At 35.3% G+C, this 221,114-nt stretch overlaps 5 protein-coding genes and 1 long non-coding RNA gene across 8 annotated transcripts; 2 read left to right on the top strand and 4 right to left on the bottom strand.

The window, feature by feature from the left end:
* Nucleotides 1-11,754: 11,754 nt before the first annotated feature.
* Nucleotides 11,755-59,311, bottom strand: rempA (intraflagellar transport protein rempA). Of its 3 annotated transcripts, none has more exons than XM_074184696.1 (14): nucleotides 59,019-59,311; nucleotides 57,864-58,091; nucleotides 49,786-50,059; nucleotides 47,852-48,118; nucleotides 42,745-43,341; nucleotides 38,073-38,765; nucleotides 37,767-38,021; nucleotides 37,491-37,717; nucleotides 32,624-32,838; nucleotides 23,789-24,374; nucleotides 20,452-20,646; nucleotides 16,531-16,749; nucleotides 16,279-16,477; nucleotides 11,755-12,214 (listed from the first exon to the last, which is right to left on the bottom strand). In XM_074184696.1, exons 1-14 carry the CDS (start codon nucleotides 59,163-59,165, stop codon nucleotides 11,889-11,891), a joined length of 4,428 nt encoding a protein of 1,475 aa, XP_074040797.1. In that variant the 5' UTR covers nucleotides 59,166-59,311; the 3' UTR covers nucleotides 11,755-11,888. The 3 variants fall into 3 exon arrangements, with proteins under 3 accessions (XP_074040797.1, XP_074040795.1, XP_074040796.1); XM_074184694.1 differs by having other exon boundaries at nucleotides 32,552-32,838; nucleotides 59,019-59,310; XM_074184695.1 differs by having other exon boundaries at nucleotides 32,552-32,838; nucleotides 42,754-43,341; nucleotides 59,019-59,310.
* Nucleotides 59,312-60,701: 1,390 nt separating this feature from the next.
* Nucleotides 60,702-97,396, top strand: LOC111515486 (hexosaminidase D). The gene is made up of 9 exons (XM_074184698.1): nucleotides 60,702-60,840; nucleotides 60,895-60,949; nucleotides 76,799-76,964; nucleotides 79,642-79,862; nucleotides 82,069-82,252; nucleotides 89,677-90,055; nucleotides 93,245-93,421; nucleotides 93,473-93,559; nucleotides 96,989-97,396. The coding sequence occupies exons 1-9, from the start codon at nucleotides 60,803-60,805 to the stop codon at nucleotides 97,179-97,181; spliced, it is 1,500 nt and encodes a 499-aa protein (XP_074040799.1). The 5' UTR covers nucleotides 60,702-60,802; the 3' UTR covers nucleotides 97,182-97,396.
* Nucleotides 97,397-99,973: 2,577 nt separating this feature from the next.
* LOC111514982 (trehalase) lies at nucleotides 99,974-113,667 on the bottom strand. Its single transcript, XM_074184697.1, has 4 exons — nucleotides 113,511-113,667; nucleotides 112,548-113,455; nucleotides 105,877-106,163; nucleotides 99,974-100,543 (listed from the first exon to the last, which is right to left on the bottom strand). Exons 1-4 carry the CDS (start codon nucleotides 113,512-113,514, stop codon nucleotides 100,042-100,044), a joined length of 1,701 nt encoding a protein of 566 aa, XP_074040798.1. The 5' UTR covers nucleotides 113,515-113,667; the 3' UTR covers nucleotides 99,974-100,041.
* A 5,028-nt stretch (nucleotides 113,668-118,695) lies between these two features.
* On the bottom strand, nucleotides 118,696-172,405 carry St4 (Sulfotransferase 4). Its single transcript, XM_074184699.1, has 7 exons — nucleotides 172,097-172,405; nucleotides 156,438-156,572; nucleotides 149,414-149,513; nucleotides 146,857-147,055; nucleotides 138,875-139,001; nucleotides 132,331-132,425; nucleotides 118,696-119,052 (listed from the first exon to the last, which is right to left on the bottom strand). Exons 1-7 carry the CDS (start codon nucleotides 172,236-172,238, stop codon nucleotides 118,750-118,752), a joined length of 1,101 nt encoding a protein of 366 aa, XP_074040800.1. The 5' UTR covers nucleotides 172,239-172,405; the 3' UTR covers nucleotides 118,696-118,749.
* A 13,038-nt stretch (nucleotides 172,406-185,443) lies between these two features.
* LOC111514871 (trehalase) lies at nucleotides 185,444-216,791 on the bottom strand. The gene is made up of 3 exons (XM_023171111.2): nucleotides 216,642-216,791; nucleotides 209,084-210,029; nucleotides 185,444-186,328 (listed from the first exon to the last, which is right to left on the bottom strand). The coding sequence occupies exons 2-3, from the start codon at nucleotides 209,984-209,986 to the stop codon at nucleotides 185,552-185,554; spliced, it is 1,680 nt and encodes a 559-aa protein (XP_023026879.2). The 5' UTR covers nucleotides 209,987-210,029; nucleotides 216,642-216,791; the 3' UTR covers nucleotides 185,444-185,551.
* LOC141486553 (uncharacterized) lies at nucleotides 191,322-192,621 on the top strand. The gene is made up of 3 exons (XR_012467918.1): nucleotides 191,322-191,476; nucleotides 191,606-191,686; nucleotides 192,171-192,621. It is a non-coding gene; the product is annotated as an uncharacterized lncRNA (long non-coding RNA).
* Nucleotides 216,792-221,114: the final 4,323 nt, after the last annotated feature.

Here is a 221,114-nt window from a genome sequence, read left to right as displayed (position 1 = left end):
GTAAGATGTGTTATCTACTATTATCGACCGGCGAGAACTTCAAAATTTGTTCAAAAATGACAGCGGTGACTGTCAGTTAATGTTAGAATATAAGTGAATTCAGTGGCGGTACAAGACCTGAATTTAATGTGGGCAAGGTACATTTTGCGGAGACTTCTGATGATGCAAGAAGAAGGGTTTATAAAATAAAAAAAACACTTGAAATTAAACAATTTTTCATTCATCAAGAAACACATACCAAAGTTTTTAGTTATATTGTTTTTTGAGACACCAAACAACATAATTGAAAATAAAAAAACGACTCAAAAGTAATAAAAACACATAATTTCTAGGTCGCCGTATAAAAACTCCAGTAAAAATGACTGACATTGCGGGTACATACTCACCTGTACTTTAATTGAAGAAACAAACATTTTCTTTTAGTTTTTGATGAACCAGATGCCCATTTTCTCTCTTCATCCCTATTTTTCTTAGTGCCTAAGCCTGATATGATTGATAAATTATGAAGAATGCACCAACATTATATGTGACATGAAAAAAATACTAATACCATTTGTAGGTACTCATTTCTTTCCTCAAGTATAACTTACTCTATAAGAAGTAGACTAATTTGTTTGAATTAAAATTTGATGAATGTAATAGGTACATAATATTACTTTGTATACCTAGTACTTACTTTAGTATTTCACTAACGTAAAATATGTTCAATACAATAATAATACGCATAATAAAAAATAGAAGGTGGATTATATCGCAATAGAGGATATGAAACAAATAATAGATATAATTTTGTATAAAGATTTTTTATAAAGAAAACTGAAAACATAAGCGTAAGTATAATAAATACTTCTTACCTTATTCTTGATAATTAAAATAAACACAGATGTTATTATTTTTCTTGACGACACATTACGAATTTTCACTGATTGAACACGTGTTATCGTTTCAAAACTATGTAACACTATTATTTATTCTCACATCAAATACTTTGATTTGCTTTCTATTACGGGGAAGTCCCGAGGTCTCTTACCCGGGATTCCCTCAATAGCGGCTTATTAAGCCAGACTAAAAAACGAATGATCAGAAACGACAAAGTGTGTATCTACCACACGAAGATTTGATCCATAAAATACAATTAACAATAAATACATGGAGGAAAATGTGGCAAGCTATGGAGAATAACAAGCTCAAAACAATCAATCCAAGCTTAAACTTCCAAAATTACCTATCACTCTCTCGAAAACATCAGACAATTCTAACCCGTCTCAGGATTGACCACACAAGGTATACCCACCAGCATCTACTGAAGAAAGAAAACTCCAAAAGATGTATTTCCTGTGAAACATATCATCAAGGTGTGTCCTGACTACAGAGAGGAGAGATTGTCAACACGAATACCTGAAGAACTCAGTGATGCCTTGAATCCAGATAAATTTGAGATTTTACTAAACTTTCTGATATCCATAAATATTGTACATACATCTAATATGATTGTAATGTGATTCAAATTGTACTACACCGCTAATAACTTTTGTAGTTGATGCGGTTATATTGAATAAAAAAAAAAGAAAAGACAAAGATGAGAATGTTTCAATGAATTAATTTCATAATATAATATAGGTATATCAGAAAAAGAAATATATAGACGAATTTTGAGTTCATATGCTTTCGTGCGCCGAAGAGTGGAATATCTTCATGTTGGGAATTTTTCAATGTATCATTTATAGATAAAAAAATCATGGCGGTGTGCTATATTTAATTTGGGACGCCACTAATGTAGTAGTTCGACAAGTATAATGCTAGTACCTTGTCAAGAGTAGGGAGTTCGTTTCTGAAGAATTATTGATGCACTTTTCTTCTGATTGCATTTTTGTGAAAGTCGTCCACCAAATCTACATTTTTTTACGATTTTGGTTAAGGTATATTCTCTGATAATTTTGTAGATGCTGCACCACACACTCCTGTTTTATAAAATCTATAAAAGCCAATTTGAATAGTGACAATGAGAGTTTTTTTTTGCCGAAACCGGACACTAGTACCAAGTTACTTGAACACTTTCCGTGGAAGTATCTATAGAAGAGAGATAAATGTCCAACTTTTCTTCGATGTTCCAGACTATCAACGTAGCAAGTGATGTTCTCGTCTTCAATCAGGCGGATGTCTCTCTTCTGGATGGAACCCAGCAGCTTCAGGGTGTTTGGGGGCGGAGCTCCATACATGAGAACAATGCTCCAAAGAAGGTCTGATTTGAGCTTTATAAATCATCAAAAGTTGCTGAGGTGTGTACAGTTTTCGGGTTCAGAACACTGTTTCAAACTTTTGAGAAGCAGACTTTCCAATTCCAGCGACATGACTGTGCCAAGACATATTGGTGTCCATTTTAACTCCCAACAAACTTATCGAAGCAGAAAGCGGAATTGTCTGACCTGACATTATTATATCCAGTTCGGAGACATTTACCGTCTTGGAGAAAACCGATGCCTGGGTTTTCGTGGCATTGAATTGAACCTGGTTACTTCCACCCAAATTCGAAATTACTTCCGGATCCTCATTAAGATATTCAACCTCCTGCTGCTGGTGAAGATGTGCTTCTGCAGTCGACGTCCTAGAATCCAAATATAATGACGAGATAAGTGAGCTGTCATCAGCAAAGCAATATATCGGATTCTTGTTTTTTTTCAATAAGTCGTTGATATATAGGGTGTAACTGAATAAGTGTAAGAAATTTAAGGAAGTGATTCCTCATCGAAAAAAAGATAGGATCTTTCATATAAAGAAACTTCATAGGAGCATCCGTTGTTGGGAATATGTACAGCCCCTTAAAGGGTGTACATAAAATTTGTATAATAATTTTTTCACAAGCACTAAAGAAGTTACAATATTGAAATTAATCTGACGTTTTGTACTACCAAAAAGACACTTAGCCAGTAATTTATTTGGTTTACCCCATGGTTGTAAGGGGTGGAAAACGCAACCCCTAAAATTCATTTCCAATGTAACTTTTTGTCTTATTATTTGTTTACCATTTAAAAATTTATTTCCGATAGCCTGTTTTATTCTAAACAAAAAATGTCTCTTGGGTTTTTTGCCCAAAATAAACCAGTTCCCAGCAAAAAATTATTTTACGAACAACTACAGATATACATCGTCATAAATGCGAACTGGATTTATTGTTATTTTGTTTATTAAGTCCTCTACATCGCGAACAGGAGTACGATAAACCAAATGCTGTAAATGGCCCCAAATAGAGAAATCGAGAAAATTGAGATTGGGATCGAGCGGGCCAGTTCTGTGGTCCTTCTCCACCTATCCACTGATTTGCATATGTTTCAGTTAAATGCTGACGTGGTACTTGACTAAAATGGGCGGGAGCCCCATCATGCATAAAAAAAATATCCCTTCTGACGCCCAAAGGAACTTCCTCCAGCAGTACTGGATGCACTTCTCTTAAAAATTGAACGTATGCCTCACCATTTAATCGAGGAGGTAGGCCCAATTAAATCATCTCCAATAACTTCGAGCCACACGTTAAGAAAAAACTATTCTTGATGGTTAGTTTCGACAATAGCGTGAGGGTTTTCATCAGAAAATATGTGGTAATTATGAAAATTAATAATCTTGTCCCGAGAAAAACTACATTCGTCTGTGAATTCTATCGTCTTCAGAAAGTCACAATTTCTTCTCATCATTTCCAGCATCCAATTGCAAAATTCAAGATGGTTCGGAAAGCCTCGAGGTAACAGTGCCTGTACTCGTTGCAGATGGTAAGGGTATAAGAGTTGTTCCTTTAAAATTCGAAATACCGTCATATGATCAACATTTACGTATAGTCAGTGGGCATACTTGATTTCAATTTCGAAAATTCACAAACTGACAGCGTCATACCAATTTAATTGTCACTATCGCTAATAGCGACCTACTAGATAGATTAGTTTCGTATTTTCGCATTTATGACGATGTATCTCTGTAGTTGTTCCTAAAATAATTTTTTGATGCGAACTGGTTTATTTTGGGCAAAAAACCCAAGAAACATTTTTTGTTTGGAATGAAAAGAGCTATCGGAAATAAATTTTAAAATGGTAAACAAATAGTAAGACAAAAAGTTACATTGGAAATAAATTTTAGAGGTTGCGTTTTCCACCCCTTATAACCATGGGGTAAACCAAATAAATTACTGGCTAAGTGTCTTTTTGATAGTACAAAACGTCAGGTTAATTTCAATATTGTAACTTTTTTAGTGCTTGTGAAAAAAATTGTTATACAAATTTTATGTATCCCTTCAAGGGGCTGTATCTGAACAAGGGATGATCCAATGAAATTTCTTTATATGAAAGATCATATCTTTTTTTCGATGAAGAATCACCTTCTTGAACGTTTTACACTTATTCAGTTACACCCTGTATAATAAAAGGAGGGTTAGAGACAATATGGATCCCTGGGGAACACCAGCGTTGATGGTGAAAGTATTTGAGAGATATCCATCGACAGCCACTTGCAGGAACGTTCTTCCAAGAAGCTGAAGAGCCATACACAATAATGCTATTCTGTATACTCCATCTTTTGAATTATACCAAATGACTAATGGATCCCAAAACCTATATTATATTGAAAGCTTTGTTATGTTCATGGATTTTACAGGTATATGAAACACAGGTACCGGGTATCAGGTATATCAAATCATTTATGATAGAATAAGCAACATAGGTATAAATTACTCAGATTTAAATGTAATCAGTTAGTTTTGAAAATGGTGTAATAGCCGAAACCGGTCAACAATAAAGAAATATAGTGAAAAATAGATAAAAGTGTGTTTTTGTAGTGTATTCTCAGTGAACATGAATTTCCACAAAATGAACAAGTCGTCAATCGAAGAAACTAATAATATGAATTTGAATCCTTTTAATACTCTCCGAGAGAAAGCTGAATTCGTATATGAATTGTCTGAGAAGTTCCTGAAAAGTAATATTAGATTATTTATATAATTACATCAGCAACAGCCGGCACTGCTAAACAGAAGAGGTCAAATCCTGCTCCACGACAACGCCCGTCCGTACATTCACGTTTCGCAAATCACCATCTTGAAATAAAGTGGGTTGAGTGACAACATCGCCTCACCCACCATACTCCGCAGACCTCATCCCAACCGACTGCCTTTTTTTCAAACACTTCGATAAGTTTCTTACCGATAGAACCTTCATCAAGCAGGACTAGACAAAAACGACCTTCTTCGACTTCATGGAATCCCGAACACATAATTTTTATGCTGATGGAGTTAATAGACTTGTGTTACGTCGACAAAAGAGCACTGATTTAAATGGTACTTCTTTCGGTTGAATTGAATAAGTATTCACTGAGATATTTCAGTTTAAAGTAGACTCACAAAAACGGACAAAACTTTTGAAACAACCTAATATCATTTATTCGCATAAAAAAATTCATACAATTACAGTTTTTTCACAACAATAGCTAGATAACAACAATAGCTAACTATCCTAAGTGAATGTTCAACAGATATGTAACGTTGAAAAAACTATTAAGAAAAGAGGTGCATATAAATTAATCATGAACATCCATAAATATAGGTAGATCAATAATGCACAAATATACATACGAGAGTGGTTTGAAAAATTTTCGGCCTAACAAAGATACAAGACATTTTTCAGTATTTTTTAAATGTTTGCATCATAGTCTCCTTTTGAATCTACGCACTTCTCCCAACGATACTCCCATCTCTATACCGTCCAAATAGTACACGGCAGATTTGGTTCAGTTCAAACCATAACTCGTGGATTTTCGCCTTGGCAACCCCTGACGTGTGAGACGCTACATTGTCTTGGTGAAAAGGGGTTTTCTTTTTCTACAAATGTCGCCGTTAGTAGATGAGCAAGGCGGATTTTGGGGCGGAAGTGGCTTATCAGTGTTAGCGGTGGATTGTGCTTATGAGATCAATAATAATAGATGTACAGGGTGTTATCTCAAAACACATCAATCAAATGGTATACAAGGTCTACGCAGCGTTAAAGAAAAAAACATGGCTGCCATCGTGGTATACATGTTGTGTACCATTTGATTGATGTGCTTTGAAACAACACCCTGTACACCTAATATTGTTGCTCTCATAAGCACACTCGAATCGATATCTCTCAAACAGCGATAACGCCACCGCTAACACTGATAAGCCACTTCCGCTCCGAAATCCATCTTGCTCATCTACTGCCATTTTTCGACAAGTTCTGCCTTCAGCTAGTATTGATGCTTAGTATGCTTCTATATTGGTTTTCCCTTTTTGAAGATAATCAGTCGCCATCACTTTCTCAGTCGCCATCACTTTCTCAGTCGATTCCCTCTTTGCAGTCCCACGAGACTCTATATTTATTTAGAGAATATAATGGTGTATCCAAGTTTCATCTACAGTAATTATTCGGCGGCAAATTCATTGCGCTAAAGTGTTCATTCGAACACGTTTTACTAATTTTGTTAAAAAGCCTAATCTAAGTATTACAATACATAGGTAATGAAATTTGGAATAATCATGAAATACAAATCAATTCAGAAAACTAACATTATAAAAAAAAGGAAAGAAGAAAAAAATCACCTCAGAGGTGCTGCTTCGTTCCCTCCTGGACATATGCCTCATCACTCACAAGTGATTTTGGCGAAATCTGGAACACGTTTGAATCGTTTATTCATGCCACGTGCCACTATATGGATGTCTGCAATATTCTGTGTAATGCCCGTTGTAAGTAGTCCCACTGTGATTTGAAAGTGCATATAGATTATAACGACATCGAGCCACATTGTCTGCTGCATAATTGCTCATATCTAATTCATCTGAAGGAAAGTCAATGGAAACATTCAATTTGCCACTGAATATTTTCGTTGGAGATAATCTTTTCAAATGAATTACTAAAATACGGGAAAACTTATAGATTGATAAGGACTTTCTACATTTTCTTCTTTGCTTGCACTTCGAACACATTGGTTTTTCATCTCCATCCAGAGTTTCCTCTCTTGTGAAGGAATCCAAGGAATGTGACAAACTCAACTGGCCAGTTCTATGTGGTATGGGAAGAGACAAATCCCAGAAAGGATCGAAGGTTACTGATGAGTGTCCACAGTGCGTGCACTTCATAGTTGATTTTAATTGACCAACGAAATAGTCTACAATCTTAGAGTTGTTCAAATTCAAATATCTCAGCCAGGACTCTTGTGCTTTTCTGCTGTTGCTCATTTTTTCGTCAATCTCCGTTAAAATCTTTCAGGTTTCTCAGTAATTCTGTTGAGGTCCTCATGTAAACCTTCTAAAATATATCGAAGGAATTCGTGGGCGTCTTGATAGGCAGAACCCATGAATCGAGGGGCAAATTTTTTAATCTGACTTTTGAAGTAGACTGTGTTAATTACTCTATAAGATGTATCTTCTGACCACAATTCCTTGATAACTTCTGCGAACGCTATGATTAAAATACCTTTCATACTAGAATTACTAGTATTGATATCTTCCATGTATGTATCCTTTTTCAAGTATTCCAGCAACCATCCCGTGTTTGAGAAACATTGGATTACACTGTTCATGAAACAGGTGTTTCCAAGATTTTTTAAGCCATTAAACCCAATAGTTTTGACTGAAGGATGTATCACCGATTTATTGTTGTAACTGTTGATATTATGTTTGCCACTACTATCTTTTTCTGAGTAAACATGGATATGATGATTCACCCCTTCATTGGATTGGTAGGATAAGGAATTCGGAGCAGACCTGCTCAAAACTGAATTGGATATTAGTTCTTTAGGGGACTGTGAGGGCTCAGCCAGAGGACTCAACCCAGCCTCATTTAGAGTTCCCACTTTCTTTTCTGTCAAAGCTGGACCGATTTGCTGCGAGTCTTCCACCACACTGCACAAGTGCAGTTCTTGGACTGTCTGTACATATTCGTTGCATTGCGTGAAAACATGAGAATTGGATAGCGCCGTCGGTGAAAGAGATTTGTGACAGATAATGCTCGATTAGGGATGAGGATGGGAGAGAATTGACTGTACTATCATAGGTAGATGCCGATATATTTTATTCATGGGAAACATTGATAATTCACTCAGGGTTTTTGATTGAGGAATTGTACCTAAACATGAAGCTGTATTTCCTCTTTGAATCAGAATGCTAATTTTTTTAAACAAGAAAGAGGTAGCTCTTGGGTCATTCGTCATCCTAATGCCAATTTCATGAATGAACTTCAATGCTTGGTACCAAATGTTTCGATTCCTATAGCATAAAAAATGAAATTATCTCGCAAATAATTGTATTTTCGTATTTTTGATAATTCAGCTGATGAAGCTGCTGCACCGCTGGATACAGAAGTCGAAGGAACGTGACAAGGAGCCAAAGTATAGACGCAGGTGAAATCCCAGACAACCGGTTTTCCTCTCTCCGCCAAGGAATGAGAGTCATGCCATCTGGTCGTTTCCCATCATCACTGCAAGTACCTGGGGGTTCTAAAATGGATGGTATATTTGCCGAACCTAAGGCACGTTTGATGACATCATTTACAGCTTGATGACGGGAAAAGCACCCGGCGCTATATCTACAACTCAATTCATGATATCCTCGGGTGTCTACTTCTATTCCACATTTGGATTTGTGTTGAACAGAAATATTGGAACCTTATCGAAGGCCTACAGCAACTCTGAAAGATTCATTGTCCAATATTGTACCAAGAGATGAAACTGGTAAGACATCCAACCAAGCGCCTGCATGTTTTGACGATACTGCTTTTATATGTGCCTTGTCTGTAGGAGATTTACCCAAGTCTAACAAATTATTCAATGCTTTTTTTACAAGAGGAGTATCCCAGGTTTTTTGAACATTTTTTTTTTGGTTCTTGGTACTTCTAGATTAGTTCGTGGGATCCATAGTTGTTCGGCCTCCCTCAAATTATTATCCGATGGAAAGGAGGGTGGTAAAATTGAATCTATCATATTGATCGCACTATAACTTGAAGACAGGAAGGTAGGTAGTGAAAGATCAGTGATTGTACGAATGCCTAAACCTCCATAAGATACAGGAAGAGTAGCCTGATGCCATGCATTGCTCTCCAATTGATCATTCAATAAAAGTCGAAGAGTGTAACGAATTTCTTCATCAAACTTGATCAGATAAATTTGGTGATGCCAGGTTGGAAAACATCTCATGAGATGGAGGAGCTTTGGAATAGTCAAACAGTTTCTGAGAAAATGGAAAGGAAGCTACATGTCTTGGAAGAGCATGAACACGAGAAGACATATTTCTGAAATTATGTAATTTTTCCTCAAAAAAGTGATGAATGATTCTTCTGTGAGAGGGGAATCAAGAAGAATCAAATTAGTTCTGTCAATTATTTTGATTCCAGGAGCAATGTCGTTGAATTTTCTTGAAATTTTCAAATCAGGTTCACTTAGAAAATGAAGTTCACATTTATGGAAGTTCAGTTCAAGCCCAATTTCTTTTGACTTTTTAATAACAGACGAAAGGGCGTTGAGAACTTCCTTATAGTCTCCTCCCAGAGAACCGTCATCTAAATACCAAGCATTGAACTCTGTTTTCAAATTTTTGATGATATTGTCTATAGACAGGCAAAAGAGAGCAGGTGCTAATAGATCCCCTTGCTGTACTCCACGCTCTGATGATATTGTGTTTTCATCAAATGTCAGTATAGAAGACTGGTAGTAGCATAGAAATACAAAAGGATATAACTCCGGAACACTATTTTGAAACGATTTCAAGATGAAGTCTCGATTCAGCATATTGAAAGCATTCTTATAATCCAACTTAAGAAAAACTTTTCCTTCCTTGGACTCGTGTTCTTTAATATATCTTCGGGCAGCATGGGATACGGCTTTACAACCACTTGGAGATCCAAAACCATATTGAAATGGACGAAAAATATTTCCTAGTTTTTTCTTCAGCTTGAATGAAGCCAGTTTTGCAACTAAACGGCGAAACACATTGCCGACGGCAATCGGTCAAATTGCCGAGATGGCCTTAAAGAATCCAAACCTCCAGAAGAACTAGTACGAAAAGACATAATTGCTTGACAAACTGCATTCTCATTCACTACTGAAAGACTAGTTGAAAAAGAGTTAGTTTGGTAACAAATTCGAGTTTTTGACTGAGGATGCTTGGACTGGAGTTCACGAAAGGTTTCCGTGCCAAAAGTTGCCAGTTTGTCATCAGAACATAAAATTTTCACAGCTTCTGAAAGATCTCCATCTGATACTTTATTGATCACCATCTTGATTAGGATAGACTCCGAATTTTTTTATTTCTTGATAAATTTTGTTTCAGCAGGTTCCAATGTTGTTTTTCTTTATAATACTTGCTAGAGATATTTTGCGTTTGCCATCATCATATGGAATTTTGAAGTTTTTGTAACCAAATGAAAGAAGTTTCTCCCAGGATTCGGTGGAATTGTGTTTGATACATTCATCGATGGTATTCGAGAGGCCGGAAGCAGAAAGAAATCTGGCAACTTTCGGTATCCCCTTAGAAATGATAGAATTACGTTTCAAAGCAGCCATTTTCTTGTGAAGAAGTATGCGAGCATTTTCGTTCTTTGAGACATCGATGGTTTCGGTGACAGGAATATTGGTATTATTTCTTGAATTTTGATGAATTTTTCTATTATGTATCTTCAAACCAAAATAATTCTTAAAATATTTGCCAGGAATCACAAAAAGATGTTGACAGTGACATTGTCATTGGTTGTATTTTTCATGTTTGTACATATGTTTGCAATTGAATTATGGATGAATAATAGGTTTTTGGTCTAACGTGAGCGAGCAAATGCGGCACCCAACGTACGGACAAGCTTTCTCATGCCTAAATGTTGATTTAATATGTGACAAACACGTTCTTTTGACAAGTTCATTACCTCTGCTAGCTCTCTCACTTTAATTCGGCAGTAATCTAGTACCATTTGGTGAACTTTGGCGATGTTTACGTCGTCAGCTGCCCAAAATTTCACTGTGGTAAATGATGGTGCAGAGTCCCCAAACACAGAATCCAACATCCAATTCATCTTTTATTTGCGTTGGCGTATTGCCTTTCGAAAACAAATATTCAATGACAGCTCGATACTCAATTTTGTCAATTTTCATAAAAACGCTCACGTCAACTCACTCAAACGACTGTTACATAACAACTGAGCGCCCAAAATGATTGAATCTTTGGCAAGTAACTGTCAACAGATAAACAACAAAATTCACTAGCTTTTATTTACTAGTGCTGCTATCTTCATGTTGAAGTCGGAAACTTTTCAGACCAACCTCGTATTATATTTACGTTATCAAAACACACATATCTGTTTAAAGAAAATATCTGTTTTTTTCGTTAATCAGCTGTCGCCCCCGTACGAACGACAACTCTCAGAAGTTGAGAAACTTGTGCGAGCTAAGGACTAACGAGGTCTTACCTTTTAACGTGTGATTCCTAACACGGTTGCAGAATCATCCCAGCTTCAACCAGATAAATTCTCTCGAGAAAAATATCTGGTCGAGGCAGGAATCGAACCCACGGTCTTCCGATCGTGAGTCGGGCGCACTACCACCGCGGCCAATTCCACAAATTCCGCATACACATATATCAAGTTATTCATTATCATTATTCTTTCCTGAAAGTTGAGATGGTCGGGTCCTATCCCCGAAACAGCGATTGGGAAGTTCATCATCCAGATACGATGTCTATCGAACTGAGCCAGATGATGAAACAAAAACAAAGTCCTGTCAGCTGTTTTCATATACTGTTTCGGTTTCTTGTGCTTTCCGTTAGTGAAAGTAATTTATTTCACCTACTCATCAGTTTTTAATGTCTATTAAAATCGCACCAAAGACATCTCACAAAATCAGACTTATCAGAATTAATCTTCAAAAACTTCTTCAATAAATTCAGCTGCGTTATCCTCGTTTCTATCTGGTGACTTGGGAGTAATGGGAACTATGTGTTCAACAGGTATACCAAGTCCCTTTGCTAATTCCTCGATAATATCTTTATTTAAATAGTAAGTAATGGGCATATTATTCGTTTTGTTCAGATCTTGCCGCAATTCGAAGCACATTTGTTTTGCTTCTGAAAAATTACCATTTTTCACATAATGATGTATCATGAGAGCATAGATATCTCCTCGACGTACGGAAGGCTCCAATTCTTCACCAGACAGAAGCAGCTGCTGACAATGTGATACACCTGTAAATGTAACATTCAACATTATTCTATAACAGTTCGAGAATTCCTTAAAAAAAAGTTATTAGCATCAGTCTAATACCATATCAGAGAAATCATGATTATGAAACTGTATTAAATCAACATATATATTTTTTAACTACCTAATACAATAATCATACTAAATCAAATTAGAATATATTTATACTTTTTCGGTTACACAGATGAAAGTTTGTTTTTACTATATGGAATCGGCCAGTACTTGATGAAAATCTATAACGCATGCCAGAAACACTTTATTGTGAGATTTTCACTAAACAGTTGTACAAAAACTCCACGCAGGCAGTATGAACATGCCTGAGGAAGCTATTGTACAGCGAAACACATGTTGCGTTCTTGAAAAACTTTAGTGAAATTCTCACAATGATCTTTTTTTGTTTCTGTGAAAATTTGTTCTACTCCGTCGTTTCGGACGGAGTGAACCGTCACAGTATGACCCTCCCAGTACCGACAAGGAGCTAATACTAGACGTTGCACAGGTGCCTGATGGTATTACTTCAATTTTCTGCGCGGCTTAGCTGGCTTAGTTGTTATTTTTCCGTCGGGTATCTACCACACGTACCCCGGAATATACGTTTATGGAGAAGTTTCCGGACTTCGTCTGCAGGTGGCGCAGTGGTACATCCTACTGAATAACTGCAGATACTGCCCGGTACTGACGAGGGGCAAGTACCCCGAAACCGGTCAATCGGTGGTTATCCCGACCAAATGAAATGAATTTCAGCTTGCAGGAATTCACTTGCGATGAATCTTCCAAATGGAAGACATTGCACAGGTGCCTGATGGTTTTACTTAAACTTTCTACGCGGCTTAGCTGATTTAGTTGTCTTTTCCGTCGGGTATCTGCCACACGTACCTACAAAATCCTAGGTTCACATGAGAGGCAAGGATGAAATGTTATATGTTCATCATTCTTACCCCTACCCCGGAGTATGTGTGTATGTGTTTGTAGAGTAGTTTCCGGACTTTGCCTACAGGTGACGCAGTATACATCCTACTGAATCAACTGCAGATAGAACTTATGACTAGTTGGAATTGATTTAGTTTGTCCGGGATATCCAAAACGGTTCACTCTGCCTGAATTGTCCCTCCTGGTAGTAACGAGAAGCAAGCACTCCGAAACCGGTGCATCGGTGGTCGTCCCGACCAAATGAAATTATTTTACTTCGGCTTTCTGCGCGGTTTAGCTGGACTGGTTTTTATTTTACCGTCGGGTATCTGCCACACGTACCTACAAAATCGTAGGTTCACGTGACAGGCAAGAGTGAGGTGTTTTCAACTGTATTTGGGCATATCTTATACACCTCTCCGGAATATGTTTATTATGACCAAAGTATTTTTAAATTCGGAACAAAATATTGAATATAGTGATATACAGGGTGTCCCTGGACTTCCTCTTTTCCTCTCGGGAATGTATAGATGGGGTCAAAATATCACCAGTACTTCATATAACTTTTTTTCCTAAAATCCTTCGTTACCAAGTAACGGGCCCTCGAAGTTACAAAATGAAAAATGTTTTTCTTTGATAACTTTTCAAGTGAATATTCAAAATCATCCAAATTTTGGTAATTGACTAAACAAATGAATTCCTTCGATGAGCTTTCATGCAGGAGTCAGTTGTTTTGCTACAAAGTCAGGAACGGACTACCCCCGATGGTCCACACCCCAAAACTTTGAAATGACAGATATTTTTCAATATTTTTCAACAAATTAAGGTTACTTGGACAATTTTATGAATAAAAGTACTCGTGTGGAAAGTCGATCGGAGCAACGAGTCTTGATAAAAATGTAGTTTCACTCGACGACATCAAACCCGCTCGTCCACCATTATTTGAAATGAATAATTATCAAAGCAGAAATAATAATGATAACGTTAATTCAACAACATTTATCCTGAGATGTCTACCATTATTCGAAAATATTAGTTTTTAAGGAAAATGGAAATGATAGGTAAAATGTTCATAACGAATTTTTATAATGCAAACACGTTTAACTAACGAAACTCAAGAGCCTCAAGAGCAAACAGAAATGAAAAATCCGCTACAGAAACTGCTCGATATGACCACCTTCTCTCTCTATACATTTTCTTAGTCTGCGAAGACAGCCTCTCTGTACTTGAAATAGCATTCCACGGTCGTTTCGTATGGCTTCACAATGTAATGTTATTCTATTCAACAATGCATCTCTTGTGTGAATAGGTGTACCGTAAACAAGGCTTTTTAGATGCCCCCATAGAAAGAAATCACGTTGAATTTCCGTTGGTGTTTGGTTTGCAATATCCCATGGGGATTTTCTTCGGCCCATATATGGAGATTATGAGAGTTGATAACTCCATCTCTACTGAAACCTGCTTCATCAGTGAATAAAACTCGATTAATAAAAGTCATATCCTCTCTTTGCCTATCCATGAACCAATTGGCATATTCCAGTCGTGCTGGAAAATCTTGAGGTGTCATGGCATGTACCTTCTGGATGTGAAATGGGTGGAGCAGTTGTTCCCTAATTATTCTATGAATAGTGGACTTGGATATATGGAACTGTTCTGATAGATTTCTGATGCTCATTGAAGGATCATCAGCGACGGCTTCCAAAATATTTTCCTCCAATACAACGGTACGTACAGTCCTAGGAGCGCCCTCACCACCTCGTTTTGGCAAAACTGTACCTACAATAATATCGAAATAAAACAACGTGCTCAAATTAATTATCAATTATTACATACCTGTCTCCCTCAAGCTGCGATCGACACGTCGAATGTTTCTCTTGACGGTACCGTTCGATTGGGAAAATGCTCGGAATACAGACGACGAGCTTCTGCAGCATTACAAAATGCTCGTCCATAAAATACATGCATATCTGCATATTCATTGAATGTAAACTGTTCGGCCATATCAAAAAAATTCAAAATATCCTATAGAATATTGACAATACAATGATAGTCATATGACAACGCACCACTCAACAAAACAAAATCGCATTCCAGTTTCTCATTTTTTATTCTTTCTTTCTAAAAGGTTTTTTTGTCAACATCTGTGAAAGAAATGGAACATAATTATTCCCTGGATATTTTTCACCTGATCATGTGCAGCCGTTTTTGTAGTTCATTCGTTTGCTTTATATAGTAAATATTTTTTCCGATGTGCGTTTTTTCAGCTAAATTTAGATTCGTGTTAAAGAATTTCTCCCATAAAATTATAATTATCAGTGAAACTCCTCAACAGTTTAGCTGTGAAGAAGAATTTGAAACATTCGAATGTTGAGTTTCATGAGATTCAGATAACTGATCAACACGAAACGTGATTATTCCACACATATTATGTACATACAAAATATGGAATGAATTCGATATTTCATAGTAGAGTAGCTTGTTAGTTTAAAAACACCACGAATCTACAGAACTTGATATTTCTTTTAAAAAAATATCTGCTATCACAATTGTGACTTAAACTTCCATATAGGTACTGTACTTTTTGTTTACGACTTCATTTTAGCATACTTTGTATTATTCCTGTTATAAATGTTGTTGAATTAACGTTATCATTATTATTTCTGCTTTGATAATTATTCATTTCAAATAATGGTGGACGAGCGGGTTTGATGTCGTCGAGTAGAACTACATTTTTATCAAGACTCGTTGCTCCGATCGACTTTCACACGAGTACTTTTATTCATAAAATTGTCTAAGTAACCTTATTTTGTTGAAAAATATCTGTGATTTCAAAGTTTTGGGGTGTGGACCATCGGGGGTAGTCCGTTCCTGACTTTGTAGCAAAACAACTGACTCCTGCATGAAAGCTCATCGACGGAATTCATTTGTTTAGTCAATTACCAAAATTTGGATGATTTTGATAATTCACTTGAAAAGTTATCAAAGAAAAACATTTTTCATTTTGTAACTTCGAGGGCCCGTAACTTGGTTACGAAGACTTTTAGGAAAAAAAGTTATATGAAGTACTGGTGATATTTTGACCCCATCTATACATTCCCGGGAGGAAAAGAGGAAGTCCAGGGACACCCTGTATATTAACCTGTCTTTGCATCTCCTCTTTCAAACAACCGTCTAATATCAACGAACTTTTTAACCATCGCCAGTCTCTGTTGGACAATCTCTGATGCTTTTTGGATTTGTTTTGAATCTTTTGGAGAAGTTATTCTTTGCAAACATCTTGATGCTTCAGTTAGAGCTCCGAATGCTTTTTCATAATTTTGAAATTCATCAATTTCCACCTGAAAATAATCAAACATAGGTAATGTTGTCCACTCTCCATCTTCACGAGTACCTGAGCACAAGCAACATAAAAGTTGGCCAACAAGTCGAGTGCTTTTCCTTTGGAATAGAATGTTATTATGTTGCGGAGAATTTCTGGTTGATTTTGCCAATCGAGAGACTGTAAATAATTGGCAGCCATTATGTATATTTCTCGCTGCCTGGAAACACCGGCAAAAAATATAACTTTTTCGGTGTCTCCAGATTTCAACAAAGCTTTCATTGCACGAATCTGAAAACAAAATATTCTCAAATGAGAATATTACATGAAATAGGGGAACATTCATATTATGTATTGTCTTTATTATCCCAAGAAACATTAAATGTTTGGAATAGGAATCAAATAAATTACCTGTCGATATAAATTTAGCAAAATAATGGAATATGGAACAAGAAAAACATAATTAATTTATTATAAGCAGTGACCATTAAGTTTGTTGATAGGTATAAAAAAACTAAAATATAATTTTTAATATAAATCATTGAATGAGAAAACAGGACTAAAATAATCATTATGAGCGAACAGTCAAATGTAAAATTATTCATATTTAATATAAAAATATTAAGATGATTCTGGCTATATGAAAACTATATAGTCCTGTATTTTTAACTTAATTCATTTGATACTTTTTTATATTTAATACCTTAAATTGATTTATTTTTCATTAGTATATTCCAAAATTCAATATCTAATATCAATATGCGGAATGGCAACAAATTCCTTATTGAAACCAATTAAGAAATTTCAAAACAAAATTATAAGGTGACATTCAAGTTGAACTACAAGGAGCCTAGAGTCAACTTGTATAAACCAAAAAAACTATTAGATTTGTCATCCTTACATAAATTCAAATTATGTGCCTTCATTCATTCGGTCAAAAATAAGCTCAAACATTCAAATTTGACTTTCAAAATCAATGGTGATAAATACAACCATTTGACAAGATATTCAGGCAATCTAAAAATAATGAAAATGAAAACAAATATTGGGCAAAATTCAATATATTATGAAGATATCAAGTTTTACAATGAGTCATTAAATGCTTTGAGAAAATTTTATGAACAAAAATTTAGGATTAATATGAAAAAATATATAAATACAGTGTGACCCATTTTCAATAGAAACACCCCCCTAAAATTTGAAGTTGTAAACCGATTTTAATAATTTTTTTTGAATGTCAAGTACTGAAAGGTCTACATTGAGACAAAATTTGAAATGTTTATTTAATTTTCAGGGCATACTACGATATTTTTTCTTCGTAGAAAATCGGGATTTTTTATTAGCGATTTTTTTATTGAAAAAATCACTACGCCACTGGATTCAGAGTGCCTCTAAATAGGTGTGACCAAAATTTCATGAAAAATAACTAACAACTATTAAAGAATTCAAAAATTCGCACAGCTAACAGTCACAAAAAACACCTTATATCAACAGATGTAGCCATGAGAATATTTTTTTTTTATGATTTCAAAAATAAAGTGCCGCCAGATGAAAAAAAAAACAAATAGCGTAAATATTTTTAATGAAAATAACGGAATTACATTCAAGTTTTACATTCAAATTAACTAAAACTAAGACCTAATATTTCAATTTAAATCTTAGTTGCCATGGAAATGATATTACAGTTTGACACTTGTGAAAGATTTGAGTGTACTATTGTCAACAATATTCACCTTACAGTTCTTCGAATTATTTTGTGTCATGGCTGCAAGATTGAGTGTAAGAGAGAAAATTGAAATTGTACGCCTTTCGGGAGATGACGTTATAAGTGCTAGAGAGGTTTATAGAGTATTTAATGAGAGACATCCAGATCGTTCTCGTATTAGCTGCGGTACGGTAAATAAAATAAAATATTCAATAAAACTGTTAGTATCATATCAGTTAAAAAGTAATCCTGTACAAAGACGAAACAGGAATGACAGAAATGGTCAAATCATTTTAGATTATTTCGGAAATAATCCTAATGCCAGTATGAGGAATGTCACTTTAGATTTGAATATTCCACGAGAAACTATTCGGAGATGTTTCAAGTCGAAGGATATTAAACCTTTCAAGCCAAAATTTTTACACACACTTCAAGAAGGCGACGAAGCAAGACGCCTGGAATATTGTTTATGGGCCCAAGGGGAATATTTAAACAATAGAAATTTACTAAAAAATATTTTATATACCGACGAAACCACTTTCACTACAAATGGAGCAGTATTGTCGCTATTGGGCAGCGGATAATCCTAACTGGGTAATAAACTGTAAAAGCCAGTATTCCCAAAAAATCAACGTCTGGTGTGGGATATTGAACGAACGAATCATTGGTCCTTTCTTTTTTGAGGAAAACATTAATGCGCAGAGGTTTCTAGAATTTTTAAACACAGAGTTTTGGGATGCTATTCACGAGCTGCCAATCAATGAACGATCAAATTTAATTTTCCAGTTAGATGGGTGTTCAGATCATTATGCCGGAGCTGTGAGGCAATGGCTTAACGAACATTTTCCAAACCGATGGATAGGCCGTGGTAGTCCGTTTATAGAGTGGCCACCCAGATCTCCAGACCTCACAGTTTTGGACTTTTTTCTCTTGGGACTTCTCACACAAAAGGTTTACAATAACCTCTCAAGAGATAGAAATGAACTGTGTGCAAGAATTCGACAGGTATGTGCAGATATTAGCCCTCAAGAATGAGGAATGTAATCAGAAACATTCGTAAGCGCTACGACACATGTATCGAAATACGTGGTGGATTAGTAGAGGCTACTAGAATATGAGTTAGAATTAATTGTTGCACTGAATCGAAACATTTCAATAATTAGTTATTAGTTACGTTTATTAAAATTTTTTGCTTCATTGTTAGTTGAATTGTGTGAATGTAATTCCATTATTTTCATTGAAAATATTTACACTATTTGTTTATTTTTTCATCTGGCGGCACTTTATTGTTTAAATCATAAAAAAATGATATATTGTTTAGCTGTGTGAGTTTTCGAATTTTTGAGTTGTCATAACTTTGTTAATAATGAATATATTTTCATGAAATTTTGGTCAAACCTGTTTAGAGGCACTCTGAATCCAGTGGCGTAGTGATTTTTTCAATTAAAAAATCGCTAATAAAAAATCCCGATTTTCGACTAAGAAAAAATATCGTAGTATGCCCTGAAACTTTATTAAACATTTCAAATTTTGTTCCAAGGTAGACCTTTTAGTACTTGACATTGAAAAAAAAAATTTAAATCGATTTACAACTTCAAATTTTAGGGGGGTGTTTCCATTAAAAATGGTTCACACTGTATATACATACATGTATGTATATATTTATATGTATTTATACATGTACGTATTATATATGTATATACATACAGTTCTGATTTATTGTACTCTTTTTTTACTTTGTTATGTTATAGTTAGTTTTTAAACATTGTATGTTTCATGGGAAAATAAATCGTTATTATTATCATCAATTGATTTTTGAATTTGAGAGCAGTTTTAGATTTTGTTATTTCTTCAGGAATTGCACTAACTGATAATACTTTTGTTTGTCTAGTCTTATGACTATGAATATTATTGATTTTTGTGAAATTTATATTTGAAATTTTTAATTCATTTGCTATCAAATGAATAAAACAACAAATTTTTTGTTTGTATAGTGTGCTCAAATCTGATATATTTTTTGGTTGATACAAATTCACTGTTGGTTCTGGGTACAATAATTTCAACCAATAAAAAAATTCAGTCCACTTTCCAGTGGAATTGAACGTCGCCCAGAAAACTTACGGTGAGAGGGGTGAAAGAGAAATTATTATATCAATTCCGATATTTCAAGTGTTCACCAAACAATTATTTCACCATATTCAAGTCAAATATTTTTAATATGGATATTAAGAAATTTTTGACTTTTTGAGATTTTCAATACCGAAACAACCTGAACCAATAACACAAACCTTATCACCCGCTTGAGTGAATTTTTTAGTAGCGAGATGATAATTTCCTTGCAACATCAAACTTTCGGCGAGGGTTTCCAATACAACCATGCGAACATCATCTGCAACGGAATCTTTAGCAGGTGTAAGTTTTTCTGATAGGTCTTCCGATAACTGAACATTATATTTCAAACACAAGTCAATTGCTTCAGTATACTGAAAATAAAAATGAATTTCTCAAGTTGCCCTTGAATGATTCACTAGCCAACAAATAAGAAAAAAAATTGCGACTAATATTATAATGGCTATAAATGAGAGTTTAAAGCATCCTGACTGCGACTTCAACATCAAAAATTTTCCATCACGTAAAGATTTTGAGTTACAGTTATTTTTATTTAAAAACAAATTTCACACATTATGTTTAAAAAATATGTTCAAAATATGTTTTTTCCATTAACCAGTTATCGCATCAAAACAAGAAAAAATAATATATTTTGAGGATAACAGACTTTTGAAAACTTCTGCAGAATGGGATGTCGCATGTCTCTCAAAATCCATTTCTTGCACTCCCATTTGAATTTTTCCCAGAAAATTTGGGTTCTGTCAGCGACGAACAAGGAGAAAGGTTCCACCAAGACATACTGACAATGGAGCAAGGCAGATGTGGGATGCAGCAATGATGGGGGTTTATTGCTGGTTCCTTATGAGGGAAGACGATGAAACATATAAACGAAAGTCAACATTTGCAAAAAGGTTATGCACAAAAGACTTCATTTGTGTCTTCACAATAATAATAAAATATCGAGATTTTCTCTTCAAACTCCGCAGACTCTATCCAGACAGATCACTCTGTCAAGATGGTTGTTCTGATTATTGGAGGGAAAACGATGAAACATATAAACGAAAGTCAACATTTGCAAAAAGGTTATGCACAAAAGACTTCATTTGTGTCTTCACAATAATAATAAAATATCGAGATTTTCTCTTCAAACTCCGCAGACTCTATCCAGATCACTCTGTCAAGATGGTTGTTCTGATTATTGGAGTCCTTGGTGGGATGATGTCTTCTCTACTTTCGAATCATACCGGCTTGCCGCACTAAGGCAGAAATCTTTGCCGGACAGATGCAGAAGGCTGTCATTCTTGGTTCACTGCGCTTGTTCAGGGCACATGATTCTCGTACCCAATGATCACTTACCCCACGGTGTGGGGAGTGGTCATTGGTTGATAATGCTGGCGCGCCCTCCCGAATGTATCGGGGCTTCGGGGGATAGGGCCTGACCAGCGCACACTACGGTGAAAAAAAATTATAATAATAATAAAGGTCTTTTATTAATTTTCAGTATGAATATAACTGAAAATTAATAAGAGACCTTTATTATTATTATTATTATTTACAACACACATGAAGACACAAATGAAGTCTTTTATGTATAACCTTTTTGCAAATGTTGACTTTCGTTTATATGTTTCATCGTTTTCCCTCATAAGGAACTAGCAATAATCCCCCATTATTGCTGCATCCCATCTGCCTTGCTCCATTGTCAGTATGTCTTGGTGGAACCTTTCTCCTTGTTTGTCACTGACATAACCCGAATTTTCTGGGAAAAAATTCAAATGGGAGTGCAAGAAACGTGTTTAAGATAATTAAACGCATCACCTTCTTTGTCTAATGCTTTTATAAAATTTTTCATTTACCCCAGTTTAATGTATAATGGAGGTAATAAAACGTGTTTGGGTTCAACAAGAGGTATATTCTTCACGTTAGCCTGACCCGGAATATATTTATCTCTTGGAGGCCATTCTTATACTTAATAATGGCTCTGTGTTGCCCTACTGTTACAAAGGCAAAGAAAACAGCAAACCTTCGTAAATCCGCCCTGAAGACCTAGTAATAGTCCTATAACTTTTAGGTTACCACATATTTGCCACTTATACGTATTATAACTTATTGCATTTAGAATAAGTGACAAACTTTCGTGTGTTTCCTTCATGGCAACTGCATGTGCAAGAGGAATAGAAGGTCTTTTGTTACCATTATGGAGCAGAACGGCTTTGAACTTGTTTTAGACTAATCTATAAATAAATGCCATTCATCCAGGTTATGTGCAAATCCTAATTTTTCCATCACACCATTTGGATTTACACAAACACACATTTTATCCTGCATAGTAAAAAACGAGGATAGCTCATGGTTACAGTTCCTAAATATTGCAACCTTCGTTTTAGGGACTAGTAAATTCCATTGTTGTAATATAGACCCTAATAGTTCAGTATTCTCTTTGGACAAGTGGAGGTCCCGAACTAGGTCATTTAATTCAGGTTATTCGATTAAATGGGGTGTTCTTCGTTCACTCTCAAAAAATTAGGAACGTATTTTTCTGGCACATCATGGGAACCTGCTTGATTATAATACATTTCCAAATCTTCCTACCAATTTGCCGGGGGTGTTGGAGCTGGTAAACCTTCTCCATGAAGAACCGGCCTTATTGCAGAAGGAATATCCGGATATACAATTTTGTGTTTGCTCTTTCTTGAAAAACCAGACAGGTTTGTCATGCAAAAGTAACAGTCGTTGTAATGATTTTTTGTTTCTCGCCAAATCATTGGAACTGCAAAAGGCATAGAAGACCGTTTGCCATTTAACCAGTTACTTAAATTTGCTGCACAGATTTGGCAACATATGTGAGGAGCCCAATCCCGATCTTGATCACCAACAACACATACAAAATGATTATGGTAAGCTACTTTAGTCATTTGATCAATTGGCAGTTTCTGCGATTTAGGAATAAACTGATCACATATATAGGAAAAACTATCTGCGGGGTTAACGCAGCCACGTTTCTGTACTTTGGACATTTTTGTACTGTTGCTTACGTAGAGTTCAAATATGTGATACTGCGTTTACAGGAGTCAACTTATTTTATCCACAAAGATAACACTAATATAATATTCTTAATATTCGCGTGTTTGCTCACCTCGCTTCTCTAATACTAACTACCACCACCACTACTCGCGTTAAACCAATATTGATGATCCGATTGTCAACCTGCTACTTTTATAATATTTCTGGTGTTTTCTGGAAACTTCGAGTATCGGAAGTTCAAGAAGCGGCGTTACAATTCTCATATACAGCGGAAGCAGATTCGAATACTGGGCAGAGCCGCTGTGATGCCAGATTTTAAATAATTTCCTCAATTTAGGGAAAAGCAAATTTGGAATCTCGTGTTCATTAAATTAAAAAAAAATCTTAACTCAGAAATCTTACGTGTTAGGAAATTTTTACTATCATTTTCGCATTTAGGGACCAAAAATCAACAAAGAACTGCCTTTAGCTGTAAACTAGTCAGTAAATTACCTTCTTTGCAACTGCCAACAAATCCACCGCTTTATCGAATTGTTCATTGGAAACAAAATATTCAGCGCATTTTTGCACGAGAGCTGGATCAGAATTTGCATCTAGCTGAGTAGCAATTTCTTGCAAAATTTCATACTGTTGTGTTTTAAATGCCAAATCTAACGCTTTATGTAACATTCCTCCTCTATAATATAACACCACAGATTTTTCAAGTTCTCCGTGTTCCTCAAAAAATTTTGCACATTCAATTTTCTCATTATTCGACACAACTGTACTCAAATTCCATAATTCTTCAGACATGTTATTTTCTTCACATAATCGTACAGCATTACAATAAGCGGTTGCTTTCGTGAAAAAATTCACAGCTTCCTCGTAGTTTCCCACAGTTTCATAATATCTAGCCATATGATAAAATGCCGCTTTGTCACTGTTACTTCGCGCTAAATCAGCTGCAACAGTTTCTTTTCCCATAAAGCATAAGACGCGTACTTGGGAATAAATATCTCCTGCACTAGCATAAATTTTCAGCGCTGATGACATATCTCCTTGGGATTCTACGTATTGCCCCCACCACTTCAACATTTCACTGGAATACACATTTCTTCATATTAGTAGTCTATCCATTCCCAATTGGAACGGCAATAAAAAAGAAAGCACTACGAGGGGTGTTCATAATCACTGCCCCGTATATGGGAAATGTATATACTACCAGTGCGCTTATGTTCAAAGCGTTCCTGGTATAGTCTAAACATTTATTGCCTGTGGCCCCTAGTCGCCCAGATAGTTATTAAACGTGCTATCAAATGTAGTTGAGGAATAAAGGCTCGGCTAGCTGGACTGGCTGAATACTAATTATTTGGCCGTTTCACAAATTAATTTGCAGGCAGTGGTTCCACCAGTTGATTACCGAAAAACCAATTAAGATAAACATCATTTAACGAACAAAGTCCATATCCGACCTAAAAACTTTAGGTATATAAACAGCTAACCCTTGTCTTTAGATTCAGTATCAATTTGCTTCTCCTGAAGATGCTAACCTTGTTAGCGAAACGCGCGTCGAGTGCAAAAATATCAGTTTGGTGTCAGGGTAATTGATCTCTAGAAAAAGTTTTCAACTTTTACACCAAAGGTTCCAATCTCATCGTTTAAACCGATTTTTGTGAAAATTTGTGATATTGATGACTTATTTATTTTGTGTAAAATCATCTTCAATTAAATGATATATAAATATAGAAATAGAATACTTTGTCTAATTTCCACTTGATGTATTGATATTAATATGACCAAGGTTTCGGTTTTTTACACCATTCTCAAGTATTCTAACACTACTGACCAACTACATAAACTTCAAACTGTGATTAATTGCGTTGTCTTTTGAATTTATAAAGATGATAACGCAATTAAAGACAGTTTGAAGTTCATGTAGTTGACATTGATGAATATATATATATACATTAATGTATATATCTTATTACATAATCTCGGATATATACAGGCTGATTCACGGTGGATGGCACATTAGACGTTTCTGGTGAACCAGACAACGGATCACTTTGAAAATTTAATGGAGGGCATATTCGGACATTCTCTAGCCAACTAAAATATTTTCGACAATGCGGTGTTGCCGCTTCTATTAGAAAGCAGTAGCAACTTTGATTTTTCAAATGGAACACTCTGTATATAATATTATTTTTGGAATCTCCAACAATTGCCCGACAACTTTTCTTGATATTTCCCTATACCTATCTGTTACCGTTTTCGAAATAAAAATTAATTTCAATTTTTTTCTTCGAAAATCATGACTTCTAAAAATGCCGATATCTTTTAGTTAAGAAGTACTATGATATCGAAATTTGGTTTGTAGTTAGGTGATACTTGGACACTTCCCACACGTCAGCCTAATCTCCGTTACTTCAATACAGGGTGGTAAAAAAATACAGTTTTTTCGTTTGCTTGAAAAAGTTGCTGAAATTTGATTATTTTAAATGGAACACCCTGTATATTATTGAAAATTCGGAAAGCTGCTGAAATTTGCTTTCTTTTTATGTATATCATACCTATACCTAACTAGTCAAGTTTCGGACTTATGAACATTTATTTGTGAAAATGTCCCTTCAGAATGGTATTTCCATTCGGTATTTGGTAAGAAGGCCATGATTACTATTTGACAGTAGCGTTGTGACATTCTCCTAATAATATCGACATTTTCGTCACTTCAGAAGTTGCAAATACCTTCAAAACGATGGAACAAAACTATTCAAACGAAGTTCTTATGAATTTGTTTATTATTTTTGGACAGTGTGACAAAATTATCAGCAGAACATGTAGAAAGTTCAATGAAATGTATCCGAATCTACCGCCAATGAACCTCAAGAAATTTATACGAATTCAGAACAATTTCAATGCATTTGGATCAACTTTGAAAGCACCAAGAAACTTGCCTCGACCCGTAACTTTCGAAGACAACCAGATTAATGTCTTAGCATATTTTCACGCATTTCCCGAGTCATCGATAAGAAGTGCTGAAGAAGATTTGGGTATAAAATATTCATCGGTTCAAAGAATCTTTCGAAGACATAAAATGCATGATTATAAATTCACCAAAATTCAAGCAATGAAGCCTAAAGATCCTCAATAGAGAGTAGAATTTTGTGAAATGTTGTTGACACGCATTCAAGAAGATCCACTTTTTTTAAATAAAATTATTTGGACTGATGAATCGAAATTTTCGAGAGAAGGGATTTTCAATAGAAAAAATCGTCATTATTGGTCCAGTGAAAATCCTCACGTCACAAAAGAAGCCGGATTTCAAGAAAAATTTAGACAGTTTCGTGAATAATCTGCCACTCGAAGATTATCGAAACTGTTGGTACCAACTAGACGGAGCTCCTGCACATTGCACAAGAGAAGTGAGCGCAGAACTGGATAGACTATTTGACGATCGGTGGATGAGGCGCTTGGGACCATGGAATTAGCCAGCGAGATCACCCGATCTTAATCCATTAGATTTTTATTTGTGGGGAATGTTTAAAGAAAAAGTTTACAAAATACCCGTGCGTTCGAGAGATGAATTGTTAGAAAGGATTGCCCAAACATTTGAAGATTTGGATCCCAATGAAATCAGATCTGCCACCACGAAAGCAGTCAACACCCGCATTGTAAAGTGCTTGGACGTGAACGGCCAGCGATTCGAACATATTTTGAAATATTCCACATGATTGTTTTACTTTTTTATAATTATTCATATCAATATTTCCAATTTCAAGTTTCTTGGTGCTTTTTTAAAGTTTATCCAAACATACTGAAATTGTTCTGAATTCGTATAAATTTCTTGAGGTTCATTGGCGGTAGATTCGGATATATTTCATTGAACTTTCTACATGTTCTGCTGATAATTTTGTCACACTGTCCAAAAATAATAAACAAATTCATAAGAACTTCGTTTGAATAGTTTTGTTCCATCGTTTTGAAGGTATTTGCAACTTCTGAAGTGACGAAAATGTCGATATTATTAGGAGAATGTCACAACGCTACTGTCAAATAGTAATCATGGCCTGCTTACCAAATACCGAATGGAAATACCATTCTGAAGGGACATTTTCACAAATAAATGTTCATAAGTCCGAAACTTGACTAGTTAGGTCTAGGTATGATATACATAGAAAGAAAGCAAATTTCAGCAGCTTTCCGAATTTTCAATAATATACAGGGTGTTCCATTTAAAACAATCAAATTTCAGCAACTTATTCAAGCAAACGAAAAAACTGTATTTTTTCACCACCCTGTATTGAAGTAACGGAGATTAGGCTGACGTGTGGGAAGTGTCCAAGTATCACCTAACTCCAAACCAAATTTCGATATCATAGTACTTCTTAACTAAAAGATATCGGCATTTTTAGAAGTCATGATTTTCGAAGAAAAAAATTGAAATTAATTTTTATTTCGAAAACGGTAACAGATAGGTATAGGGAAATATCAAGAAAAGTTGTCGGGCAATTGTTGGAGATTCCAAAAATAATATTATATACAGAGTGTTCCATTCGAAAAATCAAAGTTGCTACTGCTTTCTAATAGAAGCGGCAACACCGCATTGTCGAAAATATTTTAGTTGGCTAGAGAATGTCTGAATATGCCCTCCATTAAATTTTCAAAGTGATCCGTTGTCTGGTTCACCAGAAACGTCTAATGTGCCATCCACCGTGAATCAGCCTGTATACTCCGATATTTCTCTTTGGTCAGTAGCGTTAGAATACTTGAGAATGGTGTAAAAACCGAAACCTTGGTCGTATTAATAGCAATACATTAAGTGAGTGGAAATTAGACAAAGTATTTTATTTCTATATCTATATCATTTAATTTTGTGAAAATCTTAGTGTTTTTGGGTACTTTCATCAATATGGCTTTCTGGAGACCTTACAGAAACGTTGATGTTGCTATAAAAGATGTGATTCGGCGAACAATTTATGGTATATACCAAAAAAATGATGTACCAACCTTGGAAATGATTTGGTATAAATTACTCGACTATCCCGATTACAATTATAAATCTTTAGAAACTCTACGAGGTGGCTTATTGTCTCGTGGTTTCAAATATAAAAAATTGAACAATCGGATGGTCATAAAGGAATTGACACGCATTATTTAACTCCGAATGAAAAGCTACCGAGAATCCAGCAGACATATAATCTACCAACATCATGGGTGTCAAACCATCTTGGTTTGACACCCATGATGTTGTCAAATATGACTGGGTAGACGAAACCAAGTATTGTGCTTTGAACACACCTTCTTCAAAGGGAAAACGTGTTATAATTTTGCATGCCGGGAATGAAAGTGGTTTCGTACCTAACGCTTTGCTTCTGTTGGTCAAAAATATAAAAGATTCGTCTGCTGATTACCACGAAGATATGACTGCGACTCTATTCGAAACCTGGTTCAATGAGCAGCTTCTCCCAAATATTTCTCCAAATTCGGTTATTGTTATGGATAATGCTTCGTATCATTCTCGGTTATTGACTACAATACCAAACAATAACACAAAAAAGCAGATATTGTTGATTTCTTGCGAAATCATGACATGGAAATACCCGAAAAGATTCCAATGAAAAAGGTATTACTGGCGACCATAAAACAACGTAAATTCAAAAAAAGAGTATATTATTGATTCGATGTGTGAAACACGTGGTCATATTATCTTACGTTTGCCTCCATACTATTGTGTGTTCAATCCAATTGAAATGGTTTGGGCCACAATGAAAGAAAGCTTGCGGAAATGTAATCAGTCACCGACTTTGAATCCTGACAATATAAGCCGAGTGGTGAATGAAGTAGGTAATAGTGATGTGTGGAAGAATTGTGTGGCCCACGTTATAAAAGAAGAGAACAAATATTATTTGCAAAGTTCCATATATCCGATCGTCATTCAACCCGATGATGATTCCACCTCATCCGAATATAGCGAAGAAGAAATATATGATTGACGAGAATTCGGTGTGATTATTTGTGTTTTCAATGTATTTTAGAGTTTTCGACTCGGAAATGAACTACCATGAATTTCGAAGTTTTTCATAATTACCCATGGTGGAAAAATTCAGTTGAGATAACTTTTTCATGAGGCGATCAATTGCTATGATTGTAAGAATAAGTAACTGAAAAACTACCACTGAAAAATAATATGCCGACGCCTATGTCGAGGCGGGAATTCCTTCTCTGTGCCGTTCCAATTGGTATTGGAAATACTATACCAGTATAACAAACCAATCTTCAAAACTTTCTATTTTTTTTTGTCCACTGCCCATAAATGTTATAAGATTCTGCCGAAACAGCCCGACAAATTAACCAAGCATTTATCAATGATAGTAAAGGATTTGAGGACCCTGCTGAAGACTGATCCACCACAAACGGTGCGTGGAATGGCGGAACAATAGGGCGTCAGCTACCATGTAGTTTTTGCTGGTTTAAAACATATTGGAAAGATCAAAAAGCTCGAAAAGTTGATTCCTCACGATTTGAACGATCAAAAGAAATTGTCACGTTTTGAGGTTTGTTCTTCTTTGCTTCTATGTAACCAAAGCGATCTTTTTTTGGATCGGATAGTCACGTGTGATGAAAAGGGAACTGAAAGAGCCGACCTTCAATTTTGGAACGGGCACACTTGCAGACCGGTTTCGGGCTCCTTAGCCACTCGTCAGTGCAAGATAGTGGCCATCATCGATCTAATATATCCAACGCCGTTCGTGGTATTAGCAAGTGGAGTAGTTGTTTTCTGATAGGCGTCAGTCCATTCAACCTACTGTGTAGGTATATTCGAGACTGGATTGAACATTTGAAGTTTATTTCTTTAGATTTGTTTACTGCCTGTTTTCAAGCATAGCCCACTGACTAATAAGAAAGTTATGACGTGTCTAATAGATTCGTTTTCACCCGGGATGTAATTATAATTGAAGACTCCAGGGGAAAAACGACCTTAGTCCCATCAGACGGAATTTGAGAAAAATCAAATTCAATGTTTCCCAACTAAAAACAATATGTCAGACTCATGAAAAAAATATGCAAAAATCAGCATTTGATCAGAAAATATGTTTATTAACACTCGTACCAAGCAAAATAAGTTTTTGATGCCTTCTTGATGGGTATCTGGCCATGGTACAATTTGGTCAACATCACCGCGCTATTTCTCTTTCTTGATGTGGTTTTTATAGACTTTTTCGCTAATAACGGAGATTGTTGGTACATGCCTCTGAATGTTGCCTTGTGGAAAATCTTACTGGGGTTTTCATTTCCGACTTTCAGCATTCTGACCGGCCGGGTAGGGAAGGGGCATTTAGCAGCGTATTGTGAAACAAGAAAAGCAGCCCAATTCAGAAATTCTAAATTATTTTGTCCACAGTTGATTACTTGGAAAGGGTTCGGTTTTACGCGACAGCTTTTGAATTCTTCCCTCCAGTCATCTGGCGTCTCTGTATATGTTTTTTGATTGATGAGACTCATGTTCCGATCGCAATCCAGGTAGGAATGCCCACGAATCGGAACTATAACTTTCACTGTTTCAAATCGTTTTTCTTGCACAACCATATAGTGTAAAAATCGTATAACAGTGAAGTTCTTGTTTTGCCCAGAACATGAGTCACAAAAAATTGCCAGCTTTCTATCCTCCATTGGCAAAATGTGGCAAAAGAAGTGGTACATCATTGAACACACATCGTCAGCTCCTTTTCGAGCAATAGATTCGTCGTAAGTGTAGAATACGGCTTGCGAACTCGATAAAACATGGATGTTGAAGCTAATAAAATCCAGTTGACGTTTGTAGTATACGTCGTTCATTGTTATGTTAGGTGTTGGTAGGTTTTTTTGGTAGTCCATTGTGATCGCTTCCATGTTTCTGGATTTCATACAGCGTTTACGATAGGGTCTCTTCAGCTGATAGAAGCGCTCACTTCTCCTCAGATGAAGTTCCTTTTCTCGTAGCTTAACGTCTAGCTCTTTCTGTGCCTTCTCTTTGACGGGACCATCCAGATTTGATTTCGATTTCTCAGTTAGAGAAAAAATGTCAGCCTTCAAAGTATCGCAGGTGCTGCATGTATCCTTGCAGGGATAACCAAATGAAATGTTGAAATTATTTTCAAATATGCAGCGGAACGATTCATACTGCATTTCATGATCAGAGTTTTGCTCAATATATATATATTCTGTGTAGCTTAGTGTATCAGGTAAATATACTTTCCTCGAATCCTTCAATGAATAATGAGATTTACGGCCCTTCAGACTTTTGATGAAGTCAATGGCCTTTCCCTTGGTCTCATCGCTCAGTTTATGTGGGCGTATTTCATGTTTTCCGCGTTTGTCAGTTGGCGGTTTTCCAACACGAACAAGGGAATCTCTCACATACCTGACTCGTCGATCTGTAATTATGTGCAAGAATATGAAAGCCTTCAAACAAACTGTTAGCTCGCGGATTTTTTCATCCTCACTAATCCTAACTCGATAGCTGAATGAAGCTGTATTAATTCGTGCCTCATCTTCATTCTTTCGTGGACGTCGACGCATGACTGGGAGAACAGTAATAAGACCAGCAAGGTAAGCATTTTGAGCATTGGTGTCCCTCAAATCGTTAAAATCGCGAATTATTCTTCGGCGTTCTGGCTCACAAATCAAAGTGAAACAGTGAAATCGTGTACACCGGCAGTCAGGCTCAAGTTAGTGGGTGGTAGCTCGCAAGGTTTTCATTATATCTCTAACCCTAGCTGTTTTTTTCTTTTTTTTTCGTTCCGCTGCTCAAAGGTCCTCTCTCTTCTTCACTGGACGCAGAAAAGTCACTGTCCATTGCACTTTAATACTGCAGAATCACACACGTTTGAAAAACAGTAAAGTTTCAAGAGAAATTGTTACGGTACGACGTATGGACTAGAACAAAACACAAGAGGATTGATAAAAACATGTTGGGTGATGCACGCCGATCACTGTAGTTTACACAAACGACAATGGTAAAAAAGGACTGAAGCCGTTCTTCCCATGGCGCGCTAGGACTCACGTCGTTTTTCCCTAGCAGGGCGGATGTTCTTAAGCTTATTTCTATGGACTCCAGTCCCTCTTGCCATTTTTCGATTCAGTCATATTATAGTACTTCCCTAATGCTACTAGATGGCGCCTCAAACTCATTTTGTTGACAAAGTCGACTGAAGTCGTTTTTCCCCTGTGCCTTCACTTATGTACGCTGGAGGAGAACATATCGGTGGTATTTTTTTAATGTAAGAAAATTATTACTTGTCTTTAGTTTTAGACATATAAGCCTGTAACTGTTGTGGATGATCACTGAACATCCTAGGAATATCATACAAATGTGTGTTTGCTCTTTCATATCTAGCAGCAGCCTCTTCAAATTCACCAGACAGTTCCAAAGATTTAGCCCATGCATGTTCGGTGTTTCTCAAGTTGATTCTGTCTTTAGATTCTGCTACTGCATGAGCTGCATCCATTTTATTCCTGCTTCGAAGCAACTTATTTTGCAAATCATGTCGACCACACTGTATGTATAGCTGCTCAGCTTCATCCTGAAAAAAAAAAGGTAAATAAATTGACATCAACAAATATTGTTCGCATATTTCTATGGGAAATGATTTCAGCATTATGCTGATGATTATACATAATGATATGTGAATATTCAAGGATGTAAATCTACATGAAAAATAACGATAGGCTGCTTTATAAACTATGGTCAGAAAATAGGGGTTATGGTACAAAGAAAAACCGGTTATGGTACAAGGGAAAACGGTTACGGTACAAGAAAAAATGGGTTACGGTACACGGGAAAACTGGTTACGGTGCACGGGAAAACGGGTTACGGTGCACAAGAAATCGGGTTACGGTGCACGGGAAAACACGTGACGGTACATGGAAAAACGGGTTACGGTGCACGGGAAAACGGGTTACGGTGCACAGGATAAAGGGGTTACGGTGCACGGAAAAACGGATTACGCTACACGAGGAAACGAGTCACGCTGAAACAAAAAACCGGAAAGAGGGGAAAGGAAATAGCGCAATCAGGTGTTCTATACATAGATAGCCGGCAGTTGATGGCGAAGCTTGGCTTTGGAAAGACCACCTTTGGGAGCCATGTTTTTCATAGTTAAGAGCCGTCATAACCAATTCTTTTTTAGCAGTGTTTTTGTTTAGTGCAGAAGAATTTGAAAATTGTATTCATGACCCGGTCAGTATCACTGATGAAATTGTAACAGACAAAAACAGCACTACTTGGTTCAAGATATGAAGCAAGTTGCTTGCTTTCAGTGAGCTGCAGAGGAAGGCAGAAGGTGAATCTTTATGGGCGGCCGATGCCGAAGCTTGGCTGTGCAACTCACCGCCTTTGGGAGCCTCGTTTATCATCGATATTAGAGGTCATATATTATCGTTGTTATTGATTATTGTCACTAGTTATGTCATACCTATATGATCAGAAAAATTAGTAATATTCATCATTGAATAAATAAAAATAAAGAAATGAAAAAAGAAAATAAAAAGTGGAGAGATTCCAAGTCACGTTAGTTCACGACGTTTCGACTGTTACTATCTACAATCTTCTTCGGGTGATAACTGGACTTATTCCTCCGAGATCTGACTATTTAAAGGTCATTCGAGTGCTTTCACCTATCCCCTATCTTCGCTTCATTGGTTTTAGCGGGGGATGACCGTTTAGCGGGAAATGACCGTTTGGCGGGAGATGACCGTTTGGCGGGAGATGACCGTTTGACGGGAGATGACCGTTTGGCGGGAGTTGGTCGTTTTTCGCTTGACTAGGGATTTCCCAACCCAACCCAAAAGTGGTTCTCAGACAATGGTCTTTCGTTAAATGAAAAAAAACTGTGCTTTTACGTTTTAACCAAGTTACGTCACGATGTTTCGATTGTTAGTATCCACAATCTTCTTCGGGTGATAATTGGACTTATTCCTCCGAGATCTGACTATTTAAAGGTCATTCGAGTGCTTTCACCTATCCCCTATCTTCGCTTCATTGGTTTTAGCGGGAGATGACCGTTTGGCGGGAGATGACCGTTTGGCGGGAGATGACCGTTTGGCGGGAAATGACCGTTTGGCGGGAGTTGGTCGTTTTTCGCTTGACTAGAGATTTCCCAACCCAACCCAAAAGTGGTTCTCAGACAATGGTCTTTCGTTAAATGAAAAAAAAATGTGCTTTTACGTTTTAACCAAGTTTCGTCACGATGTTTCGATTGTTAGTATCCACAATCTTCTTCGGGTGATGACTGGACTTATTCCTCCGAGATCTGACTATTTAAAGGTCATTCGAGTGCTTTCACCTATCCCCTATCTTCGCTTCATTGGTTTTAGCGGGAGATGACCGTTTGGCGGGAGATGACCGTTTGGCGGGAGATGACCGTTTGGCGGGAGATGACCGTTTGGCGGGAGTTGGTCGTTTTTCGCTTGACTAGAGATTTCCCAACCCAACCCAAAAGTGGTTCTCAGACAATGGTCTTTCGTTAAATGAAAAAAATAAATGTGCTTTTACGTTTTAACCAAGTTTCGTCACGATGTTTCGATTGTTAGTATCCACAATCTTCTTCGGGTGATGACTGGACTTATTCCTCCGAGATCTGACTATTTAAAGGTCATTCGAGTGCTCTCACCTATCCCCTATCTTCGCTTCATTGGTTTTAGCGGGAGATGACCGTTTGGCGGGAGATGACCGTTTGGCGGGAGATGACCGTTTGGCGGGAGTTGGTCGTTTTTCGCTTGACTAGGGATTTCCCAACCCAACCCACAAGTGGTTCTCAGACAATGGTCTTTCGTTAAATGAAAAAAAAACTGTGCTTTTACGTTTTAACCAAGTTACGTCACGATGTTTCGATTGTTAGTATCCACAATCTTCTTCGGGTGATAACTGGACTTATTCCTCCGAGATCTGACTATTTAAAGGTCATTCGAGTGCTTTCACCTATCTCCTATCTTCGCTTCATTGGTTTTAGCGGGAGATGACCGTTTGGCGGGAGATGACCGTTTGGCGGGAGATGACCGTTTGGCGGGAGATGACCGTTTGGCGGGAGATGACCGTTTGGCGGGAAATGACCGTTTGGCGGGAGTTGGTCGTTTTTCGCTTGACTAGAGATTTCCCAACCCAACCCAAAAGTGGTTCTCAGACAATGGTCTTTCGTTAAATGAAAAAAAAATGTGCTTTTACGTTTTAACCAAGTTTCGTCACGATGTTTCGATTGTTAGTATCCACAATCTTCTTCGGGTGATGACTGGACTTATTCCTCCGAGATCTGACTATTTAAAGGTCATTCGAGTGCTTTCACCTATCCCCTATCTTCGCTTCATTGGTTTTAGCGGGAGATGACCGTTTGGCGGGAGATGACCGTTTGGCGGGAGATGACCGTTTGGCGGGAGATGACCGTTTGGCGGGAGTTGGTCGTTTTTCGCTTGACTAGAGATTTCCCAACCCAACCCAAAAGTGGTTCTCAGACAATGGTCTTTCGTTAAATGAAAAAAAAAATGTGCTTTTACGTTTTAACCAAGTTTCGTCACGATGTTTCGATTGTTAGTATCCACAATCTTCTTCGGGTGATGACTGGACTTATTCCTCCGAGATCGGACTATTTAAAGGTCATTCGAGTGCTCTCACCTATCCCCTATCTTCGCTTCATTGGTTTTAGCGGGAGATGACCGTTTAGCGGGAAATGACCGTTTGGCGGGAGATGACCGTTTGGCGGGAGATGACCGTTTGGCGGGAGATGATCGTTTGGCGGGAGTTGGTCATTTTTCGCTTGACTAGAGGTTTCCCAACCCAACCCAAAAGTGGTTCTCAGTGTTAAATGAAAAAAAAATGTGCTTTTACGTTTTAATCATTCAAGAACCACTCCAGATCACAATTAATGGATTAATTCAACAACAAGAGGAGATAAAATTTTTGGGTTTGAAGATAACAGAAAATCTCAAATGGAACAAGCATATTGATACGATTTGTAAAAAAGATATCCTCAATATCTTATTGTATTCAACAACTACGCTGGAATGTAAATAGATCATTCTTATTAATGTACTACCATGCATACTTTCATTGTAACATTGTATGGTAATAAATGGTATTGAAGCTTGGAGAGCATCTGGTGATTGTTCCAGAATACTCAAAATTCAAAGAAACCATAAGGTATATAGCAGGAGTTACTAGAGGGACAAGTTGCAAACTCATCTTCGAAAATCTCGGAATATTGACTGTTACAAGTACATACATTTATGAGACATTAAAATATGTAAAATCGCACCTAACCAGGTTTCCTACTCTTAATGATAATAAGAATTATAATACTAGAAATTCCCTACTCTGTTGGAAGTGCCAACACACAGATTAGTTGTATCTGAATCATGTCCCAGGCTTATGGTCATTAAATTGTACAATAAACTTTCAAGTACAATAAAAAATCTGGCTCTGAAACAGTATAACTATCAAATCAAAGAGTTGCTCCTGGATAAATCCTATTATTCTCTCAAAGAATATATAGATAACTTATGACCCTGTACATGTGTAACATTTTAGGAAGATTTTAATAATGATGCTGTTACATAAATAACAGATTATTTTTGGTTTTGACTTTTATATAGTATCTACAAGTCCAACATTTTAGGCCGATTTTAATAACGATGCTGTTGCATAAATAGCAGATTCTTCTTCTTCTTCTATTTAATTTTGGTCCCAGCTTCCAGATGGCGCTATAATGACCAGTGCTCCTCCTATCAGAATTGATAGGAGCTTCGTCGGGGGGGGCGTAGCTGTCTTGCTCGCAGCAATGCTGCCACCCCTTTTTTGTCTATATTTTTTATTATATTAAAAACACTTAAAATTTTTTGGAGACTTCCAAACTTTTTCCACAAAACTACACATTTATTTGTTAAAATCCTGTCTCCACGTGGACATCCGGTCCACCCCGGCCTCCAACCGGCGTGAATGGGGACAGGAGTTATGTACATCCACTATAACACTCCCACGTGGACATCCGGTCCCCCCGGCCTCCAACCGGCGTGAATGGGAGTGCTGTTTCTCTATTACACTTATGAACTTTCACAAAATACTTTTAATTTATTGATGGCACGTTCTATTACGGCAGACATTCACAACACTGAGTTTCGTTCCCAACAATGGATTCCGCATAGATGATCCAACTGAATAAATATTATTATTATTGATTAAACTTACCAGCATACCAAGATGAACAGCAAGAACTGCAACTTTTGCTTCATGAGGTATGCTGTCATCCATCAAAGCAACTTTTAGTGCTCTAGCAGCTGCAGCATTACCCATATGACCCAGGCATACACCAGCTACATCCAATCTTCTAGTTTTCACACACATTCTCGCTAAGCTAGCCCAAACACCACGGCTTTGTACTAACTTAATGGATTTGAATGCAGCATCCATATTACCTTGAAATGAATGTAAAAGTAATCAACAATTTCTAATATTTCAACCTACCTAGAGTTAAGTTATAACTGAAGTCAAGAATTGCTTCCCGGGTAGCTTTGTCACAAGTCTCTAGACCAATGAAATCATTCATAACCTCTTTGACTATACTCATCTTCTGGAGAGTAATGATGAAAGGACTTGAACACGCTAAAATTCTGGTTTCAGAGTCAATTCCTATGATGTCATGTATTCTAATCGAGTTTTCAGATGATATAAACATAGTTATCAAAATCTGGTCCTCATCTTTAGGTTTCCTTTTCTCTTCTGTAAATGAAAATTGTAACAAAAAAAGGTACCAGAAAGTAGAAGATTCACCTGCAGTAGACTTTGATCTGGCAAGAAATCCTGTTTTTGCCCTTGGCATCTTGAGCTTTTTGGCAACACATACTAGCAACCTGGAATCATCATTATCCCAATAGAAGTCGATAGGAACCCTATTTCGACAAATGTCATCAAACTCCAGCTGCTTGTCATTGACACTATCAGTTATGTCGATATTTCTACCCTGTTCCAGTTCACTATATTCATAATCACCAATATTTTCAGGAAAATTGTATTTTCGAAAGTCATACACATTAATATCATCTTTCTCGATATCCCAAACATAAAGCTTGCCATCTGGTACCAAATTAGCAGCAGCTAAAGTTAAGGCCACTTTATTTCCCTTGGAGTTGGTTTTTGCTTGTATAATTTCTCCGAAATCACTTATCATATCATACACGTTCCTCACAGGGGTTATGAGTTTGGGTTGGTGTGAAATTAGGTCATAAATTTTCAAATATCCCTCCATTGTGAATGTAGTTAAGTAGTGAGATGTAACATCCATACCAATTGGCTCCCCTTCCCTCGCACCAGAAGTGAGTGAAGTCAACAATGAACCCATAGATGAATGGAGAGAAACAACTTTTGAATTGATTGTTATTAGAAGGACGTCATACAAAGCAATGCCATCATTGTCATAATTGAAAGTTGTTAATGGTTTGACAGAAAAATCCTGTTCACATCCAGCTAAAATATGTGTAATAATAATAATAAGTTTATTTACCAAAAAATGTTACTACATAATCAACACTAGAATTAATTGTTATTGAGATGTAAATAAACATGGAATTCCCACTAAAACTGAAGTTGCGTGTGGAATTTGCACAATTAAATTTACAATTTTTTTTTGCCGTTTATTATGTACAATGGTTTGGATTGGTCTCACTTTGTTAATTCCTATATTGATTCTTAACAATTTTGATACTTGTTTTAGATATGACTACAATAAAGTTAACAATACACAAAAACAGTAAACAAACAATTTGCAAATTGTTTGAAGGTGGTTGACAATGATTCGTGGTGTATTTCATCAGTTCGGACTTCCATTGACTTTATACAGCGTAACTCACCGTCGATGGTAGGTTATACGTTTCTGGAAAACACAAAGCATGATTTGAAAATTTCACCTCTCACATTTCCTTACCTGTTCTATCGATCTAAAATATTTTCAGCATTGCGGCGTTGCCACTTCCATCAAAAAGTCCTAGCAACTTTATTTTTTTTAATGGAACACCCCGTATATTAATACATTTTTGGAATCGCTCTAGTATTCTAATACTTTTTTGTTAATAATGGCCTATACCTATCTCTATCTGTTTTCGAGATAAAAAATAAATTGTGCTAAATATGGTCCAAAACATAGCCTTAATTGAAATTAAGTACATCAGTACTCTCAATTCATCAAAAGTTGATATTTTGATGATAGTTTGGACAAACTCGAAATATTCAAATAACACCAAGAAATCGACTCCAGGACGTGCTAAAATTACTATTATTTCCATTGTGCATAAAAGTAGTCGAAAGTTCATTTTTTCAAATGAAACCCCCTGTATATTACTCGATAAACTGAAAGATGTTGAAAAATGCTTCAAGATGATATACATGTCCCTATCCCTAAATCGTCAAGTTTTCTTAATAAAGTCGCTTTTGTGGAAAAATAGTTATTCACGTTTTACCTACAAGTGTTGAAAGTGGCATTTCATTTTGTGAGTGGGGATTATTGCGAAACGAGCATCAGCAAGTGGAGCAAACTCACGAGCAAAATAAAATTACTTTTAACAAATGTATCATACAAATTTTTTTGTATAACGTTACTGCTGATAATAAAAAAAATTATAGAGTCCATAGGATTTGAACACACGATCTTTGGATTACAAGGCATATGTTACAACTACATACGCCAACTCACGTTATTTTAAGGAGGATTATTGGTTAGTCATGAAGGACTTTCTACAGTTGGACTGAATACTACTTCGTCATCGTCAGTAACTTCACAGGCATTTGCTATTACCAATAGCACGAACTGCATGTGTGAACTTTTCTAAATGATTTTTTGGTAGGTGTTCTGATCGAAGTGTTTCTATCAAAGAGATTTTCAATAACAGTTGTACAAAAAATAATTTTTAAAGAATTTGATTTCTAGGTAGCCGTCGAAATATCAAGCTTATGACAGTTTGGTGACTTTTATAAATAATTGATAAATGGTTATTGACAGTGTTTCAAAAAATCGCCAAAAATGTTTTGAAAGCATGATTTGAAAATTGAAAATGAATGCAAAAATTGATTATTCAAACGAAGTTTTTATGAAATTATTTATCAACACGGACAGTATGATCAAATCATTGCCAGAACTTGTAGAAAATTCAACCAAATGTATCCTGAATTAACACCAATGAACGAGAGGAAGTTTGTAAGATTACAAAATAATTTCCTTAACTATGGCTCCATGTTAAAAGCGCCTTCAACATTACCAAAACCTGTTACTTCAAATGAGGACAATACTGTTAACGTTTTGGCATATTTTTATGTATATCCAGAAGCTTCCATTCGCAGTGCAGAAAAAGATTTAGGTGTATCACATGCTTCAGTACAACGAATTTTGAAAAATCACGGAATGCATCCGTATAAATTTACCAAAGTTCAAGCTCTAAAAGCAGAAGACTTCGAATGTAGAATGCATTTCTGTGAATCCCTTTTGATTCATACACAGGAAGATCGGGATTTTTTGTCAAAAATAATTTGAAGCGACGAATCAACATTTTTGGGCTGATCATAATCCTCATGTTACAAAAGAAATGGGTTTTCAAGAAAAATTTGACCTGAATGTTCTCTGTTTTCTGAAGAACAATAAAATTAGCTTTTTTATTTATGAAGACACACTAAATGCAGAGAGATATCTCCAAATATTAAGGACGACTGTAACAGATTTTCTTGAAAATTTGCCTTTAAAGGAATATAGGAATTCATGGTTTCAAGTGGACAGAGCGCCAGCTCATTCCACCCAGGAAGTTTCCAGGAAACTTGACGAACTCTTCGACGAGCGTTGGTTTAGGCGTTTAGGGCCGTGGTATTGACCACCGAGATCACCCGATCTCACGCCACTTGACTTTATTTATGGGGTGTTTTAAAAGAGAGGGTATACAGTACTCCAGTGCATACCAAAGAAGAATTGCGACGGCGAATAGTGCGGAGTATTGAAGACCTGGATTCCCAGGAAATTGAAAAAGCAACCACAAGTCGCGTACAAAAAAACATTTTAAAGTGTTTAGAATGTAATAGACAACATTTTCAGTATTTATTGTAAAAATGTGATATTTTGTTTACAATTTTTTTATTTTGAATCATCCTATTCTGTTATTGTCTGTACTTTCACATGTTTTAGCCCACAAAATTTTACTTTTTACCTAGAAATGACTGATTTTTGGTACAGTTGTTTCCTGGAAACTTTGAGCCATAGTTAAGGAAATTATTTTGTAACCTTACAAACTTCCTCTCGTTCATTGGTGTTAATTCAGGATACATTTGGTTGAATTTTTCACACGTTCTGACAATGATTTGATCACTTTGTTCATGTGTATAATAAATAATTTCATAAGAACTTCGTTTGAATAATCGATATTTGCATTCATTTTGGAAGATGATTCGAAACACCGTCGATAACTCTTTGTAAATTACTTATAAAAGTAACCGAACTGTTATAAGCTTGATAATTCCACTGCTACCTAAACCCAAATTCTAAAAAAAAATAATGTTTCTAGAAGAAGCGACTTTATTGAGAAAACTTGACGATTAATGTATAGGGACATGATATATCATCTTGAAGCATTTTTCATAATCTTTCAATTTATCGAGTAATATACAGGGAGTTTCATTTGAAAAAATGAACTTTCGACTACTTTTATGTACAATGGAAAAAATAGTAATTTTAGCACGCCCTGTGTGATATGGAGTCGATTTCTTGGTGTTATTTGAATATTTAGAGTTTGTCCAAACTATCATCAAAATATCAACTTTTCTCTCGAAAACAGATAGCGATAGGAATAGGACATTATTAACAAAAAAGTATTAAAATACCAGAAAGATTCCAAAAATGTATTAATATACGGGGTGTTCCATTTAAAAAAATAAAGTTGCTAGGACTTTTTGATGGAAGTGGCAACGCCTCAATGCTGAAAATATTTTAGATCGATAGAACAGGTAAGGAAATGTGAGAGGTGAAATTTTCAGAAAAATCATGCCTTGCGTTTTCTAAAAACGTCTAACCTACCATCAACCGTGAGTCACGCTGTATAAATACTACGCTCAACAATTTTATAATTTTTTCATCTGATTGCTGAGGAGAGTGGAGTGAGGACTGCTACCTAGGAACTTCCGAATTATTTTTTAATTCGGCAGTTACTCATAACGAATACGGCAGTGAGTTTTTAATAAAAGATCAATATTTTTTATAAAACTGTGACACTCTGTTACTCGGAAACGAAGCATGTTAGGACACACGTTCATATGAACTTTTTTCGTGAACTATGTCAACTAATCACCACGTGAGATTAATGACATCATTCAAGATACAGACTGTAAATTTACTGAATATACAATATTTTTCAATAACCCTTTATAATTGTATTTTTATTGTGAATTAGTTTTGTGCTAAATTGACAGTTATTACCTTTCTTACCTTTTGCTTTTCCCGAATTTAGTTCTAATATATTGTTATCCTTCTCCCATGTTACCGCATACATGAAGATTTTTTTTCCATTAGTGAAAGCTAAGAGATTTTCCGAAATCGCCATATCAGTAACCTGGGAGTCTAATTGCAATAAGCAGTCGCTCTTTGCACTTTCTAATAAAATCTGAGAAGCAGTTTTTTGTGTACCCCAAATTTTCTCAGAAAATTTACTACATATTCTTTGTTCTTTCATTATGTACACGGATGTAACACAATTCACACTCAAAAGTGGCAATCTTGAAATGAAAGAACCCCACTTCAGCTGCTTTATTGTTCCATTTATAGCATTCACGTTAGTCAACTCCCAACTATCTTCTGGGTTTTCTATTTCAACCTGGTTCTGCTTTCTTGTCCAGAAATATATTCTACCAATGTTCGTTCCAGCGCATAGCGTTTGATTCACTTTGCAATATGTAATACAGGTAAAAATTTCACTCACTGTATTGAACTTGTCGTCGGTGTCATAGATTTTCATTACTGTCGACAGCACATAATTGTCATTCGTTTCTATGTCCCAAAGTCGAACTGTCAGATCACCTGCAAATGTTTGGACCAGATATATTACTTATCTTTATATCTTGATGAAAATATCAACAAAATAATGGAAGATATCGTCAAATTTATTTGGTGGAACACGTAAAGATTTCGATTGAATTAGTTATGTCCTTCAGGACAAATATAATATGTAATTATTTAATGTCGGTGAACAGGAGTATGAACTAACGTGAAATCTCAATGAAATTGATTTACCAACTGCCAAAAAAAAATTATTATTTGAAGTGAAATGAATTTAAATGGCATTGTTAATGTTTAATGTCAGCAACTTCAATGTTCTTAAAAAGTTTTGAACAAAAATATCCTACACGTTTCACTTCCTATTATCAATTTATATGTTTGATTCATTGTTCTATACTCATTTTTACTGCCCTGAAGAAGCTTCCCAGTAGAAGTGAAAGCTTGGCAAAGTAAATCAAAGTTTTTATTTTTGACTGAGAGACCCAGTTAATCCATTTTCCTGTACATTTCCCCAGTTGCTAAGATTATACCCTTCAGATAACAATGGGGTTCTTCGAAGAGATTGAAATAAACTATGGTTTCCAGATTAGCAGAGCAATGAAGGAATGGAGTAATACGAACAAGAAACTAGCATCTAATTGCAACAGAAAAATTTGTCTCCTTCAATGCAGGAAAAACAATGAATATCCTTTTCAATTCTACAAATTGAATACATACAGAATAGTCAAACCCACCATTACGCCGACGACACACAAATATACGCCATTTTCAACTTGACTTCCATAACTAACTCAGAAATAGTAATAAATTAAGATCATATCTACGGTACACAATCTGAAGCTCAATGGGAAAAAATCTTCTTTCATGATTTTGGGTCGTATATCATGCATAAATTCAGCCACTGGACAGATAAAAATCGAAATTGAAAATGACTACCTCCCTCAGGTCAAGGAGTGCTGGAATTTAGGTTTGTATCTAGACAATGAGCTGAGATTTTCGGGACATGTCAGCAACTTATGTAAGGTATCAGACAATTGTACCCGAATCGTGACCTTCTTTCCACAAAGACGAAGCTGACATTATGCGAAAGTCTCATTTTTTCAAAGCTCTCATGTTGTGACAGTGTTTATGGACCTTCTTAACGCCTATGCGATTCCTTCCGTCTGCAGAGAATACAAAATGCTTGTATAAGGTACTTATACGGATGTTGCAAATTGGACCACATTAGCCACAATGTGAAAAAACTACACCTCCTCACAGTTACCTACAAAACATTTCTGACACGAAAACCAGCTTACCTTTGTGAGAGATTGGAGTTGTTCTCAAGCATACCCAACTCTCAGACGCGACATAAAAATATCTTAGTAATCCTAAAGCATCGCAGTTCCATTTATACTCGCAGTTTTTCTAACAATGCCGCCAGGCTCTATAACGAATTACCGAATGCATATAAATCATTCAGTCTACAGAATTTCAAGAAAAGATTGAAAATCAAATTTAAAGTAAATTCGGACTGACAATCTTGATAACCATACACATCTGTTCGACTGCCTTTATAGATTTCTGTATTTCGATTATACTTGTAGAAAAGACACTCCCTTTCTCATGGTAGGGTTGAAAAACAGCTCAGACTGAACCCCCGCCAATTCATCATTTATTGAAATAGTATCTTACTGTCAATGCTATGTATTCTATTGTATATTATGATGAATTAAGTCGATTTATTATTATTATTATTAAATGAAAGGAATTTTTATGACATTCATAATTTCAATGACAACTCAAGAAAAAATTTAATCTCGAAAACGTAATGATTAAAAAAAATAGAGAAACTTTTTAATAAACAAACAAAATTTGTAACAGAATCAATTTTTTATGGACACTCTCTCTAGGTAAGTTCTTTATAAATCTGACTAATTTACTTTTGAATTGGTTGATATTACGGATCTGTTGAATATTCGAAGGTATAGTATTTCCAATACCAATTGGAACAGCACATAGAAGAAATTCCCGCATCGACATAGGCGTCGGCATATTATTTTTCAATGGTAGTTTTTCAGTTACTTATTCTTACAATCATAGCAATTGATCACACCATGAAAAAGTTATCTCAACTGAATTTTTCCACCATGGGTAATTATGAAAAACTTCGAAATTTAAGGTAGTTGATTTCCGAGTCGAAAACTCTAAAATATAAAAATATAAAATTTTTGTCAAACATATATATACAAAATAATAGAGGCCAACAAAATTGCTAGAAAAATCAAAATTCTTCTTCGCTATATTCGGATGAGGTGGAATCATCATCGGGTTGAATAACGATCGGATTTATGGAACTTTGCACACAATATTTGTTCTCTTCTTTTATAACGTGGGCCACACAGTTCTTCCACACATCACTATTACCTACTTCATTCACCACTCGCCTTATATTGTCAAGCACTACAGCATTCAAAGTCGGTGACTGATTACATTTCCGCAAGCTTTCTTTCATTGTGGCCTAAAGCATTTCAAATGGATTGAACACACAATAGTATGGAGGCAAACGTAAGAGAATATGACCACGTGTTTCACAAATCGAATCAACAATAGGTATACTCTTTTTTGAAATTACGTTGTTTTAGGGTCGCCAGTAATACCTTTTTCGTTGGAATCTTTTCGGGTATTTCCATGTCATGATTTCGCATGAAATCAACAATATCTGCTTTTTTGTGTTATTGTTTGATATTGTAGTCAATAACCGAGAATGATACGAAGCATTATCCATAACAATAACCGAGTTTGGAGGAATATTTGGGAGAAGCTGCTCACTGAACCAGGTTTCGAATAAAGCCGCAATCATATCTTCATAGTAATCAGCAGACGAATCTTTTATATTTTTGGCCAATAGAAGCAAAGCGTTTGGTACGAAACCACTTTCATTCCCAGCATGCAAAATTATAACACGTTTTCCCCTTGAAGGTGTGTTCAAAGCACAATACTTGGTTTCGTCTACACTGCCATATTTGACAACATCATGGGTGTCAAACCAAGTTTCGTCCAGGTAGATTATGTGTCTGCTGGATTCTCGGTAGCTTTTCATTCGCCTCAAATATTCTTGTCGGAGTTGAACAATGCGTGTCGACTCCATTATAACCATCCGATTGTTCAATTTTTTATATTCGAAACCACAAGACGAAAAGACACCTCGTAGAGTTTCTAAAGATTTATAATTGTAATCGGGATAGTCGAGTAATTTATACCAAATCATTTCCAAGGTTGGTACTTCATTTTTTGGTATATACCATAAATTGTTCGCCGAATCACATCTTTTGTAGCACCATCAACGTTTGCGAATTTTTTATTCCTTTGTTTTCGTTTCATTGCATGGTCAATGATATCCCCTATTTTAATGACTCGAAGAACAGTCGAACGAGATAATTTCGTTAACTTTCATTAACTGATATTTTTGCACTCGACGCGCGTTTCGCTAACAAGGTTAGCATCTTCAGGAGAAGCAAATTGATACTGAATCTAAAGACAAGGGTTAGCTGTTTATATACCTGAAGTTTTTTGGTCCGATGTGGACTTTGTTAGTTAAATGATGATTATCCTAATTGATTTTTCGGTAATTAACTAGTGGAACCACTACCTGCAAATTAATTTGTCTGCTTTTTAATCTATTGTTGACAAATTGATTTGCAGGTAGTGGTTCCACTAGTGGTTAGATTCCTCAACTACATTTGATAGCACGTTTACTAACTATCTGGGCGTCTAGGGGCCACAGGCAAGAAATGTTTATGACTGTACTCTTATTTTTATTGCCGTTCCAATTGGGAATGGATATAAGCTGTTGTATAGTTTTGACATTTCCGGCCCAGCGATTTATGCACCCAAGGACACCAACACTGTGATATATTACCTTTTTTTGTTCAACTGTCAAAAGAATAAATCGAAGTTTTTTTAGAAGGAAGTTGATGTGACAGTCCCATTTCAGATGTATATCTATAAATATTCCAGGATATTTTATTTGTCGACATTATTCGTGTATTTTTTTCTAGGGTTAATCAAATTTGGGCATTGTTGTTTCGTAATTAGAAAAAGGTAAGAAAACGAAAGAGTACTCTTTAAAGTTTGTCCAAGCTTTCGGAAATTCAATAAATTGTTTTCATCATCAGGGATGCTACAAAATTGTGCGTGTAAGTAATATTAGGATATAAATGGATGGTTAGACTTACAACTTTATTGAGGATGTTTCATACGATGGTTATGTAAAATATTGGGCACATATTGTTGAATGAGCATTGATACAATACATTTACAAAAATGTATGTCTAATGTTTAATATTTGATAAAATACGTTACAGTTTGAAATGAAGAGGATAATGTCGTTTCATAAATCGTTTGTATTGGTTAGGATTGACAGACAGTTGACACGACTTATGTCATTGCTAATAGTGATAAAAGTATTCACTAGTATGATACGATGAAAATATTGAAGTATCCATTTAACAATGAATATAAAAATAAATATCTTTGAAGTTCGAACTACCTGTTAAGATTGCTAGACTGGTGTTTCCAGCCCAAACAATTCCTTGGCTTCCCACCATTCTGGTCTGGACTCTGCCACTCAGTTTCACTTTGCTCACTTCTGATAAGTCACCTTGATAACTCACTGAAAATAACCCAACAGTGAAACCTTCCATCATGACAATTACAGCATCTTTTAGAGGATGATAAAAGAGACATGACAGTGGGACTCCTTCTGTGTCCAATACTTTAGTACATGAACCACCATTATTCACATAGTATATTGAACCTAAAACAAAACGTCGTATTATGTAAAATGACTTTTTTACTTTTATTCCGTACAAAACTTCCATACAGGATTATGCTGGTATAAGGAAGTTATTGAATAGCATTTAAATAGCATGAGGTGGTGAGTGAAAGCTCATTTGATAGGGGGTTTTATTCTCTATTCAACCGGGCGGAGAATTACACCACAAACAGGAAGGAAACTAAACTAACACTTACGTTTTCTGTTATTACAGTAAATAAATAAAAATAGAGTCTATTTTAAGTTTCAGTCCTGACGCTTTGCAAATTGTCGCGAGTGATTGTTGGACAACACACTTCCGTAATCCCTCATAGGAAGATATCGAAAGGAGTTAGATCTGGTGATCTTGGAGGCCATCCCACAGATCCTAGGCGCCCGATCCATCGTCCTGCATAGACAGTATTCAAGTAAGTCCTCACAGCAACTGCTGTGACGACTTACTTGCATCAGTGGATCTATCACTGTTTCCAGCAACAGCAACAGAGGGCACCAGTCAGGTTTTCCCTAATGAATAACAGACCTGTAATGTGGTTACCCAGTATTCCTGCTCATACATTCACTTTTTGAGGAAACTAAGTATGAGTTTCCTCAGTACCTTACATTTTGTTTGTGCACGAGACCGTTTAAAAAAGAAGTAGCCTCATCACTGAAATATATATATGTTTCAAATAGCAAAATACTGTTAGAGATAATTTCACAAATTTCTAGACGGCGGTTTGGATCATCTTCCGTCAGTTCATGCACCCTTTTTATTTTGTAGGGATGATTTTTTTTATAAATCTCATCTGCAAAACCTCACAATTCAAAGCAACAGTTCAACTCGATTTTTCGTAATTAGTGAATCAAAGTTTAACTGTTTGAAAAGTGCAGTAAAGAATAAATTATTGACTTTTCATTGATATTGTTTTTTAATTATGCTTATGTATCAAGCTATTTCGCAAAATGTAGAAATAAAATGATATATTAATCTGTTTTTAAAAACTGTATCAACTTTGCATCATTTTTGGCATAATTTTTTCTGGTGTTTTAAATTTTTGCGAAATAAGTTGTATTTAGAATTGCAATTGGTAATAAAAATGCGTTGGAAAGATAAGTTAGGCATGAAGACTAATTTTGTTGAGGTTTGGCTAAATTTGAGAAATCGGCAAATGTCAAATTTTCGAAAAACTGTAAAAAAACAAAATTTGTACTAGAGAGCTAAAAATTGGTATATGGGTAAAAAATGAAAAAACAATCATCTTTTCTCTTTACCAATTTTCGAAATTTCGAGAAATAACTGCTTTTCTGAACATTTTTTGGAAAAAATGTCAAATTTGACAGGGAAGAAAAATCACTTGATCGTTCATATGCATATCATTTGGCATCATTTTTAAAGCACAACCTAATGGAGATATCAAAAGTTGCTTGAAGAGATGAACAAAAAAAATCCCATTTGATGCGCACTTTATGTGTGACACTGTACATATTTGTGATGCATATCCTCATGTTGAAACCATTCTGGAATCATTGAAAAATGCGTTTCTTTTTTTTTTTCTATCATATAATAATTTTTGTTACTTATATGTTATTTATTTATATATTTTTAAAATAATGTATCTATATTAGGATGTCCTAAAGAAATCAATGAATATTATTATTATTATAAATACCTGCTTGTGTTGCAACAAAGAAATTCATGTTATCTGCTCCATCTTGAACTCTAAATTTTCGTGCAGTAGTTTTGGGCCTCCAATTACTGAACATGTCTAATGCACGTTCATCTCCATTAACTGCCGCCCTGGCAAGACCTTCGACATCGAAATCAAAATGATTTTTTATTGTGAGTCTAAATGTGAGGTGAGTTACAGATTCCTTCAAATCTAAGTGGAATGTTAGATTAGTTTCACCTTTGTTATCTACTTTCCATCCAATAACAGAACCGCTCTAAAAACCAGTATTAGGAATCAATTTCAATAGCAGCATGCCAAAAAATTTTTTTGCAGTTACAGTACCAAGTGAATTTGTTTTGGGTGGTGGTGGTGGTAAAAACACTAATTACACGTTCAAGGAGGCTGACAGACAACGAGCACAAACAACAGGAGTTGAACACCTTTGAGACAACTCTACGAATGAATGACTACTCGAGAGAAAATTATAAAAGCCGCATCCAAGAAACATATGGAAACAGCAGAAAGTCCGATATACACCGGTCATAACAACAATACTACCATATATTGAAGAAACCACAGACAAAATCAGCAGAATTAGAATTCTCCACCAGCACAACATAGCAACATCATTGATGGTTCCAAAACGTACCACAAGGTCTATGTTCCATAATCCAAAGGATCAGATGCCACTGGAGTCCAAAGGAGTTTACGAATTACAATGTCAAGACTGTGACAAGGATTATATCGGCCAGATCAACAGGCGAATCAACATACCCAAAGATGAACACAAATTATTATCAGTGAAAAGAAAAGTTACCATGTCTTCTCTCTTCCAACACGCATTGGCGACTGGACACAACATCAATTTCGAGAACACAAAAACGCAAGTAAGCAATGGAAACTTCTACTCTCGAACAATCAGAGGCTATCTATCGAATTTGAAAAACGACCCAATAGTATGAACAAGAGGGATGAAACGCAAACTTTACTAGCAACATGGAGATCCGTCTTAACACTTCACAAAATCAAACAGAGCAAAACTAAGCACATCATAAGTCAGGTATAATGACAAAGGCGGGTGAGACAGCACAGGTAGTGGCAGCAACCCAGGGAAATGATAGCTTCCACCTCTATAAATTAAGAAACAGAGTTCCAGTGGACCAGTCTAGTTCTAAATTCTAAAAGATGGCAAATGAAAATAATCCTTGGGAAGGATCAAAAACACAGATCACAAAGCAAAACCTGAATTAGGAAAGGTTAATGCAGTCAAGCTACTGGAAAATAATTATGTGGAATTCAAAAGATAAAGATAAGTACTATTCTTATCATTCCCAATTTGATTTCAACTTAAGAGCCACCGGAAGACAGCCGTTTCAGACTGTTGGGCTTTATCAGTACTGGGTAGGCGGTCCTTGATTGAAGACAAAATGTGAAAAACCAAGAACAGTACTTGATAAAAATAACTGCATAAAATCAAGCGAACTTAAGTGGAACAACCTATTGGTGTGACACCCAACCCAAGTTAGCTTGCCAAGTGTTTATGTTGGCGTATGTGGTTTGACCAATCAACTGACAACTGCATTGGCAGGAATTTGGGAAGCTTTCCTGGAATGTCATCGGAAAACGAATCCACATGTTTCTAGAAATGATATAAAATCAAGGAAGGTTAATGCTGTCAAGCTGCTGGAAAATAACTCCATGAAATTCAGAAGATGAATATGAATACTATTCTAATCATTCCCTTTTTGATTTCAATTCCAGAGCCACCGGAAGACAGCTGTTTCAGCCTGTTGGGCATTGTCAGTACCGAGCAGGCAGTCCTCGATTTAAGACAAAATGTGAAAAACTAAGAACAGTACTTGATAAAAATAACTTATGTCTCGCTTGCTTTCACGCAGATATTTTTATTAAGTACTGCTATTGGTTTTTCACATTTTGTCTTGAATCGATTACCGCCTCCCCGGTACTGCGATGTCCAACAGGCTGCAACAGCTGTCTTCTAGTATTCATCCTCATAGTACTCATCTTTATGTTTTGAATTTCATGGAATTATTTTCCTGTAGCTTGACTGCATTAACCTTTTTTAATTTTATATCATTTCTAGAAACATGTGGATTCGTTTCCCGATGACATTCCAGGAAAGCTTCCCAAATTTCTGCCAATGCAGTTGTCAGTTGGTTGGCCAAACCTCCAACGCCGACATAAAAACTTGACAAGCTAACTTGGGTGTCACACCAATAGGTGGTTCCACTTATGTCTCACTTGCATCTACGCAGTTATTTTTATTATGTACTATTCTTGGTTTTTCACATTTTGTACGACCCCTCCCGATATAGAAAGCCCCGACACTCTGTCGAATGAGGCCCCTATGTCCTCCGTTAACAGATGAATATCTTCATATCCATCTCACCCCAGCCAGGTAGGGGTATACAGCGAAGGGCGGTATGGATGTCTGATGACTTTCATGCCACCATCAAACACCAGTCATGACCCGTTTGTCTTTCTGACAAACACCAGTTAAAAGGGGAAGGGAGCCAGGCTTCAACCTAAATGAACTCAAGATGGATTACGTCACATTTTGTCTTCAAATGCGGCAGAAAACGGCGATGCTCTCTGGCTTACAGAGACAGGCTTTTCTGGCTATCAGTGGTGCCATCAGTACCACACCGTTAGCGGCCATGCAGATCCTTCTAGATCTATCTCCTCTCCACATTTTTCTGGAGAGAGAGGCTAGATGGTCTGCATACAGACTTGTGCATATTGCCAATTGTACAAATCAATTTAATGCAGAGTGCAACAGACTTTTGGTTGACACTGGAATTCACAGCATCCTGGAAATGACCTCCGACTTTGTGCCTCCAACTGTCAACTACGAACTGCCTTATAAAGTACTGTTCCCGAGTAGAGAGGATTGGATCCTCCGGGAGAAGGAAATATTAAGAGCAGATAGTTGTTGGTTCACAGATGGATCAAAAACACCTTCCGGTTCTGGTGCAGGTGTTTTTAGTCGCAGACCCAGGACAGGGATATATACCTGCCTAGGAACCTATGAATAGAATAGAATAGAATTTAATCATCTGTAAAAGCAGAACATAATATGTTACAAAATAATTTGGTACACAAATGTTACTACTTCATTAGACTAGTCAACTAAAATCAGAATATATACCTATTTATAAGACTATTCTACATACATAACCTACTTTCAACGCTAAAATTTGTTAAAAAAGGTTAAAAAGGTCATATTCAGTCATTTAAAAATTCCTTCACAGAATAGAAAGCTCTTCTCAGCAAGAACTTACTTAAAAGAGATTTAAAAGTTTTAAAAACATTGAAATTTTTTTCACTGCCATATTTGTTCTTGGCTTTGTAAATGTGAGAGCATTGACCAATGGCAAGTCTCGAAAACGGCTGCTGCAAATTCCCTGCACTTCGTGTATTATAGTTATGGTGAGCAATATTTGTAGGTAGTACTTCAAATTGTTTTTTTATCTTTAAAATAGTTTGAAATATGTACAATGATGGAACAGTTGGAATAGAAAATTCAGTAAATATTTCTTTGCATGATATTCTTTGATGTACCCCTTTTATGCATCTAATAATTTTCTTTTGCTGTAGAAATACTTTTTCTATTTGAGTTGAGCCTCCCCAAAATATCAACCCATAGGATATATTTGATTGTATCAAACCATAGTAAACCAATAACAGCACGTCCATTGACACTGTATACTTCAATTGCCTTAGTACAAAGCAGTTTTTACTCAGTTTATTACATAAGCTGTTAATATGATTTTCCAGGGAACAGAACGTATTATTGATGTTTTTTGGAATGAATGAGATAAAATTTGATTTTTCTCTGTTCACACACAAGCCCGTACTGGTACACCATGTGTGAAATTGGTTTGCAACGGTGTTGGAAGTTTCTACTGTTTTTGCTAAGTTGTTTTCTCTCACTCTCATAGTTGTGTCGTCTGCATACATTATTTTGTGCGCTTGTTTGCATGTTGAGGTGATATCATCGACAAAAATAGTGAACAGTACTGGACCCAGTATTTCTGTCATGCGGAAATTTACGCAGAGAGATTGGAAGAATTCAACCTCATACAGAAGTCAATAAAAATATTATCGGACAGTCATGCGGCGTTGAAAGCTCTTGGCTCCTATCGAGCAACGTCTAAATTGGTAGCAAATTGACAAAAACGACTCCCCTCGATAGGAAGTCTTAACAGATTGTCTCTGGTCTAGATTCCTGACCGTGATGGCCTGGAAGGCAATGCAAAGGGGGTGCTGCAAGCAGCTTAATCGGACCAGAACCTGTCATTGGCATCGCTTTGGGCTTTGCCAAACAAACATTGAACATCTGGATGGCAAGAAGATGTATAGACCTCTTGGAGAATCTTCCAGGATTGGCTCACTCCAGGGCGTTTATTCACCCTTCGAAGATTGATATTAATCAGTTGTTGGACTACAGTAGGGATGAACTACGATGTCTAACAGGCCTTCTTACAGGTCATCGTCATTTGAGTCATCATATGCAGAGACTCGGATTGTCGGAAGACAGTGTGTGTCGCGGTGGAAGGACGAATAAACCCAGCCACTTTAGACCTAACCTAACCTAACCTCTAATCGTGGACCCATGCTTATATGAACTTTGGGGAAAAATGAACAGCAACAACGTTTAGAGTACAAACTTCTCTATCTGTCAGTATATACCACGACATAGTAGAATAAATATTTACTGAGACATAGAGTTACAAAACCACGAGACATTTAAACGGAAAAAACTTCTGAAACAACCTAATAGGTAAGACAACTTCTGCAACATGTATTATATTTATTGGGGAATTTTTTAACCCTATCTGTGTAACTAGTGAAAGTTGAAGTAGGATTAACACCTACAGACGATGACTACAGTATATATTTCCCACCGAGTGACTTCCGTTACTTAACTTAATGCAGAAGGTCCGTTTATGAAGACAAAAAATTTTATAATTTGGTCCAACTGTTGTAATGTAATTTCTTATTATTATCATTATTATTTCCTTGTTTCATTATTGAGAATCTAGTTCATGAATTAGATTCTCAATAATGAAACAAGGAAATAATAATGATAATAATAAGAAATTGCATTACAACATCCCACCGCTGCCACCAAATTTTGTTGGAGATGATTGGACTTCAATGCAGAAAAACGTTTCTATTCACCACAAAAACACAACAAGTCGCCGGAATAGATAAAATAGAGTACAGCTTTTGATAAACAATTTACATGTCGTCTGTTCAAAATGCTAATGCAAGTGTAAGTGTTCCTCAAACAAAAGAACGCTCGCTTTTTATGAAGTTCCTTGTTACGTGATCATAGACGCTAGTTACTGTTTTAACTTTCATATTCTAGCCAATAGAAATTAAACAAGTTAAAATGAGGTGATAACGACAACGAATTCATAAAGTATTGTCAGCAAAACATACATTTCTAAATTCAACCAAGTATTGCAAGATGAACATAAATAATTCATGAACTAGATTCTCAATAATGTCCACATTACACTAACTGTAATGTGGACCATCAAGCTATGCAATTGTATAAACAAAAAATTAAAGAACACAAATTAAATATAAAAAAAGAAAAAAGTCACTATTACGATTCAAAAATCAGGAAATCCAGTAACAAAACTAAACAAGTTTGGAAAATAATAAATAATGAATTGGGAAATAAAAAAAGGGCACTTGAAAAAAAACCTATTTCTCTAAAAAATGAATTAAAGGAGGAAATTAACAATCCACAAGAAATTTCAAACCTTTTCGTTGAACATTTTTCATCTTCTGCCGAATTGCTCATCTCAGAGCACTTTGGTCAAAATGTATTACTTCCCTGTACCTCTTCGAAGAATACTGTTAGTCAGTATCCCTTCGATACATCCCCATTCACAAAGACAGAAATTCTAGGTACTCTGGAAACAATGGCAAATAAAAACTCCGCAGGTACTGATGGTATCTCAATAGTTACTGTGAAAAAAATTGTAGACCTTATAATCGAGCCACTATTGTTTTTGATGAATCAGTCATTTTTTGTAGGTTGTTTTCCAAATGTATTTAAAACAGCTCTCATATTTCCTCTATATAAAAAAGGCGACAAAATTGAGGTAGACAACTACAGACAGATATCTTTACTTTGTTCCCTCTCTAAACTGTTTGAGAAAGTTGTTAGTAACAGAATTCTGAATTACATGGATCAAAATAATCTTTTTAGTAATAACCAATATGGCTTCAGGAAGAACAAATCAATTGAATCAGCTTCATACCATTTATTAAATTTCATTTATACACAGGTTGACTCGAATAAACTAGTTGTAACACTTTTTTTCGATTTGTCAAAAGCATTTGATACCATTTCTCCGAATTTCTTATAATTAAACTTGCAGGCCTAGGTTTCCCAAATAATCTATTGAACTGGGTGAAATCGTATATGGAAAACCGTAGTCTAATAGTTAGCTGCAATGGAATTTTATCAAGTCCCAAAGATGTAAAACTAGGAGTGCCTCAAGGTTCTGTCCTGGGACCATTGTTGTTCCTCAATTTCATAAATGACCTGTCTGAATTCTTTTCTGAGTGTCACATAACTATGTTTGCGGATGACACTGCAATTACTGTGGCCGACAAAAACGAAGTTGAGTTGTCAGACAAAATAAATAAAATAATAGATAAATTCAGTGCTTGGTGTCAACGCAACAAACTTATTCTGAATAAATCTAAATCTGTTTCAATGAAATCATTTATTAGGAAAAATTGCAGCAGTGACTCTTCCACAATAAATGGTATTCGATCTTCCAGCAAAGTCTTGTTTTTAGGAACGTCTTTAGACGAAAATTTGACCTGGAGCAGTCATATTCAGAAGGTCTGCAATAAACTCAATTCCGCATATTACTCAATCAAACAATTGAAAAACACTCTAGATAATTTTGGATTGATGAATGTCTACTTTTCTATGGCTTATTCTCACATCAGCTTTAATATCATTTCTTGGGGATGTGCAAGGGAATTTCCACGAGTTTTTGTTGCTCAGAAAAGATTGCTGAGACTAATTTTTAATATAGATTTTCAAGTTAGTTGTAGACCAATTTTCTTAAGAGAGGGCCTATTGACGGCACCTTCTTTATTTATCTTGAAGTGTGTCACTTTTGCCCGTAACAATATAACTGAATTTGTCACAAACGCGGATATACATGGTAGAGACACCCGTCATGGGAAACTGTTAAGAACCGCCTCACACAAAACGGCTCACTTTAGATGCTCCCCACTATTTATTACAACAAACTGTTACAATAACTTGCCGGCATCTATTAGGAAAATCGAGTCAGATAAACTTTTTAAAATTGAGGTGAAGAAACTTCTCTTACAGAAGTGTTACTACAGTCTTGAGGAATTCTTGCACGACACTTTATCATGACATTTTGAGAGTATTTGCTAGAGCTTCTCCGATTTTTTATATAATACTTCTATGTTGTGAAAGTTTGTGGACATGAACCATATTTATTGTTTTTGTATTGTTCAACTTCTGTAGTTTTATTTTGTTTTTTAATTATGACTTAGCACATGTACTCAATGTACCAAAGTGTCAAATAAATAAATAAATAAATAAATAATGATAATAATAAGAAATTACATTACAACACAACAAAATACGATAGTAAAAGGTTGTTTATGTGAACCACGTTTACTTCTTGATAAAAATAATTTTAATCGCCAATCAACTAGCCCTACAAGCAATTTTGAAAGATTTCTAGGAACTTTTGTAAGCCACCCCAGGAACTAGCTGAAAAAATAAACCAAACAAACAAAATTTATATGTACCAAAAAACAGTTTCTGAAAATCATATATACAGTTACTCTCTAGAAACGTGTCAAATATGCATATCAAAAGCAGACATCTAAAGCAAGTTTTATAAAACATCTCATAGATTGCCTCAGAAACGAGGTTATTTTTCATATCTACAAAAATCTGAAAGACCATGCTGAATGAATGTGCAAATTCAGTTTATACTATTTATTCTATGAAACAATCGTAAAATATTACATACCGAGTCACATGAAACCAAACGTCCTCCTTTCTCACTGAATTCCAGTAAAATTATTGGTGCCTTGTGGGATCCAACAACGTTGACGAAATCTTTCTCTGGACTACTCCATACTTTGAGTTCTCCATTTTCCCATCCTGTCATCAATATAGTCCTTTCTGGATGCCACGCAAGTGCAGTCACTTGATAACTTCTATGAACGGGATAGTTTATGTCTTTCAGAGATTCTCCCTGAAATCGAAAAATAACTGTATGAACTCAACCTCAAGATAATGCTGTTAATTATACCCTGAAAAAAATTACGCCGGCCGCCGCTGGTCTTCGTCAGTCGACTGTGACTTGGCCGAGATCACGCTCAATTCGACTAGCGCGTCTCGATCGTTCTAGATGTCGCGTCGCTTCGAGAGACTTCCCTGTTGGCTTCCAGAGACTTCCAGACATTACCAACAGGCAGATGGGGCAAGTCTAGTGCGGAACGAAGTGATCTAATGAGGCGGTAGACATTTGAGTACTAGCCTGAAGTTTCAGTTAAACTGGCCAAAACGTTACATCCATGCTCAATCTCTAATGAGATGGGATGAAATCAAAGGATGTGATCTTACCAGGATCACCTTGGGCGACCTTGGGAAGCTGGCGCCGAAGAAATATCTGGCGATGACCAGGAAAAATCTACGCCTCATGAAGAAGTATCTTCTGTAGATATAATTCAGTGTTCACATAAAAGTATTTGTTTCAAAAGATTTTTTTTCTTTCATGTAATGCAATGTTTATATGAAAGTAGCTGTTTCAGGAGAACTTTCTTCCAGTTTGTGTCTAAAAGTTACTTCTTTGCATGATCTACACATCCATGTATAGACTTACTTATTTTCAAATTGATTACTTCCTTCCTTTCTTTGGAAGATTCCCACATCCTTTTTTATATTTAAAGCGGTCATTCAAATAGTGAATAACAATAACAAAACAACTTTACATTTCACTATGTAATGAAAGGGACATAGTTGATAATTTCAATTGGTATACATAGAAGTACCTTCAAAAGACAAAAATGTATAGATCTCTATTATTGATTATTTGTATTGCAGGAATATGACTGCATTGTAGAACTTTCCCATTTCTATGTTAATGTTCATTCAGTAAATGAATAAATAATATACTTACCAAATCATCAAAAATTATGACAAAACCACCTCTTTCTTGAGAAAAACTAGCTACTGCTAGCAGAGGATTGATGGAATGCCATATTCCATTTACCGAAATTGAACCTGCTTCTGGAAATTCCACAGGATTCTCTGAATATAATGTCATAGTATTTATTTGTAACGTAAAACCCCTTTTACCATACAGATAATTCGAAAGTTACCTGTTTTAGGTGACTTACAATATATTTCAAATTTGATTTATTTGTTTTCAAACACAAATACCTGTCGCTAAGCAACAAACCGAGTTGCCAAGTTTACTTCTCTCTGTTTCTCTCTAATCAATTTTTAACGTACGCCAAGTGGAAAAAACTCTGGACAACTGTGTTGTGTGGTTATACTATTTAATCTGTGGTTATACATTAATCTATTTATTTACATTTCATTTCATATTTATGCATATTCTTACAGTTGTACGAAAGCGTAGAAGGGCCACACTATTTTTTTTATATTTCCGACTTTGAATTTGCGTTCTTCCGATATTTAACTCGAAAATTTTGACTATAAACTTGAGGTTAGGCTGGAATATAATAAAGAAAACGGTTTAATTACAAGTTAAGAATTGTAAATTATAAATTACATTATAGAAAGTGGAGCCACATTTCAATTATCACCAGACACTTCTAGTACAAAGCACAAACCGATGAACTGATTACAAAAAAAGATAAGTAAAAAACTCAGGCATCTATGTTTGTTTGGATTGCTTTGTTTGTTGGATGGATATAGTTTAGTTGCTATCAATCAGCGGAGTGCCTTGTCTGCCTTATTGTTGCCTTTTGTCTTATTTCAGGCAGTTTTTTACAAAGTGAAATTAGAAATGATATTCATTGAGAATTTTTTGTACTGAAAACAAATCATTTCAGTTTTTCTGTAGTGCTATTCAGGAAACACTGAAAATTTGAAAAATAATTTAAATTTGTGCATTGTTAACTTTTGTTACATTTTTCTATCAGGTAAATTTTGCACACATGTATTTGTGTTACTATTATTGATTATTCTTCATTCAATGAATTTATAAAACTGTAAATAAACGTTACCATAGCTGTAAAACTCTGCCAGAGAAAGTTCAAGGTGGAGGATGCAATATGTTTCCAAAGGAACATCCAACAAGTTTCTTATGATATCCCCACTGTCTGCTGGAAAGTTGAAGATTTTCTGTAAAATTGATTAACAACTGTTCACCGTTCACCGTAAACTAGCTTGTGATGTCATTTGACAGCATTTACATGGTGATAAAATTAATCCATTTAATTCATTTTATGAATTTACGACCTCCTCTTATACCACAAAATACTATCTTATACTAACTCTGATCCTGTTAGCAGAGTTTCTTTTGTATTATGTGGTTTCAGCACAGTGTTTTAGGGTTCAGCTAGGTAATTTACACCACAATCCAATTTTTTTCTTTTCAGTCCTAACCTTTGTATGTATTTTTTGTGGATACCTACTACCAAGTGAAAATGGAATACAGATACACAAGTAAAAACTTCAAATATTGATATTGATTCAATTCACGTGGACTAAGAGTCTATCAACAACATAAAGACGTAGTTTGCTTTGAGCAAGACACATCCGTTATGCCAAAGGAGGAGACTGGCCTACAAGCCGTCACAAGACAAGCAAAGACCATAAAAAAGAGAAGAAGTTAGGTAATTAAAAAATGTTTATTTATCTTGTCAAATTTTTAGGTTAATAAAGAATATATAATTTGAATTTGGTTTTTTGTTATTAAATTATAATAAACAAATGAATAATTTTAAAGTAGACAGAACAGGTTCCCAAAGGTAAATATTTTTTCCTGATTGTGATACAAATTTCAGACATCATTTCTGTAATAGGTTAGTACATTTGGACTTGAAGGGTGCTCCACCAAGAATTTCTTATTTTGAAAAAGTGAGTAAAAATGATAATATGGCATTGATTTCATTGGACACTTTAATATAATATTTGTTCTCTGATGTGTAAAATATAAGTTTTAGTATAGGTAACCTGAAATTTAGTTGCAATAAAAGCATATTGTGGTCTACTTGGTTTTGCAGTAGTTTGTATAAAAAATAAGTGTAATACTTTTCTTGAAATGAATTGGTAGTTGTCTAAAAGAATCTTATGGTAAGTACCAGGAATTAATTTGAACAATTTTCTTTCTATCTTTTCAAGAGTGTATTCATATGACAATTCAACAAATTCAACGGATTCCAATTTATTGCACAATATTCCATTGGCGAATATATGCACACTCGATTAGGAAGTAGCAAGTAACAATTATGTACTAGCAAGGAATGAGTTACACGTAAGCATGCTCAATTAAAAAGTAATAAGAAAATAGTACGCAAATGCTTGAGCATTTAGATTTCATGGAAAAAAAAATCTGTAATATCGATTGTTGTAGATTTATTTTCAAGTATTTTTTAACCATAAGTCTATTCTCTAATAATTAGAAGCTTTATGAAAATGGATGATGACCCAGAAATTACCCAAATATTTCATACAGTTTTACAATAGAATTTTTATTCATAAACAAAGAAGGAGAAGATGGGGCCGTAAAATCTATAAACAGGCAATGCACTGAAAAGGGTTAATTCAATAATCTCATTAAAGCAATTGTGTTGCAAGATCATGAAGGATTTCTCTCATATACCACTTGTATGACGCACAAACTATGTCTTACTAGGACTTGTAGGCTCAAGAGTACAGAAAAAACCACCATGAAATACTTTGCCACCAGTTCACAGACTACTCATCAATTTGCAGTTAGTATTTTATACTTAAAATATCTGTTTAAATCTGTTTAAAATCTGTTTTTCCGTTAACCAGCTGTCGCACCCCTACGAACGACAGCCCTCAGAAGTCTAAACTTGTGCGAGCTAAAGATTAACGAGGTCTTACCTTTTAACTAGTGATTCTTAAGACGGGTTGGACGATAGCAAGTGAAAATCGATCGTTCAGACTAGGGCTTGAACCACCGACCAACACGGTAGTCAATTCGAGTGAGTGAACAAAGCACCCACCTCGATCCGCCTGGCTACCAACTTGATTTTTTTTTTAGTTATCATGCTATTGTTTCAGGTATTATAAGAGAAACGAGAAAGTACCAAATTTGCAGCTTCGTAAATGAATACCAAATCATCACATCCGTGCAGTCCGGTTTCATACCTCAACACAGCACTACAGTAAAGCCTACGACACTCTTGAGTTTGACATACTCTGCGATAAACTCATATTATTCAGTTTTTCTGTGAATGCGTTGTCTCTGGTTAGAAATTACCAATTGAATCGAACTCAAACAGTTGTAGTGGACAGTATCAGTTCAGAGGCTCTACCCTTAATTGAAGATGTTCCTCAAGGATCCATCCTTGATTCTTTACTATTCAGTTTGTTGTGAATTCCACCAGTCGGTAGAAACATGCTACACTCATTATTACGCAGATGATACTCAACTTTACTCATCTTTTCAATTTTCTGACATTGATTATGCTCTGAATCTCATCAATCATGATCTACACACAATCTTTGATATCTCACCATCTTATAAATTGGAGATTAAACACCAAAAAGTCGGCTGTAATGATCTTTGGAAACTATTACTAACAATAATATCAATATTAATTGTGGTATTCTACTTTCTGAAACTGAAATTTTCACCTTTCTTAAAAATCTGAAGGGACTGTTACTAAAACTAATTTATGCAGTTTATTGTGTGGTTTTCACCATAAAGGGTTTCACATTTCAATATTGTTACAACATTGCTTTTCCTTTAAAAAAAACCTATGTTAACAAAAATAAGAAACCATAGTACTCTTCTGAATTAAAGGAACTCCATAACATGTTATGTGAAATGTCAAAAATTGTAAAAAGTTCATTTAATGATTTGGTCAAAAGTCGGAATAACATGTTAAAGCATTACTATAAAGAAAAAGTGAAAATAGCAAAACACACATATAACAATGATAGGCTGCAAAGGGCACCAAACCTGATGAGAGAAAGTTGGAAAATAATTAACGAGTCAAAAAATAAACCAAATTTCAATTCAGTGAATCAACTTACTGTTAATGATAAAAAAATAGCAGATCACGAAGAAATAAGTAATATTTTCAGTAAACATTTTATGAATGTAAAATGTACAAGGCCGGAGCCTGATAAATTGAAATTAGGTCCTTTCAATGAACATAGTTTTTTCCTTTGTCCAACCACTCCTCAGGAGATTGAAGAATATATAACTAAAACAAAAGTAAACATGCTTCTGGGATAGATGATATATGTGGAAAAGCTGTAAGGTTTGTCAAGGAAACGATAAGTTTGCCTTTAGCTCACATAATCAATGAATCTTTTTTGTCAGGACAGTACCCATTGATTCTAAAGGTCTCTAAATCTATACCAATTTTCAAAAACAAAGGATCTAGAGAGATAGTAGATAATTACCGAAATGTCTGCTTACAGAGCCAACTAGCCAAAATTTTTGATATGGCATATAATGAACGTCTCAATAAATTTTTGAATCAACATAACTTATTATTTGATTGTCAGAATGGATTTAGAAGGAACAAATCAACAAATACCGCTATATCTGATCTCAATACTACCGTCTATAGCTGCCTTAATAATAAACAAAATCCCATTGCTCTTTATTTTGACCTAAGTAGAGCGTTTGATACAGTTGATCACCAACTACTCTTGGAAAAATTACACCGAATTGGCATACGAGGAGTTACAAGTGATTGGATTGCTTCATATCTCCATGACAGACAACAAATAGTGGTGATAAACGGTGAAAAATCTAAAGAAAATATTGTGAACATTGGTGTCCCTCAGGGGTCTATATTGGGGCCAGTTCTCTTCACAATTTTTATAAATGATATGGTTTATTCATGCTCTGAGCCAAAAAAAATCATTATGTATGCTGATGATACTAATATTCTGATTTCTGAGAATAAATTACAGGATACTGTAATCAAGGCAAATATTTGTGCTAATGATTTTCATGAGTGGTGTGTGTTTCACGGATTGCTAGTGAATTTGTCCAAGACATTTTTTATGGTGTTTACAACAAAAAATACAAATTATGATTTCAGTCCTCTAATAAGAGTTAATCATCAAACAATAGAACAGGTGAATTACATCAAATTTCTAGGTATCAAAGTAGATCAAAAAATGACATGGGATCCTCATATTAATGATCTAACAAATAAATTAAGCACAAGTTGCTTCATCATCAGGCAATTGAAAGGTACAATATCTCTGGAAACCCTTAAACTGGCTTATTTTGGAATAGTGCAATCGACAATAAGTTATGGAATAATGTTTTGGGGTAACTCTGTACATATGAATAGAGTTTTTGTTATGCAAAAAAGAATTATCAGATGTATGGCAGGAGTGCACTCCAAAACATCATGTAGAAAATGGTTCAATCAACTAGGAATTCTCACAGTCCCCTCACTTTATGTGCTGCAGATCATATTATACGTTAAAAAAGATGAAAATTATTTGAGGAAAAAAAAAAGATATACATAATTACTGTACAAGAAACCGTGAAAGATTATACCACCAATACTCACGATTAGGAGTTGGTCAAGACTCCCATGAATATCAAGGTATTAAATGTTATAACAAACTCATGGCTATTCATCCTGAGTTAAGTTTAATGAGTAGGAATGAACTAAAATGTTGGTTGAATGAATTTTTAAAAAACAAGGTGTTCTACTCTCTTCAAGAATTTTTAAATTGTTGATGTTCATTGTATATTTTAATATTTTACTTGTCAAAAATGTATATGTATAATCTTGTAAATTTTAATTACTTTTAAGCTCTCTTTGTGACTAGTCCAATAAGTTTTATGTATTTACACTATTTTTATGTTGTACATGTGAACTTTAGTGATGAATAAACTTCTATTCTATTCTATTCTATAAAAACAGCGATACGTGTTTCGCTAATGAATAGATTCAAAAATGGTGAATTTATTCATTTATTTATTTATTTATTTATTTACTGACTTGCCATTATACAATGAAGACATAAATAGTGTGATTGAAAAAATAAACAATTGAATAATAATATAGAATACCGTTAAAAAAAAAAAAGAAAAATATCAATTAATTATTAATAATAATAATCAGCAGTTTCTTCATAGTAGGTCAATACTTTTAACCTGATTTTTAAAAGACTACAAGGATGAGTCAAACAAATCAATATAGCTGCTGTTCTTATTTGCTAACCTAAGCGTTCTAGTGATGATTTCATTTAGGCCATAGCTAGTAGAATGGTAAGGAACTTTAAACAACCCCGACACTCTGGTTCTTCTTGAATTTTTTTATTTATTTATTTATTTATTATTTATTATTTGTTCAATTACAATGAAGTAAAATGCCCAGACGAGCGTAGAACATGTCAGTGTAATAAATATACAGTTAAAAACATTTAAAAATTGAAATCAATTAAATGTGAGACATTTTAACAGGTAAAATCTGAAGGGATGGTATCTTTAAAATATTCATCAGTTGAGTAGTATGCTCTATTTAGAAGAAAGTTTTTAAGTTTATTTTTGAGTGTTGTTTTAGAGAGGCTTCTTAGTGCATTTGGAAGTTTGTTATAGATTTTTATTAGAGTATACGGTATATTTTTCTGAATATAAGTAAAATTAGGAATATTAGTAACCAAATCTGCTTTATTTCTTGTTGGGTAGATGTGTGCTTTATCAAAGTCGTTAAAAAGCTTTGGATTGCTTTTAATAAACATTATGCTGTCAAGAATATACTGACTGTATAGGGTCAGTACTTTCTTTTCTATGAATAAAGGTTTACAGCTATCAGTTTGTTTGGATTTATAAATAATTCTAAGGCAACGTTTTTGAAGTGAAAAAATTTTTTTAACGTTCACAGATGCACCCCAAAAAATTAAGCCGTATTTAAGTCTTGAGTGGACTTGTGCATAATAGACAGACATTGACGCTTGAACATTTATTGTTTTAGTGATGACTTTTAGGGCATAGCAATGCCTTGCAACATTTTCTGGACAAAGTATCCAGATGAGATTTCCAATCCAGTCTAAAATCTAGCTCAATTCCCAGGAATTTTGAACTTTTACTAGTTGTTATTGTTGATTTACCATCCGAAAAAGTATAATCATTTTCAGCTGACTGTGAGAATTTGATTGCCTGTGTTTTATTAGGGTTCAGCTTTAGGTGATTTTGTGCAAACCAAGCTTCCAGGGTACTTAAAGCATCGAACACATTTCTTTCCAAGTCATCTCCATTTTGTTCTTCAAGGGTAACGGTTGTGTCATCAGCAAATTGTATAGTGTTTAAGTTGTTGTCCATTTGTAGTTCATTGGTATAGAGAATGTACAGCAATGGACCTAGAATTGATCCTTGTGGTACCCCTCTAATTATTGTTAGTTCATCAGACCTTATAACCTCATTTGTGATGTGACATTTTTCGACCACGTACTGTTTTCTATTATATAAGTATGATTCTATCAAGTTAGCTGAGGTTCCCCTGATTCCATAAGCCTCAAGTTTATTTAGCAATGTTTTATGATTGACATTGTCAAAAGCTTTTGAAAGATCTAAGTTAATCATTAAGCTATGTTTCTTGTTGTTTTGACTATTTATGACTGAACATAAAGCTTGATATATTGCTTGATATTTGATAGTAATGCTATAGGTCTGTAATTTTTTATTTGATCTATGTCACCCTTTTTGAAGATTGCTTTTATATGAGCTATTTTTAATTTGTCAGGAAATATTCCTTTATTAAGCATCATGTTTATAATAATTGCTAGGGGTGTTGATAGTTCACGTGCAACATATTTCAAGAGTTTTACCGGGATTTCGTCATAGCCAACCGATTTTAGATTTTTTAGTGACATTATTGTAGAGATTACTTCATGTTCAGTTGTTGGTGCAAGAAATAGGGTTATATTTATTGGATGTAAACTTGTATGTTCATTTGTTGTCATGACGATAGACTTAGAACATTGATTTATGTAGAAGCTATTTACTTTGTATAAGATTAATTTTTTATCTTTTTCTTCTTTATCAATATTTCTTAGAATTGAAACGTTCTTCTTTTCTGTTTTCCCTGTGTACTTTTGTACTAATGTCCACATTGCTTTCCCTTTATTGGTAGCGTTATTAATAAACTGGTTGTCACACAATTTTTTTGACTCTCTAATCACTTTTTTAAGTATTTTGCAATATTTATGTAAATAGTCTTGTGGAATTTTTCCTTGGAGTTTCATCTGATAAAGTTTTCTTTTATTTTTGCAGGACATTTTAATGCCACTGGTCATCCAGCTTTTACAGTCTTTAACATTTCTCGAGCATTTTTCCAGCCTGAAAATAATGTTAACTAGATTTTTGATTAGGTCATAAAATATGCCATATGCTATGTTTGGGTCGTCGGTAGAAAGTATTTCTTGCCAATTCATGGAGGTCAATTCTATTCGAAATTGCTCCATTTTCGCCCTAGAAAATATTCTTTTGAGTTGTGTGGTACTATGCCCTTCCTCATTTGAAATATCTAATGTTATAACTTGTCCTTCAGGATCAGACAGGGCAGTAATCAAAACTTTGGAACGATATGTTTTTTTTGTGCTGACAAAAAATGTTGTCTAGAAGTGTTCGAGTTTTTTTTGTTATCCTTGTTGGCTCAAAAATTGTTTGTTGCATATCATAAGTTGTTAAGACGTTTAAAAATAAATTTTGTATTGGATTATTATTCAATAAATTTATGTTAAAATCTCCACATAAGATCAAGTCATACATTGCATACTTTGACAAACACACACCTAGTAGTTGGTTCAATGAATTGAAAAATATATCAGTATCTCCAGAGGGAGGACGATATACGCAGGTCAGAATTAACCGATTTGACACACTTACAACTGATGAACATTCTATATGCCCTTCAACACTATATTGACAAATTTCAGTACATTCTTCAACATAAGTACTTGTGTCTTCTCTAACAAAAATACTGGATCCGCCATGTATGCGGTGTTCTCGGGAAAACACTGACTTGAGTACGTAGCCATTAAGTTTCATACAACTTTCTTCTTGTTTTGTATACCAGTGTTTAGTGAAACACATAAAAATAGGTTTCGGGTTTAAGTTTTCAAGTAAAAGTTCTATTTCCAGGGTTTTGTTTTTTGGGCACTGTATATTCTGATGAATGATTGTGACTTCAGTATTTGAAGAATTTGTCTGTAGGTTAGCTGGTACATCACTCTGTGTTCCTTTTTGTTTCATTGTCAAGCCGTTATATTGAAGTTAATCATTTGTGTTAGAAATGGACAATTCATATCACCATTTGTAACTTTATGAAGAAGTCTTAGATCAATTTCAGCTCGGCGGTGCTCCAAAGTAGATAAATTCAAAAGAAGCAGAATGTCTGAGTACTCATAGTCGGACCTCAGATAACCGAGCTTAAATGATCTCAGAAATTTGTTTTGTACTTTCTCAATCATAGATATGTCTGTCTGATATACAGGACTCCATATCACGCAATGTGATCAATATGACCTTTAAAGGTTACTTTGCTATCAAACAACACTCCCAAGTCCCGAACGCTGTTAGTCAACATTAGATTAATGTTTTTGATTTTATATGGATATACAATATGTTTACAGCTCTTGAAAATGTTATTTGATAACATTTATTTATATCTAAATGAAGCATATTTTCATCACACCAACGATAAGTTATTTAAATCTATTTGAAACAGTTCTGCATCATAAAAGTTATCTACAACCCTGTAAAGTTTGAGATCATCTGCAAACTGAATGACATCGGCGTATGACATCCGACACATCGTTTACAACAAGAATGAAGAGTATTGGACTTATATGCGATCCTTGAGGGACACCAGACGTTACAGAAATGTGTGATGATATGGAACCAGCATATTCAACATACTGAATTCTATTATCCAAATAACTCTATCCATTTTGACATGTTACCATTGATGCCTAATGCTAGGAGCTTAGCCATGAGAAGGTCATGATTTACCGTGTCAAAGGCTTTAGAGAAATTAGTATAAATAGAGTCAATTTGATGTTTTTCCTCTAGGTTATTCAAAAGAAAATGTTGATAAAGCAATAAATTCGTAGTGGTGGATCTACCAGATATAAAGCCATGTTGGTGTTCATTTATTATGTTTTTTGTATCGAATGTTAATTTTTCAGTTATCAAACAATCCAGCAACTTGGGAATTTCTGATTGCTCGCTCACTGGATGGTAGTTTTTAATATTTTCTTTATCACCAGATTTGTGGATTGGAGTTAGAAAACTTTGCTTCCAGAACTCAGGGAAGATTCCCATAGATAAAGAAAGATTAAATAATGTTTGTAAGGGTTTTGCTAGAGTGAATATGCAGTTTTTTAAAAATTGCAAAGGAATTCCATCGGGAATAGCTGAGAGTTTTCCTGGGGTTATCATGAGTTGATTGATTATTTCTGCTGTTTCAATATAGTAGTTGGAAACATGTAAACTCTCTGTGCATTTGTATTGCGGAATTTAAAAAACCTTTTCGTCAGAATAGGTAGTAGAAATATATATATATATATATATATATATATATATATATATATATATATATATATAGTAACAATATACCATTGTTACTATTGCAAGTGATATCCTCCAAATACATGGTTGATGGTAAGTTATATGATTTTCTTTTATTGTTTATATATTTCCAAAAGCTTCAAAAATCATTTGGAATAGCAAAGTCTTTTCTACCATCGCTTTGGAGTAGCCATTCCGTTGAAGATCATTTTTGATGATGTCTAGTTCCTTCTCGAGACCTTCCTTCCTACTACAGAGCCCATAAGCACGGTCTAATAGAGTCCATTGAATGTTCTCATTGCCGAGCACAAGAAACACACACACCGAGGGGAAACCAGCAAATCAGGAATAGCAGACCATGTTTGGACCCATCAACACAACATCGAGTGGTCCCAAGCTGAGATCTTGCACAGAGAGGAACATTGGTTTAGGAGAAAATTCAAGGAAGCCGCATACATGTTGTCCAACAACGTATTCAGCCAGGCCAGCGTAGAAATACGCAACATATGGAAACCCATCATCAAGCGAAAAATGGCCAACTCCCGCCAAAACGGTCATCTCCCACGCAACCAGTGGGGATAAGTGAAAGTACTCGAACGACCTATAAATAGTCATCTCTCGGAGGAATCACTCCAGTCATCACCCGAAGATGATTGTAGATACTAACAATCGAAACGTCGTGAACTAACGTGACTTGGAATCTCTCAACTTTTTATTTTCTTTTTTTTTGTTTTCTTTATTTTTATTTATTTTTGTTCAATTGTTCTATTTTACTTGTATTTTATTTCACTACTATTTCATTTCAGGTTTATTTTGCTTAATATAATTGTCATTTTCAGCTATTCATTTTTAATTCTTATTTTTTAGTTGTTTCAGGGATTTCAAATCATTTAATATAGTAGACAATGGAAGTCCGAACTAGTGAAATTCATCATGAAACATTGTCAATCACCTTCAAACAAACTTGAATTTCTTTGATCAAATGGTATGGATTCCTCAAACTGAATTTTGATTTGAAAATGGTGTGGTTATGAATAATTGCAATGAGTTTTTCAGATATTTCAATTGAAGGAGCTGTGACGAAAGAAACTACCGGTCTTATCGGGTAGTTATCTTTGTGTAATTTAATCAAGGAATAAAGTTTAGGTAGTTGTGGGTTCATGAGTAACGATTGGCATTTTTCAGTTTCATCCATGACACAATGAATATTTTTTGGTTACTTAACTACTTTAGGTACTTGAGGTACATTTAGGTACCGGAGTATTGTCAATTCAGCCTTTTTTAGTAATTCAGTGTTCAATAGGGGTGTCAGATGGTTACCAAAAAAACAAATAATATTTTATAGCGTGATATATCATATTTTATTGCCATGACATGTGAACTCATGTTCAAATTATGTGTGGTTGTTATCTAAAATCTTTTGAAAGGGACTATGCAAACTACTCTAGTGGCGTACCTCAAGGTACCGTTTTAGGCCCAATACTATTTTTAGCATATATTAATAGTTTAAGTCGCATGACGATAGACTTAGAACATTGATTTATGTAGAAGCTATTTACTTTGTATAAGATTAATTTTTTATCTTTTTCTTCTTTATCAATATTTCTTAGAATTGAAACGTTCTTCTTTTCTGTTTTCCCTGTGTACTTTTGTACTAATGTCCACATTGCTTTCCCTTTATTGGTAGCGTTATTAATAAACTGGTTGTCACACAATTTTTTTGACTCTCTAATCACTTTTTTAAGTATTTTGCAATATTTATGTAAATAGTCTTGTGGAATTTTTCCTTGGAGTTTCATCTGATAAAGTTTTCTTTTATTTTTGCAGGACATTTTAATGCCACTGGTCATCCAGCTTTTACAGTCTTTAACATTTCTCGAGCATTTTTCCAGCCTGAAAATAATGTTAACTAGATTTTTGATTAGGTCATAAAATATGCCATATGCTATGTTTGGGTCGTCGGTAGAAAGTATTTCTTGCCAATTCATGGAGGTCAATTCTATTCGAAATTGCTCCATTTTCGCCCTAGAAAATATTCTTTTGAGTTGTGTGGTACTATGCCCTTCCTCATTTGAAATATCTAATGTTATAACTTGTCCTTCAGGATCAGACAGGGCAGTAATCAAAACTTTGGAACGATATGTTTTTTTTGTGCTGACAAAAAATGTTGTCTAGAAGTGTTCGAGTTTTTTTTGTTATCCTTGTTGGCTCAAAAATTGTTTGTTGCATATCATAAGTTGTTAAGACGTTTAAAAATAAATTTTGTATTGGATTATTATTCAATAAATTTATGTTAAAATCTCCACATAAGATCAAGTCATACATTGCATACTTTGACAAACACACACCTAGTAGTTGGTTCAATGAATTGAAAAATATATCAGTATCTCCAGAGGGAGGACGATATACGCAGGTCAGAATTAACCGATTTGACACACTTACAACTGATGAACATTCTATATGCCCTTCAACACTATATTGACAAATTTCAGTACATTCTTCAACATAAGTACTTGTGTCTTCTCTAACAAAAATACTGGATCCGCCATGTATGCGGTGTTCTCGGGAAAACACTGACTTGAGTACGTAGCCATTAAGTTTCATACAACTTTCTTCTTGTTTTGTATACCAGTGTTTAGTGAAACACATAAAAATAGGTTTCGGGTTTAAGTTTTCAAGTAAAAGTTCTATTTCCAGGGTTTTGTTTTTTGGGCACTGTATATTCTGATGAATGATTGTGACTTCAGTATTTGAAGAATTTGTCTGTAGGTTAGCTGGTACATCACTCTGTGTTCCTTTTTGTTTCATTGTCAAGCCGTTATATTGAAGTTAATCATTTGTGTTAGAAATGGACAATTCATATCACCATTTGTAACTTTATGAAGAAGTCTTAGATCAATTTCAGCTCGGCGGTGCTCCAAAGTAGATAAATTCAAAAGAAGCAGAATGTCTGAGTACTCATAGTCGGACCTCAGATAACCGAGCTTAAATGATCTCAGAAATTTGTTTTGTACTTTCTCAATCATAGATATGTCTGTCTGATATACAGGACTCCATATCACGCAATGTGATCAATATGACCTTTAAAGGTTACTTTGCTATCAAACAACACTCCCAAGTCCCGAACGCTGTTAGTCAACATTAGATTAATGTTTTTGATTTTATATGGATATACAATATGTTTACAGCTCTTGAAAATGTTATTTGATAACATTTATTTATATCTAAATGAAGCATATTTTCATCACACCAACGATAAGTTATTTAAATCTATTTGAAACAGTTCTGCATCATAAAAGTTATCTACAACCCTGTAAAGTTTGAGATCATCTGCAAACTGAATGACATCGGCGTATGACATCCGACACATCGTTTACAACAAGAATGAAGAGTATTGGACTTATATGCGATCCTTGAGGGACACCAGACGTTACAGAAATGTGTGATGATATGGAACCAGCATATTCAACATACTGAATTCTATTATCCAAATAACTCTATCCATTTTGACATGTTACCATTGATGCCTAATGCTAGGAGCTTAGCCATGAGAAGGTCATGATTTACCGTGTCAAAGGCTTTAGAGAAATTAGTATAAATAGAGTCAATTTGATGTTTTTCCTCTAGGTTATTCAAAAGAAAATGTTGATAAAGCAATAAATTCGTAGTGGTGGATCTACCAGATATAAAGCCATGTTGGTGTTCATTTATTATGTTTTTTGTATCGAATGTTAATTTTTCAGTTATCAAACAATCCAGCAACTTGGGAATTTCTGATTGCTCGCTCACTGGATGGTAGTTTTTAATATTTTCTTTATCACCAGATTTGTGGATTGGAGTTAGAAAACTTTGCTTCCAGAACTCAGGGAAGATTCCCATAGATAAAGAAAGATTAAATAATGTTTGTAAGGGTTTTGCTAGAGTGAATATGCAGTTTTTTAAAAATTGCAAAGGAATTCCATCGGGAATAGCTGAGAGTTTTCCTGGGGTTATCATGAGTTGATTGATTATTTCTGCTGTTTCAATATAGTAGTTGGAAACATGTAAACTCTCTGTGCATTTGTATTGCGGAATTTAAAAAACCTTTTCGTCAGAATAGGTAGTAGAAATATATATATATATATATATATATATATATATATATATATATATATATAGTAACAATATACCATTGTTACTATTGCAAGTGATATCCTCCAAATACATGGTTGATGGTAAGTTATATGATTTTCTTTTATTGTTTATATATTTCCAAAAGCTTCAAAAATCATTTGGAATAGCAAAGTCTTTTCTACCATCGCTTTGGAGTAGCCATTCCGTTGAAGATCATTTTTGATGATGTCTAGTTCCTTCTCGAGACCTTCCTTCCTACTACAGAGCCCATAAGCACGGTCTAATAGAGTCCATTGAATGTTCTCATTGCCGAGCACAAGAAACACACACACCGAGGGGAAACCAGCAAATCAGGAATAGCAGACCATGTTTGGACCCATCAACACAACATCGAGTGGTCCCAAGCTGAGATCTTGCACAGAGAGGAACATTGGTTTAGGAGAAAATTCAAGGAAGCCGCATACATGTTGTCCAACAACGTATTCAGCCAGGCCAGCGTAGAAATACGCAACATATGGAAACCCATCATCAAGCGAAAAATGGCCAACTCCCGCCAAAACGGTCATCTCCCACGCAACCAGTGGGGATAAGTGAAAGTACTCGAACGACCTATAAATAGTCATCTCTCGGAGGAATCACTCCAGTCATCACCCGAAGATGATTGTAGATACTAACAATCGAAACGTCGTGAACTAACGTGACTTGGAATCTCTCAACTTTTTATTTTCTTTTTTTTTGTTTTCTTTATTTTTATTTATTTTTGTTCAATTGTTCTATTTTACTTGTATTTTATTTCACTACTATTTCATTTCAGGTTTATTTTGCTTAATATAATTGTCATTTTCAGCTATTCATTTTTAATTCTTATTTTTTAGTTGTTTCAGGGATTTCAAATCATTTAATATAGTAGACAATGGAAGTCCGAACTAGTGAAATTCATCATGAAACATTGTCAATCACCTTCAAACAAACTTGAATTTCTTTGATCAAATGGTATGGATTCCTCAAACTGAATTTTGATTTGAAAATGGTGTGGTTATGAATAATTGCAATGAGTTTTTCAGATATTTCAATTGAAGGAGCTGTGACGAAAGAAACTACCGGTCTTATCGGGTAGTTATCTTTGTGTAATTTAATCAAGGAATAAAGTTTAGGTAGTTGTGGGTTCATGAGTAACGATTGGCATTTTTCAGTTTCATCCATGACACAATGAATATTTTTTGGTTACTTAACTACTTTAGGTACTTGAGGTACATTTAGGTACCGGAGTATTGTCAATTCAGCCTTTTTTAGTAATTCAGTGTTCAATAGGGGTGTCAGATGGTTACCAAAAAAACAAATAATATTTTATAGCGTGATATATCATATTTTATTGCCATGACATGTGAACTCATGTTCAAATTATGTGTGGTTGTTATCTAAAATCTTTTGAAAGGGACTATGCAAACTACTCTAGTGGCGTACCTCAAGGTACCGTTTTAGGCCCAATACTATTTTTAGCATATATTAATAGTTTAAGTCGCATAAAGAATTTCAAAGGGCACCTCATATCATATGCTGACGATACTGCAATTATCTGTACAGGTGATACATGGCAACAGGTATATAAAGTAGCAGAAGAGTGTTTGGGTAAAATACAAATTTGGTTAAGTAACAATCTTCTCAACCTTAATGTTGAAAAATCGAAATTTATTACTTTCACTCTTCTGAGCAACCACCAACCTGTCCAACAAAAAATTTATTAACATATGCCAAAGTGTTCTGAAACCATTTGTGAATGTCCATATATTGAAAAAGTAACTAAAGTATTTATGAGTTGTAATGGACCAACATCTGAGATGGGATGAACATTTGCAATATATAGTAAAAAGACTTAGAGATCTTAGCTATAAAATATATGAACTCAAGGATATACTCACACACGCTTAATTATTGTTTACAAATCTCTCGTTGAGTCAGTTATACGATATTGTATCACAGTGTGGGGTGGAATGTTTGAGAATGTGCTAAATATTGTACAGGTGCTCCAGAATACAGTTTTAAAAATGTTGAAAAAAAAAACCAGACAATTTGATACAGAAAAACTCTATTCTGAAACTAATCTGCTTGATATAAGAAGTTTGTATGCACACCACTGTCTTATATGGATATACTCAAACAATATCAATTATTCTAAGGCAAATACAAAGTACACCAGAAATGTACATAATTTATCCATTGATATACCCCTTTACAAAAAAAGTCATACCCAACGTTCAGTCTACTATTTCGCTCCAAAACTGTATAACATGCTTCCCCTTGAAATAAAGATAAATACCACATTTTTAAAGTATAAAAAAAATACAAAAGAATTCATAATTGTAAATAATACCCGTATAAACAGTTTATTCAAACATACCCAATAACACAGAAATATCACTCAGTACATTTTCTAATCTTCCAATGTGTCTTTCAGTGTATGTGTACCTATTTCCAATATTATGTAAACCTACATGTATAGATAATTATAGGTACTTATTCTCATAAAATATACCAGTTTCCTCTGTCTACTCACTAATACAACTGCAACAGTTATTTAATCTTTTATTACTTTTGTGCCTGATATATTTTTAAAGTACTTCCACGGGGAGACAGATGGAAGCACATTACAAGCCACCGTTGCCTAGGCTGCTTTCCTCAAACTCCTAATGGTCCTAACCATAATATTAATAAATTGTATATTAACATATTCCAAATAAAATTGAATTGAATTGAATTGACTCTTTTGACAAACCTGGTTAAATTTTATTTTTAACTGTTACATTTCATCTACTTGATATGTGACCTTAGTTTTGCTCAAATTGGGTTTCTGCTTATTTGGGTTTTTAAATTGTTTTTTTTTCCTTTATTCTTTGAAGTGCTATACATACCAGGTTTTTTTACAAGCTTTGTCAATGAGATAGTATTTTCTTGGAAAATAAAGTATATTTCTATCTATCTATATTATTAAGAATTTTGAACGGAAATCAGAGAAATTTATGATAAATTCAGATGATTTCGTTAAATACATATAATTAAATTCGTTTCAGATTCTCCCATTTATTAAAAATATTGGAGCCACAGGCATACTTTTAGAATGGGAAGATACCTTTCCATACACAAAAGATGTTATTCCTATCGGCAGTCTGTCTGATCATGCTCAGACAAGTGGAGCCCCTTATTCTATGGAAGAGGCTAAGCAAATCCTGACTATAGGTGAGTGTTCAGTTTATGAGTGTTTGTAGGGTGTAACATCAAATTGACTGACTGAAAATGCCTACTGATGATTGTATTTCTAGATCTGTGTTTCAAACCTTAATAATATTTATTTATTTATTAACGGATAACACCCAATTTAGTTCAACAGTTTTTTACAATAAATTATATGAATACAGGCATAATTACATCTAACTTACTTGCCAAAAGTGAAACTAACATTTGAAGTTCTTGATGGTGTTTAATGTCTTGCATAATGAAGAACAATAGTGAGGAATTGTATGTTCCTGGTGATATTAAAAAGGCTGCAAAAATAACTTCAATTGAATTGTTACCAAAAAAATCGGCTCAGCAGTACAAGATCACATATTCTAATTTTCTTAGCTTGTGTAGACTTAACAACGTCGAAGGAAATTTCAGCGAAACCATCTTCTTAGCCTATCTAGAGGAGAAATAAAAAATATGGAACTCGTCAACTTTGTGGAGCAAGTTTTCAATGATAAAGTTGAGTACTCTCGTTAAAAATGGTGTTAATTTCGAGGTAAAAATGAAAGTTATAGGCCTGCCTATATGGAGCCTGCCTATATGGAGCCTGCCTATATGGAGCCTGCCAGCGTGAAGAGCTGTGCCATTTATTAATAGAAGACATTGAATTAATAGATAAATCATTGATTGTTCAAATTCCGAATACAAAAACGAAAATAGGTCGTTTTTTTGCATTGTTAGAAAAAACATTGATTATTTTAATAAAAACGTTGCTTTACGCCCTTGTGTTACCAATCATTAACCTTCTTTTCTGAAATACTCAAATTATAAATGCAGTGTCAACCCAGTTGGTATAAACACGTTTGGGAAAATGCCTTCTACCATTGCTGAGTTTCTCAACTTCCGGGAATCAAAGGAATATACAGTTCACTGATTCAGAAGGTCTTCTGCTTCTTTGCTAGTAGAATCAGGAGCAAATATAACAGATATTGAGAACCATGGAGGATGGAAGTCTACAACAGTAGCCGAGGGTTACATTGATCAATCTATTTCTTATAAAAAGGCTATTGCTGAAAGAATAATCCCAACAGCTAGCTCCAGAGTTACAGCATCGTCCTTCTTCACTTGAAAATTTGAATGTTTCCCATAAAATTGTCAACTCATCTAGTTCAAATATATTTCAAGGCTCTCCAACATCGCAAGGTATCAATATCAGCAGTTGTTCTATGTGTACTTTTCATATTATTGTTCATAAATATTAATAATAATAATGCAATTAATGTATATAATACATTTGTAAGAGAATTTAATTGTATCTATATCTATTGTTCATAATAAAACTTCTTTGAAAACTGAATAATTATGTTTTGTTTATTGCTATTTGGTCGAAAAAAATCATGCTAAAAATACTTTTAATACCTAAAATATTTTTAACATACTACTTTGTAAACATCATCTTTTAATATTCTTGATAACCATTAAAAACGTTACTTTTAATGACAGTTGTACAAAAATAAATTTACTGATATGCGAGAATTGAAATTAGGATTAAATGAACGATGAGGATATGAAGATTCAAGAATTAGGGAAGTTAATGTTTATTTTTATTTATAATTAATTTCTGAGAGAGTGTAACGCAATCTCAAATTTTGGTTTGTTTAATGAAGAGAAATCCAGATCGACTCTATTACCACCGATAGAAACTCCAGACAGGAGGAGTGTTTGCCGCAGTTCCAACGATGAAAATCTATAGGAAATGTTTCTGTATATTTTTTATTCAAATAAGTCGTCACAGCAACTGCAAAATGAGCAGGAGCTCCATCTTGTTGCAGAATAAGGTCCATGTCAAATTCGTCTAAATTATTTTCGACAGTTGCCACTATTAGCGGATCTATCACTGTTTCCAGCATTTCTAAATAGAGGGCACCAGTCAGATTTTTCTCAATGAATAATGGACCTATAATGTGGTCATCCAGTATTTATGTCCACACATTAACTTTTTGGGGAAACTGGGTATGAGTTTCGCGAAAAAGTCAAGGATTTTCATCTGACCAGTACCTCAAATTTTGTCTATGCAAGTAACCGTTTAAAAAAAAGTAGCCTCATCAGTTAGAGACAATTTCACAATATTCTAGAAGGCGCTCTGGATCATCGTCCGTCAGGTCATTTATCATTTTTATTTTGTAGGGATGATTTTTTTCAGAACCCTCAACACCGTCATCTGCAAAACTTCGATTCAAGGCAACAGTTCCACTCTATGAGGACGGATTATTCACAAACTCGCTCATAATGTCCACTTGTTCATCTTCCCCTGTAGTTGATGGCCCAGAACGTGTTTTATTCTGCACACTGCCATTCTTATAAAATTTTTTCACACAGCCTCATGATAATTGCGATGAGCCTCACCAAAAATAACAATTGCTTCACATTTCTCATTCAACGTACCTGCAACTATTGTTTGAAGATGAATAGCAACCACAACTAACAGCTAGTATACAGTGACTCGCACTCTCCGTGATACAAGTTTTTTGTAGTCACCATATAGTCTCAAACATCCAAAAACACCTACAAAAACGTGTACTTAATATCTACGCAAATGACAAATACTTTTTTTTTCTGATTTATTCAGCCGTTACTTGATGAAGATCCATAGCAATTTCAAAAACTACACCTCACTAAAATATTATTGCAGCTGCTGCCTGTGACTTGATAGTAATTCCACTGTTGCAAACATTTGGTCACTTGGAGTTCGTCTTAAAGCATGAAAATTGGCGTAGTTTGAGGGAAGTTGAGGAATTTCCTAGCTCCATATGCCCGAGCAAAAGCGGAACAATTCAGCTGATCACAAGTCTACTTGAACAAATGATTGAATTTCATCCGAGTATTCAGTATATTCACTTGGGAGGTGACGAGGTACGCCATTGTTTATAATGTTTGTTAGGTAACACAAATATCTGTGAGAGTAATCCTGTGTTGAATATTACTTGAGCTTAATCCCAACACCAAACCGTTATTTATTTTTAAGACCTCCACACGTGTTTTAATCACCAAGTGATCCTCTTGAAGTGTTTCAATCACACCAAACTGTTATTTTCAAAACCTCGACACGTGTTTCAGTCACCAAGTGATCCTCTTGAAGAGTTTCAATCACATCAAACCGTTATTTTCAACACCTCGATACGTGTTTCAGTCACCAAGTGATCCTCTTGAAGTGTTTCAATCACACCAAACCGTTATTTTTAACACCTCGACACATGTTTCAGTCACCAAATGATCCTCTTGAAGTGTTTCAATCACTTCAAACCGTTATTTTTAACACCTTGATACGTGTTTCAGTCACAAAGTGATCCTCTTGAAGTGTTTCAATCAGAATATAGAATAGAGAAAATATTTTTGTCTAGTTTCTACTGTGTTTATTTATTCGTTACGACCGGTTTCGGCTTATAAGGCTATTTGACGTTACGACCGAAACCGGTCGTAACGAATAAATAAACACAGTAGAAACTAGACAAAAGTATTTTTTTTCATTCTATATTCAACATGAATTTCCACAAAATAAGTCATCAATCGAATGAGTCTTTCAATCAGACCAAACCGTTATTTTCAACACCTCGACACGTGTTTCAGTCATCAAGTGATCCTCTTCAAGGGGATCACTTGGCGATTTTCTCGAAGTGTTTCAACACCTCGACACGTGTTTCAATCACCAAGTGATCATCTCGAAGTATTTCAATCACAGCAAACCGTTATTTTCAACACCTCGACACGTGTTTCAGTCACCAAGTGATCCTCTTGAAGTGTTTCAATCAGACCAAACCGTTATTTTTAACACCTCGACACGTGTTTCAGTCACCAAGTAATCCTCTTGAAGTGTTTCAATCAGACCAAACCGTTATTTTTAACACCTCGACACGTGTTTCAATCACCAAGTGATCATCTCGAAGTATTTCAATCACAGCAAACCGTTATTTTCAACACCTCGACACGTGTTTCAGTCACCAAGTGATCCTCTTGAAGTGTTTCAATCAGACCAAACCGTTATTTTTAACACCTCGACACGTGTTAAAATCACAAAGTGATCCTCTTGAAGTGTTTCAATCACACCAAACCGTTATTTCCAACACCTCGACACGTGTTTCAGTCACCAAGTAATCCTCTTGAAGTGTTTCAATCAGACCAAACCGTTATTTTTAACACCTCGACACGTGTTAAAATCACCAAGTAATCCTCTTGAAGTGTTTCAATCAGACAAAACCGTTATTTTTAACACCTCGACACGTGTTAAAATCACCAAGTGATCCTCTTGAAGTGTTTCAATCACACCAAACCGTTATTTTCAACACCTCGACACGTGTTTCAGTCACCAAGTAATCCTCTTGAAGTGTTTCAATCAGACCAAACCGTTATTTTTAACACCTCGACACGTGTTAAAATCACCAAGTGATCCTTTTGAAGTGTTTCAATCACACCAAACCGTTATTTTCAACACCTCGACACGTGTTTCAGTCACCATGTGATCCTCTTGAAGTGTTTCAATCACACCAAACTGTTATTTTCAACACTTCGACACGTGTTTCAGTCACCGATTGATCCTCTTCAAGGGGATCACTTGGTGATCTTCTTGAAGTGTTTCAATCTGACCAAACCGTTATTTTTAACACCTCGACACGTGTTTCAGTCACCAAGTGATCCTTATCAAGGGGGTCACTTGGTGATTTTCTTGAAGTGTTTCAATCACCAAATGTCGGAGATGTTAAAAATAACGGTTTGGTGTTGGGAAAAAACTCCAGTAATATTCATTACTTCACCGAAGGTGCATCACAAGTAATCCTGTGATATTTGAAATAAATGAATCATAGTCATCAAAGCATCATAATTACAATAATAAATGCTACTCTTACATTTCGTTTGCAAACATTTATCAGGTTGTTCCATGAAGTACGTATTGGTTTTTATGATCGCCCATAATTTAGAATCTATTCATATTTGAAATTTGAAGATTTGAGCTATTATATATTTTTAAACTCGCGAATCCGTTAAATGAATAATTTCTTCAATTTTTCAACTGAATGGATAGAAGTATGTTGTGTAATCATAATTTTGTGATATTCCTTTTCAGGTTTGGCATATGGGAATGTGTTCTATCTGTGAAAAACGAATCCAAACATCCCAGTTTGGTAAGTCTAGGCTATATCTTGACCACATGTCGAAAATTGGCCATTATGTCAAGGAAAACTACCCAGGTCTCAAGATTATTGTTTGGGATGACATGTTCAGAAATATTGAAGTCGAAATATTACAAGGTATATCATGGAACCACTTTTTCTTTAGGAAAATAACATTCATGGTACAGAAAGATGTGAATGAATTGTTCTATATGGATATTAATATGAATATTCAAACGGAATATAAATAATAAACTGCACTAATTTGAGTGTGATTTATTAATAATCTTGAACATGAATGGTCTCCAAGTCGACCGTCGTGGGTCGCGAATCGAGGTACAAACATATAAAAAGAGAGCTGGTTTTTATACCAATATATACATTTCCGATACAGGGTGATACAAATACACATATATAACAGTTTATTTCGGAAAATCTAACACGTATCTAAAACTTCTACGGATATACAAATGGCCCATATATTTTATTAGGCTGTTTCAAAAGTTTTGTCCGTTGTTATAGAGTCTACTTTAAACTTATATCTCAGCGAATAATTATTGAGTTCAATCGAAATGAGCTCCATTTGAATCAGTGCACTTTTGCCAATGTAACATAAGTTGATTGATTCCAGCAGCATAAAATTGTGCAAAGAAGCACTTGAATTCCTTGGAGACCGAAAATGTATCACCTGTATACATTGCAGATGTCCTTCGAAAACAATTTCCTGTATATAAATTCTGATCAGGCAGATTTAAATATGTTACTATTTGCTTCCCTAATGCTCGTATTCGCCGTTTAGATAATATATTTAGCATTTCTTCTTCGGTGAAAGGAAGTACGACCATTGAAGTAAGATTTCTGTTGAGGCTATGATCAAAGTTGTTACTATTAACCTGTGGTATATCGTCTATAACCTGTTTGGGAGCACCTATGAAAAAAATTGTTGAACAGATACTATAAAGTCACTTATAAATTTTCTATTTTACATGTGGCTGTATTAAAAAAAGTAAAAACAATTGAATGTTTCTTTACAAATCGTTTTTGAATTCTAAAGCATCTTCTATGAGCTCCAGCACATATAGTGTTGTCAGCTTGGTCAGTCCGAATCTTCTATAAAAGGCCATATCATCCATTTCCGCGAAATAGTTGGGCCTCCTAAAAATTCTTCGTGGATATCCAAAATCAATGATGATGCCATTATTGTCTTCCAGCATGATTTCATCTTCTAGTTCCATCTAGTTCATCATTAAGGGGTAAGCGAGCTTCGCTTACTGGTATACGGCGAATACGGGCATAAATAGATAGATAGATCTTTATTTAAAAATAGGTAACCCTAATATACATATATATCCCGATTAAATCAACGGTGTATATATACAACATTAGACAAACACAAAAAAAGAAATACAATGCAACAATAATATACGAAAATCACAATTTTAAAAATAGAATTAATAGAATTAGTAGAATTACAAAAATTACAAGAATTGCTTTCAGTACGATATTTATTTCATCTTAATAAGTTCGTTCAATTGTTTTTTAAACAAATTCAACGATGATGATGTTTTAATGAAGTCTGGTAGTTTATTAAATTCTTGGAAACCTTTGAAAAATAAAGAGTTCATAGTACTGCGATAAGCAGTGCTGCTAATGTGAATGTCATTTTTACCCCGAGTGTTATAAGTGTGAATGTCTATTCAATATTATAAATGTATGAAAGTAAACAGGAGCCAGGTTATTCAATATTTTATATACAAAAATCATTGTGAAATAATACAATCTTTTTTCGACTGAGAACCAATTAAGCGTTGCTAACATAGATCTTATGGGGGTGAGACGATTAGTTCTCAGAATTATTCTCATGCCACGATTTTGAAGTTTTTGTAGCATATTCAGCTTAGTAAGATCAAACAAAAACAGGGCTGATGAGCAATAATCAAAATGCGGCTGAATAATTGAATTATATACCGTGATTTTTGTTTCGGTTGATAATTCCTGGGCTATACGAGAGAAAAAATAAAGTTTTTTTGAAATTTTTTTATGAATATAATTGAAATGGGTATTGAAGTTCAGAAAGTTATCCAACTGGAAGCCCAAATACTTGATATTCGATACAATTTCAATTTGTTCATTATTGATGTTTAGGTTAAGGCTATTAATATTAATGGTATCATATCTGTATTTACTTGTGAATATCATAGCCTGACTTTTAGACACATTCAATTTCAATTTATTCAAACTCAAATACTTGCTAATTGATTGTAAAACATTATTCATTTTTTGAATAGCCGTATCTAGGCAGACGTCACTACAAGCAATTAAGGTATCATCAGCAAAGAGGTTAATGAATTCGCATTCCACAAAGAGGTTAATATCATTAATGTATAATAGAAACAATAACGGGCCCAAAACACTTCCCTGTGGAATGCCAACATCATTATCTAACTCAGACGAAACTTCAGACTTGAAACGTACCCTTTGGCTACGTTGCTGGAGGTAGTTATTTAGCCATTGGTATACCTTGCCCCTTATCCCATATTGCTTGAGTTTATCCAACAATATTTTACGATCAGTGGTTTCAAATGCTCTCTTCAGATCAAGGAACACAGTAATTACATATTTCTTATTATCTAATTGAGTTTTTATATGGCATAAAGTTAATTGTAACGCGGACTCGCATGAAAACTGTTTTCGAAATCCTGACTGATTATTCATTAAAATACAATTTGACTCAACATGATGTAATAACTGATCGTATACAGCCACTTCGAGTAATTTTTCGATAGGTGGTAATGTATTGATTGGGCGAAATTCATCAGCTTTATTGGTATTAGGAACTTTTTGAATTGGTACAATAGTGCTAATTTTCAAACTTTGTGGAATTTCACCAGTAGTTAACGATGTATTAACGAAATTTAGAATAGCATGTCCTATAGTTTCAAATATCTCCTTTAGCATCCTACAGTTCAATATTTCATGAATAGAAAATTTATTGTTCATGCCGCGGATTATTTTTCGTAAGTGAGGCATTGTGAGTACTTCAAATTTATCGAATGGCATGTATATATTATTATTTAAGTTGGTCCAGTCTTCATTAATATTTATACTATGAACTATACTGTGAATGCTTTCAATAAAGTAGTGATTAAAACTTTGTGCTATTTCTAAGTTGTCTTTTATAGTTTTTTGCCCATCTAATGTATCAAAAATTATATTGAGTGGAGTGTTCAGATCATTTTTATTAACTAATTTTTTGTGTTTTCCACATTTCTTTTGGATTGTTTCTGAATATATCAATCTTATCAAAATGGTACTGCCTTTTCTTTACTTTCAGAAGGTTTGTCACCTCATTTCTAAACCGTTTGAAAATTTGCCATTTACTTTGAGTTTCATTATTAGAGTTATTTCGGAAATCTCTGTAAGCTTTGTCCCTTAATTGAATTTTATCAAATACTTCATAATCGAACCATGGAATATTTGACTTATATCGACACTGTTCTATAGGCGCCATATCGTTGATTACTTTTTCACATTTTTCCAAGAGATCGCGATAAATAATTTCAACATTAGCTGAGTCCAAATTGAAAGTTTGCATCATAAGACTAATTTTAATATTATCTAAATTTTTAACATTAAGTTTTCTGAATTGCTTCACATTAACTTCAAATTTGATGCTATTAATTGAATTGACTGATATTATCGAGTGATCAGTGATTTTGGGGCAATTATGAACTTCAGTTTTTAAATTATTGAGATTACTCAAGACATAATCAACTAGTGTTTCGCTAGTATTTGTAACTCGGGTGGGATCATTTACACATTGTTCAATTCCATATGATAGAAGGTTTTTCATTTCCTCACCATAAAAAGAATTAGTAAGCAGATCTATATTAAAATCTCCAACTACAATGCAATTTTTATTCGAAGTGAACAGACTATCGCAAATAGATTCCAAATCCTCAATAAATTTTGCATTAGAACTTGATGGTGAATGATACAAACATCCAACAAAATAAATTTTCGTAATGAAATCAATTCTTAATATTGTGCACCAATAGTTATCTTGTAGTTTGAATGTTTTGAATACAGAATAATGAATGTCATTTCTAATATACAAAATAACACCACCCGTAAATCTACTATTAGAGTCACAGCGAACATAATTATAATTATTAATGCAAATTTCGTTATTTTCAATATCTATGGTTACCAAACTTATTAATACCAATGTTTTGAACTGGATTTTCGATTTAAATTAATCAACGAAAAAAGATGCATCCGAATCTCATTCACTGGTATCTCTTTTTCGCATTGTTTACCATCGCTATTGGAATCACTACTCTGGAAAAAGTCTGTGTAGTTATCACACTCGTTATTATTAGTACTTGTCTAAGGACGCCACATTTAAAACAGATAACAAAAATTTTAAGTAATTATAACTGCACCAATATCGAATTTCAATACTCAAATTGCGATCAGTTCCTGAACTGACATGACTTCAAATTTAATTTTATGACTCTTCAGCCAATTATAAAACTCGGTCAGTAAAAATTATCCAATACGAATCGCCAAGTCTACAGTCCACGTGGACTAGTTCGCTGCCGGTTTATTTCTATGTATTGTTTTTTTTTGGCCTTTGAGGGTGCCGCCAACTTTAAGAGTGCACCATATTGTTTACTTCCACTATACTTTTGTGAGTTTGCTCTATCTTTCTCTATAACTTGAGCATTACAACTTGAGCAAACAACTTCTTGATAGCACCAAATGTAGATAGAAAATATTCGGATTTAATTGATACCTTTTCATTTGAAAATCTTATGCAATTTAACTCAGTTCGAAATTTGAACGGTAAACTTTTGAATTTGATTCTTTGCAATAAATTTAATATTTCTAATTTACAACAATGCTCTTGTCCACTCGTAAAAGAGGGCACTCATCATCCTTGCATAGAATTTTTATTTGAAGTTTCATATTCTAGGCAATTGAAACCGGTATCGTCGTTATTCTTAAATTTTAAAAAAGCGAACTATACTCGAATCAACGACTCTCTTGCTGATATTTCTTGGGAAGATATCTTAAATACCGGTTCAGTTGATTCCTCCGTTCAGAAATTCCACTGTATTTAAATAAATTAATTGATCAAAACGTTCCAAAAATTTTTAAAAGTAGACAGTTTCCTTCATACAATTCTGCCTCAATTATTAAAGTAATAAAAGAAAAAAATAAGTTTCACAAAAAATGGAAAATGTATAAAAACTTAAATGATTTAAATTCATTCACGCTTCTCCGTGCTAGATCAAAAGCATTAATAAAGAGAGATTTCGACAATTACATTTTAAATGTTGAGGCTGACGTAGTAAATAATCCCAAACGTTTTTGGAACTTTTCATCAATTAAAAAGCACTCGGTCAGCAAGATTCCCCACAAAATGCAGTTAAATAATCATGAAGCAAAAAATGGTCATGAGATCAAAAAATGGTCATGAGATAGCAAATTTATTTTCAAAATTCTTCAAAAGCGTCTTTGTTGATAAACAAAATGCATTTTGTCAGGACCAATTTATTGAAACAGACAATAATTCTAATTTATCACAAATTATTTTAAGCAAAAAGGAAGTAGAACAAGGCTTAGTAGAATTAGATGTTAATAAAGGCTCAGGACCTGATCAAATACCTGCAATCTTCTGCAAAAACTGTGCTCATACTTTATGTACTCCTCTAACAATTCTTTTTAATATGTCACTTTGTTGTGGATATTTTCCTGTCAGTTGGAAAGTTGCGAGAGTAATACCCATTTTTAAAAACGGAAGGAAAGATAATATTGAAAATTATCGTCCTATAAGTAAAATATCAATAATACCAAAACTATTTGAACGCTTAATTTATAAATATATATTTCATTTAATTAAAAACATTATTATACCTGAGCAACATGGCTTTTTTAAAAATCGATCTCATGAATCGAACCTATTTTGTTACTCTGAATTTTTACATGATAATTTGGATAATAAAATTCAAGTTGACACTATTTACACAGATTTCAGCAAGGCCTTTGACAAAATTAGTCATAATACACTGCTTCGGAGACTTGCTGAAGTCTGTGTAAGTGGTGCGATGCTAAAATGGATCGAATCATATTTAAAAGACAGAACTCAATATATCTTTATAGACGGTTATTCATCTGAACCTTATCCAACACCTTCTGGAGTGCCACAAGGGTCCCATCTAGGGCCCTTATTCTTTATTATCTATATTAATGACATTAAACAATGTTTTAAAAATTCCAAATTCTTAATGTATGCTGATGATCTGAAAATTTATCTTCAAATAAAATCATTGTCAGATTGCTTGAGAATTCAGAGTGACATAAATAATTTATTTGAATTTTGTAAACAAAACGAATTATATCTCAATTTTTCCAAATGTAGTTGTATATCATTTACCCGCAACAAAAATATTCTTACATATTCATATCACATAAATGATATCTTGCTGTCACGAGTTGATACATTTAAAGATTTAGGAGTTATTTTTGACTTCAAACTTATTTTCGATAAACATATAGATTATGTAATAAATAAGAGCAGTAGAGCTCTGGGATATGTCGAGAGAAAATGTAAATTCTTCAATCAAACAAAATCAATACAAAATCTCTATAATGCTTTTGTATTAAGTAAGTTAATGTTTGCATCAACCATCTGGAGTCCACAGTATAATATATACATCGATCGATTAGAACGTATTCAAAATCGATTTTTAAAACTCGTTGCTTACAAACAAGGTATTCGAATTACTGAAAACAGTGATACTTTGCGAATTAGACGAGACCTCCAGTTAGTATCGTTGGAACATAGGCGTAACATATCAGATATTTCATTTTTACAAAAAATAATAACAAACAAAATAAATTGTTCATCGTTATTATCAATCATTTACTTAAATGTTCCAAATAGAACAATTACAGCACATGAATTATTTAATTTACCTTTCAAGAGAACAAACTGTTCGCAGAACTCTCCTCTATGTCGATGCGTTAAATGGGGTAATTCTCTCGCAAACTACTTCGATATTTTTAATACTTCTTTGCTTACTGCCAAAAAAATATTGAAAGATTATTTTCATAAATTATAATTAACACATTTCGTCAATAACTATTAATCAGTTTTTATTGGTATTGTATTTGATTTTAATTCATCCCTTACTTTAGACACTGTGTACATGTGTAGTATAGATATTACTCTAATTTAATATTAATTTAATTATGTGGATAATGTAGTGGATTTTTTTCTGTTTGTATCCCGAATATATAAATAAATAAAATAAATAAATAAATAAATAAATTACATTCAAGGCAGATAAGTAAATTTTGACAAAATATTATTGACATTTACTGGCTGCGTTGTATTCAGTCTATCACCATTCCGCAGTAAAACAGCTCTAACCGCTGAAAGCAGCCAAACAAACAAATTATATTTATTGCTTGTGACCTATTTTTTTTGCGAAATTCAACATGTTAATACAACAATTATGTACATATCAGTTTATAAGTCACAATTTTTGTAGAATACCCCAGTTGTAACTTCTTCGAGCTAATGATTTGGAATTATTTACCGTCTGACAGTTTTCATCTAAACGACGGTTTGTGGGAGAAGTACAACAGCGTTTTTTCAAATTTATGGATTGCTAGTGCATTCAAAGGAGCTACTAGTAGTTGTCAACTGATACCAGTTATCAAATATCATTTGAGCAATCATCTGGCTTGGCTGACAGAATTGGAAAAGAATTCCAAAAAAATTGGAAATTTGAGAGGAATCGCTTTAACAGGATGGTCAAGATTCGATCATTTCGCAACTTTCTGTGAATTACTACCTTGTGGAATACCATCCTTATGTTTCTGCATGGCGACCTGGATTTCTGGAGGATACTCACAGGATTTGGAAGAGTAAGAACATTAATTAACCAATTCATATCAAAATTTACTTTAGGTGATTCCATGAAGACGATATTTGTCTGTTCCTTTTGAGAGGGAAAAATACTCGAAAATTGATAGTGAAGGCACTGTAGAGACAGTTGCCAAAAGACAAACAAGGTTCCTTTAGAAAGTGATGATTTCATGGTAAACAATTTTGGTACATATGGTAAATCCTAAAATCAGTTCGTGTGATTATTATAAGTAGTTTGGTATATTCTTTGTTGGTTCATTTTGGCAAGAAACTCATGGTTCTTAACAACCAGAAGCTTGTTATTAAAGCCGTAATTACATTATTATTTCATCAGTTCGGACTTCCATTGTCTAATATAATAAAAATGCATTTGAAATCCCTGAAAAAAAAAGATCAACCGAGATTCAGCCATTCAAAACTTGTACTACCAATAATTTAACCATTGCAAGGTAAAACATCATCTTTTGTGAACAATTCAAGGCATTTCGTTGAACTACTAGGGGAAATCGAAGTTAAAAAACAGGATCAACAGATCAGTTTCGACGTGGAAAGCCTCTACACCAACGTTCCTGTCGAAGAAGCACTTCAAATCATACAGAAGAAGCTATCCGAGATGGGGACCTGAAGGATCGAACAAACTTACCGATACAAGTAATCATGGAATTACTAGGATGCTGTGTACGAAAGTGCTACTTCCAACTGAAGGACGAATTCTTAACGCAAGATGAGGGACTGCCGATGGGATCGCCACTTTCACCGGTTATAGCTGGCCATTGAGGAAGCCCACAAGAAGCTCCGAGTCTGGTTGAGATACGTAGACGACACCTTCATAATATAGAACCATGTGAATGCAGAACTATACACTTTCCTAAAGGACATCAACAACGTAAGTCCTTCCATCACTTTCACAAGTCCACAACGAATTGCTTTTCTTAGATGTTTCGGTGAAGAGGACCGACACTAAATGGGAAACATCTGTATATCGAAAACCCACTCACACAGGACAGTATCTGAACCAGAAATTCAACTACCATCAATCGACTTAGAGAAAAATCATCAAGACTCTACTTGACCGTGCGTTCGGGCTCTGTAATACAAAGGAAGGTCTCGAAAACGAACTAGGCATTTTCAAAAATGATCTTCAACGGAATGGTTACTCCAGAGTGATGGTAGAACAGGCTTTAGACACCAAGAGCTCCACAAGGAAGAGAAACCGCCACAACCAGTACTTGTACTTCCCTACTTCAGAGGATTATCGGAAAGGATAAGAAAGATTGGGTCCAAGTATAACATTAGGACCTGTTTTAGACCTGGGGACACTATCCGCAGCAGCCTCAGGAAAACCAGGCCACCAAACGCGAACTGCGATTCCAAGAATTGCATTTACCGGATACCTTGCGAGTGCGGAGAATCATACATCGGTGAAACTAAGAGGCCATTGAAAGTTCGCATTGTTGAGCACAAGTAATACACACAGCGAGGAGAAACCAGCAAATCCGGAAAAGCAGAGCATGTTTGGACTCATCAACATAATATCAAGTGGGCTCAAGCTGAAATCACCCACAAAGAGGAACACTGGTTTAAATTCAAAGAAGCCGCGTATATGTTGTTCAACAACGCATTTAGTTAAGCTAGCGTAGAGATACGTAACATATGGAAACCTATAATCAAACGAAAAACGATCAACTCCCGCCAAACGGCCATCTGCCGCTAAAACCAGTGAAGCGGATAGAGGGAAGAGGGGATAGGCGAAAGCACTTGAATGACCTATAAATAGTTAGATTTCGGAGGAATAAGTCCAGTTGTCACCCGAAGACGATTGTGGATACTAACAATCAAAACGTCGTGACATAACTTGGTTTTAAATCTTTTAATTTTTAATTTTTATTTTTCATTTTTTGTTAATAATATTTTTTAATTTTCAGCTTTTATTAATATTTAAATTTATTATTTTTGTATGTTATTTCTTTGTAATTTCAGTTTTTTGTTTAATAAAATTGTTATTTTCGGTTAATCTCTTTAATTTTTTTTCAGGGATTTCAAATTGTAAAGGAACGGGTTTTGCTCTCAGAGTTTTTCGTGGGTGGTCAGGAAAAATCAGACTGCTGATCTTGTAATATGGAACTTTTACTGAGTCAGAGTGAAATGAGTGAACAACACAGGCATCAGTAATGGTTGGTTATTCGCGAACATACAGCTAAAATAAGATGTAATCAATTCTCACAATAGAACACTACTGGCTTTACTATTGCCTACCTAAAATAAGATGCAGGCACGAGTCACCACCATACAAGTATTATTTAACTTTTCAGGCCCTAGGCCTGAAAGGTTAAATAATACTTTTCCCCTTAGGCTGTTTTCATTCCATATGAATCACATTCAATATTGGGATTCTTCATATTCGCTCGCCCTTCCCCCCACAGGAACACATTTCGAATAAGTCGCTAAATGGGTATATTTCTAGGAAAGACTTACTTTTAGAAAAGAGAGGTTTTGACTTTCTACTTCTCTATTGTTATACAAAAAAGTATGAGAATCTTTCAAAAAAAAAAGGAAAGCAAATAATTTCAAGATTGACTCTTTACAACTCTTTATAAAAAGAAGTAACTTTCAGATTGGCGCTAAAGAGGTAAAAAGGTAAGTGTCCGAAACATTGGATCTCCGCCATTGTGGATGACAGTTTTCCATGTGGAAGAAATTTTATCTCTTTCACATACTATACTGTGTAGCAATCCTGTGAATGATATCTGATTCAATTCCACAACGAATGTTTGGAGTACAAACTGAGTAGGAAAACGTGCTTTTTTGTATAATTCAATGTTCATATAGAAGTAGTTGTTTCGAAAGAATTTTTCCTTTTGTATCATTGAAAGTAATTGTTTAGGGAGGGCTTTTTATTGCAGTTTGTATCTGAAAGTTATTTCTTTGCATAAACTACATTTGTAGGGAGTTTGCCTTGGAAGATTCCCACATTTTTTTGTATAAAGATGGAGAAGTTTTCATCATGTTTCCAACTGCAGTGTGAAATCTCCACAATCTACTCCTCTTTGCTGAATACTTGTAATGTTTTCATGCCATCTAATTGTCTGTTTTTCCTCAAGTAACGAGTTTAATTTATTTTCCACTTATGAATTTTCTAATAAGGAAAAATAGAATGAAGTGAAATAGTTGTAATATTTTTTTTTCAGATCAGTTCGAAAACTATTAGGTTCCGATTGTGGCACTATTAGTTACCTTGAAAGTTCAACAGTATGTTTACCTAAAACAAATCCTCAACCGACATTTCCCGGATGGCAAATTTTTGTTGGAATTGAAATGCTAATGAATTTACGAACTAGATACAAAAACCTAATCAACAGTGATCAGTAAATATAGCAAGTGTTGCCTGATTCATATTTCATCATGTTATTTTTCAGGTTACAAACATGGTTCAATACCTGGCAAGTTTTGAACAGTTTTACCAATCCAATGCAAATTAAATCTCTTCTTCTGGTTGTAATAGAGTACGTATTTCTTAAAAAAATATGCTTTTTAAGTGAATAATGAATGTTGCTATTTGACAAAAATCTTCAAAATTTCATCAGTTTTGTGTCCTGATTAGATAGTGTTGTGAATCATTCCCAAAAAAAATAACGCCTGCCGCCGCTGGTCGTCGTGCCTAACGCTAAATGCACACACACCGATTTTGGACTGCCGATTTTATACCCGTCGTCCAAATTCCACACACGCCGACACGTCCACACACGCCGACCGGTGATCGTCGCCGGTAAAATACCGGTGAGCAGCCGTCCACTGCCACTGTATCGCTGGCAGTACCGGGAAGTAGTGGCGTACATGATTAAATACACTCTTGCATACTCACCGGTTTTTTACCGACCATTCCAGTCTCGAATGCTCGGTGAAATTGTAGTTACTACGCATTAACTTCGTTTTGATACTGACAGCGTTACGCTAGTTGCACACACACATTAGCGTAACGCTAGTTGCACACACACACTAGCGTAACGATTTTGGACGGCCGACTTTGTACCGGTCGTCCAAATTCCAATAGTGAACCACATAAGGGAAAAGGACCTTGCACACATGCCTACCGGTGATCGTCGCCGGTAAAATACCGGTGAGCAGCCGTCCACTGCCACTATTGGAATTTGGACGACCGGTATAAAATCGGCCGTCCAAAATCGGTGTGTGTGCAACTAGCGTAAGTTTCGCGGTTGTTCGATGATTGCTTCGGTCTTTCAAACAAATAAAAAGTTTCTGTGATATCTTACAACACTTTTATTTTATTTTAATTTACAGATAGGGCGCGCTTAATGAAAGAACCTGTACAGGGTGTTTCAAATTCGATCCTCACCATTGGGATCTCGGAAACTATGAGAGATACGAAGATCATTAAATTGGGGCAAAGTTGCGCATTTACCTGACTAACAATATGCCGTTCAGAAAGTTCTGAAATTTCGAGTATATCCGGAGATATCCGGAAAAAAAAAGAAATTTCGAAAAATGGTTATTTTTTCTGGCTTTATTTTTTGAAAACACATAGTGGTGTTTTCAGATTTGCTATCCGACGTTTCGTCTTCCGGCCACTTTATTTTTTCTTATGAGCGCTACATTGTATTCTTTCTGTTTTGAATAGAACCAGATTTTACTTTTTCAATGATGTATCAGCAGTTATAAGTTAGACTTCGACTTTTCTAAATTTGACTTTCAATTTGTTACACATGACATGTTGTTATTGTACAAGCCCTTGACTTTTTGGCGAAAAATGGTTTTCACGAATGAAGAAAAAAGAGATATGATACAAATTTATTACAAATACAATAGAAACAGTGTTAGGACATCGGAAATGTATTCAAACTTGTATCCCGAAAAACGACAACCATATTGAACTATGTTCAAGTTATTGGATCAAAATATAACCGAATTTGGTTCTTTTGAAAAGCCGAGGAAAAAATATGGAGACAGAATGGACCAGGAAACTAAAGAAAATTTGAAATGAGGTATGTATGAGGTAAGTTATACATTGTGATTTTTTCAATAAAAATTAATAATTTGCAGATAAACATGAACCCGGGGAAATCTACACGTCAAATTTCCTCCGAAATGAATATTTGTCATATAAGTGCATGGAAACATCTCAAAAAAGCGGTTTTAAATGTTACAAATTACACATATCTCAAAAATTGCATGTAGGTGATCCCGAAAGACGATTAGAATTTTGTAATTGGCTAATAAGAAGACTTCATTTTCCTGTTTTCCTGTAAAATGTAATTTGGACAGATGAAAGCACTTTTACGAACTGTGGGATATTCAACCAAAATAACGAACACATTTGGAGCATAAACAACCTCAGGCACTTCCGAAAAATTCGACCTCAAGTGTAGTATTAACGTATGGACAGGAATCATTTGACGGAATTCTGAATGGAGAAACCTATCACCAGTTTTTAATGTCGATTTTCGAAGACTATTTGGATGATTTACCTTTGGCTATCTATAACAACATCTGGTTTCAACATGATGGTGCTCCACCACACACCATCTAATTACCTGACTGAAACGTTTGGTGATAAATGGATAGGGAATAATGGGCCGGTGAGGTGGCCAACAAGGTCTCCAGACTTAAGTGTTATGGATACATTCTTATAGGGTACACTGAGAAATAGAGTTTATGGTCAGAGGGAATATCAAAATATTTAGGACCTTCAACACATTGTTAGTGAGTTCGGAAGATTGAGAAGGAGGGAAATTAATCATGAACAAGGCCAGCATTTAAAGCATTTGCTGTGATTTACTTTTGTCTTTACATTTTAGTTGATTATTGTTATTTGTCTAAAGTTCTATTATCATTGAAAATAACACAATGTCTAATTTATCTCATACATACCTTATTTATCAAATTTTGATTGTTAATTCTGTCTCCGTATTTTTTAATGGGCTTTTCAAACAAACCAGTGTCGGTGAGATTTTGATCTAATAATTGGATCATAGTTCGATTTGGTTGTCGTCTTTCGGGATACAAGTTTAAATACATTTCCGATGTCCTAACACTGTTTCTATCGTATTTGTAATAAATTTGTATTATAGGATCTCTTTTTCCTTCACTCGTGAAAGATTTTTCGTCAAAAAATCAATGACTTCAATGAAATCAATGAAATGAAATCAATGAAATCAATAACAAAATGTCATTGAGTGTAACAAATTGAAAGTCAAATTTAGAAACATCAAAATCAAAGCCTATTATAATAACAAATAACTTTTCGAAAAATAATGATAAATAATGATGAAAAGGTAAAATCTGGTTTTATTCTAAACAGAAAGAATCCAATGTAGCGCCCATAAGAAAAAATAAAGTTGATGATGTTGGTCGGAAAACAAAACGTAGGATAGCAAATTTGAAAACACCACCGTGTAGCAGGAAAAGAGTGGCAATGTGGAAGTGCAATTTATTTTCGAATTCTTCGAAAAGTAAAGGCAGAAAAAAATGAAAATAATTTTCTGAAATTTCAGTTTTTTCAGGATATCTCCGGATATACTCGGAATCTCAGAACTTTCTTAACGGCATATTGTTAGCCTTCGTGTCTCTCATAGTTTCCGAGATCCCAACGGTGAGGATCCAATTTGAAACACCCTGTATGCTTGATTAGCGTTTTTTTTTAAGTTGGTACATTTGTCTCGAACATATGATCACAGTTTCAGCTCTGTAGCATGTTTAGTTTGTTGGTGAGAGGCATAAAAGTTAAGGGTTTTGCTTGTTCAGCAATTTTCTGCAATCGAAAAAATAGATCGAAGAATTTTCATCAAATTTTGTGTAAAAAACTGAATTGAAATCTCATTTAACTTCATATCAAACAGAAAGTTTAGTTTACATACAAAATGTCATTTTTTTTCTCTTCTGCGATGATTATTAATATTATTTATTCATGATTTCAGATTACTTGGGGAAATGTCTACAGTAAAAGAGCACCTGAAGAAATATATGGAGGAAGTATTTTTCAATCATACTTTAGAGGAATTTTTTGGTACTTTGATGGTTCCAGTCGAACACCATTTAAACCAAATGAAGACAGATATTGAAAGACAACTCTCTCTGGGTGGCCGAGCAAGAGAGCACATGAATTTATGATAAAAATAGTGCCTTTTTCCATTAAAATATTGAGATACAATGTTTACAGAAAAAGTGTCAAATGCAATAAAACATGCATTGATAAATTAAAAAAACAGCGACCACACAGAGCTTGACAGTAGTTTATTAAAAAGAAAGACAAACTATAGAAAAAACTCAGTTACATTTTGTGATGATTTAACAAAGAGGTTAACAATATAATGTCATTATACAGGGTGAGTCGACAATTTTTCGAACAGCTCCATTTTTTTGCAGTCATATAGATAAATACTTGAATTGAAGGGGTTATATTTTTAGGAGTGATTAATTTTTGGGAAAGTTTTTGGCTTTCTATTACTCCATCTTGATACAAAAAAATGATGAGGGAATCTTCCAAAGAAAGGAAGGAAATAATCAATTTGAAAATAATTAACTCTATACATGGATGTGTAGATTATGCAAAGAAGTAAATTTCAGACACAAACTGAAAGAAAGTCCTCCTGAAACAGCTACTTTCATATAAACATTGAATTACATGAAAGAAAAAATTCTTTCGAAACAAATACTTCTATATGAACACTGAATTATACAGAAGATACTTTTCTTTACTCAGTTTGTATTTCAAACATTCGTTGTGGAATAAATATCAGATATCATTCACATGCGTTCTACTTTAAATGAATGGTAACAAATTGCACTAACAGTGAGGATGACAGTGTTCCATGCAAGTGCAATCTGTTACCATTCATTCAAAGTAGAACTCGTGTGAATGATATCTGATTTTAGTTCCACAACGAATGTTTGAAATACAAACTGAGGAGAGAAAAGTATCTTCTGTATATTTCAGTGTTCATATAGAAGTATTTGTTTCGAAAGAATTGTTTTCTTTCGTGTAATTCAATGTTTATATGAAAGTAGCTGTTTCAGGAGGACTTTCTTTCAGTTTGTGTCTGAAAGTTACTTCTTTGCATGATCTACACATCCATGTATAGAGTTAATTATTTTCAAATTGATTATTTCCTTCCTTTCTTTGGAAGATTCCCTCATCCTTTTTTTTGTATCAAGATGGAGTAGTAGAAAACCAAAAACTTTCTTTCCCAAAAGATAAATACTAACTTTTAAAATTATTTTCTCGCATACTGGATGATTCAACCGAGCGTAACCAACCAAAGTTATATTTTTTTAAATTGAACACTAAGTATATGAATATATCATTCGACTCCTTATTTTTTAGCTCTGTAAGAAATATTTGTTTTCGAATTACCTACCATTGCAGCATTGCCAAGTTATTCCAAAAAAACCTATTTTCCAGACCATATTTTTTTAGTTCACCACCCGCATATCTACACCAATTAAGTGGATTTTTTTAGTAACAGTTAGTCTACGTCACTATGGTAATTTCGGGAATCTCAACTTTCGGAAACAATATATCGGGTGCTCGGTAAAACTGGTCAAGTTTCATTCATTTTCAAACAGAAATAATTCAACTTCTTGAAATGGAACACCCTGTATTTTTCATTTGTATGAAATGTTTCAACATTTCACTACATTTTTTATCAGAGGTATACTATACGAAAAACTGATATTTTACAAATTTTGGTCAGATCTGGTGATCTAGGGTTAAAATTTGATTTCGCTCATTCACAATGAGCCTTTTTCCTAAGAATAGTACAGCGAACGTGCCACGAGAGGCAGCACTAGTAGTAAGGACAAACATAAACCATTCACATGTAAAACAGTGTTATTTACGTAATATTAATTTATTATTTAAAAATATAAATCGGATATATTAAATTATTTTGTGCTAGTTTAATGCCAACAAAGCATTGCTCTTTTGCGAATTGTACGTCGTATAATCGATATCCGGAAGAAAACGTGTTTTTTATATTATTTATAAAACCTCATATTAATGAGGTTAGGTTAGGTTAGGTTTTATCAAAGGTATACTATACGAAAAACTGATATTTTACAAATTTTGGTCAGATCTGGTGATCTAGGGTTAAAATTTGATTTCGAAAATTCACAATGAGCCTTTTTCCTAAGAATAGTACAGCGAACGTGCCACGAGAGACAGCACTAGTAGTAAAGACAAACATAAACAATTCACATGTAAAACAGTGTTATTTACGTAATATTAATTTATTATTTGAAAATATAAATCTGATATATTAAATTATTTTGTGCTAGTATAATGCCAACAAAGCATTGCTCTTTTGCGAATTGTACGTCGTATAATCGATATCCGGAAGAAAACGTGTTTTTTATATAATTAATAAAACCTCATATTAATGAGGTTAGATGTAAGAAATGGATACATACTTCGAGGCGAGTGTTTTTAACAGTGCAAAAAATAAATAAATATTCATATGTATGCTCTAAACATGAAATGAATAGTAAATTTTTCATAGTTAATTACCATTGATTGGAATGAGATATAACCTCAATCGTTTATTAAATCATAGTTTTTTATTTTATTTAATTAAATTTATTTCATTACTGTCTATAGTTGATGCAAACGTTAAAAATTGTTTCGATTCCAAAATATTTTGAATTATAAGTATCTTAAATCGAGATGTAAAGGTACTTCTTCATTGAACTTTATTACTGTTAATCGCCGATATTCATAAATTTCAAAAATCAATATTTTCTTCAGAACTCTTGACACTGTTTTAGTTTGAATTGAAGAAAAATGCCAATTTATAATGTTCTCTAACTTTCAGGGTGGTATTCAAAACCAAAGAAGGTTTGGATATTCGTATTCACTTTTGTTCATTTCCATTTATAACCGATAGCGATAGTTATGAGAAAAATACTGGAATAGGAAAACTATATTGAAGAAAACAACAAGATGTACGATTTACTCAGTGGTCGAAATTAACCTTCAGAAACTACCGATATATTTTCTAGTTTTAGCCCTGTAGTATAAATGAATGAGCTCAAGTATTCCGCCGTTACTCCATCCAAACCCAGCCTGGACATTGTATTCCCCCCCTCCACCAAATTGACCACTTGTCTGAACATCGTACTTTTCGAACATCGCTTTGTTATCGTGAAAACCTTTAATATTCGAGTTGATCCATTTATGTGCCAGTTGTTTAGCAACTTCTTTAGCTTCTGTACTATTACTCTTGTCTAAACCAATTATTATCAGGTTTTGGTAAGGGGGCCAAGCGTTAGGAAAGTCCCATTGTTGCCCCGTCTGTAACAGAGTAGATGGAATACCTCCTTGGAAATTCACGATTCCTTTCTTTTTCAAATATTCAGCAGCTCTGCGACCTCTCTCTTCTTTCACATTATCGTCCATTGCTCCTGCCCATAGAGGAAGGAAATTACTAACGTAAAAGTGTTTTCTTTGTTTTCCAAGTTTTTCATCAAAATCGTACCTTGAATGGAATAAACTTTGTTTTAATACAACTTTTTATTTGATCAGTCATCATAACAATCAACAAATTTTCATTAGAAATATTCCTTAGCAGTGTTTCCCAAACTTATTTGCCTGGGGACCCACCTTCATTGTGGAATTTTTTTCGTGACCCCCCATATTAAATAATATTGAGTATACTTATTATTACTAATAATATTTCTGTTATTACTGGAAAAGATGCGATAACTGAAGAAAAAATACAGTACAAAAAAAAGACTTTCAATTCAGAATCTTAAAACTAAACAAATACAAAAAATGAGACTTATGTAATTAATGTGATTTGTGGAGCTGGTATTTACGATTTACAAGAGATTCTATAGTCGAGTTGAAAGTTGAAAGCTTTAAACGCAGGTCACTTTTCGCACTAAGCCTATTTCTATAAGGTAGGTACGCCAAATAAAGCCCGGTTCCTAATAAGGCCCATACCCCCTTAATCCCCACTATTGGCAAATGACCGCAATATGCTACAATGTGTAAAAATAATAGAGCCATCTAGATGCAAATATTTAAACTAAGTTCAGCAGATATACCAAACGTGGCTTTTATACGATCATTCGTTCACGTGCTTTCATGGTTATACATCTAATATAATTTTGAGGTTAGTATGCCATTCAAATATAATATGCTTATATGTGCGATATTTTTTTAATCTGCATGTCATTGGTATACTTGATTGTTGGTTTTGTCATAGTATATATATTACCTCAGGTTTATTGAAACGTAAATAATTCTAATGTCCAAAAAACATTAGCCACAGCCACTGACAGTGTTGCTAAGGCCTTATTAAGAACACTGCAATAATACGGATGGGCCTTGTTAGGACCACTACATTAATTCGTTTTGTAAGTTGGTAAACTTTGTTTCAGAGAAATTATTGAAAAGTTTAAGATGCCCAGAGGTTTATGGACTGAAGAACAAATGGCTTTGGCCTTGCAAGCAGTCAAAAATAGGATGTCAGTAAGAACAGCCGCCAAAGAATTTAATATTGCCCGTCGAGCACTAAGAAATCATTTGCTCAGTGGAAAAACGAAGAAGAAACTTGGCCGTCCTTCATGTTTAACACTTGAACAAGAATCTGAGCTGTGTGAAAGAATTTTTAGGCTAGCTAAATGTTGGGGAATGCCATTAACATCTACAGTGATAAGGTGTTCCATCCATGAATATTGCCAACGAAACGGAATACCTGCACCTTTTACCGATAAGAACATAGCTGGTCGAAAATGGCTCAAACTTTTTCTAGGTCGGCATGCCGAAGTTGTTAAAAGAAAATCGCAATTTATGAATCCAGCTAGAGCCGCCAAATTAAACAAGTTCATAGTCAATGACTATTTCGAAAAGCTACGAGAAGTTATGTTGAAGCTTGATATCCTGCGAAGCCCTCAACGCATTTTTAATATTGATGAAAAAGGTTGCAGCCTAAATGTTCATAAATCACAACAGGTATATGCTCGTAAAGGTGTCAAACGAGTTCATTTAATTTCTCAAGAATATGCTGAAAATGTGTCGATTGTCAGTTGTGGAAATGCTAAAGGACAAATGATTCCAGCTATGATATTGTTCAAAGGAACAAGAAAAAGGAAAAAAGAAGAATAAATGGCACGACAATCTACCTGCTGGGACAGTTATTGAGCTGACAGAGAAAGGAAGTACGACTACCCCAACTTTTATTGAGTGGGTACATCATTTTGCTAAGTACAAACCAGAAGGAAGAGTACTGCTAATTTTTGATGGAGCATCATCTCATTTGGATGCAGGTATTGTCGGTGCAGCCGAGTCCCACGAAATTTCGCTCTTCTGCCTTCCAAGTAATTGCACACATGAATTACAACATATGGATAAGGCGGTGTTTAAAGCTTTCGAATCTTACTGGGATGCCGAAGTCATCACATACTGGACAAATAAACCAGAACGAACAATCAATAAATTTTCGTTTGACCTCATTTTCTCAAAAGTGTGGCCAAAAGCAACTGCACCATCAAATGTTATTTCAGGTTTTCGTGCAACAGGAATATACCCGTATGATCCGAATATCATTCCTGATATTGCTTTTACCCCATCAGAAATAACAGAAAATAAATTAGATTCAGAAGATTCAATTATTTCATCATCTTCGACATCCGCAACAAATATCCCTAGTGGCAGGATAGAAAAAAGGAAAGAAAAACTCGAAAGGGAAAAAAACTGAAGATAGCTCTGAGAGTTTTGACAGTTCTGACAATGAATTTTCAGTAATGACAGCTCAGAGGAAAACTTGCGAAAACTTTTATTGATTTAGGACATTTTCCAATGCTCAAAAAATAATTCTTTAACGAATGGTACATTTTCAAAACTCTCTCCAAAGCAGGCATTAGCGCAAGCCATTGAGATTTGCTGTAGCCGAGCATTTGGTGATGTTCTATTTCAGCTTCAGTGCAAAATTCCTTGAGAGCTTCAACTCCAACCGTATAAATTTAAAAAAGATAAATATATTTTTACAATAATGCTTTCGTAATCTAAAGGTAGGAAGTCTGCGGCAGATTTTTTATCATTGTGAATTATATGGGCATCACATCCGATACCTATCAACGTTTTTTTTAGAGATAATTTTAGAAAACAGGACTATTTTAGGTCCCAGATCACTATTTGGGGACAACGGGACAGATGGTCGAATAAAGGGACAGACCCATTTAAAACAGGACGTCTTGGTCACTTTACCTATAAACTTTCTCTATGAAAAATTACGTATACGATGTCAAGTTTTATCACGATCGGTTGAGCGATGATGAACCAACAAACATCCATTTATATATATATATATATATATATATATATATATATATATATATATATATATATATATATATATATATATATATTTATAAAGCGATGGGTAGTCTTGACTGACTAGTTAAGGAGAAATACGGAATAATGTTGGGGATGCAGTCAAAAATTGCTGCAAAACCTTACCATATTTTCAGTCTTTAACACCCAAGCTCTTGAACGTTTTCAAGAGTGAAAATATTAAATTTGCTCAATACATTGTCACTACTACGAATAGTCTGTTTTCCAAAATTAAAACTCCTTTGAAAACCCTAGAAAAGTCTAATGTAGTATATGAAATTCCTTGTCATACATGTGATAAGACATATGTTGGTCAAACATCTAGAATTTTATCAGGACGTATAACGTCACATAAAAGTGATTGTAATATGAACAAAGCTACCTGTGCATTGGTTGAACATGTCATTAACACAAAACACACAATGAATTACACCGAAGTTAGAGTATTGTGTACTGAAAGTAATTTACAGAAACGGCTGTTTAAAGAAATGTTCTTTATCAAAAGGAATACAAACAATATGAACAAAAAGACTGAGATTAACAATCTTAGTAATATTTATAATTATATCTTGAAATTGGAACTGATTCCCCCAGGTTCCCAAAGTAACAGATAGTGTGTGAGTTTGGAGGTAGTGTTGAGTCTTGTTACTCACTTCTTTTATGAGTACTTGGCAGCACTGTATCCATTTTCAGATACTTTTTGAGACTGCTAGTGTAAACACTGTTGTTTGGTATACCTTTTGGTAATCCTGGTTTAGTTATATTGTCAATTTTCAAATTTTAAACTTCAAATGTCATAATGTCAATTATCAATTTGCAGATATTTCCTGTTTCCTTTCTTTCTAGTTGCTACCACGCCACTAGTAAGTGCCATGCATGGCCGTTAAAATAAAATTTAAAATTTCTAATCCTCTAAATGTTATTTCTGAATAAAGTTTATATATATATATATATTTTCTTTAAACCATAAAAATTTTAATGTGTGACACTTTTCTACATAATGAAAAGGACTTTTTTGTGTTTCTCAGTGAAAAAAATTTTCGACTCCAAAGAACGCGAAGACCATTTCATCCGCAGGCATGGTAATGGCATCGGTTTTTTGGGATACGCGTGGGATATTTTCATTGACTATCTTGAAAAAATTAAAACTATCAACGGCGTGTATTATGCGAACTTTCTGCAATGTTTGAGTGAATAAATCAACCAAAAACGGACGCAGTTGGTTGAGAAAAAGTGTTGTTTCATTAAGACATGCACCAGCTCACAAACTCATTATCGCAATGACTAAAATTTACGAAATGAAGTTTGAATTGCTACATCATGCACCTTATTAGCCAGATTTAGTCCCCTTGTATCATTTTCTGTTCCCAAACTTGAAAAAATAGCTCAATGGTCAAATATTTTCCAACGATGACGAAGTAATGCCGGCAGTTAATGGCTATTTTGAGGAGCAAGACAGTTTTTATCAAAAAACGATATCGAACTTATTGAACGTCGATGAAAGAAGTGTACAGAGCTGCAAGAAGATTATGTTGAAAAATGAATAAATTTTTTTCCCAAATTTTTGTGTTTTCTTTCTTGGGCCTGGTACTTCTGGGATCACCCTCGTATATCTTGAAGTTATGCGCCGCTTGTGAGAAGCAGTTCGGAAATAACGTTATTGTGGAAACACAGTGTATGACTTTTGCATTCGGTTTTCATCTCCTCAGTCGTCGCAAAACGCCTTCCTTCCATGAGTCTGTTCAATCTTGAGTACAGGAAAAAGTCGCAGGGGGTCAAATCTGGTGAATGGATGGCTGAGGCATGATTACTGTGTTGTTTTTGGCAAAAAGTTACGAACAAGCGATTCATAAATTCAAGATAATACTCATTATTGACCGTACGACCATGTGGCCAGGAGTCCTGATGCACTTCGCCACGGAAATAAATGAAAACAGTGAGCAAAACCTTGACATTTGGTCGAACTTGGCGTGCTTTTTTTGGTCTTGGCTCTTCTGGGGTCTTCCATTGGGACGATTGAACGGTTCCGATGTCATAACCATATTCCCATGATTCTTTACCAGTTGTGACCCTTTTGAGCAAATCTGGATCGCCGTTGGCGTCATTCATCAGTTCCTGAGCGATGCCCTTGTGACGGTTTTTTGGACAAAATTCATAAATTCTGGAACGAATTTCGCTTCCACACGGTTCATGCCCAAAATTCCAAAAAAAAATTCATGGCATGTGCCACTTCACATGCCGAAATCGTCAGCAACTTCTCTAATTCTCCATAGCTTTTTCAACATTTTCATTGGTTGTTCATGTGCTGGTGCGTCCAGGGCCCGCGAAATTTGAACATTCATCTTCACATTCCACGCACTTCAACGTTTCGAGACTGACATGTTCAGTGTCATCCTTGTTTTTACACAAATATATCACCTATTTGATTCACACACTGAAACTTATAACATTTATATCTGAATTTTTGCTTACCAAATACCGTCTTCTTCATTGTAGAAAATATTTTCTATACTATTTTTCCATTGGTCCGCTTTATCTAACCAAAATTTTGCTTCTTCTTCCCTTTGTAAAATCAAATTGAATTTGTACATGACTTTGAATGCTTTATAAAGAAACCCATTGAGGTCAACCGGTATAATTCTTCTTGTATTTATATCAGCTAGATTTCCTGTGGGCTCTCCAAACTTATCAAACATCCAACGACTGGTGAAATCCATTCCACTCTCAGCTCCACTTTTCAAATCTGCATAACATTCGTACTGAAAATGGATATTTATTGTATATTTATAATCTTATGTATTATTTGTGTTATCTGTTATTTGGGTGTATGTCTAGAAAATGTATAGCTTATAGTTAAGCATCTCACGCTCAAGGTTTACCTTTTGTGAGTTATCTTAATTTATTTGCATTGCATTATTTTTCATACTAATTTTTTATAACTGTGTAACTTGTATGTCAATAAATTGAAAAAAAATCTGATTTATTTTTGAAGTGAGTTGCAAAGTTGTCAACCGAAATAACGAACTGTATAAAGCACACTATAGATTCAATAGCTTGTTTTCAAAAAATAGGGAAGTTAAGTGAAATTTCTGTATGAGATTTCGAAGAATAAAGGAACAGTCTAAACTAAGTATGTCGATGGATATAGGCCAAGACCGGATATGCTGGACAGGGATAACAAGTGCATTAGGGTCTCGAGCGCCTCGCGGCAGGCCCTGCACCTTGTGTCAGGAACCTCTATTCCCATTACGCGAGTGCGGTGGACTGAGGTATTGAAGACAACATCCTGGCAGGCCATAATGAACCTGTCAGTTTCCGACTTGAGCCCACTCGACCTGAGAAAAGCGAAGGTCAGGCGCTTTGATAAGCCAAGGTCTCCAATGTTGTTGAAGAAGACCCTATGCACTGGCTTGTCCTTGTGCTGCCGCAGAAGCGAAGTGATCTCTGCGGCTTTTATATAGGCCTTCTACTGAACGGGTTCCAAATCGGTGACAGAGTTGGAAATAGAAATGCTCCTAAAGAGAAATGCTCCAATAATAATAATGATAATAAGATTATTATTAACCATTATCGGTACATAATGTACATATGGTAATGTTCATATGGTAAGTCAATAATTCTAAATACATATTAAGAATAAAAATAATAGTCATACTTGAATAACAAATTGAAGAATAAAGATAAAACATAAATATAAAAACATAAAACACGGCACCTAATATATAAATGTTACAATTTAGAAACGAACACATATATAATATTACATTGGGAAATATTCCCAGAAATTATCACTGCAATAGTCTTTTAAACTATAAAAACATTTTTTATTAAGAATAGTTTCGTGTTATTCTTAAAGATTTTATGTGATTTTGACACCTTGATTGAATCAGGTAATTTATTGCAAAGTGAGATAGCATTGACAGCATGAGCTTGACAGCATTAACCTTTCTTGATTTAATATCATTTCTAGAAACATGTGGATTCGTTTTCCGATGGCATTTCAGGTTAGCTTCCCAAATTTCTGCTACCGCAGTTGTCGGTTGATTGGTCAAACCACCAACACCACCAACTAAAAACTTGTCAAGTTGACTTGAGTGTCAAACCAATAGGTGGTTCCATTTAGGTTTCGCTTGCGTTTACGCAGCTATTTTTATCAAGTACTTTCTTGGTTTTTCTCATTTTGTCTTCAATCGAGGACCGCCTGCCCGGTACTGACGATGCCCAATAGGCTGAAACAGCTGTCTACCGGTGGCTCTTAAATTGAAATCAATATGGGAATGATCAAAAAGTACTATTATTTATATATATATATATATATATATATATATATATACAGGGTCCTGCAACAGTGGAGCGGTGTTCCATATCTCTATATAGGAAGCAGATAGGAATCTAATTTTCTATAATATTACCTTATTGCTCGAGCTCGACAAAATAAAAATATTGGCGGTCACACAGGGTGTTCGATTTTTTCTGGGCGGATCCCAACTGTGTCTTTTTAAATGCTCGAGCTCGACAAAATAAAAATATTGGCGGTCACACAGGGTGTTCGATTTTTTCTGGCGGATCCCAACTGTGTCTTTTTAAATGGCAACCTATATTTTTTATCGCTTTTTCGGTTTCTTCATAGAAAATAAAATAAACTTCATGTATATCTGCACTTCGAAAATATTGACGGTTTTCGAGATATCTAGCATGACAGGTTTTTTTTTCCAATATTCGTCACTCAGAATATTTGAAATTATAAAGTGGTGCCAAGTCCAGTTGAAATTTTTTTTTGGTCGAATATTCTACATTGGTAACTCTCTCAAACGATATATCTGAAATCGACCTGTGATATACAGGGTATGAAAAACCGCTTGCCAAATATTGTAAATGAAAATTTGCAAAATCTTCTTTATATTAAATGGAACACCCTGTATATTATTGATCCATAAGAAGCGCCAACGAAACCTCTACAAATTTCATTAAGTATTCCCTATGGCTAAGTTCAATAGTTTTTCTTAAATGAGCATTTCTTTCGAGAAATGGTCATTTTTTCAAAGCGAAATCCATTTGACGACTGATAAAAATATACGAAAGATATCTTGTTTCGATTTTGTACATTAGAAGGTGTCCAAACAAATATTTTTTAACGAAATAAATGTATGTACCTATCACTTTTTGCTAAATGGAAAATTATTTTTTCATTGGATGCAGAATTTCACTCATAAATCGTGCAATATCAAACCAAACAAGTTAAAAGAAAGAAACATTATAAATAACTATTTTTTTCATGTTATTATATTCATTCAGAGCTTGAGTTCTAGATATTCAAATTTGTCAACTGGCAAATTACAAAACTACAAAAGGGAGAGTTTAATTAAGGTTGATAATGAAACTTTTATAAAATATGTTCAACATGTCTTCCATTTTCTTGAATGCAGAGCTGAAGTCTATGTTTGAAAGACTGTTCTACCCTGCGCAAGACAGCTGGTGTAATGCTGCGAAAAGCATTCGTTATTCTAAGTCGCATATTTTCGGGAGAAGTTGGTGGCTCAACGTAAACCATATTTTTTATGTATCCCCATAAGAAAAAATCTAGTTTCGTCAAATCTGGTGATCTAGCGGGCCACCGTACAGGCCCATTCCGTCCTATCCATTTATTGGGAAATACTTCATTTAGATGATCTCTCACTTCTGCCGAATAGTGAGCAGGTGCACCATCATGTTGTAACCACATTCTATTGCGGAGGTCATCTAACAAACCTGGTAAATCATTTCGTAAGAAATTGAGATACATTGCACCATTCATATGTCCCTCAAAAAAGTATGGACCAATTACATATTCTCCAATGATGCCTCCCCAGACATTTATCGACCACCTATGTTGATAATCCACCTGTCTCAATAAGTGAGGATTTTCTGTCGCATAATAATGGTAATTATGTCGATTTACAAATCCATTTTTATGGAATGTCGATTCATCCGACCATAAAATATTATTGAAAAAATATTCGTTTCGACGAATTTTGTTCATGGCCCAATTGCAAAATCTCACTCTTTTCTCGAAATCAGCATACAGTAGTTCTTGATGTAACTGAACGTGGTATGGATGCAAGCGATGTTTCTTCAATACTCGTTGCACTGATCTCTCACTTATATCCACTATTTTCCCAATTTGTCGTTGACTCCTACTAGGATCTTCTTCAACAGCAGGAAGAACTTGCAATTCATTATCTTCATTAGTAGCTGGCATGATGCGCTCATGTTTGGAATAATTAATAGATCCAGTTTCAACGAATCGTCCCAAGACCTTTCGGAAAGATCTTTCATCTGGATGCCTTCTATCTGGATACCGTTGAGAATAAATTCTACTTGCCAATAAACAATTCCTGTCTGATTCACCTAATATGAAAATCATATCAATCAAATCACTTTTTGATAACAACATTCTGATGAAATTATACCGATAGTTCAACTTCACGATTGACTAAAAATTTCAATATTCATTTGCAGCCAAATATTTTGTTCTGTCATTTGCCAGACTACTTGATTTCCAATAAATATTTCATTCGCTGAAAGGTTGTTTTAGACCGAAAGAATATGGCACAAATTCCGAAATTATTGTAACTATTCAAGAACGTCCATTTTGTGGTGTAATTCGCAACTTGTTTATCTAGCAACAGGTAATTTTAGGAATGGGCGATATTTTAAGGAAAGGGTATTTTTTGTATATTCTTATCAGTCGTCAAATGGATTTCGCTTTGAAAAAATGACCATTTTTCGAAAGAAATGTTCATTTAAGAAAAACTATTGAACTTAGCCATAGGGAATACTTAATGAAATTTGTAGAGGTTTCGTTGGCGCTTCTTATGGATCAATAATATACAGGGTGTTCCATTTAATATAAGGAAGATTTTGCAAATTTTCATTTACAATATTTGGCAAGCGGTTTTTCATACCCTGTATATCACAAGTCGATTTCAGATATATAGTTTGAGAGAGTTACCAATGTAGAATATTCGACCAAAAAAAAATTTCAACTGGACTTGGCACCACTTTATAATTTCAAATATTCTGAGTGACGAATATTGGGAAAAAAAACCTGTCATGCTAGATATCTCGAAAACCGTCAATATTTTCGAAGTGCAGATATACATAAAGTTTATTTTATTTTCTATGAAGAAACCGAAAAAGCGATAAAAAATATAGGTTGCCATTTAAAAAGACACAGTTGGGATCCGCCCAGAAAAAATCGAACACCCTGTGTGACCGCCAATATTTTTATTTTGTCGAGCTCGAGCAATAAGGTAATATTATAGAAAATTAGATTCCTATCTGCTTCCTATATAGAGATATGGAACACCGCGCCACTGTTGCAGGACCTGTATATTCTATTAATCTATTCTATTAATTATCTGCGAGCGGTTTCGACAGCTGGTCGTACTGTCATCTTCTAGGCACTCCTCAAACTGCAGTTTGAGGAGTGCGGTTGTGCCAATAACGACCGTCCTCAAAGATGGCAGGTGGATGTCGTGGTCATAGTGGAGTCCAAAAGTGAGGTGTTTTTAAAAAAAATCAAGCTAGAATAAAAATTGGAGTGAAAGACATTTTGAGAGGACTAGTGGCCCCCTACGCCAGTAACCAGGCTATATGTTAACGGATTCGACGAAGTCGTCAATGCGATAATAGATGTGTTATTTGTCAAAGTCATATTGAAAGGACTCTGCCGCCTCCATAATAAAAAAGTTGTGTTTTTGAAAAAGAAAAAGTGAATGAGAAAGTACAGGGTAGCAGCACTGCCTCAAGCAAGAGAGCAGCGCCCCTGGACGAAGCTTCTGTTCATTGTGGACAGAAGGAGCAGTGGCGTAACAGATTTATTCGGGCCCCTCCGCAAACCTATTTTCGGGCCACCCACTAGTTATTTTTGAGCAACTGATATAACATAATCAAACAGTCACATAGATAAGGGTTGCATAAAATGGTGTATTTACTGTTTTAATCATGTTTTGATTATAAAATTAGATCACAAACATACGCCACCTTCAAATAAGCGGAATAACGGGGAATCAAAAAACCCCTTCGATCCATTCATTCAATAAAGTTTCTTTATATGCAAGATCCTATCTTTTTTTCGATGAGGAATCACCTCCTTAAATGGTTTACACTTATTCAGTTACACCCTGTATAAAACAAAATAGGCTGATAGCCAAGGAAATACATTTTTGGATTTAGGCCATGTGATTCAGTCAAAGTATTATATGAAAGAAGGGCAACTTGAGACAGAATGTGTCAAGTCAAGTATCATGTTGAAAATAATGGCACCAACTTGAGGAGTGAACCATTATGGATTTGTTGTTGAGAAGTCAATACAGAATAAAGTATTTCAATAATACATTTCACTTAATTTTACAATTCATAATCCTTTTATGAAGGGGAGGAAATCTCTGTGATCATTATTGGAAAGTTCTTCGGAAATCTCCAGCTCTTCAAACAACAAATTTAATGTAAAATTTTGGAATTTCTATTGGGGCTAAATTTATGATTATGAAATTTAATGTGGTGGCCAAATGCAGATTTTTCAGGTTTTTTTTAATGTTCATTAAAGCGAGTGAAGAGATGTCTACAGGTTCTGCCAATTAAGATGCATATCAATCAGAGCAGTCAAGCTTATAGACTCCACTTCTGTGTAATTTGTTAATTTTGCCTTTGGAATTTACTAGAAAGTTGCTCAAGTTATTTTGAGGTTTAAAAGAAATTTTTGTACCAGGTATGGTATTTTATATAAGTTTCGAAATAACAGTACAGATATTTTGATCAAAATAAGGTGAAGAAAAATATTTCACAGAAGGTGAACTAACCAAGGTGGTAGAGTTGAAGGCCAATCTTCCATCTGACCAGGGTTTGAATTTACTAATTAATTTGTGAATAATAGATGGTTGAGAGCAATCTGTTTTAATTCTAAGTTAAAATTAGTGGGTGATAAAGAATGTTCAACAATCTGTTGACATAATAATTGAAGGCCATTTTATGTTGCATAGGATGAAATGAATTGAAGGGGATCACACGACCAGTCTGGGTTGGTTTTCTGTAAATAGAAAAATCTAGTTTGTTGTTGAAAAAAAGTTTGTTGTTAAAAGAAGTATAACTCAATCGTTTACCATCTTTTCCTTTTCACCAGTCAAACGGGAACATGTTTCTATATCTTCCCAATAAGACTCAGGTCTAGGTGTGTCACTTTCCGAGTCGTAGCGGGCCAATTCATAAGTTTTTCCTCCTTTTTCTATGGTTACCAGTCTCTTAGTTAACCAGAATTGGAGTTCCTTCTCAAGAGTGTTGATATTATTTCTTAAAAACTCGAAGTCTTTCGTGTACTTAACATAGTCAGCTACCATTTGAGTTAAAAGTGGAGGCTGGGACCTGTTCAGATAATATATTCTGCCTCCGTTTGGTACAAAACCAAACCGTTCTACCATAGATAGTAGATTCTGTATCATACCACGAGCCGTTTCAACCATATCACTCAAAAGAAGGCCTTTGAGTATCCAGTATGTGTCCCAATAGTATAACTCTTTGAATCTTCCACCTGGGATGACGAATGGATGTGGTACAGGTATTAGGGAATGGGTTTCTGGATGGTCGATAACGTGATAAGACACTGTTCTTGTTAGAGTAGGCCAAATGTCAATGAGACTCTGTGCAAATTTTCTTACCACAGGATCGGTGATTTCTTTGATTATTTTCGGTTCGTGTTTGAAATCTCTAGGATAATACTCATCTAACTCTCCAATAGACTTGAAGTTTTTGTAAACGAACTCTTTAATCTGCTCTCTCGTGGGATGTTCATCGTTTTCGGACATTAGTAGTTGAAATCTTTTCAATGTCTCATTCAGAGGATGAATCATAGCCATATCAACAAAAGTTTTTGAGTCGTTGAATATTTTTGCAGTCTGCACTAAATGAAGCAGATCCCCCTGACAGTAGACAGCACTGTGACATGACTGTTTCGTTTGAGCCGAGCAGAGTTGAATCATGATCATAAGGAAGAGAAGATGTTCCCATAATTTTTCTGTGAAAGGTAAAAAAGTTTGTTCAGTAATATAAACACCTTGAATGAGACTCACTCATTTCGTGGGCAATGGCATTTTGGGACAGGTATGAAAAGCATATCACATCTCTTACGGAATATCGGTTTAGACAGATTCAACGAAAAATTTTTAACACATTTCAATAAAAAATCACTGACATTTCTCTGATCATGACACTGTCACATCCAAGCAGAATGGGACTACCATAGGGGGTGATCCATACAATTATTGTCTGGTGTCAGCGGATGTTTCTGCAATTCTGGAACCCCAGTCGAGATGATGGTAAACGACCAGATGGTATGTCTCTCATACCATGGAAATACGGTAAACATGTGGTATGGGACTTCACTTGCGTTGACACGGTCGCGGCTTCCCATCTAGCCGAAAGTCCTAAGTCTGCTGGAACTGCAGCATTGTCTAGCGAAAAATTGAAACCAAAAAAATACCAGAATCTTGGTAACAACTATCTGTTCCATCCAGTAGCGGTGGAAACTTTTGGTGTTCATGGCCAGGAGTCTCTGTTATTCGTTCATGAACTCGGAACTCGGAAGGAGAATAGGCCAAGCAACGAAAGATCACCGTTCTACCTATAGAAAAAATTAGAATCGCTATTCAACGTGGTAATGCTGCTTCGTTTCTTGGAACTATTCCTCCTTCACATAATTTTGATGAGATCATGCATTGCCATTATTTCAATACGGAACTAAAATCTCTTCTAAACAAGCCGAGATATGTGGATATTCATCAGTCTCCTCTCATGGTTGATTCGCAAATGATTGATCCACCTTCTTCTTTTTCAATGACTAAGATCATTCTTGCCCCCCCAAATATGAGTTGCAGTCCTCGTGGTTCTGGTTTCCACTCAGTGGAAGAACTTCATGAAGCAAAAGCTGAATCGATCCCTCTACCAAACCCTTCATCACTTGGAAGGATCAATTGCAGCTTGAGAAATGGAGAAATGGTTCTTACGCAGATTCTGTGAAACATGTTCTTCCTTACGAATCAGTAGAGAGTTGTCCTGAAAATTTTGCGAAGGAAATTTGATTAGATGATTTAGGAAACCCTTGCTACATGAAAAACATTTTGCAAGTGTTGTTCATGACGAAGAATTTCAAGAACGAGGTTTCAATGATGAACGAGAACGAGAATGTTTCCTACTTATTCACCAAACTCAAACACCTGTTCATGCAGCTGCAGTTTCGTATGAATGTATCATCTTTGCCTCCAACCGATTTCCTGGAGTCTTTGAAGTCCATTAGATACTCGTTAGGACAGCAAGAGGATTGTTCGGAATTCTTGGGTTTCTTGTTAAATACTCTTCGTGAGAAAAACAAAAGCAGAATCAATACTAATGACCGCTCTTTACAGTCTCGTGTTGTGTTTGTAAATATTTTGCTGGAAAAATCCTCACTTGTTTACTTTGTAGTAAGTGTTCAAGAGGTAGCAAAAACGTATGTGAATTTCTGGAACTTCAACTAGCGTTTCCTAATACAACTAATAACAAGTCTGTGCAAAGCTTATTGTTAAATCATCTGAAAATGGAATTTTTGACAGGTGATGATCGACTGTATTGCCAAACATGCACCAAAAACCGGAGAAGAGACTATCAGAGAGCTTTTCCGGGTACACTTTCCCGGGTCAGAAAGTACAAATCTTACACCGGAGTCCTGGGCGAATTCAGAACTGGAGACCCCGAAAAGGGCATCCAGGGAGGACTGGCAAATGACACAGAAGGTGATAGATACGGAGAAAATCAAATGGGCTATAAACTCCTTTCAACCCTATAAGTCGCCGGGACCGGATGGCATATACCCAGTTATGCTTCAAAAGGGACCGGAAGTACTGTTCAAAAAATTGTGTATAATTCTCAGGGCAAGCCTAGCACTGGGACACACTAAAAATTTGGAGACTGATCAGGGCCACCTTCATTCCGAAACCTGGGAAAATCGGACAGGGCTCGGCGAAGGCTTTGAGACCAATTAGTTTCATGTCATTTGCGTTGAAAACGCTAGAAAAACCAATATGCAAACAGGTCAGGTATGTCAACAGAAACGGCTCTATGTCGGGTAACAGAAAAAGTAGAATATACCCACAAAAACAAGGAAGTACTCTTAGCTGCTTTTCTGGACATTGAGGGCGCATTTGATAATACGTCTTTAGAATCAATCATCCAGGCGTCGAGGAGAAGAGGGATCGACAAGACAAGCTGTAGGTGGATAGACTGCATGATTCGGGGAAGATTGGTGTATACAACCATTATGGGGGAAACATTCGTGGTACGGGTAGCAAGGGGCTGTCCACAGGGGGGGTTGTATCCCCTCTGTTATGGAACCTTGTAATGGACGAGCTACTATGTCTCCTGGACCGTAATGGGTATAAAGCACTGGGCTATGGAGACGACTTCGTCATCCTAGTCCAAGGTAAATACAATAATGTAGTGAAGGGATGCATGCATCAGGCCCTGAACATTATAACAAGATGGATCGAGGAAGAAGGGCTTAACATAAGCCCATCCAAATCGACCATAGTAGCATTCACCAAGAGGACTAAAACGGAGGGTCTCGGACCTCTAAAACTTCGAGGTGAAGAAATACAAGTGTCGGGGTAGGTTAAATATCTGGGAGTAATCCTGGATTCCAAACTGACCTGGAACCAACACTTAGACAGAATAAAGAGGATGCTCGCCAGACGCACCTATGGAAAAACATGGGGACTAAAACCAGACATGGTATATTGGCTATAGACGATGGTGGTTAAACCCATGATAACATACGCATCTCTGGTCTGGTGGCCAAAGGTGAAGCAGGCGACCGCCATCAACAAACTAGGTAAAGTGCAAAGACTTGCATATTTGGGAATGACGGGAGCAATGAGAACTACCCCAACAGATGCATTGGAGACACTCCTGAATCTGCCTCCTTTACACTTTGTGATAATGGGGGAGGCCAGGATGGGCCAATTCAGACTGGAAAACTCACCGAACTACAGAAGATCGGACCGAACAGAAATTTCGGAACAAGTGGAGGAACACACATTGAATATGTGCACGGACCATATGACACCGAAGTACACCTTTAACACAAACTTCACGGCCAAAATCATAAGCAGTGAAGAGTGGAAGACCATTAGTCATCCCGAAAACATGTTTGGAAAAAACACCTGGTATACAGATGGATCGAAGACCAAACATGGAACGGGAGCTGGAATATACCGAGCGGATAGACATCTAAACTACAGCTATCCGCTAGGACTATACACATCCGTATTTCAGGCGGAATTGTATGCTTTCTTGCAGTGTGCAAGGCTTATTAAATTGAGACCTCAAAGAAATGAGCGGATCTGACAAACCCGAAGGTGACATCAAAACTGGTCTGGGAATGCCATGAAGAACTGAATGAACTTGCAAACAGGAACAGATTAACTTTGTACTGGGTGCCAGGGCATTCAGGAGTCACGATCCTACTACTATCCTAATCTGGTACGAAACCAGATTAGGATAGTAGAACCTTCAGTAGAACCTTCATTGGGGAACCGTCCGAGAAAAGAACCGAAGAACTACTTCAATATAGTAGGGATCGGCTCAGAATAATTACAGGGTTACTAACCGGTCATTGTCCGCTCAGAATACACCTGAATAAAATGGGGCTGTACAATGGAGACCTCAGCGGCAGATTATGCAACGAAGGGATAGAAACAGCTCTACACATCTTATACGAATGTGAGGCACTGGATCACAGGAGGCAGGTAATATATGGACGTATGAAATTACGTCCAGAAGAATATGACGAACATCCAACACGGAACCTGTACAAACTAGTACAGGGAACGAGACTGATGGAATGAGTATCATGAGAAGATGGGAGAACAAACGCAATAAGCCCAGAGGCTGCAGTGTTTCCTGGAGACATGGACTAAATGGACAAGTCAGACAGCTCCCAAGGTACAAAAAAAAACTGACTGTTATAAGGAAAAAAGTATAGCTGAGGCACCAGTCAATCCAATAATAACACTGCTGATCTTCAAACATAACTCAACCTCTGAAGGAAGCACCAAACTCCTACAAAGGTTCGAAATAGATGAACATTTCAACCTAGCAGACCACTATTATAATATTCATGCAGTCATTGTTCACTGTGGTTCTGGCGGTGAATTTGGTCATTATTACGCCTTGGTCACAGACGAAACGGACTAGTTTTAGTTTGACGATAGTCGTGTCACTAAGTGTTCTGGCGAAGTATTGAATTTATTAGAGCCTCTGGAGACACCCTACTTTTTGTTTTATAAGAGAGAGGACATTGGCAGATCAAGATCTTCAGATGATGTGGTGCTGCAGGTTTTTCCGGGTTTTCCTGCAGTCGAAAAAGCAAATGCGCCACTGGAATCAATGAAGTCGCTCCGGAGCGCCAATTAATTTTTGTTTTTGTTTTATAATTTCATGATTTGTATTTTGGAAGCATTAATTCAAAGAATAATTATTGTAGATCAGCCATATTTTAGAAACAAAGATTTAAGACTCTGTTGTCATGATATGGTACCACATATTTCTGACTCAATTTTGTGTTTGCAGATTGAATCAACGATAGCCAATATGTTAGTTGAGAGTTTGTTGAAATATTTTTAAAAAATGTTAACCAAACGTTTATGATCGATATTACCTTGTATAATATATACGAAGTCAATTCGAATGGCATGAAAACTTAATTGTTTCGGCAGTTTCTTTGTATGGCATGGGCGGCGTGGTGTATCATACGAGGTCTAATCATTATTTTTATGTAGGAGGTTTAATTTGGTATTAACTAGTGAATTCGTCAGATCCAATACATCAGCCTTCATTTAGTTGTTCGGATTGACTCCGTATAGACAATAGTAATGATTCTGAAAAAAATAAATGATACCACGCCGCCTATGCCATACAAAGAAACTGCCGACTTTCGGTAACTATTTAGTTTTCATGCTATTCGAATTGACCTCATATAGATTGAATAATTCAAATGTTCAACTATAAGTATATGAGCGCTCATTTCTTTCTCAATACAAACATATCTTTTATCATAGCCCGTGAGAGCTCGACTAGCGAAAGCTACGGGCTGTCCCTCTTATAGCAAACAAGTACCTACCTCTTCTAAACTGAACTGTTGAGAGTTGTTCTTCGTCATGATGTGAGTAAATTTTTGATAGCTTCTACCCGTTCTGATCTTTCTTTTCAGGAATACGATTTTCATTCAATAAAACTTTAATAACAAAATATATGTACATAGGTTAAACATAAACATATTCAATAAAATAGTTCCTTGGGAAATTCTGAATCAAAAGTTTTTAGATTTTCTCGTATCCACTTATCAGCACCAATCTTCATTTCTTCACTAAAATAGTTTTTCCAGCCACCCGTTTTACCAGATCTAATAAAACCTCTTTCGTTAGACGTCAAGACACCCAGTTTTTTCATGTCGTCAGAATTGACCGATTGGTTATCTCGAAAATGATCTATCCTCAGGTGATCCTCTAGAATATCATATTGTTCATCAGAGAATTTCTTTCCTATGAACTGTGATACTTTCTCGATGATATTTCGTAGATCCTGAAAACAAAAAAAAAGGTTTTCAAAAATCATAAACGAGCAGGTATTCGCTCAAAAAACAATAATGTGATACAGTATAGAGGAATGCGTTTAGAATTAGAAAAGGTTCAGTTTATCACAACTTCATTATTAGATAAAATACAACCAAAAACTAGAATATAATGCAAAACGTAATGAAATGTAGAATACGAAAAAGAACTATGGATATTAACGAAGTAGATGTTCAAAATGTTCGCCGGGAACATGGCAACATCCTAATTTCGAATAAAACTGTCTTCTAACAAGAAATCTAATGATGAAAGATCAGGTGATCGCGCTGGCCATTCAATCGATCCTCGCCTCCAAATCCACCGCTTGGGAAATGTTTTATCGAGGTATTGCCGGTTATTAACTTGGTAATGTGGTGGTGCTCCATCCTGTTGAAACCATATCATATTCACTGGAACTCGAGGGGTTCCTGGATCAGGATATAAATTTGCTAAACTTGTAATGCCAGTAGTAATGAAGTAGTGCCAAATAATTATCGACATTCAAGTTGCCCTCAATGAAAAATAGACCAATCATATTGTTTTCTACAATTCCTGCCCAAACATTAACCATTGTGTGTGTTCTCTCATCCGTTGGCCAGTAGCGGCAATTTTGCCGAAAACATAACGTCTTCTAATTGTACGATATTGTTATCAAACATGTCCATCATTTGCTTAAGAAAATAAGTTCTTTTATCAAAATCGTCTTCCATGAGCTCCTGAGTAGGTATCATTTTATAGCAGCATTGCATTAGCAGCTGCTTTTTTTATCTGTCCGACATTACTAAGCTCGCGAAACTGCTTCTCTATTTTGCTTATTGTTCCTTGGGATATGGGAGGTAAATTAGAAAATTTCTCATGGAATAGGGGAAATTTCCGTAACCAATCATTTGTAAAACTGTTATTTTATGCATTTCCGTTAATCTAACCATTTGTTAGGCTGCTTGAACTTTTAACTTAAATTAAAATACTGACAACTAATGTTGTAACATACAAAACAAGTTGACACGGCGCTTTAAACTGACGTTGCCACGGAAATTATTTACAGTTTTTCGAAGGATACCATTGATATGGTTTTTGCTTACTTTCTTATTATCAGTACCTACCTTAACATAAAATACGTTTTCAGTACATTGCAATAAGATTTGAGTGTACCTATTTTATCGAATTTCGATAAGCACATGATTTTAATTAATTTTATATTAATTGTTGCAATAAACTTAAAAGCAATAACATTTTTGAACAGAGAATGAAGATACCTTTCAAACGGTATATCATTAGCCTATACTTCCCATTTAAAAAAATGGGGTTTGTACCTGTCATTTGACGGGGGTTGAAGGTAGGGGTGGCATTTTCCCGTTGAAGTATGTCAAATTATGATTTACATTTGACATGTTTCGGGATTTATTTCAAATATGTACAGTAACCGAAATAATGAATTTATTCCATTTGGCTTTTACACACTGAATGTATTTTATTCATTTATATTGGTTGTTCTAAAAGATTTGTCCATTTCAATACCATGTTTTTTCTAGCTTCTTATACCAATAAATATTTATTCTACTGAATCGTCGTGTATACTGATCGATAGAGAATAAATACTATATGGTCTCGTTGAACGATTTTCTGACAATTTTACTCTACGAATTCAAGTTGAACCAAAGTGCTGCCGAAAAAGCCCGAAAAATTAACCAGGTCTTTGGCAATGATATGGTTAATGAACGTACTATAATAATAATCTTTATTTGAAATAGGTAATCCTAATCTACGTTCACAAAGTATAATCTTATATATAGTAATTAGCAGCTCCTTCGATAGTATTAATATATTTGTTTTGTTTTAAATTCAAACGTACACACTAGGTATTTACATTTCGAGTTATATTTTCCATTGTTTTGCTAAAAGAAAACCATTCAATTATAGCCAAATACCATAATAATCATATACAATCCTACCTATGAACCAATAAGAATGCTATCCCAATATACACTTATAGCCCAAAAGAAAATACATATATTGATACCATTCACGTACAGCCAAATACCACAATAATCATATACAAACATACATATGAAACCAATAAGTTATGCTATCCCACTACCCACTATACACTCATATCCCGTAAGAAGATACATATATTAATACTCGTATTGATACTAAAAATTATTAATCCTGATAGATATACAATACAACGATTTTACTTTTGCTGTAAATGGTTTATCATTTTTATTTTAAACTGTTGCAGAGTTTCTGATTTCTTTATATCATCTGGCAAACTGTTGTAAGCAATGAATCCCTTGAACACCAAAGTTTTAATATTGTAAGCTTTTGTTTGCCTAGTCACATGTAAGTTATGTTTACTTCTCGTATCATGCTGGTGAACTTGCGTATTTATAGTTATATATTTGTGAAAATATGATGGAAGAAGATTATGCAACATTTTGAAGATATAACTCATAGTTAAATAAATAAGTCTATTTTCTATTGACAGCCATTGTAATGTTCCCAACATCAATGATATTGGTGTATATCTGTTACATCTCAAAGTGATTCTCATTGCACGATTTTGAAGTTTTTGTAGTGATCTCATTTTATTGAGGTCAAAACCATACAATAAGGTCGGGCAATATTCGAAGTGAGGTTTGATAATTGTATTATATACGGTAATTCTTGAGCTCATACTCAAATGCTGAGATACCCTCGAAAAAAAATATAGTTTTTTGAGTATTTTTTTCTGAATATAATTGAAATGACCATTCAACGTTAAGTGGTTGTCAAGCATAAACCCTAAATATTTAAACTCTTGAACTAATTCAATTGTATTATTTTCTATTTTGATGTGAATATCATTTATATCAAATTGTCTGTATTTAAATGGTGTGGCAATTATCATCCCCTTTGTTTTGTCTACATTCAGTTTCAATTTATTCATTTTGAGGTATTCTGTTATTCTATTTAAAGAATTATTCATCTTTTGTACGGCGTTATTCAAATCTCTATCAGTTACTGATATTAACGTGTCATCTGCGAACAAGTGTATATAGTCACATTCATTGTAATGCTTTATGTCATTTATGTATAGAAGAAACAATAGCGGACCCAAAATGCTTCCTTGTGGAACTCCATGTTGCACTTCCAATGGAGCTGACAATGAATTACCAACTTTTGTTTGTTGTTGTCTACCTGTTAAATAGTTGTTAATCCATTCAAGTACTTTTCCCCTTATGCCGTAGAGTTTCAGTTTTTTTAGGAGTATATTATGGTTAATGGTTTCAAATGCTCGCCTCAAATCCAAAAACACAACCACAGTGAACATATTTTTACTCATACTACTTTTCCATTCATTAACAGTTAACTGAATGGCTGACTCACATGAATGATTGGATCTAAAACCAGATTGATTCATAAAAAGTATACTCTTTTCATTACAATATTGCAACAGTTGTTTATAAACTACTAGCTCTAACAGTTTTTCAGCACAAGGTAAAGTGTTGATAGGGCGGAATTCACTACATTTATTTGTATTAGTCACTTTTTCAGTTGGAGTAACAGTACTAATCTTCAATTCTGTAGGAACCATACCTTTTTCTAATGATGTATTTATAAAATAACACCATACATGACCAATTACCTGAAAACTGTTTTTTATAATTTTACTATACATTTCATCAATAGGTGAACCTTTATTAGCATCAATTTCCGATATTACTATTTTCAGCTGTTTTAGGTCTATTAGTTCGAAGGCACTAAAGCTATCTTCATAATTTTCAATATAGCAAACTAACTCACACTCTTCAATACTTTGGATAATATCGTTGATACTACTTAGAAAGTATTTATTAAAACAATCTGCTATGTCATTACTGTCTTTTATCAATATATTTCGTCCATTCCGTTCAAAGTATACACCATTAAAATAGTAATTGTGGTTTTTTTTCGGATTTATTAAGTTTTTCAACGTTTTCCACATTAAACGTGGATTATGTACATTTCTATCAATTTGGTTGAAGTAAAAGTGATCTTTCTTTTTTTTAATGATATTTACAACAGCATTTCGTTTAAGCTTAAAATTTTCCCAATTCACATCACTTGAATTCAGTTTAAAACACTTATATGCCATGTCTCTATCTCTACTTAGTTTTCTGACTTCGTTGTCGTACCAGGGTAATTCATTTTCATAATGAGTAATTGTTTTTAAGGGAGCTATCTCATTTACAACTTGGTTGAAGTGTTCTTTTATATTAATGAAAATATCATCTATATTGGTACTATTTAGCATAAAAGTGCAGTTAATCAAGTTTAAATTGATATCATCGAGATTTTTATCAGTTAATCGTCTTACAGTTTTCATACATTTGTTGCTAAAATTAATTTTTTCAGAATAGAAACATTTGATTGATATTACAGAATGATCAGTAATTTTTGGTTCGTCTAGTACATTCACTTGACTATTTTCGAAATTCGTTAATACATAATCAATTAGTGTTTTACTTGTATTCGTCACTCTGGTGAACGTTTTTACCTCTTGAGTTATGCCGTATGTATTAAATATATCCTTGATTTTGTTTGTATAAAAGTCACCTGAAAAGAAATTCAAATTAAAGTCTCCAACCAAGATTGTACGACAGTTTTTACAGAATATTTCTTCACATATATTTTCCAGTCGGTAGCCAAGCGGTTCGGCGTGGGTGCTTTGTTCACTCACTCGAATTGACTGCCGTGTTGGTCGGTGGTTCAAGCCCTAGTCTGAACGATCGATCTTCACTTGCTACCGTCCAACCCGTGTTAGGAATCACACGTTAAAAGGTAAGACCTCGTTAATCCTTAGCTCGCACAAGGTTCGACTTCTGAGGGTTGTCGTTCGTAGGGGTGCGACAGCTGGTTAACGGAAAAACAGATTTTAAACAGATTTTTTTTAAACAGAAATGCTCCAAAAAAGTTGCATGACTTTCGTTTGGAGAATGATACAAAAAACCAATTACCCATTTTGTACCAGCATATGTGGTTGTGATAAATTTACACCAGTAATTACGGTTATGGACAAATGTTTTATATACTGTATATTGAATTTCTTTTCTTACAAAGATAGTAACACCCCCTGTATGTCTAGAATCTGAGTCGCATCTGATTAAGGAGTAATTTTTTATATCTAGTTCATGATTATTCATTTCCACTGTAGTTCTTGATTCACTGAGCAATATAAATGATGGATTGTAGTAGGATATCTCAGCTAAGAGTTGAGGTTTATGAGCTAATAAACTTTCAATATTTAAGTAAACTATATCTGAATTATATTCAAGTTTGTTATGATGACTAATATATGAGTAGTTTAGTTTTTTGAATCTTTTTTGTCATAATATTTATTTACAATTTTTGGCATTCCTCTTATATATCTTATGCATTTCGAATTATCACCAGCACTCATTATTGATTCAAGTTTTGATTTTAATTCTTTATAGTAATTTCTCTGCCTAGGCGTTTGGTCGCTAAATATTTTTACTGAAGGTACCTTTTCTGTTAATTTTCTACTATTTTTCAGAATATTTATTACCGATTCATTTGAATCCAATATAACTTTGATAGGACGGCTTTTTCTTCCATCATATTTTCCAACCCTCATAACTCTAAAATTCTCTATATTACTATCTATATTCTGTAGTAGTTGTTTAACAGTGTTTTTTTCATCCTCAAGCCTATGGATTCTGTTTTCAGCATTCGACTCATTTACATTGATGATCATTACATTATTCGCTCTTTTTCTTCTTTCTTCCATCTCATTGATAAATTCTTCCATTTCCATTTTTTCATCTCCGTTCTTTAATTTCAATAATTCCGCTTCCATTAACACATTTTTGTTTTTCAGTTCAGTTATTTCTTGCTTCATAATATTAACTTCATTTCTGAAATCTTCTATTTGCCTGAGAAGCAGAGGTATTTTTTTAAATGTACCTCTACATTCATAGCAAAAAAAATTCAGAGATCTATTTTGCAGTATAACGGCTCGGTACTCTGAAGGACCTAGTTTTGTACAGTTTTCATTGGCGTGCATTGTTGTATGACAGCTGTCACAGGTTACCAGTTTGTCCTTCTCATGCATTTCCTCTTTACAGGTTTGACAATTTCTTCGCATCTTTAACCTTAGTAAAAACGATATTGTACACCACTGTATTCAAATTATTGCCAGAAGCCAAAGTTTTTTATCTATGTGCAATTTCGTTTTTTTTGTTTTGTTTTTTTCCACACTATTTTATTCTTCTTTGTTCCCCAACTTATCTCTTATCATAAAATGGTTTTTAAGGATACCTCCACTTTTTCAACAATCCGATTTCAGTTTATTTGCACACATAGATCAAAATTTTCTTCTTATCCAATCATTGTAGGTTAATGACTGCATTCTAAATGTGGAGTTTACACTTTCCTCTACACATTGATATAAGTTTGATGTTTATACACTTTTTTTTCCCCACTAGAAACAGTTTTATTTACACATACAAATACACACGACTAGCCGACGACATTGGTTTGCGAATTATCTTTCCGGAAATTTTAGCCCGAAAGATGAGCCCTGGAGTGGTCGATTTACAGTTATCCAGGACGAGGGTTGAAGGATCCTGGAGGATACACAAACGGTGTGTGGGATAGCGAAAGAACTGGGCGACAGCTTCCATGCGGTTTTTGATGGTTTAAAACGTTTTGGAGTAGTCAAGAAGCTCGAAAAGTGGGTGCCCCACGATTTGAACAATTTGTCACGTTTGGAAGTTGGTGGTTTTTTGCTTTTGCACAACCGAAACGATCCTATTTTGGATCGGATCGTCACAAGTGATGAAAAATTGATCCTTTACGGCCACTGGAGTGTGGTTGGACACCGGTGAGCCACACATGCACTCCCCAATATTTCGAAAACACGAAAACATACCAAAAAAAGACAATAGTTACTGTAAAGTGGTCAGCGACTAGTGTGAGTCACTATAACTTTCTGCTACCGGGCCAAACCATCACAGCAGGGTCCTATTGTGAGGAAATCGACTGAATATACTGAAAATTGTGTTAGCCGTAGCCGGCACTGGTCAACAGAAGTGGTCCGAACCTGCTCCATGACAACGCTCGTCCGCACGTTGCCCAAATCATCATCTGAAAATAAAACGAATTCAACGTTGAAATTTTGCCTCACCCACCATAGTCCTCAGACAACTCGCCAGTCCACCATCACCTTTCGAAGAACTTCCTTCTCACCGGTAGAACCTTCGCCAATCAGGATCAGGCAAAAACGGCCTTTGTCGACTCCATCGAATCCCGAGCCGACAATTTTTATGTTGACGGACTCAATCGACCTGTGTTACGTTGACAAAAGTGCACTGATTCAAATGGCGCTCATTTCGATTGAATTTGATGAGTATTTTCCAAGATATTGCAGTTTAGACTCTTAAAACTGACGAAAATTTCGGAACAATCCAATGACAGACATAAATTATTTCACCCCACAATAAAATAACACATGTCTGCGATGAAAAAATTGTAGGATATTCAACTAGTGATTACGATCAGTGTGCAGATTACGGAAAAATTATAACCTTTAAATAAGTCACAGATTTCACCTGAAATTTTCTTATTAAATGTGTTTTTAGGTTCGGTATGGGTTTGATATTTCTGAACTTAAAGAAAGACATATGTTAGCCTCCGGTGTTTCATTTTCATGGTACCGATTTAGAGACAGGGAATTTGTCCCTTTTTTTACACAAAATGTACCCGGCGTCATGGACATTTTCAACATAACATATAAACCAGTGAAATGGAGCTTTTTCATCGATTCATCAAAAAGAAGTTTGAAGGCTGTACTTCTTCACAATGGGAACCAATATGCTTCTGTGCCTGTTGGACCCTCAGTCCATTTGAAAGAATGCTACGAAAATCTTGAATTTGTTCTTAATAAGCTCAGGTACTCTGATAATAAATGGACCATTTGTGGAGACTCGAAAGTTATTTCAATGTTACTAGGTCAACAAAGTGATAACACTAAGCTTCCATGTTTCCTATGTGAATAGGATAGCCGTGACAGGAAACAACACTATGTCAAGCAGGCGTGGCCAGTAAGAAAGGGTCTTATTCCTGGAGTTGAAAATGTTGGAAAACAAAGTTTAGTGGATCCTAAAAAATCTTACTTCCACCACTCCATATCAAATTGGGGCTAATGAAACAGTTCGTGAAAGCATTAGACAAACAAGGAGATTGTTTCAAGTATCTTTCTGAAAAGTTTCCTGGTCTATCCGATGCTAAACTAAAAGAAGGAGTCTTCGTTGGGCCTGACATAAGAAAACTTTTGAAAGATGAAAACTAAAATGGAAATGAAAGAAAAAATGCCTGGAATTCATTCAAACTTGTTATAACAGACTTTCTTGGAAACAAAAAAGACCCAAACGACAAAACTTTGGTTGCTGAATTGATACAAAACTACAAAATGTTGGGCTGCAACATGAGTGTCAAAGTCCATTTCTTTCACTCACATCTGGACTACTTTCCCGAAAATCTAGGGCCTGTAAGTGAGGAACAAGGAAAACGTTTCCATCAATACATAAAAGAAATGGAACGCAGATACCAAGGTCGGTGGAATGTTGACATGATGGCAGACTACTGTTGGATGTTGAAAAGGGAAAATTCACAAGAACACAGCCGAAAAAGTACCAAAAGAAGCTTTGACGGAAAAAGAAAACGGTTTTACGAAGACTTATAATCACTTTGCAAACATTTGTGTATTACTATTATGCTCAGTTTAGCTTTGTAGTATTGTTTTTTTGCTTTTACTTCATGTTAAAATAATGAAAATAAATTCCTCGTTTTTTTGTACTTTTTCAATCATTCCATCCTTATTTTGCAGGCAAACCTTACGTGATAGATAAAAACGAATGTCATTTTTGAAATCAGCGCAAAAAACTACATGAAGATCAGTTAACGAAATCAAAACAATTTTTTAAAAAGTTTTTTTTGCAAACCTGTGTATATTTAGCGCCGATGCCTACCGATGAACACCGCCAAATTTCACTCTTGTCACTGTTATTTGATTTTTCAGCACATTTGCTGAAATTTTTTCCATAGATCATTCAATATTAATTTTGTTGTTCCCCAATGAAGAGTGTGTTTTTTAGATTTATTTTGTGACTACCATAAAATATTTGGCTGCTGGGGACACGTGGTCTCAGAAGATACCTAATTTTCTGCTGAAAGAACACCCGTGAACACAGTATGTTGTTAGGTTGGTATATTTTTTGTTGACACCTACGGACCTGTTCTTCAGGTTATATTCCTCAGATAATTGTTGGTTCACAGATGGATCAGAAACACCATCAGGTTCTGGTGCAGGTGTTTTCAGTCGCAAAACCAAGACAAGCCTAGAAACCTATGCGACTGTATTTCAAGCGAAAATATATGCTATTGAATTGCGTGCGGAGAGATTGGTAGAATCCAACCTCCTATACAAGTCAATAAAACTATTCTCGGACAGTCAAGCGGCATTGGAAGCTCTTGGCTCCTATCGAGCAACGTCTAAGTTGGAAGAAAATTGCCAAAAACGACTCTCTTCAACAGGAAAACTTGACAAATTGTCTCTGGTCTGGATTCCTGGCCATACTGGCCTGAAATGCAATGGGGCTGCAAGCTCCCTTGCAAAGGAGGGTGCTGCGAGTAGCTTCATCGGACCAGAACCTGTCATTGATTGCCTTAGGTTTTGCCAAACAATCATTGAACACCTGGCAAAATCTTCCAGGATTCGCTTACTCCAAGGCATTCATTCATCCTTCGAAGATTGAAACCAAACAGTTGTTGGACTACAGTAGAGATGAACTATGATGTAGTTCTCACAGGTCACTGTCGTCTGAATCATCATAATATGCAAATGTTCCGCTAGTTACACACACACCGATTTTGGACGGCCGACTTTGTACCGGTCGTCCAAATTCCAATAGTGTACCACATGTGGGAACGGGATCTGGCACACACGCCGACCGGTGATCGTCGCCGGTAAAATACCGGTGAGCAGCCGTCCACTGCCACTGTATCGCTGGCAGTACCGGGAAGTAGTGGCGTACATGATTAAATACACTCTTGCATACTCACCGGTTTTTTACCGACCATTCCAGTCTAGAATGCTCGGTGAAATTGTAGTTACTACGCATTAACTTCGTTTTGGTAGTGCGTGCTAATTACGACAACAAAGCAACTGATTGTTTGACCGATAAAAATCCGGTGAGTGTGCAAGCACCCGCTACCAATAAAATATCGGCCGATTTTATACTTGCCGTCTAAAATTGGTGTGACACAAATTGACCGTGGTTAACAGCATAGTTGTGTAATTCGTAATATTACAGGCTTTCAAGATAAATCGTCGTAAACAGGATTCTGTCTATTTATCGTTTTAGCAAATTTTTTTCGTAGTCCCCATTGAAAAAAATGGGTAAATGAAAACTTCTCTTGGATGGCCATGACTTGAAATCTAGATGTATTTTTTAATGCCGAACAATTTTTCTAAATAACATTTCCCGAGATTTTTCAAAATAAGAGTACTCTACTCTTGTCTTAAAATCGGATATTTGAAGGCTCCTCGTATATTACGTGTGTTTTATTGTATTTTGTTGGTGCATGTTCAGTTTTTGGGGATGCACAAACTTTTATCAAGAGTAACATTTTGTCGAAAAACCCTTAATAAAGAAGTTTCCCATATGGTGCATACTTTGGAGATGACACTGTATATCTTTGATGTTCTTTGGGACCACCAAATCGACAAATATACGCAAAACCCTTATAGGTGTACACATGGTGCTGAATAATCAAAATTAAAATGTTCATGGTTGGACATGCAGACCAAATAGACAGATCTGACAGTGTCTATCGGTAGACACACGGCGCGGAACGTGTTGGTATTGGGTTGTTCCAAAAGTTTTCTTTGTTTTTCTGAGTCTAATTCAAACTGCCATTTCTCAGTGTCATTCGATTCAGTGCGCTTTTGTCAATGTAGCACAAGTCGATTCATTTCGTCAGCATAAAAATTGGTTGCTCTGGATTCGATGAAGTCGTGGAAGGCCATTTTTGGATGGTCCTGATTGGCGAAGGTCCTACCGATGAGAAAGTTTGTAAGGGTTCAATTTCAGGGTTTTTTGAAAGGGGTTGCTGCTGATCCAATGAGACACAGGATAGTGTGTGAAACAGTCTATTTTCGCTTCGAGGGGGAGAAAGAGTACTTATTTGGTTGTTGACTCAGTTCTAAAATAATTACAATTGTTTCAATAAAATTGTTTAAAGTAGTTAATAAAAACTTCACACACGTGTTACATTACATTTTTCTACACCCGTACTCTAACAAAATACACTTATATGACCATAATCCGTTTCATAATGATATCCATTATGATACAGAATTTTCATAACGATACAGATTATCAACCAATAGAAACCCATAATTTTTCAATCAAGAATCCTGTTCCTTTGTTTGTCCTAGATTCTAACCTAAGTAACTAATTGCTTTATTTGTCAAAATCAGTTTTCATATTACCTACCTATATTATCAAAATGTCTGAAAACAGCGATATAGAAGGAATACCATCGACTCCAATATTTTCAAAAGATCATATTAATTACAGTTGTTATATTCAATATAAATATAATTAGAATCTTTATAGTTTTCATATATCCATGATAATACCATTAGGTTTGTGTTTTTTTATAAAAAAATGAGTTAATTACTGTAAATGTGTTCAATACAAATATAATATTTATAGTTTTTCATTATTTATCGGGTTTAGAAAAAATAGCGTATGCAACACTCGCGTATTAATACACTCGCATATACCATACAAAACTCGCCTTCGGCTCGTTTCGTATCCCGGTTAATGCTCGTGTCTTAATAACCATCATTACATGATCATTGCATAATATACTATTATAGTAATAAAAATCATTACTGACCTAAAATAATTACAGGCACGGGACTCGACGGTGAATCTTGTCCTTAAGGACCACAGTAAGGTAATTTAGAACGAAATTCATTTTAAAAAGCAAGCAAGAAAAATCTTCGAACAATCGAGCAAATATGGCGCATCAAAAACGTTTTCACTCAGGTCTCTAGAGACGAAAAAGAATCTCGACAGTCGTTCATAAAAAACCCGACACTGGAAATACTTTGCAAATGCAAAAAACCCGTCAAAGTGAAATATTAGTTGCCTATCCCGGAGGGCATGAGAGCCGTTGCTACTTATGATTAAGGGCGGTAGAAAACTGTAAACAACAGAAATCGGCCCCTACTGCGGCGGATAAGTTACCGAGAGAATTCACCAGATGGCGAAACGATACAAGTTAAAATGGAATAGATTCAAATAGATGTGTTTTGTCACAAGTTACCGAAGTGCTTAAAAACGTGGTAGTCGGTTGGCGAGAGGTCTGGACAGTATGGTGGGTGAGGCAGAACTTCGACGCTCAATTTGTTTAATTTTCGTACGGTGATTTGTGAAACATGCTGACGGGCATTATCGTGGAGCAGGATCGGACCTCTTCTGTTGACGCAATTTTTGGTACATTCCATCGATTTTTTCACAATAGGACTCTGTTGTGATAGTCTGGACCGGTTGCAAGAAATTTTAGTGAATCACACCAGCCGCTGCTCCCCATACAGTATACATGGTCTTTTTTTTGGTGGGTTTTCGCCTTTGGGAAGTACGTGTGTGGCACATCGGTGTACAACCACTGTCCTGACCATCTCCTGTTGTCGTAAAGGATCCAGTTTTCATCACACGTGACAATCAGATCCAAAAAAATATCGTTTTGGTCGCGTTTAAATTGTTGGGCACCCAGTTTTCGAGTTTTTTGACCTTTCCACCCAGTTCCTATGGGTCAGTCTCCACCAAGATCCTCGAACCCTCGTCCTGGATTACTGTAGGTCGATCACTTCGGGGCTCATTTCGGAGCTGAAATCTCTGGAACGAAATTTTGCGAACCAACGTCGAATGGTGCGTTTAATAACACCATTGTTGCTAAATGCTTAGTTGATTTTTTGGGCTGTTTCGGCAGCGCTTTGGTTCAATTTGAATTCGTAGAGAAGAATTAGCAGAATATCGCTCAAAGTAATAAGCTGGAAAGAGAGGAAAAAATTTAAATTTGTAAAAAAGAACATCAATGTAAGTCCAAATTATTTCCTAAATGGTTGAAATGGTTGAAATTGTAACAAAAAATTGAAAACACACTGATTAAAACTCAAATGCAAATTTCCTACCTTATTCATATCTTCATAGAATAAAAACAAACAATTTTTACTGCTTCTCTGATTCCAGCCCTCCTTGATATGTTCCCAGTACGGTGCCCAAGCAACTATGGAGAAATATAATTTTTAGTAATGACACGAAATTTGAAGAAATTACTTAATTATCAGAAGAAATAGTACAATGGTGCACCTTTTTATCACCATTGCCATCTTATTCCTAAGGAAAGGTATCTTTGTAAAAGAATGTATTGTTGAAATAAATATAGTTTGAAAAAACTAAAAAACACGCTTTTAAAGAACATCGAACTAAAAAGTTGGAAATAATTTTAAAAAATTGAGCTTAAAACAATAACGAACAAAAAACACTAGTATTTTTGTGAAAAAAGCGACGGGCGCTTGATATACAAAAAATATGACACAAAGCGCCCACGCTTTTTTCACAATAATACTATTATTTTTCGTTTGTTATTGTTTCAAGCTTATTTAAAAAAAATATTTTTAACTTTTTAGATCGATGTTTTTAAAGGCGTATTTTTTAGTTTTTTTAAACAATATTTCATGCAGTCATTGTTCACTGTGGTTCTGGCGTTGAATGTGGTCATTATTACGCCTTGGTCAAAGAAGAAACGGACTGGTTCAAGATTGACGATAGTCGTGTCACGAAGTGTTCTGGCGATGCATTGAATTTATTGGAGCCTCTGGAGACACCCCGTATATCAATACATTTTTGGAATCGCTCTGGTATTTTAATACTTTTTTGTTGATAATGTCCTATACCTATCTCTATCTGTTTTCGAGATAAAAAATAAATTGTGCTAAATATGGTTAGATCAAGATCTTCAGATGATGTGGTGCTGCAGGTTTTTCCGGGTTTTCCAAATGCGCCACTGGAATCAATGAAGTCGCCCCGGAGCGCCAATTAATTTTTATTGTTGTATTTATTTTATTTTTATCGTTGTTTTAACACATTGTAATAATTTTATAAATATATACTTCCTATATTTATTTTTTATTTTTCAGTTTCGTATGCTATAAAAGCGTGTTTTTTAGTATTTAACCCAGATATACCGATTGTCCTTAAATAAGGACACCTGTCACAGCCACCTACAATCATTTTATTTTCATAGTTTCAGTTTTTTAAATGAGATGGCGCTTGGTATTGCATCGCAGAAGATGTGAATGAAGGTTTATAAGTTATTAGAATTGCGCGTGTGTTGTTGTGCTGTGCGTTTCGTAGTTTTAAAAAGTATCGTCATCAAAAAATGGATTATTCCATTGACCTTCGACTAACGGGGTAAGTATTTTTCGATCCTATAAGTAGATTTTTGGAGTTTTATAGATAAAATCTTTAGAAAACAGATATGTATATATATATATATATATATATATATATATATATATATATATATCATGTACTATACTTTTTATTTGAGGTTATGTTTCTACAAGGAGGCTAGTATGCTTTTTCTAGCACTGTCCTTTTTTAAGGACAATCGGCATATCACCATGCAAATGATGAATTTTTGGTTTCAGCGGCTTGACGCTACACGAGTTGTTACTAGAAAGCTTGGAGGAAGACGATACATCCAATAGAAATGACATACAAATTGCCCTTATGCCACCTACCAACTGTTGCAATGATTTAACAGATGAAGACTCGGGGGATGAGGAATTTATGACTGTAAGTAACTTACCTGGTACCCAACTAAGAGCGGAAGCTGAATTGGTTCAAAATGAGGAAAATGAAGAAGATGCAGATTTATGGGATGAAGAAGATAACATCCCGCTTAGCCTTTTACAAACATCTTCTAGTAAAAAATAAGTATGGGAAAAAACGGATCTGCAACCATCTGCAATAGAGTGGCAACCAATGCAAAAGGCAAATGCAAATTTTTCTCCGGAACTATTTTTTTAAATGTTTGATGAAGATATTATAAATATGTTTGCAACCTATAGCAATATGTATGCTGCAAAGAAAAATAAACCCGGAAATATAACACACTCTGAAATGAAAGCATTTTTTGGAGTATTGTTTCTAAGTGGATATGTGCCTCTTCCAAGGAGGCGTATGTTTTGGGAGAAAAAGTGGCGATACAAGGAACGAAGTAGTAGCAAATGCATTAGCTAGAGATAGGTTTGAGATTATCATGTCAAATCTTCACTGCTGCGATAATGACAATTCGGATATAAATGACAGGTATGCCAAAGTTTGGCCATTTTTTGATAGACTGAATCAAAATTTCCAAAGATTCGCGTCTTATTCTGAGACTCACAGTGTGGATGAATCAATGCTTCCCTATTTTGGGAAACATGGATGTAAGCAATTCATCAAGAATAAACCAATTCGCTATGGCTACAAGGTTTGGATGGGTGCCACAAGTAGCGACTACTGTGTGTGGATTGAGCCTTATCAAGGAGCCAAAACAAAGCTAAAAGAACGATACAAATCGTTTGGTTTAGGTCCATCCGTTATTCTAGAATATGCCGACATACTCAAGATGCTTGGAAGTTTTCCCTACCATATATTTTTTGATAATTTTTTTACAACGGATCAACTGCAAAAGGACAATGTAAGAGCTACAGGAACTATCCGGGAAAACAGGATGTCAAAGTGTCCAATATTATCAAAAAACGAAATAAAGAAAAAGATGAGAGGAGAATATGATTTTAGATCTACTCAGAACAAAGTAGTTATTGTCAAATGGCATGATAACAATGCAGTAAATGTTGCTTCCAATACTTTATCGGTGGAGCCATTACACCGAGTATAACGGTTTTCCCAAAAAGATAAGAAAAGGATCACACCCGTTATATATTTATAATAAGTTCATGGGAGGAGTAGATCGTTGCGACCAGAATGTAAGCCTCTACAGAACGTCAGTAAGAGGTAAAAAATGGTATTTTTGTCTAATTGCGTATGGTCTAGACATTTGCGAACAGAACACATGGCAACTCCATAGACTACAAGGAGGTTCACTTGACAATCTATCGACTAGATGACAAATTACTTTGACGCTCTTGGAAACCAATCGATGTGCGAAAAAAAGGGGAAGACCTTTCGCGTTGGAGAACGTTGAATCAAGATTAGATAACCAAGATCCCAACCCAAACAGACTCGATGTCGTGTATGTCACAAAAAAGTTCAGAAAAGATGTGAAAAATGTGACGTGGCTTTGCATATGGAGTGTTTTGTGAGCTATCATAGGTCTGAAAATTAGTTTGCTAATCAGCTACTTTAGAACTAGTATTTAGGTTTCTTATATAACTATACTATATGCCGATTGTCCTTTTTTAAGGACACCCTAAAAGACAGATTGTAAATGCTAAAAAATAAACGAAATGTGTTTTTCTTGACTTAAGGAAGTTAAATTGTTAACATTAAAGCAGTAATGTTGAAAAAAACAAAAAAAAAATAATTCAGGCATATCTGGGTTGAACTATATTTATTTTATCTAAACTTTGGGATCAATCAGCCGTATATTGTTTAGAAAAATGATCATTGATATTTTCCGATTCCGGAGAGGGAGCCTGATAATCAGCTATCAAGCTTAAGGCAACAGGTGCGTAAAGGAGGGTTACAAACAAATGAGGCAGCAGGCGCGCGTGTTAACAAAAAAAAAATACTTTTTTTCACATGAAGACATACATGTAAAGTGAGTTTGAATTATATCAAGGAGGTTATGTACAGCGCCATCTGCCTGCGAATAGATCAAGCAATAATGTCAATAATTCTGTCAAATACAGATCACGAGTATTCAAACGGGAATAAATATGAAATGAATAAAAGAGTTACAAACAAACAAACATACAAACAGGTGAAGCTGTCGAAAAAACGGTTGGCTCATGCCATGCGATTTTTTCGTAAATTTTGAGCATGAAGCGTGTTAACGCCAAAAACCTCGCAGTAGTTTGACGCGTCTGCACCGACTACTTCGGGAGTCTCTCTTAACAACATCCAGATGGTAGGTTGTACATTGCAAAGCGATTTATTTGCGCTTTCATTGAGGTTTCGTCAATACAGATGTGTCGGCAGACATCGCGAAAATGTACCGTCAGGTTCTGGTAGAACCGAATCAAAGATCGTTAAAACGAATACTGTGGAGGGAATCTCCTTCAGAGTCACTTAAAATTTATAATTTGAACACTGTTACATATGGTCATGCAGCAGCACCATTTTTATGTATACGTTGTCTATTTGAACTGTCCAATGAATGTGAGCATTCAATGCTAGATATAGCGGAAATGATACGAGATAGTTTCTACGTTGATGACTTTCTGACAGAAAGTGATAGTATCGATCATGCCTCATATATTTCGGAAAATGTATCAAAGGTACTTAGGTCCGGTTGTTTCGAATTAAGGAAATGGGTCTCAAACGAACCAAAACCTCTTGAGAATTTAGGTAAATCGAACGAATCTGTCAACATTTCAAGGTTCAAAACCAAGAGTAGGGGGTTATTGTCCGTATCTGAACTCAATGAAGCCTAAAAATGTCTAGTAAAAATTTCTCGGAAAATAGCTTTTTCCGCGGAATACGAACGACTCCAGAATGAAAAACAAATTGCGGACAAGAGTAAAATTTTGAGTTTAAACCCATTCATCTACAGTCCACTCACTACACAATCTACAGTCCACTTACTACCCAACAAAGCGTGTGGTAGTGAAGTTCGTTACAAAGTTGCTGAATTTCGACTGTAAAAATCATCGCTCAAGTATCGCTCATAAATTGTTGAATGACGTCAAGGCCGATCAAGATTTGTTTAAAAGAGTCATAACTGGTGAGAAATCATGAGTATATGGTTATGACATCTGAACCAAATGAATCGAAGAGGTTTTTTGTATTAAAGTGTATAATTTTTAAAATTCTTGCAAAGCGCTTTCGACTTTCGTCATCATCAGTGCTGACCTGAAAGTAAGTGATCTAGTTGAAAAGGGAATTTAGTGATAATTGAAGTTGTAAAAATTTTTTAAGGTTAAGAAATTTGGAAAAATTGTTTGAGATTACTTACTTGTCAGGCAACAGGAAGTATCAAATTAGGTAAATTGCACATTTGTAATATTTGACTTATATAAAACAAAATAGGCTTATAGCCAATAGTAAATAGTAAATTTAAACTCAGATTGGCCTTCAACTCTACCACCTTGGTTAATTCACCTTCTGTGAGATATTTTTCCTTACCTTATTTTGATCAAAATATGTGTACTGTTATTTCCAAATTTATAGAAAAAACCATACCTGGTACAAAAATTTCTTTTAAATCTCAAATCAACTTAAGTAACTTTTTAGTAAATTCCAAGGACAAAATCAACAAATTACACAGAAGTGGAGTCTACAAGCTTGACTGTTCTGATTGTTCGGCATATTACATTGGTAGAACCTGTAGACCTCTTTTTACTCGTATTAATGAACATTAAAAAAAACCCGACAAATCTGCTTTTGGCCACCACATAAAATTTCACAATCACAACTTTAGTCCCAATAAAAATTCCAAAATATTACATAAAATAGATAAAAAAATGTCCTTAGACTTGACTTGTTTGAAGAGTTGGAGATTTCTAAAGAACTTTCCAACAATGATCATTGTTTGAATACTCAAGTAAACTTAAACAGAGATTTCCTTCCCCTTCATAAGAGGATTATGAATTATTAATTAATCAAATTTCATTAATACAATTTATTCAATATTTTTCCTCAACATATTCAATCAAACCCATGAAGGATCACTCCTCAAGTTGGTACCATTATTTTAACATGACACTTGACACATTCTGTCTCAAGTTGTCCTTCTTCATAAGATACTTTGACTGAACCACATGGCCTGAATCCAAAAATGTATTTTCTTGGCTATAAGCCTATTTTGTTTTATATAAGTCAAATATTACAAATGTGCAATTTACTTAATTTGATACTTCCTTTTGCCTGACAAGTAAGTAATCTCAAACAATTTTTCCAAATTTCTTAACCTTAAAAAATTTTACAACTTCAATTATCACTAAATTCCCTATCAACTAGATCACCTCTTCGATTCATCAATTCAAATAAGTGTATTCAGCTTTTCCAAATCTTTTTATCTGAACCAAAGCCCATCATACCAACGGAAGAACTCAGGAGAGAGAAGACCAAATGTCATCAAACGTCAAGTTTTTGTTGTTTTCTTCAATTTTCGTGGCGTAGTGCATCAGGAGTCATTGCCACATGGTCGTACGGTCAATAAGGAGTAAGTACTATCTTGAAATTATGCGCCACTTGCGGGAAGCAATACGAATAAAATATCTGGTATTGTGAAAAAACAATTCATGACTTTCGCATCACGATAATACACCTGCTTACTCATTATTACTTCGTAGTTTTTTGGCCAAAAACAACATCGTTAATCATGCTTCAGCCACCGTATTCACAAGATTTAGCACTGTGTGACTATTTTCAGTTCGCAATATTCGAGAGACCTATGAAAGGACGGCGTATTGCGACGATTGAGGAGATAAAAACCGAGATGCTGAGCGGCCAAAAGGAAGTGTATAAAAGAAACACGAAAATCAGGTGAAATAATCTTACCTAAGTTTCTTTGGAAATAGTCCCAGAATTCAGGAAAATCGCCTTCATATCCTTGGGTTCTATATAATCTATTCAAGTGATAAAATGATACTGCTACATCTCTGGGATTCCTAGCAACGTATATAACCTGAAAATAAATATTTTGTCAGGATTCTCAAATTTCTGAGCTGGAGTATGGAAATTTATGTGTAATTTCTGATAGGTTTCCGCGGTCAGGAGTTTGGTATACTGTAGTCCGGATATTGAATTCTTGTTTTTTTTTTCAATAAGTCGTTGATATACGATAAAAAGAGGGTTGGAAAAAATATGGAAAGCTGGGGAACACCAGCGTTGATAGTAAAAGATATCCATCGACGGTATGAGAAAATAATTATTTCGAAATAAAGTCTCGAAATATTAATCTCTCCCAACTACCTATACAGTAGGTTCTGGTGAATGCCTGCCAAAAACAACTACTTCCCCGGCTAATACCACTCAGAGGTCAGTTTCGCAGAAGTTTCTTGTTCATCCATGCAGAAATCAATCGATTAGATCGAGTAGATGGTGCAGGAAAGATCTGACCCAAACAGGAAAGTGCCTGGAACTCTGTCAGAAATTTGATGGTTCTGGACTAATAGTTCCTGACTAATTTCTTTAATTTTAGATTTTCACTCGTGTTATATTGAATTATGACAATTCACTAAGTTTGTTGCAACGCGACCTTTGATGCTTTATGAAGCTCAGATCAGACCTTATGTGAAGTATCGTTCTCATGTATAGAGCTCCGTCTCTAAGCATACCCTGAAGCTGCTGGATTTCATCCAGAAAAGAGCCATCCGCCTGATTGGAGACGCAAACTTTACGTGCAACCTTGATAGCCTGAAACATCGAAGAAGGGTTGGAGATTTGTCTCTCTTCTACAGGGTGTTTCAATTCGATCCTCACCATTGGGATCTCGGAAACTATGAGAGATAGTTAAATTGGGGTAAAGTTGCGCATTTACCTGACTATAGTCCGTTCATAATTTGTTGATAGCTCACTGCAAGTTTGACCCTCATTAGAGAACTGAAATACAGAGAGGACAGCTAATATGATATAATAACAAAAACCAAACTAAAACTGGCAGTTTAAGATGTTTTCGACTAACCCACCTTGTATCTGAAGAAATACAATACAGCTATAAAACTTTTAATCCGATTATGTAGGTATTTTGAGTGGAAATGAGTGATCAGTGTCGTAGAGTATATGATTAAAACATTAGTTACTTTAAATAAATAAATATATTAATATTCTTAAACTGTAGGTACTGTTAACTGTATTTTGATTTTAAAAAAAATTCTTTATTTTATTCAAAAATAATAAGTTACTTGCAATTTGTAAAAGATACATTTATTTAATTAATACCTATTTTTAAATGATATAAAAACTACGATTACTTACAAAACTATTCAAATTCAAAATAAACAGGATCATCTTCGGAATCCGAGTCGTCTTGCAGGTTAATAATTAGCGGTTGTGTCTCTACAGTCGCATCAATTATATTGTCAAGATCCCACATTTTTTGTTCTTCTTCTATTGCATGTCTTATGTCTTACTGCATCTCGCCAATTTTGTTCTGTAATATGTTGTAGAGACTCATATAACAATTCACGTACAGCTTGTATTTTATATGACGTATTTTTTCTAGCCACATAGCTTTTCATTTGTGCCCAAATGAGTTCAATTGGATTTAATTCGCAGTGGTGGTAGGGTGGAAGTCTAAGGACTGTGATGTTTCGTCTTTCCGCCATTTTGTCAACTACGTATTTCTTGAACTTAGATTTGTGTTGCCGGGCAATTTTTAAAAGTTCTGCTTTAACCATTCCATCTTCGTAAGGCAGGGACTTATTCCGCAGCCAGTCAATGATATCCTGTTTCTTCCACGCAGTCGTTGGAAGTCTTTCAACTAGTCGTGAATGATAAGGTGCATTATCTAATACTATAATTGAGTTTGGTGGTATATGTTCAATCATCTGCTCAAAATACTCTTCGAAAACATCAGCTGTCATCTCCTCGTGATAGTCTTTTGTGCTTTTGGATTCAAATTCCAACAAACCATGCTTAGCAAATCTTTTTTCACTGCCAATGTGAGAAACTATTAATCTACTGCCTTTACCAAAGGCTGGGGAAATACCAGTAGACCAACCTTCCATAAGGGCTTGCCTGGAGCTTGATATATTTTTATCTGTCCAAATTTTTGTGAGAGTATGACCTGCGTTTACCCACGTTTCGTCCTGATAGTAAATTGGCCTTCCTTCAGCCCGAAATTTTCGTATAGATCTTAGATACTTTCTTCTCCAACATATTATCTCTTCCCGGTCAATCAAAAGTGATTTTCGGTCTGATTTCTCCCACCGGAAATTTAATTCTTTTACAACTTGCCACAATTTGGTTCGTCCGACATGAGGCAAATCCGGGTCGTCTCTAACTTCTTGTAAAATTTTGTTTAAGTTGGGTATTTCTTTTTTGTAAAAAAATTCGTGAGTTTTCCTTCGAATACCATTTTTGGCAAATTCATCAATTTCAATAGGTTTTCTCCCCCTCTTTAAGTATTCGTTTGTATTTGGGTTAGCTATACCTTTTTTTTTTCTGATAGGAACCTATATATTGTTGACTCCCCTACGCCCGTCATGTTGGCACAACCAGAGCATCGTGAACGTTCAAAACAATAGTCTTCTCTTTTGGTGAATAGACAGACTTACTGACTGTACGCAACAGTACCGGTGTAAAACTTGATGATGTTGATGATGATGACGAAGCCATCGCAAGCAATCAAACAAAACAAGCAGGAACGAAAGGTACGTATATGTTTGTAGGAATATGAAAAAAAGTTACTCACGCACTGCACAAAATTCGCAAAATAAATATTAGAGACGTTAATTACTGCCGTAGATGCCGAAACACCAACGAGCCGTAAATTAAATGCGATTAAAAAATGTACTAAACCAAAAATTATTTTCGTTCGTAACAACTTCAGCCTTTCAAGGCAAGTTTCGAATATAAACTGAAGCTTTATATTTAATGAATAAACACCTCAGGAACCTCCGCCTATGATTTTACGAGTTTTACGACCGTTTTATGACTTGGGCCCTCATTTTGTACTATCGACAAATTATGAACGGACTATAACATTGTGCCGTTGAGAAAGTTCTGAAATTCAGAGTATATCCAGAGATATCTGGAAAATGATTTTTACTTTTTTTTGGCTTTATTTTTCGAAGGAGCCAAAAATGAATTGCACTTTTACATTACCACTTGTTACCTGCTACATAATGGTGTTTTCAGATTTTCTATCCGACGTTTCGTCTTCCGGCCACCATCATTAACTTAATTAACAATAATTAACTAAAATGTAAAGAAAAAAGTAAATCACAGCTAATGCTCAAAATGCTGGCGTCGTTCATGATAACACAACTGTGCCCTTCTTCGAATATTATTCACTGCACGATTAATTTCCCTCCTCCTCAATCTTCCGAACTCTAACAATGCTATTATGAAGGTCCTCAATATTTTGATATTATCACTGACCAGTGTACCCCATAAGACTCAAGTCTGGAGACCTTCCTGGCCACCTCACCGGCCCATTATTCCCTATCCATTTATCACCAAACCTTTCAGTCAGGTAATTAGATAATGTGTGGTGGAGCACCATCATGTTGAAACCAGATGTTTTTATAGTTAGCCAAAGGTAAATTATACAAATAGTCTTCGAAAATCGACATTGAATCCAAAATTCTATTTTTGTAAATTCCTGCCCACACGTCGATACTAAATTACACTTGAGGTCGAATTTCTCGGAACTGCCTGGGGTTGTTTATGCTCCAAATGTGTTCGTTATTTCGGTTGAATATACCACAATTCGTAAAAGTGATTTCATCTGTCCGAATTACATGTCCAATTACAAAATTCTAATTGCCTTTTGGGATCACCTGGATGAAATTTTTGAGATATGTGTATTTTGTAACATTTTGAACAGCTTTTTTTGAGATGGCTCCTATCACTTGTATGATAAATATTTATTTCGAAGGAAATTTGACGTGTAGGTTTCCCAGGGTTCATGTTTATCTGCAAATTAATAATTTTTATTGAAAAGGGAACAATGTCTAACTTACCTCGTACATACCTCATTTATCAAATTTTCTTCAATTTTCTGGTCCATTCTGTCTCCGTATTTTTTCCTCGGCTTTTCAAATTAATCAAACTCGGTGAGATTTTGATCCAATAACTTATATCTTTCGGGATATAAGTTTAAATACATTTCCGATGTTCTAACACTGTTTCTATCGTATTTGTAATAAATTTGTATCGTACTTATCTCTTTTTTCTTCATTCGTGAAAGCTGTTTTTTGCCAAAAATTCAATGCCTTGTACAATAACAAAATGTCATTGAGTGTAATAAATTGAAAGTCAAATTTAGAAACATCAAAGTTAAAGTACTATTGAAAACAGAAAGAAACCAATGTAGCGCCTATAAGAAGAAATAAAGTTGATGATGGTGGCCGGAAGACGAAACGTCGAATAGCAAATCTGAAAACACCACTATGTAGCAGGGAAAAAGTGACAACGTGAAAGTGCAACTCATTTTCGAATCCTTCGAAAAATAAAGCCAAACAAAAATAAAAATAATTTTCCAAAATTTCTGTTCTTTTCCAGATATCTCCGGATATACTCGGAATTTCAGAACTTTCTCGAAGGCATATTGTTAGTCAGGTAGATGCGCAACTTTGCCCCTATTTAATCATCTTTGTATCACTCATAGTTTCCGAGATCTCAATGGTGAGGATCGAATTTGAAACACCCTGTATAGATACTTTCACGGGAAATGTTTGAGTGACTTGGCATATTTGATTTTGCTTAGAGCGGTACATATCAGAAATACTCGACGGACTGTGTCTGCTCATCGTTTTGAGGTCCAACTCAGTACATCTCGAACTTCATTGTTCAAGAACCCTTTTATTTGAAGAATTGAAGAACTCAGAACGGTTTTCCAAATAAATTTATTCTCCGGCGATTCAGATCCAACGTGGATCACTACTTTCACACAGGACCGCTCTTAGAGCGCCTCAAAGGTTTTTTCTGTAGTGCTTGTGTTTGATAAAGAAAAAGAGAAAAAATCATTCTACCGTGAATTACAGGGTGTTCCTTAAACACATTCTAATATTTAAGGAGGTAATTCTTAGACCCATTTTAAGGGAAAAACGTCCTATGGACGTATGTCCTGAACGCCTTAACTTTTGAGATACAGGGTGGCAAAGTTTTCAAAAATAATCAGTTTTTTAATAATAACTGAGATAATTTTGTAGACATCTTTGGCATATTTGGTACATATGTTCTATGCCTCAAGGCGCATTTTCTGATGTACAATTTTCTTAATTTTCTCTGCCAGTGGCGTACGTACGAGTTTTGAAATGTATATTTTTGGCGAGAAAAATACTACGCCACTGCTTTATCTTGAATTAAAAATTATTTTTAAAATCTCCATACATTTTTGAGCACATTTGATTTGCTGGGTTTTCTTTGTCCGACGCATGGTTTTCGCTCAAAAAATTAAAAATCGCTTTTCTTAAAGATAAATTTCTTAAAAATCTGTTGTGGTATCGTGCATCGACTGAAAGCAAACTGAGAGATCAGATTTGTTGCAAAATAATTGAGGATCTGAAAGGTATTTGTTTGTTGTCAGATGCACTGTTCTCAATTAAAATTACGTCATAACGCAGCACCGCTTAATAATTTTTGAAAACATAAATTTAGTTATCTTGGAATAAATGACGTGTAGCAGAATTTATTTACTGCACCTCTTGGAAATATGGAGTTTGTCGATATGTGATTTCTTTTAAAGATTAAAAGCAGAAAAAACAGCGTACCCACCATAGCAATAAAAAACGAATTCTCTGTATGTACAAACGTCAGTAGCTAATATTGATGTTGGTTTAAAGTAAGGTGTTGGTGTTGAAAACTGTCACAGCGCGTTTTGATTATTTATGAAGTGTTATTGAAGTTATTTTGGTAGTCCGCTGTTTTTCTGAATATCAGTAAATATGGTAAATTATACGAATGCGGAAATGGCGCAAATGCATTACGTATATGGCCTTGCCGATGGTAATGCAACAGAAGCCAGGCGCATTTATCAGGAAAGATATCCTAATCGTGCCTTACCAGATAGCCGAACCTTTTCAAATATTCATCGTCGACTTGGGGAAACTGGTAGTTTCAAGAAAGGGACTCCGGAAGGTAGACCACGTGTAGTAAGAACTCCTGAAATAGAGGAAGCGGTGCTGCAAGAAATTGAGGAACATCCTGAGACGAGTACGAGGAAGATCGCTAGAACTCTGGATATTTGTCATCAAGTTGTTTGGCGTATTTTAGTTGATTTTTTGTTATACCCATACCATATTTCAAAAGTGCAGGCATTACTCCCCAGAGATTTTCCACAGCGTGTGAACTTCAGTCAGTGGTATCTACAAAGTATTGCACTAAATCCGTAGTTTGAGACACAAATTTTGTTCACAGACGAAGCAAATTTTTCTCGGAATGCTATTCAAAATTTCCATAACAATCATGTGTGTGCTGAAGAAAATCCCCATGCAATAACCGAAACCCATTTCCAACACCAATTTTCGGTTAATGTATGGGCAGGAATTATAGGTGATCATCTAATAGGCCCATTTTTTCTACCAGGACGCCTTGATGGTCGTTCTTATTTACATTTTCTCAAAGAAGACTTACCTGGGTTATTGGAAGATGTGCCACTTGCGTTAAGGAATCGAATATGGTACATGCACGATGGCGCCCCTGCTCATTTCAGTGCTCATTTCCGAAACCATTTAAATACAGTTTATCCTAATCGTTGGATAGGTCGCGGAGGACCTCAGCAATGGCCAGCAAGATCCCCCGATCCCAACAGTTTAGATTTTTTTTTATGGGGTCACATTAAAACTCTTGTGTATAAAACTCCCGTTGATACTTTAGAAGATTTAAGAGAGCGAATAGTTGCCTCGTGTGAAACTATACGAAATACGTCGGGAATATTTGAACGGGTGCGTAATTCCATGCGTAGAGGGGCGGAAGCATGCATACTAAGTGCAGGTGGCCACTTCCAACAATTTTTATAATCAGTTTTGGTATTATTACTGATCAACAAATTTGTGCTATTCGTTTAGACTTACTGTTTTTGTGAAAAATTTATTTTTTTGCAGATTATGTTTTCAAATATTATTAGGGAATTGGTAATGCGTTATGAAGCAATTTTCAGATTCTCATTCATTTTAGAATTGATCTAATTTCTCAATTTGTTTTCTGTCGATTTTTATTTTTTTGGGTGAAAATCATGCGTCGGACAAAGAAATACCAGGAGATCAAATTTTCTCAAAAATAAATGAGGATTTTAAAAATGATTTTATTTTGAAAAGAAAACATTGGCGAAGTACTTTTTCCCCAAAAATATTCAATGCGAAACCCGTAGGGATGCCACTGTTTGAAAAAATACAAATTTGTGTACATCAGAAAATGCGCCTTGAGGCATGGAACATATGTACCAAATATGCCAAAGATGTCTACAAAATTATCTCAGTTATTATTAAAAAACTAATTATTTTTGAAAACTTTGCCACCCTGTATCTCAAAAGTTAAGGCGTTTAGGACATACGTCTATAGGAAGTTTTTTTCTTAAAATGGGTCTAAGAATTACCTCCTTAAATATTAGCATGTGTTTAAGGAACACCCTGTATATGTTAATCCTACACAATTACAACGTTATACAATTTGCCCTAAAGGGTGTTTTCATTTGCAATTGTTATATTTTGAAATATTCTCGAATACATTCTCTCTTTTTTTTGTACAATCCAACATGGGGGCAATAACTTGGACTAAACGAGGAAATTCAACCAAAAATTTTCTTCACAATTATAACAAAGTGAGTTTCCAAAACACTTCATATTTTATCATTTCCTATATAAAATACAAACCTTACATCCAACATCCAATAAATTTGGAGGTAATAAACTGAATGGCAAGTGAGTTTTTATGAATCTCCTTCCTGGCGAATCAGAAAGGAATTTCCATGCAGGGTAGTCAAGAATGTCCAACATCTGGTATTTCTCGAAATCATCTCTATTTTCGTGAAGAAATTTTGCTTTGGTTTCTTTGTGTACGAAACAACTGAATCTGAAACAAAAAGTCAGAACAATTTATTGAAGGAAAATTGAATGGATTGTTATTCTCATGAATGTATAACTATTGAAAGTTCAATTACAACAGAGAAAAAAATCAGTGGGTTTTATACGGCAAATGAAAATGATATTATATAATAGTGAAAGTAATGTGCTTCGCGCAACTTATTGAAGACAATAAGTGAATTCAAATTTTTATCCACTTACAAACGAACAATATTCGTTGGTGATATCCTCCAAGACAAATAATGATAGAATAATAATAATCTATTATATATGTATATATATATATATATATATATATATATATATATATATATATATATATATATATATATATATATATATATATATATATATATATATATATATATTTACATCGGAAAAGTCTAGGGATATTTTTAAAAATGGCAATAATTTTTTTTTAGATCGCTTTAGGGAAAAAAAGTTGACGGGTGATTATTAAACGAATGTAACTTACAACAAAATTTATTAAATGGTCAAAAATACTGAGTGCGCATATAAGCAAAACTAAAAAAAATATGGCTCTTCTTAGGCACCTCGAAAAAAAATCATAATACAAAAAAAATTGGAATCCGTACAAAGTATGTCCTCCACCCTGGTCTATTACGGCCCTATATCTATCGTGCATCGACAAAATGAGATTGTCAATGTCTTGTTGAAGTACATTTACCCATTCAGCGATTAAAAGCTCTCTCAATTGAAAAGTTGTGTGAATGTTCCCCATATGCGGAGTAATTCTTCGTTGAAGCATGTCCCACACATGCTCGATGGGATTCAGGTCCGGTGATTGTGCTGGCCATGGCAATACATCAACTCCTTCGTTGGTGAGCCAGTCAGCCACTAGACGCGCGACATGTGGACGAGCATTATCGTGCATTAGTTGGAAGTTTTCACCAACAGCACCAGCAAACGGACGGACGATAGGTAGAAGAATGGTGTCGAGGTACTGTCGAGCTGTGAGGGAGAGATCGGTTCTGCCGCCGATCATGATTCCGCCCCATAGCATTACTGTACCACCTCTGTATGTGTGGACTTCCTGGACGTGTCTCAAACGTTCATTATTTCCAGGTCGTCTCCACAGTCTTACTCGACAAGAATCTGGATGAAATCCAAATCTGGATTCGTCTGTAAACAAAACTGTGGCCCAATCATTTGCATCCCAGTTTTGATGTTCTTGACACTACTCTAATCTTCTACCGCGATTACCTCTCGACAAAGGTGGACATCTAAGTGGCCTTCTGTTGTGGAGATCTGCTTCATGCAGTCGATTTCTGACAGTATCACGACCAATGGTTACGTGGTGCGTCTGCTGCAACACGTTAACCAACTCAGGTGCTGTGATTGTCGGTTGTCTTCTTGCGGTTAAGACCAAAAATCGGTCTTGAACTGCAGTTGTAGCGCGTCCTCGCCCTGGATGTTGTTCGGCTGGACTGCCAGTTTCACGGAAACGCCGCCACAATCGACTGATAACACTTTGGGAGACCCCCAAACGAAGAGCTACATCATTTTGTCGCATGCCACCTTGAAGAAGCCCTGCAGCTCTATTCATCTCAGCCAATGGTAAGTGATGGCGTTCCATGTTAAAGCACAATATTTCCAGTTTAATTGCTGAGCAAGAACTGCATAGAATGTACAAACTCGACACTTTCAGATTATTCATTTTAGCCGAAAACCTACAGTTTGTAAAAAACTTGTTAAAAGATTAGTTACCGTTTTTGCAGGCTTTGTTCAACCCATAGAAATCTACAGGGTGGTCGAGTGTACCAATTTAATCGAAATTAAACGACCTCATGCATTTATTTTTATGATATTTAGTATGTTATAAAAATATCCCTAGACTTTTCCGATGTGTTTAGATAGGTATAGGGAAATAGTATATGAATTTGTTGACAAAGTGATAATGAATCATAATATGATATTACATACGGGTGTTCCATTTGAAAAATCAAAGAAGCCGCTATTTAATAGTAGAAGCGACAACGCCGCTTCGTCTGAAATATTTTAGGTGTGTAGGTCATATTGATTTATGCTATGCATACTGTGAAATTTTCAGGTTGATCCGTTGAATAGTTTGTCAGAAACGGCTAATTAACGCTCATCATGAAAAGCCCTATATATATATATATATATATATATATATATATATATATATATATATATATATATATATATATATATATATATATATATATATATATATATATATTTGATTATTCCCATATTGACTTGGAAAAGTTTTTAATTAAATACGTCATAATAGTTTTTTGTCACTGTAATGCATAATTCGAATGTGAAAGAGAAATGTAATATTTGAATATGAAATACTCACTCTAGGAATGGAAAACGTTGCCGTAGGGAAATTTCGGCTGCTTTTTGATAATTCAAATCGTTCGCAAGTAACCAAACCAATTCCGCCATCCAAGTGGTTCCTGTAAAATGTAAAAACATGTTGAACTATTTTTAGAAAATCTCCAATTCGTATTAAGTACGAAAAAATAATGAGATGGCGATGGAAAACCATTTTTCCTAGACATTTTCTAGGCCCTGAGATCGTGTTAAAAAACATTTTTTTGAGAGTATGGATTCGATCTTGAGTCGAGATATTTTTTTCAGTTTCTAATACGTTTTCCAATAATTCAACAATTTTTTCTCATAATCAATTAAAACACTGCCGTGCCACGCGCGAGAAAGCATTTCTGTTTCCGAAACCTAGACTAACAAGTGGATGATCGAAAGTACACAAGAGGTAGTTAACAGTATAGTCGAAGTAAACGATATTGTGCACTTTTGAAGTTGGCGGTACTCTCAAAGGCCAAAAAAACCAATACATAGAAATGAACCGGCAGCAAATTAGTCCACGTGGACTGTAGACTTGACGGTTCTTATTGCATAATTTCTACTAACTGGGTTTTATGATTGGCTGAAGAGTCATAAAATTTGAAGTCATGATACGGTGACGAATGGAAGTCGGGAATGAGGAGATGGTTATCGCCGTCGTGTTCATTTTAGGAACTGATCGCGATGTGAGTGTTGAAATTCGATATTGGTGCAGTTATAATTACTTAAATTTTTTTTTATCTGTTTGAAATGTTGCGTCCTTGGACTAGTACTAATAACGAGTGTGATAACAACGCAGACTTTTTACAGTGTAGTGATACCTATAGCGATGGTGAACAATGCGAAAAAGAGATACCAGTGAATGAGATTCGGATACATTTTGATATTGAAACACAGAGAGAATGTTTCTACATCTCAAGTTTTATTTCGAGAATAACAAACATAGGCAACATCAGATTTGACTGAAATTCCTTTCTCAACTGTACGTAAAATAGTCAAGCACAAACCTTATGAACGCAAGACGCGATATAATATAGAATTACCAAAACTTTCAGATGTTCATCTAATAAACTTATTGAAAAAAACAATATACGACTGTTATAAAAGCAATGAGATTCCTACAACTCAAATTATAAGGAAGAAAGTGAATATTCCGGCCATAACGTGAGCTGCTGTGACAAAATTCTTTAGAATTGGATAAAGAAACTAGGATTTAGATTCAAAATGATACACAAACGTCAAACAGTTATGGAAAGCAGAAGAATAGTGGAATTGCGTAACAAATACTTACAACAAATAACTAAATATAGACAAGAACAATGGCAAATGTTCTATTTGGACAAAACTTGGTATGACAGTCATGACACAGTTACGAAAGGGTGGACTGATGGTTCGAAAACGTGTACGCCCAACATACCTGCAAACAAATGATCGCGACTAATCATTGTGCATTGCGGAGGAAGTAAAGAATGGGTCCGAATTCTTAGAAATTTTGTGGAAAAAAACTTGAGGACTGTAATGTTGACTATCATATGAACATAGAAGCTGATGAAGCTGATATTTTCGAGGAATGGTTTGAAAACCCATTGATCTCAAATTTGAATGCGAATAGTGTTATAGTTCTTGACAACGCTTCTTATCATTCGCGGCAGCTCATCAAACTACCAAAGGAAAATTCGAGGAAAGATGAAATACAAAGTGTTTTAATGGATAACAATTTGTATTCTGAAGATTACTATACCACAAACTTGAAGTTTTACAGACAAAAACGTTTGAAAAAATATATGCCCTTGAGAGTATTGCTGAAATTAGTTAGCTCCCTAACTATATCATTAAAGGGGAGCTATTGGAAGGTAGGTTGTACTCTATATCGTTTACTTGAACTATACAAGGCAATTGAAAAGGTCATATGAACGTGTTTCCTAACTTGCTTCGTTTGTGAATAACAGGCTGTCACATACTAAAAATATTGTTCTTTTATTCATAACTCAAAAGTTTTTTCACCGATTCTAATGAAAGAGGTATGTTTGTTAGCAGCAAAAAAAAGTTTTTTATGAAATTTGATTACGAATAATTATTCCAGTGCCGTCACCAAGGGGTAACCTAGTTGATAATATTCATGTTGAAATTAGTGTACCCATTGTTATTCTTCAATTTTTATCAGATTGAACAAATTGATAAAAAAACTCATTTGAAGACGAGATTTTATACAAATACACTGAATTAAAAAAAATGATTTCAGTAGTTGTTTATTCTAAGGCCATTCTGTAACGAGAGGAAATGCTGGAACCCCGAAACTTTGATGATATGTGGTTCAAGGAAATGTCAAAGAAGATCACCCGGCTCAAATTTTCAAATATTAACGACGAATAGGGTCGCAAAGCTGAGGCTTCTGCAATAAGCAGTGGATTTACTCAGATTATAAATGAGTCAATCAGGATTCCTGACCGTGATAGAGAATATGCTAGTATTCTAACAACCAATCCAGATATTTACAGAGTCACCGCAAGGTATCCATTGAGATCTTCTGACCAAAAACTCATTTCAGTGTTGGGTGAATTATCGATAAATGTTGGGAAACAATCAGAGCCGCGTAAAGTTTGGAATTACAGATCTGCCGAGTGAGACGATCTTCAGGACCATTTCCGAAATTTCCCCTGGCTAGATGTTTGTTTCAGCTTCTTCAACTTGTGTTTCTTAAGTCACGGAAGTTATTCTATCATCTATGGACGCATATATTCCTTTTTCAATGAAACGACCTTCTAACGGCAAACCTTGGTTCAACAAAAATTGCGGGCAAGCTGTCGTCTTCAAAAATCTCACCTACCGACAGTGGCGAAAAAATCTCAGTGCCGAAAACCGAACTAGGTTTGTTAATACTTGCAACAACTGAAAACTTATAATAAATGAAAGTAAAGAGTTTCACAATCAGTGAATTGAGGATAAACTGTTTGCCGACCTCAACGGGTCTAGATCCTTCTGAAACTGTTACTGAAAACTGTAGCTGAAACTGTTAATCAGAACTTTACAAAATCCACAATTCTACCACTAATACAAACGGATGGTTCAATTGCAATAACAACCATAGAAAAAGCAAATCTACTGGCAGGCGTCTGGTCAGGCGAATTTTGAAACAGCTCAATATCAACAAAGAGTCTGGCCCTGATGAAGTGCTCGTCTCACAAGTAAGGAGTTTTTCCTTCTTGTTGGAAGATTGCTGGCGCTCAGGCTATTCCCAAAAACGACAAGAAAACTGTTCCAAATAACTATCATGGAGGAAGCGGTAAGCCATCATATCCTTAAAAATTTGAAAGGCTTCAACATCTTGAACAATCATCAATATGGCTTTCGGAAACAAAGATATCAACACGCGATCTTCAATCGTATAATAATAATAATAAATGTTTTTATTGCTACACAATCAGCAGTTGTAGAGAACAAGGCTAATTAATAATGAGTAGCAAATGACATCGTTCGCTTTTCAACCTTATGAGAACGATAGAATAGCGCTCTTCCACGCAACCACGTGAAGGGACCAGTGACAAGAACTGGTCCCTCCAGAAAAAAAAAGAATATACCTACATATAAACATGATACAAATTAAAAAGAATTTACATGTCAATATCTCTTCAACGATCCGTCATCTCCCAACGCTGATCTGTAGATCTGTAGATCTGTACAACTTATAGCCAGTTAGCGAAACATATTCATCGGATACATAATTACTCAACCAGGTTTCCGAAACAGTTATTACAATTTGAAAAGCAAGAATTTAAATTGGCCGCGCGTCTGATGACCAATAAAATTGATCGTGTCTAGAGCGGAGTTGCCAAGTGTATTGGTTTTTAATATTCAATCACAGATCTGATGATCCAATTTGACAGACACCATTTTTATTGTTATTGTTGTCAACTCTGTGTGAAAACAACTGTTACAATTATCTAATTAAATAACGTTTTTTTAATGAAAGGTAGGTCTCGGCGGGTGCCTATTTTGCTGCATATTCCGTGTCATTAGTTTACATTTCGAAAAATATATTTTCAGGTTATTTTTGAATTGAATTTTACCATTACTACCTTGGCCGAGGTAAAATAAAAATTAAATCAAAACTTTTCATCCTTCGATAAAATACAAAGTCTGAAATGAATGTCATATAAATAAAAGGGGCCTACTAAATATACTACCCACTGTTTCAATTTTTCATTCTTCATTTCGGTAGCAAAGTAGGTATTACAAATTTTTCAAGTAAAATTCATCGATCACTTCAGAATCGACTCTTGGTAATTTCTACAGATAATTTCGTATTTTTTAACAAAAATACGAAATTATCTGTAGAAACCATTGACTTTAGAAAGAGCACATTTTCGCATACACTACTGAGGGCGCTGGCTGACTGGATGACAATATGATATACTAGTAACGTTGAATTTCTTATTTTGGTAGATGGCATGAATGCATGATTCATTTAATAGGGTTCATGAACATTCGAAAACCATTTGAAAATACAGCTCGTTAAATTCTATTCAGAATCCTGTTTCACTCACAAACTGTTATAAAAACAACAACCCACTTATTTGGTAAATAAACTCCTTCCCAGACATCAGATACACTCAAGAAACCTTAGATTTAACAATAATTTTGACATTCCGAATCATAACAGCACTATCTATGAACGATCCTTCACGTATCATGCTGTAACGATGTATAATTCATTCAGTGAATCTTTGAAAAATTCACCACTACCGCTATTCAAAAGTAAACTTAAAACTGAATTGCTCAGTCAACAGGGATCGAAACATAAACATTTGTATTTAAATTCTTTTTTTCATTTTAATTTTACTGTTGTCCTGAAATTGCCATTTATTTTTTGTGATGTTTCTTTTTCAAACGTGGTTGAGTGGAAGAATAGCGCTTTGCTAAACTCTGCCACGTAAAATAAAGACCATTTATTATTATTATTATTATATTTAGATATAACTTGTACTATATCAGTTATCAAGGCAAATATTATTGTCCATTATTATTATTGAATATTTGAAATGATTCTTTAATCCAGTTTGCTATATTTTTTGATTTTCATAACTGTATTATATTGAATAATGCATAAAATCATAGTTCAGGTAAATATTTTGTGATCTTTCGACTTTGTGTACTGATGTTAGATATAGAACTTATTTCCAAATATGATTTTTCGTGTACATTTTATTCCATGTGGAGAATTTTTCATCAATTGAAACGTTAACGGGTTCATATACACTTCCATAATCAAATTGATAATTATAGGCTCCGTAAATTTTAAGATTTGGCAATGTAGATTATTTCTATTGTTCCTATTGGTCAACCGAACAAGAAGCGGGAATAGGGCCGTGACGTCAGCGCCCTACCACATTCGATTTTTAATAATTGATTACGGAAAAACTACGGTACTTAGAGAGCTGAAAACAAAGTGCATTGTTTTCCAATTTGAAATTTCTATCAAGTGAACTATACAAGTCCATTCCGCTTTCAGCTTCGATAAGTTTGTTGGGGGTTAAAATGGACAATGTCTTGGCACATTCATGTCGCTGGAATTGCAAAGACTGCTTCTCAAAAGCTTGGAAGACTATTTCGACCCAGAAAACTGTTTACAAAACTATAGGAAACTGTAGTATACTCCCAGATCAAACAATCAGAAATCAATAAATGGGTAACTCTAACATATTTTGGTAAAATAATATAGATAATTGCGGTTTTCTTCAGAAAAAACAATGTGGACTTGGCATTCAGACCACATGCCAGGTTATTTGACTTCCTCTTCAATGCCAAAAATAAAGTGGACAAGTTGAAGAAATCTGGAGTTTATAAGCTTAAGTGTCCGGAGTGTAATAGTGTTTATGTGGGACAATGTGGTCGAAATTTCCAAAAACGGTATGCTGAATATAAAAGGTCCTTAAGACTAGGTAAAAATGATTCGTAGTTTTTAAACCATTCCTTGGTATGCAACCACAAATTTCCGAATCTAAACGATACGGAAATTCTGTACTATGCAAGGAAAGGTTGCAAACTCAATTATTTGGAATTCTTGGCACTTCATAAGCATAAACATTGCGGGTGCAACCTAGTAAATGATCAAATTGATTTAGTTTACTCACCGGTTTTCAAATTAGCATAATAATATTGTCACTAGTAAACAAAATTCAGGTACTCAATCAAGCTAAGTATCTCTATTATCACCTACAGTGGTGTTATATAAGGGCTAATGTAATTGATCATTGATCATAACGATACAGATTATCAACCAATAGAAACCCATAATTTTTCAATCAAGAATCCTGTTCCTTTGTTTGTCCTAGATTCTAACCTAAGTAACTAATTGCTTTATTTGTCAAAATCAGTTTTCATATTACCTACCTATATTATCAAAATGTCTGAAAACAGTGATATAGAAGGAGTACCATCGACTCCAATATTTTTAAAAGATCAGATTAATTACAGTTGTTATATTCAATATAAATATAATAAGAATCTTTATAGTTTTCATATATCCATGATAATACCATTAAGTTTGTGTTTTTTAAAAAAAATATGAGTTAATTACTGTAAATGTGTTCAATACAAATATAATATTTATAGTTTTTCATTATTTATCGGGTTTAGAAAAAATAGCGTATGCAACTCTCATGTAATGGTTATTAATACACTCGCATATACCATACAAAACTCGCCTTCGGCTCGTTTCGTATCCCGGTTAATGCTCGTGTCTTAATAACCATCATTACATGATCGTTGCATAATATACTATAGTTTGAAAATCTCCTTATAGGACGAAACTGCAGTAACGTTAATTACAAATAAAAGTGGTAAAAAAACAGAACGTTACGATTCTATTTTCTTCATTATGATTTCCTACCACGTAGTAACGGCTGCATCCATCAATATTTTGAAAATTGTGTGTTATACAGATATTGAATTCAGTTGGAATTTTTTGAATTTTAAGATCGTCACAAAAACTCACTGATTCACTATCAAATACTCACCCGATCTTGGAAATGTACTGACAAAAATATCATCTGGTCTAGCAGCGAAATTGAAATAATTATGTGCTTCACGTTGGTACCCACTAGGAAAAAACCATTTTTTAGGTCCAACTTGAACGAATCCTGTTTTCTCTCCTAGAAAAAAAACATGAGTATTTTTTATTGTTTATTGTATGTGGAAGGGGGTGTCGAGTTGTAACTCAGATTGATCTTTTGTGGTACTGTCTGGAGTCAGTAAAGGTACGGACAGTATTAAGAAGGATTTCCACCAAACGGACACGCTTGCGACTAGTTTCGGTTTCAAAAACAGAAACACAAAACTTGTTTTAGTTTACAAAGCAGACAAAAATTAGTCTGAGTCTCATGTTTCGTTGTGAAATGTTTTCTAGCGTTTCCCAACATGAACAATTTTATTATGATGCCTTCTCTAAACCAGAAGTTCCCAACCTTTTTGCACCTGCACCAATTGACTTTTTGAGAAATTTTGGCATACCACCAGACCTAAATATTTTAATGAACGTATAACATTTACTTTTCTGAAAGTTTTCAAAGGCTTTTTGGATTAAATTCTTCAGAAAACTTCATATTTAATGAGTAGATATTGTTTATTCATAATATCTATTATAAAAGGGAAAGTTTGTGAGGATGGATGTATGTATGTATGTTTGTGGTTCTATCATGCCTAAACGACAGAACGGATTTAGATGAAACTTCATATAAATACAGCTTGTACATCAGAATAACATATAGGCTACAATTCACAAAAGTTTTATGTGATTTTGGTCTCAATATAACGATAAGTATTAAGTAAGTCGGAAAAATTCTTGCTGCTTGAAAGCTATCTCGGCGTGCGCTGCCACCGTTAGAGTTACATCCAGATAATGTACCGTAAGCTTGCTTACCTTCAATAGTGTTATAGTCTATCCATTCCCAATTGGAACGTCAATAAAAATAAGAGTACAGTCATAAACATTTCTTGACTGTGGCCCCTAGTCGCCCAGATAGTTAGTAAACGTGCTATCAAATGTAGTTGAGGAATAGATGCTCGGCTAGCTGGACTGGCTGAATACTGATTTTTTGTCCGTTTCACAATATTTCTTTATCAGTGCCGTGTGTTCTTGGGGTTAGGTGAGGTAGTTAGTGGTTTTGCTAACCAATTTTTGAAAGCTTTTTCTAGAGATCAATTACCCTAAGACCAAACTGATATTTTTGCACTCGACGCGCGTTTCGCTAACAAGGTTGGCATCTTCAGGAGAAGCAAATTGATACTGAATCTTAAGACAAGGGTTAGCTGTTTAAATACCTAAAATTTTTTGGTCCGATGTGGACTTTGTTTGTTAAAAATGATGATTATCTTAATTGATTTTTCGGTAATTTACTAGTGGAACCACTACCTGCAAAATAATTTGTCTGCTTTTTAATCTATTGTTGACAAATTGATTTGTAGGTAGTGGTTCCACTAGTTAATTACCGAAAAATCAATTAAGATAATCATCATTTTTAACAAACAAAGTCCACATCGGACCAAAAAATTTTAGGTATTTAAACAGCTAACCCTTGTCTTAAGATTCAGTATCAATTTGCTTCTCCTGAAGATGCCAACCTTGTTAGCGAAACGCGCGTCGAGTGCAAAAATATCAGTTTGGTGTTAGGGTAATTGATCTCAAGAAAAAGTTTTCAACTTTCACACCAAAGGTTCCGAACTCATCGTTTAAACCGATTTTTGTGAAAATCTTAGTGTTTTTGGGAACTTTCATCAATGTGGCTTTCTGGACTAAAGTAGCGATTCACATTGGATTTGAATCGCTGGAGATCAAATCCATTCGGAAAAACGACCTTCACAGGAAGTTGATTCCACATAAACGCAGTTCTGCAGATGAAAATGTTCTTAAACAGTGAAGTTCGAGGTGTACTGAGTTGAACCTCAACATCGGTAATTCACTCAACACTGAAATAAGTTTGTGGTCAGAAGATCCCAATGGAGACTTTACGGTGACTGTGTAAATTTCTGGATTGGTTGTTAGGTATAGATCCAGAAGACTAGCATATTCTCCATCACGGTCAGGAATCCTGGTTAGTTCATTTATAATCTGAGTGAGTCCGCTGCTTATTGCAAAAGCCTCAGCTTCACGACCTTGTTCGTCTTTTATAGGTGAAAATTTGAGTCATTCGAAATTGTTGACATTGAAGTCACCGAATATGAAAATTTTGGCTCTGGGATGATTGATTTGCAGAAAGTCAATGGTGTTTGCAAGTGAACAGAATAGTGCACCTATACTGTGTATCGCTGGGTGGTTGATAAACGCAGCATATGAATTTGGTGATCTTCTATGATATTATTTTGAACCATAAAACATTAAAGTTTCGAGGTTCCAGCATTTCCTCTCGTTGGCAGGAGAGATCGCTTCTGATAAAATGAGATATTCCAAAGGAACGTTAAATGGGAGTGGAAATAATAGCTGGGATATAGAAAACTGACGGAGTTTGTTGAAGCACTGACTTAGGTTTCTGTGAATGCAAGAATATGAGGACCATTTGGCTACAGATGTTGGTGCACTGAGTTCATATTTAAGTTGAGTCCGCTGATGTTGCAGAAATCGATTTTGAAGTTGCTAGTGGGCCTCTTAGCAACTGCAGTTATAGTCTATCCATTCCAATTGGAACGGCAATAAAAATAAGAGTACAGTCATAAACATTTCTTGCCTGTGGCCTCTAGTAGTGAACGTGCTATCGGATGTAGTTGAGGAATAAAGGCTCGGCTAGCTGGACTGGCTGAATACTAATTTTTTGTCCGTTCCACAATATTTTTTTATCAATGCCGTGTGTTCGTGGGGTTAGGTGAGGTAGTTAGTGGTTTTGCAAACCGATTTTTGAAAGATTTTTCTAGAGATCAATTACCCTAAGACCAAACTGATATTTTTGCAGTCGACGCGCGTTTCGCAAACAAGGTTAGCATCTTCAGGAGAAGCAAATTGATACTGAGTCTAAAAACAAGGGTTAGCTGTTTATATACCTAAAGTTTTTTGGTCCGATGTGGACTTTGTTTGTTGAATATAGCGAATATAGCAAATATAGCGAAGCCTCTATTATTTTCTAAATATATGTTTGACGAGAATTCGGTGTGATTATTTGTGTTTTCATTGTATTTTAGAGGTTTCGACTCGAAAATCAACTACCTTGAATTTCAAAGTTTTTCATAATTACCCATGGTGGAAAAATTCAGTTGAGATAACTTTTTCATGGGGCAATCAACTGCTATGTTTGTGAGAATAAGTAAATGAAAAACTACCACTGAAAAATAATATGCCGACGCCTATGTCGAGGCGAGAATTCCTTCTCTGTGCTGTTTCAATCTAGGAGCGCCATAATGCATTTTTCCTTATTATTCCACCCTCGAAACCGGAAACAGCGGCACAGCAACGAAACGTTAGCCTGAAAGCACGCTGCCTAAGCTGTTGCGGTGGTATCTCCTTGAGCGATGCCTGATGGGATAAGCACCTACCATTTACAACTATCTCGTTCAACTCAGGAAACCTTTCCTCAATAGTTGATTTTCCTGGTGCAAGGTAGTGTCTATCATCAACTTAAAGTCGATGATTTCCGGTAAATAAAAATCGGATATGCGGTTGGTTACCTCGTTCACGGGCAGATGGGGCGATGACAAATCTGTTGTTTGTTGCCCGCTTCAGCCTTGTTCGAGGAATGATACTCTGAAGGAATCATCAGAAATCACCGATTTTATGTTGATGATAGACATTACCTTGCACTGACGAGTGGCCAAACAGCCCGAAACCGGTCTGCAAGTGTGTTTCAATAATTGAAAATCTATTGCGGCAGTTGAATCGCCAACAGCATATGCAGCAATAACTTCAGTGAGGAATCCTGCACTGACACATGCCGGATATAATTCAACGCCCTTCGTGGTATTAGCCAGGCGAGTAGTTGTTTTCTGATAGGTATCAGTCTATTAACCTACAGTGTAGGGAGTTGAGACTGGCCTGAACGATTTGTTTCTTTAGATGATTTGATTTATAGCCAGTCTTCAAATATGCCCACTGACTATACGTGAAAAATATTTTTTGAGAAAAATGAAAATTCACCTCATTTCTTAACAGACCTCGTATGTTTTCATGAAGATTTTTTGTCAAGATAGCTCCAGAAACCATAAACCTCGTTAAATATTAGCACATTATTAAGAAATACCCCGTAAAAGAAAGTTACTTGATACTTTCGTAGAAATCAGTTCTCTCTCAGCCGGAATTCAAGCCAAATAACCGGATTATTCTTATTGAAATTTCACTCAAACCGAATGCGTTTGAAAACTAGGTCATTTTTTATCTCAATGGAGTCGTTTGAGAACTATTGAAATTATTACATCAAAATACGTTTTACTGATATGAATGTTGAAGTTTGTGAGGATGTATGTATGTATGTTTCTGGCTCTTTCACGCCTAAACGACTGAACGGATTTAGATGAAACTTTACTTAAATACAGCTTATACATCAGAATAACATATCGAGTGGTTCAACGAAAAGTATGCACCTTGCTTTTCTCCTTTTTTTGTAACTTAACGCAGAAATGCTCGGACATGTTAATTTTGCTATTGAGGGGGACACATTTTAGATGTATTTTTCTACCTGTGCCTTCAACCCCCTAGCGAGGGTGAGTAACAACCCTAAAATTATTTTAAATGGGAAGTGGGGTCGAGTGATATATCATTTGAAAGGGCACAAAATGCTCTTTCCAATGATACCTAATTTGTTGTATTTACTTCAATAGTTATAAAAAAAGCGAGAACATTTACTCGATATTTTTGGTGTTGATGAAAATGCGGAAAAACGGCATTTTTATCATTACTACATTCCTCAATTTCTCTCGTGCGTTTTTTGGTTCAAATAACAACAGCAGATAAGTGTACAAAAAGAATTTAGGCAAACGTTCATTGATTCAGTTGGGTTGCTTTTGAAATTATTTCAACTTTACTGTAAAAATGGTTTATTCCATTCCTGAACGAGTTGAAATTGTTAAACTTTATTATCAACATAATAGTTGTGCTAGACTTACTGCTCGCCTCTTCAATAACAGTCATCCCGAGAAAAATGTGAATGATTCGTACGTTGCCAAGTTAGTCCAAAAGTTTGTCGATACCGGATCTGTCTGTAATGTGAAACACCAGCCACGGAAACCGATCAGAAATGAAGCAATGGAAGTCGCTGTTTTGGGACATGTTTAATTGGATCATACTCAAAGTACCCGTCAGCTTGCTGCAGCCTCAGGTGTCTCCCGTTCGTCCATAATACGGATATTAAAAGCCTATAAATTTTATCCGTACAAAATTAAATTAGTACAGGAACTCAATGAAGATGATCCTGATAGAAGGCTGCAATTTTGTGAACAACTGAGCCAGCTACTAATTGATGATCCGCACCTATCATTCAACACGTGCTTTTCCGATGAGAGTACATTTTTTTAATGGAGCTGTGAATAGGCATAATTGCCGTTACTGGAATGACAGTAATCCACACTTATTCCGAGAGGTCCAAACCCAGTACCCTCAAAAAATCAATGTCTGGTGTGGTATATTAGGTAGTCATATCGTAGGGCCACTTTTTATTCCTGGGAATTTAACTGTTGAGGTCTACCTGAACATGCTTTAAGATACAATTGATCCTCTCATAACAGAAATAATTGAAAATGACCGAAACCATAATGATGATCGGCTTTATTTCCAACAAGATGGAGCACCTCCTCACTATGTTGCTCCGGTAAGAGAGTTTTTAGATGACCGGTTTCCTGGACGGTGGATTGGAAGGAGAGGCCCCAGCGAATGGCCTGCCAGGTCACCTGATTTATCGCCTTTAGACTTTTTCCTTTGGGGACACTTGAAAAATAAATGTTTTGCTACGCAGCTGGAGTCCATAGAAGATCTTCGCCAAAGAATTACAGCAGAGTGCAGAAGTATAACACCTGATATGCTACAGAATGTTAGGAATAGGTTTGAACAAAATCTGTATTATTGTATGGAAGCAAATGGGTCACATTTTCAGCACTTGCTGAAGTAGGATTCTACTAAGTCAATTACACATTTACAAGTACTGGGTTGTAGTTGTTTTTCTTCATAATACCTACATGTGTGAGTGAAATACAACAAATTAGGTATCATTGGAAAGATAATTTTGTGCCCTTTCAAATGATATATCACTCGACCCCACTTTCCATTTAAAATTTTAGGGTTGTTACTCACCCTCGCTAGGGGGTTAAAGGCACAGGTAGAAAAATACATCTAAAATGTGTCCCCCTCAAAAGCAAAATTGACATGTCCGAGCATTTTTGCGTTGAGGAGAAAAGCAAGGTGCATACTTTTCGTTGGACCACTCTGTATAGGCTACAATTTACGAAAGTTTTGTGTAATTTGGGTCACAATATAAAGATGGGTCTTGAATAAGTCGCGCTGCCGATACCGTTAGAGTTACATCCAGATAATGTACCGTAAGATTTTTTACCTTAAATAGTGGTAACTAAAAGTCCGCGATAGCGTATATCTACGACTTATCTATACCACTATATGCAAAATACTGAGCCATAAATACAATTAAATTGGATACTTTTTTTACAATGCAAATTTAAGAATATCTGTCAAATTTTTATAAAAATTGATACAATTGTCGTTTTAACTATTCAATGTACAGGGCGTTTCAACGAAAACTTGACTCCCCCTCTAAGTCAGAAACAGACATATAATCAAAAATTTCAAAAAATATGTGAATTTTAAATTCTAGGGGGCTGATTCTGATATGGAAATCATACCCGAAACTTCATCCTCCTGCGGTTAGCAACTACCCCCCTATTTTTTTCAATGGCATAGGGGGTCGAGTGATACATTATTTGGGAGGTCTTTTGTCCCTCTATTACTTCTGTGATTTTTTTCGAAATTGGTTCATTCGTTATTGAGAAATTATTAAAAAAAAATAGAAAATTCACTGTGGATCATTTTATTGAGGAAATTAATAGCAACACAATCGGTTAAAGTGTTCAAAATGACAATCATCTTGTTCCATACAGTACTTTCCTTACATTATTGAAGGTGTCCGCAGTCAGAAATCGGCATTCTCGAACAATTCTCTGTCGCAGGTCTTCTAGATTTGTAGAATTCATTTAATTAGCAGCGAAATTTTTGAAATGGACGACACTGTTAGTTTTTTCAGCACTGGTAGTTTTTGTTGAATCTAGTTGTCGCAGAACAAAAAGTAGATAGATGGCTACTATCACTTCTTCACGAATTATTATTCGTTATTTATTTATTTATTTATTTCACCCTAACAGGCTTGACGGCCTCTTTACAAGGATGACTTATAAGAAATATACATGAATATATAAGCACTTGAAATTATATGTTATATAAAACACTATAATATAATATGGGGATGTACTATTATTTAACAACGAGCAGTACTTATTACAACTCACAACAAGAAAAATAAAATAAGAAGTAACAGAAAAACTAATTGCTAAACTGATAAATTCTCAACATGTCTACGGACTAAAGATCTAAATTTTGTGATAGACATATTCCGATCAATATCTTGCAAGCAATTTATGTCGTTTGCCATACGGAGCATGATTAAGAGGGGGGGATGTGGAAGTAACAGTCACGAAGGGAGTCTTGAGCATAAGGATAGTTCGCGTAAGTACATTAATTGGTAGTAGTGACAACAATTCTGCGGAGTTTATATTGTTATTAATAATTTTATATATAAAAGTTAGTGCAGAGATTTTACGCCTAGAGTCTAAGAAAGGTATATCAAATTGAGTTCTCAATTGTGATGTTCTAATGCTGTTGTTATCGGATTTACTACGATGTTTCTTATAATATAGATACCTTAGAAATTTGTTCTGTATTTTTTCCAGTTCCTGTAAAGTTGTTTGGTATTCTCCATTCCAAATTACAGAACCGTGTTCGAGTTTAGACCTCACTAGCGTGAAATAGAGTACTTTTATGGAATCTATGTTACTAAAAAGAGAAGTCTGTCTTAAAATGAACCCTAGAGCTCGATTTGCGGTATTTCTTATACGTTCAATATGTTTCTTAAATGATAATTTGTAATCATAGGTTTTTCCTAATTCTTTGCATTCATGAACTCATTTTAGCGATTCGTTGTTCATGCGGTAGTCAAAAGAAATGGAATCCTTTTGGCGGGTAATTGTCATAACTTGGCATTTTTTTAGGTTGAAATCTAACTTACATCGAACACTACTAACCAATAAACTATTCAAATCTTTCTGTGAAAATTGTCACATCATCGGCAAAAAGCTGACATTTTGAGTACTCGATATAATCTGGCAAGTCATTAATGAGTAAAAAAAAGAACAAGGGCCTCAAATTTGAACCTTGGGGTACCCCTGAAGGATCATGGAATTTGCCTCAGTTATTTCCACCATGCCTAACCACAAAATATCGATCCTGAAGGTAGCTCCTAAAAAAATTCATGATATTGCCGAATAGTCCAAATTGATATAACTTTTGCAGCAAAACACCATGGTCCATCCTGTCGAATGCCTTGCTAAAATCCATGAATATTGTGTCCAGTTGAATCTTTTCTAAGGAGTTATTTGCTTCGTTGGAATACAGGGTGTTCCTTAAACACATGCTAATATTTGAGGAGGTAATTCTTAGACCCATTTTAAGAAAAAAACTTCCTATGGATGTATGTCCTAAACGCCTTAACTTTTGAGATACAGGGTGGCAAAGTTTTCAAAAATAATCAGTTTTTTAATAATAACTGAGATAATTTTGTAGACATCTTTGGCATATTTGGTACATATGTTCCATGCCTCAAGGCGCATTTTCTGATGTACACAAATTTGTATTTTTTCAAACAGTGGCATTCCTACGGGTTTCGCATTGAATATTTTTGGGGAAAAAGTACTACGCCAATGCTTTCTTTTCAAAATAAAATCATTTTTAAAATCCTCATTTATTTTTAAGAAAATTTGATCTCTTGGTAGGTATTTCTTTGTCCGACGCATGATTTTCACTCAAAAAAATAAAAATCGACAGAAAGCAAATTAAGAAATTAGATCAATTCTAAAATAAATGAGAATCTGAAAATTGCTTCATAACGCATTACCAATTCCCTAATAATATTTGAAAACATAATCTGCAAAAAAATAAATTTTTCACAAAAACGAGTTTTATTTTATTTTGTGACAGTAAGTCTAAACGAATAGCACAAATTTGTTAATTAGTAATAATACCAAAACTAATTATAAAAATTGTTGGAAGTGGCCACCTGCACTTAGTATGCATGCTTCCGCCCTTCTACGCATGGAATTACGCACCCGTTCAAATATTCCCGGCGTATTTCGTATAGTTTCACACGAGGCAACTATTCGCTCTCTTAAATCTTCTAAAGTATTAACGGAAGTTTTATACACAAGAGTTTTAAGGTGAAAAAAAATCTAAACTGTTGAGATCGGGGGATCTTGCTGGCCATTGCTGAGGTCCTCCGCGACCTATCCAACGATTAGGATAAACTGAATTCAAATGGTTTCGGACATTTACACTGAAATGAGCAGGGGCACCATCGTGCATGTACCATATTCGATTCCTTAACGCAAGTGGCACATCTTCCAATAACCCAGGTGAGTCTTCTTCGAGAAAGTGTAAATAAGAACGACCATCAAGGCGTCCTGGTAGAAAAAATGGGCCTATTAGATGATCACCTATAATTCCTGCCCATACATTAACCCAAAATTGGTGTTGGAAATGGGTTTCGGTTATTGCATGGGGATTTTCTTCAGCCCACACATGATTGTTATGGAAATTTTGAATGGCATTCCGAGAAAAATTTGCTTCGTCTGTGAACAAAATTTGTGTCTCAAACTGCGGATTTAGTGCAATACTTTGTAGATACCACTGACTGAAGTTCACACGCTGTGGAAAATCTCTGGGGATTAATGCCTGCACTCTTAAAATATGGTATGGGTATAACAAAAAATCAACCAAAATACGCCAAACAAGTTGATGAAAAATATCCAGAGTTCTAGCGATCTTCCTCGTACCCGTCTCAGGATGTTCCTCAATTTCTTGCAGCACCGCTTCCTCAATTTCAGGAGTTCTTACTACACGAGGTCTACCTTCCGGAGTCCCTTTCTTGAAACTACCAGTTTCCCCAAGTCGACGATGAATATTTGAAAAGGTTCGGCTATCTGGTAAGGCACGATTAGGATATCTTTCCTGATAAATGCGTCTGGCTTCTGTTGCATTACCATCGGCAAGGCCATATACGTAATGCATTTGCGCCATTTCCGCATTCGTATAATTTACCATATTTACTGATATTCAGAAAAAAAGCGGACTACCAAAATAACTTCAATACCACTTCAAAATCAATCAAAACGCGCTGTGACAGTTTTTAACACGAACACCTTACTTTAAACCAACATCAATATTAGCTACTGACGTTTGTACATACAGAGAATTCGTTTTTAATTGCTATGGTGGGTTCGCTGTTTTTTCTGCTTTTAATCTTTAAAAGAAATCACATATCGACAAACTCCATATTTCCAAGAGGTGCAGTAAATAAATTCTGCTACACGTCATTTATTCCAGGATAACTAAATTTATGTTTTCAAAAATTATTAAGCGATGCTGCGTTATGACGTCATTTTAATTGAGAACAGTGCATCTAACAACAAACAAATACCTTTTAGATCCTCAATTATTTTGCAACAAATCTGATCTCTTAGTTTGCTTTCAGTCGATGCACGATACCGCATCAGATGTTTAAGGAATTTATCCTTAAGTAAAGCGATTTTTAATTTTTTGAGCGAAAACCATGCGTCGGACAAAGAAAACCCAGCAAATCAAATGTGCTCAAAAATGTATGGAGATTTTAAAAATAATTTTTAATTCAAGATAAAGCAGTGGCGTAGTATTTTTTTCGTCAAAAATATACATTTCAAAACTCGTACGTACGCCACTGGGAGAGAAAATTAAAAAAATTGTACATCAGAAAATGCGCCTTGAGGCATGGAACATATGTACCAAATATGCCAAAGATGTCTACAAAATTATTTCAGTTATTAAAAAAACTGATTATTTTTGAAAACTTTGCCACCCTGTATCTCAAAAGTTAAGGCGTTTAGGACATACGTCCATAGGACGTTTTTTCCTTAAAATGGGTCTAAGAATTACCTCCTTAAATATTAGCATGTGTTTAAGGAACACCCTGTATAATAGCAGATTTGTGTTGACAGATCTGTTGGACATAAACCCCTGATGTTGTCCAACTAAGGCACCTTCTACATGGTTGTACAATTTAGTATGGATTATCTGTTCGAATAGTTTGGAAGGAGCACACATAATAGATATCGGTCATCCTTGTTTACTGTGTTCCACCCTGGTTTATTCTACTAAAGAAAGAATAGAAATTGTTGCAACCCATTATCGAAATGATGAATGTGCTAAAGCTGCTGCAAAATTTATAATACGAATCATCCAGACCACAACGTGAGCCATCTATACGTTGAACAGTTGATGGATAAGTTTCGAACTTCAGGTTCTGTTCACAACAGAAAACATGCATGAAGTATCCCGTTTTGTCAGAAATGACGGAATTGAAGTTGCAGTTTTAGGACATGTACAAACGGATTATCGACAATTTGTCAGACAAGTAGCTAGAGTGTCGTGTGTGAAAGCGTACAAATTCCATCCTTTCAAAATAAAGCTAGTTCTGGAATTAACCGAAGATTATCCTGATCGTCGACTTCTGTTTTGTGAGGTGTTCAGCGAGAAATTGACCAACAACCCAATGTATATAATACATGTTTTTCAGACGAAAGTTCTTTCATGTTGAATGGTGAAGTGAATAGATATAATTGTCGTTACTGGAGCGCTGTGAATCCTCATTTGGTGATGGAAACACATTCATAAACTCCACAAAAACTAAATGTCTGGGCTGGCATTCTTGGTAATCATATTGTTAGATCATTCTTCATTGAAGGTGTCTCAATGGAGACACATACTCAAATCTATTACAAGACTGTGTAGATCCTATCATTACACAAATTTCAGAAAATGATGACAATTTAGTACAAAATAAAATAATATTTCAACAGGATGGTGTACCCCCATATTTTGATGTTCGGGTGAGTCAGTTTTCGGACGAACGTTTCCAATACGTTGTATCAGCAGAAGGGGTCCAGTGGAGTGGCCATCTAGATCACCTGATCTCACACCGATGTACTTCTTTCTGAGAGGGACACCTGAAGTCGAAAGTGTAGTGTACTAAGCCTACTGTACTAACACAGGGAATTGTTTGGGAATACCGATTGCTAACTCCGGACATCTTGAATAATGAACGGGACGCTTTCGAGAGTAGACTATATTACTGTATGGAATTAGGTGGAAGTGATTTTGATCAATTCATCCGTCTATTTTGTTTTCACTGATATTATTTGTTGTTGATTTCCTCATTAAAATGAACTACAGCGAATTTTCTGTTTTTTTTTTAAATTAAACGTTCAACAATTCATTCCTCAATAACGAATGAACCAACTTAGTGCAGTTGGCATATTTTTTCAGTTGCTGTATTTTTAAAGTGAAAACATAAATTACTAGCACATTAAAAATCTGTGTTTGCCAATTTTCAGGATATGAATCCTATTATTTTCCAAAATACGGCTAACCGACGGTCATCGCGCGATACACTGTATACAGGGCTTTTCATGATAAGCGTTAATTAGCCGTTTCTGACAAACTATTTAACGGATCAACCTGAAAATTTCACAGTATGCATAAATCAATATGACCTACACGCCTAAAATATTTCAGACGAAGTGGCGTTGTCGTTCTACTATAAAGTAGCGGCCTCTTTGAATTTTCAAATAACACCCCGTATATAATATCATATTATGATTCATTATCACTTTGTCAACAAATTCATATACTATTTTCCTATACCTATCTATTACCGTTTAGAAGATATAAATTAATTTCGATATTTTTTTTACCAAACATGAACTTTTATAATTGCTGATAATCTTGAACTCTCTTGCACTAAAACGATCAAATTTGAAATGGAGAGGATCTTCACTCCGAGTCATATTTTCATTTGCCTCATACAGGGTCTTCAAAAATGCAGATACTTTGATCTCATGAAAAAATGAGTGGAACTGAATTTTTCCAAATGGAACACCCTGTATATTTCAACTTCTTTGAGCTCTACATCCAATTTTAGATTAACTTTGTCCAGATAATACTATTTCTATTTTGAACCGTTTTCGAGATAAACTGTTTCAAACGGAAACTGACGTGGTTTTCTTGCTCGTTTTTTTGAATTCATCACTTATTTTGGATATTCAACTTTTTTTTATACTTAGTAATATTTCTTTTTGATCCAGTTTTTTAACTGTCTCAGATCAGTCAATTCGAAATTGGTATGTACCTACCTTTGAAAAAGTTACAATTTGTATACATTGAGGTATTGGTCTCTACCGTACAACAGTACACATTAATATTTTTTAATAGTATGCTTTGGAAAAATGAATAAACCAATTATTTAACGTCAGACTTTCGTTGGTGGTTTTGACTGATTTTGATAACTTTCAATTATAATAGATTAATGTCAAGATTAGGTTACAGTAATGAAGATTTCTTGAATTTATTAATAATTTATGGTGAGTGCAACAGAATTGCAAGTAGAACATGCCGAGTATTTCATGAAAGATATCCACAACTTCCGAAGCCGAATAATAATGTGATAAATCGACTACTAAAAAACTGTAGGTTGAATGGAACCTTCCGTCAAAAAATTATTCGTAAGAAGACTAAAGTGGATGATGATGACAATGGTATAACAGTTTTGGGATACTTTCATGCATTTCCAAATGCTTCTCTGCACGAGGCTGAAAGGGAGATAGGTATACCCTACGTGACAATTTGTCGAATTCTCAATAAGCATAAATGGCATCCCTATAAGTTCTACTGTGTCCAACATTCGAAAGAGACTGATTTACCTCGTAGAGTGGAATTCTTTGAATGGTTACTTGTCAAGACTCAAGAGGATGAACATTTCCTTGACAATATCATATGGACAGATGAGGCCAAGTTCACAAAAAATGGAGTTTTCAATAGACACAACAGTCATTATTGGGCGCCAGAAAATCCCCATGTTGTCCGTCAAAAGGGTTTTCAAGAAAGATGGCAATTCAATGTATTTTGTGCCATAAAGAATGAGTCAATTTTTCATATCGAGTTTTATGATGATAATTTGAATGCATCAAAATATGAAGATTTACTGAGGAATGGAATTCAAATGATTTTAAATAATAGACCAGGAAGAGAACGTGTATGGAACCAAATGGATGGTGCTCCACCCCATAATTCTCATTCAGTCAGCGAAGCTTTAACCGAAATCTTCGAAGACAGATGGATTGGTAATAATGGACCTTTTCGTTGGCCTCCGAGAACACCAGATGGCAATCCATTAGATTATTTCGTGTGGGGTTTCATTAAAAATATGGTTTACTCTACTCCAATAACAACAATAGAAGATATGAAATCGAGAGTTACAACTGCTTTCAATAGTTTTACTCCAGCCTTGATCAGAAGCGCTACACATGACAATCTTTTGAAGAGATTACATGTTTGTGGAGATGTGTTTGAACATATTCTGAAATACACTGACGATTAAATTTACTCATTAATTTATGGGTTTAATATTTTCAGTTCGTGTTTCAGCGTTAATAAAACTATTGTTTGAAGAGAAGTTTCATTCGATGGTTGAGGAGTATTTTAATAATTATGTTTTCATTGTATTATCTGTGACTAATTAAGAAACATCAAACAAAATCTGTTTTACAAAAATGAGTGATGAACAAGGAAACCATGTCAATTTCCGTTTAAACAGTTCATCTCGAAAACGGTTCAAAATAGAAATAGTATTATCTGAACAAAGTTAATCTAAAATTGGATGTAGGGGTGTTCCATTTGAAAAAATTGAGTTCCACTCATTTTTTCATGAGATCAAAGTATCTGCATTTTTTGAGGCAAATGAAAATATGACACGGAGTAAAGATCCTAATAGTATCACTCCACTCCATCTCAAATTTTATCGTTTTAGTGCAAGAGAGTTCAAGATTATCAGCATTTATAAAAGTTCATGTTTGGTAAAAAAAATATCGAAATTAATTTATATCTTCTTCCCTATCTTCTTCCCTATCTTCTTCTCTATCTTCTTCCCTATACCTATCTAAAATAGATAGGTATAGGGAAATAGTACATGAATTTGTTGACAAAGTGATAATAAATCATAATATGATATTATATACCATTTATATTATATTCCATTTGAAAAATCAAAGAAGCCGCTACTTTATAGTAGAAGCGACAACGCCACTTCGTCTAAAATATTTTAGGCGTGTAGGTTTTCAGGTTGATCCGTTGAATAGTTTGCCAGAAACCGCTAAATAACGCTCATCATGAAAAGCTCTGTATAATAATATACACAAAGTACTGGAAAACTCTAAATTGTGTACAAAAAAAGAGTGTCCAATGACAAGTAACTCAGCTTGTATATTTTTGAAAAATCAAAAAGAATCATTTTTGATTAAAACATTCATCACTATTACCGATAATAATCCGTAAAGAACTTACCTGTGAATACAGTCAACAACTCCTCATTTGTTGCCTCATCCACTTGTTGGATTTTATATGGGAATATTTTTTCTTCAGTACGTTTATCACTACTCTTATTATTATTTTCGATATCTTCTATGAACGTTGGTGTGGGAGACATCGTACGTTATTCAACTGAACAATGAATGACTCCGTTATGAATTATGATATCACTTTCACTTTCTTCATATAATTTACTGTCGATTTCAGCCTCAAGAAGTGTCACACAACATTGACTTCTTAGCACACTTCTTCAACAACTGTGCGTAGAGAAAGTGTATAAAACAACAGTTTGGTTCGAATATAAATATTCCTTTTGGCAAATGGGTGACCAATCAAAATATCTTGAAGAATTTCATCATTAACACCTTCAAGTTATATGAATTTTCCTTTTATTTGCTTGCGTTGAAACATTGTTTCAGATAAACATTTGTAGAAAATAACTGAGAACTTATTACGAAATAGGTTTGAAATTTTTTTATGCTGAAACTCCAAATTGTGGAATGAGGTGAACAAACTATTTCAAGACTCCGAAAAAAAGTTTAGTTGAATTCCGGAATATGAATAATAATAACAATAATAATAATATTTATTAGACATTTCGGTACTTCATGCACATATGGTAAGTCAATAGAAGTACTATATCATATAAAAACAATTAGAATCATGATTTGTCATATATAGATAAAAAACAAAAACAAATATCACAACAGCATATGGGTATCACAGTTATAGAAGGTATAAATTAATAGTGAAAATCTTAAAATTAGAATTTTTGTCCTAAATAATCCTTTACGCTATAGAAACACTTTTATATTAAGAATTTTTTAGTATTATTCTAAAATAAATCATACGATTTAGACTACTTGATAGCATTTGGTAGTTTATTGTACAGTGTGATCGAGTTATATAATGGAGAATTTTTAAATTTGGTTGTTTTGTGAGAGAGTATTCTCAACATATCACCATGACATATACAATAGTTATGATGAGCTGCATTCACTTCAAAAGATGCAAGGTTACTTCTTAAATATGTTACACATTTTAATGTATACAGTGTGATCCATTTTTAATGGAAACACCCTACTAAAATTTGAAGTTGTGAACTGATTTCAATAATTTTTTTTTAAATATCAAGTACTGGAAGGTCTACCTTGGGACAAAATTTGAAATGTTCATTAGAATTTCAGGGCATACTACGATATGTTTTCTTAGTCGAAAATCGAGATTTTTCATTAGCGATTTTTTAATTGAGAAAATCAACATGCCACTGGATTCAAAGTGCCTCCAAACAGGTGTGACCAAAATTTCATGAAAAAATATTCATTATTAACAAAGTTATGACAACTCAAAAATTCGAAAACTCACACCGCTAACCGTCACAAAAACACCCTATATGTATCAACAGATATAGCCATGAGAATATTTTTTTATGATTTCAACAATAAAGTGCCGCCAGATAAAAAAAAACAAGTAGCGTAAATATTTTTAATGAAAATAACGGAATTACATTCAAGTTTTCAAGCAAATGAACTAAAACTAAGACCTAATTAAATATTTCAATTCAAATCTTAGTTGCCATGGAAATGATATTACAGTTTGACACTTGTGAAAGATTTAAGTGTACTATTGTCAACAATATTCACCTTACAGTTCTTCGAATTATTTTGTGTCATGGGTGCAAGATTGAGCGTAAGAGAGAAAATTGAAATTGTACGCCTTTCGGGAGATGACGTTAGAAGTGCTAGAGAGGTTTGTAGAGTATTTAATGAGAGACATCCAGATCGTCCTCGTATTAGCTGCGGTACGGTAAATAAAATAAATAAAATATTCAATGAAACTGGTGCAGTATCAAAAATGATGTTAAAAAGTAATCCTGTACAAAGACGAAACAAGAATGACAGGAATGATCAAATCATTTTAGATTATTTCAGAAATAATCCTAATGCCAGTATAAGGAATGCCATTTTAGATTTGAATATTCCACGAGAAACTATTCGGAGATGTCTCAAGGTGAAGAATATTAGACCTGATTTCAAAGTCAAAATTTTTACACACACTTCAAGAAGGCGACGAAGCAAGACGCCTGGAATATTGTTTATGGGCCCAAGGGGAATATTTAAGCAATAGAAATTTCCTAAAAAATATTTTATATATCGACGAAGCCACTTTCACTACAAATGGAGTAGTGTCATCACAGAATTATCGCTATTGGGCAGCGGATAATCTTAACTGGGTAAAAAACTGTAAAAGCCAGTATTCCCAAAAAATCAACGTCTGGTGTGGGATATTGAACGAACGAATTATTGGTTCTTTCTTTTTTGAGGAAAACATTAATGCGCAGAGGTTTCTAGAATTTTTAAACACAGAGTTTTGAGATGCTATTCACGAGCTGCCAATCAATGTACGATTAAATTTAATTGTCCAGTCAGATGGGTGTTCAGTTCATTATGCCAGACCTGTGAGGCAATGGCTTAACGAACATTTTCCAAACCGATGGATAGGCCGTGGTAGTCCGTTTATAGAGTGACCACCCAGATCTCCAGACCTCACAGTTTTGGACTATTTCCTCGGGAGATTTCTCACACAAAAAGTTTACAAAAACCGCTCAAGAGATAGAAATAAACTTTGTGCAAGAATTCGACAGGTATGTGCAGGTATTAGCCCTCAAGAACTAAGGAACGTAATCAGAAACATTCGTAAGCGCTACGACACATGTATCGAAATACGTGGTGGATTAGTAGAGGCTACTAGAATATGAGTTAGAAATACTTGTTCGAAACATTTCAATAATTAGTTGTTAGTTACGTTTATTGAAATTTTTTGCTTCATTGTTAGTTGAATTGTGTGAATGTAATTCTGTTATTTTCATTAAAAATATTTACGCTATTTGTTTTTTTCCATCTGGCGGCACTTTATTGTTAAAATCATAAAACAAATGATATATTGTGACTGTTAGCTGTGTGAGTTTTCGAATTTTTGATTTGTCATAACTTTGTTGATAATGAATATTTTTTCATGAAATTTTGGTCACGATATCACGATAGTTCATAACAAAAATTAATCTCATAATACGTTTTTGGGCAACAAATATTCTATTAAAATCTCTACCACATCCCCATGACATAATATTTAGAGAAATATGTGGATATGCCATTAGATAGATAGATATATTTATTCGTGTATACAATAAAAACATGTCTACATTTGTCATTAAACACAAAACAAAACAAATGCTATAAAAAAACAAAAATATATATATAAAAAAATAAATAAAAAATCAATACTCACACACACATGCACTTCCATGAAGCAAAAATTCTTCCACAGAATAGAAACAATGATAAACTAAATATTTGCGCATTTGATTTTTAAATGTTTTTAAAGTAATGAAATTTTTATGTTTTTGTGGAAGGGCGTTAAACATTTTAAAACCTAAATACAAATAAGAAATCTGAGATTTGGTTAGTCTGAAGAGTGGAAGACGCAGATCACTACCACCTCTGGTACTGTACCTATGTACATGGCAGTTTGAGGTTACCTCATTCGCCAAAATTTTGCTCCCAACATAAAGGAGGCACTCCAATATATAACAACAAGGCAGCGGCATGATGTTGAATTTTTTAAAAAGGGGCTTACAATGAGCGTCATACTCACTAGAAGAAATTATTCTAATGACTTTTTTTTGTGCTATGAATATTTGATTGGCATGAGTCGCACTTCTCCAAATAATCAAACCATAAGTCATTATACCGTGGAACATAGCAAAGTACGCTATTTTTAAATAATCAAAGGACAGCTGATATTTCAATTGACGCAACCCATAAGAAGCTTTGGCCAGACGTTTTGCTAGATTCTGAATGTGAAATGAAAAATTTAGTTGAGAGTCTATATGAAGGCCCAAGAGTTTAACTCTATCCTCAGATTTTTGCGCATGGTTCAAAATGAGATTACTTTCATTTGAGAAAAGGAAATTACATCGAAACCAAACTTCAGCATTCTGTTCTGAACGATTGAGGGTCTGTAAAGCACTGCTTAAATTTTTCACAACGAGTGTGGAGTCATCTGCATAAAAAATGGAAGACACATCAGAGTTAATACTCATACATAAATCATTGAAATATATAATAAATAGCAAGGGTCCTAAAACGGAGCCCTGTGGGACACTAAACATAACTAGGTACTCAGCAGATCTCCGACCGGAGACACTCATAAAATACTTTCGTTCCTCCAAATATGACGAAAAAAGCTTCAAGCTTGCAAAGTATATGCTTAGAAGGCTTTGTGAATCTACACACAATTCCATTCGTTTTATTGCAAAAAAGCTGAATTTAGTTTCTTGCAGACACTATCAATATGCAGATCCCAATTCTGTATTAGATGAATCTCTAGATTCATCTAATACAGCTCCTAAAAACTTTACGTCACGCGACATCATTATTTCATCAGTAAGGTCAATTTCCATCGGGATGTTATTTTTTCTGTCTGAATCAATGAATCTTCCAAAAATGAAAAAATATCAGGAAACTGTTTTTCCTCATTAGACATCATGTATACCAATTCCACCTGAGTATGATTTATTGCTTATTGAGTGATATTTCTTACTCTAATTATCTCTATTCATGATAATAATTACAATATTTGGGAGAGAAATGTTTCGGCTTTCTATTTCTCCATCTTCATACAAGAAATGTGGGAATCGTCCAAACGAAGGAAAAATTCAATCATTTCAAAATAATCCCACAGAAGCCACGGACGTAATATTCAGACACAAAGTTGAAAAAAGCCCTCTCGAAACAGTTACTTCAATATAAAACTTGAATTACATGGAAGGAAAACACATACTTTTGTAACAACTACTTCTATACAGGGTGTTTCCTAACTACGTAACTTGGGTGATTTGTTGGGTCGTTTTGAAGAAATAAGTTCTCATGAACAAAAAATGCTTCGAAGTTAAAAAATAGTATACTGTACACGCATCGTACACTGTACTTTTTCTACGGTTGCGGTGTTTTCAAGTATTGAAAATTAAAATCAATATATATGACATCAACTCACTTTTATATTTTATTTGAAATAGAAATTAGCAGTTATATTTGAACAATTTTGTAAAGTAATTTCTGGTAGGTCATTTCGTTTCCTCCATGGCGTTTTATAAAGTTGAAACATCTGCCCCTGCATTAACTAAAACTGTCGCAGATGACATTCGTGAACAGTGGCCAGTATATAACTCAGGGTTCGGAAATTGTAAAAATTTCGCTATTTTTTTCGCCATGGTGACAAATTTATTTATCCCCTCAGGCTGTTTTGTACATTTGCTATTTTTGTAATTAAAAAAAACATGTTTCATTTGTGCATAGCTCATATTTTTAGTAAATTTGGTAGAATTCTCGGTAAATTTTCGTTTTGTGGACACCCGGCGATATTGAAAAAATTTTTGACTGTTTTTAACGTATTTTGATGCGTACATTACGAATCCGAAAGAAAAAAGTGGCCCTCTCTCTTATTTAAGAAGCTACGGCCCTTCAAAGTTCAGAAAAGAGCAACTTTTCAGCCTTCTTTTTCACGAAATAAACTATTTAAAAACACAAGCATTTATTCACTAGGTCATCTTTACACCTTATTCCTCCTTCTTTAACACTTTTCACTTCAATAATCAACATTTTTCTTAAAAAATGTTAAAAAATGTACGGAGCTGCTTTTTGGTTACATATCACTGTATTTTACGTTTTTAAGGTTAATGATATGGTTGGTACGACTGGCACTAGCACTCTTCATTGCAATTAGTGCAACGTATTGTTGCTGCAAACACTCCTATTTGAACAAAATATAGAATTAAATTATTTTTTACTTTCACTAAATTATGAATTTCGTTCAAATTCAATTTGTATTTTTCTCTCACGCCAAACTAAAAGTTCAAATCTACGAATTTAAAATAGTACGTGACGACAAATACCAACCGCTTTTTTCTGAAATGTCACTACAAATATAAGAGTGTCACCAGGAGAAGCATTCGTTTTTAAATTAAGTTTTTTATAAGAAAAATGTTTGTTATTCAAGAGAAAAGTGTCAAAGAAGGAGGAATAAGGTGTAAAGGTGACCTAGTGAATAAATAAATGCTTGTGTTTTCAAATACTTTATTTGGTGAAAAAGAAGGCTGAAAAGTTGCCCTTTTCTGAACTTTGAAGGGCCGTAACTTCTTAAATAAGGGAGAGCGCCACTTTTTTCTTTCGGATTTGTAATCTACGCATCAAAATACGTAAGTACAGTCAAAAATTTTAGCTAAAGCAGCCTGAAATCAAAACCAAATATTAATTTCTCGATAACAATTTAAAAATTTTCAATTCATACCTTTATCAGCAAATAATTTTCACCAGGTGCATCTTTTGAAAATTGTTGACTTTCTTCAGAAGTTAATGTTTTTGACTCTTTTGGAGCATATTTTTCAGATTTGCGATTGAAAAATGCACGTAGTTTTACGTATTTTGATATATCAACACAGTTTTTAATAATCAAGGTACTCCTCAGCATCGAGTACTAAGACCATAATGTTGACAACTCTTCAAAATAAACTAACAAGGCATTTTCGGAACAAGAATTTACCTTGGCTTTCATTTTCCAGTCCATAAAGTTTCTGTTAGCGATTTCATATTTTTCACTTGATGTGCTTGCAAACATCTTTTGCTTTCTGAACAATTTCTGGAGGTGTATTTTCCAACTATAAATCTTCGTACTCCATTATATTCAATATTCAATAAATCTCAACTATTTATACTATAACAATCAACAAACTATTTTCGTTGGTAAGTTGACAGCAATAATTATGCAGTGCTTTGGTTTTGTGGAAACGCCGACAATGGGCTACTTGGATATTGCACGCGAATCGTCGACGTAGCATTGTCAACATGGAGAACGTGTCATATCAATCTGACCTGTAACAATTCATGACTGACTTGGGTTATCATGGTAACAGTGAGAAATTATTTTTCACTGTAATGGCGGATATTTCTCACTGCGTGAGAAATCTTTCGTTTTGAACGTATGAAAGCGATGATAGAAGAAGAGATATTATCCGTAGAAAAATGGTATTTATAAAATATTATTATTCTTTCACTGATTTGGTTGGAATTTGCTACAGCTATTTGAAGTAATGAGGCGCTCATTTAACCCGAACTAGATTGAAATTATTAGGTCCAGTGGAATCTCAGTGGCCACCACAGTGAACAATTTAAAAAAACGTCATTGACTTTTCTGTAGTTTTTTGATTTTTCCGATCAGGCAACTGAAAATACAGTTTTTTTGGTTTTTCTGCATATCAAGCTTCGTATTCGAAGAAAACAAATCACTCCTAAAAACTATACATGGACAACAATAAAAACAACAATAAAACAATAACAACAACAATAGAAAACTCTTTAGAGTTCATACAACATACAAAAAACGTGATTCTGCAAGAAGGTGAGATTTTGGTTCCTTTTGATGTTAGTTCCTTATTTCCTAGCGTCCCAATTCCACAGAACTTGCAATACCTCAGGAAATTACTAGAGAAAAATAATTTCAATAATAACAAAATCGATGAATTCGTTTCTTTTACTAATTAGTGTATGAAACAAAATCGTTTCCAGGTAGAAGGTTGCTTTTATGAACAATAGGAAGGAACGGCCATGGGAAACCCCTTGTCCCCCTACCTGGCAGACCTGTTCATGAGCAGTTTCGAAATGGAAACCAAAGAGAAGTCGAAGTTTTTTTCTAGGATTTGGCTAAGGAATGTGGATGATATTTTCGCGATATTCGATACCAAAAAATCGAATATTGACGACTATGTTTCTATTTTGAATAATAGATGTCCATCAATAAAATTCACGTATGAGTTAGAAAATAAGGGACAACTACCATTTCTTGACGTTTTGGTAATGAAAGCCAATATGGAGGGTTAGAATACGATATATTTAGAGAAGAAACAAGCACGTACAGGTATATTCCTGACTTTTCACATCACTGTGGACAGCACAACCTGCTGGGTTGAATTCTTTAGTGCATATTCTTTTGACTTTCCTCTAACACATGATAGGTTCACAAAAGAAAGACGTACAATACAGGAAATAGCAGCCACTTACGGTTTCTCGAGGGGTATTGTAGATGACATAATAAGGAAGAAGAAGTTTAGGTTAAGAATGAACGAAATCTCGACTTTCAAAACAAGATAAACCAAGATAACCAAGATGAAACCAAGATAATTACATCTCAGTTCCATACAACCAATATACAAAGTCCAAAAGACAAAGTCGAGAATTTGGAAAAGTCTGGAATTTACGAAATTGAATGTAAGGACTGCGATGCAAAATATTATGTACAGACAAAAAGATCTATTGAAGTAAGATATAAGGAACACATAGCACACTCAAAATATGGAAGTCCTGAAAAATCAGCAGTCGCCCATCATATTTTGCAACAAAACCATTCCATAGACTTCAGTTCATTAAGATTAGTTAGACAAGTTAACAACAACAGGCAACTAGATGCCTATGAGAGTGTAGAAATAAGTGAACACAATAATATTATGAATAACGATGACGGACCTATACCAAAGAGCATACTATATAGCTTGTTAAAATAAAATAATGTTGTTGGGTTTACTGATTACTACATAAGGACACATTGCAATAATAAATTTGGATAGGCAATATTGTGAAATTGATTTTTATATAGCTGAAAATTGTTATATAAACATATATTGTAAAATAATAGATAAGGCAAAATTGTAAAATCAATTTAGGTTGGTATACCTGTATGGGTGGTACGCCTGGATGGTTTACCTGTATGGGATACCTATATAGCATAAATATGGTAAATAGGTCGCATTAGTTTCTAGTTTTGATCTTCCTCTTTGAAGATGATCACTTGGTGATCGAAACACGTGTCGAGGTGTTAAAAATAACGATTTGGTGTTGGGAAAAAAACTCCGGTAATATTCATGGGCAACAAAATAAAACCAAAGGTAAATAACAGACAATTTCGACCTTGAAGCAAATCAGCAGAATGTTCACCTTCTGATGAAATACATGACTGCAATCGATTTGTCATTGATTGTCTGAAACGTTCAAAAATACCCAGAGTGTTCCTTATGACCCCATAAATAGAAATCTAGAGGATTCATATCAGGATCGCAAGCTGGCCAATTTTGAGGTCCTGAACGTCCGATCCAACGACTAGAGTAGGTGATGTCGATATTCTGACAAGCAAGAACACTAAAATGAGCTGGGCCCCGTCGTACATGAATCACATACATGTTGCCTCTCACGAGTGCCGTCACTTCTTGTAACTAATAGAGTAAATGATCTCGCAAAAAGTCTGTGTAGGATTCACTTGTTGTAGATTCACTAGTGGGTAGAAAAAATGGGCCAAATAGTTGGTCATGATCATTACCACCCAAACCTTCAGAGGATATTATTGTTGAAAATGACTTTCTCTAATAACGTGGGGATTTTCGTCGGCCTAAAAAGGGTCATTGTGAAAGTTCATAATAGCATTTCGTAAAACATTTGCTTCGTCCGTAAATGAAATATTTGATAAAAAATTATTATTGTGTGACATCGTATGAATCAACCATCTGCAAAATCTTGGGTGGAAATCCCGATGCAGTAGAGCTAGGATATGGGTTATGGGTATAGGAGGTTTCTTTTTAGAAATGACCATACGGTTTTTGGGCTGACTTACAGCTGCAGTGCAATCTTCTTGGTACTATTTGAAGGATCTTCTTCTATCGCATCAGGTATAGATTTTTCTAGTAGGCATTGCTACAGTTTCTGGTCTTTTACCCCCTGCATTTTTAATAAAACTCCCAGTTTCACATACTCTTGCATGTAGCGTTCTGAATATTTTGGCACATGAAATTACTCTGTTAAAATATTATCCGTGTTTCTTCTGCATTTCCATTTGCTGATCCATGGAGTTGAAACCAGTTCAGCAAGAAGCTCATATGAAAGCCGTAGCTATCACCTCACCTTTGCGAAAACACAAGGGTAAGCCAAGGAATGGGTTCTTCTTCGGAATCATTGAAGAGCTTGGCTTATCAAAACGCCTGACTTTCGCTTTCCTCATGTCGAGTGGGCTGAGGTCGAAAACTAAGGGGTTTACAAGATGGTATCTTCAACACCTTAGTCTACCGCAGTCGCGTGATGGATATAGAGGTTACATGTAAGCCGGATGAAATATCTAGATTTTCTTCTAAAACTCCGCAGACTCTATCCAGACCACCCTATCATGACGGTCGTTTTGATGATCGGAGTCCTTGGTGGAATGATGTCATCTCTACTCTCGAATCTTGAAATCATACCGGCTTGCCGTAGTAAGATAGAAATCTTAGCCGGACAGATGCAGAAGGCCGTCATTCTTGGCTCACTGCGCTTGCGCAGGGCACATGATTGTCGGACCCAATGATCACTTACCTCATGGTGTTGGGAGTGTTCGTTGGTTGATAATGCTGGCGCGTCCTCCAGAATGTACCAGGGATTCGGTAGATAGGGCTTGACCAGCGCATACTACGGTAAAAAATGATAATAATAATTTGATTTTTACCAATTGAATGAATATGTACATTGGCGAGTCAATTAAAAAAAACATACGATGACGTTTATTAGACTTCTTAGCAAAAAAACAAAAAACTGCATTTGATTATCGTTCAGGTATTGCTGTCGACTTGGTAACACTTCAATAAGTAAAGAATCACTACGGTTACGGAACACATTTTCAGGTTTCAAAGATTTGATCGAAGTTGGCAGTTTATCATAAAGGGTGTAATTAAATAAATGTAGACGTTTAAGGAGGTGATTCCTCATCGAAAAAAAGATAGGATCTTTCATTGGAGCATCCCTTGTTAAGATATAGCCCCTTGAAGGGGGTACATAAGCACTGAAATAATTACAATATTGAAATTAACCTGACGTTTTGTACTACCAAAAAGACACTTAGCCAGAAATGTATTTGGTTTACCCCAAGGTTGTAAGGGTTGGAAAACGCAACCCCTAAAATGTATTTCCAATGTAACTTTTTGTCTTATTATTTGTTTACCATTTAAAAATTCATTTCCGATAGCCTGTTTCATTCTAAACAACAAATGTCTCTTGGGTTTTTTGCCCAAAATGAACCAGTTCGCAGCAAAAAATTATTTTACCAACAACTACAAGATACATCGTCATAAATGCGAATTGGATGTATTGTTATTTTGTAGTTAGTACCTGCATTGAACGATTGAGGGGTAATAAACAAAACTAATGTATTAATAACAAAACACACGCCTTGTAGAAATCATAGTAAATGTTCAATATGTCTACCTTCAGACATTACGCATGCGTCTACACGTTGGCACATTAAGCCACGTAAAATATTCCTGGAGTCTCTCTGATTACCCTGCACGCATCGATGATGCGGTTTCTTAAGTCCTCTACATCGCGAACAGAAGTACGATTAACCAAATGCTGTAAATGGCCCCATATAGAGAAATCGAGAGGATTGAGATCCGGGGATCGAGCGGGCCAGTTCTGTGGTTCTCCTCGATCTATCCACTGATTTGCATATGTTTCAGTTGAATGCTAACGTGCTACTTGACTAAAATGGGTGAGAGCCCCATCATGCATGAAAAACATATTCCTTCTGACGCCAAGAGGAACTTTCTCCAGCAGTACTGAATGCACGTATTCACGTATTCACCATTCAATCGAGGAGGTAGAAAACGAGGCCCAATTGAATCATCTCCAATAACTCCGAGCCACACGTTAAGAAAAAACAGGTTAGTTTCGACAATAGCGTGAGGGCTTTCATTAGCCCAAATGTGGTAATTATGAAAATTAATAATCATGTCCCGAGAAAAACTACATTCGTCTGTGAATTCTATCCTCTTCAGAAAGTCACAATTTCTTCTAATCGTTTCCAGCATCCAATTGCAAAATTCAAGAGTTGTTACTTTAAAATTTAAAATATCGTCAAATGATCAACATTTAGCTGGAAAGCAATCTTTCTAGCACTGGTAGTAGGTTGTTCTTCAATCAAATTAAGTACTCCTTCCTCAAGCTGTGGTGTTCGTACTTTTCGATGTCGACCACAATCCTGCGTTCTTTGTCGAATGAACCATATGCTCGTGATCGTTGATGAAGTCGAGCAAATATTATATGTGAAGGATGCTGCCGTTGGGGATACATTTCAGCATATCTTCTAGAATAATCTAGAAGCTTGTAACCCATTTCCCTGTGACAGACCATAAACGTAATGCATATCAGCCATTTCCTCATTTGTGTATGCCATTTCAATAACAAATGAATTATTAAAGTAACAAATTGAGAACAGAACAACAACACACAATTAGTATCAATTCAATTTCGAAAATTCACAAACTGACAGCGTCATACCAATTTAATTGTCATTATCGCTAATAGCAACCTACTAGATAGAATAGTTTCGTATTTTCGCATTTATGACGATGTATCTCTGTAGTTGTTCATAAAATAATTTTTTGCTGCGAACTGGTTCATTTCGGACAAAAAACCCAAAAAAAATTTTTGTTTAGAATGAAACAGGCTATTGGAAACAAATGTTTGAATGGTACATAAATAATAAGACAAAAAGTTACATTGGGAATAAATTTAAGGGGTTGCGTTTTCCACCCCTCACAACCATGGGGTGAACCAAATAAATTTCTGGATAAGTGTGTCTTTTTGGTAGTACAAAACATCAGGTCAATTTCAATATTGTAACTTTTTTGGTGCTTCTGAAAAAAATTGTTATACAAATTTTATGTACCTCCTTTAAGGGGCTGTATCTTAACAAGGGATGCTCCAAAAAATTTATTCATTTTTTCGATGAGGAATCACCTCCTTGAATGTTTTACACTCATTTAGTTACACCCTGTATATTGGATTCTTGGTTTTTTCCAATAAGTCGTTGATATACCAGAAAAAGAGGGTTGGAGACGATATAGATCCCTGGGGAACACCAGCGTTGATGGTGAAAGTTTTCGAGATATCTTTCCATCGACGTTTACTTGCAGGGAATGTCTTTTGAGGAAGCTGAAGAGCCATTCTCAAAAATGATCCGACAAGCCAGCATCGAAGTTTGGCCAGCAAACCCTCATGCCACCCACGGTCGAAGTCCTTAGAAATATCAAGCACAACAGTCTCCTTTGCTTCAATTCTGAAACAACTTGTGTTTTCAGAATGAATTCAATTATATGGTAATATTTCGTGTCGATAATTGTCATGAACATGAAAGATACAATATTTCCAATATATTGCCATGATGATGTATGGTTTGCATCAGTGAAGAAAATTATAATTGACTGATTCAGTTTTTATTGGGAATATGCTTCAATATTTGAAACTTTAATACAGACTGATGACGAGTGATTTTCCAAATTGAAATATTTTCACAATAATTATAATATCAATCTTTTTTTGGATTCTCAGTATAGTATTCATTTATGAAAGACAGTGCTACACCATTTGTCCATCCAAATCCAGTTTGAACTATATATTCTCCACCTCCTCCATATTCTCCGGATGAAAGTGCATCATATTTCTCGAACATTTCATTCGATTTGGCATAACCTCTTATATAAGAATTAACACAATTCTTCGCAAGAACTTTCGATAAATGTACTGCGTTTGAATTACCACTTTCTTTCAAACCCAAAATTACAATTTCTTGTAGTGGCGGCCAAGCATTGGGAAGATCCCACTGCTCTCCAGTCTGCGTAAGAGACATTGGAATTCCTCCCAAATATTCATCAATTTTCTGCGATTTCAGATATTTAGCCGCTCTTTCTCCGTACTGATCTTTTCGAGATGTGTCGAATGCTTTTGCCCAGAGCGGGGCTAGATTACTTGGAAAAAATCCCTTTCTATGTTTAGATAATTTTATGTCGTAATCATACCAAATGCCATCGTCTCCATCATAAAAAACAGATTCTATCGACTCCTTCCAAGATTCATGTAGAGCTAGATATTTGGAAAATTTCTCTTTATTTTCCAGTCTTTCATAGAAATCAGCGAGCCTCTTGAAACTACCGCAAAGAAATGCGTTCAAATCTACTGGAATTACACGTTTTGTATCTATAGTAGTCAAATTGCTTCCAATATCCCCTGTTTCGGTGAATAGCCACCGAGACGAGAAATCCCATCCGCTCTCAGCACCACTCTTGAGGTTTTTATAACAGATTTCCTGAAAAAAATAATATTGAATGAGGTTCAAAGATTCGTTTTGAACATTGCTAATTTAGAAAGTATTTCAGATACATGAAGGGGAGGTTTTGAATATATTTTGGAAAGTTACTCATTTCATCAGCTATATATTTTCGTAAGATCTTTTGGAGCACTCCAACTAAAAATGAAGGGTCTTCATGAAGCTATATCTGTCAAATTAGTTGTCATTCATTCAGTTTGATATGCCAATCACCAAGGATGGATGTAGCATTCAACAACACGTGTAGATAATAATAATAATAATAATAATAATAATAATAATAATAATAATAATAATAATAATAATAATAATAATAAATAAGCAGGGATGGCCACTAACACCATTGGCCTTTGGTGAGTTGCGACACCACTTACCCGAGCAACTGGTGCAAAACCGGACCGGCAGCCCAGGCGCACCCGGGAAGGAGAACTCTATTCTTCCTCCGGTGCCGGCCGTGGGTCCACAGGGCTAACCACCTGGTGGACCCAACACTTGGTTCCCAATAATCAAGGAAGGGGCCCCCACAATCGACCCGCTCGGAGGGGTCAGAGGCAAGGTGGTGGGGCCCAAAACGATGATTTGCCTACTGATGACAACCCTGGCAATGAAAACGGACGTTTTGAGTGGACGCATGAACTAAGAGATAGCCTTATGCATTGCTACGAGAGTAGTGAGCCCGCGCGAAGAGGGTACATGGCGAGATTGCATGCTCTGTGGTGTGAAACACATCCGGAGCATGCCGCCTTTTCCGCCCAAAACCTTAGGGATTACGTATCCTATCTTCGGCGGCAGGGCTATATAGCTCCTTTCCAGCCTGCTAACGAAGTGGTGGAAGTGGCAGTTCTACCACACGTTGGCACGGCTGGAGAGGGGACCAGCACCATACCACCAATGGAGACGACAATCAGAACACGCAGGGCGCTCCACAGGATTAAGCCCCTGAAGCCACAAGAACTGGCTCGTTTGGATGCGGAGGTTCATAGTGTTCTAACAGAAGAGGCTGACATCTGGCAAATCAACACCGCCGTGTATAACGTCGTCCAATCGCTTTCCGAATCGGAAGGACGAAATCCCGGCCTTGCGGTTCGGAAGATTGAACGGCGTATACACAAGATGGAGGCTAAAATCACGTCGGCGAGACAACACGCGTCTCGTATCCAATGTGTGATGGATTACAGGGCAGCCAACAGGCCTTTCACGCCCGCAGTGCGGCGAATAGCCGCCAATCTCCGACGTATCCATCACACTTTGAGCCAAGGCGTGCTGCTGACCACCAAACAGCACTGCCTTGATAGGATACGAATGCTAGTGGCTGCTAAGAAGTCACTAGTGAGGCGAGCGAAAAGTATCGCGGAAAACCTTAGGTTCCGCGAGAAACCTTCTCGCTTATTCCAAGAGCCTCCACGTGTTGTGGATAATCCGCCGACCGCTGATCAGGTGGAATCCTTCTGGAAGGATATCTATGAACACCCGCAGCCACTCAACTTAGACACTCCAGCCCTAGCGCAGTTCGAAGCTTTCAACAGAGAGCTTCGACAGCCTGAGCCCAATGAACTGCGCAACCCGATAACCCCGGATGACGTTCGAAGGGCCCTCGTTGGTTCCAAGAACTTTGCTGCTCCAGGCCCAGATGGGCTGAACACTTATTGGTGGAAAAAACTACCAAGTACCCACCATCATCTGGCCAGAGTTTTCAACTCGTGGCTCGATGGAGAGCAGCCGATTCCGGATTGGTTTGTCGAGGGGCGGACCGTTCTTATCCCCAAAAGCGGAGATTTGTCGATTCCTAAGAATTACAGACCGATAACATGCTTGAATTCGTGTTATAAGTTGTTTACAAGCATCTTATACACACGAATACTCACCGCAGTTGACCGAGTGTTCGAACGGATATATGAGCAGAGAGGGTTGAAGAGAGGAGTCGCTGGATGTAAAGAGAACCTGCTCATCGATAGATGTGTAACGCAGGACTCGATACAATATAAGCGTAACCTCTCTATGGCCTGGATCGATTACCGTAAGGCATTTGATACAATTTCGCATGAGCTCATCTTGCATTTGCTCAGATGCCTTGCGGTACCCGACAACATAGTGAGATGCATTGAACAACTGACACCACTTTGGCGAACTCGCTTCACCATAACATCTGGTCAAGCAAGAGTTCAAACAGGGTGGGTCACTTTCAGAAGGGGTGTATTTCAGGGTGATTCCCTCAGCCCCCTTCTATTCTGCATCTCACTATTGCCATTATCCGTTGCGCTCAGAAAGACTCGAGGATATAACTGTGGCACCCCCGGAAACCGGAGGCACAAGGTCACCCATCTGTTTTATATGGATGATCTTAAACTTTATGCCTCTGGAGAGAAGGATCTCTATCAGTCCTTGAGGGTGGTGGAAGAGTACACGCATGCTATCGGTATGAAATTCGGGATAGACAAATGTGCAATGGTTCATCTCAAAAGAGGACGATGCGGGGACTACGGAGAGGATGTGCAGCTCGTAGATGGAAGCATCCTACACCATCTGGATGCCGGAGAGACGTATACTTACCTCGGGGTTGAACAACGCCACTCACAAGAGGTAACTGCAGTGAAAAACTCTCTCCGCGGCAAGTATCAGCACAAACTTCGACAGATCTGGTCATCGGAACTGTCGGGGAAGAACAAAGTAGCTGCAACAAATATGCTTGCCGTTCCAATCTTACTCTACTCCTTTGGAGTAGTGAAGTGGACTCGGGAGGAGCTGTATCAACTCGACGTAAGGACCCGAAAAATGATGCATCTCTATAGGAGTTTGCATCCCAAATCGTCCGTTCCACGGTTGTACTTCCCCCGACAACAGGGAGGTCGTGGACTTTTGAGTTTGGAGTGTCTACATGACAGAATGGTACTGGATACAGCCTGTAAAGTCGTCAGGAGTTCGGATCCCCTTCTCTGCATGGTCCGTGACCATGAGAGAGCAGGAATTGGAGCATTTCTCCTTAGGGCAGCTGCTCGAGCAGCTGATGAACTCGGTATAGTTTTCGACTCTGAACGAGGTGACTACAACTCTGTCACCGAGTTGGAACCCGTTCAGCAAAAAGCTCAGATAAAAGCCGCAGAGATCACCTTACTTCTGCGGAGACACAGGGATAAGCCGATGCATGGGGTCTTCTTCAATAACATTGAAGACCTTGGCTTATCAAAGCGCCTGACGTTCGCTTTTCTCAGGTCGAGTGGGCTGAAGTCGGAAACTGAGGGGTTCATCATGGCTTGCCAGGATGGTGTCTTCAACACCTTAGTCTACCGCAGTCGCGTGATGGGTATAGAGGTTCCTGACACAAGGTGCAGGGCCTGCCGCGAGGCGCCCGAGACCCTAATGCACTTGCTATCAGCATGTCCAGCATATGCGGTCTCGGCCTATATCCATCGACATAACGCGGCCCTAAGAGTGCTATATTACCATCTACGGCACTCTTACGGTATTGACGAGACACCGGTGTTGCCCTACGCTCCGGGGGATATTGAATCCGTTGTGGGGAACGAGAAGTGCCGAATTTATTGGAACTATTCGTTCCCCACCCTCAGGCTCATACAAGCTAATAAGCCTGATGTAGTCCTTCTCGACCACCAGACCAAAACGATATTTGTCGTGGAGTTTTCAGCTCCTGGCGAGACGAATATCGTCAGAAAAGAGGATGAAAAACGGATAAAATATCGAGATTTTCTCTTCGAACTCCGCAGACTCTATCCAGATCACTCTGTCAAGATGGTCGTTCTGATTATTGGAGTCCTTGGTGGAATGATGTCTTCTCTACTCTCGAATCTCAAAATCATACCGGCTTGCCGCACTAAGGCAGAAATCTTAGCCGCACAGATGCAGAAGGCTGTCATTCTTGGCTCACTGCGTTTGCTCAGGGCACATGATTCTCGGACCCAATGATCACTTACCCCACGGTGTGGGGAGTGGTCATTGGTTGATAATGCTGGCGCGCCCTCCCGAATGTATCGGGGCTTCGGGGGATAGGGCCTGACCAGCGCACACTACGGTGAAAAAAAAAAAATAATAATAATAATAATAATAATAATAATAATAATAATAATAAGTTTATTCACCATAATGATAACAACAAAAATATTATAAAATAGGGGTGAACAAACAAAGGCATCACAAAAGAAACATTTTCGAAAAAAATGTTTCTTGTGCGTGATATCGCCTAGTATAACATGAATAAATGAATGAATAAATATACAATACATAGATAAATACACGAGTATCGTAAAAACATGAGTAAATACACAATACATGAATATATACACAATATACATAAATAAATACACAATACATAAATAAATCCACAATATATAGATAAATAAACGAATAAAATGAATAAATAACTTGACAATATATATGTATATACACATATATACATATACACACACATATATATATATATATATATATATATATATATATATATATATATATACATATATACGCATATACATACATCCACATACACATATACACACACACACACACACACACACATATGACAATGAACAATATTATATAATATATAATTAACCGGGAGTCGATTATGATGATTTTGATACAAAAAGTAGGAGACATGATTTAGGTAAACTCAGACCGACTGTGAGCATTATTTATCTAACAATTCGCCTATCACATTTCTCGGGTTGCTATTTATGAAGCATTTCAGTCGTTTTTTAAACATATTAGTGCTCTTCAGAGATTTAATCTCTTCCGGAATGCGATTATAGCATTTTGGTGCAAGGTAAGAAAACGATCTTTGTGTTGTTGTTTCAGTCATAGAAGGAAGTTTGTAATAGTTTTTAATTCGTGTGTTATAGTTATGAACAGGGAGTTGGTTGGAGTGTTTTGAAGTATGATATTTGATACTTGTGATGAAGAAGAATAACTGCCTCAGGTCTAAGATCTGTGATTCAGAATAAAGTTTGTCAGGAGGATATCTGAGGTTTTTAGAGTATATCAGCCTTATGAATCTCCTCTGTATCACTTCTAATTGGTTTATGTGCGTCCTCAAAGCTCCACCCCATGCTAGAATCCCGTAGCGTAGATGGCTTTCTACTAATGCATGGTATAACATTCTCATCAGGCCCACAGGTATGTTTTCTTTGAGTTTTCTGAATTTGAATAGAATGGTTCTTAGTTTCTTTAATACGTATGCTATATGAAGATCCCATTTTAAGCGATAGTCAATGACGATTCCCAAGTATTTAATTTTTTTTACAGGTAGTATGACAAATTTTTCAGTGGTGCTTTCTATTTTCAATTCTTGGAAATCGGGAAGTCCAGGTGAGCTGCAGCTAAACGGTAAGTAATGAGTCTTGTCTGTGTTGATTGTAAGTAATTTGTGCTCGAACCATTTTTTTATAATTTCGAAATCGTGTTCAGTTTCAAGTTTCAGATTCTCCCACTTAATATATATATATATATATATATATATATATATATATATATATATATATATATATATATATAAAATATAGCTGTGTCGTCAGCAAATCCAATTATATCTCCGGAGCATCTCAATCGGCTTTACGTCACTGAGTACACCATCAACATTTACTGACTGAGTTCTATTATTTAGATAGCTCTTGAAGAGCTGCAAGCAGATTCCTCTGACACCAATATCTTCCAGTGACTGCAGAAGGAGACGATGACTAACAGTGTCGAAAGCTTTCGACAAGTCTACAAATATACACAGACAAGGGCTACTCTCATTGAGGGCTTCTGTTATTTTTGTTGTTAAAGCAGCTCTGAGACTGTCAGTACCAACTGCCTTTTTATTTTTCAGTTCTCCTATTATGATCTGGAGTTCAGCTGAGTCTACCGGAGTGAAGACTAACGAGTTGGACATAGTTATTCGTCTTAAGACAAAATTTGGATCTTTTTTGATTTTGTTGGCCATTTTCCTACCCATACCTGAAAATTGGAATTGAATTCGTTGGCTATATCTCTTCTGTCTGTCAACACCCGCCCACTTTCGTCAAAAACGGAGTCAATATATTTGTGGGTTTTTTTAGTTTTACTAATTTCTTGTACTACTTCCCATAATTTTTTTGTATTATGATTGTTTTGTTCTATTCGATCTTTATAATATTTTGATTTAGTTTTTTTTATGATAGTGTTTAGTCTATTTCTATACATTTTGAATTCAATTCTGAGTTCAGTATCATCAGGTTGTCTTAGGAGAGCTTTTTTCATTTGATTTTTTTTTGTTTATAGAGTTCAATAAACCATCAGTAACCCAAGGTGCAATTTTTTTATGTCTCCTATTGAATTTTCTTTCCTCAATACATGCATTCACCGAATCAGAAATAATATCAATAAATATATTTGTCCCAGAATCTGCATCATTAGAAGAGAATACCGGGTCCCAGTTTATACTTTTGAACGTATCGTTGAGTTTTTTTTCATTAATGTACTTGATAATTTTAGTTTGTTTGTTGTTATTACGAGTTTCATTTTCTAACATAATTTGAAGAATAGTTGTATAATGGTCTGTTATTGATGTTTCTAGGATTATTGGTATTATTTGGTCTTGAATGTCAACACTAGATTTTAGAAATATGTGATCTATACATGTGCTACTGTTGGCTTGGACCCTTGTCGGTTTATTAATTATAGATATATAACCATGCTCATTCAAAGTATTCAGATAATCCGAACATACATCTTGGACGGGATCTAATAAATTGATGTTAAGATCTCCTGCAAATATACAAATATCATCAGTATTCTTGGTGTTTTCTAGAAATAAATTCAATCTATTTATGAATTCTCTAGCATCTGAATCTGGGGATCGATAGATTGCTGTAACAATTATATTTTTTCTACCTGTAGTGGATATTCTAATGTCCATTATGTTAATATTATTATAAATTTCAGTCCGGTTAAAAGTGTAATTCGAAGATGTTTTCACATAAACTACAACGCCATCATTTTGATTATAGTGACTTTCATTATATAGCATGTCATATCCGTCAATAGTGTATAGAGTTTGGTCAACAATATTCCATGTTTCAGTGAGAATCAAACAATCTATGTCTGAATTCAACCCTTGTAGAAGAATTTTAAACAGATCAAGATTTTTATTGATGCTACGAATATTCATGCTTAATATTTTGAAGTTATTGTTCAATGAATTGATAGTTAAAACATCAGTGCATTCCATAATATCTTCCAATGGATAAGTTATTATTTTGCTGACTTTGAAATCGCGTATATACTGATCCATTTTTGGGTTTTATAATTAGTAATAGAGTAATAGAATTAGTAGTAGAGTAATAGAATATAGAGTATGATCAACATATTAATTAATTAGGGGATTTGATCCAATCTGGGAAAACAGTGTGAAAACGCGGTGATTACTTAGATGTTGTGTTATGTCTTGTGTTTGGTCGTTCGGTGGTGTTTTCCTTGCTTGGTTTTTGTCGTATCTGTCTTTGTGGTATTGATAATGAAATTGTTTTATCAAAATGCGTGTTCTGTTCCGGCAACGTACCCTCGCGCTCCTCCCATTTTACGGTCGCCATAATCGTCCTACCGGGTGGACTATTCGCGATGTGGTGGATAAATTTGAGTCCACCGGTTCAGTAAATAATCGACCATCAGCCGTACGTCGACGAAACGCAATATCTGCGGAATACATCATCTCTGTCTGTGAAAGTGTGCAGAAGAATCCGTGGCAGAGAATATCACATTGCTCACAAGAGCTCGGTCTTTCGCAGACCACAACTTGGTGAATTTTGCGTCGTGACAACGACGGTCACCTCACATGTCTCAAGTTCTAAGAGAGAACCTGGATGAAACCTTTCCAGAAAAGTGGATTGTCACTTATGTTCCTATTTAGTGGCCTGCGAGGTACATCCTTGAGTTGTCATATTTTTACATAAATGTATTATTTCTTTTCTATATTCTAGATAACCAAATCTTACTCCGCTTGATTTTTTTTTACTGGGGAACAATTAAAAATCAGGTTTACAATACAACATCAGCTACTTGTCAAGAACTAGAGGATGAAGTAAAGGTGGCATTTCAGAACATCATTGACGAACATCTAATCGATGAAATGCCCGCAACAATTGAAAAAGTTGAACTTTGCCATGATCAAGTAGGAGGCCATTTTGAAAATTCACAATCTTAATGAACTATTTGCGACTTTTTTGCAATTATTCGTTTGAATAATTTGAAAAAAATCAAGCTATAAACCTCAAAGTCGTAGTTTTCCCATGTTACTTGATCAAGAATGAAGCGATTTACGTGATCCATGGCATTTTGAATAAATAAATAAAAATTGGAATAAAAATGATTTTATTCGTCAAATATTGACAAGTGAAGTATTGTTGGATTTAGAATGTCATTCCTGATCGAAACAAGTAAAAATATATAGGATGTCCCATTCAAAAATCGAAAGTTGGAGTCATTTCCGGTCAAACCGAAAGTACGGCAAAGCAAATAAATATGTCAAAAATGTAAATTGAACTATAATACACATCCCGCAAATTTCGTTCTTCTATCTCCAGTTATAAAAAAGTTATAGGGGTGAGCCACCGTAGAGAATTATCCGGTATACTGATCGATAAATAATTTTGTACACTATATATTGATACTGTCGATCTTTTTCAAATTCTAATTTTTGTCTCTTTTCAATTCATTATCATATGATTGATATACAAAGACAAATATAGATTTGAATACTACCTAACTGAATACTCGATTGAATATATATGTGTTGTGTAATAATTTGTTTTTAGTCTGGAACCATTACGATTGAAATCACCTCCATTTTATAATTCAATTTTATTTTATAATGGTTTACTTCTGTCATGGATCCTTATCCGTTGATTGTTTTCATTTATTTATATTCTGATATTTTCATCCATACTTAGTACCCATTCAATACGTTAGTTCATTTTTTATTATTGATATTCTGTTCGAATATGTCCAGTATAAACAATCTTAAGAAGATAAATAAATACATATTATTATTATTATTATTTTTCACCGTAGTGTGCGCTGGTCAGGCCCTATCCCCCGAAGCCCCGATACATTCGGGAGGGCGCGCCAGCATAATCAACCAGTGACCACTCCCAACACCGTGGGGTAAGTGATCATTGGGTCCGAGAATCATGTGCCCTGAGAAAACGCAGTGAGCCAAGAATGACAGCCTTCTGCATCTGTGCAGCTAAGATTTCTGCCTTAGTGCGGGAAGCCGGTATCATTTTAAGATTCGAGAGTAGAGAGGACATCATTCCACCAAGGACCCGAATAATCAGAACAACCATCTTGACAGAGTGATCTGGATAGAGTCTGCGGAGTTCGAAGAGAAAATCTCGATATTTTATCCGTTTTTCCTCCTCTTTTCTGACGATATTCGTCTCGCCAGGAGCTGAAAACTCCACGACAAATATCGTTTTGGTCTGGTGGTCGAGAAAGACTACATCAGGCTTATTAGCTTGTATGAGCCTGAGGGTGGAGAAAGAATAGTTCCAATAAATTCGGCACTTCTCATTCCCCACACCGGATTCAATATCCCCCGGAGCGTAGGGCAACACCGGTGTCTCGTCAATGCCGTAAGAGTGCCGTAGATGGTAATATAGCACTCTTACGGCCGCGTTATGTCGATGGATATAGGCCGAGACCGCATATGCTGGACATGCTGATAGCAAGTGCATTGGGGTCTCGAGCGCCTCGCGGTAGGCCCTGCACCTTGTGTCAGAAACCTCTATACCCATCACGCGACTGCGGTAGACTGAGGTGTTGAAGACACCATCCTGGCAAGCCATGATGAACCCCTCAGTTTCCGACTTCAGCCCACTCGGCCTGAGAAAAGCGAACGTCAGGCGCTTGTTAAGCCAAGGTCTTCAATGTTATTGAAGAAGACCCCATGCATTGGCTTATCCCTGTGTCTCCGCAGAAGTAAGGTGATCTCTGCGGCTTTCATCTGAGCTTTTTGCTGAACGGGTTCCAACTTGGTGACAGAGTTGTAATCACCTCGTTCAGAGTCGAAAACTATACCGAGTTCATCAGCTGCTCGAGCAGCTGCCCTAAGGAGAAATGCTTCAATTCCTGCTCTCTCATGGTCATGGACCATGCAGAGAAGGGGATCCGAACTCCTGATGACTTTACAGGCTGTATCCAGTACCGTTCTGTAATGTAGACATTCCAAACTCAAAAGTCCACGACCTCCCTGTTGTCGGGGGAAGTACAACCGTGGAACGGACGATTTGGGATGCAAACTCCTATAGAGATGCATCACTTTTCGGGTCCTTACGTCGAGTTGATACAGCTCCTCCCGAGTCCACTTCACTACTCCAAAGGAGTAGAGTAAGATTGGAACGGCAAGCATATTTGTTGCAGCAACTTTGTTCTTCCCCGACAGCTCCGATGACCAGATCTGTCGAAGTTTGTGCTGATACTTGCCGCGGAGAGAGTTTTTCACTGCAGTTACCTCTTGTGAGTGGCGTTGTTCCACCTCGAGGTAAGTATACGTCTCTTCGGCATCCAGATGGTGTAGGATGCTTCCATCTACGAGCTGCACATCCTCTCCGTTATCCCCGCAATGTCCTCTTTTGAGATGAACCATTGCACATTTGTCTATCCCGAATTTCATACCGATAGCATGCGTGTACTCTTCCACCACCCTCAAGGACTGATAGAGGTCCTTCTCTCCAGAGGCATAAAGTTCAAGATCATCCATATAAAACAGATGGGTGACCTTGTGCCTCCGGTTTCCGGGGGTGCCACAGTTATACCCTCGAGTCTTTCTGAGCGCAACGGATAATGGCAATAGTGAGATGCAGAATAGAAGGGGGCTGAGGGAATCACCCTGAAATACACCCCTCCTGAAAGTGACCCACCCTGTTTGAACTCTTGCTTGACCAGGTGTTATGGTGTCCTGCGTTACTATTATTATTATTATTATTATTTTGTGTATGATGGAATTGATGCAATTGAATATCGACACATTTATATTCATCTGATACACATAATAACATTCTAAAACAACTATTCTTGGAAAGAGGTTTGCATTTATATTGTTGATTAATGAATGAAGTATGTGACACTATTGCATTGATTTCACTTTTTAGTTGAATGAAAATATTTCTGCTAGTGCAAGCATGATGTCAATTAATTATTTATGCAGTAATTCCATTCAAGAATTAACGTATAATTAATACATACTATAAAGTTCAGAAGATAAAAACTAGTTTAGAATTGTTTGAAATAATTCAATGGAACGTGACTCGTATCTCAACGATATATTTATGTATCATGAGTATATGGTACACGAGTTGCCACTTATAAATTAAAAATCTTCAGTAATAATTTCAATTTCTTTCTCATTTATATAGAGTGGCCCGTTTGAAATGGAGTTACTATGATAAAACGTATATTCCTCTACTAGTTCGATTTTATTTATCAGGTAGATTCAAGAAGTCTACTAAAATACCTAATTTCATGAATGAGTCTGATTTCAAAATCAGATAAATCACAAAAATGGATCAACAGAGAACCTGATGAATCTGAACGGAATTCTTGGATAATATTTTTGGATATGACATCTGAACGTCTCACCGAAGAATACTTTCTTTAGAAACTTCAGATTTCAGCTGAGTATCAAAACTTTTGTTTTTCATAATGCAGGGTGTTTCAAATTCGATCCTCACCATTGGGATCTCAGAAACTATGAGAGAGAAACGAAGATGGTTAAATTAGGGGAAAGTTGCGCATTCACGTGAATAACAACATGTCGTTGAGAAAATTCTGAAATTCCGAGTATATCCGGAAAAAACTGAAATTTCGGAAAATGGTTTTTATTTTTTGTGGCTTTATGTTTCGAAGAACTTGAAAATAAATTGCACTTCCACATTACCACTTCTTCCCTGCTACATAATGGTGATTTCAGATTTGCTATCCGACGTTTCGTCTTCCGGCCATTATCATCAACTTTATTTTTTCTTATGGGCACTATATTGGATTCTTTCTGTTTGGAATATAACTAGATTTTACGTTTTCAATAATGTATCATAAGTTATCATTCTTTTTCGAAACTTTGGAGATATTGAAAAAATTAATTCTTTTCATAATTCGTTAGTCTAGATGTTGATGTTATTCAATATTTGTTGTTATTGTTACATAATTTGGAATTGTTGTTGCTTGTGTGTGTGCCAAAATGCGCTCCTAACTAAGTCCAAATTGCTCGTGAATTAAGTGACTATAAAACTTGAAAGTTAGTTCATTATATAGCTGAAGACTCCGCGGAACCATTCAGTATCTTCCCGTTCGAGTATCTTGTGACATGTAAGAGCCAGACTTATTCATTGCATGTTTCAAATTATTTCCTGATTCTGATTCTCATCCAAAACCACGTATAAAAATTTCGCAGCTTATCAATGGCACTTTTTAACTCCCGAATATAAAACACCACCGTCAGTTTTCATACCGAAGATTCAATATACACTTCACACACATAGTTATGCCTCAGGAAGTATGTTTAAGTGATCTCCTCGCTGAAATAAAGAAAGTCACTGTCCAAAACTCTGAAATAAAAAGCAAAATGATGAAATTAAGACTGAAATTTTAAGTTTGAGGAAAGTTCATGAAATAGACACTGAATAACTTAGAAAATCCATATCCGATCTCAAGGAAGAAAACACATTTCTAAAAGAAAAACTATTCAGGGTTGAAAGAAGGTATAAAAATAACAATATTCTCATCCACGGATTGGGAGAAAATAATAACGAGAACACCTTCGTGTTTTTATCCGATTTTATCCATAATAAGCTCAACATAGGAATTGAAGAATCTCACGTCAGAAATATCTTTCGTATTGGTTACTTAGCTGATGATAGAGTGAGGCCAATTCTCCTTGAATTACTTCACAATGAAATAAAAAGTGATATACTGAAGAATGCCTTCAAGCACAGGGCACAGGTGTTTACATTAGTAACGATCTTACCGAAGAGGAACTCAGTAATCAAAGGACCATAAAAGATTACTGGAAGCTTGCATTGGAAAATAAAATTGAGGCAAAAATCGTGAAAGGCAAGTTATTAATTGACAACAAAGCGTACAGCGTTGAAGAAATAAAAAGCGATCCACTAAAGATAATTAAAAGCGAGGAAGATAGGAAAGACACTGCAGGAGAACGAAACACACGCCTGGAATCCAAGAGGACTAAAGGAGAGCTAGAATCAAACAAGAAAAAAAAATAAGCCTTCGAAGTAATTTATCGTAAATTTTATATCTGTTCCACCTAGAAATATATGCCAATTGTTTTCATATTTCTCCTTAATATATTTTTTTATTGTATCTAATCATTTATGGTAGCATTTGTCAATTTTGTTCATCTGAATGTGAGGTCTGTGTTCACTGGACTTGACTATCTCAAGACTTTTCTAGAAAATCATGAAATCCATATCTGCGGTCTAAGTGAAAGATGGCTTAACTCGGATATCGATTCTGAGTCTGTGGCTATTCATTCTTATCATATTGTCAGATCCGATAGAGATGGTAGAGGGGGCGGCGTAGCTATGTATATAAAGAACATCTTAAACTATAATGTTGCCTTTCATAAAATCAGCCCTGAGCTCGAACAGCTCTGGATCTCGGTAAATTCGACGGGTAAAAACTTTTGTTTTGGAATATTATATCGTCCACCCAAGTCCAATATTTTAACGTGCCTCAATGAATTAGAAGAAACGGTTTCAAATCTTTTACCTGCGAGTGACTATTTTATAATGGCGGGTGACTTAAATATTAACCTTATGTAATCAATAACCGTTCCAATCTCGTTTATCAATTTCTTTCGACCTTTAACTTCTCCCAGTTAATTACTTCTCCCACTAGAGTTACCCCTCGAAGTCAAACTTTACTTGATCTCCTGATTGTTTCGCATCCTGAAATAATTTCAAATGTGAATATTACTGATATTCAAGGAATCTCAGATCATATGGCCATTTCGTGTACTATCAAAAATTTTGGCACCAACAAGAATAATGTCAAGTGGATTTTTTATCGCGATTTTTCAAATTTTGATAAAGATTGCTTTTTGACTGATCTTACATCAATTGACTGGGATGAAATATATAGGTTGGATAACGTTGACGACATGGTAATAACATTCAACCACAATCTCATTACTCTATTTGATATCCATGCTCCTTCTCGAAATATCAGAGTTACCAAGCCACCCGCACCTTGGTTGACGTACAACATCCGTCAGATGATATCTTTAAGGGACCGCGCATTTAAAAAATATAAGCAATTTAAAACCATTGTAGCATGGGATAGCTATAAAGAACTGAGGAACTATACGACATCTGCTATTCGTCGGGAGAAAAAAGCGTATCTTCAATTTGTTCTTTTGAAGAAAGATGCCAAGGCAACGTGGAGCACATTACGTAATTTAGACATCTTGCGTCAGAAGTCAAACCCTGAACTACCACCTAACCTGAAAAATCTAGATGAAATCAATCAGTTCTTTTGCAATATTACCCTCCCTGACAAAACACAATTTCAATCATCGCTTCTAGAAAAGTACCAAACTAAGAACACTGCAAATTCTTTCAGATTCTCTCCCGTTGACGAACATACTGTACAGAAGTTTTTAAATAAAATCAGAAGCAACGCTGTAGGTTCGGACAGCATCTCACTTCAAATGATTCGTTTGGTGGAAACACATCTCTTGGAATACATCACCTTTATACTGAATTCGTGTATCATTTCCTCGTGTTCTCCTTCCCCATGGAAACATGCACTTGTGATTCCTTTGGCTAAGTGTAACTCTCCGACACATTACTCTGATCTTAGGCACATTAGTATTTTACCCTCCCTATCTAAATCGCTTGAGCTGATTCTCAAAGATCAGATGATTGAATTCATCACTTCTTACAATATCATAACTAGCGTTCAGTCTGGGTTTCGTTCTCAACATAGCACGACTTCCGCACTCCTCTCCATAACGGATGATATTTTCAAAGCAACCGATAAAAATTATGTTACATTTCTAGTTTTATTGGACTTCAGTAAAGCTTTTGATACCTTAGACCGCAGTCTTTTATGTAATAAACTTAGTCACTTTGGTTTGGATAAATGTGCCGTAGATCTTATTGAAAGCTTTCTGGAACACCGAACTCAGTGTATCAGCCTTGATCACTCAAAATCTGCAGTTCTGAACACCAAATTTGGAGTTCCACAAGGTTCCATTCTTGGACCTCTCTTATTTAACATCTTCATTTCAGATTTCTACAAATGTATTGAATTTTGCAATATCCATCACTACGCTGATGACACTCAAATTTACTCATCTTTTCCGAGAGGCAACCTGGAAGCACAAGAACTGATAAATAGATATCTCAATTCAATATATAACGTCTCGTGGGCACATAACTTGAAAGTGAATGCTAAAAAATCATCATATATGTTATTTGGACCCAAATCTAAAAGGAACCTTATTTCCAACCTCATCAAGATCCACATAAATGATGTTGCCTTGCCTTCCACTTCTGAATGCAAAAACTTGGGTCTGTGGATTGACTCCGACTTGAGATTTTCTAAACATATCAGTCATCTTTGTAAATCGTCTTATAACATTCTCAGACAAATTTTTCCCAATAGAGACATTCTTTCTACACAACTCAAACTTAAGCTTTGCGAAACTTTAATTTTCTCTAAATTATCTTATTGCGATTGCATATATGGACCTGCACTTACTCAATACGACTCTCTTCGCCTCCAAAGATTTCAAAACTCTTGTTTGAGATTTTCCTTCGGTATACGTAAATTTGATCACATCAGTAGTTGGTTTGATGACTCCGGATGGTTAAGACTTGAAAAACTACGCACTGTACACATCCTCACAAATACACATAGATTACTATAACAAATAAACCTGATTATTTATATAATAGACTTGTTAGTTTTTCCCAGACTAACAACTATTATACTCGAAATGGATCTGTCTTGGTCATTCCCAAACACAACTCGGCACTTTTTACTCGAAGTTTCTCCTATATTTCCGCTAAGATGTATAATAAGTTGCCCAGTGACTTCAGACTTTACACGATAATGACATTTAAAAAACGCTTGAAACTTCTGCTTAAATCCTGGTAATTGGTGCTCTGTATGTCGATTTTTGCAAAACCCTTATTATTATTCATTTTAATCAAGCTTTTATTATTGTGTTTATTGTTGTATTGGTTGATTTATCTTCTATTCTATACTTGTTATTATTATAGTTTTTATTGTATATTTTTGTAAGGTTGATTTGAAAAACGGCTTATGCTGATAATCCGCCTGTTCATCTAATTTATTTTTGATGAATAAAGTCGAATTTTTTTTTCACCGTAGTGTGCGCTGGTCAGGCCCTATCCCCCGAAGCCCCGATACATTCGAGAGGGCGCGCCAGCATAATCAACCAATGACCACTCCCCACACCGTGAGGTAAGTGATCATTGAGTCCGAGAATCATGTGCCCTGAGCAAACGCAGTGAGCCAAGAATGACAGCCTTCTGCATCTGTGCGGCTAAGATTTCTGCCTTAGTACGGCAAACCGGTATGATTTTTAGATTCGAGAGTTTAGAAGACATCATTCCACCAAGGACTCCAACAATCAGAACGACCATCTTGACAGAGTGATCCGGATAGAGTCTGCGGAGTTCGAAGAGAAAATCTCGATATTTCATCCGTTTTTCCTCCTCTTTTCTGACGATATTCGTCTCGCCAGGAGCTGAAAACTCCACGACAAATATCGTTTTGGTCTGGTGGTCGAGAAGGACTACATCAGGCTTATTAGCTCGTATGAGCCTGAGAATAGTTTCAATGAATTCGGCACTTCTCATTCCCCACAACGGATTCAATATACCCCGGAGCGTAGGGCAACACCGGTGTCTCGTCAATACCGTAAGAGTGCCGTAGATGGTAATATAGCACTCTTAGGGCCGCGTTATGTCGATGGATATAGGCCGAAACCGCATATGCTGGACATGCTGATAGCAAGTGCATTAGGGTCTCGGGCGCGTCGCGGCAGGTCCTGCACCTTGTGTCAGGAACCTCTATACCCATCACGCGACTGCGGTAGACTAAGGTGTTGAAGACACCATCCTGGCAAGCCATGATGAACCCCTCAGTTTCCGACTTCAGCCCACTCGACCTGAGAAAAGCGAAAGTCAGGCGCTTTGATAAGCCAAGGTCTTCAATGTTATTGAAGAAGACCCCATGCATTGGCTTATCCCTGTGTCTCCGCAGAAATAAGTTGATCTCTGCGGCTTTTATCTGAGCTTTTTGCTGAACGGGTTCCAACTCGGTGACAGAGTTGTAGTCACCTCGTTCAGAGTCGAAAACTATACCGAGTTCATCAGCTGCTCGAGCAGCTGCCCTAATGAGAAATGCTCCAATTTCTGCTCTCTCATGGTCACGGACCATGCAGAGAAGGGGATCCGAACTCCTGACGACTTTACAGGCTGTATCCAGTACCATTCTGTCATGTAGTCGATTTATTATTATTATTATCATTATTATTATTTTTTTTTTCACCGTAGTGTGCGCTGGTCAAGCCCTATCCCCCGAAGCCCCGATACATTCGGGAGGGCGCGCCAGCATAATCAACCAATGACCACTCCCCACACCGTGGGGTAAGTGATCATTGGGTCCGAGAATCATGTGCTCTGAGCAAACGCAGTGAGCCCAGAATGACAGCCTTCTGCATCTGTGCGGCTAAGATTTCTGCCTTAGTGCGGCAAGCCGGTATGATTTTGAGATTCGAGAGTAGAGAAGACATCATTCCATTATTATTATTATTATTATTATTATTATTATTAGTGATGAAAAATTGTAAAAATCATAATTTCCAAAAGAAACATTCGATTTCGCATATTATTCCATGTGAAGTCCAGGGATATGCAATTGGGTCAACTTTTTTTTCTTAAAAGCCAAGCAAGATACGAAAAAATTCAGGAGACGAAAAAGTTGTATTTCTGATTATTTAATCCGAAGAATTATTAAAAATTGCACAAAAGTCAGTGGCGTACATTTTTGAGTCAAAAAATATTCGTTCAAATCCCGCTCGAGACGCCACTGGACTCAATAAATTGAATCACGTTCGGGCTAAATTAGCTCCTTGATGTTATAATCACCATTGTCAAATTACAACGAAATTAGGTGAATTATATTCAAGACATTTACGAATAACTTTTTTTTTTCATTTCAACACCCTGTATTTTGAGAACGAAGGATTTGCGGACCCATGTTTATATGAACATTTCGTCTCAAAATAATCTAAAGAATTGTCTGCTGAATTTAGGGTACATACTTAATCAACACCCTGTATTAAAATTAATTGCTTTTCGTGGGTCTCGCTAAAAACTCTAGAACGACTAGACCGATTTGGCTAATTTTGGTTTTGAATTGTTTGTGGAAGTCCAGGAAAGGTTTAAAAGATGAGAAAATATAGAAAAGAGAATCCGAAAAATTATGATAATAATAATAATAAAAGAACTCAAGAAAGGCTCGACCAATTTTTATGATTTTTGTGTTTTTGGATTCGTCGTCATCGGGAATAGGATTGAAAGTATTGAAATAGGATAATGGTGTAACTTAGAAGTAAATTGAGAGTTACTAACTATTTGGAACCTTTGGTGTAGTAATGAATATTACTGGAGTTTTTTCTCAACACCAACTCGTTATTTTCAACACCTTGTGTTAACACCTTCTGTTAAAAATAACAATTTGGTGTTGGGAAAAAACTCCAGTAACTCGTAACTCTCAGTCGTTACTCTCAGTTATGCTTGAAGAAGCTATTGTATAGCGAAACACGTGTCGCGGTTTTTGTAAAACCCTTATAGTGAAAATCATACAATAAACTGTATTGTTTAGTTTTTTTCATTAAGGAAAATGAAACAACTGACCTACTTGTAAGAAATGCTACAAATAGTGAAGTACAAACATAATTATCCAATCCGATTTCAAAAAAATCATGAGGAACATTCTGTTAAAATAGTTCAGACTTTTGCGGCTGAGGTTTTCAGTGTCACTGTTTTTCGAGTTTGAAAGCCGTGGATTTTTGGAATTCCTTTATGAAGTTTCGTTGGCTTCTTTAAAGGTTTAACCTGTCATCGAAAGCGAAACGTCAGGAATAAATTCCAAAAATCCACGGCTTTCAAAGTCAAACAACAGTGACACTGAACATTCTGATAAATAGCTGGCAACAACAAAGGGACATCAATGGGTCAAAGCTGAAGAAAATAAAACCATCAGTAAAACAATGGGAATACATCCCAATGCCTAAGAAACATCATTTCATCCTCACAAGACTACGTATAGGACACACAAGGTTTACCCATGGACACATCATATACAAAAAAGAGGATCCACACTGTGATATTTACCAGACAAAATTACTGTTAAGCACATTCTCTAAGAATGCCCAGCAAAGAGAGGACAATAACATCCCAGAGAATATCATCCCGCGAATGCAGTGCAGCCGAAAATGTGGTGAACTTTCCAAAACAAACCAATCTCCTAAACAAAATTTAGTTCCGTTACGCAGTATCAATGCATTAACTATCAATAATGATGTCTTCAATAACTGTGAAAGTTGATGAGACAATAAATAAAGCTATTAAAAAAAACATCAATTGTAACTTCACCTGGTAGATAACCGTTATTGTAGAATGAGACAAGAAGAAAATGAGAATTGAAAGGGTTATATTTTTAGGAGTGATTAATTTTTGGTAAAGAAAGTTTTTGGCTTTCTACTACTCCATCTGATACAAAAAAATGAATGAGAGAATCTTCCAAAGAAAGGAAGGAAGTGATCAATTTGAAAATAAGTTACGCTATACATGGATGTGTAGATCATGCAAAGAAGTAACTTTCAGGCACAAACTGAAAGAAAGTCCTGATATCTGATTCTTATTCCTCAACAAATGTTTGATATACAAACTGAATAGAGAAAAGTATCTTCTGTATAATTCAGTGTTCATATAGAAGTATTTGTTTCGAAAGAATTTTATTCTTTCGTGTAATTCAATGTTTATATGAAAGTAGCTGTTTCAGGAGGACTTTCTTTCAGTTTGTGATCTACATGATCTACATGATCTACACATCCATGTATAGCGTTACTTATTTTCAAATTGATTACTTCCTTCCTTTCTCTGGAAGATTCTCTCATCCATTTTTTTGTATCAGATGGGGTAGTAGAAAGCCAAAAACTTTCTTTCCCAAAAAAAAAATAAGAATATAGAATTCAAACTAAACTAGGCAGAATAAGACTTTTTTGAAGTATACTTCACAAAAATACCTATAAAACCAAGGTAACAGATTTCACATAAGTTCATTCAGGGTAATTCGTTTTCAACTCAAATAATTTTTAGCTTCCAAACTATGAACTTTAGACCATAATGTATTCTACTTTTTTGAAATCTGTTCATCATGGAACATCTGATAATGCAGAACAATTATTCCACTTTTGAAAAATGGTGACATGCTGTATGTACTATTGTTGAGGTATTTTTTTTTATTTTCCTTGGAAATCATCGACCCAAAAGTTATTCAGAGTGCTTCGTGTCAACTCAAATAACTTGTAGCTCCCGAACCATGAACTTCAGACCATAAAGAGTGATCCAACGAAAAGTGTGCACCTTGCTTTTCTTCTTTTTTTTGTAACTTGACGCAAAAATACTCGGACAGGTCAATTTTGCTTTTGAGGGGGACACATTTTTGATGTATTTTTCTACCTGTGCCTTCAACCCCCTAGCGAGGGTGACTAACAACCCTGAAATTTTAAATAGAAAGTGGGGTCGAGTGATATATTATTTGAAAGGGCACAAAATTATCTTTCAAATGATATCTAATTTTTTGTATTTCACTCAATTATGTAGGTATTATGAAGAAAAACAACTACAACCCAGTACTTTGAAATGTGTAATTGACTAAGTAGAATCCTACTTCAGCAAGTGCTGAAAATGTGACCCATTTGCTTCCATACAATAATACAGATTTTGTTCAAATCTATTCCTAACATTCTGTAGCATATCAGGCGTTATACTTCTGCGCTCTGCTGTAATTCGTTGGCGAAGATCTTCTATGGACTCGAGCTGCGCAGCAAAACATTTATTTTTCAAGTGTCCCCAAAGAAAAACGTCTGAAGGCGATAAATCAGGTGACCTGGCAGGCCATTCGATGGGGCCTCTCCTTCCAATCCACCGTCCAGGAAACCGGTCATCTAAAAACTCTCTTACCGGAGGTGCTCCATCTTGCTGGAAATGAAGCCGATCATCATTATGATTTTGGTCATTTCCAATTATTTCTGTTATGAAAGGATCAATTGTATCTTCAAGCATGTTCAGGTAGACCTAACCAGTTGAATTCCCAGGAATAAAAAGTGGCCCTACGATATGACTACCTAATATGCCACACTGGACATTGATTTTTTGAGGGTACTGGGTATGGACCTCTCGGAGTAAGTGTGGGTTACTGTCATCCCAGTAACGGCAATTATGCCTATTCAGAGCTCCATTCAAAAAAAATGTACTCTCATCGGAAAAGCACGTGTTGAATGATAGGTGCGGATCATCAATTAGTAGCTGGCTCAGTTGTTCACAAAATTGCAGCCTTCTATCAGGATCATCTTCATTGAGTTCCTGTACTAATTTAATTTTGTACGGATGAAACTTATAGGCTTTTAATATCCGTATTATGGACGAACGGGAGACACCTGAGGCTGCAGCAAGCTGACGGGTACTTTGAGTATGATCCAATTCAACATGTCCCAAAACAGCGACTTCCACTGCTTCATTTCTGATCGGTTTCCGTGGCTGATGTTTCACATTACAGACAGATCCGGTGTCGACAAACTTTTGGACTAACTGGGCAACGTACGAATTATTCACATTTTTCCCGGGATGACTATTATTAGAGAGGCGAGCAGTAAGTCTAGCACAACTATTATGTTGATAATAAAGTTTAACAATTTCAACTCGTTCAGGAATGGAATAAACCATTTTTACAGTAAAGTTGAAATAATTTCAAAAGCAACCGAACTGAATCAATGAACGTTTGCCTAAATTCTTCTTGTACACTTATCTGCTGTTGTTATTTGAACCAAAAAACGCACGAGAGAAATTGAGGAATGTAGTAGTGATAAAAATGCCGTTTTTTCCGCATTTTCATTAACACCAAAAATATCGAGTAAATGTTCTTGCTATTCAAGTAAATACAACAAATTAGGTATCATTGGAAAAATAATTTTGTGCCCTTTCAAATGATATATCACTCGACCCCACTTTCCATTTAAAATTTTAGGGTTGTTACTCACCCTCGCTAGGGGGTTGAAGGCACAGGTAGACCTGTCTGAGCATTTTTGCGTTAAGTTACAAAAAAAGGAGAAAAGCAAGGTGCATACTTTTCGTTGGACCACTCGATATGTTTTATACTTTGTTGAAATCATGGAGCATCTGATAATGCTAAACAATATAGGGTGATCCTTTAAATAAAATGGTGAGATGCTATGGGTGTGCGATGGGGGAAGTAACATCAAATGTGAATATGTGAAAATATGTCCCCCTGTATACTATGGTTGACGTGATTTTTAGTTTTCCTGCAAATCATTGTACCAAAAGTTATTCAGGGTGGCTGTTTTAAATGGAATGTACTATATAAGCCAATGCTTAAATAATGCACCTAATTAACAGTGAAACTCACCTTTTCTTCATTTTCGAAAATTGAGCATGTTTTCAAATCTTCGGAGTAAGATTCCGGTCTTGGAGTTCCACTATGTGACGCATACTGGCACAACTGATGTTTCTGTCCTTCCACTTCTACATTTATGGCCCTATTTACCAACCACCAGTTGAGCTCCCTTTCCAGTAAACCAATATGTTTCTTCAACCACTCCAAATCATTTGTAGCATCCATGTAAAGCCCGGCCATCAACGTTAACAACGGTGGTTGGGAGCGGTTCAGATAATAAACCCTGCTTCCATTTGGAACAAAACCGTACTTTTCCACGAGAGACAGCAAGTTTTCTATGATTCCCCGTACTGTTTCAGTCATTTCACTGATTATCAGACCTTTCACTATCCAATACGAATCCCAGTAATATATTTCTTTGAATCGGCCTCCTGGTATTATGAATCCATTGGGGAGTGGAATGAGTGAATGCCTATCGGGGTATTTACTCACAAAATCATTTACTTTCCTAGCAAGTTGCGGCCAGATACTAACCAGGGTCCTTGCGAAATCTCTGACAGTTATGTCTTTGATCTTTTTGAGAAATTTTGGGTTAGACTTGTAGTCAGTTGGTATCCACTTGTCTAGTTCCCCTGCAGTGTCAAAATTTTCCTCAACGAATTGTCGTACTTCCTCGACTGTCGGTTCATCGTGGTGTACTTTCATGAAGTTTTTGAAGATACTCAACGTTTCATTTTCACTTTTCTTCTGAATTAAATCAACGAAGGTTTTCGAATCATTGAAAAGGCGTGCCTTCTGTACCGTATCTAATAGCTCACCTTGGCAATAAACGAGACTGTCACAAGATTGTATGGTTGTTGTTTTCACTTGTTTATAGCTGACAATCGCTATCAGTAATAGTGAGAACCTCTTCATGACTAACTGAGTGACAACACAGTGTAGTTGGGGAATTTATAACCTGCAAATAACAAAAAACAATGGATGTAAACGTTATCAAGGTACACCGGTTACTTTTATTGCAAAACATCGTGACTGAATAACTTGGCTGAATAAACATATCGATTTATACTTTTTTGTGACGTATGCAAGTACGATTACCAACTTTTGATGGCAGTAATTTACAATGGCCTATTATATTTTTTAAATTATTAAAAAAAATGTTATTGAGAAGTTTATTACACAAGTACGTAGCTTTCTAAACGAAACAATCTTGAATGAAATAGTGTGGTATGGCCGAAGTGCATCGAGTTGAATTTCCGAAAGATGGGATATCCTGTTGAGTTGATTCAAAAATTTTGTCCTTTTTAGTGTCACCTGTTTCTGTAGCTTCATATCTCAATGAATATTCATTCTAATATGTCGTGGTATACAGGGCTTTTCATGATGAGCGTTAATTTGCCGTTTCTGGCAAACTATTCAACGGATCAACCTGAAAATTCCACAGTATGCATAAGTCAATATGACCTACACGCCTAAAATATTTTAGACGAAGCGGCGTTGTCGTTTCTACTATAAAGTAGCGGCTTCTTTGATTTTTCAAATGGAACACCCCGTATATTATATCATATTATGATTCACTATCACTTTGTCAACAAATTCATATACTATTTCCCTATACCTATCTATTACCGTTTAGAAGATATAAATTAATTTCGATATTTTTTTTATCAAACATGAACTTTTATAAATGCTGATAATCTTGAACTCTCTTGCACTAAAACGATCAAATTTGAAATGGAGTGGGGTGATACTATGAGGATCTTCACTCCAAGTCATATTTTCATTTGCCTCATACAGGATCTTCAAAAAATGCAGATACTTTGATCTCATGAAAAAACGAGTGGAACTCAATTTTTTCTCTACATCCAATTTTAGATTAACTTTGTTCAGATAATACTATTTCTATTTTGAACTGTTTTCCAGATAAACTGTTTCAAACGGAAATTGACATGGTTTCCTTGTTCATCACTCATTTTTGTAAAACAGATTTCGTTTGATGTTTCTTAATTAGTCACAGATAATACAATGAAAAGATAATTATTAAAATACTCCTCAACCATCGAATGAAACTTCTCTTCAAACAATAGTTTTATTAACACTGAAACACGAACTGAAAATAATAAACCCATAAATTAATGAATTAATTTAATCGTCAGTGTATTTCAGAATATGTTCAAACACATCTCCACTTCTACTCAAACAAACATGTAATCTCTTCAAAAGATTGTCATGTGTAGCGCTTCTGATCAAGTCTGGAGTCAAACTATTGAAAGATTTCATATCTTCCATTGTTGTTATTGGGGTAGAGTAAACCATATTTTCAATGAAATCCCACACGTAATGATCTAATGGATTGCCATCTGGTGTTCTAGGAGGCCAACGAAACAGTACATTATTACCAATCCATCTGTCTTCGAAGATTTCGGTTGAAGCTTTGCTGACTGAATGAGAATTATGGGGTGGAGCACCATCCATTTGGTACCATACACGTTCTCTTCCTGGTCTATTATTTAAAATCATTTGAATTTCATTCCTCAGTAAATTTTCATATTTTGATGCATTCAAATTATCATCATAAAACTCGATATAAAAAATTGACTCATTCTTTATGGCACAAAATACATTGAATTGCCATTTTTCTTGAAAACCCCTTTGGCGGAAAACATGGGGATTTTCTGGCGCCCAATAATGACTGTTGTGTCTATTGAAAACTCCATTTTTTGTGAACTTGACCTCATCTGTCCATATGATATTGTCAAGGAAATGTTCATCCTCTTGAGTCTTGACAAGTAACCATTCCACTCTACGAGGTAAATCAGTCTCTTTCAAATGTTGGACACAGTAGAACTTATAAGGATGCCATTTATGCTTATTAAGAATTCGATAAATTGTCACGTAGGGTATACCTATCTCCCTTTCAGCCTCGTGCAGAGAAGCATTTGGAAATGCATGAAAGTATCTCAAAACTGTTTTACCATTGATTTTTACGAATAATTTTTGGACGGAAGATTCCATTCAACCTACAGTTTTTTAGTAGTCGATTTATCACATTATTATTCGGCTTCGGAAGTTGTGGATATCTTTCATGAAATACTCGGCATGTTCTACTTGCAATTGTATTGCACTCACCATAAATTATTAATAAATTCAGGAAATCTTCGTTACTGTAACCTAATCTTGACATTATTCTATTATAATTGGTAGCTATCAGAATCAGTCAAAACCATCAACGAAAGTCTGACGTTGAATAATTGGTTTATTTATTTTTCCAAAGCACACTATTGAAAAATATCAATGTGTACTGTTGTACGTTAGAGACCAATACCTCAATGTATACAAATTGTAACTTTTTCTAAGGTAGGTACATACCAATTTCGAATTGACTGATCTGAGACAGTTAAAAAACTGGATCAAAAAGAAATATTACTAAGTATAAAAAAAATGTTGAATATCCAAAATGAGTGATGAATTCAAAAAAAACGAGCAAGAAAACCACGTCAGTTTCCGTTTGAAACAGTTTATCTCTAAAACGGTTCAAAATAGAAATAGTATTATCTGAACAAAGTTAATCTAAAATTGGATGTAGAGCTCAAAAATGTTGAAATATACAGGGTGTTCCATTTGAAAAAATTGAGTTCCACTCATTTTTTCATGAGATCATGAATCTGCATTTTTCGAAGACCCTGTATGAGGCACATGAAAATATGACTCGGAGTGAAGATCCTAATAGTATCACTCCACTCCATTTCAAATTTGATCGTTTTAGTGCAAGAGAGTTCAAGATTATCAGCATTTATGAAAGTTCATGTTTGGTAAAAAAAATATCGAAATTAATTTATATCTTCTAAACGGTGATAGGTAGGTATAGGGAAATAGTATGAATTTGTTGAAAAAGTGATAATGAATCATAATATGATATTATATACGGGGTGTTCCATTTGAAAAATCAAAGAAGCCGCTACCTTATAATAGAAGCGACAACGCCGCTTCAACTAAAATATTTTAGGCGTGTAGGTCATATTGACTTATGCATACTGTGGAATTTTCAGGTTGATCCGTTGAATAGTTTGCTAGAAACGGCTAATTAACTCCCATCATGAAAAGCCCTGTATACTGATTTTCAGAGAATTTTTTACTCTATACATTGATACTGTTCCATTTTTCCAAATTAAAACTTTTTGCCTCTTTTCAGCTTACCATCCCAAATAGCGCAAATACGTCTTATGGACGTTTTTAAAACGTCCCGCTTGGACATTCAGGACATCCTCAAAACGTCCATTTTACGGACGTGGACATCTTATAGACGTCTTTGTAACGTCCATTGTTAATAATCAGGATGTCTTTAGGACGTCCATAATAGGTCATTACAGGTCTTCAAATGGACGTTTACAGGATGTCTTCAGGACGTCCATTTGAGAACATTTCATGGATATAATCAAAAGCTCAAAAAGATATTCACAGGATGTTCTATTTGTTTCTGTCATGCGTTTCTGTAGGCTAAAAATTATTTATTTTTTATTTATTAGGTCAGATTGCCTCGAGAAGGTTGTCGCGGGTATCAAGGTGAGTAGTCTGGTTCACATGTACTCGATTTATCTCTTTTTGATGACATTTTTCAGTCCTGTTCAAAAATTACGACCAAGGTGTCATTCGATTCGTATTTTTGCCTATAAAGTTTAAGGAAAAGTCCGAAAACGCGCCAATAAAAATTACAAAAGTTATAAACAATTAAGTGAAAAAAAAGGGGCTTTAGTTTTTTCTTAATATCTCGGAAAATTTTCAAAATTTTGGAAATTTGAAAAAAGATTTAAAAAGATCAATGAATTTGCGTCCCGACTCCCGAAACTGTATCTCGATTATTTATAATTTTTACAGAGCCCTGAAAATAGAGCCAAAAACGGGTAGTCTGGCTTCTGCGCGCCTTTCGTCACTCTGACATGAAAAAAAAAATTATTTAAACATATCAAATGTAAATATTGAGGAATGAAAAAATTCATGTAATGTTGGGATACATCAATGAACAATAATCCGCAGTCAAAAAATTTTCATCCCAATTTTAACGTTAATTATAAATTTGTTAATTATTAATTTTTCCTGAATTGAAAGATAATATAAAAATCCCTATAATTATCAAACTAAAACCCTGGCATTTTTTCTTTTGGTGAAGTTATCCTTAATAGGCAAAAAATAGATTACCGTTGTCAAAATAAAAAAATTGTTATTTTCTATTTTTTTATTAACAATTGAAAATTATAATTTTATAAAAAATACATTACACATTTTTTTTTCAATTTTTTATTGTTTCAATGTCTCATGGCTGGAAACTAATTATTAATTTTTTTTTAATTTTTTACAGCTATTGTTAATAAATGTATTATAAACAAATAGATTGTTTATAAGCAATTCGAATTTTTTTTGCATTATGTTAATTGAAAAAAATCATATGATTTTTAGAAAAAAAATGGTTTCTTAAAAAATTTCTTTGTTGCTAAAAATGCGTTTGTTAGTTAACAATCGTTAAAAAAAAAACTTGAAGCATATTCATCATAACTACAATGGTTTGAAAGTTATAATTATAAAAGCGAAGGAGCGAATGAAAAAGACAAGTATCAAGGTATCACAATATCAAAAGTTTAAAAAAAATAGAATAAATAAAAAAAACACATAGTTACTTTTATTATAGAACAAAGTATTGAAAAAAAAAAAAATGAAAAAAAATAATTTGTCCATAAGAATTTTTTTTAAATAAATAATAAGAAACAGAATGAAAAAAAGTTTTTTCAAAACCTTGAAGAACAATAGAATTCATAATTTAAAAATAAAATGTTCCTTAATTTCAATATTTAGTTGCAAAAAACGATTGTTAATTAACAAACGCATTTCTTAGCAACAAAGACATTTTTTCAAGAAACCATTTTTTCCAAAAATCATTATTTTTTTCCATCAACATAATGCAAAAAAAATTTCGAAATGCTTATAAACAATGTAATTGTTTATAATAAATTTATTAACAATAGCTGTGAAAAAATTAAAAAATATATTATCAATTAGTTTTTAGCCATGAGACTTCGAAACAATAAAAAATTAGAAAAAAAAATCTGTAATGTATTTTTTATAAAATTAGAATTTTCAATTGTCAATAAAAAATAGGAAATAACAATTTTTTTATTTCGGCAACGGTAATCTATTTTTTGCCTATTAAGGATAACTTCACCAAAGGAAAAAATGCCAGGGTTTTAGTTTAATAATTATAGGGATTTTTATATTAAATTTCAATTCAGAAAAAGTTATTAATTAACAAATTTATAATTAACAGTAAAATTGGAATAAAATTTTTTGACTGCGGATTATTGTTTATTGATGTATCCCAACATTACATGAATTTTTTCATTCCTTAATATTTACATTTAATATGTTTAAATATTTTTTTTTGTTTTCATGTCAGAGTGACGAAAGGCGCGCGGAAGCCAGACTACCCGCTTTTGGTTCTATTTTCAGGGCTCTGTAAAAATTATAAATAATCGAGATACAGTTTCCGGAGTCTGACTTTTTTTACGCAAATTCATTGATCTTTTCAAATTATTTTTCAAATTCCCAAAATTTTAAAAATTTTCCGAGATATTAAGAAAAAACTAAAGCCCCATTTTTTTCACTTAATTGTTTATACCTTTTGTAATTTTTATCGGCGCGTTTTCGGACCTTCCCTTAAACTTTCTAGTCAAAAATACGAATCGAAAGACACCTTGGTCCTAATTTTTGGACAGGGCTGAAAAATGTTACAAAAAAAGTACATGTGTACTAGACTAGAGAATCTTGCACCTTGACTATCCGACTACCTCATTAATAATGAAGAGTTCGGCAGAGCCGTACCCTTACCATCTGACCTGAAAGACCACTCTCCATACAAACTAATCGGCTTCGGTAGGAAGCTGGGTTTATTTGGTCGAGTGTGAATAGCTGTGAGCCACAATAAACCCTTGTGGATGGCTCACTTTGGACCTGACCTAACCTAACGTAAAATAATTTTTTGTTGCGAACTGGTTTATTTTGGGCAAAAAACCCAAGAGACATTTTTTGTTGAGAATGAAACAGGTTATCGGAAATACATTTTTAAATGGTAAACAAATAATAAGACAAAAAGTTACATTGGAAATGAATTTTAGGGGTTGCGTTTTCCACCCCTGAAAATTATGGGGTAAACCAAATAAATTTCTGGCTAAGTGTCTCTTTGATAGTACAAAACGTCAGGTTAATTTCAGTATTGTAACTTTTTTAGTGCTCGTGAAAAAAATTGTTATACAAATTTTATGTACCCCCTTCAAGGGGCTGTATCTCAACAAGGGATGCTCCAATGAAATTTCTTTATATGAAGGATCCTTTTTTTTTTCGATGAGGAATCACCTCCTTAAATATTTTACACTTATTCAGTTACACCCTGTATAAAAGTATGTGTTTCATCGCGTATTTAATTGATGACACATGTTTGATCTTTCGTAGCGTTTTCAATGTGTTTTCAAAAACCCGAAATACCCACTTGAATTTTCAATTTTTTTGAGAAATATTCACTTACCGTCTGCAGAGAAGACTATGAACTGAGATAAACATTGATAGCGCTGAGGTTCATATTTTTTGAACGAAAATGTTTAGTAAATTCTATATAATTTTTATATATCAACTGATAACGAGATCATTGCAATAACAAGAAACTATTGGATTTAGTTCATGGGAAATTGTGACTTTAATGTTATGCTGTTAATAGCTGATATCAAAATTAATGGAGAGTTTGGGAAAGAGAGGATTTGATTTTCTACTTTTCTAATAATAACTATCGATAACAGACTTAGCTGTACGTACTGTACGTTATTTTCACTTCGGCAATTGAAGAGATATGTTTATCATGATACTCTGAAAAGTACCTACTTTGCACTTTTTCATGCTCATAAGAGTTACGGTATCATAATGTGGGGTAACTCCTGAGAATAATTTTAAATTGTAATAGCAGAGAACATTGTCGTTCTTTATTTGTTCGCCCCAAAATTTTATCGCTACCTTCCTAATACATATATGAGACTCTTATAGAAATACATAGACAAACAAGAAATTTGGTAACACAATCTCAAGTACATTCCTATGATACTAGACGATCAGATTATATCAGAACTCCCAGGTACAGGCTTACAGTCTTCCAAAGAAATTCACCAGACTATCATGTGTATAATATATTACCATCTGATATCAAGTCGCTCAATATAATTTCATTTAAAAAAAAGATAAAAAGATTTCTTTGCAGCACTGCTTCTATTCAGTAGTTGAGTGAAGAATATAATATGCAACATTTTGAAGTGCCTCTTTGAACACTCCTTTCAGATCCCATTCGCTAGACTCTGTTTTCTCAGAAGTGCTCTGATAAATATCATCACTATTTTCATGTTTCAGATCAGAATGATCGTAAATATACTCAACGTGGCAATCTTTATTTGTCGCTACTATGTCCTTCTAGGTATTTTAACATATTTTTAATATATCTTTATGTATCTTCAATCTAACTGACTTGCTATAAACGTACTTTTGTATATAACATAGTTAAATAAATATTTTATTCAATTCTATCTTCATACGAAAAAAATGTGGGAATCTTTCAAAGAAAAAAAGAAAGCAAATTCTTTTAAAACGAACATTTTATAAAGATGTGCAAAAAAGTTACTATACAGTTTGTACTCCACACATTCGTTATGAAATTGAATCAGATATCATTCACAGAATCGCTACACAATACAGTATATGAGGGAGACTTTTCCACTTGTTTCTCAAAAAAGGGGGTTTTCCTTTTTGTTGTAAGATTGCTGGCATTCATCCTATTCCCAAAAAGTGCAAGAAAACTCTTCCAAGTAACTATAGACCAGTCGCATTGCTATCAGTGTTATCAAAAATCATAGAAAAAGTCGTGAACCATTATGTGCTCACATATTGGGAAGGCTTCAACATCTTCAGCGATCACCAATATGGCTTTCGGAACCAAAGATCAACAGGCGATCCTCTATCGTATATCACCCATATTTGGAATAAGGCGTAATTGAAAATCAAGAGCTGTGGCACTTGATATTTCGAAGGCCTTTCACCGTGTGTGGCATGCGGATTTGCTGGCCAAACTTCGATGCTATGGCTTGTCGAATCATTTTTCTGTATAGCTCTTCAGCTACCTGAAAGAAAGTTCCCTGCAAGTGGCCATCGATGGATAACTCTCGAATACTTCCACCATTAATGCTGGTATTCCACAGGGATCCATATTGTCTCCAATCCTTTTGTTATTGTATATCAACGACTAATTGAAAAAAAAACAAGAATCCAATATATTGCTTTGCTGACGACAGCACACTTGTCTTGTCATTACGTTTGGATTCCAGGACATCGGCTGCGGAGGCACATTTTTACCGGCAGCAGGAGGTTGCATATCTTGATGAGGATCTGGAGGTGATTTCGAATTGGGGTGAAGGCAACCAGGTTCAATTCAATGCCACAAAAACCCAGGCATCGGTTTTCTCCAAGAAGATAAATGTCTCCGAAACGGAAGTGATAATGTCAGGTCAGACAATTCCGCTTTCTGCTTCGATAAGTTTGTTTAGAGTTAAAATGGGCACCAATATGTTTCAATCATTACCCGGAGGTGAGTTAAAGGTCACGACATGAGTAAAGATAATGGCATTGCCGACTCTTTAGCCAAGGAAGAGACTGGACTAAGAATTTTAGGACCCAGTGGCACCTACGGCCCGAAGACTTCGACAATTGCGAAAGATGCAATTTTGCCAGGATCACGCTGGGCGACCCTGGGAAGCTGGCGCCGAAGAAATATCTGGCGATGACCAGGAAAAATCTACGCTTAACAATAGGACTTCTGACTGCCACTGTCAACTAAGGAAACACCTCCACAATATGGGGTGAGTGGGCACACCTCCTGTGTGAACAGGAAGATGAACCTGTCAAGCATGTCCTATGCGAGTGTCCGGAGTTATCGTCAATAAGAGAGTGTGTGTTCAGCTAGTCTTGGCCTACACCTGCCGATATAAAGGAGATGTCTCCCAGCGACCTATCCACCTTCCTGGAAAGGACAGGATGGACGATGACCTAGAAGGACAACTCCTCGGGAGGATGTACAATGGGTCACATGTAGCCTACGTTGTGTCAGTCTACACTCACCCTCCCTACTCAACAGATACAGATATAGATCCCCTCCTATGTTTATCTGTCGTACTCGACTAAATCTCAAAATTTACTCTTGGGCTACCCTTCTATAGGATGTCGGTGGGTACCACAATCGTATCACTAGGCAATGAAAGTTTTGCCATTTTTGGAAACTCATCATCAACACACATAATTTCCCTCATCTATTTTCTTCAAACTAACAAAAGTTGCTTCACTCAAAATGTTCTGTCTCACAGACTAATGATCCGAAATTCATATACATCTAAAAGATTATTTGTCGTATTTATTTTGGGTTGTTATGATGAATGCAGACGTACCATTATTATTATTATCATTATATAAAATTATATCTGCTGTGTGCAAGTCCGATGGAAATTGAAAAGAATGTCAACACCATTGATGGCAGATGAAACAAATTGATCCTGCTCACTAACTATAATCAACAAAACACCAAATATCTTGATTAGTGGCCATACGATATCCACGTGCTACAGAAGTTCATGAACTATATCCGTACTACTAACGATAAGGATTCATTGAAAAATTGCTATCATCTGAAAGTTAACGGGAATTATTGATCTTCATCTCTCAATCAATGAAAATATTGAAATTTTGTTTTTGTACAACTGTCATTATAAGTGACATTTTCAATTGTTGTCAAGAGGTTTAAAATATTATGTTTACAAAGTAGCGTTTTCAACACTAGTGTTGAAAATATTTTTAATGAGATTTTATTCCGACCAAATAGCAATGAACAAAACATAATTATTCAATTTCCAAAGAAGTTTTATTATGAACATTATGAAGATCTATTTACAATTAAATTTTGTTACAAATGTATTACATACATTAATTACATTAGTAGGTATTATTTATGAACATTGATATAAAATGTAAAATTAGAACAAATGCTGATATTATTACTTTGCGATGTTGAAGAGCCTTATATTTGAACTATCTGATTTGACAATTTCAAGGAATTAACATTCAATTCCTGAAGTGAAGAGAGCGATGCTGTAACGCTGGAGCTAGCTGTTGGGATTATTCTTTCAGTAATAGCCTTTTCATAAGAAATAGATTGATCGATGTAACCTTCTGTTGTAGACTTCCATCCTCCGTGCTTCTTAATATCCGTTATATTTCTAGATTCTGCTAGAAGGGAAGCAGAAGACCTTCTGAAACAGTGACCTGTATATTCCTTTGGTTCCGGAAGGTTCAGAAACTCATCAATGGCAGAGGGCATTTTTCCAAACGTGTTTATATCAACTGGGTTGGCACTGCAGTCATATTTTGAGTATTTCAGTGAAAAATGTTGATGATTGATAACAGAAGGGCGTAATGCAACGTATTTATTAAAATAATCAATGTTTTTACCAACAATACAAAAAGATCAACCTATTCTTGAAACAATCAATGATTTATCTATTAATTCAATGTCTTCTATTAATAACTGGCACAGCTCTTCACGCCGGCAGGCTCCATATATTTCGGCGTTCCACAAGGCTCGATTTTAGGTCCTCTTTTATTTATATTATATACCTCAAACTTTGTGAACGTAATCAAATACTCCAAAATAAACCTATACGCTGATGATACACAATTACATCTTTCATTCCACCCTTCGGACATGATTACTGCAATGCAGATGCTAAATGAAGATATAGCCTCATTGATTTCTACCTCTGCGCAGCATTGTCTTCAAATCAATGCTAGTAAAAGTTCAGTTTTGGTTTTTGGGACTAAGAGAGAACTGAATGGCTTTCAATTAACTGTAGACAAGGATGTGGTTGCACCGACTGAACATGCAAAAAATTTAGGTATCATCTTTGATTCAAACTTGAAA

The sequence above is a fragment of the Leptinotarsa decemlineata genome, unplaced genomic scaffold (assembly GCF_025532065.1).
Source record: "Leptinotarsa decemlineata unplaced genomic scaffold, Ldec_3_MD MMD2_tig00026358_RagTag_RagTag, whole genome shotgun sequence".
NCBI lineage: Eukaryota > Metazoa > Arthropoda > Insecta > Coleoptera > Chrysomelidae > Leptinotarsa > Leptinotarsa decemlineata.
The sequence above is the reverse complement of the archived record's forward strand: the minus strand, read 5'-3'. Positions and strand labels throughout refer to the sequence as shown.

Coding starts and splice junctions, on each gene's coding strand:
- rempA (XM_074184694.1), bottom strand. CDS start 59,165: ATGACATTATATTCAGAGAATCCTGTGGAATTTCCAGAAGCAGGTTCA. Junction 38,022..38,072: donor CAGATCAAAGTCTACTGCAG/GTGAATCTTCTA, acceptor TTTCATTTACAG/AAGAGAAAAGGAAACCTAAA. Junction 16,750..20,451: donor TCACTCAAGCGGGTGATAAG/GTTTGTGTTATT, acceptor TTTTGTTTTCAG/ATTCGTGCAATGAAAGCTTT.
- LOC111515486 (XM_074184698.1), top strand. CDS start 60,803: ATGAATAATTTTAAAGTAGACAGAACAGGTTCCCAAAG. Junction 76,965..79,641: donor TAAGCAAATCCTGACTATAG/GTGAGTGTTCAG, acceptor ATATTATTGCAG/CTGCTGCCTGTGACTTGATA. Junction 90,056..93,244: donor TACTCACAGGATTTGGAAGA/GTAAGAACATTA, acceptor TTTTTTTTTCAG/ATCAGTTCGAAAACTATTAG.
- LOC111514982 (XM_074184697.1), bottom strand. Junction 106,164..112,547: donor CTGGTGAAAAGGAAAAGATG/GTAAACGATTGA, acceptor ATCCATTTTCAG/TACGAATGTTATGCAGATTT. Junction 100,544..105,876: donor AATGAAGAAGACGGTATTTG/GTAAGCAAAAAT, acceptor ATTCCATTCAAG/GTACGATTTTGATGAAAAAC.
- St4 (XM_074184699.1), bottom strand. CDS start 172,238: ATGTCTCCCACACCAACGTTCATAGAAGATATCGAAAATAATAATAAG. Junction 147,056..149,413: donor CAACGTTTTCCATTCCTAGA/GTGAGTATTTCA, acceptor TTTTTGTTTCAG/ATTCAGTTGTTTCGTACACA. Junction 119,053..132,330: donor TCTATGAAGATATGAATAAG/GTAGGAAATTTG, acceptor TTTTGTTTTCAG/GATCTACGAAATATCATCGA.
- LOC111514871 (XM_023171111.2), bottom strand. CDS start 209,986: ATGAAGAGGTTCTCACTATTACTGATAGCGATTGTCAGCTATAAACAA. Junction 186,329..209,083: donor TTTTCGAAAATGAAGAAAAG/GTGAGTTTCACT, acceptor TATTTTTTTCAG/GAAATCTGTTATAAAAACCT.